This window comes from Phasianus colchicus, chromosome 3, assembly GCF_987193195.1.
Source record: "Phasianus colchicus chromosome 3, bPhaCol1.hap1.1, whole genome shotgun sequence".
In the NCBI taxonomy this organism is placed as follows: domain Eukaryota; kingdom Metazoa; phylum Chordata; class Aves; order Galliformes; family Phasianidae; genus Phasianus; species Phasianus colchicus.
In genome coordinates this window covers 77062008-77350365 of record NC_143438.1, presented here as the reverse complement: position 1 = coordinate 77350365, position 288358 = coordinate 77062008, and the positions used below count along the sequence as shown (strand labels likewise).

Sequence of the window (288358 nt, the reverse complement as noted above, 5' to 3'; positions counted from 1 at the left end):
TTGCCCTCATTACCTCTTTCCATTCCACAGCAAACCACTCAATATATATACTATAGATGAGGGCTGCTCTGAAAGTAATGCCTTCTGTGTTATTATGTTGGCCTACAAGGTCAGAGGCGGATGTTGGTGGTATGACACCATTAGAGGTTGAACCTTCCCACCAATACTCCACTGTGTTTTATTTCTGTGTGACAGATGGCAGCAGGGGAGCAATCTGACAAAATATTGTCTGACTTGGAAGTATATATGAAGCAGAGGTGTGTCACTGGATTTTTTCCATGCATGTAAACTTGCACCCACTGACATTCATTGATGCTTACTGAACATTTCTGGAGTCCAAATAGTGGATGTGAGCACAGTGAGGCTGTGGATGGTTAATTTCAGCAGTAGTGACAGCACTAGTGCCTTCACCGTTGCACGTATTTAGAGGAGTGGCAAACATGCTCTTGTTTGCTGCTGACAAAAATGCAGAGCTAATCGTGGCGACTGTGTTGAAAAATAGTGTTTTGTAGTGGAGAATTTGCTTTATCAAATTGCGTTATTGTGCCCTCTGTATCTATTGTAATGTCCATGGAAATAAATAGAGGGTATTACTTTTGGAGCAACTTACACACACACACACACACACACACACACACACACACACACATATGTATCTTTAGTTCACCTACAATACAACTACCTTAATTTTACTTAATGAGACTACTATGCATTTTTTTTGAAAGACAGATTACTTCTGTGGTACACAATAGATGAAGCAAAATATCTTTATATAATTTTACATTGTCATTTTCTTAAATCTGAGTCCTATTTCACAAGTCAAAACTCTAGCACAAAGGTCAAAGGAAAAAGATTGCCTTTCTCTTTAACGTACTGAGTTTGGTCTTGGCAGTCTGACACTGAGGGATGTCTACAGAAAGCTGAAGCTGATGCTTTTTCCTCACTTTCTGCCCTCTTGACTTTTGCCAAAACCTGCAGTTTGTTCTTATTAGTAACTCAGGGTGAGTCCAGAGGGGACACATATTATACTGGATAAACTTGCCCTCTCAGCTCAGGCCAGAGCAGAGGGATTTGGCTGCCTTAAGTAGCTGACAATAACAATGATATGCTGTGATTCACTGGTAGATAACAGGAAAGGTGAAGTCTTCTTTCTCACTGATAAGGTTCATTTCTCTCTTGTTTAAACAGTCATGTATAAAAGGACTTGAAGAAATAGAAATGAGACAGAGCAAGGTTAAAAATCCTTTTCTTTCTCTTTTTCAGCGTCAAGCACGCGGAAAAGTTAACAGGAAAAAAGAAAACATCTGGCTTCATACAGTGAGAAAATCTTTGGTTAAGGATGCTTTTTCACTATTTTCCTTTTAAAAATCTTATATGAAGATGAGAGAATGTCATTTCTCCCATCCTATGCTAGAGAAAAAAATAATCAAAAGCCAGAGCCCATGGAGATCTGAATCTCAGAGAAGCGGGCCAAAGAGATTGTTAGCAACACAGGAAAAAAAGAGGTATTCCAGAACTGTAGAAATTAGCTACCATGGGGCTGAAGAGGTGGCAAGTAGGAGGCCAGTAACTATGGCATAAACGATGCTAAGCAAGCAAGAGGTTCTTGTAGCCATTGAGAGGAGGGCACATTGAGGTGTTAAGATTCATGATCAAAATCTGTGTTTCTTAGAGGTAAGGATAAAACAAATGTTCCAGGTGCTCCATCTAGAATCACAGAATCATAGAATGTGCTGGGTTGAAAAGGACCACAATGATCATCTAATTTCAACCCCCCTGCTATGTGCAGGGTTACCAACCACCAGACCAGGCTGCCCAGAGCCACATCCAGCCTGGCCTTGAATGCCTCCAGGGATGAGGCATCCATAGCCTCCTTGGGCAACCTGTTCCAGTGTGTCACCACCCTCTGTGTGAAGAACTTCCTCTAACCTAAACCTCCCCTGTCTCAGTTTAAAACTGAGAGTGACATACTTCAGAGGAAACTTCACATATGACCTGGGTGAGAAAATACTATCTGAATTTGGAAATCCTTTCAATCATACCACTCATAGAATGTGAATTTAAAAAACAAATCAAAACAAACAAACAAACAAACAAACAAAAAACAACAAAAAAAAGCCAACCCAACAAAACTGTATATTGAACAGCACCAAGATGTAAAATCAAAGGACACTGCTAATCACACTTTTCAGCGTAGTAGGTAACATTCTGAAAGAGGGGGGTGTATTTCCTGCACATTTTGGCCCATGTTTCATGCCAAACAAACAGATGTTTGTAGATATTCAGGTGATCTTAATCATATCAAAGTACTGGACTACAGCACAATAGAACGCATGTCTCCACGATAGAAAGCTCAGCTATGGAAATTCTTTCCCACTCTTTAATATTATTTTAGATTGACAAGGGAAATGCCTTTCCCAGGTCTTCTGAATAGTGACTGGAACAAATAAGGGTCTGGTCAGACTCTTTCTTAGGTGGAGGATTTTCATGAGGTACAGGCAGGTGAGGGTCTTAGAGCATTGACATTCCGGAAGACATATATTAGAGTCAGTCTGTTCTAGAGAGCAGAGCAGACTGGTGTTTCAGGAGTATCCCACTAGTATCACAGGGTCAAAGAATGGCTGAGGTAGGCAGGTGTCTTTGGATCCATCAGGGTACTGCGTGGAAAGGGCAGAAAAGATTTTGAGTGATGCCTGATTTGGTGCTATAAGCCTGTTCATGTTCAATATACAAAATATCAGAATTACAGATTCACAAATAGCACATTGCCCAATTAATCTAGTCCCATTTGTGATTCTGTGTGATTTACATGATTTGGATGGCCTCTCCTGATGACTCTTAAGGAATATGGCTGCACCCAGTGAGAACTCTCATGGCTAGATAGTGAATAGAGCAACAGATTACAGATTCTTTTGGATTTCTGGTGATAAAATGCACTGTCTGCAAAGCATGTGAAATTAACGAAGAACATGAAAAATACAGCTGACTACAATTGCTTTAAATCATGGAATAACTCTACAGAGATTGCTAAGTTTCCCAGCGGAGCACTCATAATGGAATATGTGAATCTTACCCAGTAGGCGTCCCTATTCGGGGAAGAGGGGATCAAATGTTTGACTGATCCCAGCTTCTCTGCAATAGCATCCTTCTGCCCTCTAAACTCCTTCTCTTAGGCCATTTTATATTATTTCTTACTTTCAGGTGGAGCTTGAGTGACTGTAGTCAAACATACTTTGTCTTGCAAAGTTTACCTGAAAACATGTTTTTGTTAGAAAGATGGAAAATTTCTGGCTCAGAGTGGGCTTGGGAAAACAAGTTTATCAGTTCCAAAAGCATCATCAAGTCCCAATTCCTGCAGGATGATCACAGGGTTTGGGCATTGTATACACCTCCATGCTACTCCAACTTCATCTTGCTTTTGTTTTTCTGTTAGAGTCAGCATACCAGGCTCCCCTGGTGTTTGGTAACAGCTAATGTTTGCAGGTCTTATGCTGCTTAGGGAATGGATCATCCAGTGCATTCCACATTGGAGGTTTCATCTTCTCTCAAGGTAGACATGTGAATAAGCCACCTTCAGCAAATATTCCACAGAGGCCCAACCCCTGCTCAAGCCGGGACACCCAGTGAACAGGGTGACGAGACTCATGTCTGGGAGACTTCTGAAAATCTCCAAGGAGGAGACTTCTAGGCCAAAGGAAGCTTGACCTGCTGCCTGGCTTTGACAGGGCTCTTCAGTACCAGCTGCATGCTGTCTTACTGTGACTTAGGGGCCTCGTAAGTACAAAACAGTGTGCTGCTAGCCATTACCTGAAGAAAGACAATTTACATGGTGAGAGTAGGATTACATCAGATCAATTCACTCACTATGCTTGAAAACTCTGGAGCCTTGCAGGCCAGAGAGCCTTTACAAAGCCAAGTGACGAAGACACTGCCACAGGCATGGCCTCATTGACAGCTTGAGGATAAGTGTTTTGGGAAGATTACCTCATTACTAGCACACAGCTAGGACTGGTGAGTACTCTTCTATTGTTACCAGATTTCACTTGCACATATTTTCTTGCTGATGTAGATGCATAGAGAGGAGGCAGTCCTCAAGCCAAACAGAGCTGAAACGAACAGTTTTTCTTTTGTCTAATTTTGTTTTTTGTAGACAATTAGCTTTGTATTCTACTGTGTTTCCATTTTCAAAGTGAAACTGTTGACAGAAAATATTTTTAAGCTGGGCTTTTCTTTGAGAGAAAAATCAAGACGAGTAGTAGTCTCAGAATATACTGTAAGAATCATAGAATTTGTTTTTATTACAGAATGTTTAGCTCCAATAACAGTGAGGTGTTTTTGGATTGTTTTAAATTGTGTTATATTACTGGCATTTAGAGATGAAGTGATAATTAAATACATATGCTTGTTGAGGGTGTGATAATTAGTATCTGCCAGAGTTAACTCTATGCAAAATAAAACAATATATATTGCGTGTTAGCAGTGGTTGCATTAAATGATTTTGGTTTGTACATTTGCAATAAATCTACAAGTTCTTCAAGGCATGACTTGCTGCTTCTTTCTTTATTTAAAAACTAATCTGCATTCAATTGTAAAATTAAAGTGATATCGATCCTTTTAATTTCAACTAAACTAACAGCTGACTCCAATTTTTGTTGTGCTTATAGGAGCAAATTAATCTTGTGCTTTTCCATAGCTTTTCATGGTACAAACTTCCACTCTACTCAAATCAGAGCACTTGCTATGAGAGCTACTTGCACAAACAACATTGTACTTACAACTGAGAGATCAGTGATCTGAGCATGCAGGCCAAGTGAACAAAGAAACACTGTGACACTTCCTGTGTTCAAGCCCCTGTTCAAACTCTGTTAACTTAAAATAGCTCTCATATGTTGGTGACCCATTTCCAGTAGTGCACTCTTGTCTGGTCCACACGAAGGTTTTGGTGAGGCTCACATCTCTTGCTGATCTGCTGAGGTCTCTCTGGATCTTTTGGCTTGGAATTGTGTTCTGCTCTGGAAATTTGCTTATTCTTTTATTTTTTTTTTTATTTTTATTTAAATTTTTTAGTCCATTTATAATAGTCAGTAGAACTTCTCAAGGACATCTCACTTTACTGAGATGTTAGTCATAGGAAATGTTTTTTTCTTAGCTAATTTGTTTAACAGTGGAAAAAGCTGGAAATGTCACATACTAAATGAAAAGCATTTGACATTTTTTGCACAGTGGTTAAAGAAACAGTTGCACAATTTTTCCTCCAATCTTTTCTTGTTAGTTTCAGGAGAAAGTATAAAAATATGCTGTTATTTCACCACAAAGGATTTCTGCTCCATGAATGAATTAATTCTCAAACAGGAAAAGTCACGTTTTTCAAATCATCTTTCTAGGCTCTGCAAACATTGACAGCTAGAGTTTTCAAAACATGAATTGATGTAAAACATACTTTGATCCTTCCAATCATATCTGCAGGGTTGTTTTTTTTGTTTTGTTTTGTTTTGTTTTGTTTTGGTCAGAATTTCAGAGTACATTAGATCAAGCTGTTGTCACTTCACCATTTGTCTTACTGTGGAGTTAGAGTTTAGTTGCATTTTCGATATTTCTATTCTGATATTTATGTATCAATCCATCAAAGCATCAATCCATCCCAGGAAGTACAACTTCTAGGAGAAATCTGTCTAAAATGGTTATTTCCATTTTATTTTCAAATGGGTGTTCTGAGAAACAATTAAAAACAATGCTGAAGTCTCTGATCTGTCCAGGACTTTGCTTTACATACAGGTCCCACTGTCTTTTCTTTTCCCCTTGGATCTTCAGAGATGGACTGGTAGCATATGATGCTGACGTTCAAGAGGTCAGTAGGAAATAACAAAAATTCTTCCAGTCATAGAATCCCAGAAAAGCTGAGGCTGGCAGGGCCCTCTGTGTTCCTCTGGCCCATCTCTGCTCCAGCAGGGACACCCAGAGCAGGGGCCCAGGCCCATGGCCAGGCGACTTCTGAACATCCCCAAGGAGGAGACCCCACAGCCTCTGGGCAACTTGTGCCAGTGCTCTGGCACTGCACAGCACAGCAGTGGTGCCTGGTGCTCAGAGAGTGCTCCAGTTTGTGCCCATTGCCTCCTGTCCTGGCACTGGGCTACTGGGAAGAGCCTGCCTGTGTCCTCTTGGCACATTCCTTTCAAATATCTATGGACACTGGTCCCCTCTGAGCCTCCTCTTTGGACTGAACTGTCCCAGCTCTTTCCTCATAGGAGTGGTGCTCCAGCCCCTTCATGATCTTCACTGCCTCCTGTTGGATTCTCTCCAGTATATCTATGTCTCTCATACAGGGGAACCTGAAACTGGACTTTAGTTGCAACGTCCAAAATGCTGAAGAGAGGAAGAGGGTCATGGCTGTTGTTCTGTCCAGGCCATATTGTGAAGCAGCAGTTGTTTGAGAGTTGCTAGGGAAGTTTCTTCAGTCATTTTGCACCACATAATACTCAGTTCCAGTTGTGCTATTAAAGTGAATGGAAAATATTAATGAGGAAATGAAACTTGTCTTTTCTTATATTACAGTATTAGATTTCCTAGGGAAAATAGGAAGACAAATTCTTATGCAAGTGAAGAATTAAAGGGATTAGAATATCTGACACATTTTATAATTGCTTTAATCATTAGCTGTTGATTACCAGCTCCCTGTCTTAGATAATTCTTTTAGCAGTATTGATTTTACAGAAAGTACAAAGAGTTGGGAGACAATGGGGAATGTAGCCCTTACATGCAACACTGACAGCTGTGAGTAGCAAGATTTGTTAAACCTCAGGTAACCAGCCCATGTGGTTAATTCCAACATCACTAAGCTCTTTTTGTCCCCTGCAGCAAGCAAACACATGCATTCCTTCTAATGCAAAATTCTATGAACAAGATTATCATTTCACCATAAGGTCTAATTAGAAAAATGATTAAGAGAGATCACAGATGTAGAAACATCTGAAACAGGCAAATACACTTGACTCATTTCAAACACAGTTGTCTGAAAAGGGCATTTATTTGTGGTAGCTAGAAAATAATACGATGAATACGTTTTAGACTGACAGTGGGAAAGATCTCTATACATGGTGCTTTCTATCCACATATGCATTTTCTTTGAATATCTGTAAGAATGCAGAATTAAAGACATGCAGTACAGTGACAGTTTTATGATAACTCAGAAAATGACCAATACCATTTCATAGAATCAGCATAGAATCGTAGAATCATAGAATGGTCTGGGCTGAAAAGGATCTCAAAGATGATCTAGTTTCAACCCCCCTGCCATGGGCAGAGTTGCCAACCAATAGACGAGGCTACAGAGAGTCACATCCAGCCTGGCCTTGAACACCTCCAGGGAGTACAGTACAGCAACTTCAGTTTCCAGGATGAAGATTTTCAGCAGTCAGCTTGGGATCACCTGGCACACAGGAGTTCTGTCCAACATACTTTGCTGGCCTCTAAAATGTTATGCTAATCCCTCTAAAGCCTGTGTTGGTGCACACTTAAAATTTTCACTAGACACTGAACAAACAGCATCCAGGCACATTCTGTTCTTCTTGTACATCTCCATAATATCAGCAACATTTTACAGATAGACAGACAAACAGATGACTGCAGCCAGCCACTGACGTTTTTAGACATTTTTTCCATGTTAGTATATTGTCAATTCAGAATAGTGCATGGAGATGAAATGCACTTAAAGAGTTCTTCCTTCCAACAAACTCACAACTTTTGAATAAACAGCTGCTTTTGTAGTTGCTTTCCTAAATACGATTACATTTGTACCTCTATGTATGTGATCCTTTCTGAAAAGACAAATTTCCAGGCTTTTCTGTATTCCTACTCAAAAAATTTAATGATCCACTGACAAGTACTAATCTTACCATTAAGTCATTAAATATTTTGTGCTCTTGCCTGGATTTACAGAACAGCAAACCAAAGGTTTGATTTATTATTGCTTTTCAAGTCCCAGGTTTTCTGCTTAATAGAAAGACTCTGGTAATTATGCAATGCAAAAATGCTGTCCCACACTACCAGAAGCAATGTGGGGGCCTGTTCTATACAATAGACAGAACAATCTTTAGACATATTTGGAAAAACACTGCACATGTAAAAAATGTTGCTCACAAGAAGGATTAGAATGCTGAGGTAATGCTGTAAAGATATGGGTGTTTCTTTTTACTGATGAATTTTTTTTGCTCTGTCATCTGTATTATGCTCTTCTACAAATGAAGAGAACTAGCAATGGCAAAGTCACTAGTTTACCACAGATTTTACTAATTCCTGTAAATTATTTATTCTTTTAATAATATAATAGACTGCATCTATTTAATTTAGACCTCTTAAACTCGCTTAGTTTTAGTGCTACCAGCAACTGCATGTTAGCTTTCACCAGCAGAGGAAATGATGAAGCATAACTGTGGAAGGATCTGTGTCCCTGTCTGGAGTAGATACTACAGCGTGTTACAGGGATATGCATGATAGTTTCAGAACATTTATCCTGCTTTTGGATTCAGAGGTGCCAGAATGACTGTATCTCAGCACTTATTAACCTGATGAAAGTGTCAGTAAATTATCCATGAAATACGCCTGGCTAATGAAGGACCAAGCTGATGATTTCTAGGGCAAATCTTTGTGTAATGTAGAAATATCAGATTATTCAGTTAGAGATATCTAATCGCATTGCCTTATCTAGTGTAAGCTCAGTGTAATCTATGTGTAAGAGACTTAATGAAGTCATAAAACTGCCATCAGCAAGCTTTGCAGCAGAAGACAAGTGTGAAATTGCCTATATTTTTTTCTGATATTCCTCATGCCAAATTTACTCTGTGAATTACAAGTCCTAAGAGAATTCCCTTTGTTTATGGATTTTTTTCAGTGTGTCTGACATAAGATAGGAGTTAAGCTGCCACAATTCTGGAGAAGAAAAGAAAACATGATTTACAAAAAATTCCAAATGTATGCCTATAAATTATGGCTCTTAGAAAATGCTATTTTGTACTTCAAAGACTATTGGGACACCAAAGGAACACTGTAAAATACTTCTAAGTTTTGTTTTTCTTGCCAATTGTCAAGGACATCTGTTGTAATGCCTTCTAATATAACACTTTGAACACTCTAGTAGTTCTTCCAAAGACTTAGACATGCTTTACAAAAATAAGTGCATTAAGAAGTTAATCCAACGAATGGTCAGTGTATATTATTGATGTTTCTATCACTACCTGGAGTTATTTATCCAGAACTGAGAATGCAGGTGAGAGTTTAATTAAAGAAGCACAAAGCATAAAAAATCTCAGAGATTAAGATTTTAGTATGTTAGTAACTATCTGAAGATGATTTTGCTAATAAGATCATCATTAGCTTTCTTTCTTCAGTGTAATTTTTTTTCCATTTATTACTAAGATAGAAATATGAAAGACAGATGTGTTGTTCCATGATTATTCATATGAATGAAGAAATGACCAGTGAATTTAGCATCACTCATGGAAGCAATTTGCTTTGCTTGAGCTGCTTATTTTTCTTTGAGAAGATATTTCATAGTTCTGTCTGATTCTTTGGGAGATTTCTTCTCTTGTGTTTTACTTTTCTGCTTTTCATTGCTCCAAGTAGTATGTGCATGAAGTGATTTAAGAAGAGATGTTCCATCCAATATCTAGCATGTGATGAGTGCAGAATAATTCTATCTTACAAGCCCTGTACAGGAATACAGGCCTAGGCATTGAATTTTGTTATCAATAGTTGATGTTTGTTTCTGGCTGCATTTTACAAGAGCACATAATGTTTGAAAACCTTGATTTGTATCACAGAATCACAGAATCACAGAATCACTAAGGTTGGAAAAGACCTATAAGATCATCCAGTCCAACCATCCACCTGTCACCAATGGTTCTCATTAAACCATATCCCTCAACACAACATCCAAATGTTCTTTGAACACCTCCAGGGTCGGTGACTCCACCACCTCCCTGGGCAGCCCATTCCAGTGCCTGACCACCCTTTCAGAGAAGTAGTATTTCCTAATATCCAGCCTGAATCTTCCCTGGCGAAGCTTGAAACCATTCCCTCTAGTCCTATCACCAGTTACACGAGAGAAGAGGCCGACCCCCAGCTCGTTACAACCTCCCTTCAGGTAGTTATAGAGAGCAATAAGGTCTCCCCTGAGCCTCCTCTTCTCCAGACTGAACAATCCCAGCTCCCTCAGCCGCTCCTCATAAGGCCTGTGCTCCAGACCCCTCACCAGCTTTGTTGCCCTTCTTTGAACACGCTCCAGGGCCTCAATGTCTTTCTTGCAGTGAGGGGCCCAGAACTGGACACAATACTCAAGGTGCGGCCTCACCAGAGCTGAGTACAGGGGAACAATTACTTCCCTACTCCTGCTGGTCACACTGCTTCTGATACAAGCCAGAATGCCATTGGCCTTCTTGGCCACCCGGGCACACTGCTGGCTCATGTTTAGCCGAGCGTCAACCAACACCCCCAGGTCCATTTCCTCTACACAGTCTTCAAGCCATTCCACCCCAAGCCTGTAGCGTTGCTTGGGGTTGCTGTGGCCAAAGTGTAGAACCCGGCATTTGGTCTTATTAAACCTCATCCCATTGGCTTCAGCCCAGCTCTCCAGCCTGTCCAGATCTCTCTGTAGGGCCTCGCTACCCCCAGGCAGATCGACACTTCCAGCCAACTTGGTGTCATCTGCAAACTTACTGAGGGTGCACTCAATGCCCTCATCCAGGTCATCAATAAAAATATTGAAAAGGACAGGCCCCAGCACCGACCCCTGGGGAACACCACTCGTGACCGGTCGCCAGCTGGATTTAGCTCCATTGACCACCACTCTCTGGGCTCGACCCTCCAGCCAGTTCCTTACCCAGCCAAGAGTGTACCTGTCCAAGCCACGGGCTGCCAGCTTCTGCAGGAGAATACTGTGGGAGACAGTGTCAAAGGCCTTGCTGAAGTCTAGGTAGACTACATCAACAGCCTTTCCCTCATCCACCAGGCGGGTCACTAGATCATAGAAGGAGATCAGGTTGGTCAAGCAGGACCTACCCTTCGTGAACCCATGCTGGCTAGACCTGATGCTCCAGTTGTCCCGCACTTGCCGCGTGATCTCCCTCAAGACAATCTGCTCCATAACCTTCCCTGGCACCGAGGTCAGGCTAACAGGCCTGTAGTTCCCCGGGTCCTCCTTACAGCCCTTCTTGTAGATGGGAGTCACATTGGCAAGCCTCCAGTCTTCTGGTACCTCACCAGTCAACAAGGAGCGCTGATAGATGATGGAAAGCGGCTCGGCTATCACCTCCGCCAGTTCCCTCAGCACTCTCGGGTGAATCTCATCCGGCCCCATGGACTTGTGACAGTCCAGTTGGAGTAGAAGGTCTCTGACCGTTTCCTTCTGAATCATGGGTGGTTTAGTCTGGTCTCCAGCCGAGACCACCTGGTCGAAAAGTGGAATATCCTGAGGATAACTGGTCTGACCTTTAAAGACAGACGTAAAGAAGGCATTCAGGACCTCTGCCTTTTCTTTATCCTCAGTAGTCACATTCCCGGCTTCATCCAGTAAAGAATGGAGATTCTCCTTAGTCCTCCTCTTACTGTTGATATATTTGTAAAAGGATTTCTTGTTTCTTTTTATTCCAGTGGCCAGGTCGAGCTCGAGCTGGGCTTTCACCTTTCTGATTTTCTCCCTGCATATCTTAACAACTTCTCTGTATTCTTTCTGAGTTGCCCGTCCCTTCTTCCACAGGAGGTAGATTCTCTTTTTCTCCCGGAGCTTCAAGAATAGTTGCTTATTCATCCACGCCGGTCTCCTTCCCCGCCGGCTCATTTTGCAGCTCAGGGGGACAGCCCGCTCCTGCGCCTGTAAGACTACCTTCTTGAAGAGCAACCAGTTGTCTTGGACCCCTTTACCCTCTAAGACTGAATCCCAGGGGACTCCCCCTACTAGTCTTCTAAACAGTTCAAAGTCCGCCCTCCGGAAGTCCAAGGTAACAGTTTTGCTGTTCTTCCTCCTGGCTCCACCAAGAATTGAGAACTCTACCATCTCATGGTCACTCTGTCCAAGACAGCCCCCAACCTCCACATCTTCCACCAGACCTTCTCTGTTTGTGAACAGCAGGTCTAGCGGGGCAGCTCCTCTCGTAGGCTCAAAAAATATGGAACGCTTCACGAATTTGCGTGTCATTATGCGTAGCATATTATTGAAGTTTTTAAGTAAGTATATGTGCATTTTTTTCTAAACAATCTAATTGCACTAAGTGTTTGCAAACAAAAACACGTATTTTTTTGATTTATTTCTGAAAAATCATAAATAATGCATGTCTGTATCTACATGATTTGTTTAGATGCCCAGATTTTGTTTCTTTCCCTGTATTTTTTTCAAAAAATCTGTGACTTTTTTCTTATTATTCAGCTTCTGTTTGCTCAGCACGGAATTACGTGAGAGCCCTAGCTTTCATTTGTAAAGAACTGTTTTTTAAAGGTGGTGCACATGAGATGACTTGAGGAGCAGTGACTTTCCAGTTGTCTCCAAAATTGTATGTTAACAGTTATATCAGACTCAAGTTTGTAAGTCCGTGGGGCCTCGGACAAGATTAACAAATGTTATAGCTGGAACCTATTTAGAGATGTTGACTGGAAGGTGGCCAGTTAGTACCCATTTACAGAAACAGTGTGAGAAGAAGAACCAGGAAACTACAGATTTGTTAGTATCACCTCAGTTCCTGTCCTTAGGCTGAGGACTTTTAGGTTGCCCAGCCTAGAGAAGAGGAAGGCAGAAAGTGACTTCATTACTTTCTGCAGCTCCCTGAGGAGGAGAAGCACAGAAGGTAGCAGTGATAGGATGTGCAGAAATGGAACAGAGCTGTGCCATGGGAGGTTCAGAAATGGATATCAGGAATTATTTTTTTACCCTGTGCATGGTCAAACTCTGGAACAGGTTTCCCTGAGAGGAGCTGATTCTTCATGCCTGTCAGTGCTCAAGAGGCATTTGAATAATGCCCTTAATGATATGCTTTAACTTTTGATTAGCCCTGAAGTAGTCAAACATTAGAACTAGATGATCTCTAGAGGTCACTTAGAACCAAAGCGCTCTATTCTGTTATACTCTATGTCTCAAAACTTGTTTTTGATAAGGAAATCACACATTTCTGTGACTTGTTTTCCATTCAATTCTCATTATACTAGTTTAAAATTCCAAAGTAACTTCTATTGTCACTCATTGCAACAGAGCGGGCAACTTTCTTCAACTAATAGCAATGGAAAAAAGCACCCTACAAATCAAAAGAATCCCTAGATTACTAGATAATTCCATCTCAGTTAGACTGTCTCTTCCAACTAAGGATTTAGTTCTATGCCTTCTCAGGTAGTTACTGTCACCTAAACCTGTTTTTCTTGTCAATTGCCCTTAAATATCCTATTTGCTTGCTACTAACTGCAGTTAGTTCTGTTATGTGTGCTGTTGGTATAGCTCTTTTCAGCTGAAATGGATTTATTTTTATTTGTGGGGGGAGAAGAAGGAGGATGAGAGCTTTTCATAACTCAGACTTGGATTTATTGTCTGTAAAGCATCTTCTATGTGTGTACATCTATACGTAACTTTGACTTGCTGAGTTTGTGCCTGTCTATCTCTGGGATTAGATTTAGTAGTTAGAGAAGTAATTTAGACAAGCTCTCAAATGATCCATAAGATGGGTAGGCATTCCTAATTCATTAAGATAGATGTCTGTGAAACACTGGTTGTTGTTTTTTTTCTCTGTGCAAAATATTTCTTGTACTCCTCCTCAGCATGTTTTTTAGCAGCTCAGTGTCAAAACTGTGCAAAAGAAGGTACAAACTGAATATTCCTGCTTATATTTAGATATATTTTTAATTTTTTTTTAACCTGGGCATATGTGGTTCTAATGTGATTTTTAATTTCAGACTCTTTGGTGTATATCTGTATATGGGCTTCACTCAGACATAGAGCTGAGTGAAAATGACAAGAGAAGTTATGCTTTGCAGAAGTCCTGTGTAAAATCAAACATATAACAAACTGGAAGGTACTGAAAGTTGTTCTTCTTTTTTTTTTTTTTTTTTTTTCATTTGGAAATTTCTTATTCTTAAAACAGAAATGGTATTGCAGAACTCACCTTTTAAGACCACATTTCACTAATTTGTAATGTGTAATTTGCTATAAGAACTAGGTCTACAATAAGACAGTAACTGCTATATTTTGTTTGCAGAGTTACCCTAATAGGGTGACACGGGATAAAGTCCTGTAGGGAAGAGGGGCCAAAGGAAGCTGGTCTCTATTCAAGAACCACCTCCTCCAAGCCCAGAAGCAGTGCATACTGAGAAAGAGGAAGAAAGGCAGCAATGGCATGAGGCTTCCATGGATCAAGAAGGAGCTCCTGGACTTAGCTGCGAAAAGAACGTCTATAGAGAATGGAAACAGAAAAAAGTTATCTTGGAGGACTACAGAGAAGTGTTTGAGCAGCCAGGCATCAGGTTAGGAAAGCTAAAGCTCAGATAGACTTAAACCTGGCCAGGAACATAAAGGGAACAAGAAGAAATTCTATGAATATATCAGTGATAAAAGGTTAGGGAAGATGTGGGCCCTCTCTGTAAGGAAACTGGAGACCTGGTCACGAGGGATATGGAGAAAGCTGAGGTGCTCAATGATTTATTTGCCTCATTCTTCACTGGCAAGAGCTCTACCTGCATTGCCCAAGCTGCAGAAAGCAAAGGTAAGAACTGGGAGAAGGAATTTACGCCTGCTGTAAGTGAAGATCAAGATGGTGGTTTTATGATGGAGTTACAGCTTTTATGATGGATAAAGGAAGAGCAACTGACCTCAACTGCATGGGCTTGTGAAAGCTTTTGACACTGTCCAACATGACATCCTGATTACCAGATTGGAGAAAAATGTATTTGATGGATGAACCACTTGCTGGATAAGGAATTGGCTGTGTGATCACACTCAGAAAGTTGTGGTTGGTGGCTCAGTGTCCAAGTGGAGACTGGTGTTCCTCAGGGATCAGTGCTGGGGCCAGTGTTACTTAACATCTTTGTAGGCAACATGGGCAGTGGGATCAAGTGCACCCTCAGCAAGTTTGCAAATGACACCAAGCTAAGAGGTACAGTTGACACGGTAAAGGGAAGGGATGCCATCCAGAGGGACCTGGACAGGCTTGAGAGGTAGGCCCATGCCAACCTCATGGAGTTCATGGAGTCCATGTGCAAGGTTCTGCACCTGGTCCAGGGCAATCTCAGGCACAGATCTAGGTTAGGTGGAGAGTGGCTTGAGAGTTTGTAAGCATAGAAATATGATCACCACCTGTATATAGGCAGGGAGATGTTAAATCATGTTGAAAATAAGCCTGTGCAGAGGAAACTACTTCTATCTCCTCTTCCACAGTGAAGGAATTGATAAATTCTGTAGCAGTACTGTGCTTGGGGGTTCTCAGCTGTTTCATGATACAGACAATTTTACTACTTCTATGAAACAGAAATAGCCTTTAAGTATCCCCCTGCAAGAAACAGCTTTTGTATGCCTCTGACCCACTGTATATCATTTTATTATAGTAGTCATTGTTCTGTCTGTACTAACTTTGTGCTCAAAATGATTCTACCCTCCTGTTAGAAGAGTATCTGCACTCCTCAAATGAAGTTCGCAGCCTGTGTCAGCTCATCTTTCAGCACTCATCTTATTTTTGTGTAGATTCCTTGAACTTGTCATCATTAGTGAAATAAATTCACATTCTTTGGCTCTTGACTACAGTTTTCTTGAAGAATTTCTACTCCTGTGTCTTTGACAAACTTCCTAGCTGGCTGCATGCTTCTAGTTTTATCAGTGGTTATCCCTGAGTTGTATTTCTTTGCTTACATGTATGTATGTAGTTAGTTTGTTTCTCTGATCACTTTTATTTGACTTTTTATCTATGTGTAGCAATGCTAGCTGAAGTCTTTTCGTTGTTTGCAGTGGGCTCTGCACTGGAGCTTTTTTGTTGTTTGTATGGTTTAGCTAATCTGCCATTTCATTTTGCTTTGGCATATTATTGACAGAGCAAGCTAGTTGCTTCTTTACAGAATTAGAGGAGATGGATGGATTATCCCACAGATGAATTTTGAAGTTTATTCAATCATGGTTTACATTATTTTTTTTTTTTTGTATTGATAATTTTGGATCATAGAATCATAGAATCACTAGGTTGGAAAGGACCTACAAGATCATCTAGTCCAACCATACTCCCATTACCATTGCTACCACAAGCTATTAAACCATTTCTCATAGCTTCTCATCCAGACAGATGATTACATGCTATATCCAGGAAATAAACTAAGAGCCTAAGGGTTAGAATTCTGTTGGAATTCTCACATATTACACTAAAGTGTAGACACTTATCCTTTTCACTAAAACAATCATTGCGTATAACTGTAGATATTTACGCTTCTGAGTTTGAAGAACTGAGCTGTGTGATGAGGAGTCCTGGATCCCAGTGTCTTGGGTGTCTTGGGTATCAGACCTTTTACATTTGCCTTTTACATAAATCAAACAATAAAATAAGAAGAAGCTTCCACGTGCCCTTCCTGTTGGATCTGTCAGCAAAGAAGGATGGGTGAACTTTTCATAGAGGCAGCCCTTTGAAGATGTTTAGAAAGGAAGGGGAGGCTAAGATCAAAGGACTTCAGAACCTGTTCTGCATAGTCAGTGAGTATTGTTCTTGCACATCTGGGTCAGTTCAGAGTGTGTTTTCAGAGACAGAAAACCTTGTCCCTAAAGGCAATGAGAGCTCTCTACACAGTACATTCTATTGAATTTACTATGTGAATTTAATGTTAAAATGAAGCTGTCACTGACAATTATATACACAATCCTAGACAAAAACTACTCTGAGCTCATGTTAAGGTCGCAAGATGTAACTATAATTTGGAGCAATAAATACATCCAAGGGGAATGCAGAACAAATGAAAGGAACATAAAGCTACGTAGGAAATCTTAAAGAGTCTGATGAAGAAAATATACAAGAGACATCCAAGCTTCCCTCACCCCTGTCATAATGCATAATGAAGTCATATGGCAATTTTTAAATTTTTTTTTCACAGCAGCTCAAAGAAACCAAGTTTCTTGGTTCCTGTCAGTAAATCTCTGCTCCTAAAATAATCCCCCCAAATGGTTTTTATCCATTAGTCCTTTAGTACCAACGATCACTAAATCATTCTCACATTCTCTGTAAGAAAATATCTTTAACTGTTTTACATTTTCTTCAAAGGGACAAAAAATATAATGAGCAGATGAGTGTCCCTGTATAAAGAAATCCAAGCAAACATTACCATGTTTTCCCATGAGCTCTGCTGAATTAGAAAAACTCCTTTATCTGGGATCTGCTTCACTTGCTCAGATGGAAGACGGCATTGCATGTTCTGAAAGTCCCTGGTCACTACCCTGATCCAAAACCTGAGGCTCTCTCATATCTAACAACCACTGCAAAACAACGAATCCATCCACCTGTCTGCTGCAGTTAAATCAAGCGCATCCAGTTTCTGTTCTTGACTCTCATCCAAATAATTTTGATTCTTCTTGTTAGCAAAATTAAGAAACAGCTGATTGATGGAACAGGCAGAAAATCGCTGTGAAACTCTTCAGCTGCCATTACCCGTTTGCTTTCTCAAAGTCATACTGAGGGCTGGATATTTACTGTAATGCTACATCTGGCTTTTGTACAACATGTTTTTGAGACAGGTTGGTGAATAAAACTCCATGTAATGGATAAATATGATCATTTTCATAGGAAAGAGGTGATTTTATTTGTTGAGAATGGGCAGCTTCTTCAGGTCCAGACATCTTTCCCTTGACTTCACAAAATGCTTATTTTTCCAAAGGCACTCATCAATAACTTCAACTCTTTGCACTTTGTTGCAGTTCTAAAAGAACTTGGATTTAGTTATTTGGGTATCACAGCCACTGGATTCTCAAACTGATATACACAATACTGAAAATTAGTACATGTCTGAAGTGCAAGTAAAAGAAGATACTGTTTCTTGCTGCATTCCTAGATTAAATTCTCCAAGCCAATAATTTCAGTTGAGTGTTTGGTCTTCTAAGAATTAGATTTATGGCACTGACTTGAAAGAGAAATTGTGTTACAACTGCAGGATTTGTTCCTATAGCTGATGACTCATCAGGACGAAAGATGCTTGCAGTCTGTTTGAAATCTAGTCACTTCGCAGAACTTTGTACATTTGCTCCATTGTAAACTTTTCCTTAGAGAGTTTCCAATTCTCTGATGTTACCTTTTAAAAGAATGGATTTTTATATAATCTGGCTGTAGAGTTCTTCTTTTCCTATTCTAGTTCCAGAGCTATCATCTTTCCTCAAATCCTGCTTTTAACCGCCCTGTAAAACATTACCTCAAACAGTAGAGGGCAACCTAAGAATGAATAAGGGGCTCCTAGCAGTTCTTCAACATGAGGTGGTGAACATTTTGTGCTTTAAAAGTTATTACCAGTTATTGATACATTAAATACATGCTAAATAATCTCAGTATTCAATACCGACTGTGGATGTGATATTACTTAGTACAAGGTCAGCTTTTCTTTCAAGGTCAATTGACTATGTGACCTCCATAAAGGGATCACGCTATACTCAGCATCCTCATACTCAGCATATTCTATCATTCACAAAATAAAGTTGGCAATATATGGAAGAAATGTGTAAATGCAGATGATGAAATGGCATCATAAAAGAATACGCTTTCATGGAAATGTCCTAGAATCAAACATGGATAAAATTAATTTAGTTTATAGAGCAGCTATAGGTTCCTGCAGACGCATTTGATCTTGGCATATCTATTTATCTCTACAGGCTTAAGTGCAAATTCTCTATTACTTTTCATTGCAAAGTTTCTGAAGGAACAGAAAAAATTTAAGGGATTTGTGCAGTTTTTTTTTCTAAGCTTAGCTTTATGTGATATTATGTTATATTAGATTTAATGGAAGAAGAAAGAATCTGTTTAAGATACTGGGAGACACCAGAATACATGAAATTGAAGACTGAAAGAAACAAATTTGTATAATACTGTCATAATTGCTTGGCAATGATTGCCTACTTGCTCACAGTCTAAAACAAATACTACAGCAAATTTATTTGAGCCACCCTTTAGATCTCAGAAATATTTTCCTGCCACTGCATAATAGAATTTATTTACATTCAGCTGTGTTCCATTGCATTTCTTTAAACAAAAATTTGGATTTTAAACACAGGTTATAACAATATATGCAAAGAACATTTGCTGCTACTGTTTCTCTAGGGAGCTTCAGTGCCTTCTTCCCAAATTTCTCTGAGGTTGCAGACTTATCCCTTAATCCTACTTCTGTTTTCCTCTCCTGTGAATCTTCTTTGCAAACAAAATTCCAGCTATCATTGTTATTAGAATGACTCAACTTCAATTCAAATTCTTGCCCAGTCTTCTCAGAACTCCTCAATCTTATGGTAAGCTCAGAATGCTTGAAACACAACACTTAATCATTCCTTTTCTGTTTCCTTTGCTATCTTGGTACTGTAGCCTCACTGCCATTCCTGGCTCTGATGCTTGTAAATTGGGAATTGCATTAAACTCATCTTCCTTTCCAGACTGCAGGTCCAAAGTCAAAGCTGCAGCTTTGTTCTTTGTTTCTGGGAAGAATCTTTCCTTTACATCAAACTGGAAACAAATCTTAAGATTTACCTTAACATTCTATTTAAAAGAAAACCAACAGCAATTAAATGTAAGTTGTCTGCTGTTCTGCAGACCTTATTCCCTAACATATTTTACATGTTGCAGAGCTTCCCCTTCTGGTAACAAAACACAAATTTTCTGTCTTCTATTGTAAAGCCATTTCTTGCAACCTTTACTATCTCATCTGCAATTATCAACTGTTAAACTCATGTCTTTTCTGCTACCATCTATACTCATCAACGTGTAACATATTTTGGTCAAGTATTTTTATGCCATTTGACTTATATATCAGAAGCAAGCTACCCATTTACAATCATTTGTTGAGGTTAATGCTAATGGAATTTTGGGAGGAATTACTAAACCTTAAACTTTGTGTTTTAATCCAATCTTGGCTAATTTTTTTCAGTATAAGAATATGATAGTAAAATTAGTTTTGAGTAGAATAGGTTTCTTCATGAAGATCAAAGCATTAAACACAGATAGTGTGTTTTGAGGTGCTGGTAAAACACTGGCAAAAATTGGATGAAACCTTCCCAGGCCTTTGCCTTGCAGTAGGGGTCTGCAGAGGCTGAACCTTTAGATTTTCAAGAGATCCATATCTCTGAAGTGTTGCCATTCAGCCTGCTATACAGCCCAAGTGCCTTTTTTTTTTTTCTTGTGGAATTTGTTCTGTATCAGAATTAAGCCACATTTTGTTTCTCTGCTGAGTTGCATTTCTTCTCTCTGTGTATTTATGAGAACACAAACATGGTCCAAATTCAACCCTTTCCCTTAAGTTAGGTTCCCATAGGTTAAGAATATGTTCTTTTTCAGCCAGTTCTAAATCATTACACAGTTTTGTAGCCTACAAGACGTGAAAGAGAATGAAAAAAGAAATGAATTCACTGGATATGTTTACTGATCTGGCTAGACTTATTAATAGAGTATCGTCCCCCATTGTTCTCCCCCTTCTTTACTGTTTCTTTGTGTATCTTCATTCTTGTCTTTTAGATTCTATACTGTTAGCTCTTTGTGAGAAGGATAACGAGAGATTCTGTGAGTGTATTGGGTGACTGCAAACAAATGATGATAATATGTATCTTTTATATCTCAGGACAAAGAGTGAGTATCTTTGTCATATGAAATATGAATGTATTCCAGAGGTCTACTTCTTGCTTTGTTTTCTTTTTTATCCAGTGGTATGAGATACTGGATAGACATCACTTTTCATAAAAGTCTACTAAGTGTTTGCATTTCTTAGATGTCCTTCTTAATATAATATTGGCAAAGCCCATGAACATTTTGTGAAAATATTGGCTAGGCAACCGTTGGCACAAGTGTTAAAACAATATTACTTAGACAGAAAGCAAAACTGAGTGAAGGATTAACATGAGAGATTAAAATAACTTTTGGTTTTTCATTTGTTGAAGGTGCAGTAATTATGACCACCAAAAATTTTTCCACCCACTTTCAAATTGTGCTAAGAATGAGCTGTTTCAGGGCTTTTTGGGCTACAGACTATCATGGATTTCAGTTTCTGTAAACCAGCAGATCTACTCTGTCCATGGCTAGTCTGTTGTGCTAACAGCATATTCTCTATGTCTGATGTTCTGGCACTCTTGCTTATATCATGTAACCAAACTATCTTCTGATGGGACATTAGTAGCTGGTATATCCAGTTGGTGTTGATATGATTTACCTAACTTCATTCTGCCTTACCTGCCATCAGCTACAAATAGAAAACTTGATTTTTACAGAAGTAAAACTCTTTGTGCACTATTTCTGAACCTTTTATCTTGGTGGTGACAGCTCTGAAATACCTTCCACTGAAATGAGTAGAAGCCTTGCACCATGCAGTCGCTGTTGGCAGTGTCAATTTCTACACCTGTCAGTGGCAACAGGAATCAGGCTGTCCCCTCTCTCAGGAAGCATAGTCACTCTGCCTTGTCATGACCATCCAGGATGGGCTTCACTAACTGTAGTCCTGGGAACCATGGCTAAACATGGTGTTACCACTGATGTATGAACCAACTTGTCGCCTAGGGCTGCACAGCTCAACCTGCACATCTCTGTTTGCATTTGAGCTATGCCCTTTTTTCAGACTTTTTTTTTTTTTTTTAAATCTGGTGAATGTTAAATCTCTACTTTAAAATTAAGTCTCACTCTTCTTTAGGATGTGCCCTGGAATAAAAAACTGAAGTATTCTCAGCACAAGCTTTTAGCTTTACAGGTACTTGAAAATGGAATTTTTCAAAAAGCAACAAATGTAGCTTTATGCTAGAGAGACAAAGGATTTCTTTTTGGTAAAGAAAAATATTTTGGCCACTTGAAGAAGTGGTTATTTATTTTCAAAGGATAGGCAAAACAGAAAGATTTTTAATGGAATTCTGTATAGTCTTAATTTTTTGGCACCTTTTTATAAATATTTAGTTTTATAGGAATATTACTATATAAAAATTTAATAAAACAGAAGTAGACTGATGCCAAAAATGAGATCAAAGAATTTCTTTCTGAAATTCTAGTAGTTTAGAACTTATTCCAAAATTCTAATTCCTTCTATATTTATAAATCCATATAGTAGAATGCTCAAATAATGTTTGTCATAATGTTCAGGGCCCACATACAATGTGGCTACAATGTGGGTGGGCATAATATTATCACTGTCACTGCTTTCTACTTTCAAATGGGCCTCACAGACTCAGGCATTAGCCTTCTATGGGCTTAAAAGGCATTTCAGTTTTTATGCTTATTTAGTCCTGCAGCTTTTATTAGCTACAACTGTTTATGTTGTGTTATGCATCCACTTCTCCAATTGAAGCTGAGCTAACAGCACTGAATTTATGGTCCTAGTTCAGTCTCAGCAGCAGAGAGAGGGATGAGTGGTCAATGCTTGTCAGGGCTAGGGCTAGCTCAATACCAAGAAGCCAGTTGAATACAAGGCAGGAAGAATGAAAGTGAACTATAGACTAAAACCTTGGTATCATCATCCTACATGGTCAGAAAAGATGTTGGCATGTTGCAGCATAGAGATTAATTGAGATTGAAAGGAAGAGTGTAAACACACTTGTTTGTCTTTACTGTATCCTCTTTTTTGCAGCTTTTCCAGAATTAAAAAATTCAGTTTGTATATAGGATTTGGACTATAGGTTGCTAAAGGTCTACAAGTAGGCTACTTTTTATTTTGACTGATGTTTCACAAAACTTTATTTTACAATTAACTAGTGAAAGACCTTTGCAGATGGGAGAGACAATTGGATATCACTACATCTAAGCCTCAGAGCACTTGCACTACATTGTTGTTGGACCAAGGTTTGTGTTGTACACATTATCTTTCCCATATAGTTTTGTTTCCACAGTGGTAAGCTCAGATTGTTCATCAGAAAGAAGATGCAGTTTGTTCTGACCAGGTCCTTGGTATAGAAGTTTAAGGGTACACTACCCATGTGGGTCTGCCACCTGGACTAGGCATAATTTTTATAACTTTCCTAACTGGCCATGCCATAACCTTTTTTTTTTTAATATTCATAAGATTTCAGACAGTCTTTCACCAAGAGCTCATATTCATTGTAGAGTAGCGCATCAAGATGAAGCATTCTAGTGTGGCATACTTATTCTGCCTATATGAGTACTTATGATAGCCACTATTCCCTCCAGAAGTCTTTGGTTATATTTCATGGTTTATGTTGGGAACTGAAAAAATTGATTAGATCAGAATATTTCTATTTCAACCCCTTGGGGTTATACCGGCTTCATTACCTCTGTGGAGTCTGCTGTGGAGGAGTAGCAAGAGCTAGCATATTGTCAGTTCTCTACTTACTATCTATGCCTCTACTGAAAATTTTTCATGTAGTGTCTCAAATAAAATAATAATAAAAACATTAAAAGCCATTAGTCTAGTTAAAAGCGTATGCTCTGCACTCTTTCCTCTTACTGTCAGATAGCAGAGTCACGTCAGCACTTTGCTGTTTATCGTCAAAGTCATGCGCAGAGTTGAGCAACTGTCTGATTTGTGCATGTGCATTATCTGCTTCCATGTATGTTATAACTCCAACTTAAGAAACAGACTGTCCAAATAATCTCTTCTTTATTTTTGGAAGTCAAAATGCTACACTCACCTTTCCTTGTGCTATTAATGAGGCCTTCACACTGATTTCGATGTACTAATTTTCAAGAAAATGTGAATGTTGAACAAGAACAAATCCCAGCCACGTATGGAAACATCTTCTGCTTCCTTATTTGTTTGAAGGAGCGGGTAAACTTTCTTTTGATTTCAGTGAGTATGAAAATAGGACTGGATTTTATTCCTAGGTTTAGTAAAATAGTTTTAAGTAGAAGCCAGCTCTGAGGTCTCTGTATGTAAAACACAATAAAGACATAAGAATTTAAGTCATCACATTCTGTTAAAAAGCAAATCACAGTGACTCCATTGTCGGCAAATAAGATCTTTCTGCTCAATAATTTTCAGTCTACCTAATATGAAATCTTGGCAGAACAGGAAAAGTAATTTTAATTAACAGAGTTCTTACTGATCAAGTCCAGATGATGATGATGATGATTGTTATTTCTGTTGTTTACTTTGATTTGATACTTTTAGCTAATGAAATTTTTTACACTGCATTTGGAGATAAAAGACATACACTTCTCACTGTGCATAATAAGGACATCATTTCAGGTCGAAGTGGCACAGTGGGCTTGTGTGCTGGTCTTTGATGTCTGGAGAGTTGAACTTACATTCTGACTTTGATCTCAAGTGAAAATAAGTTTGGTGGGTCTTGTTTTAGCTTCTGTTCTCCACAGTATAAGTGTTCCCATAGTTCAGTACAATTGGCATTCTCTGTTTAAGAGAGGCCCTAGGCATGGGGCATAGGAAGGATCAGCACTTTGCTGGCAAAGCTGAATGGGATTGCTTGCAAAACAGTTTGCGTGGTGCCTGCTTTATATTTAGCCCTGCAGTCTGAAATATATTTACATTATTAATATAGAACAGTGTAGTTACATAGTAGCTGACAGAAATGTTTATCCACACAGCATGTTTTAAAATATTACAAAATTTTAATGATTTTATTTTTTCTTCACTTGACATGCAGTTTTTAAGATGCATGTTTGAAATCTCTCTAGCATATACTTCATCTAACAGTAACTCTGTGATAAACTCACCCAAGACTGATAGGACCACACATACTGCATATTTCTACCTAAAAACAAATGCAACAAATCATGACTGATTCTGAATGTTCAGTCACTTTTTAGTTTTGCATTTACCTCATTTTTTCACTCAGTTCCCCTCAAGTACTGTTTTGTCATAGCCCAATTTCTGAAACAAACCATTCTTCAGTTGCTCACTGAATGGTATGTAGTACATGGCCAAGCATGAGGTTTAAGAGCAGACACTCTTGATTTATTGTGCATTTGTATGACAGCACTTCATATAATCTGACCTTATTCTTAGCTGCTATTGCAATGTATAATAGAAAAAGAAATATTGAGATGTTAAATATATATAACTGCAATTCACTAGAATTAATGCCTACAATACGTTTAAACTCTCATTGTAGATTTTATCCTCTGCAATACAGACTAAAAAATAGGGAGGAGTTTTGTGTGTGGTTATTTCACAGTTTGGTCTGAAATTTGCTGTGATTTGAAGGAATTTAAATAAATGAAAGTTAAGAAGCAGCAACAAAGACTTGTATCCCCTTATTAAATAAGCCAAAACTGATATTTGCTCCAAACTGTGGCTAATCTGTATGACTTTCCTCTCATAAGAGAAAGTCTGTATGTCACTGTTAGCCTTGGAATATTTTTTATGGCTTTAAAATCTGGAATACTTCACCTTGTGTTATTAAATTAAGGCTCCCACTCCAAACATAGCCTCTTCAAATGTACTGCACGGTGATTCTTGTGGTTCATTTACTATTATTAAAACTGCACGACAAGGTGAAACTGAGAAACTTAGAGATCATAAGAAGTGACAATCACCATACTTGACCAAGTCTAAAGTCCACCTTTTGCTGCCTCTTATTTGTCATAGCTACCCGATAATGGATGCTTAGGTGGGATAAGAAATAGAGGGTATAATATAAATATTTTAGGCACTTGGCTTCTGGAGTCTTCTGAATCTAGAGGTTGCATGGGGATGGCCACATTAATGCCTGTTTTAAAGGCATTAATTAACCTATCTCAGATTAACCTATCTCAGATTTTGCCTAAAGTCATAACCCATAGCATCATACTGTTGGCTATAGGCCACTTTAGACAAGAAGATACAGAAGGATTTTGGTAACTTTGCTGTTGTTTCCATTTTGGACACATTTTGGATCACAGAGATGATCAGCAGGATTCAAAGAATCTGCATGATTCTGTGTGATTCACAGAACAAGGGACACTTTTCTGGCTAACCTCACAGTCAGGAAGCAGGCCCCAAATCACTCCCTGCTAGGTTTTCTCAAAATTGTGATACCACTATCTCAGTGGTATCTCTCATGCTCACTAGGGACTACTTGCATTACATGATACCCAAATGGTACTTCTGAACTCACTCATCCCTCACCTGCGTTGGGCCATGCACTTTTCTTTTGCTGAGGGGTAACCTATTTTTTTCAGCTGTCTACTTTTATGTGGCACCACAATTTCTACTCCCAAGGAGAAATGAAATGTAAATGAGCAACAGCTATTTTATTCATGATATTCAATGACTTTTAACCCAAACCTATAGTAGTGTGAACTGCCTATTTGCCACTTGCTGTGATAAGAAAATTATTTGCTAGTGTGTAGTAAAGCAGTCACTTGCCAGAAAGCAGGAAAATAAACATCAATGCCTCATCCTTTCATCTTTAACTAACAAGCAGCAGGTTAAAGAAGATAGAAATCTGTGAGATTAACTCTGTCAGTAGGAGATTGTGTAAAACTCTCCAGGCAGGAACTTTTCAATTTATTGTAAACATCTGCTAAGAAACCATGCTCATTTGCTGAGGGATAAGACGTGAAAGTTTCCCCTTTTATACTTACTATCAAACACAGAAATTTCAACTGAATGCCTATTTATATCATTACAAGTTTTTTTTTAGAAGGAATTATAAAAGAAAACATTGTGTTGTTTCAATGCTCATTTTAAGCAACATGAATGTTTAAGTAGTTCAATAGCAGAATACCAGAATTAATTAATCAATAACAATACCAGAATTAAACCTTTTCAATTAATGTATTCATCTATTAACAACTAATGATAAAATTCTGTGTACTCTAATAATGTCATTATAAGAAATTTCAAGGAGAAATCTTTGAAGACCAAGGAAAGCACCCACCTGATTTTAAAGGCTAATAATCTGTTTGATATATTTTGTGTCAGAATAGGTAATCCTTTGAGAAAAATGAACAACCATCACTGAGAATCCAAATACCTGTTTCAAAATATTTTGAGTTCAAAAGATTTCTCACCTTTTCTGTGTAGATATGTCTGGTCTGTGTACACATTAATGTTGATAGAGTCCCTGCATCTTGGTAATTATTTATTTCTGAGCAAGGAAATCTTCATGTGAGCACATAGATGAATGAGGGACAGTTTGGGTTATCCTTTACCTCCTGCATGGGTTCCTGCCTTCACGAATCCAAGCAAGAAGTATGTCTGAACCTTCACTTCCCCTCAGTTTTTGGCAAGTTCAGCAAGTGTGTGGGACTTGCAGTTCTGCAGGGCACTAGCGAGTTGGACTGGCACAAAGAGGTGATCAGCCCATTGACAGGTGTTTACTGGTGGGTGTGGACACCAGTGAGGTGGTGGGAGTGAGGGACAAACTGGGCATTTCATGTGGTGGCATTGAAACTACATATTGGAGTTAATATACTTTCATCAGAAGATGGACGTATTCATTGCACTGTTGCAAACAAGCCACTAAACAGAGCTATCCCCTATCTGAAGGATCATTTATATAAAGCCTGGAAGAAGGAGAGGGCTGAGGGCTACAACATGAGTTAGTCCTAAATTCTCTGATCTTTCTTCCAATCAAGTAACAAACTGTTAATGACATGACTGTGAGATTGGAAGCAGTCTGAGCGTTTACAAACATCATGTCTTCTAAAACTGAACAAGCTATTTATTTATTTGTTTATTTATCGATTTACAGAATCACAGAATTGTAGGGGTTGGAAGGGACCTCCAGAGATCATCGAGTCCAACATTTAAAAAGCCACACAACTCTGTGAGGCTTGTCCCACTTCAAAATATACCCGAATGACTCCTGTTTCATGATTTTCAGCTGGGGAGCTGACATCCCATCATGTTGGTGTGTGTTGAGGGTACCTGAATTTAGCAAGGTGTTGGGAAAGAAAAGACGAAGAAACAAAGGAGAACCTGTCAGCCTGCTGGAAGGAGGTTAATCCTCTGGGAATATCTATACTGATTTTCAAATAACTTGCTTGCATTGGGAGTGTTTTTGTTAAGATATAACGTGTAAGGCGGTTTCTCATAAGCCAGTGACACATAAGCCAAAGTCCAATGACACATAGAAACTAGCCAAATAAACATTAAGTAAGGAACACCAGCCAGGAAAAAAAGCAGAGAAAACGTAGAGGATGGATGACCTGATAGCTTTAGTGTTGATCTAAACAGAAAACTCAGGGCACTTTCCTTCTCTTCCAAAATTTTCCTGTGTGACCACAGGGCCAAAGCCAAATATTACAAGGTGATTTCAATTCACAGCTTAAACTTAGGAAACACAATTTATCTATCAACCTATGAACCTAATTAGGAGAATTTATGTACATAATTAGGAGCTGTTGCCTAAATGCTTTTGTTAAAACTGCTTCCAATGTCTCTGTGCTGTACTGCTAAATGTTTTCTGTACCTCTGAGACATTGCCGTAATAAAGACTGTAAGAACCCTAAACAACCTGCTGATGGAGAAAAATGTTTTCAGTATATGCCTATTTCAAGTTTAAATGATTTGTTAGAGGTGCTTATTTTTCTCCATGGACTATACTGGGAAACTTTAGATGTCATTGATTCTTAAATGACACATGCTGGACTTAAGGCACCTAAATACTGTTCTGTGTGGTTAAATCATTCCTAGACGTTGGTATGAAGTCTTTGTGATGTTATTGTAGGAAAAAGAGTGATGAATAAAACCTAGAGTTGTATACATCCACTGAAGTGATCTCTGTAGAGATCATTCCACATAGCTTAACAGAAGTCACAAAGAAGCCTGTAAGACACCAATATTTCAATAGGATTTCATTCCCCTTTTTATCATATGGACAATAACCCTGAGCAAAGTGAATCATTTTGTCAGAATCATACCTAGCTTTTTCTGTCATCTTCAGTTGGATCTTTTCATTACCTGTCTTTGTGGTCCCAATCCAAGTAATGATGAGACTGAACTGTGGCTTTACCCCACTCTTTTGTTAGCTTATTACAAGAAGTGGTCTTATTTTTTTGTATGATATACAGTGAATTAAAATAAAATGAACATAGTTCACTTCATGATCAGCCTGACAAGTTAAATTAGGATGAGAGTGTGTGACTGTGCCAAAACTGTTATAAGAATATTTGCAATACTGTGTAGCCAGAATATAATCATGTTCATACTCAATACACAGCAGACTTATTTCTGACAGACCTAATTTCACTAGTATTTTAGGTTGATTTGTACAATTCTCATCATCAGTCCTGGTCATAGTTCATTGAGACAAATGTATACAATGTTTTTTGAAAAAAAGTTACTCTATCTATGAGGTGAAGAGTCAGAGCATAGGAACAACTGTTCTTTAAAATAGTGACATTTCTGATTTTTTTTGTGGATCTAGATATTTTTAGGTTACCTAGTGAATATTGTCTATTAGACAAAGTTAGACCTGAGTAGGAATTTTTTTTTCACTCAGAGTGTGGTGACGCATTGGAACAGGTTGCCCAGGGAGGTTGTGGATGCCCCATCCCTGGAGGCATTCCAGGCCAGGCTAGACGTGGCTCTGGGTAGCCTGGTCTGGTGGTTGGCGACCTTGCACATAACAAGAGAGTTGAAACTAGATCTTTGTGGTCTTTTTCAACCAAGGCCATTCTATGATTCTATGATTATTAGTCACATACCTCACAGGCTAAGATGCATGTGGGTGTGTATGTGCACCTTTATGAAAAATGGTACTTTAAACTCCATGCTTAACATTTCCCACTAAGTTAGCTGACTGCCAGGCATGAAAATTTAGTCCAAGCTTTGACAATGGAGGAGAGATCTGCCTAGCTAATCTTAACAGGTTCTACAGTTCAGACTGCCAGTACTCACTTGAGCAAGTATCAAATCCTTAAGATCTGCTCAGAGTTCTAGCACTGTGGTTACCTATACCTGCAGGGCAGACAGGCTCAGCTCTGTTAAATATATCAGTTGGAAACACTTAATTCAGAAAGGAGAATGTTTTAGTAAACAAGCATCTGCTCTTTTGCCATGAAGTCCAAATTTCAATGCCACTTGTAAGTGAACGATTCACTCCAAAACTGTGATTTATACTCTTAAACCCTTAAGATGTTTTGACTATCCTAAGGATGATTTATCTTTCTATGTTCTGTTCTGAGCGTTATAACATAATATTGAGATTTTGATACCAAAGCCATCACTAAGGCATGCTTGCAGCAATAGTTGGAGTTTATTGGATCTTTTTTTCCTTTAAATAATTAAAAATGAGATTTAGGACAGGCAGTTGATCATGTGCTTTCTGTAAGAATCTTTTTCAGTGAGCGACTCCTGTAAAACTTTGTAAAGCTGAAAGCAGAGAATTCATGTACTGTGAGGTTTGGGAGACTGGTAAAACTAAAGGAGAAAGAAGAATGTAGAAAGGCGAGGATAAAGGTGACTTTGCTGAGGTAGAAGGTACAAAGCAATTTATATTTAGAAAAGGAATATCACTGCTCCAAAATATGCAACAAGAAAATTTTCCTTCAGTTTTTGAAAACTCTAAGTGACAGAAACTTCAGAAAAAAAGCAGTAACATTTGGATACTCTAACTTGGACACTGCTTCTGGAGGAAAAATAGAATACCCAAGTCCTAAATATCCCTACTTCTTTCTCTTTCTGCAAAACTGTTAGACCACAAACAGAAACAAAAATGAAAAGAAAAAAATAAAGAAAATGTACCCCATGCAGAGAATTGGGATGCATTACATTTACCAACAACTGCACTCTTTGAGACAGGAACAGTTATAAGAAAATTCCTTATACTTTCCTTTTTCCATGTAAACCTTCATGATCAGAGAAGGATCTGTGTAGGAACAAGAAGAATTTACAAAAAACAGACACTTTTATTTCCCTGATGTCCCATTCTTCATCATGCCAAGAGGTTTTGAATATATGTATATACTCTTTGCTTAAAATAACACTGTTTATTTCACTCTGACAAAAATGTGTCAACTGTTTTCTCCTCAAAAAATATTAGTGAAAACCATACATTGGACTCAGTAGAGAGTTCTGTAGTGATTTGATTAGATAAAATATTGCGCAGTTTTCCTCTTACTTTCTTCTCTCTCACCCACCTCTATCTCTTTCTCAGAGTGTAGTGCGACACGTAATTTTTACTAGGAAATGTCTATATATTAGCAGAGATAAGAGGCAGTTACTGTAGACTGTGTTTCTAGCCATTGGGCTATTGATGTATATATTAGTAGTGTATTTTGGCTGAAGACCTAAAGGGCAACACAGCTGGAAACCTTCAGATCCTGGACATTTGCCGCACTGTAGTAACACCATAAAAACATACATGCATTAAATGCATTAAATGCATGAACACACACAGGCACATACATGCATATTTTTTCATATGTATGCACACTAAAATGAAGACTAGGGCTCACATGTTGAATGAGGTCTTTTTACAGATCATAAATCAATTTATGAAGCTTTTCTGCTTCAGAGTTATGAAACGGAGCCAAAAGTTTTTAATATAATATGATGTGACTTAAACCAAACATGAAAAAGCATAAAAAGAATGTTCAGCTTGGAGAAAATTCATGAGGACCAAACAAGAAGTGCAGTCATAAATCTACTTGCATGTGTTTTATTGAAGGCAACAAATTAACGGTCTGTTCATATGTAACAATATTTTGCACATATAAACATGGCTTAGCTTCACTGTAAGATGATGATATTAAGGGGAAAAAGTAAACAATACAAAAAAATAAACACATCCCAGATATAATGAATGTAACCACAGAGAACTAAAAGCAATCATGAGACAACACATGTATGCTGGCCACTATCATGAAATGTATACAGCTTCCTTCAGCCTGCTGAAAGGGTTAGTGAAGGCTCTGTAATAAGGAGAGAGAGACGAAGAGCAGCAGCAGTGAGGTGCCAAGTGTGAGCATAACAAGCCACCCTCTCTGCAATACCTAAAACATTCACCTCAAAACAGGGAAAATGATAGATAAGCACTTTAAAGGTTCAACGAAGAAACTGAAGTTTAAAGAGCTGCAGTGATTTCCTCAAGTCTGCCAATAAATCAGGTGGTAGAATCTGGAACTTCTTCCTGCTAGTTTTACATTTAAACTCCCCCAAAATAATATGGAAGCCACCCAGAAATGTTGACCCTATGCTCAAAGTGACCCCAAAGCTCAGGTTATTCAATGTCCAGTTGAAAGGGTATGACTTGTCAGACAAACTGATCACCTTGTGCTCTGCACACTAACGTAAGATGTCTGCATAGGATATGAAAATTAAGAAGCTCTCATGAAACTGCTTCTTTTCTTTCCATATGTTTACCTGTGTGAATACAAGAAAAACTGTTCAGAGCAGAAGCTGTGGAGCAAGATAAACAGCATGAGAACCAAGGACACCTCTAGAAGAAGAGAGAACGTCTCATGGCTCTGATTGGATAAGTGTCTGTGTGAACGGTTGAAGAGTGCTTTGTAGAATGCTCCACTGACATGTAAAGGTGGATGAGAAAGTTGTAGGGGTGGATGGGAAAGCTAGAAAAAGAAAACCTGTGAAGGTATATAGGTGATGTGAGAACTTGTAGTAAATGATTTGGATCATTCACATGTGAGTCTGTGCATCAGATGCTGCATTTACCTTTAAATAGACATAATCTTTTTCACATTTCAGAGTATAGTTTCTAATATAAGGAAAGCAGATTAAATTTTCAGTGTGGCAGTGATTATAAAACAGAAAACACTAAGTAAGATCTTGAAACCTTGAGGACTGATCTGAACAAAGGAAGAGCAAATGGTTGTAAAACATTTTCCAAAGATTATCCTTCATGACTTGAAAGGCAAAAAGTTGCTGAAATCTATTCATTAACTTATTATTTTTCTGATATCTTATGACTTGGAGTCATCATTACTAGAGTAATTAAAACTAGCAAGCTTGATTAGAGATAAGTGAGAGATAATGATAGGTAAAGAGGAAAGATTTTTCTTTATATCTGTGTCCTCTCCTGCCTTCTGAATATAAAGATCCAGATTTTAACTCTTAGTAAGATGCACAAAAAACCTTTCTGCATGTAATCTTCCTCTTCTAGTAAATGCAGACTGCTTATGTGTTTGTGCTAAACCTGCTCTCACAGTTTAACATGACATGAAAAATAGCCTGAATGTGGAGTATATAAATATTGTGTGCTGAAATATGTTAGAGTCACTACTGCATTAGAGCATTCTAGCTGCAGCATTTCAAGACATAATGGAGAACTTTAGAAATGTTTGTAGAGGAAGACATCTTATTGACAAGTAAAGACAATGAAGAAAATGGGTAGCAACTTACAAAGAAGCTTTTAAAACCGCACTGAAAGATTAAGTCTGAAAAAGAAGCTTGTGAAAGTTTGAATGATTTGGATTGTGTAGGTTATATTTTGTCTATATGACTTCTAGTGTTTATTTTAAGCTAAAATGTGAGTTAAATTGTGGTATTCTGATTACTAATTGGCGATTGAGAGTCTACTGATTGCAATAAATTAAAAACACTGGTTTTAGGATAAACATGTATGCTGTGCCCTGGGTCAGAAGACTAAGACCCAGTATTTTAAAATGGCTTAGCTCCTACATAAGCAGCAGTCATAGTATTATTTCTAAGCAACACTTAGTTTTAGGAGGTGGATGATATTGTTCATATGTGTGTTTACGTCAAAGCCTTTTAGCTTCCTCAGTTTTCTGGGTAGACTTTGTGCAGATAAAATGGAAGGATGGTTCTGCAAAAAGGCGGAAGAGCATTGATGTATTTTTTATGTTTTAGAGTAATATCCTTCATGGATGTTGAATTTTGTTTAGAGGTGGTGTGCAGTGTAAAAGTGATTCATGTACAAAATGAGAGTCTTTTGATGGATTTGGTCAGCATTTCTTCAAGTCAGAGACTTGGGTTTGGTTTCAGGAAAATGGAGGCTAGTATGAATAACCTGGACTCTCTTTTCTGGCTCTAGAAATAAGTTTTAGAAATGAGTAAAAATATACTCCCTGTCTCCTCTGCTTCCGTGTTCAAAACCCCTATCTACATTCTCACACATGTTATCAATCACTCCAAATCCATCTTAATAGAGTCAAACTTCACTCTCTTGCTTTTCAGCACCATGCATATTCTACATACTCTTGTAGGTCATCAACTTTCCTAACTATCTGAGAGCTTAAAACCTTCAGCTGAAATGCATTTAATTGAACAGTGGCCTTAAAAACCAAAGTCAGGCTCGATCTGTTAACATGTTTTTCTTTCTACAGAAAACAGTGAATGATATCAGAATTGCATATATTTTTGATGTGAGATGGTACTTTACCAGGTCCAGAAAAGATTTGAAACAACAGTTTTGTTGCCTCCTTCTTCCCTATGTCTGAAAAGATTCAGCTATAACACTTTCCTGAAACATTTCAGAAAATTGAGGCCTCTTGTGTAAACTGGTGTTCTTTTAATTGCACTGTTTACATCATCCCATTACAAGAAACACTGACGGATGCCATGCTTGAAAGACAATCCCTTTTTTTTTTCTTTTTTTTTCATAGAGAGGCCAAACATTGGAAAATGTCTTTTTTTTTTTAACTTCTGAGATGTCATCAGAAAATTTCCATTATCAGTGCAAATATTCTGTTGTTTAGGCTACAAGAGGAACTGCATTTTCTAGTGCATCCTCTTTGGCATTATTGCTTGGATGACCCAGTCCCAGATAGATTTGGTTTTGGATGACTGAATCTCATTCAAAACAGATCTGCAGGCAACAGCTTGATACTAAGATCTGACTTGATCTATTCTGCTTCCTTCCTAAAAAAAATCTAGGATCCAGAGCAAACTCTCTACTTTATAGAACCAGTAGCTGTCTGTTTGTTCACACCTTCCATGGCTTGTTTGGGCCACCCAGAAGAAACAGTCACAAATCAAAATGGAACTCCCATTATGCTGTTAAACACTCCCCAAAGATAAGAGAAACAGGCCTGTGCCATCGATTATCTCACCAGCAAGAGACAGCAATGAAATTTCACAGTATCTTGTTCTTTTGACAGTTAGTGTTAAAATAAAACAGGTTATAGAGCCAAAAAAAAAAAAAAGTTAAAAATACTCAAATCCATGTGGGTGTTGTGCATGAAAAGCAGTGTATATGTGACTGTAGCGAACTTGAACTGAATTGATTTTAGGACTGGTTAATGGCAAGACAAATGTATTTAGCTTTGGAGATAGGCTACTACTTCAGTAGTGGATGAAATCACTGAAACACCACTGGGAGCATTTAGACTAGAAGAGAATTTGTTTTATCACAGTGTAGTTCAGAGTTCACAGTGTAGCTTGTAGCTTGTAGATTAAATTAAAACAAACAAACAAACAAAAAAACCCACAAAAATCCAAAAACAAACCTCAACTCTTTCCCCTAATTATATTCTTTGGCATGCCTTAAGGTAAGTCAATTAAACTTATTTGAGAGCCAAGCAGGAATGCTGAGAAAAGAGCTTTCAACAGCTTAAGTAATACACCTTACCCATCCTTTTGTTAGACCAGAGATGCAATTAATGATTGCTTTATTCACCTGTAAAACCCATCCTGTATCACTTCTGATAAAGAAACCATTTAAGCCCTTGGTACTGCCTTCTGTCAGCTTTTACCTCGCTGTGCTTCAAGACCAATATTCCAGCACTCAGTGTACCACTAAGTAATCTCAACTAATGTTTCTCAGGTCGCATAACTGGATATTGGCAAGGGTTTTGTAAGGTTGTAGTGAATAAACAATAGCATTTAGAGATACAAAGTACACTAAAGTGAGGGAATGCTCTCTTATTACGCCTTTTCTTTTTTTTTTTTTTATATTCCCATCTTGTATATTGTATGCATGTGCTGAGAAAGGACGAATTTGCTGTGTTGGTGGTAACAGTCCACATTGTTCTAGAACATAATGAGCAAGCGTCAGATTATGTGGTCAGAAGCATATCCAGACTCATTGATATGTGTTTGCATTTATATATATATAATATTGTGGATGGTATTCCTTGTGTGAGAATCATTAAAAAAAAAAAAATGGAAATTCTACTTTTTTACTGTTTTACAGTCTTTCAGTAACATTACTATCCAGTAGTAACAGAAGTATCCAAGAGTATTCCATAGCAGTATCTGAGAAGTATTGAATTGACTAGTGTTGCAAGAAAAACAGTTGATGTCCTAATCCTTTCCTCTCTGCATTTTTCAGATCAACATAAACTCACAATGAAAAGTAAAAAAAAAATAGGATTACATATTCTAATTTAGCTTTTCCTTCTGGAAAAGTCCAAACAAATGAAGCAAAAGACATTTTGAGCCTATTTAATGTACAGAAAAGCTGGAAAATATTAATTTTAATATGCTTATGCTTTAGAAAACAGAAATAAAATAAAAAGAAAGCGAACATTTTAATTGGAGGAAGGCAGGACTGGGGAATTTTTGAATTCTCAAAATTTCCTGTGGTGTTTCAAAATAGAAGTGGACACCAAGGCATTTCTTTGAAGTGCAATTTGAAGAATTTAGTGTATATGACCCAATGCCTAAATTAAAATACTTTGTCACACCTGAATTAGTTTGCTTCTGTGTCTCTTCTGTTTAACAGAACAGAGGAAATTCTGTGGTAATTTCTTGCAGTGGATTAACTAAATTTGTGCATAAAAGAACAATAATAATAATCTCCCCAGGAATGTGGCATTCCTTGGCTTAGAAATCATATTGCACGTTTTCTTCCTCAAGGATTTCTACCTCTCAAGTAATTATTCATTACCAGTTGTGACAGTGGCTGTAAATGACGACTTTGGCTGGGCTCTAGGCACTATTCACAGTCTTTTCCAATTAGTATGCTTTCCCTTTCCACTCTGATGTAGCACTAGTAACGTTTCTTCTAAAAGAAGACAACTTGACACTGCAGACCTGGTGAGAGGCCCGCTGCACAAACCTTCTGTGCATTTGTTCTCACTTGTCAGAGTGATTCTTACCGTCCGTGTTCAAAGGCTCAGCCATGGACATGGCCTGCTGTGACACAGGTCAGTATTCCCGAGCGTAGCTAACAGAATCATATGTAAAGAACAATCTTCCCTCATTTTATTAAATAATGTAATAGTAGCACAATCTTCTTTCTTAGTTGTCTTTTTTTATTCTCCCCCAGGGAGGCTTTCATAAACCTCCTATCAGTGATTCTAAGTCTACATAACACTAGACAGCCGTGTGGCTCTCCACTTTTAATGTGATTTTGAAGGCAGGCTCTGGAAAGTTGATAACATATTTCACGACCTTCATGTCTGGAAGCAGTTCCCCTGATTGAAGTCATACAAGTTCAGCTAAGTTGGAGTGTGTTGTAAATATTTATCTGGCAGTCTGACATATAAAGTTGTTCTGAAATTACAAAGTACATTCCTGTCTTTCATGTATTATTACCACTTTTTTTTTCAGTACACTTGTGAGTGATATTATTTAGAGAACCTTCTATAAGTGACTTATCATTGCTTGTTAAAGTTCTCACACTCTGTTGTAAAGTCACTTTTTTAGGATGGTAGCTCTTGAGTTGTATCACTTCCCTATCTTTTAAAACATAAATGTGAGATTATTTCAGAAGTGCAACAAGAATTTATGCAGTGAGGTAAGCATTATTGGCACATTTCATTTTAGATCTAGTTCTGTGGCACTTACTTCCACATAGGTCTCCAGATGCTTTCTATTCCTTGCAAATCTATGGTGTTGACAACTTCCCTAATCATTAGGCAGTTTGTCATTACCTATCAAATAATTATATATAAAGTAATATACAGAATCACAGAATCACAGAATCGTAGGGGTTGGAAGGGACCTCCAGAGATCATCGAGTCCAACCCCCCTGCCAAAGCAGGATCCCTACACCACGTCGCACAGGTAGGCGTCCAGGCGGGTCTTGAATATCTCCAGAGAAGGAGACTCCACAACCTCCCTGGGCAGCCTGTTCCAGTGCTCCGTCACCCTCACTGTAAAGAAGTTCTTGCGCACATTGGTGCGGAACTTCCTATGCTCCAGCTTCTGGCCATTTCCCCTTGTCCTGTCTCCGCACACTGCTGAAAAGAGTCTGGCCTCGCCACTTTGCCCCCCACACCTTAGATATTTATAGACCTGGATCAGGTCCCCTCTCAGTCTTCTCTTCTCAAGGCTAAACAGACCCAGCTCACTTAGCCTTTCCTCATAGGGGAGATGCTCCAGGCCCTTCACCATCTTTGTGGCTCTCCGCTGGACTCTTTCCAAGAGATCCCTGTCTTTTTTGTACTGGGGAGCCCAGAACTGGACACAGTACTCCAGATGAGGCCTTACCAGGGCAGAGTAGAGGGGGAGGATCACCTCCCTCGACCTGCTGGCCACGCTCCTTTTAATGCACCCCAGAATGCCATTGGCCTTTTTGGCCACAAGGGCACACTGCTGGCTCATGGCCAACCTGTCGTCCACCAGGACACCCGGGTCCCTCTCTGCAGAGCTCCTCTCCAGCAGGTCATCCCCCAACCTGTACCGGTGCATGGAATTATTCCTCCCTAGGTGCAAGACTCTACACTTGCTTTTGTTAAACTTCATCTGGTTCCTTACTGCCCAGCTCTCCAGCCTGTCCAGGTCTCGCTGAAATACATAAAGATATTGTTTCCCTGAGAGATAATAGATTCTGGTCCAACTTCTTCGCTACTCCATCTTTATTTTTTTTAACTTATCTCTAAACCATTTTTATTTTATTCACTATACAAGGCACTTCACCTGAAAGGCACAGTTTTCTCTTTACAGAGACATAAGACAGGTTCAGTAAAGTCACTGTCAGAATGAATTGTGCACTGCTGCTGAGCTCACAGTTGGAGCTCCTTTCAAGTCCTTTCCTAAGTCTATTTTGTGAGGCAATCTAAATGTGCCTAAAATGTGAACTGCTTCTCTGAGTTTGTGAATAGGTTTTTTGAGCAGAGGAAAAATAGTGTTGAGTTGCAATAACTTCAGATCAGCTTCCTGACACTTTGTTTTTTGAGGCCAGAAGCTCTTGCCAGCCCCTCAAGTGCCAGACGTTTTGAAAACTTTGTCAATGCTAACTCTGAGAATGCAGTTACTGACTCTGGTGTGCTGTTCTCTGAGTGTTGCAAGTGAGGATAGTTTATTCCATTAATATTTGGAAGAAATCTCTGCAATATATATGAAAAAATTTGATTTATAAAATGGGTTAAGATTTTTCTACATAATTTTTTAACTGTTGATTATTCAGAATAATTATTTAAATGCCACATAAGCCAGTAACTATTCTTAGAAGGCTGCCTCACACTGAACTGAAAGCAGAGTTTCTTTGATGCTGACTGGTAGCAAAATACATACTATTTGGAAATGTTAGGAGAGAGTACTAACACATGAAATATTACTAGAATGTTTCTGTTATTTTACTTCAAGGCATTATCTTTTGCCATTAATGCAGATGCTAACTAATTCTTTCTCAATGCACAAGGAAAAACTGCATGACTAACTTGCAAAAAAACCCCCAACAACCCAGCCAAACAATAATTTTCTGTAAAAAGAGCATACATTCTCACATTATAAATTTAAAACTGATTTTAAAAGGTCAAATATCTGTACAACAATTTAAGATTTATGTTTTTAAAGATATCATATTAGCTGATTGTTTTATGGTAACTCATTGTGCAGAAAAATGAGGACTTTCCTTTTTTCATTTGCCTTTGGATTGACAGAAAAGTACATAGCTGCAGAAATGAGCTAGTTTTTTTAAGATATAAAGAAGTGACTTATGATTAACACTCTTGATGGGTCTCTGAATGTCACTTTTGGGCTCTGAAAGCAACTGTGTGTTTTGTGCCCAAATCCAAAAGGGATGGCACAGAACCCTTTAGAGAAACAGAAGAAAAAAGCCTAAAAAGATGACACATGGCAAAGGGAATGTGGAAAGCAATAGCGAATAACCATAGGGCAACTTGCTATCTGCAGCTCAGAATGACTGGGCAGAATGGCAACTCATCCCTACACCTATGGTAACTAGGGAAACAGTGAAAAAAGAAGTTTGAAACTCTTTCCCTGTTTCATTTAACAATAGCAAAGTAGGTACTTCTGAGAAAGTATCGTGATTCTGGACTGATGAATAATAGTTTCATTTGGTGTTTTCCACTCAGTTATACACTCAAGGTATTGCTGTTCTGGATTGTTAGGCATGCCAAGAAAATCTAAATAAAACCCCACTTACTGATATGTATGTAAATAGATCATTTTGCATCACTTAAGAGATATTGCCTCTGGGAAGACATAAGATTCAATAAAGAATTTGGCTCTTTTCCTAGTTGTTATTCAATACATTCACAAGAAAACCATGTTTTGAATAAAACCACCAAATTTTAATTAATTATGCAGGTAAAATAACTCCTAAACTTAAATGAAAAAATGCTGCTTTTTCAACGCTAGCATAAATTGTAGTTATTTTGTATTTAAGATCCAGGTTCAGTAAAATAATTGAGTCTACAGAAATGTGTATTCAGGAATATCACTGCTAAGAACCAGTGGGACTAAAAAAAAACAGTGTGTAATAACTTGCTGCCTATAGCTGTATAAAAATTGTGCATTACCAGGGTACATATAGTCATCTATGATGTCTGATTCCACCACTTACTGGCACAGTTTCATACTTGATCAGGTTACTGGTGTTAGAAGGAGGAGTGAAGTGTTGGAATAGACTGTTATGTAGGACCCAATCAAGAAAAACCACTTGTACAATCCAACTAAACTTGTGACCTCATATGAGTCAGAGCAGAGACTTTACTCTCTAATTTATATCTTTAAGAGATTCAACGCGATATTGATTTAGTGTATGGCAGTAGTTACACTTTTCATGAAGGTATCGTTCAATAGCATAAACAGAAGCTTGTTAACAATACCACAAACTGAACTGGAATGGTTTGTATTGACCTTATATGCAAGAGAGTTGTGATGTAACTGAAGACTTCCCATGAAGTAGTCAAATGTTAAAAATGAAGTTTTAAAGGTTGGAGCTTAGTGTTCTGCTTTTGGCACTACCACAGTACTGATAAGGGATTTTTGTCTAGTCTCTAACTCTCCTATGTTTTTCCTGTGCCTTTCATTACCAAGTTACACTGTGGTTTTATTATCTCTCTTACAGGGCTTATAAAGTGTTTTGCAACTCTCTGGAGAATAAATCAACAATGTAAGTGTAAAGTTATAAGCTTATTACAGTATTTATGTAATTTTACCCATTTATTTCAACAATAAAAAGCCCTACAGCACAGCGCTAAATATTTTTAGCTGAATAGTAGATATCATATGACACATAGAGTATGCTTATTGCTGTGGTTCATATCTATTTCACTGAAAATATCTGATGCTGTGTTTTGTCAAAAGCAGATGGAGGCAGTTTGATCCAACTAGGTGATTCCCGTGCTTGAAAACCTAAGTGTTTCATGCTGTGGTGGGGAAGCCTAATGCCACAGATGTCTTTCTTGGTGTTTTGTGACTGTTATTCCATTCCTTGTTATTTCAGTTCAGGCACTTTGCAGAAGTGTAACACAAAAGATACATACACTAAAAATACACTTCATTTGCATCTGAATATGTGTCATGTAATGCTGTGAAATTCTATAATTCTATGATTTTATGATTTAAATTGTTTTATTTATTTCAAGTAGTCACTGAAGTACAGGTACTTTTCCTAGGTAGATTTGTGTATGATTCATTACAGGATGAGTATTTAATAGTAAAACTTCTTTCTTTCTTTCTTTTTTTTATTTGGCACTTTGTCTAGTCATGAGATTTCAAGTATTTGGACATGAAATAATGTGGAATCCTTTCAGGATCATGCTAATTTAAAATTAGTAGATCACTGATTTATTCAGGAATTCTATTGTTTAAAGCTGAATCTAATGCCTTTTGCTCCTATCAGTCTTTTAGCCAAAGGCATTTTACCACTAAAACAGAGGTTATGGAGAGGAATTAAATAAAGGCATCAAACTGAGTGTATAATTTGATATTCCTCAAGAGAGGCATGTTTTACCTACTTCATTTGATAAGTACAAGAATATGCATCTTTCTTTTCCAAGAGAGGTGAGCTCTTGGGATATTTCAGACGTACAGAATTACATGTTTTATTATGGTGTGCTTTTCCTTTACTGCATTTGCTATCCCATGCTTTTACAGTTGCAGGTCTTGCTTAAACAGTTATATCATATATCAGTGGTGCCATTATGCTCCAGTCTTGTTGTATATGGCACAAAATTGCTTTATTCTTAAAGAGGAAAGGAAAAAAGATCAGACTCAACTGTTTACTAACTTTAGATGTTGAAACATCGTTATGTTAGGAACAAAAGAGTATAAAACTTACCTCAGAGATGATACTGTTGATTTGAACGTGTGATCAAGTGGATCCTGATGTCAGTAGCAGTCCTGCAAATTACAGGCAACAATGACTCGGAACAAACTTATTTCCTCTTATTTAAGAAATACAACCAGCTTTATCTACAGCAATATATTGGCATTATTCTTTTGGAAAGAAAGATACTATGCTTATGACTTTATTTCTGGTAGTAGTCTAAGTACCTTGTTATTAAAAAAAACATCTTCGGATAGTAAAAAAAAAAATAAATCACAGATGCTTAGTAAAGTTAAACAACATATTAAAGATTTGATGTAATTTTTGTAACGTTTTATTTATGTCATCAATTCTTAACACTGGTAGGGTAGTCTGCTAAGAAGAAGGATTGTGTGTTGCTCTTCTCAGTTCTCTTAACAATTTTAAAACATATTCCATCTTTAAATCAGCAGTTTTTGTTGCATTTTGAAATGTAACAAAGATCTGAGATTTACAACAATATAGGTAAGGACTCATTTTCAGTAGAAGAAAACATAATCTGTTTTTCCTCTGTACTTTCTGAGAACCTGTCCCAGTTGGATCTTAGATATTATATCAATCCCTATGAACTATGCTTATAGTGAAATAAGGTGCTGATCAGCTTGTTTTAGAAGTCTTGATTTAAACATTCAATTTCATCAGTGTACACAAGTCTCCACACAGAGATTCACACGTGTAGTCCCAGAGTTGGACTTTATAATCTGATCAGTACTCTGAATGGATGAAGGTGGACATGGCTGCCTGCCTCTCCATGAACATCTGAAGAGGGTTGGCCTGAGCAGGTTTTGCCAAATACAATCAATGTTGCCTTGAACTTCACAACTATTGCTCAAAAAACATTACTGACTCTGGCTGTCATACAAAATGCTTCAATTTACATCTGATGACCTCATTACATACTCTCTATTTTGCTTTGCTTGTAGCTATGGTAAGTCTTCTCCAGTGGTTTTTTTTCCTCATTTTCATGCAACTTACAGGTATACTTTTCCTGGACTCTGGAAGTGCAGCTTGAGATGGAGAGACACATACATGTGGTTCATCAGTGGATGATGAGAAATCAGGACATGGTTTTCATTATTCTGTGGTGATTAAAATTCTCATGTTCTTCCTGCAAGGAATGGCTTTGAGGTGCGTAGAAAAATCATCATCTGGGTAGTGTTGAGTGAGATGAGTTTTTTTACGGGTTAAATTTTAGTCTCCATCTTACAGAAAATGAAAACTGGGGCTATCCTTTACAGTAATAGAGGGCTGTGGGATAAGACTGTCACAATGTCTGGTTCTGTTGGTTCCGCCAAAAATAACTTTGAGGGTTAAAAGAATTAAAATACTAACTTACCCAGAGAAAGAAAAATAATCTGCTGTTTCTACAAACAGCCTCTCACTGTCTCTCTGCAGCTGCCGTGGCAGTACTCAATAGAATTAGAAATAGGTCTTAGTTGCTATTAAAGATCACTTGAAGATATACTGGGGAGCCTCCTCTGAAATAGGAGGCTGATTCCTTATAGTATGTTTTACAAACAGAGATGAATTATTTATTACTGTGCAGCTTCTGAAAGATTTCATAGAACTTCTTACAGATATTTAGATTTAACTGGAGAACATGTGAGGTGCATAAAGACTAATTTTTTTATGTGTTTGGAATTGGAGATAAAGATTTAAGTGCTGAATGCTGAGGTGTTACTTATCTGTTTCATTATAATGATCTACATTTTTTAGTGCTGCTGCATTGGTGATGTCTGAGCAAGAAAATGTGGGTTTCTTCTTCATGTGATATGTGTATTATTTATTTTCATTCTGTGTTAGTACATGTACTTTTAGTGGTATGAATGAGAATTTGGAAGCCAGCATGAAGTGAGGAAGATATACAGCGCAATCTAATATTGCAATTAGCAGTGCTTATTGTTTCTGTTCACTCCTCCTCTCCTGTAATAGAGATGGGTAATGCTTGGATGAAATGCATGGGCAAAATTAACCTGTTTCAGACAGTGAGCAATGCAACCACTGGAATTTTGCAAATGTTACTTCAAATGGTTGTTGTGTTTTATTTCTTAATGCTTAACTGTCTCGCTGAAATAAATATATGATACACTGTGACACTCCATCTGTGAATCTGTCTGTGTCTGGAGTTTTTCCCAGGACCTCCTTGAAAGAAAATTTCTTTTATGTCAAGGGATTCTGTCTCATTATATAGCTCTAAATATTGGAAATATATTCACCAAATGACCGTATGTCATGATATCCCATCATTACTATCTAACAGATGGTTTCGTGCAAATCTAGCTGTATGATTTCTATTAAATCTAGTTATAAGCAAGAGCTAATGAAAACTGTGTCTTGAGAGGCCTAAGGAGTACTTTCTAAAATCAGATTGAGGTTTAGGCAAACTTATTGCTGAGGTGGCTGAGCTTTTTGACATGGGGCCACACAACCACTGCACTGAAGGCAGGAGTTCGCTTCTCTCCCTGCTCCCTGGCTGGTGCAGTGGAAGCTTTTCCACCTGAGTTGGAGACAGAGGGATTTGTACTGCCATGTTTTTGTGGTTTGGAAACTACTGGAGAAAAACTGTGACTAAAAATCTCTCAAGAATGATGTAATGTAGACATTGTATTGAACTTTGCTACAGGAGAAAGACTCAAATCTAAGGTCGAGGTCAATGGAGCAGAGAGTTCAAGAGGAAAAAGAGAACTACCACTAGCAGTGGCCAACAACAAGGGCTTCTTTTTGCTTTATACTGAATAGGCACAGAAGATGGCATAGCATAGGTTACCATTTCCACTAGTCCTATTCCCATCAGAGCAGTGGTTTCTGTGTTGCTGTAGGCAGTAACCTCAAGCTGATATTAAAAGCTTCTACAAACATACAAAAAGAAACAATATTTACATAATTCTGTACTCCCTGTACTGTGATCAGCTCTGTGCTGATCTGATTTTTCCATGCAAATCAAGATCTGCTGCAGTCCAATAGCTGTTCTTTTACTGTCTCTTTCAAACTATTCCACAATCTGTAGTTTCTTCCCACGAAGATCTGCTGTGATATCTATTCAGCTGTAGCATGCACACAAATCATCTGTGTCTCGTATCTATATAGGCAGCTTCTATCTCAGGGTGAATCTGGAGATTATGGAGGCATAGGAATGTTTCCCCACTGCTGTTCATCACTATTTTTAGATCTCTCTGGTGTTTTAACTCTATGTTTGGACCCACATCACGCTTGAGCTTTTTAAAAAATTCCTGCAGCCTGGACAATCTTTAAAGGTTCTAACCTGTTAGATGTGGCTGACTTCCAGGAAGTTATGGCAAGGCATTGTTCAGAGCATGAAAAATGTCCTCTGAGGTGGAAATAAGCACTCCAGGGGGAAAAGAGTGTCACTCTTCTGTAAAGAAATCATCACTCTTTCCCAGACTTTCTGAGAGCCTGTGAAAAGCAGGATATTGTGCTTCACTCAGAATTGGCACAGTTTGCAGATGAATTTGTGGAGTCTGTGAGGCAGACGTGGCATGGGAGGCATCAGTCAAAGGGGAGCTTAGGACACCAGGTTGAAGAGATTGTTTTCAGGTAGAGATTGGGGATAGAGATCATAAGTGAACATCTTTGTGAATGTAGGAAAAATGACTGTGTTACAGCATTCCAACTTTATTGTCAGGGAGGGAAGAAAAGGGTGGGGAGCTGGTGCAGCTCTACATCTTGCCTTTATTGCTTTGATCCTCACAGTAGTGCAGACATATCAACCTGGAACCCCTGGCCCCGACTCACACTGCCAGCCCCTGCCCTGCCCCATGCTATAATGGTGGCAGCTCTGCCCTGGGCATGCACCCATCACTCACAACCAAACTGTCAGTGTGCCATTAACACTGTCTGGGCTGAAACCAGAGTAAGGGGAGTGTGATGCGAAGTGCTAATTCAGGTTATTGAAAATAGTTCCATATATTTTATTATATTGGTTGAACACAGTCCTAAGAACGGTGAAAAATACACAGCTGTGCTTTCCTTTCTGATAAAGGAATTTGAGAATTCAAGATTGCTGAAAAAAATGTCAATTGGTATTTGAGAATCCATTTTCAGCTGACATAAATACATTACTGCAAATTTTCAAGTAGAATGTATAGAGTTGCAATTAGATATTCAAATAAAAATGTAATTATATCATATCCCTTTACCAGCTATTTATAAGACCTCTCTTACCAGAGAAAGATTCCCGAGTTCATAGTCACCCTTTTTCATGTCATTGCTTTTTGGCAATATGCACATTTGTGAATAATTATTGTGAAGCTCTGAAACCAATAGTCATCTCAGTTGTGAATCAAAGCTCCTGACAATCCATTACCAAAGAGGAAGTGGAGGAGAAGAGAGAGGGGGAGACCTTATCACGCTACAAATACCTGAAAGGAAGTTGCGGCAAGCTGAGCGTTGGCCTCTTTTCCTAGGTAACAGAGAGAGAATGAGAGAGAAAGGCCTCAAGTTGTACCAGGGGGAGTTTGGGTTGCATATTAGGAAAACTTTCTTCTTTGAAAGATTGGTGAGGTACTGGAACAGGCTGCCCAAGGAGGTGGTGGAGTTACTGTCCTTGGAGGTGCTCAAAAAAAGTGTAGATAGGGCACTGAGTGACGCGATTTAATGAGCATGGTGATGATGGAGTGATGCTCGGACTGTATGATCTTAGTGCTCTTTTCTAACCTTAATGATTCTATCATTCTGTGTTTCTCTGATTATGTGAAGTACAGGAAGAATAACATTTTTTCAGAGGTCTCTGGCAAACACCTTGAGAGCTCACTTCAAATTGCAACCACTGCCATTAAACCAGACTGATTTCATTAGTTTCACAGTGACAAGGTCAAATGTCTGCTCTGAAGGTAAAGTCTGCTGTTTTATGATGTTGGCCCATGACATCAGAAGACTTTGGTGGTATGGCAGAAGTGGTTGAACCTTCCTGCTAATTATCTGTTACACGTTGTTGCATGTAACAGATGGCGGCACTCTGACAAAATGGCATCCATGGAAGTATGTATGAAGCAAAAGTGTGGAACTGAATTCCTCCGTGCAGAAGACATTGCACCCACTGGCATTTGTCAGTGCTTGCTGAATGCTTATGGAGACCAAACTGAGGATGTGAGCACGGTGAGGCGGTGGGTGATGCATTTCACCGATGATGACAGTGACAAGCACAGCATGCAGTTTCTTGTTCATTGCTGGTGAAAATGATTAGCTAATGGTAGTGACTATGTTGAAAAATAGTGTTCAGTAGCTGACAATTTGTTCTATCAGAATTACCACGCTCATTTTATTGTAATTTCCATGAAAATAAATAGGAGGCATTATTTTCAAAGTGGTCTACATATATATACAGCCCAAGAAAAGTCCTTTTCACTCAGTGTGGCAAGAGAAAAGGTTTGGCACCATTCAGTAGTGGTTATGATTGTAGAATCACCAGGGTTCAGACTTTCCGCTGTCGTGTGGAGTCTTCTAAAAACATAGTCTAAGAATACATTTCTTGTAAATTCTGACACCCAAGGTCAGGTTGTACATCCAAGCATTTAAATTACAGGTAAAATAAAAGAAGCGTAAAACGTGCAACAGGCCACTTTAAGCCAAAATTATTTTTCAAATGCAGCATTGATGCTGTGTTTTACCTTTAGCCATGAAGACTGAAAGCACATGTTAGATACAGTATTTTCCTAAATATGTAGAAGAACGACCTAGCTGCAAGATTCAAATGGAGAAGAATTTAATTTAAAAAAAAGGCTACCTTCATACTTGTTTCCATCAATGGTTTTGCATTATTTTACCTTTAAAATTAAAATAATGGACTAATTATATAAATGCGACCAAACTCCTAACTTCTATAAAGTCAATTTCTCAATAATTTAAATTTTAAAATTAAATATGGATCTTTATTCTTAAAATATAAACAATACCAATCTGATTTTGCCCCCATTTTCTTACGTGTTTTAACAGTAAGACAGTTCTGCATTCCAATAAACTAGTAAAAGAATAAAAATACTGCATTAAAACACTCATTATTCCCTTGAAGTCCACAACTACATCTCCAACAATCTACATTTTAAAGAATCAAAAGCATGTATTTCCTCATATGCTGAGGAATGAAGCTTATATTTTTCTAATAGAATTCACTTTTCAGGATAGAATGTATTCCTGAGGACAGGTGGGACATCAGACCTGGTCAGTACCAGGTACAGCCACACCTGTTATTTTCTAGGAAAATGTCATAGAATCTGTTTAATGCTTATACAGAAAAAAATCTTCACAATTAACTTCCTGAGAAGTTTCAATAGATTTAATTATACATGTGTAATGTTCCTGCAGAGACCTTTAGTTCTGCAAGGCACTTTATTTTACCGTTAGTTCTCCATGCCTCAGTCAGTGCATCCACTTTTTTCAGTCTGTTCATTTCACTGTCATTTATTCTGATTCTCGTACGCTTCTTCTAAGGGTATATTGCAAGTAAAATCAAGAAATCCTCAAAGAATTGTATATATTGAACTGGCAACTCTGCAGCAGACATATGTTTGAAATACCCTTTAGACTGAAATAGTAGGCATCTAAATTGATATCTACAAAGACAATATCTCCTTGTTTATGGCTCACAGACTGCCAAAGAAAATACTACATTCTCACAGTGCAGCCTAAAAAGTCTCCTGGTGCTTGCAAAAAAAAAAAAAAAAAAAAATTACAAAGACAAAAACGGTTAGAAAGTTTGACATTTGCTTGCAGTGGAAATGAAAAATTGTAACTGTCTCCAGGGAAAAAAGAACCTGTTATGATTTCAATTTCAAATGGACTACAATATTTGGTTAAAAAATTATAAATTAATTCATAATCACCCCATGAATGCAAATTTTTATATTTTTGACATATTTAGAAATGTTGTGTCTTAAAATATCTCTTTTGTCATGATGTTATTAATTATGTAAGTGTGCTGTGATTTTGTATTAGGTTTTCCTTTAAATTTATTTTGCTAATTTATATTATTTTATTTTTCCATCTTATTGTGAAGATGAACTCCTTCTGACATATGGCTTATTTTATTTTTCTCTTCAGTGCCTCTTGTTTAGTATTTTCATAGAAACTTAGAAGTGGAAAACAAGATGAGCCCTCAGCACAATTCAAGCTGGAGCCTGTTTCTCATATCTGAACAGCATCTTGGTTGCATTTTGCTGCAATAATAAAACAGCTGCTACTCTAAACTGTATTGAATGAGACACCTTGCATTCTTGTTCCAAGTATTTCTTCCCTTGTTTGTTATTACATTTGAGCCACTTTATACATTGAATCAAGGCGTCAAATTGCTTTAGGATGGCAGATGAGATGCTTTGAAGGAGAAATTAAAAGGAAACACTTAAAATGTTGATCAAAGCTTTTATTTAGAATGTTTAAAAAACATTTAAAAATTTAATAAACAAAATGTGTGGGAGCTGTGATTTAGAAACTGCCAAAACCCAGAGGAGCTCGTTCCTGGAACAGTTTGGAGCATTTGAGGGCTGAGAACTGCAAAGGCCCAGCTGTGCTGAGAGCTGGGATTCATGTGGCACCCAGTTTCACAAGGAGATGGCAAGAGATTCTCTCATCTCCAATGGGAAGACATTGAAATATATTCCTACAGCCTATGTAATTCTTCTGCATTTCTGTGTTTATTTCATGAAAAAAGTGTGTTCCCTTCCGAGCTCTCCTGGGGAGGTAGCTGTTTCATCTGTCTGCAATGTACAAGAAACTTTCTTCTCCATGCCCTTCACTATAAAGGTCACTCATAACATCTGTATGCTCATGCTATAGTTTCATGGGCTTCTCTGTGTATACCTTATTACTGTAGATCACTGCTAAAACTGAAGTCAACATCACTGGCTAGCCCACAACACAGCAAGTCTGATTAAAAAAAAAAGAAAAGTATCCTATTTAATCCTAGTTTACAGCTTGTTTTCCTCAGAGTGAATCTACAATGTCATCACTTTGTAATAATAAATGAGAAGATCCTTGTGAGGCTTAGTTTAAATTTTAAGATTGCACTCAAAAAAGATTTCTGATATGCAATGTAAAGCATCTACTTTTCTAACCAAATGTTAATGACAAGCTTCAATACATCACTCTCAAGTTCTAAAGAGTTCAAGGGAAATTTGCTGTGCTGTTTCCTTTCAGATGCAGATCAGTTGTAGTTCTGACTTCCAGAGTTCACCTCAAGATTAGACTATTATAAATCTGGAGATCATTTTGAGTTCTTGGTGTCAACTGATATGACAATTGTCACATAAATAATAAAAAAGCCCTTCCATTTCAGTTCCCTTACTGTTAGAATTTAGCATTAACCATGTATAAATACAGCTGTAGTGCTTTCCAGATCCTAGAAAGCTTTATGTTTTAACATGAGAGAGTATGGATACATAGCCAAAAGTTTATACCAAATGCAGTGTTGGTTATATCACCGTATTAGCAAATCTGTGTAGAAAAAATAAACTAGTAAACAAACAAACAAATAAATAAATCATAAGCTTCATTTTACTGATTTATTGGTGCACTTACTCTCTAAAATAGTACAATTTTCCTTCTCTCATCCAAAATTACCACAGTGCCTGGGCACACTGTTAACTCATGTTAAATGTCAGTCTGAAAAAATTTGAACAAGATAGGTAGAGTAAATTAAATGAAGAGAATGCTTGCCTGTGAAAAGTTTTGCACCTAAATGACATTGATTGTTCCAAAAGTAATGCTTCCTATTTACTACCATGGAAAATACAACAGATGTAAATAGCACAATAACACTGTTGGATAGAGCAAATTCTAAGCTGCTAAATACTATTTTCCAACAAAGACACCACCACTAGCTATGCATTTTTGCCTGTGATGATGAAGAGCATGCATGCCATGCTTGTAATAATCTCTAGCGGTGGAGGTATACCATGGTTGCCACTGCTGAAATACACCGCCCACTGCCTCGCTGTGCTCACATCCTCTCTTTTCACTGGTCTCCATAAACATTCAGCAAGTTTCAATGAATGTCAGTGGGTGCAATTTATTTCTGCGTCGAGGATTTCAATTCCACTCCTTTTCTTTGTATGCACTTCCATGTCAGACACCATTTGTCAGATTCCCCCTCTGCTGCCATCTATCACACAGCAACAGAATGTAATGGGATATTGGTGGGAAGGCTCAACCTCTACTGCCAGTATTCATCTGTGATGTTGCTGGTCAACATAATGAAATAGGAGGCATTACTTTCAGAATAGTCCTCATATATCACAAAAGAATATCTTCCTTAAGACCCTAAGTGTTGTGACACTCTGGGAAAATGTATAACATAATTCCCGACAGTCAGGCAGCTTTCCAAGCAGTCACAGATAATGAAGCAGAGCTGACTATGACAAAAGAAAAGTTGTATGATTTGATTAAAAATTAATGAATAGAACAGGTCAGTTCCATATAAATAAAGATGCTCTTTAAAATGCCATATATGTAGGACTAAGATAAACACTTTATATATTATGTATAATGTAGTACTTTGAAGTTCACCTAGTTTGGAAAACTCCCTTTTACAAGGAAGGGACAAAACACTGAGCTATCTCATATCCTATCTAAGTATTACTTTAATCCCATGCTTGAATATTTGCTTATTTTCAGAAGAAGACAGCTAGCAGAATTTTATTTCAGATTTTGGCAATGCCTAAGAAGCATTATGCCTCAATGATTATATATATTTCTAATACTAAGCTCACTTCCACTAACTCATACATCTATTTTTTTATATTAATGTAAAGCATCTAACGCTGGCACAGTTGGAAATACATCTGATGTAATGTTGTAATGTTCACTGATAAAAACTCAGTAAACAATTGTAGTTGGTGATTAGAAGCAACAATAGGAGCTTACTTTGATGCTGACTCTGAGTCAAACATTTCTGAATACAGATCCATCTGCTAGAACCATCTTAATGATGGACTAGTTGATAGCCAAAATAAAGTGGAAAAAACTGACACAGTAGGTTAATTGGAATATTTAGTGCACTATTCATAATTTTGCCATGTCTTATGTATTTTATACTGCAGCTTTATCTTTACTTAAATGAGACTGCATTGGGATGTCTTCATATATCACCTAGCACAATAATTGATCCTGATTGCCAAAATATAAACAAACTTAGTGATTACTTTAGAAGTATTTGGAGAACTGAAGCATATCTGAATAATAATATTGACTTTTTCTCATATATGTTAAAAGCAAAGTTGAACTGCATCTATTACTAATACCATGATCAGATAAGGAATTCCCCCAGGTCCCTTAGCCATATCTGCAGATCCCATTGAGAGGGCAAGATGAAAAATACCTTTAAATTATTTTTCACTGTTTAATAAAACTGTGAGCCAAGTCTGCTTTTGTATGTTTCCAGGGGATACAAGTCTGCCAAATCTTTTTACTTAAGTAAATTGTTCTGAAATGATGGTTCTGTAAATAATCAAAGTGATGCTATATTCCTGTCAGTCACTCTCTGCGAAATAAATGGGGTATTTTAATTACTACACATAATATTATTGTAACAACAAATCCCCTCATCCCCACCCACTATGATTTCTTTGCAGACTAGTTCAAATAAAAAAATAGGGTTTCCTACAGTACTTTATTTTAAAGTAATAAGGGATATCAATCCAATAAACCATTATGCTGTATTCCAGATGTGCAACATTTAAGGCACAATGGGATTGTGTAATGAAATTAAGGGAATTTGATCAAGAAACCAGACAAACAAAAAATTCAGTGTTAATTGCTTGACAATGCTCTCCTTTCTCCAAGTCATGCAAAATTCTTGTCCTCCTGCCCCTACTCTTTCCTTTAAAGGAGCCAGATAAATAAGAGGGTATCCTAGTACAGCTATCCCAGGAATGCAGTGGTGAGAAGTTTAGAAACTTTCTTGAGCAAGAAGAGAAAACTATAATAGAGTTCTCTATGTTTTTAGGGTGCATTCCACAGAACATATAGCCACAAGAAACCTAAGAGGAATCACTTAGTGTTTATATGCAAGAAATCATTTAAGTTGTCATCTTGTTACAAAAAGAAAATATCCTGAATCTAGTCTATAAAAATATTTCAGCTTGTTTCTCAGTTCAGTGCTTAATTTTTTTTATATCTGTCTTTTGCCAAGAATAGGACAGATGATGGTATATAGAATATAGGTTCCTGAGTTTTTATATTTTGACCATAACTAAATTGAGAAATGAAGTTTAATCTTCACAGAAAAACATATTTCCATTGAGTGGTTATAAAAATGGCCAGTATGCCACATTCAATTGTGGCCATTAACTTTTTCTGAAGTCATTTGAACTAACAGCGTAGGTGAGGTGGCTTGGGTTTGGTGACTTTATTACCTCAGCATTACTGTCAATTATTACTTTGAAGAAGAGAGGGAACATAGCTTTTTCAAACTCCCAGGAGTAGAAACAAAGCTGTTATTTATTGTAGGAGACACTAATGGCTTTTCAAGGGCCAATTAATCTTTTTCATGGAAGAATAACATTAAAGTCAAACAAGACTTAAACATAAAGCCATTCCTTATGACCATACAAAATGATTGTTAATTGTTGAAGATACAGTCTGATATCAACATAGTAATAGAAAAAAAAAAAAAAAAAAGTGATGTACCTGTGAAGAAAACCATAATTGCTATGAAGTTATTTCTCATTTTTAATGGCAGAAATTTGGTTGCTTATTCAAATGTACAGCAAGCTAAATATAATATACGTTTATGAGGTAGAAAGAAGAAGTCTCATTCCTGGATGAAGATTTGTCTTATATCTGTGTGTCGAGTAACTAGCAAGTTTTTTTCAGTAGTTGTGAGGTTTTACCTAGATCTATATCTAACTGCATGCCACATTTTTGGAAGATATAGATCAGCTGGAATGAATAAAAAAGAGAATGAAATGAAGATTTGAAAGCACAAATTTCTAGGAAACATTGAGAGAGTTGGGTTTGTTTCATCTAAGAAACAACTGACTATTGAGGAAGAGGCACGTGAGTATCCCAGTACACAAAAAGTTAAAAAAAGATTACTGATCAATTTTTGTTCCTTGGTCCTAAGAACTGGACTCATAGAAATATTCAATTCTGGTAAAGGACTTTTAGGGTTCAACACCTGGAGTATTCTACTGGACATGTGCATGGTCAGTTCATGCAAAAACCCACAAGGATTGGTGTAGATATCTGTGACTTTCTCCAAGATGGAAACAGATAATCTTCAATCTGCCCTTGTTTTAGCGGTACTTTACAATGACTATTTGATAAAAGAGACTATTGGTATTGTTTCATATGTAAAGCATGCAGAAAACCATGACACTGAAATTTTGAAAATGCTTTAGAGTCTTCATTAATGACATACTTAACAGGTATGTCACTCTCAAAATAATAATCACTTTAAAAAAACCTTATGGAATCTGAAGGATGATATGAATCTCATGTCTGTGTAACTAACTATATATAAGAAGGAGCAGTAATGAGGAAGAAGTTAATAAAGAGGGGTTACAGTTTGCTCTTCTGCACACCTCCATCTGTTCTGTCACATCATATACAATTGATACCCTGATAGTCTTGTGTGTATTTCACGACAAAAGACAGTTTATGGAACCTCATGGATAGATGTTTGGATTTAAGATTTGTTTTCAATCATGTCTTCCAAGTACTAATCAATTTATTTTAGTTCTAAAGCCAGACCAATGTACAATTCTGTGGATATCATTATAAGATGAAGCCATTTGTCATCTCACCTTAAAGGTTGTTGAACTCATGCTTGTTAAGTTCACGTACTGCTAATATTTTCTAAATATTTATCACCATACATAATTCATGTAGGTTGTTGTGACACCAAATGTGCCAAATGTTGTCCAACTGTATGAATCTGATGAAATTCTGTGTTAATCTTGTTGACTTTTCACATTTTTTCACCTGAATGGAAGTTTAAGGGAGATTTAAACTTCTGATAGAAATGGACATTTGCTTGCTGTCTACATAGGAATACTTAGAACAATGGGAAATGCCAGCAGGTCTATTATTTTTGAAAAAAGTCCCAGTCTGTGTATAAAACATCTTAATTTCAATGGCGCAACATTTTCTTTTAAGAAATAATTTTACAAGAGATATCATTTTAAGTCGTTTTCAGTTCAGAATAATAATTTGAGTATACTCCTTTCAATTTCTACATCTTGAGAATGAGTATATGCAAGTAATTTAGTGAGATTAAGTTTATGATATACTGTGTGTACAGAGATTTTCTGGGGGGTTGTTTGATAATACTAATGAAATACAGTTTGCATTTTAAATCAAAGATGATTTTTTTTTTACATTGTGAAAAAAACTAATTACTTGTACTTCCAAATAGTAGATCTGTGCATAACTGTGGCTGATTTTTCACCTTAATATATTTTTACATTTTATAATAGCTAATGCATCTCTGGTATAAGGGACATAAGCTATGTCATAGGGTCAATATGTAGGAGTACTGTCAGAGGAAGCAGCTTTGCAGCTGAAAGGTTCTCCTGTGACTGAGGTGAGGATATGGGAAGAGAATAAGGTATCATAAATCACTGCACTCAGGTGATGAGTGAGGAAGCAGTGCAGAGACTTGGCTATGCAAAACTGAATTGTCTCTTCTTCAGTTTTTGGTGGCTTTAATTTTTCAAAACTAGCAGCAGACTAAGACCTTACTAAAACAGGGATTGAAAATTCATGTACTACTCTACAACACATTTGTATTCTGCTAGTATAACTACAAAATACAATGGACTGTATGTTGAACCTGCAGTTGGCAGGACAAAGGAATGAGGCCATGTAATGAGCTCACAAAGGAAAACCAAACTGACTTGTGCAGCAAGAGGCCAGTGAGAATATTTTCTTTATGAAAATGTTTTCATAGCTATCAGTGATCAGAAAGAGAGGAAACAGTAAAGCTCTTCTCCTTGCACTGTTGTGGTTTCACTAGATGTATTTAATCCCATTGAAGTTTTCCTCCACTGTACAAAAAGTCTCTTCCTGTCCCTACATATCTCCTGTATGTCTGCACCAGAGTAGCAACAAAGTTCTTTGTAAAGTTCCAAAATACAATATCTGTTGTCATTTGTGACAATGAAAGCTAGCAATTTTTATTATTTTGCTCAATTCGTAAGTTAGCACAACCTGTTGAAGCCAATTTTGGCACTAAAACCAGAGGAAAATTGGATACTGAACAATGGAGATTTTAGTAAAAATGAAAAAAAAAAGCATTAATATTGTGTGAAAATTAGTTATTAGTTAGCAGTGATCTCTGTATAAATTGGGGCTGGTTAATTTTTCTGCTAAATTTCAGATATGAATTTAAAATTCATCATTAAAGCACACAGAGAGGGCTTTAAACTAAATTTTTGAGTGCTAGAAGCTTGATTGGCGTGTTCCATTTGGAGATATCATGCTAGTAGTCTTGCAACAGCAGTTAATCTTCTGGGGCTTTTGGTTAGGCCAGAAGCAATCTGTCTTCTCTTTTCTGGCTTTTGGCTTCTAATCCAAACTGGAATCAGATAGCAGAGATAGCCTGAAAAATGCAGTAGACTTTTTTCATTTCAGCTGGATGAGGACTTTTGAGTCAGATCTGTCCTTAACTTTATCTTCAGTGATCTGCTCGTCTGTCCTGAACTTTCTGAGAAACAAAAAAGGAATCTCTCTTGTGGTAAACTTATGGCCAGTGAAGTGAATATGAGATAATTCTTTAGAAACCAATGGACCATTGCGATTTCCGAGAGGTCCCTATAAGGATCCCTTTCTCTCTCTCTTTTGACAGAGCTTGCATTGTCTGTCACATCAATACAGGCTGTTGAATTGATCTGAACTGTTGCCAAGGAAAGCTGTTGCAAAATAATGTGAATTCTCCGTGTGGACAAGCCTTAACAAGCTCCTTCCCAAAGTGAAATAAGTTGAACTACACAGAAGAGCTCTTGTCAAGAATAAGATTTTCCATATTCTTTAATTCCATGCTATTTCCCTGTGGCCTACCTAGATGACTTGCCATTGTGGATTTCACTTCCATCGGACTGGGTCATCCCTAGCTAAATATGGCTGTCCCCTCATAGCTTTTTTGTACAATCTTTGCAGATTTATGAAAAGATATGTTTATTTTTCCATCTAAATATAGAAATTCATCATTTCTGCTTAGGATTATTATTCTGCCCTAAGGATTTTAAGGTGGCTTACTAAAATAACCCTTTTAGATATGCTTCAAACATACATGTGAAATTTTGCGGAGTTATACAATTGAACTAGTGGTTATTTAGGGATCTTCTTCCAATGGCTGTCACTTGCCCACTGAGCTCCAATCTATCATGGTGTACTGCTGGAGTCTCAGATACTTGTTCCTTTCAGATTTTCCAACAGTTCACAAGCAGTTCACAATTTCTAAAAAATTATTATTTTTTTAAAGTTGACAATCTTCTTTGCATTTCTGGGTTCTTCAGATCAGAAGGAAAAATAAGATTTTAGCAACTACATCTTAAGGGACCAACTGGCTGGAAAGTAGCCTGGCAGAAAATGACCTGAGGTCCTTCTGGTTGACATCAAGTTGAACATGAACCAGCACAGTGTATTTGCTATAAAGAAGGCTAGTAGAATACATCAGGCAAAGTATTGTCAGCAGGTTCAGGGAGGTTCTCAGCAATGGTGGAGCCATATCTGGAGTGCTGTGTCCAGTGCTGGACTCTTCAGTAGAGGAGAAACATGGGGCAATGGAAGAGAGTCTAAAAAAGGGCTACAAAGGTGGTGAAGGGCCTGGAGCACCTTTCCTATGAGGAAAACCTGGAAGAGAGCTGGAACTCTTCAGCCTGAAGAAGAGGAGGTTCAGAGGGTATCAGTGTTCATAAATACCTGAAAGGAAGGTGCAAAGAGGTTGGAGGCAGGCTGTTTTCAGTGGTGCCCAGGGCTGGGATAAGGGCACAAATTGGAGCAAACGAGTGTCTGTTTGAACATCAGGTAGAACTTCTATGCTGTGCAGGTGACGGCATTGGAATATTCTGTGATTCTAGCAGACACCCGAGAAAGGTCAGCTGGGATTATGCGTGTCATTATGCATTCTTTAAACTTGATTTAGAGAAGGATAAGTTTCTGTATTGAGTGCCTTGAGTATTGCAAATCCAGTTTTTTTTGTATGTAGGACTAGATACACTGTAAAATTTTATTTGAATCAGTAATCTGATAAGAACCTTCTGTTCACACAGTTTGTTACTGTTTCTGCATGAAGAATATGAGCTAATACCTGAAAAGATAATAAAATATATTTATAACAGTTGGCTCTGCTTTTAATGATTGACATGATTTGGGCTCAGCTTAGTTTTAGAAGGTTCAGGTTTGTTCTGAAACTCACTCTATTGTCTGTCCATACTTCATAGCATATGAAAACGATAACAAGCCATATGGTAGAACTTTATTTTATAACTATTGTTGACCTTTTTTTCAACTCCCAGTGTTTGCTGCAGGACAATTCCACCACTCTTTACTAAGATAACAAGTACTGCAAGTTGGACCTGCTTATAGCATGATGGTTGTTTCACCTTAGTGTGTGTAAACTATTTACAGTGTGTTTATATAGAGATTATGGAAGCTCTGTGATATAGACCATTCACACATTACAAGCAGATTCCAATTTTTCAACTCCAGCAGTTATTCAGTAGAAGCAATCCCACAAAAATCAGTGGGGCTCCACTTGGAGTAGTCATATGTGACTCAACATGAGGAAAGGCATTGGGAGCTGGTGTTGTATTTTCTACACTGGAGCTAAGCTTCATCTTCAGAGATTCTTTTGTTCAATCTTAGGAAGTAATAGTGGTCTTAGTAGAAACACAACTGCAGGATGCTGCACAAACACAGTAACTGTCATCTTCGTTCTGGCAACAATTTTTATTGTTCATGTAGGAATTTTACACTGCCTCCTACCCACTGAATGCACCATCACAGAATTTCAGGGGAAAAATGTCCATCGTTTCAACCTAAATAGATGAAGCTTTGGAAGATCAAAATCTTAACTGCATTCAGTCATATATGTCATACTTTGGCCAAATATTTCTGAATAATAAGAAAATTGATCAGTAGATCACATAATTTCAATTTCCTTTTATATCAATATCTTATAAAATTATTTTCCTCATGTTCAAATTCGATTCAGAACAGATTGTTCAAGGTTTATAAATTTATCAATACTATCTGATGTTCTACCTTCTTTCTCTATGCTTGTTTCACTAATATTTTTGACAAAAATTGATAAATAATATCGACAACTGCAACCTCAATAATGTCTTTAATGTATTCAGTCTTTAGAATGATTTTAGAAGGTATATAAGCTGGAGAGCTTCCCACTTTAGAGTGCAATCATTTATCATTCTGTTGTCTCACACAGATGGAGATTTTGCCTGTTATCCAATTTAAACATCCATTTAGAATGAATCTAATTTTTTATGCCTTGCTAACCTCAGTACAGAACTTGTGGTTAACTCCAGTAAGAAAATTTAAGCCTAGAAGGGGTATCCAACAGGAGAGAGCCAAAAACTTAACTGGATACCATTGTAGAAATGACCATAACAAATTTCAAACACAAAACAAATGTACTGCTTCTTGTTGCCATGACACAAAGTTTTGTTATAATGTGTTAAGGATGTCAGTGCTGCCTTTTAATGGAGTTTGGGGAATTCAAACAAAAAGAAAGGCTCAGGGCTATTTCATGTCTTTAATTTGCCAATCGGAATAATGATTTGGCAAACAGATGTACTGTAAAATGAAAAATAGTCATATTAGGGCAAAAATCACATTGCAATGTCAGACCAGTGCTGCTTTGCCATCAAATTGAGATAAATGCTATGCTTCAACGTCAAACTAACATTTTGTCTTTCATCATATGCAGAGAAGGCAACTAAACTTTGAGGAAAAAGTAAAGCATCATTCTAATCAAGGAAATGTTAAACATTGTCACCGTCACACCACAATTGCTGAGGGATTAGAGCTAGAATATTTACTAAATCTTTTGCTGCCTTCAAACATAAAATGCTCTCTTGAAAGAATGTGCTTTATTCTGGAATAACTTTATGTTAAATACTCTGGAGACATTATTTTTGATCCTGAGGGGTTAAGTCCTTTCCATTTTACATACTCAATCATATCATAGAATAATGGAATCATAAAATGGCAAAGACTGGAAGGGACTTTAAAGATCATCTAGTTCCAACCACCCTGCCATAGGCAGGGCTGCCAGCCACAAGATCAGTTTGCCCGGGATCCCATCCAGCCTGGCCTTGAATGCCTCCAGAAATCGGGCATCTGAGACTTCTCTGAGCAAGCTGTTCCAGCACCTCACTACCCTCTGAGTAAAAAATTTCTTCCTAACATCTCACCAAAATCTTCCCTCTTAAAGTTTGAAGACATTCCTCCTTGTCATATGACTATCAGACTGTGTAAAAAGTCAGTCTCCCTCCTGCTGCTCCCAGTGAATTCTTCTCCCAGTTTGTACTTCTATCTGGAATTGCCTAGACCTAAATGTAATACCTGGCCCGTGGGCAAGTTAAATCTCATTAGATTCTTATGTGCCCACTATCTGAATGTGTCCAACCACATCAGCACATCATTTGGCTCCATGGACTTGTACACATTCAACATCATGAGGCAGTCCCAGTTTTTCTCCACTCTTACAATGGGAGGGATTCTGCTCCCCTGACTCCTGCTTAGAAGTTGAGGGACACAAGAAGCACAGGAAGCCTGACTGGCCATGAAGACCAAGGCAAAGAACTTGTTAAGTACCTCAGCCTTCTCCATGTCCGAGGAGGCCAGTTCTCCCTTTTCATTTACCAGAAGGGGTATGCTCTCCTTTGTCTGTCTCTTCTGCCCAATGTCTCTAAAGAATCCCTTGTTGTTTTTCACATCTCTCAACATGTTCAGTTCTATCTGCACCTTGACTTTCCTGACTCCATCCCTGTGCATCAGGACAGCATCCCTATATTTTTCTTAGGCCACCTATCCCTGCTTCTTTTGTTTATACTGTTCCTTCTTTTTTCTCTCAGCCTTACCAGAAGACCCTAGCTCAGTCATGCTGATTTCTTTCTTCATCTTCTTGATTTCTTGTTCTGGGGCATGGAGAGCTCATGTGCTCCTGGAAAGGCATCCTTAAAGTATTGCCTGCTCTGTTCTGTTCCTTTGTCCCTATGGACAGTTTGCCAGGATCTCGTCTAAAAGTTCCTTAAGCAGCCTTAAGTTCTCTGTCGTGATGTTCAGGGCCCCACTCTTTGTCAGGTTCACATTCCTTGAGATCACAAACTTGACCATGGCATGGTCACTGCAGCTCAGGCTGCCTCCAATCTTAACCTCTTCTATGATCTCATTTGCATTGGTGAACAACATGTCCAGCAACACTGCACCTCTGATGGGTCTGATACTAAATGTTGTTGTCAGTGGACACCAGCAGTCTCCTGGACTACTAGCAGCTTGCTGTATTGTTTTCCAAGCAAATATCTGGATATCATATGAGCAGGAAATTTACTTGCAAAAATCATAGAATGGTTAGGGTGGGAAGGGAGATTTATGATCATCTAGCTCCAACCCCCTGCTATAGGCAGGGAAACCTCCCTCTAGACCAGGCTGCACAAAGCCCCCTCCAGCCTGGCCTTGAATGCTTCCTGGGAGGGGGCATCTACAACGTCGCCACAGCCTGTTCCAGAGTTCTTTACTGTTCCACTCTCACAATAAAGAATTTATTCATAATATCTAGTCTAAATCTGCCCTCTTACAATTTAAAGTCTTTTCCCCTCATCCTGGTGCTACATGCCTTTGAAAAAGTCCATCCCCAGCATTCCAGTAGACCCCCTTAAGGTACAGGAAGGCCACTATAAGTTCCTATATGGTCCTTGGAGTCTTTTCTTCTCCAGGTTGAAGAGCCCCAACTCTCTCAGCCTGTCCTCATAGGGTAGATGTTCTGACCCTCTGATAATCTTCATGGCCCTCCTCTGGACCCACACCAACAGCTCAATATCCTTCTTGTGCTGGGGGCCCCAGGCCTGGATGCAATATTTTGAGTTGGGTCTCACGAGTGCAGAGTAGAGGGGCAGAATCACCTCCCATGACCTGCTGGTCACACCTCCTTTGACGCAACCCAGGGTATGGTTGGCCTTTTGGGCTGAAAGGATACATTGCCGGCTCATGTTGAATCTTTCATCCCCCAAATCCTTCTCTTCAGGGCAGCTCTCAAACCATTAAAGACTAAAAACAAAAAAAGATCAAGGACACTTATATGGAATTTTCAGGAATCCTGATATTCTTACCTCATTATGTCTAGACAACAGAATTTAATCTGTCATTCAATATTAGAATTACTGTACATGCCCACATGCTGACTTCATAGACATTTCTGAAATCATTAGTTTTTTCATTAGGCTTTAAAAAAGACTATCCTCCCAGTCTTCTCCAGGCTGTACTTTTCTCAGAGATGCTCCAGGCCTCTCATTACCATTGTGGCCCTCCGCTGGACTCTCTCAAGAGGTTCCCTATTTTGAACTGTGGATCCCAGAACTGGAGACAGTACTCCAGATGTGACCTCACAAGAGCAGAGTAGAAAGGGAGGATCACCTCCCCTGACCTGCTGGCCACACTTTTTTTAAAATGTCCCAGGATACCTTCTCAGCCGCAAGAACACACTGAGGGCTCATAGCCAATGTGCTGTCCACCAGGACACCGTGGTTCTTCTCCATCAGGTCAGCCCCTAACCTGTAGTGATACATACTAATGTTAATTAATGTTAAGCAAATTGTCTGAGTTCTGAAAATGAAGTAAGACACTTTATTAGGATTTTCTGTTCCCAACTTCAAGTGGTCAGATGCCAAAGTATTTTTTATGAATGCCTTCTTTATGAGTTGTTTGAACATATATAGGCACAGCTGCCTTTGAACTTGAGAAATGAATAAACAATTGTTTAAAACATGAAAAATACCCTTACTTGTGATATAGATTTGCGGTAATACAGTTATTAATCTCTAAAGACAGTAAAGCAATACAACAAAAATAAATAGAGACAATTTTGAATTTTATATTCTTAAAGAAGATATTATATTAAGGAAAATGACAGAGTACAGTTTCTGATATTAAACAAAACCTATACATTCTAATGGTCATGAATGTTGACAAATGTAAAGGTGTTTTTGTTTTATTTTGTTTTTAAATATAGACTTATAAACAGAAATAAATGACACGTGCATACACTAGAGCAACTTCACCTTAAGGGGATACTAAAGTTTCCATGGTTGTATGAATTCAGTATGTTAATGACATATTTTTGACAGAGTTATATATTAAGTATTAGTGAACTCTAACTGTTCAGAATTAAGTGGAATTTAATCACTCAACCTTTGGATTTTTGGGGATTTAAACAATTAAATTCTGTGGACCTCTGAAAATTTGAGGTTAGAAGGGTATGACAAACATAAAATAAGGAAATACGTAGTGATAGATAACCCCAAAAGAATTGGAATTTGGGTAAGCTACGGACAAGTGCCTAAAAGTTCAGATGTTTATCTGATCCTCTGGAGCCTATAGAGTTGGACTGAGAGTCTTGAAGGAGGCTGATTATTTTAAGATTTCTCACACTTCTGCTTCTGGTCATTGCTGAATGTAAACCCTAAAATAGACTTTGTTTCTTGGCATATTTCTCCACTTTGTTTCTGGAAAAGTGATTTGAAGGGTGATATTTTACAATAATTTTCATATTTTCCAATTTAATCAGTAATTTCTCATGTCAAACTTTTGAAAATGGAATAATGTAAATAATTTAAAATCATTATTTAAGTAAAGGAAAATGAGAAATAGTACTAAATGAATACTGCATCTTCTGACTTGGCAAGGAGCAAAGGAGACTTCAGAGTATGATGCATAAATGGACTTTGGTTGAGCTCTTCAAGGACTGACTTGGGATTAACTGTATTAAATATTTGTCATTGATCTGACACAGGGAGGTAAAAGTTTCCTACTTACTCATGTCACAAAACTGTCATTCTCAGTACGTACAAGAATGAGGCAACTTTCAGGGAGAATGTCCCTGTAGTTGAAAGGACAAGTTGAGAGAGAATATAATTTGTGTTTAGGAACCGAATGTTCTGTTTAAACAAAAGAATAATTCTGGCATTAAATAAAATCAATATAAATTTGGAATGAAATCTAGAAAGCTGTCCTTAAACATTAAAGCAGTGAGGTCTTGTAACAACTCTCACAGCAACAACAGAGGCAAGAAATATAGCTACTTTCAAGACAGAGTAAATATTTTAGGAGATTACGAATTGTAATTGCCTGTGGTTAGAGAACAGGAGTCAGTGACCCAGAACATGGAGTTTCTTCCAACTTCTAAAAGTATTCCTGTGAATTTGTAGAACCTATGCATATGTTTTAAAATTTGAAAGCCGTTGCTAGAACTCATTATGTGGTAGACAGGTAGAAGTGGAGAATCAAAAAAAGAATTTACACACATGGAAATTTTCACCCTGCTGTACAGCAAAACAAGGAAGTAAACTCATTGGTATTTTCCATAATATTAGTTATTGTACTGAAAAAGAATTATTTATTAAATAAATTACAAATGTAATCTGCTTTGTCCTAAATGTCCACTTTTCTGATTTGACAGTTGTTAAAATTTTTCATATATCCTGTAGATTTTCCTGTTGAGATGTTCAACTCTGTGAAATGCAGAGTGAAACAAACCTAATACAGGACAGAATTTATGCTCAATTTTCAGAACGTAATTTAATCCCTCAAAATTGCACTGAACCTGACATAATGAAGACTTTGTGCTTCGACTTACATGTTAATTGGAGTTACAATTTCATTTGAGATGGGACAAAAGAACATTGTGAATTATTTTGTTGTTTTATAATTTTTGTGTTTTGTTTTGTTTTTCTTTCCAGATAGTTACATCTTACACATTTACACCTCAGCATAGGATCTAAGGACTGGCATGACACTCATGTTATCATGTTGTCAAACACAGTTACAAGTGGGATAATTGTCCTTCCACTGATTTTTGCACCTATTATGTCAAGATAAATTTTCTCTCCTTGCTACCTAATTGAGATACATGAAAAGAAAAATAATCAAACATTACTTTAACAATAATTTAGTTGGTGCTTTGAATCGGCCACATCCACAGAGCACACACTGATTTTGTGAAAAGGTGTGTAAGATTCTTTACTTTCCCACACACCTTGGTTTTTCTATGATAAAAATGGACTGTCTGTGTCACAGCGCTATCTGACTTTGATATCCTAGAGCCACTTGAAAGGTAACAACTGTATGTATTGCCTGTTAATGTTACAAATTCTTGGTATGAAACAATTACTTACAACTTTAAAATCAGGTCCAGTATCTATCTTTGTGCTGTTCTTGTTAGGAATTCATTATTCTTTTGAGGCTCTGAGTTACAGCAATTGAAAGAGAATGTCTTCTGCTAGCACTTCTTAGATATCTATGGAATATCTTCATCGGCCACTTCTTTAATGTAGCAGGGTAGGAGCACAGACTTTCTCTCACTTCTTTAGTACTTTGTGCATTGCTTCTAAATGTATTAAGTGGTCTCAGACCTCAAGGTCTCATTAGATTTTGACTGTAAGTGCCTATATTGCTTATAGAGACACTCTTGACAGAAAGAATGTAAGTATCTAGAGCTAGTAAGTTAAATTTGGAGCCAGGGGAAATCAATTTAATAAAACACTGTTGCTTTATGTATGTATATAAATATATATAAAAATACTTATATTAAAAATATTTAAATATATATATATATATACTGTGTTTCACATAATTCCTTTTCAGTGAGCTAGACTGTTGCTCAGAATGGAAAATAATCTGGATAGATCTTAAGTTTGAAAGAACTAAAAATCCGAAATTACAAAAGGGTAAATTGAATATTTTTCCTATTATTTGCAGAACAGTTTTTTATGACACTTGCTTTAACAAGTTTTACATCAAAGTATAAATTAATATTACACAATTTATTTTGCTTACACATAACATTACCTAGGTTTTGACTTCATCCTGTGCACCTACACAGGAAGTATACATAGAGTTATCTTTGAAATAGCATTCAAAACCCTGAAAAAAATTATTACGAAGAAAAATTTTAGGTTGATGTTTATTCAGGGTTTTAACTAATTCAAGAACAAATGCATATTTGAAAATGGTAATAAATTTCATAAGATTCAAAATAATACGTGACTTCTAATGCTTAATTTCTGATAGAAAGAAAATACCATTTCTTTCCAAATGAATGATAAATATAAAACATTCAAAATCAATGAAGATCTGCCACTTATTGTCATTGAGAGCAAGAGCAAGTAATTTAACTAAGAATGCCAATTATATGCTAGATGAGTGAAGACAAAAATACTATAGACGAAAAGACATGAGTTCCAGAATTTTTTTTAAACAGTAATCCTTTAGAAAATGTAATTGCTGTTGTTCTTTATGTTAAACACCTATGGAAGAAATGCTGTTATGTTTCAACTGAGTTAGGAGTGGACAGACCAACTTGTAGGTTTGAATATTAGCCACTTAATAATCATTTATTCTTCAGTAACAAAGAGTACAATTTTCCAAAAAATCTTACATGAAACATTCTGAGGTTACATGAAAACTGAGTGAGTATTGAGATACTCAAAAGAAAAAAACACCCACTCTCATCAGAGTTTTAAGCACATTTCTGGATCACCAGCATTTTGATGAGCCTTATAAACACAAAATTTTTGCCTGTATGAATGAACTCCTGGAATTTGTTTTGCATTTCACTTGTGAATAACCCGTAGAAAAAATCATGAAATATACTTTTTGGTAGATGACAGAACCGAACTGAGTTCATATTCTATGAACTCAACTGAGTTCATAGAAATTTGCCTAATCCATATGAGGTTTACTTTCTGGAAGATGAGAAAATAGAATATCTTGGCAAATTTTTGTTGCTCTTTTTGCTAGACATACAATATTTATGTTAAATTGATATTTATATATTTTTGCACAGGAAGTTTCATTGTTTTGTGTTACAGCTTTATCTCATGGACAACAGTCTGGAACAGTTCAAACGCACAACTAAGGTTATGTATTTTTGCATAGTCACATTAAGTAATAACTTGTTGGGTGCCAGTTATCTCTTGCTCTAAATCTTTATAACCTTGCAGCCTTAAATATGTTGTACAGTTTTAGTAGTCCTACATATCAAATTGTATCAATTTTTACAAAAAAATTAGCTCTATTTCCCACAGTATGTTCATAATTTGGCTTCTATCTACCTGAATTTAAACAAAACTCTTTTAGTGATTTGTTGGGGAAAAAAGAGAATTTACTCAGAATATGCACTCTTTCATCAAATATATATATATATATTTTTTTTAGATTTTCTCTCTAAGATGATTAGATAAAAATTGAGTACTTTGACTTTCAGAAAACTCTCTATCAAATACCATTAAAAGTGATGCATTTAACAAAACTATTCACTTTTTACAAAATAATTGATCTCAAGGCAAATACATTTTGTCATGTTCTACAATCAGCTTTGCTAGTGAAAAATACCAGTTTAAAAATATTATCTTGAAATATCACACTTTTCCAAACATTTTTCAGTTCTGCGTGCATTGTCCTCCCTTTTGCTATTAGAATCAGATGAAGAAATAAATAGCTTACATTGCAAAGAAAGCCCATGTTGTGGTTTATCGGCCTTGGAGCTGGAAATACTACAAATGTTATGATAGAAGATTCCCAAGATTGCCAGCTCAATTTTGCAGGCCCAAAGGGAATCTCATTGCTTAGATAAGCCTTTAATGCTTGTCCAGAACCAGACTTAGGTCACTTAAGAGTTCAGGAAAAAACTTACGTTACATGAACAATTATTGCTGTACTCCTGCAAGCTTATCTTCTGTACAGAGATTTGGTTTAAATGCTCAAAGGTATCAATCAATAAAATGTCTAATGATAAAAAGTGTTCCATGACTCTGAAAGCCTTTTCCGTGTAGTGAGTACCCAATATGAAAACAAACCAAAACAACAACAACAACAACAACAAACAAAAATGACCCCAAAACAAAGCCAAAAGCTTGTGATCTTAAAAGCCATGAAAGGGCTCAGAGTCGCTGCTGTAAGATAAACAAAGTCAGTCCCTACAAAAGGCATACTGTTAATTTACTTTCATATGTATCTGTGCAACGCCTGATATAACCTCTTGTTTATGCAGATATTTCATTGCTACATTGCAATGTTTGAAGGCAGTGTATCTGACCCTTTAATGCAGAAAGTAGGCATTAGTGAAATACACTTTCATTATCTACAGAGAAACGAGGAGGGGAGATTAGGAAATACCTCTGGAATGGTTTATATTTTGATCAGGTGCATTTGCAGACACATTGCTTATCCCTCCCCAAAATTACAGAAGGATTTACAAGTCTTACTGTGAAAGTGGTGTCAAAGACAGCTCTAAGACCTGACTCAAGAAAGGCATTCTTCAGAGCTCCAATCCATCTGTTGAGAGCTTTCTTGGCAGGCAGCTCTCATCACAACAAGGTGTTCAAAGAGAGGGATTTGCTGTGAACTGACAAGTTGTAATGATGTTTCACAGGTATCATATGAATTGTATTAAAGCGTCTTAGGATTTAAATGAAACTGCATTGTTCTCCTTTATAATTGACAAATTTAGGAAATATACTATTGTTGAAATACATTGATATGAATGTTGACAGAATAGATTTCTATGAAATGTAGTGAATATGGTTTTGAATGAACTCAAACTTACTAAGGAACAGCTTACTTTAACCTTATTTTTTTACTTTGTCATTTTATTATGATGATTTGGTTTCATTGCATTTGGGGATTTCCGATTAGAATGCATTTAACTTTTGTTTGTTTGTTTTTTGTTCTGCTCTTACTGCTACTTAATGGAGAGGTTCTGGACTCACAATGACTGGATTAGTTTGTGTATGTTCATCTTCTGTGCTTACTTGTAGGGATGTTTAATCCAGCAGCTTAACACCACACAGCCATTCATTCTCTCCTTCACAGTGGGATAGAAAATGTAAAGCTAATGGGTTGAGATAAAGAGAATTTAATAGGCCAGAAAAGGAAGGCAAAACAATAATATTAATGATAATTTACAAAACAAGGGATGCAAAATGCAATTGCTTACCAGCTGCCAACAGAAGTCCATCCAGTCCCTGAGCCCAGCAGCTCCATTGGCTAGCTTTCTCAGGTTTATCATTCAGCATGGTGCTATTCTGTATGGGATATCCCTGTGGCCAATCTGGGTCAGCAGTATCTCATCCTGTCCACCCCCAGTTCCTTGTGCATCCCCAGCTCCTCTCTGGCAGGGCAGTGTGGCAAGCAGAAAAGTCCTTGGCTTAGTCTAAGCACTGCTTAGCAACAACAAAAATGTTCATGTGTTATGTTATCAACATCATTCTCATCCTACATCCAAAACACATCACCATACCTGCCACAATGAAAAAAAATAACCCTGTCTTGGCTGAAACCAGGACAGTCGGATACTGAAGGATTTATAATGGGAGTTGTTGTGGTGCTTCAGCTTGTTTCTCCAAGGTACAGGAAGCTTTCTGACATCAGCACCTGGTGCTTTTGAGAGGGGCTGAAAGACAGTCAGTTGTGTATGGGTAAAACTGCTTCCCTTGTTGTTTCACCAGTCACTTAGTTCTAAGCCTTCACAGGCCTCCATCCTGGGAGAACTATTGAGGTATAAAAGGCACACCATACTCAGAGGTCATGTTATATGGAGACTAGCATGAATAATGTGTATCATCAATGTGTTTTGATTATCCAGAACCCAGCAAAGTTCAGCCTTAGTCTGATACTGTCCCCTTGGGTGACATAACCTGCTTTTGGAACAAGCACCCTGTCCAAAATTGAGGGCACAGTTGTCACAAAGGAGTTGTCCTGCAGAAAACATATTCAAATTATGATGGGAGCTTCAAAAAAGGGAAATTAATCAGGCAGATGCCTTGTATTATTACAAATATCCCCCACAACTCTCCAGACATGTCTGCATCATTCAGAGGCACTGTGTTTTACCACCTACATCTGTTGCGTATGTTCAGATTTTTTTTTTTTATTTCAGTTTTGTACATTCTCCATGGGACACTGATTTTTTACAGAGTGTATAAGCACTGAGTTTTACTGGCATATCTAGTCCCACTGACTTAGTCCTGTTTTCATGAGCCTAGTGCACAGCAGGAAGCATTTTGTCAGAATCCTGGTGGTCTAATGGCATAAGCAAATAGAAAGTTGTGGAGGGAGGGTACTAGCTGGAAAACAGATGGAGTTTCAGGCCCATTTTGTCCTTCATTCTCTGAAGTTAAACATGTGCTTTGAATCTCTGCAGAGATTCACCAATCTTCTGAAAAACTCAAAGGTGATATCATTTGGATGATTTTCAGATTTTTGAAAATGCTTCTGAGATTTTAACATCTAAAACCTACAACAATAGTTATTGAATAACCATGGATTAAGAAATTAGATTTTAAATTTAAAATGTTTTAAAAGGTTGAAAGTGTTTGGTTTTTTTTTTTAAATCGTCAGTACAAGACACCCTTTTAACAACTTCTCAGTTACTCTTATACCTTTACTTCAAATTTATTCAGGCTGTATTTATACTAAATTCATACCAATGGAAGAGAATAGAATAGAATTTATTTCTTACAGATGAAGCTAGTCAAATTACTTAAAGATATACTTTTACATAAATTGCATAATAAAATTTCTTATCTTGCCCCACTCAAAATAGTTCTTTTTCCTTTGCTGGTATGTCATGACAAAGAGAGTTCAGTAAAGCAGAAATAGTTTAAGTAAAATACCATGTCTGGTTCCAATGAACAAAAATCCTCCCCAAATCCACAATACAGAGATGAGGCTGTGCCTCTTTATTTTAGCTCAAGTGTTGTTGGGACAGTCTTGGGAAGGAGAAGTCAGTTATAAAATCTGTAGGAAAAGTATTTTTTAATTAAAAAAACTACACTATTTAATCCAAAAGAACACACACAAAGGAATGTATTTGTCTAAAAACTTTTTAGCAAGGGTAATTCTTTAGGTCTGCCTTCCTTTTCTGGAAGGATAAAGGTTTTTAAATGGTTCTTCACAAATCAAGTTGTTTTTGGAACAGTGTCTGCAAGGTTTTGTTTTTAAAGAAATACAAAGCAAAAACGTATCTCAAATCATTGAAAATTATCATAAATATGATAATTTTTTGTATAATATAAATAGATGCTTACTTAATTGGTATGGACTGTCATTCCTTTTCTCTTTCCTGAAAATACTGGTATTCCTTAACTTTTCATTAATTGTTTTACTACCACTGTAAGAATAATTCAAAGAATTGCACTTCTCTATGCAGAATGATTGATTCGATGGCTGATGAGTGACAAAAAGAGAAAGAGTCCAGGTCAGAACTTGCAGACCTTTGTTTGCTGAAGAGCACTGAAATTTCTACTTTAACAAATTTCTTCTGCCTCTTTTGTAGGTGCACAGACAATACAGCTTTTTGTATAATTATAATACTCATATAAAATGTGGTGTCCACTATAATTATACTGCCATGGAAATTCTCTCTTCTGTGTAATATATGAGGTGGTTATTTCTTTGATGTTTGGCTTTTATACCTTTTTGGCTTTCTGAACCAGTTAACCAATCAGGTTTCCCTTTTCCTCTAGAAACTGCAGCAGCTCAATTTTTCAGGCTCTGTATATTCTTCTAAGCTCACAGGTATGTTCCAGTTAATGGCTTTCAAAATCCTGGAGAAAATGCTCAAAACTATGGTGCTTTGTTGCTCCAGCTACTTTTCAGTAAATTTGCTTGATTTGTTCCATTGTCATTGCTCTGCGTTTCATCCTCACTCTTTCCCCTAGTTCTCTGTCTTTAATCATCATTCTTATATAAGAATGTTAATCTTATTTTAAGGGTTTCATTTTACTTTTGCTTTTGAAGCGGTTTGTTCATTTACGTAAGGGGAGAAGTAAGAATTCAGTTTTCAGCTATTGAAATAAAAAGAAATCTACAAATCCAGTGGAGGTCTAAAGTCATACAAATAGATATAAAGAACTCCCAAACAGTCAGGGAATCTATTTTCTTTTTTCTTGATTTTCACCACATCTGTAAGCTGACAGCTTGTGACTGTTGCTAGACTCAGTATCTATCTATCAATCTCAGTTTGCTTTCATTAATTAAGAGCAGATGGCAAGTGTTGAAAAAAAAGCAAAAAAATGCACTTGCTAATTAATTAAAAAGAATAACAAAAAAAAATCCTGTCTTGGACAAATTACCTGTTGTGTACACACACAAATGTAGACAAATGTAGGGACAAGAGTTTTTTGGAGAATATTCAGTTTTGTTTACTGTCAATTAATGAAATTGTTGTCTGTGCACAGAATACTTGGTTTTGCATAAAAAAATGCAAGAAGCATGTTACTGGTATTGGTTAAAACTGTGAAGACTTCTTTATGTCAGCTGAAAAATACACTTTGCTTTAGCTTAAGCCTGAATGGTCTCTGCAAGGTGAATTAGCCCATTTAACACTGTTCAGAGTCCAACTGTGTCAGGTCAGAGTTTCTGGTCAGGTAGGACCAATCACATACCAGCAATTCTCCACTGCTTTGAACTGCACCAAGTGAGTTAGGGAGCTGTGGTGCATTTGGCTGATAATTTTTGATCTTTAAGACATTAGAGAATTTTCTGCAACAGTTTTTAGTTGTTCTTGCATGTGATAAATATAAAAGAGTTCCCCTCTGCTGCCATCTGTCACATGGCAACAATACATAATGGAATGTTGGTGGGAAGGTTCAGGTCTCTATTGCTGTACCACCAACATCTGTCCCAGATGATCTGAATCACCAATATAAAATAGGAGCCATTACTTTTGGAGCAGTCCTTGTCTAAATACATATGTAATATAAGCTCGAAAAGAAAATATTATGAAGATTAAACATGTAGGATAAAATTGGAACAGAAACAGCAAGTTTGGAAGAACTGTTTCTTTGCCTAATTTTATTTGGTGTGTTTCTTTCTTACTACCTGAAATTTGAGAAAGTACGCTAATATTTAAATTATCTTAAATAGATGAGAACATATCATAAATAGATGAGCATTTCTTAAGGTTTTGGTCACGTTTTACATGTGCCTACTGAGACTGAGATGCTGTAGTTGGTAGCTTCTGCCCAAGAAAAAAGCATGCATGAAAATAAATGAAGACAGATACAGAGCTCAAACTCAGTTTTTCAGTTACTGGAGGCAGAAGATATGCCAAATAAAAAACAAATAAATACATTTTGGACCAAAAAAATGTTTATATTTAAAACTTTAAATATATCAGAAAGCTCTAAAACCCCCACAGTAACTGGTTTTACCATAAATAATTCCAACGGAGAAAATTTATTTCTATGTCACAAATGTAACACAGCACTGATGTTGAAACTCCACTGCCTGGTAAAACTATGGTAAAGCAGAAATTATAAATACAATATTTTCAGGGAGTATCTCCTACCCAAAACTTCAGTTACCTAGAAGTATCTAGGTATGGTTTTTTACATACATTTTTGTCCCTTCAACTGTTTTACAAGGCAGAAAGTGAAAAAAAAAAAAAAGCCTATTTTCCTTTCTCTGTGTGCTTGCTTTGATTGCAGACAAAACATAAATAATCCTACCAGCTCACTCATCTGCAGAGAATCCACCTGCTAGCTCCGACCCAAACTGAACAAATACCCATTTTGTTTCTCCTGTGCATACTTTCACATGAACTTGCACACACATGCACACACGTACTCTACTTACCTGTTTGTTACTTGTCCTTTTTAATGAAATAAGTAATCCAGACTGAAATTTTCTTGCTTTTCTCCTAGTGTGGGAAAACTCAAATAACCCTTGCAAAATATTTTTGAAATGCTGGCAGCCATGGATATAAGCCAGAATAGGCAGCTGGGCTTTATTTTTGCTTTGAAGGGCTCAAAGATGTATATAAACTCCTGCACTCCCTCTTTTTCATGCATCCACCAAGTCCCTTGGAAGTATGAGCTACATCTGAACTGTCTTGCTGACCATTCCCCTCAGTCTCTGGACTAATGCTCTGAGCAGCCTGTGATTATAGCACTCAATACGGATCACTTTCCAAAGAAAGTGTGGGAGTATAGCTGAATTTGGAGTCAAACCCTTTTTCCTGTATGACATTGATTTGCAGATACCAGAGAACTTTGTGGGAATGAGAGCATCAGCTCTGAATAAAGGGTCCTGGGGATGAGGCTGGAATTTTTCTCTGCCTGGTTGCACAAGGGGCTGATGGGGCTGTCTCCCCACACTGAGCTGTCATGGTTTGGAGCCATTTCCTCCCCTACAGAAGGCTCAAAAACTTTATAAGGCTTCCTAAAACTTGTCTTCAAGAGGGATTAGAATCATAGAATCACTGAATCATGGAATGGCTTGGGTTGGAAGGACTGGGTTTGAAGTCATGTATATATCATTACAGAGCTTGCCCCTGAGCTCTCAATCAAGTTAGTTGAACACCATAGAATGTATGACAACAAATCACAGTAACAAAATGTTAAATAATAACTTTAAAAATATTTTAATATAAAAAAGTAAGCAGAATGTACTTTAAGACCAACTTGCTTCAATTTATTTCCCACATGATGTGAGATGAATGCTCTGCTCCGTGGGCAAAGTTCAAAGCCTGCCCCTGAGTCAGAAAGGTGCTTTATGACATCCTCTGCCTACAGGGGAGAAAAAATCTAGTTCTCTTTCAACACGAATATCATGGTTCAGTTCATATCCCATGGGAATACATGCTGAGAATTTCAGATCCAAACCTCCCAGTACATGATTGCTGCAGGAATAAAAAAATGTTTATAATTCAGATGAGGATTTAATTTTGTTCATACTGTTTTCCATTCTCTCAAAACCTGTGTGCTCAGGTGCTCGCAGACATCACTTTTTCCCCTCACACCAACTCTACAGTCTGAAATCCCTCAGGCCCACCAGTGGGTGATACTTCTACGCATAATGTAATTTCACACCCCATTAATCCATGCACACCACGTTTCTCCTTAGGTACTGCTATTTTGTATGTGGTTGTTCACTTCTACTTTCCATAAACAATCCTGAAGACTTGTCTCCAATCTCCTCCAGAGACACAAAGAATATGGAAATGGATTGTTAAACTCAAGCTGCCACATGGCATCCTAGCCAGCTTATTGTGGAGTAAAATGTAAGTTTCATCTCCAAGATGAAGCTCAATATTTTTATGGCTTGGACATATATGCAAAGGTTTCTAAGCTACTATCCATTGTATATGAGAACTCATGGCAGTCTAGTGAAGTTTCCAAAAACTGGTTAAAGGGAAACATATTCCTCATCTTTTAAAAAGTCAAAAAGAAAGACTCAGAGAACAATACACCAGTCAGTCTCACCTCTGTGTTGGGGAACATCATGGAGCAGATCTTCCTGGAAAAAATGCTAAGGCACACAGAGAATAGAAAGGTGACAGCAAATGGGAGTTTACACAGGGCTAATTATGCCTGACAAATTTTGTGGCCTTCTACAATGGGGTTACAGAGTTGGTGGATTAGAGAAAAGTAACTGAGATCATCTACCTGAACTTGAGCAAAGTATTTTACACTATTTTCCTTGTCTCTAAACTCATGAGACATGGAGTTGATGGATGGGCTACTCAGTGAATAAGGAATTGGCTGGATGGTTGCACTCAAAGAGTTACAGTCAGCAGCTCAATATCCAGATGATAGACAAATGACAAGTGATGACCCTCAGGGCTCTGTACTGGCACCAGTATATTTGTCAGAAACGTGGATGGTGGAATTAAGTGCACCCTCAGCAAGCTTGTGGATGACACCAAGAGGTGTGGTGTGATCTACACACTGGAGGGAAAAGATATCACCTGGAGAGACCTTGACAGTCTTGAGAGGAAGGCTTGTGTGAACAACATGCAGTTCAGCAAGGCCAAGTGTAAAGACCTGCATCTGGATCAGGGCAGTCCAAGATATGTGCACAGGCTGGGCAGCAGGTGGATAGAGAATGGCTGTGTGGAGAAGGGGGGACAAAAAGAAAGCTGTAGAGGGGCTCTTTATCGGGGAATGTAGTGTTAGGATGAGGAGTAATGACTTTATACTAAAAAAGATCAGATTTAGATATGAGGAAAAAAATCTTCACTATGATGGTGGTGATGTACCGCAACAAGTTGACCAGAGAAGATATGAATATTCCATCCCTGGAAGCATTCAAGCCTGGGTTGGAGGGAGCTTTGGCAACCCAGTGCACTGGAAGGTGTCCCAGCCCATGGCAGGAGGAGGTGGAACTAGATGACCTTTAAAGATCCCTTCCAACCTAAAACATTCTCTGATTCTATAATCTAAGATTGACAGCTCTGTGACTTGTTTCTTATAGTGAAGAAAAACAACCTCCATTTTATCACTTTTGCAGAAATATGAACCCACATGAGCTACGTCAAAGCCACAGACACTGGGAAAGAGAATGTAAGAGTGTGCTTTATATTATGGATGTTTATTAAAGTGGGTACTAATTCTACTATAAAATAGGTGACACTAAATTGTTTTTTTTATTCTACTTATAGGAAAAAAAAAAATGTGGAATTTGTTGCTCTTTTAGCTAGAATTTTAGAGTTCCAATATATTGTTTTCAGCAAACCTAGCATAACAAAAAATGAACATTTATTTTTGGAGAGTCAAGGTGTTATTCTATGCTGTATCTTCTCTTACTATGGTTAGTTGTTCATACTTTAGCCATTTCTATTATTATATTTGACCCCTGTGTCCTTATGCTATTGAAAATGCTGTCCAGACATTTGCTCAAAAAAATGCATCCATGAAGGATTCATTGAGACCCATAACTCAAAGGAGAACAAAACTCTGTGGGATTGTTTGAGGATGAGGAACAGAGATGCCAAATCTTATATTCTAAGGTTAGAATGGGATGTTCCTAGGAGTAAATTCTTCATATCAGAGTTGCTGAAGGATTGCCATGCTTACAATAAATTGCAGAGAGGTGTCTCCAAGACAGCAGATTTATGATGTGTATGGATTCTTGAAACGACAAGTAACCTCCAGGGGTGCAGTGTTAGGTGGGCTCAGCTATTCTCTCAGTGGAGCATCTTGGTCACAGTCCTTGCCAGCCTTACTATACCTCCATTTGTTGTATGTGCTTGTATGCTTGTGTTTGTGTGCATGCATATGCCAACCATAGTGAGAAGACTAGGTCTGACAGCTACTTTACCTAGGGCTAGAAGGTCCTAGGGCTAGAAGCATAGGTTTGAAAGCAATGCTAGACTTTACAAGATATGTCTACAGAAGGAGAAGTCTGAAGGATCATATTACTGTAACTCTCACCACTTAATTCCACTGTGCTATTTTCATCCATCTATTCCAACCACCTTTGCCTGAAATTCAATTCTTTTACTATGTATATCCCAGGCACTTTATTTCTCCACTTAAACTAGATGTTGTTCAGGATATTAAAAATAAATATTATTTTAGAAATTGAAAAGATTTCCAAGATCTCTCTGCAAACCACAGTCATCTTTGAATGTGCGTAGTTTGAGTGATTTATTATACTTGTCTCTAAGTCAAACATTGACAAATGTTAAATAACAAGTACCTGAGAAGTACTCATTTAAAAAATGCATGTATATGTCTTAGTGGAATTATTGATGATATTAAAATATAGTTCTAACATAAAAAATCCTTATCATTCTGTGAAGAAGTTTTTCTTGTTCAGAACTGGCTATCTGTAGCCCTTCTTTTGATGCAGCACAACATACAGTTGTACTTCCAGGCTGCAAGCTGGTTCATGCGCACACATTGCTGCTGCATGTTATTAGAAGGAGATACACCAGAGCTGGAAGAGAAGGTAGTGGCTATGCTTAGTGGTGGAATGGAAACAAGCTATCCAACTTTCTGCATCCAACCTCTGCAGAGGTTCTGTGTGTATCTCCAGAGCACCATAGAGGGAAATCTCTGAGACGTGGCGTAGTGACAGGCTGAGGCAGCTGTACTGCTTCTGTTTTCAGAACAGCTATTGCCTCTATTAGTTTCAAGGTCTATGCAACATGATGGATAGCATGCCCAGGTGCTTCCAAAGTTTTAGGATAATCAAAAGACAAAAAAAGTGAGTAAAAAAAGAGGAACACTCAAAATGTAGCATGATTCAAGTGTATATTTGCTCAGACATAGTTAACTTTGCAGTTATCTGAATCAAATACTGGTTTTACCAGAGGGTAGAAAATAATGTAGCTTTTAACATATTGAGCATGCTTAGCAGGACTACTCATTTAGAAAACACAAGACCTCATTATCTTTACTAATGGAAATGTTTAATGATTAACAAACAAACACAAAAACAAAAAATGATCAAATACAAAAAAGGCAAAAACAAAACAAACAAAACAAAATAGAAACAAAATTGGATAGGAAAGGAAAGAGAATGAAGCTTATTGGAAAAACTGCTACTTCAACACATATGTCTAAATCAAGTCTGGGGTAGGAATTGACTGAGTGGGTTACCCAGTTTCTGCCACTTAGAGCTGCCGTGACAAACTGTATTACACTGACAGAAGGGACAGTGAATGAATGCCTATAAGCAAATGGTGTCAACACAGACAACTAAAATCAGTTCAGCACTTCCGAGACAGCCAGTGTGAAGAACATGTGCTTTCATGAGAAAAGATAATGGTGGGAAACAGGGCCTTTTTAGCCCTTGCAAATCTCTGCATACCTTTAAATGTGTGGAGTCCTGCCCACTCTATCCCTATAAGAATTATTTTAAAGTTGTAGTGCTGACTATTTCATGCTTCCATTTCTTTTACAGACTAGAAGTATGTTTATATACTAAAATCTAAACACACAATTTTACGTGCAGTAAAGAGGTTATGACATGAATAACATCATAGTAATAAAAATAATAGATGTGTACTGTACACAAAACATCCTGGAGGACAAACCCTGTTTTGTAGAAGTTTAAAGGATTGAAATTTTGATTCTATTTTGGAAAAAATCCTAAACCTACTGAAAATGTTTACAAAACAAAAGGATGAAGAATGTTCATCAAAACCAGAAGTAGTTTTATTTGAGGGAGGTTTTTGACTGGCTTTTGACTGTGTGTTCATGTTTGTTTCCCTCTCTTGCAATCAGGGATGGCTTTGTTATTGTGTGAGTCAGGCTGAGAGCTTGAACATGCATTTTTGACATCTGAACATCTGCACCAATGAAATGTGAGGACTGATCTTGTTCTTTCTTCTGTTTTCTTGCTGGATCACTCTGAAAGCCTCAAGTCTCTGGAAAAGTTCTCGAAACATACAGTTTTGGAAAACATCTGTTTCAACAAAATTTCATTTCTTCCAAAATATTTACTCGGCTTTAATTGTTGTATCTTCCTCCTCTTCTATTAATGTGAATATCTGAAATTTTTAAAGAGATCTAAGGGAAGTACTTGACTAAATGTCACTACAATGCAATGGGAGCTTAATGGGAGCTTATTACCTTCCTTCTTCAGAGTTTAAAAAAAATCAGACTTTTTAAATTTATGAACAGTGATTTTAGTGAGGCCTCCAATAATTATTCCCTGACAGTTGCCTACATGTTTATCTTATGCATATAATTTACTACTTTTATGATTCTTGTGTTAATATACACATAAAAGATTAGCTGATAGATCCTGATTCCTATAGGCAAAGCTCCAGGAATGCCGGTCTGAATAAAGGCTTGTTTCCAAAGTTTGCCTTCTATTTTCACCTACTCCTTATGGTCATAGTTATTATTATTATTATTTTTAATGTGCAATAATTATATCCATAACTACCATGTATGGGATACTGTCACAAAGGAAGATTTTCTTTACCACAAAGATGAGAGAAAGATGGATTTCCTGAGTTCAGGGCCAGTGACATCCCAGGAGGAAAAGGAAAGCAAAATAGAAAAGAATAATCAAATGATCAGTTTTTGTCTTCCCTATTCTTTACCTTCAGCCAGGGACCTGAGTTGGGGAAGGATACATGGAAAGAAAGGCTATGTCTGAGAGGTGGGAACAGAAAATAAAGGGCTCCTCTTTACCTTCTCATGTGCTCAGGAGCTTGGAAGTGGCAAGGCTGAAGCTTTATTAGGACTGGCTTAGTGTCTTTTCAGAAACCCCTTCTAATAGCTTCTAACTGAAAAAAAAAACCAAACCCATAATGGCAATGTGGAGGCATGCAGATGGCTCTCTGTCAGGATAGTTCCATCTCGTTTGCAGGGGAAGAAGTACTGAAAGATATGTCACTCCTGAATTTGGTTACTATTTCATTGTTATCAAAACTCTATGTAAAAATAGTTAGGTATTTCAAATTGGAAATTTTGAATGCTTGAGGCAGAACAAAGAATATTATATGAAAAACAGTGATGCAGACTTCAGCTTAGCTCATCAAAAAGGGTCACGGGAGTAGATTCATCACAAGGGTGCCAGCTCAGGACTGACTTTGGTATTTTGTTAATTTAGTGCAAGAAAGAACTGTATTTAGCTCTTGTCCAGAAAGCTGTATTCAGTTCTTGTTTATTTTTGCCCAGGAATTCCATGAAATAGAATGAATAGAAAATCCAAAGAAAACTAAAATTTGGGTATAAGAGGCTTAAAAACTCAAAGGGCTCAGACCTCAGTAATGTTCCTTTATACCAACATTTGAAACTTTCCTTACTTGCCATTATAGAGTCATGTAATATGCTGTAATTTAACACTTCAACTCTACCTATGCTTATAAAAGCTCCCAAACATTGCTATGTGTGATGTACAGTGTGACCTTTGAACTCACAGCTTTGCATAAAAATAGGTTAGAGAGAACTACTGAGAAGTTCTAATGACTCCTCATATATGCAAGGTTGTGACCAGTATCTTTTGAAGTCCTGGTGGGAGTTATTTTTCAGGCGGGAGTAGCTGAATGGTTTTGTCCCTGTGGAGCTGCAAAAAATAACTTTTCTTGCTTTTATTGATATTAGTGGTATTGCAAGAGTTGTCAACATTAAGGGTAAGATTTTGTTTCCTTTATAAATCTTGTTTGTAGGAGTTTTCACATCTGGGTTATTTCAAATTACCCAAACGTCAAGAAATTTGGTGTTTAAACTGTCAGCATGAGTGTGATATTTTAAAGCAAAAATGTTAAAGTCCATTAAAATATCAGAGCAATGGAATGGGAAAGTATAACTTGTTCCCATGAGATCAATGGGAGTTTTGCCTTCAACTTCAATGGAAACAGGAAGCAGGCCATAACTCGTAATCAGTTTCAGAATTCCCCAGCCTCATCTCATGCTTCAAACTTTAGCTAATATTTAGAAGCTAAGTCCGAGGTGTGTACATTCATGTGCGTTTTCGTTCTGTCAAGTTTTTAGCAGGATTTTCACTGTGTTTTGACCTCAACTCACCTCTGGTTACAGTGTCAGTACACCTCTTCTGAAATAACATTTTTACCAGAGCAATGGCAAAGAAGCCACAGATATCCTCCATTGCCCTTGATGTGAGAGCCTGGTATCTTGTTTCAAGTCCCTTGAAACGTCCAGCCACAGAGCCAGTGTAACTAGAGATGGAAAACCGAGTATTGGGTCACGTGTTGCTCTCTCTGGGAAGTCTAGAATTGTTCCCTGCAGTTCATAATCTAGTTTTAAATATCTTGAGTGTTAACGGGTATCCCTCTTTTTTCCTAAGGAGTATGTAACAGTTTAACAGAACTTGCTATAGGAAACATATCCAGATAGCCACTAGATACTCCCTGAACTCAGCTTAAGGGTAACATCTTTTGTCACAAGAAGAAAAAACAACAAAAAAAGGGACGTAGTCTTTAGAATCTATCCTCTTTGAGTTTTTACAAATCACAGAATCACAGAATGATTAAGAATGGAACAGTTCTCTGGAAATCTACCACTCCAACTCTCTTCTCTTCTACCACTCTGATAACCAACATCCCTAAAAGCACATTACCAAGAACTGTGTCCGGGAAGCTATTGAATATCTCCAGGGAAGGAGGCTTCAGAGAGTTTCGATACCTCTGTCATCTTCACAGTAAAGGTTTTTCCTCATGTTCAGATGGAATTTCCTGTGTTTCAGTCTGTGCCTATTGCCTCTCCTCCTGTCAGTGGATACCACTGAGAAGACACCCTCCCTTCAGTTACTTACACATTTTGATCAGATTTCCTTTGGGGCTTCTCTTCAGGTGGAACAGGCTCAGGTACCTCAGCCTTTCCTCACACGAGAGGTGCTCCTATCCATTAATCATTTTACTAGCCTTTCACTGGACTCTTTCCAGGAGCTCCACATCACTCTTGTACTGAGGAGCCCACTACTGGCACACAGAACCCCAGGTGAGGCCTCACCATAGCTGAGTAGAGAGGATCCATCGACCTGCTGTCAATGTTTTTCCTAATGCAGCCCAGGATAATATTGTCCTTCTGCTGGCTCATGATCAACTTGTTGTCCACCAGAACAACCGGGCCCTTCTTTGCAGAGCTACTTTCCAGCAGGTGAGCCTGCAGCCTGTACTGATACCTGAGGTTACTCCTCCCCAGATGCAGGATCCTGCAATTACTTTTGTTGAATTTCAAGAGGTTCCTCTCTGCCATCTCTCCAGCCTGTTGAGATTCTTCTGAATGGCAGCATAGTACTCTGTGGTCAGGTGGTGATATCTGCTTCCTCCCCTCCTTCCTTCCTTCTGTTCATTATTTTACCAGGCTATAGAGACAGAAATTTTTTAACGTTGCCTTACATTGCTGTCTTTATTTTATTTTGACCATGAAAATATTTTATTTTGATTTAATTGTATTTTTGCCAGCCATTGACAGTATAGATATTTTCTGTGTTCGTTATAGATCACAGTACAATAGAAATATCCACAGCCACTCTTCAAATTGATAATATTTCATAGTCTATATGTAGCTTTCTATCTATTTCTTCTTGAACAAAGTCTGATGAAGACTCTACAATTTACTATCCAAAAATATGTGTGGCAGCTGAAATAACATTCAGTTTTCCCCATGTTCAGGAATGCTACATTATATCATGTCAGGTTACATCATCAAGTTACCTGAAATAATACAGCAAAAAAAGTATAAATCAGGAACATACTGTTTTCAATACACTTGTTGCTCAGGACAGTGTAGTGTTATTGCTTTTAATTGTACATCCATGATGTACATACGGTTCATCCATTCACAGGTTGTACCACATTCTGTGGTATTTCTAAGAGTATGTAAAAACTGAATTTAGCCAATATTATGATAGATCAAAATGCATCAATTGTGCTTAAACGTATTTTCTTTAAAGACAGTGGCAAAACTGAAATACATTTTAAAGAAACAGCCTCCAACAATTCTCTCAAGAGCAGCAGAAAAAGGAAACAATTTTTCAGTCTCTTATTCAGACTTTTCTACAGTGTTTTTGTTCCTGTTGGACTGGCAAGTGAGAGATTACTTTCTGAACAACTACATTTCCACAGCTCTGGTCCACACTTATTTGTTCTTCCAGCCCTCATGCTTTTCACCAGTGAAGGGAGTAAATGAACATTAAAATGGAAGGTATGCATTTATCAGTTATGCCTCTTTTAATTAAGAGGTCTAATCTGGCACCTCAGGAAACCTTGTCTTATTTTTCTGTTGCTATGAAAGCTGAAGTTGTCCACATAAAAAGAAGCCATAAAAGAAGTCTTTAATTACTTTTAAAGTAAGTTTTAACCAAACTGTCAACCACTGTGTGCACTATGTCAGTTAACACGTGAAGTAAATCTGACAAAGAGCACTTTATGTACCTTCAGAGCAAGTGTATCTTTACCAACACTTTTGAGTTATTTTAGGTTTGCAAGCTGCAAGTGTCTCCTGCATTCTAGCTTTGATAACAGTAAAACCAAGACTGGAGATGAGTAGCACCTGGTAATTAGTACTCTGACCATATCCAATATGCAGAATGATTGAAGTTTCAAGTGTCCAGACTCTAGCAATACCTTCCCCAAATGCTGTGAAGTAGTTACTTCACAACCCAAGGCAAGCTTGCTTCTCTCCCCCCGTTATTGCTATGAGAATACTTTGTCTCACTTGCAAAAAAATGAAAATCCTTCCATAATTTTCTGTAAGTCAGTGATTTTCATAATGCTTTAAACATTCCTTTGAACATGACTTTACTTTTATCATGTCCTAGAGAAGCAAAGCCTCTGTATACGCTGTGGTTGGCTTTTAAGAACCAGTGACTGAAATGAAAGTGAAATAAGACAGGAAATATCTTAAGAATTCTTTAGCTTTTCTTGTAGTGTTTCTATTTAATAACACCTGCTAATCAAAAATAACTAGAAAAACCTCTAATGATCTGTAATACCAATAGAGAGTAGACAGCAAGTACCTTTCACCTCTTGCGGGTAGGCAGACACTTTCAAGTAAAAGTAAGAAAAGCAGAATGTTGATCTGGCCCTGCCTGATCACTACTGCTGTCTGATCTCAGTGCTCCCAGCACTGGGGTGCGAGGCGCCCTGCCCTGACAGCAGCGATGACCTCAGCAGCACCACAGCAGCCACACTGCGTGCTGAGTCCCAGCCCTGATCTGCACTCACACTGCTCTGCCGGCAGCATGAGGATTGCAGGTGTGCTGCAATAGAAGATGGCCTCACATCACAGATGACAGATCACTGTGGTGATTCAAACTTAATGAGGAATATTATGTGTATTCTTGTGTATTCTTAACTATATATTCATCAATAAATATATCTGAATACTAATACAGTTGTGCATTTCAGCCCTTACGTATAACCTGAGAGACTCCAGTGATCTACAAAGTAACAGATTCAGATGCAGTCTGGCAAGCCTGTATCTCCTGTCTTAAAAACAGGAGTTAGTGTTAGGCTTTTGGACATCATCGTCAGGAAAAAAAGGGTGTGAAGGTCACAAAACACCATGAGGACCAAATTATGACAAAAATTTGACTGAAAAATGGAGAAGACAGAAGAGTGTGGCTCTGGGTAATCCCAAGCAGATGAAAGAGTGAATAGGACTTGAATTTCTGCATTATCTTTCTGGGTAACTTTTCTGATGTCTTTCGTTAACAAATGCTCTGAGTGTCACATTCCATGCACATCACCCAGATTTGATGTGTAAAGCCAGGAGGACCGTCATTAAACAGAAAAAAGTGACAAATATAGTGGTCATAGAGGAACCAGGCCAGGAGCAATGCATGGGCAGGAGGCACAGTGGTAGCAGAGGCACTGTTGTTTTCCAACCACTTTTATTTAAATTCTCATTTTTTGTAATTTTCCAGTCTGTCAAAGGTATTCCCAAATACTATTCCGCTGGTTCTGCAGAGAGGTAGCTACAGCTTCTTTGCTGTAATAGTTGCATAAGGCTAAAAAAGAATATTCAAATAGTGATTGTTAAGCAAGAAAACTAAAAAAGATCAAAGGTTATCTTTCTTTCTCATGCCATGAATAAATCTGAATCAGCCCTTGCTCTAGAGAGTTAGAGAACCCTCTAACTAAAATATTTATGAAATATCCTGTTGACAACAAATAGTTGATCTTTATGTCTTATGCATTTTTTTCTTTTAGACTCTGAAATCTATGCCCTTTTCTATCGACATTCCTTTAACACAATATTCCTCATTAATCTGCATCCATTAACAAATCATGTGCTGAGGGTTTCATTTCTGCAGGAATCCATATTGTACTGTGTGAAATGCTGCCAAGAGACCTTGTAATACTTGAGATATTGGATGCAGATAGTGGTCCTGGAAAGGCTTTGGAGAGAGAATAAATAATGTTGGTATCATTGACTGTGGGGCCACCTGGCACAGAGTGCTAATCAATATGAGCTATAACCTTGCAAACCTTCAAACAGCTGGGGTTGCAAGGGCACAACACAGCATCCCATTTTTGATGTCAGCACTCCTTATCCTAGTAGTCAACTCAGAGGTAATATAGAAGCACTACCAAAGACTGAAATTTTCCCTCTGAAGAGATATTTTGCTTATGTTGCCTGCACTAGAAAACCCTCTATTAGTAGACTTAAAACGGTTGACATACAAACCTAAACGCAGGCATGTGATTGTCTATACTGTGTAATTGTTGGCAATTAGCAACTGTTACACTTCTCACCTGACCCTGGGAACAGTAACATCCTCTCAAAAAAAAAAAAAAAAAAAAAAAGAAAAATCTTGACATTGACCTCATCATGGGTCAGGATTTCCAGAGGGAAATCTAGATGCAATCAGCCAGTTTTGAAGGGTAAAAGAATTTAGCTGTAGGAATACAAGCTATGCCATACGAGATGCCCTTACAGTCTGTGCTAACTCTATTTGCTAATATATCATAAGTCTTTATCATTTTATCCAAAGTATCTACAATGAAGATTTTCTTACCTAAAGCTCTCATTGGTGCCAGTACTGAAGGGCACCAGTGCATTACGATGCTTCTTTGTCATTGCAGGTATCCACCACTGAGAGCACACTTGGACACTTTGCTTATGTCACAGGTCAAATGAGGTCCATTTTGCCTTCTTCCTAGGCAGATTTTATTTGTATCTTAACCCAACCAGCCATGTTTATATGCCATCCGTACCAGTGGGCTTCGACACTATGGTGTGTTTGATAGTAATGGATGGTCTGAACTTTCTAGGTTGAACGCTTTTCTGTTATTGCCAACTTGATGGGAGATTGTAATGGAATCATAGAATCCTAGAGAAGTTTGAATTGGGAGGGACATTCAAGATCACTTAGTTCCAACCCCCAGCTATAGGCAGGGACACCTCCTTCTAGACCAGGTTGCTCAAAGCCCCATCCAGCCTGGCCTTGAATGTTTCCAGGGAGGAGGCATTCACATTCTGTCTGAGCAACCTGTTCCAGTGTATCAGCACCCTCACAATAAAGAGCTTCTTCCAAATATCTAGTCTAAATGTGCACTCCCTTCCCAGCTTTTCTGTAGGCCCCCTCAGGAACTGGAAGGCTACTCTAAGGCTCCTCTGGAGCCTTCTCTTCTCCAGGCTGAAGAGCCACGACCCTCTCAGCCTGTCCTCACAGGAGAGGTGCTCCGGCCCTCCGATCATCTTTGTTGCTATCCTCTGGACCCACCACGTCTAGGTGCATACCACAAATTTTGCTTAGATCACATTGTCCTCCACATGTGTTCACTTTCTGATGCTAAAGAGCAACTCATACTCTCGGGGTTCCTTCCCTCCTATTCCTTCCCCTTCCCCTTCCTTAACTTAAAAGTGTTTTACTTTTATGAACAGGGAGGATCAACTCATCAGTTGAAGTGAGTGCTTATGGCTCCCTTTAATTCAGCAAACATATGCTAAATTATGCTTGCAAAGAGTAAGCCTGCAAGACAGGCAGAATAATTTTAGAACAATCTCCATGGCTATAATTTGTTTGTTTTAAAGAGGAAAACATTACTTCGTATTTGGTAGGGATCATTTATAGTTTAGGACATTGCTAAATTTTAACAGTAATGTTTTGAACTGTGACAAGCAGAGATAATTAGAACTATCTTAAATATCCAGCTTGAAATGTCTTCATGTTTTCCTTCTATGGGAAAAAAGAGTGCTTTTATAAAAGAAGTAGATAAACAGCTCTTGTTCTTTATAGGGACATAGAGTGAAATAACTCTGTAAATAAATTAGTTAGATAATCTTTTAGAGCTTAATGAGAATATGAAAATAACTGTTATTCTTAAAAGAGAAGTAATGTAAAACATATGACTTCCCTAATTAAAAACATAGAATAATAGAGCTGTGACTAAAAAAAATCAAGAAAGAAAAGTCTGTAATAGATTTTTGCGGAACTGTACACAAAAATATTGTGGAAACTCACATAAGAACAAGGCTATAAAGCATGAAATATATAATAGAATTACAAGACTACTGTAAAAGCTTGGTTTTATTGTTTATAAAGACCACATTTTAAAACAAAACAAAAAAGTGTGGCTTTTACTTTATTTTATAAACATTATGCAGGATAAAATGATGATGGACTTTATCATGGAATAATAAAGAATGTCATTACAGTGGTCTATAAACCCACAAAGAGCCTCTCTCTTTGAAAATAACAATGTACTGTCTGCTGGGGATAGAAATGCACTTTCATATCTTTAAATATTAAAGCTGCCTAAAAACTCCAGAATGGCCCTACTAGTTTTGATGGAAACTCTATCTAGCCCCTATATCCTTCCTCCAACAATGCATGTAAGTGGACAACAAAAGAAAAATATGCGTAAGTATCAATATTTCCTTTCAGAATTCTCCTAGCCTTGTTCTACTTTCATTTCAGTGATATTCTTGGTTTGTCTTTTAGTTTCTCTTTACATGGACTGTTTTACTTCACCGGGGAACAATAAGAGCAATACTTCAGGCCCTTAGCATTTATTTATTTTTTCTTTACATTCTGTATTTTGATACTTTTAGAGGAATGGCGATTTATAAAACTACTAACTGTATGTATATTCATATGTAGAACTTTCTTCAAAATACTCTGTGGAAGAGATTTCCCTTTGTATTCTAACAGAAATCTTTATCATTTAAATATTCCTTTTGTTTTCATAGAACGAAAGGAGATGAAAATTATGATCTTTCCTAATTTCAGGGACAAAGAGTATCAACCAAGCCAATCCAAACTTGATTTACTTGTTTGATTAGCAGACTTCCTTTCATCAGTTGGGAATGGTCAGAAAAGATGTGTAAGGTTTCTGTCCTTGTACATCCCTCAGAAAGACAGCACTGGTCATTTTAAGGAGCTTTTAAAAAGCAGGAGTAGGAACTCTACAATGCACTGAAGCTTCTGTCCTGGTAGTTTTCATGAGACCCAGATACAGGAGAGGAAAAACACCTGCCGGTCAAACATTGAACATAGTGGAAATATTCAGTGTTGCTGACCAGTGAAAAATATAGAGGTCAAGCCTCATAAATTATCAGGTAAGCATATTTCCTAAAGTACATATCTGTTTGCTACTTCTGCTTAAGAAGTATTTACAGAAGTTTTTCAGATATCTGCCTGTCATGTGTGTACTGTTCCGTGTAGCATAGATACGGCAGACCTGTTGTTATCCCTTAGTGGTGTGCTGCAAAAATAAGTCAAAATTGAGACTTAAACCATTCTTTCAGAGTGGAAAAGGGTGAGATTATGTGCAACATAGATGAAGGCAGTACTACAGTATTTGTGTATGAGGGGTGTGAAAGCATTGACTTTCACAAACATGAAAAGACATTACTATCTGAGATATTAAAAATGTACACAGTCTGTTACTGTGATTTGTGAGATATATTATGCAATTTTTAAGATTCTGATAGTCTTCCTTTAGAACTTGGCTGTCCAGTCTTTTGGTTTGCCTGAGTCATGCTGATTGAAGAAGAATTGTCTTGGGCTGTACATAGAAGTTATATACTTCTATGTATATGTCACAAATCTTTTTTTATACATTTTTTATATTTTTTTATGTTTTATTAAAAAAAAGAGAGCAATGAAATTGCTTGGCCATGTATGCTTTAGCACATGGGACATAAAATGGAATTATTAACATGCTGCTGAGCTACAAGTTTAGGTGACTTAATTTGTATCATCTTAAATTCTTACATGCCCATCTTGTTTCTCCCCAGTGAAACACAAAAATGTTTTTTGTGAACTGTAATACTGTGGCACTCACAGGTAGTGTTTAAGGGTACAGGCTGATTACAAACTATGTGAATCTCAATAGGTAATAGCATTTTAGAGAAGCTGGAGCTTCTCACTTATGAAGACAGACTGAGAGAACTTGGCTTATTCAGTCTGGAGAAGAGAAGCCTCCAGGGAAACCTCATTATGACTTTCCAGTATTTAAAGGGACATTATAAACAGCAGGGAAATCAACATTTTACACTGGTAGATAGTGATAGGATTAGAGGGAATAGTTTTAAACTAAAGGAGGGAAAATTCAGATTAGATGTCAGGGGGAAATTTTTTCATGGTGTCATGCTGGCACAGGCTGCCCAGAGAAGCTGTGGACGCCCCATCTCTGGAGGTATTCAAGACCAGGTTGAATGGGGCCCTAGTCAACGTGATCTAGTGCTTGATCTTGCAATTGGCAACCCAGCAATAGCTGGGGTTTTGGAACTAGATGATCTTTGATGTGTCTTCCAACCTAAGCCATTCTATGATTCTCTGTCTAAAGAGAATTTACACACCAGATTAATAGCATCTGTTTAGGGCTCTCAGCTTGCAAAAATCAGCAACTCTTAAACCTAAGCAATAGGAAATACTAAACAGATCCTAATCATTTTTAAAGCTTGGAATCTCCATACAGTGAGGATCTAGAATCCACAGTCCTCTCTGGAGCACAAAGCCTCTTATGGAACAAGAAGTAATAGGGGTAGCTTTAGCCTGAAGAATGGGGACCTGAAGGCAGGGTGATGCCTCATCCTCACACCATATCTTCACTTTTTTTTCTCTTTTTGAATTGTGTTGTACAGTTGTAAGTTGGATGGCTGAGAACTGGATTCTCAAACTCCCAAATTGCTATTGCTACTTGTAGGGGAAATGTTATATCACAGCCTGAACTGACAATTGAGCACCGGGAGAAGGGAGTGGCTGACCCAGGGAACACAGATGCAAGCAATTCACCCTGACTCCCTCCCTGTTTGGGCTTATTTAAGAGCTAGCATTTGAAGAGCAAATGTTTCCTGAATAAAGGCTACTTCCTGAGAAGGAGTTGTCTGTAACCACAAACCCCTCATTACTGATTAGGTGAGTCAACTTTTTCCTGTATGTGATCATTGATTTTCCTAACAGTATTTTGCCTGGTATCACAAAGAACTTAGCAGAAGCAGTTTCAATGCTTCCAAGGGCCTACACCACGTATGACCCCTGTAGAAGTGTGGCCCTCTGGCTGGCCACTGTGGGCTGGATTTGTTCCATGAACTGCAGCTGATACCCTATACAGATGAACACCAGTTTCTGAATGGACTTCAGAATGACAAAAAATAGCAAAGCAGTGCAACTCCTGGACAGACATGGTTGATTCTATCAAGTTAGCTGGACATCAAATATGAGTGCTTTTTTAGTCATATTGCTGAAGAGGGCCAACACTTGTAGTTTCTTCTGTTCAAACATATGTGTTACTCATAATTCTAATTTTCACTAGAGATTGATGAGTAGATAAATTAAAATTAGTTTCTAGAATAAGGCTGTTTGCAGAATCTTAGGATATTTTAGGCTTAAAAATCAAATTTAAAAGATTTCTTGTTGGACTGCATCTGAGGAAGTGTCAAGGTACAAATTCATTTCTGTGCGGGCAGCAGGGAGACATGAGATTAATATAAATTTTAGATTTGTTTACTTTCTTCTTTACTAGTAAGTTTAACTTCAAGTGGAACTGAATACAGATAGATATAACAGAGAGATATCAGTCAAAAAAAGAAGGAAGAGAAAATGCTTTCAGGAAAACTTCTCCTTTAACAATGGGAAAATTATACATGGTATGAATCTGCTAACATCCACTAAAAAATACTCTGGCCCATCACCTCTAAATATCCATAAATGCATTAGTGTTGCTATGTATGCGTCCATCTCTTTGCTATCAAAACTCCTCAGGGTGATAAAGGGGAGGTGCATATTTTACCTTCTTTCATTCCAGTACAGAGTTATTACAACAACAAAAGAGTGCCTAACGTTAAACTGCAAAATTGCAGTGAATGTTGCACTTAAATAAAAGTAGAGAAACATTCATAACACTGACTAGGTCTTCTCTCCTTTTTCCCCCTCTGGTTCCATCTTTCACTCACAGGAGTTCCCTGTTCTCCACTGAAATGTTAAGTACTGAAACTGCTTTAAAAGTTTGATCAACGATAGTGTTCTGTTTTGGACAGTCATGTATAATCAGAACACTTGGATAAGTATTAACCTCTTAAAAAGTGTTTAAAATGTTGATAGGACTCTTCGCGTGTTTCTACACAAAGACTGTACTCAGTTCCTTCTTTGACTGTAGAAAAATCTTGGATTTACCCTCAGCAGAAAGTGCAAATTTGGCTTGGTATGTCAATTCACCAGGGAAAGGAAACATCTGGCTTCAAGACTGTGCTATAAGATCTTCTTCACAATGCCCAGGAAAAGAAGGAAGCACTAGTAGCAGACACCCTCCTCTTTGCCAAGATTTTGCAAAAAATGATGGAGGTTTTGTTTCTTGGTGAGAAAGATTATACAGTGGCTACACAGCAGAAGACACATTTTGCTATCTAAATCAATTTAAATATGTATTTTCACGTTTAAAAAAAAAAAAAGCATGTGAGAACTGGCATGCTTTATCTTGCAGAGGAACAGATTGCTGTCTTGGCTGACTGTAAACATAGCATTACAAATTAAATTAAAAGAAAACTCATTATCACTTACTTTGTGTACAGAAATACGACAGCTTCCATACTTTGCTGTAGACGTTTTTGACATCTTCTAAACTAGAAGAAATGTAGCTGCGTAACTTCATTTGCAATGCTTAAATTCAGCAATTGCAAACTTTTTCTTTTGTTTAAGAAGGAGACATTTTGCACTGCCTGACAAAAGCCAGAACAGATAACTATCTATCTAGTTAAACCACTCAATCGTAAAATTAGCATTGATTGAAAATTGTCACTAAAAATTTGTTAAAAGAACATTGAGTTATTGAAGATGTGATTTTGCAGTGTTCTTTGCGGATTAACAGAATCAAGCTAGTTACAATTCAGAGAAAAATCTGTCAAAATAAAGGAGGTATGTTTGCAGAGAAATGGCTGACAGGAGTTTTTCCAAAGCACTGGCTAAATAGATTGAACCTTGTGTGAAATTGCTAGCCTTGGTTAGAAGATATGTCAAACACCTGCTTCATACCCACTTCTGACCTTCTACAGTTAAATTAGGGATGATCAAATGTTTTCTGCTAAAATTATTTTTTGTCAGAAAACTGAATTTTCTCAGAAATATTTTCCTACAAATAGTGTATGCTTTCCATGAAAAACCTGTTACTTTTTTGGCTAAAACCCTCAAATCAAAACCTTTTCTGCCTATCCTGTTACTTCCTTTTTTAGCCAATAACTTTGAGTTTTAAATTCTGATAAAATGCTGACATTTTCCAGAGATGAATTTGTTTTTATCTTATGAGACACTGATTGTATTACATTAATTCAGTTTCCCATTTTTATCATCTCATCTTCTATGCCTCTTTTTCTAAAGTAAACAACTCCAAATTCTGCAGTCTCTCTTCACATAAGATTTTCATGGCCACAGTCTTCTTCAGAACTGTGTGCTTCTGCAGTGTCTTTTTGGTGTGAACTGCTCAGTAGACCTCATTGTCAAGGTAAAACAGCCAACTTCTGAATGTTTTTTTTAATCATCTTCCAGTTTTGCATTTTTAACATTTTATCATCTCAGCTGTATGTTTAATTCCCTCTCCACAATGACAGATATCTCCTGAATATCTGTGTTCATCTTCTGAGTTGACAAAAATAAGTCAGTAACCTGTACTTATTTCAGGATTTTTTCTTCAGCATGGATTATGTTGCATCTGTCAACACCAAGTTGGCATACATGTGTCAACATGCCCTCATTTACAAAAAGTGATTAAGACTCAAAGTGAAGATTTTTGCTTGTTCTTGGTTCATTTAACTCCTTCACGCCCCATCCTAATGTTTTAACATATAAGTATATGCAGTCAATGCTGAAACTACTTAAATTCAGAAGTCTTCTCTACGTTGTATTTCTCACCTGTCTCCCCAAACTTTTGGCACTTTACTTGGGGAGCATCTCTCCTGTGAAGACAGGCTGAAGGATCCAGGCTTGCTCAGCCTGGAGAAGAGAAGATGCTGGCACAAGCTGTCCAGAGAGTTTTTAAATGCTCCATCCCTGGAGGTGTTCAAGGCCTAGCTGGGTGGGGCCCTGGGCTGCCTGGTCTAGTGTCTAATTTAGTAGATGGTAAATTTGCCTGTAGGACAATGTTGGAAATAAATGGTCTTTGAGATCTCTTCTAACCTAAGCCATTCTGTGATTCTATGAATATTAATTTTTGTTTATGGTCCTCCTTTCTGTTCCACAAAATGTTACCCAACACCTTTCTGATGTTCATGACATAAAAATTAGGTCTCATTTTTTCCTTTACTGTCTCTTAAAGAGATCCCTCTTGTGATCACATTATCATTAGTTAGTTTGGACTATGTCTATGCTTGTGTACTAATTGCTGATATCAGTAAAAAAAAAAGTAATAAAGCAAAGGGCAATGTGAAAAACCTTGCTTTCCTGAGTAATCTGGAATATTCAACTTTGATTTAGTAGTATTGAGTTTATCAGAGGAAAAAAAAAATCACTTCATTATTTTGATAAGCTGAAATATCACACCTGTCTACATTCATACTTAAATATTAAATGTGACTTGATTATCAGAAGTGTTGCCAATGTGTATTTCAATTCAATGAAAATTTCAGCCATTTGGACTAAATGTGCAGAATGCTACAGCTGTATGATTGGAATACATCTGTGCTGCACATTGCATCTTGGCTACTACAAGCAATCCAACTGCTGTGGAGCTGAGTAAATTAGCCTGTACAGAGTACCCCACTGATGCAGCTATCGTGTTTCCGATAATCTGTAACATACTGCAGTGTGTCATGCATTGTTTATGTTCCCTGACATGGCAGTGCACAGCTTTTTAGGCTCCTACATGGGAACTCTCCTGGGAGTTCAGAATATACAAATTAGATATATAGGCTGTCCATACAGCGTATGGAAAGAGGTAAGTGCCAGCAATCTGACCAGACAGTAACCTAGGCAAGCCAACAGGAAATGTTGCAAGTAAAGCCTTGCCAACATTTGGCAATTTACCTTTGCCATGGGGAGAGATTTTGTTTTATATATTATTGACAGCCAATTGAACTGATAAACTCTGTGTTTAGGAATGAGTAGAGGTCAAAGCAACTTCTATCAGAGGAGGGAGGATGGAGTTTGTAACAGACTTTTTCTGTATAGCTCCATGTTACATTCACTTGCCATCAGGACACCTGGCTACAGGTTCATCTGCTTCTAAAATTACTTGAAGGCAGATCTCAGCTTCATAGGAGAGAACTTCTACTCCAGAGCTGCCATTAAGTGGGGAGAGCTGCTCCTGCCATGGTAGGATTCAACAGAGGCACCCTGGGTCCATCTGGGCCAGGAGCTGATAGAAATTGAAAATAAATATCCAGATAGGAATTGCAAGAATATTTCACCAAATACTTTCCCAATCCTCAACTTAATATTGCTCAGGAAATTCTTGAGCAGAAAAAGAATATGAGGCTCTTTCTCTGTAATTACACTCTCTCCAGGATAGGAGCAGAAAAGCTACTTATATCTACAGGGCTTCCCAGTTTGAGAAAGGGCTGTATTTCCTTTTTTTCAGCAGAGTAGAGAGTATATGAAACACCATGTGTCTGTGTGACTGTTGGTATGGAAGGGGTAAGTCCTTGTTCCCTGGGAGTAAATTAATTTGTTTGCTTATCTGTTGAGTAATGGTTTGTTTGATTGCATTTTGTCAGATCTGCGGTTTGGCTGCAATTTTGTGTTTGCAGTCTGTTTGGGGCTGTCTGTTGCAAGTAGGAAAAATGGCTTGCAGCTGAGGGGTGAAAAAGCCTTTCTGTTTTTGATCACTGCCAACAGTGTTAACAGTTTGTTAGCTGCCAAACCTCTGTGACAGAGTAGGATTGACGTAGGTAGAAGTTTCAGAAGCCCAAGAAGGAATGAACTAGCAGCAGGTGGAGGATAACTTTCAGTGGAAGAGTGTTGCCCTAACTTCTTCAAGATGAGAGAAAATGCAAAGGAGGCAAAACTGAAAAGATAGCACAGAAATCCAGAATTTGAATGGAGCCTAAAATTTTGCAGATAGAGGGAAAAAAAGCCAATAACGTTTTTATTTCATTGTTAAAAATAAATAAATTTAAAAAATGTCATGATATATGTGAAGTCACGTGAGAGTTGAGAATTTCACTAAGAAAGTTTATGGCTGTTGAAAGCATGTGGTTTGCATGTACAACAGAATAATTTGGAACACATTTAGGCAGGCATTTATGCTGAATCTTTTAGTTAGAAAGTATTCTACAGAGTCTTTGACACTATCACCCATGCAACTCCATGCTCTATGGATTGAATTTAAAGACTGAGATGAGGTGGACTGAAAACTCACTGCACAGCCAGTCCAGGGGGTGGTGACTGGTGAAGCAGAATCTAGCTGGATGTAGTGGTATATTTCAAGGATCAGCACTGGGCCCAGTCTTAATCTTGATGATGTGGATGACATGGCAGTTTGTTACCTCAGCCACTCTGCAGATGGTACAAAACTTGGGGAAGTGGCTGATATACTAGAGGGTCATGCTGCCATTCAGAGAGACTTTGACAGACTGAATAAATTAGCCAATAAGAAATCTATGAAGTTCAACAGGGAGAAATGCAATGTCCTACACCTGTTAAGGAACAACTCCAGGCCTAAGTACATGCTGGGGGGAAATCAGCTAGAAAGAAGCTTCGCAGAAAAGGACCTTAGGATCCTGGTGGACAAAAGTTGTACAGTAGACAGCAGTGTACCCTTTCTAATGGTATCCTGGGGTGGATTAGGAGAACATTGCCAGCAGGCTAAGGGAGGTGATACTTTCCCTCTACTTAGAATTGCTGAGGCTTTCACCTGGAGTGCTGAATCTGCTTCTGGGTTTCTGTTTGAAAAAACATGGATATACTGGTGAGAATCCAATGAAGGGCCATAAAGGCAATCAAAAAACTAGAGCTGCTGTCCAATGAGGGAAAGCTGAGAGAAATGTGACTGTTCTTCCTAGAGAAGAGGAGGCTGATGTGGATTTTATCAGTGCCTATAAATACTTCAAGGAAGATAGCAAAGATAATGGAGCCAGGATCTTTTCTTTGCTGCCCAGTATAAGGAAAAGAGGCAACAGGCACAAAATAGAACACTGGAGTTTTCATCTGAAAATCAGGTAGCACTTCTATGCTTTGCAGGTTCCAGAGCACTGTCACAGTCTGCTGAGAGGCTGTGAAGTCTCCTCCTTGGAGATGCTCAGAGGCTACCTGACCCCTGCTGTGGGTGTCCCTGCTGGAGTGAAGAGTTGGGCCAGTTGACTTTAAGAGGTTGCTTCCGAACTAAGCCCTTCTATGACTCTGAATTTCTTGATGCACACTGAATCATTGAAAACCATATTCTCAGAGCAAGTGTGGAAAAAACAACCCATGGAAATGCAGTATAGAGATTTTTATTTTCCATTTCACAGTTAATTTTGTTTTTCAGAGAATGTAATCGTTACTCATTATTGCTTCTATGTGGAAAAGCCCGGTTCACATCTTTGACAAGGACCCATTAAGGCAAACAAAAAATATTTCAGACTACTTTTGATTTCCCATTACTTTGAATATCACCCAGCAGCAAGCAGTACATTTATTTTGGGTTGGGAGTTCTTAAGATTTGTCATTGGAGTTTTCCTCCTTCAGTCCTTTTGAAAAGAGTAAGAGCTGACAGCAGAAGGGTATTTTGCAAACCTGGAAGGATCCACAGTGGAGGGAGGACTCCATAGATGTTGCTTATGGAGATTTGTGTTTAACTTTCCCTTTCAGAGCAGTTGCATTTGAAGTGTCAATCAATAGAAAATGGTCATTAAGGAATGAAAACTCTTGGCCTCTGATCTTTTCTTAATTTTCACTTCAAAACTGGGTAAATAATCCGCTGTTATCAAGCCAGTTTTCCGTGGTCACAATCAGTAATAATAAAAGTTCTTCACTGATTATAAAGTTATTACTTTAAAGTTATTTAAATTATTAAATATACTGATTTTTTGAAGGGTGAAGGTGAAAGAACAAAGCTTCAGATTGCTCTGTATTGTGTTTGCAGGTAAGTGTGGCAGATAGGAACTTCTAAGTTATAAACAACTTTTGGGCAGTCTTTTGACAACTGTAAAAATTCTAGCTTCTGAACTCATGCTTCAGTCCCAGTCATTAAAACTTAGATCTTCCAAGTGCACATGCCATTGAATGTGTGATGGTTATCCATTCTGTGTATACTCCACTTCTTTCTTCAGTGGATATTTAGGATGAAATATTTAAGTAATCTGTGTTTTGCCTCTGGAGAAAAATCATTTTATAAACTCAGCCCAGTGACTGTATGAATGATAAAGCATCAGATTTACTTCCTTACACATTCCTTCAGCCTTGTCCATACAAGATTTGTTCTTCACATACCTGTACGCTTTCACGTAGCAGCCCAGTTTCGGGCCATGGAAATAATACCAGAACTGGAAGTTGCAGTAATGAGTTAGAATGATACAACTTCATTTTTTCCTTTTTTTTTTTTTTTTTTTTTTAATCTCTTTTGCTTTTCTCTGCAGTTTCTTTTGTTTTGCAGATTCTATTAGTATGGTTCTGGCCATCTTCTAAAACCTAGATGAATTCACTTCTGTTTCTCAACCCTGAAGGCTCTGGGATTCTAACTGTGAAAAGAGACTAAAGTCTTCTTCAGAGACTTAAAGTCCTTCTCAGCAAGGAAAGAAAGTAAAAAATACTTCAGAACAAAGGATTTTGAGAAGATGTTGCAGAGAGCACAGAACAGAAATTGCAAATTTTAGCATGCATTTAGGACCCAGGATTGCAGAACCAGACTGGCTGCAACCATTTTTTTGTTCTACTCTGGAAGAAAATGGAAATAGGCTTTTTGCTTAGTAGGGTGTATGAGACATAGATTATGAAAACTGTGCTTATGAGGTAGATGACTTAAACAACGAGGAGATGTGGGGGTGTTTGTGTCAGACTTTGCCAGTGAAGACCTTTCTACACATTGTGTTAGGTCTCTCATAACCTTCCTACACTATCTTCTGGCTCTTGTCCTGTTTAGAGCTTGTGTGCAAGTAATTGAGTACAGCTGTAGTTGTCATTTGGCTCTGGCCCAGGACAACAACAGAACATTATACCAACTCTGGGCCAGACCATATTTGCTTGTTTGAGTCCTCTTCCCATACATTTAATTTCATATATTACCCATCCATTTGGCTGAAGACCAGCCTCGTGTGCCCAGCTAGCTGGATTCATCAACTGATACAGAAACTGATTCAATGGAAAAATAAAAATAATCATTGTAGATTCCCAGCTAAATAAAATACATTTTCTTTACGTGCCCCACTGAGAATGAAGGATGAAAACCCTGCAACTGTTAGATCCAGCTAGCCCCCTATGGACTCTTCTGTGGTTGGGTTCAGTGCATGAAGAACAAGAACTTCAAAAGATATTTTACAAATCATGGAGACCACCAGATACAGATGGCTTTAGAGCTACTTCTGGGAGAGAAATCTTTATGCTTCATGATGGCAGTCATCTGCACAATTACAGGGGCACAGAAATATTTTTCTAACATCATGTGTCCTTCTTGTACTGTGCAAAATGCTCCACAGTGCTTAATGTATGGGGAGAAAAAAAATGGCCTCCGTGGAGGATCCTATCATCCCAGGAAAAGCCTGAGTATATTCTATCTCAAGTTGAATTAGATATGTATAATCTCTTATACTTTACCTGAAATTAGAATAATGAGTGATGATAACTAGGTAGGGTGAGGCATGTATAAGATCTATTTTCACTTCACCAAGCACATTTTCTGAGTAGGAGAACTCATTATTCTTTTTTCTTAATGTATGTATAAATCTGCATCTTATCTTTAATGTGGACTACTGTGCAAATTCAGTGATGTGAACTACCATTTGCTCTTTTTTTTAGTGTAAATAAACAGATACGGGATTTTTGATTCACAACTTTCAGGGGTAAAACAAGTGCAGTAATAAGTCAAAGCCTCCAGATGTGGAGCTGCTGAGTCCTGCACCAAGGAAGCTTAGTTTGAGAGGTAGCTTGTGGCCAGTCCCCTGTCTGATAGAACAGCAGGGACAAAATTGCAAGCAATAATAGACTGTTTTATTGGCAAAATGCCTAGAGGCTGGCTGTATGCTTAGAAAATGATAAGAAAATAGAAATAGGTCTCAGGGGCTTTCAAAAATAATCCAATTTGTCCTCAGATGCTCCCTGTTCTCCTTAGAGGGCAACAAACAAGATGATCAAGTTCTCAAACATCTGCATTTGCCTAGATCTTAGAGAGGCAGGAACTAAGCTCTTCAGTGTTCTTGTAGGACACCTTCCCAGCATATATTTAGCAATTATTTTGAGTCTACGTTACCATTTCTTCAGAGCCTTCCCTTTAGTCAAGCACAGCTGGTCCCTTTATATACCAGCAAACAAAACAAAACCAGGACCTCTCTGACAGCTCTGAGAACAGAAGGTGCATGGTTAAAATTTTTCCTACTCCACAGCAGAAACAGGGTTACTTCATCCAGTCTTCCTGTGTGGCTGCACCTGGACGAAGGTACTATCTGAACTTGTGGGAGAGGTTCAGCTCATTCAGGCCAAAAACTGTGCAGAGGAGAGTACGAACAGTGACATAGGAAGGCAGGGCATGTGTGCCATGGTCCTGCAAAAAATAAGCATAATAAATGCAGCATACAGAATATATGCCCATGCTGGCAATAGGAGACCTGTACAAGAGTCTCTCTAGAGCCTTGGCAGCTGTTTTAGATCTACCCACCTTCAATCTGGCTTGAGTTAAACACAGTGGAATCTGGAGTAATGCAAATGAGGACCACATGGCCTTGATCTGGCTCAAATCCTGTTCCTGTCTAGTAACCATAACCATGGTACTGTAGCTAACATTAAATTATATGGCAGTGGTCAATGCAGAAACACGGCAAGTCCACAGCTAGGTCTGTGACAACAGATGAAAAACAAAGATAAAGGGAAATACAAGGCCTTGTGTCTGCATATAAAGGATGCAAGACTGCTTCCAAGGACAATGACTCTACAGGACTGTGAGAAGGTTTGCAACTTATCTGTAGGAAATTCACTAGCTGTGGGAAATCTGGCATGGTCAGAGAGTCCTGACTTAGCATAAAGTTAGTTGGCACGATGCTAGCTCATCAACATTTTTTTTTGACTACTATAAACTTAGTTTGTTGGCTCAAGTGTAATTTTATCAGCACTCTGTATCATGCAGTGGGAGTGTTCATATTCAAGCAGTCTGGATTTAATCTACAGTCGAACCATAGATGAAGCCAGTGAGAGCTATAACTGAGCAAAAACTGAGTAAGTGCGCTAATGATAAAAATTCAGGAATAAAAGAAGACATTACAGCATGGAGGAGCAAACTGGCAAATGTAAATGCTAAGCAGAGAAATGAAAATGATCCAAAATACCAAGTGATTATAGAGTCATGATGTTATACACAGCACATGCAATTCCTATGGATTTCAAGTACAGAGCATGCTGTGACAAATGTTTTTCAAATGGCTCGGTGGAAGTTGAAATATACAGCCCTCACAGTAGGAAAGACAAGAAAAGAGCTTGTAACATGCTCCCTGTGATTCTTAATGTTCGTGTTTCACACCAGTAATTTCCTGCTGGACAGAGAAACTTCAGCGTTGCTAATTTCACTGGAAGAGTCCTCTGCCTTCTTTCACTGTCACTTCCTTACCACCTGGCCCATGTGACTACGCTGATGTCCTCTAAATCCTTTTGGGGATAGAGAACAAAGGTACATGAAACAATGCCCAACTTCTCAATTTATAGATCCATTTGTTTTTAGGTAATTAATGTCTTATTGTGATCAGGATGTCTTAGCCCACACTTAAACAAAAACAGGTAAAGTCAAATAGAAAAATAAATTCACGGTATCTGTGTCATTCGGGTGAGACAGTGAAGTTATTAGTGTTTATAAAAGGAAGCGAAAGGAAGACTGACTTAGTTTATTCACACTATTACAGGAGGGTCTTATTCATGTGACTCCCTGTTCTGAGAAGGTTCTATTTGCAGGCCTTGGATACCTGTTACTTGTCACTTGGAGTGGTCTCTTCAGGAGCTCCCAGAAGAGAACTATTTGTAAGAGATTCTCTACTGGAAATTCAATGAACTTCCTAATTCATGCATACTTGAAGATTTATCTCCAGAGAAACTGAAATCTTGGCTTGCACAGGCATTTTTTATGCATAGAGTACATTAACCCTTGCAGCCAAACTCAAATTTGAATTCTTAGAGGGAATCAGATTTTCCACCCAATTCCTTTCCTACTTATGACATAGTTTGGTTGTACTCATTAAATAGAAGATTCTGTCATATGCTACTAGACTGCAGGTCATCAGGAAAACAAGCTGATCCCTTCACTCTCAGAAATACCCTTCCCTGTTTGTGACTCACTGGCATCTTCCAGGTAAATATTGTCTCACTGTGGGTCTCCTATATCAATTTCAGTGTTTTAGAAAGAATACATGGTATAAAAAATCCAATTAGCATGAATGTATGTTGGGAATTACTAGCTTGACTAGGACTAGAAATCCTGGTGATTGCCATTGGCACTTAGGTAAGGTGAATGAAAGCAAAGATGCGATAATAAAGTATACCATATTACACATTTTTTTCAGGGAAGAAAGGTCGAGTAAAGAATTATAACAATCACAGTTCTCTTGTAGTGACTACTCTTCATCTCTTAGACAATTTTGCTCTTGGTAGCCTTGCTCTCAGGTTAAGATCATTGAAGAAAAATGAACTTACCAAATTTCTTTGGAAAATATTCTTGACTGCAAGGGATTTGTTAGCTGTAGTCTCAAACTTCGCCATGTTGCAGATGATGCAATCTACTGATGCATTCTAAGAATTGTAACAATTCTGTGTTTTTATTTAGCGGTTCTTTCAAGATAACTACAGGAGAAGAGTCTAGAAATTATCTGCATTGTTAGAGATGTTGTGTTGAGAAATTCCACTTGCTAGAACAGCATCTCACATATTTGTAGATTTACTTAAAAATATCTATTTGTATGAACATAATATGATATTTTAGAATTAAAATACAGAGACCAGAACATGAAAATTGCTTATGGCAGAAAGCTGATGATCATGGAGCAGCATATTTTACAGGAAGAGTAAAGTAACCTCAAGGACTGGGGAAATGAAATTGGTAAACCTCTATAACACAGTGTGCAAGGGTCAACAGCAACAGAGAAAATGGTGAGAACTGACAGTTTCAGTGAAGTGCCAATTTCTGGATTTAACTTGAAAACCCAGGCCGTATATTATGATGTGGTCATATAATAACATTGATATTGCTGATTCATCTATTTAGATAATTAGAGGAAAACTAAACTTTTTCTTTACAGCTTTGTTGTGTATGTGTGTGAAATAACGTTGTCTTAAATGACAGTATTTTGAATATCCTAATGGAGATACAGTAGTTATTTGTGTTATAGTTCCCATGAATTAAAGAAATAAGTAAGACAAAGTTTTGAGAGAGAGACACTGTCTACTGCCAGGCTAACTGGCAGATTTGGTAAAAGTCAGTCTTCAGATTTGCTACATTTCCTCAGATGTCAGAAAGCTTGTGTGCCTGAAAACCTGTGCATTCTTACTGCTATAGAAGTTTGCTTAAGAACAGATATGTGAATGACCAGTAAATAAGATAATGTAAAGAACTAAGTGTACGATACCAGATAGATTAGTTGGTGTATTTGGAAAATATTGTCAGATTATATGGGAAGAATGACACAATCAAATTAATGATTAAAAATACCTGTTGAAAAGTATTGTTTTTTTTCCTATACTTTCTTCTTAGTGGAGTTACATGTGCTAAGTATAAACCTGCAAAACAATCAGTTTTCGTGGTTTAATTTCATGTTGTTACATGATAAAATATCCTAAGCTAAGCTTTATTGTTGTATAATAAAACTTCTTAAAATATTTTTTATTAATTGTTTGTAGAAGATTTTCAGTTTAGGAAAGAGAATCAAGAGTTATTCACTTCATTAGAAAAGTTTGATTCAGATTTCAAGAAAATAAAACAGTAGAAGGAGGAAACTAGGCACTTGAAAAATAATATTTACTTTTTTCTGTCATAGAAACAGCTATGAAAATCACCTGCTGTTACAGGACTCCATGAGCTAATAGATGAAACTTTTCCCAATTATTTTCAATTGTGATGTCAGTCCTCAAGAGTACACTGATGCTTTCCTGATGAATTTGCCTCACAAACAGTACCAAATTTAATTGAGTTATCGGCATGTTTATTGACATAAGTATCAAATGACTTTGTCTACATAAATTGGCTGGTTCAACATTCCTAACTTGTCTGCTTCTCTGAGTGTAAAACCAGACCCAATTTATCTTGTGTCTAACCTTTATAGTGTTAACTGAAAGTGACAAGAACTATGACACAACAATACGCAGATGGTGGCTGTATGGTTTCAGTATTCTAGTCCATTTTAAATTTCCAGTTACAGAGGCTATTGAGATTGAAGCTAGCGACAGGTCTCCAGATATTATAGCAGGACGGTGCCTCGAGCATGGTGCTTGCCATGCTGCATTGACTGTAGATGACAGTTTTAACAACTTGGAAAATGCCAGCTTCTGTTTCTTGCCACCAAACAGTTTAGAATCTCAATTGGATTTACTGGGAAGATTGCAGGATAAGATGCGTGAAGCACCCCTGAACACTACCCTGACTGTAAGCTGTGCTCTGCCTCTAGTCCATTACAACTCCTCCAGACCAACAGACTCATCTAGAAACTTTATGGTATGATAAGTATTTACTGTTTGCAGCTTGAAACACCTGTAAATGTGCAGTGAAACTGTGTGGAACAGCCTTGAACTCTGGAATGCTTCTAGACTAAGCCAATGGCAGCACCTGAATCACCTTTGGTGTGAGAAAATATGGAAAACAAAACCTCAGAAATGCTCAGGGCTAAATGAATGCCATTGCTCTTTCCTGCAATTTAGCAAGTGCCCTCACCTCTGATTGCATATTCTTTTTGTCTGCATTTCACAAGGAAGATCTGGGGAAATGTTCGTTATAAAGACACGCAGGTATAGGCTGTACCAAGTTCTTTCCGAGATAGGTAGGTGAGATGAAAATCCACCTTTAGTATTATTTTAAAACAAACAACCTTACTGAGTAATGAGAAATATCCATCTTCTAAAGGCCCACTGATTATTATTTAATCCTCAGCTTGCTTGGTATTTATTAACGTTAAACTATGACTACACTCTTGAGAGAGAAAAAAAAATAATTATTGCCTAAGATGAGTTATTGCCTAAGATGTGTGCATTAGCACAGGACAATGAGGATTTTTTTTATTTTTTATTTTTTAATGTGATTTGCCAATATATTAATTTTAGGCTTACAGTGACTTCGCTTGAGTTGCATTGCTGTACACTAAGGCCAGACAGAGAAACAACTTTTGTTTTCAGAATTTAGGCAGTATATCTGCTGGAGTAATGATAGATATATGTACACATATATGTACCTTTGTTTATATACATATATAATTGCAGTATCTATGCGAAGTCATGATTCATTTTACATAATTTCCCTCTGTACTTGAATTTGTCTGAAATAATAAATACAATCTCAAGGATCATAAAATCCCTTCAGCAGAAAGCATTCTATTTATGTATTTTAAAATCTACTTTTTTATTTTATTTTATTTTTTACTGGGATATTGTTAGCTAGTATGTTTTCCCAATGTTATTCAAAACAATGGAACATTAGTTCTTCCTAAATACTTCATAATACCCACATTTCCACTAGGAAATTTGTTCCTTTGACTTTCCTAAAAGAAGTGAAGGCACAAAGCTATACGTTATACCCAGACTTCTAGACAGTTTAAATTTCTGAGCTCTAAATTACCGTAAACCCTTTGGTCAATCTACATTTCAAACACTTATAATCAGAGAGATTAGACTTACATCTGTGACTATAACAGAGTTTTAACTAGCCTCTTTTGGATGCCGTTGCCTAGACCCATCATATCTGACAGTGCATTGGTAATGTAGAGGACTGGATAAAGGTTTTAGTAAAGAATGCTCCAGAGATAGACTACTAAATGACACTTGATATCAGAGTTAAGCAAATATTTGTGTTGTGTACTTGATAGATTTCTTGTGTTGAAAGGAAAACTAGTTATACACCCGTAGAAGAAAGAAGGCATTAAATAATGTTTTCCATTAAGATAGGCTATACTGTATACATACGTTTCCCACATTGTATGTTGGACCAGAGTTTGAAACATGGTTGAGATCTTTCTGCATCATCTCAATACAAAAAAAAAAAAATAAAAATAAAAAAAAAAATTCAAATGTGCAGTCATGATTCTATGAGTTTACGGAAGATGTAAACTTATAAAATCACACTTCCATTATTATATCTGATAGCTGCCGTTGGGAATATCAGCAATCAGACCTCTCTTTTATTTGAGGAAGGAAGAAGAGGTTGCACTTAGGCTGTGATCTCAGTATACTCACTCCAGCACTCTCTGAGAGCATGCCTTGAGGGGTATGGATTGATCCCTCCTTTATCCCCCTCATACCGAAAGATAGAACAGGAGAAATGGTTATAATGAATATGAATCCTTATCTCGGGTTCTCTACAGGAACAGCTATGTTGCACTCAGGGAAGCACAAAGATTGATACTGACAGAAATGGCAGAAGCCAGGCTTCAGTGAATTGTCTGGTTTTTTTTAAGTTCTTTTGAAGGACTACAGGAAGAAGCATGATTGTGATTTTGCCAGCAAAGACCAGAATGGAGGAGGATGAAGGCTGAAGAAAGAAATATCAAAGATTGTCTGGTATGAAGCAATTAGGACAAGTTGCCAGGTTATATACTTTAAATTGCTTTGTGACAGTGATCTGTTAAAATTTTGATGCTAATTGAAGTAAATATTTATTAGTTCCCTTGCTTGTCAGTATTCTAAGAATGATCTCTTCAATTTAAATCTTCTCCCAGGTGAAGGATCCAAAACCATTCAAATGCAGATGGTTTCTGAAGAAAATTCTGCGTAGTTCTAGGGACAAAAGGAATGTTTCAGGCAAAGTAAGGATTTGCTCTGTTTGTAAGAAATGCTAAAGAATGCTTCAGTCTGAAGCACTTGTTCATGATGGTTTTCGGCTGCTGTAGGCAGAGGGAGTTTGCTGTAATACTGCATTATGAACACTCTGAAGACATTGCACTCATATAAGTGAGTGCAAATGTAAGTTTTAAAATGAAAAAAAAAAAATTAAGGGTAAGATGAATGGGCTGTCAGTCTAAAAACAAAGGGGAAACTAAATTTAAAGTTGGACGTAGTTGTGCTAGACAGCTTTATGCCAAAATATTGTAATACTAGCACTGAAAGGAGAGCCACAGGCAGCAGAGGGTAAGGTGGTAAACTTCAGCCTTATGATGGTGAAGTTATCCTCACTAAGGGAGTTTGTGAACTAAATTAATAGGGAAAAAACCTACTGGAAAGGATTCAATTTGTAATTGGACCAGAAGAAAAAGTATTTGTTATAGGCTTAAAAAGGGGTCATGATATGGTGTTGCTGACTTGGTTCTCTCCTTGTTCTGCCCTGGGTCCATCTGATCTCTTAGGTCATCTAAGAGATTATGGTTGGGGAAAGCCATAGTCACTTTCGGTCGTATACTGTCTTTTTACCTGTGATTGAGGTTAAATGAAGAAATAGAGTTTGTCAGCATGGGGGGAGTTCCAGAGCATGGGAACAACATCTTACCAAATGTCTGCTGGTTGGCTACTGTGAAGTCTGACTCTGTGAGATATCTGACAGTGTAAGCTACCTCCATAAAGGAGGTTAGGAATAAAAGCATAAAAGCATGCACATAAAGTGGAGTAATGTGCACTTGAGTAGATGTCACCCTGTAGGTTTTTTATGTGTCTCTTTGTTGCCATATAATCTAAAAGAAGTAAATATGTCAAGAGCAGATACTGTCTATGGTTACCATTCCTAGCTTAGCGGTGTCTGGAGCCCTTAAATAGTGAAAGCCTTCTCCAGTAAATCCACACTGGATTTTTAATTGTTGTGGTACTAAGAATGAGATGTAGTTTCTTTCTATGTGAGCTGATGCAGTGCTTCTGGTCCTTAATAAAATCCTTTTCTCTGGAACTATATCTTTCCCATCTTGAACTGCAGCACGGGCAAATTGCGCTGTACTCAACACTGCAAACTCCCTCAGTCCTTCCACCAAGAGCCCTAGAGGAGCAACTGCCTGCAGAAAGGTAGGAATTGGAACTGTCTGTGCTTTTCTAAGCACAATTCAAAAAAGAAAAAAGAAAAAAAAGAGAAACAGTTTATTTTCTTCAAAATTATCATGATTAGTCTTTCTTTTGAGATCAAAAGTTTTTAAGCAGAGTATAGCTGCTGGCTGATGTGGAGAGAGATTATATCTCAGGCTGAAGTTGCTGCTGTGGTTTATGCCTAACATTAGCTGCACTGTCACAATGTTTGTTTCTGGAAAAAAAAAAAAAAAGAACTACTATCTATTCTACACATTGTTACTTGGTTTACTGGACACTTCATTATTTTCATCTAATATGAAACATTCATAAGTGAGGAAAAGGCCTGCTAGTTTGTTTTTCTGAGGCACTGTCAGAAAACACAAGGGTCATCACTGCTGACAGAATGTTGCATGTAGAGGTTCTAACTGTGAGAAAAGCAAATGAAAACTTAAAAACTATAGACGTTTAGTACCTTTTTCTTTTTAAAAATGAAATTATAGAGACTCATATTTTTTCCTATAAATATTGTTCATGTAGTATATAAGTACCTTTACATTCAAATTCTTGAGTATGTTAATATATTAAATATGTTGCCAATTTTTTATTGTAGCATGCCCATAAATACATAAATGTTTAACATAAAATCCAAGTTGCTTGTGTATGTATTGGTACTTTGCAAGGAAAACTGCTAATGAGAAGGGGGCAGGTTTTTAAAACCTCTCCATAATTGCTATTGTTGGGAAAGCTGCATTCTGCTCACAGGTGAATCCATTCGTGTTCTAGTGTGTGTAATAGAACTGTGTGACATGGCACAAGTGTGGTATTGTTGAAAATTCAAGAAACATTATAAAAATTATGGAAATGTGAGAACATTTCATAAATAATGATTTAACTTGTTTTAGGCTTTAATTTATTGTCAACAAGAGTCACTTGCTGACTGAGTGCTAGAAGAACTAAGTGCCAGAAAGCAGTCACCAACAGTGTATCCTCTGAGCAGTACTTTAATGGTCCTTGGTGTTCCTTCTGCATTTGCCGTGATTGTATTTTTTTTAGTATTTCCCACCTCATTTCACTGTTTTCATTATGATAAACTGATGTCTTAGCACAATTTTTGATATTTCAAAGCATTTACTTTTCTAATATTTGTATACTCCAAGACTTGATACAATTCTGATCAGCCAAATTATAGATTAAAACAAGCAATATTAAAGAAAGATGAGGTGGGATTTAATCCCGCTTAGCACCACCTCTCCTTACCCCTATCAAAATGTTATTAACTTCCTCTTCTAAATTACTTCTAGAACCTTGAAATCTCTTATGTCTGATTTTGTTGATAAGTTGATAATTTTTCTTTTCATTTTATGTTGAATGAGTGGAGAGGATGCAGAAAGAAAGTTATGAAATAGTTTCAGAGGAATAAATAAGAAGAGAAAGTATTTGTCATTATTCTTTAGCAATAATGCTTATAATTAAAATGGAAAACATGGAACATAGTCACATGATAAAAATAAGCAAAATAAAAACTTTTTTTTTTATATAAATCAACTAAATAATACTTCCTTGAGAGGCAGACTGGAATGGCTTAATCTTTGATTGAAAAAAATATGGATAAAGGTATCTTCAGTAATTCAATTTCTTTAGCAGAATAAATGACAAATGGACCTTGCATGGCTCATAGGTCCTGATTCCATAAACAAATAGCAGTTTAGCTATTCTGGTATTTGAAATGCATTGCAAAATGAGCACATTGCCATAGATTAATGCATAATCATAGCCTTCAGACAAACACTTTCTCATTCGTTCTACTTGTGTTTGTGAAGTTTTTTGTTGGTATAAATCTACAATGGCACTAGCACCATTGCTTACTTGGGCATTTCAGCCTACTAGGAGCTTAGAAAATATAGTTGTAACTATTTAAAATCACAGCCCATTTCTGCTTTTGTACTCAAAAACTATTTTTATTACATTTCTCTTATGATATAAAATATGCCATTGCTGTTAAAGAATTTTTCCATAATCATGCAAACTCTAAGGCTGAAAAAGTCACAGCAGAATCCTGTACAAATTAACAGAAGAGCAGGAATTCTCATTAATTGTCATTAGCATTCTTCTTGTAGTTTCACTGCTTTATGCTGATGGGAAGGATACATTTAGTCCATTTGCTCTTGATTTTGAACATCCTATGCCATATATCTTTTTTCTCATGGCTTGTAGAGGAACAGAGCAATGCAGAGCCAGAGTCTGAAACCTTCCCGTAGGAAGGAGAAAACTGCATGTGGATGTTACACAAGGCAGTAATACAGGCTCTGAGTTCTGAGCACACTGAAATGCTAATGCCCTTACATATAGGTTAACATTACAAATAGGTCAGAACTATGTGTAAAGGGGAAAATGAAATTTCTCCAAGGACAGATAGTATTATTTATAACAGAGTTCCTGCAGTTTTCAGTGATAGTATCAACTGTTTACAGCTGACTGAAACAAGAAGTTGAGTTGGTCTGATAAGGGCTTGAGGCTTGGGTCCAAGCCAGATTCTCTTACCAGGGCTATTGTATTGCTTGTTGCAGTCTGTGTAGCCAGGGAATTACTGAAAAAATTGGTGCAAGTATTCATAGGTAAAAGCTCACTTCCATGGCAAAAATTTCACTAACGTTAATGATTCCAAGATCTCACACATACTGTGAGGCTTATAATAATATCTGTAGAGGGCACTGTTAAAATAAAAGCCTGCATTAATGCCAGAAATGTGACATTGCCTGGACTTCGTGACAGGCTTAATTTTATTTTCAGTTGTGAAGATTATGTCTGTTAAGACAGCCCCTCATGTTTAAATCCAATTCTCTTATTATGACCTTGTTGATTTTCCGGACAATTTTATGCTATGGTCACTGTGGACAGAACAGTAACTAAAATACTTCTGATAATGAAACATGAAGTGGTATAAAAAATAACTGATCTCAAAGTGGGAAGACATCCAGTTATGGATTTTTTATAATTAAAAGCACTAGAAGTGATATTTTTTAGATGCGAATACATATAGCCACACAGAAATGCTAAGGAACTGGAAGCCCTTGTGTGGCTTCCCATGGTGGCCTGAATATAAACCTGTACTACTTTTTTTTTTTTTTTTTTTTAAACCCTGTTTATGAAATGAGAGAAAATTAGAGAAAATATACAGAGAAAAAAAAAAGAATAAAAGTACTAAGTGAGAAAAGAGTAAAAAATATTTATTTTTTCTAGTGACCTACCAGTGATACCTGCTGATACCATCCAAAGGCATCTGAACAAGCTCAAAAGGGAAGTCTATGTGAACCGAAAGAGGTTCAACAGGGCCAAGTTTAGGATGCTGCACCTGGGCTGGGATATTCCCAGATATGTGTACAGACTGGGAAAGTACTCCTTGAGAGCAGCCCTGTTGAGAAGAAGAGAAGAACTTGGGGATTCTGGTAGATGAAAAACCTAACGTGAGACAGCAGTGTGCACCTGCAGCCTGAAATGGTAACTTGGGCTGCATGAAAAGATGGTTGGCCAGCAGGGTGAGGGAAAGGATTGTCCCCCTCTGTCTGCCCTTGTGAGGTCTCATCTGGACTACCGTGTTCACTCTGGAAGAACAGAGAACCTTTGGAACACCTCTGGAAAGGGCCACAAAGATGCTTAGGGAGCTGGAGCACCTCCCCTGTGCAGATAGTTTGAGGGAGCTGGGCTTATTTAGCCTGGAAAAGGTTCTAGGGAGACCTCATTGCGGTACTTAAAGGAAGCTTATAAACAGGAGGGAAATCAACTTTTTACACAGGTAGTCAGTGATAGGACAAAGCGGAATGTTTCTAAACTAAAAGGGGAGTTTTAGACTAGATATTAGGAGGAAATTTTTCATTCAGAGAGAGGTGAGGCTGCCCAGAGAAGCTGTGAATGCCCCATCTCTGGAGGTGTTCAGAGCCAGATCATGGGGCTCTGGGCAGCCTGAGCTGGTGGGTGGCAACCCTTCTATGGAGGGAGTTGGTACAAAATTATCTTTGAGGCTCCTTCCCACCCAAGCCATTCTGTGATACAGTTCTATGATATTCTGAAATGGACCGTACGTAAATGTATGGTATTGCTCCTAACTGACAGGTTTCATCAAGGCAGCATCTCTGTCACCTGGGATCTTCCCATGTCACCCCATGTCACCCCATGCTTTGCCTTCTCCCTTTCCAGAAAGCAGCTACTCCGGACAACACAGAGAGAAACAGTAACCCTAACCACAAGACCGATAGATTATATGTAACATTAAAACCTTTTCATCAGTCTCTTTTGTTTTTAAAAGTTGTTTTGTTCCCACAGAAGTGAAGCGGCCCTCCTCTTTTCTGCCAGGTGCGCGCTCACTCCTCTCAGGACAGCACAGCTGTGCGAACCATTTTCCCTCGCTGCGGAGCCGGCAGCGGCTCGATGCCGCGCGGGGCCAGCAGGGGGAGGCCGCGCCTCGCCAGGCCCGGCACAAGGCCCAGCCGCGGGAGTCAGGCTGTCCAGCAGTGTGTTAGCGCAGTGAGGTGGGCTGGTTGGTTACGATCGATCATTTATGGGTTCTTCTGTAGAACTATAGCATATTTTTACTTTCGTTTTTAATTTTAAAAAGTTTAATAATTTTTTTTTTATTTTATTTTATTTTCTTAATTGTTTCTTTCTCCTTAACGGAGTGCTCATCAAGTACTATTACAGTGCTGTCTAGACAGAGGAATCATGATAATCCTATCTCCTGTTTTTGGCTTGTATAAGAAGCATTTCTAGAGGACTTAAGACAAAAAGGTAGATTTAAAAAACAAAACATCAAAAACAACTGCATGCATTTACTTTACTTAAATACTTGGCAAAGAAATATGCCTTCCATCTGGCATGGTAGGCTTGTGAAGGTCCTTTAGAACCAAAGCCTGTGACTAAAGTAAAAAACAAATGAACAAAAAAGATATTTTCCCGAAAAGATGGTCTTTATTCTGTTGAGCTGCCATGTATCTGCCGTGAGATTTAGATGATCAGTTAGGTATTCTGGCAAAGCTCATGAAACACACTTATCAAGCAGACCAAGACCTTGAAGTCCACATGAAGTTTTAGCAGTGTGCAGAGGAACGTCAGATTGCTTGCAACAACCTGTGTTACCAGGTCACACTGCAGCACTTTGTATAGGCTGAGATTCAAACTCTATACTCAATGCTCAAATACTTATATCGCTATGATTTGGCTGAGAAATGACTAAGAGCAGATGATTTGCTGTCTGGATGCCATATGGTTGTCTTTCTGTAAATTATAGGGATTACAATTGAAATCAAGTCTTTTACATGGCAGTAAAGGAGAATGCAGTATGCAATTGAACTCTCACCATCAATACTGACCTGTCTTCCTACTGGGTTCGGCTAATCTTTGTTTGTCTAATCTCTGATACAACAGTGATGATGCTTGACATCTTTTCACAATATTGCCAGCTGGATGGACCAATCATGCAGTAATTGAAAACAGATTATAAAAAAAAGAAAAACAACAACAAAAAAAACATTAGAGGAAAAATTACTTCTTTTTAAGAGCTTATAAGGGAATAGACCTAGCATAGAAGATGTAATTTCCTCTCTTCTGATGGGATTCATTCTCCTACAAAACAACTTCCATTATGTGTTCTGTTTGTTCTGATGTTAGGGACTTAGGCTGCATCTCAAGTGAGACATGAGTAGTGCATGGTCAACAGCGTGTAGTACAAAAGAGAAGTCTGAGGGGATGAGAAGAAATGCTTGTATTCTTTCCAGCCATTGGTAACATGATAATGACATTCTTGATTAGTATAATCTTACCAGCTGCACTCATTCTTGATTCAACAGTTCACCTCCCTTTGCTTTCCCATTCTCTGGGTTCTCCGTGGGCCTATTGGGGACAAAAGCTATGACACACTGGGTATTGAGGAATGATACAGTCAAGTTTGATCTTTAACTTGTCAATCAATCATGTACTTGTAGAAAGGTAGGGAGAGAAAATGCTCTCTGTGAATTTTGATAATACCGTTGATAGACCCTGTTCATCATCTTTCATGAAGCATCAAGAATCAGACTGGTCTAAAAGGCCATTGTTATGTTGTTGAGAACTTGAGTGAATGTGCTGACAATAGAGAGTACTGGTGGACAGATGACAGTGTTCAGTCCATGATTTCCATTATGGTTCTTTTCTAAAAAAAAAGAGCAACTAAGCCCCCCTTCTCATCTTTGTTATTGTTTCTATCTCTCCTCATACATAACATTTTCAAATTCCCCAGACAAATCTTCCAGTAGCTTTGAGCATACAAGATCTTGCAAGAAGGGACTACTCAAATGAAAGATTTATTTTACATCAGTACCTCTCAAATTCAGTACGCTATCCATGAGTATGACCCAGGAAAGAACATATCATTGTGTTGCCTCAGATTTAAGGTTTATCTATGTTCTGAGGTCCTGAATTTTTGAACAATGATGTTGTTGATGACACCAAGCTGTGCAATATAGTCGACATGCCTGGGTGACAGGATGCCATCCAGAGAGGCATAGGCAGGCTTAAACAGTGGGTCCAGCAGAACCTCATGAAGTTCAACAAATCCAAGAGAAAGATTTTGCACCTGGATCATGTCAGCCTCTGCTATCAGTACAAGCTCAAGGATGAAAGAATTGAGTGCAGCCCTTCATAAAAGGACTTGGCTATACTGGTGGATGGCAAACTGAACACGAGCTAAGAATGTGCTCTCACAGCCCAGAAAGCCAACCATATCCTGGGCTGCCTGAAAAGAAGCATGGCCAGCAGGGCAAAGAAGGTGATCCTGCCCCTCTATTATGCACTGGTGAGACCTCACCTGGAGCACTATGTCCAGATATCCTCAGTGGAGGAGAGATGTGGACATGCTGGAGCATATCCAGAGGAGGGCGACAATAATGGTGGAGAATCCCTTCTATGTTGACAGCCTGAGGAAGAGGTGCTGGGAAGACCTGACAGAGATCTTTCAGTCTGTAAAGGGGGGCTATAAGGAAAAAGGGGACAGACTCTTTAGCAGAGTTTGTTGTGATAGAACAAGGGGAAATTATTTCAAACAAGAGAGACTTATACTGGATATAAGGAAGAAGTTTTTTTACAGTAAAGGTGGTGAGACCCTGTAACAGGTTTCCCAGAGATTTGGTGGATGCCCTGTGCCTGGAGGCACTCAAGATCAGGCTGGACCAGTCTCTGGGCAACCTCATCTAGATACAGATGTACCTGTTTGCTGCAGGGAAGTTGTCCCTTCCAACTCAAACAATTCTATGATTCTATGATTCTACAGTTTTATGTGTTTTGTGGAACCCAATTTTGGTGGAATGGAGAGTGAGTGATGTGGTAAAAGAATGCATTGAGAAAGACTGAGGAAAATAAATTTAACCAGAAAGTGAAGAGGAGGCAGCGAGAGTGGAATAATCTTAAGAAAGAATTTAATGGAAAGCAGTAACTACATTGATGTTCTATTTCCTGACATATTAACAGGCCCTGATAAAACATAAACAACATAGTAATTTGGTTCAAAAAGCAAGAACAAAAATATGAATTCAAAATATTAATGATGCTACAGTTTCTCCAGCACTTCTCAGTCCTGCAGATCTTTCTACCTGCTTCTATAGTATTCTACAAACCCTGGTGCCCTTTCTCAACAGAGAGTGCCTTCAAAGCAGTCTTTGCACTACCTTTATGTGATTTAGAAACTGTAAGTTTATGCCTGCTTTTTACCTGTTGCAAAGTTAGAGTTATGGTTCCATACATATTAAAACCTTTGTTAAAAATTAAAAAAAGACCAATAGAGAACTCGCAAAAGATGACTCAGTGGAGAAAGCAGGGCCATGTCAGATGTTCCTGCTCTCTACACTCCTTTCCTTAAGATCCATCTGTGTTTGATCTTGTTTGTTAGTGGTGAATTTTTAGGTTTCCATTCCGAACACACTACATTGATGATATAACATGGGCCACTCAAAAAATATATATCCATATTTCCAGTCATATAGTATGGTTCCTCCCGTTTATGTAATGTCATTTTGGGGTGGGGAATGAATGGAACCTGAGTTCATGGCATTTTGAATGGGGATATGCGTGCAGCTACAGGACATGAACATGCCAAGTACAGGATATTTCTTTAATACATTGCAGAATCTAAGGAGCAAGATCATATCATGCAACAAACTCCCCAGAGCTTTGCCTACTTGTATCTGGATTTCATCTTCAAAGCTGTACTTAGGATTTTGATAGTTCAAGTTGTGCTCATTGTGCCACTTGTTCAAAAATAATGTTTTTCTATTAAAAAAAAAAATTGGCCAGATGGTACTCTTTATAAATTACAATAACAATGTTTTATAAATGACTACAAATCACTGTCTGAATACATGATGCTGAACAAACACATGAATTTCATACTGAACCTTATGCAAGAGATGTAAAGTACTTTACTAATGGTAATGCTTGGATGCAGATCTGCCTAGTTTCCTACTTTCTACTTAAAACTCTCTCCTACTCTTGTGTTCTGTGTGCTGTTCATGTACAGTTAGTTCCACAAGCTTAGCTGTTGCTGCAAGTCTTAACTGGGCAAGCACAGCTGATAAATGTTCACTGAATATGTGTTGAACCCAGTCTCCAAACAGGACAGGGACTCTAATATTCTTAGAAAGAAGAATTTGCATTCCCACAGGTCATGTTCCTTACAGAGTTTATCATTCCATCAAGATTATTGTTATCTGATACAAAGAATGAGATTTAATTAAGTTACAAAAGACTTGCATGTTTGCTTCTGACTTAGAAGATTGTGTTGAGGATACCAAAACCAAAGCAGTGATCAGTTCTCAGCTGTATGTTACTGGCTCATTTCTTAGTGTTAAAGCTGAAGAGCAAGAAATGAAGGACAGATTAAGGTGTTCTTCTAGGAAGTATTGATTTTTTTTATACATGCAAATTTGCCCTCAAATATATGACTTTTATTTTATTTATTTATTTATTTATTTTTCCCCCAAGAGCCCTGAGAACATGCAAAGACATCTGGAGTCCTGCAAGACTGGATAGATGTTAAAACTTTATCAGATGTAGGCCCAAACTTTCTTACATTTGGTCTTTGACTTTCAAAATGCCAGACCCAGAAAATCCTTCAACATTATTTTCCAGTGAATTATACAATGGCAGAACAGGAGATAAAGTCCTGAACAACTAGTTGTGATCCTTTGCCAGGTCATAAGACCTCCACTTGCCCCAGGAGCCAAGGTTAATATTTATCTGTGCCCCATGGCAGTAGTTTCAAAGGTGTTGATCCCAGGGATTAATTGCTGCTTTGAACTGGCAGTTAACGGTTTAAACAACATTTTTATTGGCATACAGTAGTTACATGTCTGCTAGTGTGCTGATGGGTTTATGGTGATTAAAGTGAATTAGGAGTCTGTCTTTGAGTTACACACTACTAGAGGCACTGGGTCATTTGAGTACCCCGGGTTAACGTATGTGAGATGTGCAGTAACTGGAATTCACACAGAAGAAAACATTTGTGTTTAAACGTTTGTTTGTACCTCAGACAATTTTCTATTCTATTTGTGTTGGGAAGTGAAGATCTCAGGCTACTGGTGCACCAGCAACCCAGTGTCTTATGAGCACACATGCTCCTGAGGACACAGCCCAGGTTCTGCTATTCGCATTGCAGTACTCATGCTCCATAGAATCCAGCACTGTTCAAGGAGAAATTGTCACAGTGCTATGAGTCTGACACTGCACTGTGTGCAGAGGAGTGGCTGAGGATTCACCTTCAAAATGCATTACATTTATTATATATTCAATCAGTACAGTATTTTCAATACCACTTTCAGTAGAGGAAACCAAAGATGCTTGTAATACTGTTAATTATCTACATTTTTCTTGTTTGATGATTATGTATTATGAGTGTGACTCAAAGCCTGTGATCTATGTTCTGGCCACCTGCTATGGTTGCCTATCTCCTATAGGCTATGCCTATATCCACTTTCTGCAGGGAGCCTCAACCTGGCAGTGACCACAGCCCTTCTTCCAGTGATGTTCCCCTCCTGTATGGGACCGGTCTCAAGGTGCCTGAGTAGATTGTACAAATAGTCTGGAGGGAATTTCTGAAGGGAATGTAAATCCTAGTGTTACAGCTGACGTGCACACTGCTGTCCCCAACATGAGTACTACTAAACTTATTTTCAACTCTGTTGGAAAATACTACCTCTGACTACTATTAATGACTTGGTTCCAGCAGGCTAATTAATAAGAGCAAACTGGCAATAAATTTATCTTCCTATATAAATTATGAGAACATACTAAGTATAGGGTGAGTGAATCCTATACTTAGGCTGAGAAGGGTGACCTGTGGTGTACTGAGGCTATTTCGTGCAGCTCAGCTGGCGTGCCTTGCTGCAATTCCAACGGACTCTGCTCATGAACCATAGCTAGCCTTTTGCCTCACTGATATTTATTTGTGCTGTCTGACTTTTTATTTCCTAATTAAAAATGGCATGTACAGATGGGAAGAATCTCATTGACCTCTTAAAATAGTTTTGACTGTTTGATTGAAGTTTCTAATTAGTTAACCACAAATTTTGGTATTAGAGGATGTTGCCAAAATGAAACACAGAAAGTCAAACCTCAGCCTTGTATCCCTGGAATGTGAAACCAGAAGCTGTTTACAAAAATAAATAATAGGTGCATGGCACAAAATACATTGTAAAATATAATAGATATTTTATTTATAAACAACCTTCTTAAATAAGAAATAGTTGTAATTCTTAATTCCAGACTGTCTCTGTATGCCTCTCCCTTCCAATGTCTACGCTGCTGTTTACTTACCTTTGATATCTTCAATTATTCATGACTGATTCCTGCCTTTTTCTCTACTATATCTGTGATCTGGAACTTGGCTGCTGGGAATGAGTTAATACAAAGGCTGTGTGTATAGAAGCTGTCGTAGCTCCAAATACTATGAGATTTTAGGTACACTGAAGTCCGATAGCTAGTCTTGCTATTGAAATGTACTTTCAGTATTTGAATTAATTCCTGAAAATCATAGAATCATAGAATTCTTAGAGTTGGAAGGGACCTTTAAAGGTCATCTGGTCCAACTCCCCTGCCATGAACAGGGACATCCACAGCTAGATCAGACTGTCCAGAGTCTGGTCCATTCTTGAAAGGCCTTGAAAGTCTCCAAGGATGCAGAATCCACATCTCTGGGCAACATATTCCAGTGTCTCAGCACCCTCACCATGGCTTTTTCCTTATTTCTAACCTAAATTTACCTGCTTTAAGCTTGTAACCATTTTCCCCTGTCCTATCACCACAGGACCTGCTGAAGAGTCTATTCCATCCTTTCCTGTAGCTCCCCTTTAGATACTGAAAGGCCGCTATCAGGCCACCTCAGAGCCTTGTCTTCTCCTGACTAAACAACCTCTTTCAGCCTGCCATCATAGGAGAGGCGTTCCATCCCTTAGATCATATTTGTGGCCCTAGTGTATTTTGGCAGGGCTCCATCCTCCAGCTTGAATTGGGAGTGGATGTTGCCTCAGTCCAGGTGCAGGACCTTGTGTTTGGATTTGTTGAACCTCGTGAGGTTCTCCTGGGCCCACTGCTCAAGCCTGTCTAATTCTCTCTGAATGGCATTTTGTCCCTCTGGTGTGTCAACCATACCACACAGCTTGGTGTCATCAGCAAACTTGCTGAGGGTGCACTCAATCCCACTATAAGTGTCATTGATGAAGATGTTGAAGATTATCGATCCCAGTACTGACCCCTTGGGGACACCACTCATTACTGATCTCCAGCCTACACTGAGCCAAATATAATTTTTGTTTCATTTATTACATGTTGTTAGAGTGTTTCCATTCAGCTGAGAATTCTTTATCTTTCAGGCTAGAAAAGACTTTATAATTGAGGCTGAGAGACAGAGCTCTGTGGTGCGTGATGCTTAGGAATGATCTGTAAGTCTCATGTTAGTCCTGTGAATATCATTTTGTTACAAATATGAGTCTAACTGTTATCTGTCCAATGTTCCTTATGGACAGGGAGTTGAAGCACTTGATTCAGAATTTGGATTCCATGAGGTGGTAGGGCTGTAGCCTTGTAGCACTTAAGCTGTAAGGACATCTCTTAAGTTGCTAGCACATAGAGTTTGAAGAAACTTCATTTGGTTGCTAGACATTCAGGATGACCTTCTGCATTTACATTTGCCTGGGGGACTATAATTTTTCCCTTCCTAAGCAGAGCTGTCATGGTTCTTGCCTGTGTGGCCTCAAGAATAGATGCACACATTGCACAGCACTTGGGGCTACGTGTTAAATTAATTCAGAAGCTTAAGGTAACACACCAATGGCTTACTGTTTCTCTCCTGGACTTTTCCTGATTAGGAACAAGGCCTAATGACAGTCCAGAGACTAAGTAAACTATTCAACCAAACAACACTATTTATAAATAATTTCCACATAATTGCATTTTCAATTTAATTAGCAACAGAAGTGATTTTGTTTAGATCCAGTTTTTAAGTTTATGTGAAAATTAAAGCCTGAACCTCCTGCTATCCTTTCTGTGAGGCAAGCACTTTATTTACTCTCATGTTATGTGGGCAGAAGTGTATGTGTCTATGTGAAAAGACATTCATGGTGTGGCTGAAGAGTGTATAGCCATATGAAATGTTTATTCTAAATCTGGTAATCATTTTTTTTTTTGCTCCTAGAATTTACAGTAGAAGGTCATTTGTGTTGGCCTTCTCCATAGCCATTTTATATTAGATCATCTATTTTTATTATTTTCGAATAGAAGTGTCATGTCCAGTGTCTTAGTTAGTGAGAATCACTCCTATTTGATAAGGCTGGAAGTTGGTCTTTGAAAATGACTATCCTCAAAATGTAAAAGTTAATGACTAAACTTGTCCAAGACCAACAGTGAAGAGGATGGTAGGAGTGTTCCTCCATTCCCCAGTGAACGAGAGCAAATTTAACTCAATTAGTCTGAATGCTTTTACTCAACATGTATAAGCTCAAAGATTTGCTGCAAAAATAGGAACAACTTGTTTTTCTCATCTTTCCAGCAGCAGGAAAATAAGTTTTCAGAAAACATGTAGCTGTCTTCATTGCCCCCCAAGAAACCTCACAGCCTTTGTGTCAGACAAAATTCAGGCAGGTCATGGGGCATAACCAGTAGTCCAGACATTTCTGTGGTAAACCACCATGTTCTTTCAAGAGCTGCTGCTTTTTTATCCTGGTGTTAATCTTCCCAGCTGTTTATTTGTGCCCAGGTATGAAATCAAATGTTGGGAGAAATCAAATTCTGGGCTGCAGCGTGACTCAGAGCCCAGCACCATGCTCCTTTGAAAGAAGAGTCTGGCAGGCTGCGCTACGTGGGATCATGCCTTAGGTATGCACATGTAAATATACAAACTTCAGTCCTGAGACGCAATTTGTCTGAGATGACTACTAGCTTGTTCCCAGGAGGGCATGAAAAGAAAGCATGCAGGTAGTAGGGGAAACTGGTATTGCATGATAAGTCAGTGTTCCCCAAAAGCTTCTCTCAGTATCATGTGGATTCTGTGCAATCAAGAATAAGATAAGCTAATTTTAAATGTCCTGTTCTGGTCTCAGCACTATGGTGATTTGGGACCAACTCTGCCAAAGTCACTGGCAATACTTAGTAAGTAACCAATGAGATACATGGTACTTATGATTACATTTTATTCATTTGAATTTATATATTTGGAATGCAAAATATGAAGGAAGAAAGAAAGTGTCCTACTATATAGCAGTGGTTTACCTAGAGAAAAAGCCTGCCTCTTCTACTGGTTAGCTGCTGCTCTGGAGCAACTTCCCTTTTTCACTGAGGAAGTCAAATCGGAGTAACTCCGGTTAAAGTGTGTGAAATGAGGCAACTTTAACGCAACTCATCTACTGCAATAACACATATTGCAGCAGAAATATAAAGAAACAGAAATAGATTTTGGTTTTCTAGAATTTGTATCTGAACTTTGAGCATACATATGATTCAGTGACAAAAACCATTAAATTATTTTAACGTTAGATAGACAATGGGAACTGATATCATGTGAGTGTAACCTTTATCTGTATATTGAATTCCAATTTCTTGTGCCTTGTAGGACTGGTTGCATGGTTAGCTACAGAATTTTGTACAGCTGCTAAATAAACAATGTCTATATGACTACATGGTCTGAGAAGTAAGTCTCTGCATCCGTCCCTTCACTGTTACACAGAAGGAAGTGTTCAGGGAATACAAAGCTAGTCACTGCACTGGAGGAAGTGGTCTTAGGAAAATAAATTCTTTTAAATGTATCCATGTTTCTATGCTGTTTCTGGTTGATTTTCTGTGCAATCCTGGACAAAACATTCAGTTTATATCTATACTACTTAATACAGCATCCTGAAGAAATATCTACAACGACATTGACTGAATTTCTAGAAATTTTATTTTCCTCATTTCACTGAATTTTTATGTGTTAAAAAAATGTACCACATATATCAAGTGGTACTGTGGTAATAAATTATTTATCAAATGAGGTACAAGAAAACATTGAAACTCTTGTTGCAAGATAGTTTATTGTTTGTTTATTGTTCTTTTCTATTTTGTTTTGGTTTTGGAAAGAAGATGTTAAATAACTCTGTAGGAACATGGAATTTTAGAAAATAATAACTCATTATTTCTCAACCTTCTGTTCCTTATGTAAAATAGAATTCCTTAGAAAATTGTACTATGAACTTATGTGGCTACAGACCTAGAAACAATTTTTTTTTTTTATTTTTATTGTTGCACTTTTATTGTTCATGGGACCATGAATGGATCAAGGAGGAGTGTAAAACAAACCTGGTACCAAAGCAGCAGGAGTCCCACTGCAGCCAACAGAGGGGCTACCATTTCAGCTATCACTAAGCTCCTCTAGGGATTCAGGCACATTTCTGCACAGTTCACTGGCCCAGTGCTCTGCCTTCTCTTTGGTCAGATGTTTCAGATGCACTACTCCACGGCAAAGATGAGGCTCCTCATTGAGGGAAGGGGCTCACCTCTATCTAGTAAGGAATATTTTAGTGCAGTGTGTTGATCAGAGATGCTCCCACTGATGCATATGTTTCTTCCAAATCCCTCTGCTTTCCATCCACATTGGACTGGGGATGAGCCTGGCAGTGAGAAATAGGTGCCATGGCAGGGAACTGAGCAGGAGACAAATTTGCAAATGCCAGAGATGCTTGATAACTGTGCATGTCCTGAGGGTCCTTACGGCTGGTGCCCTTCAGAAGAGGAGATGGCAGGGAAGAAGGAGTTGCCTCAGACCAGTGGGAGGGAGCCAAGCAGTAGCACTGAAGCAAGTCCACTCTTTTGAGGGCCCTTCTTATCTAAAAAATAGAAGTTGTATGTTTATGATTTGACTTTTCCATGTCTTTGTGTGAGTAAGACGGTTGCTCAAATATCCAACAGAATGTGAATGCAGCATTTGTGTAAGTAGCAACATTTTCAAATGTGATCTAAGAATCCAGGAAGCCTTTTGTACACCCACCTTTGCCATTCCCTTTTTATCTGCTTTGAGGCCCTTTCATAAATTTATCTTTTCACTTTTAAAAACTCATGCATCATTACCATGTTCTCACAGAGAACAGCTGTTTCTATTCTGAATCTTCAGCTCCATGTCTGATCCTGCAGGTTTTTTTTCTCAATTGAAGTTCTCTGGTCTTATGTGAGCAAATATCTTGCAATTACATTTCATAATAATTGTGAAGAGAGTGTAAAAAACCACAGCAGCACTAACTCTGGAGAAATGTAAGAATTGCTGCATGAAAGCAACAAAGGTATACACAGCTGGTTTTCGGAGGCAGAAAAAGAGGCAAAGGTGGACTGAGCAGTTCAGAGATGATAGGATATTCTGATTTTGCTAACAGCAGCACTAGCATTGGTATTTTGCCATTTGCTTTGGCTTTCTTTTTTATTCTTTCTCTCCATATTGGACTTAAAGACATTTTAAGGCAAACTAAGACCATCTCATTTATCTATTACAGGAGATATTTTTATTGATCTAAATGCAGCGCTTCCTTTTCAGATGCAAGACAAAAAGCCTGCACCCCCAGTTTTGTGTAGAAAGAAAACTTCTTCAGGAGCAGGATGAATAATCCTGGCAGTTCCTTCAGAGTGAAGTTGTGAGAGAGGTGAGATTTGTTTGAGCACTGAGGATGCTTGCACTCTATATTCTTGCAGATAGACCTTGCAGGTAAAAATATTGCCAGTGTTATTTTTCTTTTTTTAGGAGATATGCTATTCCTATTTAGAAGATTGCCAGCTTTCATGAGAAAAACTGTGCAAAGTGGCCTGCACAGGAGCTGGCTGATAGTTATGTAGCAGTAGCAAATACTAGATCAGGAACTCAGATCCAAATTTCTCCAGTTTAGGAATATTCTGCTTTTGTTTCTGTGCATTCTGGATTTGTCTCTAGCAAATATAAGGGACATTATTTATGTATGACATAGTTTCTTGAATAGTTATCACAATGTTTTTTTTGAGGATGTTGCCCTGAGAATGTTTCTACTTTTTGAGAAATCCCTGCAGTACCCATGAAGACCTTTGCATGGGCAGAAGTGTTTTGCATGTGATAATTACACAGGGATACAGAAGACAGTCTGGAATAGGTCAGCCTCTCTATCTCGATGTGGTATGACTTTAGAAGCCAAATAGAGATAATTATTTTCCTTCTGAATTTTCCTTTTTCTGTTGCTACTTGGCAGCCTTAATTTCATTCTGTCCCAGAAAGCACTCTACAAACTCTGCTAAGGAAGTACAATTGCCTTAAAAAAGTAGCAAAAGTATGTGAGAGTTAAATGTAACTTTTTTCCCATAAGTGTCATTCTCCTGGCTAAGAATTGTTTAATAGATACTGAGCAGTGCAGAACTGAAAGTATTTTTAATTTCAGTGCTTTGTATATTTACAGAGGGATTACAACAAACTTCTACTTTATCTACATTTTAATAGGTCAGTGTGAACATATGAAGTGTATTAAGGTGGACTGCCTCACTTATTAAACTTACGTAAATTCGTCAAAAGCCCTCAGCAATTGTGTGCAACAGGGGCTGGAAAGCCATGCACGATTGAGGTCATGCATCCAGCCAGTTTGTAAGATGATCCCTCTGTATGAGCCATCAGCCATCCTTAGCATAGGGGCGCACTCATACACGCATTCCTGTCAAGTCATCTTGTGAAAGGCTGCTTGCTTCCAGCTTGGCTTGAATGTGCAACCTTAATAAAACTCACTGAAGTCTGAGAGAAAATAGCAGTTCTGCTGCAGATAGTGTAGGGGAAAGAGACTGGGATATGCATATGCAGCTGACTAAAGCAGGCTACATGCTGGACTGTAACAGAGAGGAAACAATAAATCTTAACTACTATGCAATAAATATTCCCAATTTTAACTAAGGAAGTTATTCTCATAGTTAAATTTAAAAGAAAATAACAATTTATCCAAGCTTGATTACCAAAGTGTGCTTTTCCAGTCCTTTTTTTTTTTTCTTTCCTAGAAACTTTAAGAGAAATTAAGAAAAAACTAAAGAAAGAGGAAGAAGAAGTTTTTCTAAGAGTGGGAAAGGAAAGTAATAGTAACATGTCAGTTTTCCTTTCCTTTGCTTTTCTGGCAGCACTCCTTGCTCATATAGGCTGTACCACTCAGCGCCGGGGTCCGGAAGCCAGTGGGAGAAGATTTAACCGGATTCAGCACGGGCAGTGCACCTATACTTTCATTCTGCCAGAACAGGATGGGAACTGTCGTGAAAGCACGACAGACCAGTACAACAGTAACGCTCTTCAGAGAGATGCTCCTCACGTGGAACAGGATTTCTCTTTCCAGAAACTGCAGCATCTGGAACATGTGATGGAAAACTACACGCAGTGGCTGCAAAAAGTAAGTGTTTCCTTTTTCACTTCTCACTCAGTGAGTGTTTTGGGTTTTGTTTTTGTTTTTGTTTTTTTTTTTTTAGTACTTATGTAGTTCATAGTTTTCATGGGTTCTTTTGAGAACTGAGGTTTTATCTCATTTGTGCGTAGGGGGCAAATCTTACAGCCAGAGTCCACTCTTCTAGGGGCATTGTTTTTGTGAACAGAATTTTTTTCACACTGCTGAAAGACGCAGTTTCTTAATGCTTTATCTTGAGAGACCATGGGTGTTTTGTGAACTAGCGTATGCAAGAATCGACCAGAGATTCTAAGGACAGAGCTTACTAAGTAGCCCTATAATCTCTACTTACGGTTCACAGAGTCAGAGTAGATGTCATGCAGGATACCTACTACTCTGACAGCAAAAAGGGGACGTTCAAAATAATCAGCACTTATAGGCACTGTGTTAAGAATATCACTGCTTCTCCAGAAATAGATCCTGTAATACTATTCCACTCAGTTAATTGCTGGAAAGAAAGAAAAAAGCACTTAGGCATTCACACTTCTAAATCATCACAGTAAAACTTTTCATTTGCATAGATTACAGCCTGTTTTAATTTGTGCTTGTTCTTTCATGGAAAGGGAAAAATGAGGTGAAAGGTGTTGTGGTAACTTAGCAGCAGTAACGCTTTTAAAGAATTCACACCAGAGATCTGAACTTCCACTAAACTTTTCAGTATTCAATGTATAAGCTGAAGTTTCCTCCAGAAAATACTTAAATGTGTAAATAAATACTCATGTGAACAGCCCTCGTTCACCTTAACAGGATTACTCACTGCAGCACAATTACATACACTATAGTATCTAGTCCATGTTTTGGTAAGGAAAATGCCCTGGGAGAGCTGACAAGTAAAAATAAATAAATAACAAAACAGCCTTTGTGTCTTGTCACTTGTAAGGTTCCCATTCTTAGTCTGACATTTTGACTTGTCAAAACTGAGAATATTGAGCAATTGGTGATGCAATTAGTCATGCAAAATGGCACAAGCATACTTCTGTATACATTCCTTTGATGGATACTTGATATAGCTATAACACAAATTCATACAAAGAATGACAATCAGTGAAAATCTAGTGAAGACTCTGCTAGGTAAGCTAAAGTTCCCCATTAGTATATTTATTGATAATTATCTCAATTACAAGCATTGGTTTGTCCAAACAGCATAAAAAACAGAAATATGTTAAAAAACATAAACAACCCTCCCATCCCCCTACGACTACTAAAATCTTTAGAAAGAATTTTCTGATCTCTTGATAAATTGTGCTTTTTCCGTATCTGGCTCTAGAAAGAGAGGAACAAATCTAACCAGTGAACATATGACTATAAAACAAAATATAACCAAGCTTTTCTTTTTAGAATGAGTTTCTTCAGTTTTTAATAACTTGGTCTGCTTTGGGGAATATAGGGCTGGAAATGAGGGGGCGTCTTTTGTAGAGGAAAGCATTTCTTAAGAAATTATTTTGCTGTACCTTGGGAGGCTGAGGCAAGAATTGAGAGGAAAATTTGTATCTGTGTTTATGCACACATGATTTTACTTGAGCAAATTGCCTGCTGAATCATGCTTATGAGACTTCACTTATTCTGTGTTTGTCCACTAGAGACTGAACTAAGATCACTGTTTCACTGTGAACTGAACAGGAAGAAAAATGAGTCTCTGGAGTGCGAAAGTCTGAGTTAGGGTTAGTGCTCTCACACTTTGGAAGGAAGTGATTGAGCAGGTAGGAAGCCCAGTGAAAGGGTTTTGTATTGAGGAGTCTTTTCTTCTGCAGTGATTGAAAAACTGACAGTGGGCAGCACCAGCCCCCGGTTACTCCCAACCCCCACCCTCTGCTCCCAAGGCGTTACGTGAAGCCAGCCTTGTGCACGTACCCCATGTGTCAGCTTGCACTGCAATGAAAGGACCTGTTTCTCTGTGTGATGGAGTGCAGCTCACTCAGAACAAATGAGTCTGATGCAGCTCCATTATAGCATCTCTGAATACTGCATTTGCTTTGTTGCTCTTGCCATTACAAAGCATCTCAGCCATAACTCACTTCCTTTCAAAAGAAGCGTAATGCTTAAGTGTAAATTAATACATTATGTAGATATCTTGTATCTCATTTTATACTCTGCATTTGTCTCCCTTCCTTGACTTTTAATATCAGAGATAACTAGCTCTACACCAGTAGCATTTTACAGCGCACCTGCTGTGAATAAAATAAAGATTAATTAATAGTTATAGATAGGTCTGTGACTGGAATTGAATAGTTATGGTAAGAAAGAATGTTTGTATTTCAGAATTTGAGATATATTCTGACATACATTAAGGAAATATATTTATTACACTATATAATATATAGAACTGTCAATAAAATTGTACCAAAGCTAAGTTTTGCAGAATGTATTATTTTCTTAGCACAAATGCTAGCCTGAAATATTGAAAGAGAATTTATTAAAATAGTTTATGAAAGCAAGATTTGTTTAATAATTAAAGTAGTATTTTATTTTTTTTAATTATTCCATAATATTTACACTAGCAGGTTTCTAGAAACTAGAATTTTTTGTTGTTCTTGTTGATTTAAATAGATTCCCATACCTTTGAAACCAGAAGTGCTTCTTTGATGACCTCCTAGCTTGATTTTAGATAAAAATGTGCTTTCTTGGGAAGCTGATTACAGACAACTAAGCCCCAGCCTTGTCCATTACCATTTGCATATCTGCAATCAGTGTAAGTGGGATTGGCTGGCAAAGTGGGGACGCAGCAAAACGCTCTGTACGGAAACTACTTAAAAGAAGATGATTTGGTAAATATTTTTAGAGGTCTTCCTAGAACTGTTTATTTTAATACCGGATAACTTTCCCCATTGTTTAAGCTTGAGTTTCATTTCTGCAATATGTTTATACTGATAGTTCAAAACAAACAGTTCATCACATTTTCTTTCTTGCAGTAACTGACTGGCACACTTGATACTGTTTGGTATTTAACTGCAAAGTCCAAGCATTGCCAAAGAGGAGTTATATGAGTTATTATCATCATGTGTTACTTGGGAACTTTCTCTTAGCTTGGTGAAATTATGGTTCAATGGATCCAGTCCAGGCTATACAGATGAGTGTTTCAGATATTCAGTCAACATAACGGTAATAATTTCTATTACCATAGTAAGTGAGGTTTACATGATCCACTCATTCTTTTTTCTGATCCTTATCTAAACAAATACCATAATTTTAAAAAAATGAATACTTCATAATTGTATACTACATGGAGCTAACACAGACACAGGAGCTTGAGTTGAACGTAGGCCACAGTAAATCTGGTTCACTGGTATACAAATTTAGATTTCTTTTTTAATTATTTTCTCTGCAAAAGTTGCTGACACTACAACACAGTTCAAATAGAGAAGATTCAGTCTGCTTCCCTTACCTTTAAAAGTGTTTGTGCTGTAAGAAATTATGAGCAATTTTTTCTGGAGTGTCTGCATCTCTTTCATTGTCTACTTGTTTATTCTTAATATATTTTTTATAATTTATTTGTTTTGCAGCATCATCTGTGCTCTCTGTTGACCTTGTATTTTGCTTATATAGCAATGCAAGTGCTTACTTGGATTTTAAATATCTACAAGGCAATTAAAATTTGAGGAGTACCAGTCACTGTACAGAAGAAACTTCTGGAAAGACTGATGTACATTCACTGTGTGCTGTAGCTCCACTGGAAATCCATCTTCCTGCTAGTAGGGCCTAGCACTGTAGTGAAATAATAATACAGAGTTCATGTGTGTGGAGTAGCTGGATTTGCCTTGGGTTTTATTTGTTTTTTGGGAGTTGGGAAGATTGCTTACATTTCAATTTTTCTGTGAAGCTAGGAAAAATCAAGGCAGAGCTGGCCCCAAACTGGCCATGATCTAAAAGACTGCCATAATATGTAAAAATAAATTATATAAATATATGAGAGATCATAAAAAGAAGTGTAAAATTTTTTCACATAACCAATATAAACCAATATTGCCTCGTTGAACTATTACATGAAACAAATTAGTGAATTTACTTACATAACATGTACCACTCAGTGAATAAATATATGTAAAAATTAGCCTTATGAAGTAAGAATTTGTTCATTGAAAATAACAGGCTCTAAGAAAATTCACAACTGCTTCTAAAAAAAAATTACTCATCTCCAAAAAAATGTCTCGATCAGTGATATGCCTGCATTTTGAAAGCTTTATTTATCAAACTGCTGAGGACCTGGGGACATTCTGAGAAAAAGGAAAAGCTTCAAACATGAAAATGCCTGAAAACTTTACGTTACTGGGGAGTAGTATATTTGACAACAATTTTTTTAAGAGGCAGAAGAATCTAAGTAGACTGAAGGCCAGTGTCACTTTTGCCACATTTGGTAACAAAAGATTTAAAACAATAATTCCCATGCTTGGACAGAATGTTTTGTCATAATGTGCAGTAGAACCTGACTATATTTATTTTCAGTGATGACTGTTGTAATTAGGAACATTCTGGTAACAATAAAATATTACATTCGTTAGTCATAAGAACTGTCCAACCAACGTGCCCTATGGGATATCTCATTTTGAGCACTGAGACCTTTTCTAGATAAAGTCGATATAAATGGCTTGTAAGTCTGAGGGTGCTGAGAACTCATCTTTCCCATTCCCTTTTGTGGTTTGGAAGCTGTCTCTAATTCGGAGTGTTGGGTGCCTTGGAAAAAAAACCTTTTTCCCCCATGTGGGAGAAGTGTAGAGCTGGATATTTTAGTCTCAAACTTCTTGCCAAAGCCCAGAGATGAACAAGATAGGTTTTTCTTTGCTATGGGGAGTCTCTCCACTCAGAGTCAGGAGACAGTAGCAAACCCAGAGGAAGAGCCAGCCATCTTAGCCATCCTATGGTAGTCCCTACTTCTCTTCATGGACTGGGGGAATCTTGAGCAGCTCACTTCTTGATTTAAATGCCTCAGCTAAGTGGGATGAATTTAAGCTTTACTTTCTGTTCACGGCTGTAGCGTAGACTTCCCTTATGCCTGCAAGGAAATCATAAACTTTATGTATTCCTGTTTCACTTTTCTAAGGCAGATATAGTACTAGTACTAAATTTCACAAGGCTACTGGGAGGCTTAATGTATTATTTTTTGTGTTGCTTTTGGAGTCTTTTTTGTGGAAGACATTTTGTGCTATTAGCAGTTTGTAAATGATAGTAATCCTATCAGTGTTTAGAGAAAGTGATGTGAGATCAGAAATCCTTTGAAAGGATATTTGTCTTAAAGTGTGGAACTATTTTATTTTATTTTTTTTAAGTAGAAAAATACAGTGAATATGAATGTATTGTTAAGTGTATTTTTCAGATTGCAGTTGAGTAAATGGATTATAGGTAAGAAATATTCTGCTAATTGTGGGATTCGTACTTATTGTTACAATGTTAAATCCTCTCCAGCAGCTGCTGCTCCATCCAGTGCTCATCTAAGATGAATAGGATTGTAGTTCAGTCATGAACAGATCTTGAAGACCAGTGAGGAATGGATATTTTTTCAGACTTATTGCTACCAGAAATTTTGAATAAACTTCTTATTATCAAATCTGGCTCTCTTATATGATTTATTGCAAGCATATCTTGAAAGATGAAGATATTTAGCAACCTGTTTGTATTCATCTCAACTTACTTTGCAGCTCAGTCCAGCTTTCTCTGCATTTGTCTTGAGCTGCAAACAAAGAGCAAGTAAATGAGGACCTTCTAGAACTATCATGATTTTAGCTGTGCTGTTAACCTTATTTTCAACACCAGCAGCTCAAGTGTTTTGAATAAACAGCTGCTGTCTTAGAAGTCTTCCCAGTAGCATGAGGATTTCCTCTCTTGTTAGAAAGTTGAAGTTTGATCAGGAAAAGGACATTGAAATAGTATCATATTTCATAAGAAGAGTTCTTTTTCTTATAAAACGAGCAGTACTTAAACACAAGGTTATTCTTGTGTAACCACATATGCATATTTTAGATGGTGTTATGAAACACCAGAGTATTGAATATTCAGTTGGAAGGGTAACTTAGAAATGCCATAAATTGTTGCACGTCTGCACTGCATTTTCATTAATGTTGATGCACAAGATCAAACTTGGCTTTTCATTACCTTAGGAATCAGGTTAATTTAAATCAATGTAAGTCACTCATACACTGGCATAAGAAGCCTACTCAAAACTTTGCACCAGTTTATTTAACCCTTTAAAAAATTAAGAAAGTTAAACTAGTGCAACATCTTCGTCTAAATAAGATCTAACTAGGGTTATGCTAAACATTTTGAAAGTATGTGGGCATAGACACTGAAAAATGACAGATATGGGGTCAGCTGGAAAGATGCCTGAGTTAAATTTCCATGCATTTTTAAAAATGATTTGCATTTGGGATTGAAAAAAAAAAAAAAAAAGACAAAAATAAGTCAAGATAATTTTATAATCTCTCTGAGGAAGTCATGTAGAAAATTAGTGTTCTAGTATACATTGTAGCTTCATGACTGAGGTAAGTTTCTGATGCTCCTTTGGATGCTTCTAGCAGTAGGAAAAATAAAACAAAACAAAAAACCCACAGCCAGAATGTAAAGTGTTATAATTTGAGAACTATGCTAGTTGATAGTGGAATAAGTATGTCTTTAATTAGGTATTTTAAATGTATATTATGTAGTAGCACATGGTCATTCATATTATCTGTTACTAATTCCATCCTTAAAAGAAAAAGGAACAAGATGAAAATGCAAATGCTATTACCTGTAGATGGAAAATCTATGTTGAAATTCTAGGAGTAAAATGTGACTGATTGAAAATTCTATAGGAATATCTCAGAAGTCCTTTGCCTTGGACTCCTCTTCCCAGTGCCTGAATGGATCACGCATACACACATGCACATACACACATGCATGCATTTAGAATGTGGAGTGACTGGAACTAAGGTGCACAAAAATCCTTTTCTAGTGTTTGGACTTAAATCCATTTCTGCATTTTATACCTACTTATCTGATGTTGGAAGTTCTGTTTCAAAACATTCTCCATAACTATGATTTCTTTGTTTTTTAAAGAGTAAAAGGTTAGTTTGTATTTTGTAGGGATCACTTAAAATTCAGGAAATTGCTAAATTCCTGCTTTGGATATCTCCTGAAACTGACCCGTAGGCTCAAAAAAACCCCTACCTAGAAGAGTTGATAGCAAGAGCTATCCCTGCATATTGTTTGTGCAGTAATTCTGTGTGAACGAGTCCTCACACTGTGCTGCCCATAGATTATGTATGTGTTCAAAATTGTCCTCTCCATATTGTTACAACAATTTTTTCTATACTCCAGAAAAAAACACTGGATCCTTATATCCCGTATATGTTTCTGCCTGTATATGCAAGGCAAACCTGGTTGTGCTTTGTGTCTTTACAGAATAAAGCTGATCAGAATGTGTGCATGGCATCTGCTTCTTTAATAGGACTTGGCATAACCATATAGTTCTAATTTTTCCTCACATCTTCTGGGAATTTTTATTTATCAGAGCAAATTTCTGCCATCTGGCTTATTTTGTCTGGTTGTCTTGTTGCAAATCATGCACCAGGCTGCAAGAGGATAACCAAAATCCACTTGTTCCACTTAGCAGACTATCCTTCTGACTTTGTCCTGCCCAAGGATCTGTGTTCTGGCATTCTTTCTTCTCGCTCTGGACCAAAGAGGCAAACAAGCTGAAGAGATTTCCCTAGAGATAGGATCAGCTCTGAACAACTCTGCCAGGAAATTAAGGCAAGGCTAGATTGCTGTGGGAGAACACTGCGAAGAGAATAAGCAGAGTACCTTAGAAGGCAATTTGCCTCTTTTTGACAGCACAGCTTCTTTCACACTGCAGCATAAATGATCAAATTGGTACAAACCAATTTGGAACCCAAAAGCTATCTCTGTAACAGGCATATAATGCCATTTATAGACTGATTCTGCCCCCTTTCAAATCCAAAGTTCCCTCAAAGGCTTTCTGTGCAAGATTTACTTGAAAGACACTATTTGTGTTATAAAACTTCTGTCTTCAGGTTCACATCATTTAGGAGGCCAGGCTTTTATTTTCCTTTTCCTGGAGAGTTTACAGACAAAAGCACTCCTGTCATTTGGGTGCACCTTCCCACAATTTTAAATGTTGAAATAAAATATCAGCCGTTCTCAAAGACTTTCTGGCCTTCAGTATGGTAATTTTCCTCCCTGACTGTGGGTGAAAATATTCTGAGTTCAATGTGTAGTTTAATATTTGACATTTAACGTATTTCAAATTCTCTGAATACATTTTAAATAAGCATAGAAATGAAAACAGTAGTAGTAATATAATCTGCATAAGATTTTACATTTACTTTTAAGATGTTAAAAGACTTGTATGTCCTTTACACCATATTATTTATGAATGTTTTGAAGTTGTCAGCCTATGTTTATAAAAATTAATTTTTATTTTAGGATCACGTTGACAAAGTTTTGAACAATACAGATTAAGGGAAAAAATAATATTGTTAAATTTTGATCTTTTTTTCTGAGCACTGTATCAAACAATTTTTTTTAATCTTCACTGTCTTACATTCAGATTCAAATAGTTGTATGGATAACTGTCTTCTGGGAGTTTCAGTTTTCATGCAAAAATCTTTTCACAAAATAGAGTAGATCCTTCTTTTAAAAAAATTTCTCATAATCCCAGTATGTAAATGTAAATAACAAGGAGCATAATAATATGGTCCTTCAGAATCCTTTCAGTTTTCCATTCTAAGCTATCAGACTTTCGCAGGTAGGCAAGGACCTTCAGATAATCATCTCACTTCATAAAACTAATATTTTCTATGAAAAATCTCTCTGGGAATGGTTTGATATTTCTGAAATCTCTCAGAAACACTTTATATAACACGTGATTTTCTGAGGTCACCAAAGAACTCAGTGAAGAATGATATAGTCTTTGAAATGTAGGCATTCACATGTAGATAAAAGTAGCCCAAGTGAGTATTTAGATCCACTGCCATTAAGTACTAAGTATATTTATAGGCGTCATAGTTAAATATTTACCCTCTACAGTCTTAATTCATCAGGAAATTCCTGTGGCCTTCTAGGCCACATCAGCAAGTTAACACAGTCATGGGTAGCCCCCAAACTATGATGTGTTTGGTGCTGTGCCTGGAATTCTGAGGATCTGCTTAAAGGGAGAATTGCTCAAAGAAATGACTTAATTTCTTCCTGAATGAACTATTCCCCTTTTTTTCTTGGCTAAGACTTCATACTTCACTCTGTGTGTGACTTACCATAGTAGAGATAAATGGTTGAGGGCCACCTATCTTTCCTGCATCACTTCTATCGCGTTAATGGGAAAGGCCATCAATGCTCTGCAAGAAAGTTTTTTATGTTACTATTTTTGTAAGAAGGAGATACGGACTGCAAAATTTGTTATCACTTTAGCCCGTTAACTAGAGAGGTGATGATTAAGGTTGTTTCTCTTTGCATTTTTCTTGAATGATCCAGTCTGATCCTTTGGATTTTACAAAAATTCCAGCTGATTCACTATATGTGTATTCCTCTGATGTTCTATGTCTCCAGCATAACTCAATTGTGTTGGCTAGTGGCTTCATGGCAGTTGCTTAAGAATTATTTTTACCTGTTTAGATCCTCACAAACAGAGTCTTGCTGAGAAAGTGGGCATTGTTTCACTCTCTGCTGTATTCTCTGAAACCAGCTTGTTAGCTGAGCCTCTGCATCTCACCTCCCTGGCAAAATACTTGCACCTCATTTCACACAAATTTACTCTGCTCTAAAGACAAAATGTAATGCCTGGGTAAACCATGCACACTGTTAGTGATGTGTTTGTGGCTCAGATAATATATATATATATAAAATATGAATGTGTAAAAATTTTTCAATTGCTTTTTTATGACTTTGATATTTATGGCACAGGTAACTCCCAAAGAATTGAAGATAAACTTATAAGTATGAACTATTACCTCTTGGAAAGGGTCATCTCAGGGAAAGTGTAAAGGACCTGAATTATCAGGTATCAGTGACAGAAAGATGGCAAGAGTTAACTCTCCAAAAGACTGTGAGAGCTAAATTTGAGATGGTACTTCAGAACAAGAAGCCAGCGTATTTGAGGTTGATAGAGGGATTCTTTAGAATACTGATAGAAAAGGTGAAAGTTGCTGTTGTAATCCACAAATTGTTGTTCTGCTCAAGGTAACAACATGTCACCAAAGCACACAGTATAAGATAACTTTTTCTGTGATAGAAAAGGCTCAGAAAATTACTCTGGTGTACAGCATATTCTGTGAAGTACCCTGAAGCAATGAAACTGCCAGTTATTTACTGGCTGTTTGGCTCTATAACTATCATAATACTATATATTTCAGAATTAGTACAGTTGGCTTGAGAACTAAATCATCATAGCTGAGAAACATCTTAAATAAAACTTTTTTTTTTTTTTTTTTTGTAAATACAGAAGTCATGTCTTTCTAAACATAAGAAGAAAAAGGAATATGAGACAAGGGAGATGTTCAACATCAGGTTTTAAATAGGAAATTGAAGTCTCCGAGTTTTGCTTGTTATTCGTTATTAAAGTATCTGAAATGCAGACTACCCCCAGCTTGCAGCTGAATAGAACCAGAATGCCATTTGTAGTAGTGTGTACAGTCACTGGTATGTTACTCTCCTATGAGAACGCTCTCACTACTGTCAGTGAGAGCCTCAGAGGTACTGTTTGCAATTGTTGCATTTATTTGACCATTAAGTGAAGAAAAGATGTACTAACATCAAACAAGCACCTGGGAGAATATGAGCTATAGGTCAGAAATTCTAGAAAGTAATTTGCCCAAACTTGTCAAGTGTATGTTTTGGCAAGATCTAAGGATTTGACCCTGAATGCACCAAGAGTCCTATTTTGAGTTAACTGCAAATTTTCCAAGAAACAGCGAGCACATGGGAAGTTTTACCCAAATTAAATAAATTGTTTTCATTTCACTGTTGGAGGGTGTTATCACAAGCATTTAGCTATGTTCAGTAACTCTGGTCTTCAACAGGAAGTAGAATTGAGTGGGAATTGCTCTGTTACTCTAAACTGCACGCTTGTGTTTGATGTATTTGAGTAAGTAGATGAGGACAGAAATTCTAGAAACTTTTAAAGTAACTTTCTTATAAAAAACAATAACACAATAATCCAATGCATCAAAAAAGGGGGAATTACAGTTCTCTGTGTGGTTCACTTAGGGGACTATATGACTTTAGGTGCTTCTTTCACTGTGAAAGGTAGCCATGATGGCAAATGCCACAATACGTCTGCGCAAGCCACAAATACGTCTTAAAAATGTTTTTAGAGTAAACTCGTCAGTTATATAGGGAATTAATAAATAATGTATTTGAGTGTTTAAACAATATATTTACATATTGTCTTTTGAAGTACAATGAATGGATGGATCAACACTAAAGAGTTATAAAATTAAACACAGACAGAAATGAAAAGATTTGTCTGGAATATGAGTCAATGAAGCAAGGATGCTTGATTATATTTCCTTAATACTAAACCAGCAAGCCCAAACACCATTTTTTACCTTCTACCATACTGCCTCCCAGTGTCCTCTATGGTATGAACCTAGAAACAACAACAAAAATGCTTCTTGATCCAAGATTTAAAAAAAAAAAACAAAAAAACAAAAAAAAACCCCACAACTTTGCACTCCTACACATCTTGGAAACATTTAGTAATTCGGCCACTGACCCCATGGGGTATTTCCTAGAAGCAGAATTGAGCAAGACTGAAATTGTCACGCTGTTATGGGCATGAAGATATGACATGGATATTTCACTTGTAAAATATGAACCATAATGTGACATCTTTTCCTTTTTCATGCTTCTTTAAAGACTATTTCAGTATTTTCATTTATTATTTCACTGCCAAGATCATGGAGTTCTTGTGAAATTACAATAAAAAGTATTTGGTCCATTGACATTAGAATTAACATTGGTCCTTTTTTTCTGGGCTATAATTCACCACAATGGAACACTGGAAATGTGTTTCATGATAAACTTTCCATTTGTATTCTTAATTTTCAAGCTGACTGCCCTCGGTGTTAGTTATGTCAGTGCGGTTTTGAATGCTGTCATGTTTTCAGTTCCATAGTAAAGTCATTCTGAAAGTCTATAAGCAAGTTGCAGTTTTATTTTTAGAATATTACTCATAATGCGATGCAAGCTTTATATTGTGAGACAGCTCCACATCCTAAGTCAGAATTGCTTGGTGATTTTTCTAACAGAGTGGATATTAAATTTGTTTTTGTTTCTATCAGACTTTGTCTGGTATTGCTATCACATGTTTTCCAGGTGTTGCCACCATTAGCTCTTTACCAAAAAGAATGACTAGAAAAAACAATAATATCCCATGGGAATATAAACCCAGAGGAGGCTTTCAACACATTCCACAAAATCAAGCCATTATCATTAAGTAGCCTCGAGAGAACTAGAAACTGGAAAAAATGGTCTCTTGACTCTCACCCGGAGTGTGATGTTAATGAGTTACTGTGCTTCTTGGCCTGATGCTGCTCAGAGTGAATCAGTGGTAAAAATCTGAGTTTGATTCCAGTCCAGGAAAGGGAATTTCCCAATCTTGGACACACTGGGATGAAGGTGACCCCTTGCCCCTTCCTTCCTACGGTGCTTCCAGGGATGGCAGAAATGCCAGGTTCACTACTTGTCCATTTGAACACAAGTCCTTGACACTTCTCTGCCTTATTGTAAGGAGAGTTCTGAACGGTAAGGGACTGACTTCAGTTCTGTCTGGACAAACCTCCTTGGCAGAACAGGAAATTCCCAGAGGGTCAGGAGGAATTTTAAAGGGCTGGAGGGGTATGTTGCAAAATGCTAGCCTGGCAACCACGGAGACTGAAGTCTGTTATTTATAGAAGAGCAGAGGCAGAAAACAGATGGTGTGCTTCCTCACAATATGCTCTACAATCCCTGCATTGTGTCAGCATAAATTTGTGGGGTACCACATCAAGTACTGAGATGATAGTGTGGTCTCTATCCCCAGCCATTTCTTCTCTTCACATGCCTAGAAAGATACCAGCTAATGTCACATGCAGTATAATTTTATAGTACAAAAAGACCGCTTTTAAAAAGTCTTGGAACCACAGTGTAGATCAGAAATTGTGTCAAGAGCATCAGTGAATCAATGCCAATATCTATCTGCTGCAGTTAAAGGAGGCTCATGCCCAGTCTATGAGAAGCAGACAAACTTGAAAACTTTTTTTATGTTGTTCATTGGAGAGCAGGATTTTGTGTGCAGCTTTCATTGTATGCACAGGCTTCTCCCAGCATTCCTCAGTCCTGAAAGTAGGATGCATGTCTCATGAGAATAATATTATAAAGAGATTTCCAGTATTTCCTTTTTTGTTCATACCAAAAAGAACACCACTGCAACTTTGCTAGTCAGGATTTTTCAGCATTCCTTTTTCCATTCCACTCGAGCACCAAAAGAGAACTGAAATATCAATTGATAATTAAGTTCTCAAAGAGTCCTGGTAGATTATTTTAATTTAAACCTAGTTTTCGTTTCTATCTCACTTGTATTTTTAAGAGTCCAATGGACTTCAGTTTTTTTGTTTGTTTGTTTTCTTGTTTTGTTTTGTTTTCTTTCATGAAAGTGTTTTAAAGCTGAAAAATCCTTAAAGTCCCTTCTTCACTGGGGATTTGTTTGAGACATTTCTGTGACGGAATTTCTCCATGGCCGATGCAGTCACTGGAGAGCTTGAGACCTCAGATAAATGGAGCTGTGTGACAGGGCAACATTTCCAAATCAAACTTTCCTGTTTTTCATCCTAAAAGTTATAATTCTTGAATAAATAATGTCAGGTGATTTGTTTTTGTCTATTTAAATACATGTTTATAACACTATTTTCTTTTTATTTTCAAAAAATCGAGCTTTTCAGAAACTGAAAGAAATGTCAGTAGAAAACATTTTCTTGCTGATAAAATCAGCAGACTGCTACAAAGTGACTGCTTTAACAGAGATTTGAGGGAAAGTAGAATCGAGTTACAGTATTATCTTGGGATATGAAGGAGAAGCCTAGATGCAATATCTATGTCCAAGCACAGCTAAGATGTTAGAAAAGAGATGCACTGTATTGGTGTCATCCTGTTTATCTGGGAACAGTTTCTTCTGCAGTTCCATTTTTTTTTCCTTCCTGAAGAAGATAGAGAGAATATGCATGTGGAATGTTGTTGATATAGAAAAGATTATGCAAACTGTTCCCACTGAACTAGAGACATCTGAGTTCAAAGAGAACTGTTTGTAACTGCCCTGGTTTTAAATTTTTTTTTTTTTTTTTTTTTTTAGTTGTCTAATTTAGCTCATGCTAAAGGAAAAAGAAACCAAACGACTGCAAAAGCATCATGAAACTGCATAAGACAAAGTTCCTATAGTCATTATGAGGTGACATAAACAAATAGATGACAAGTCCATGCTGAACACATGGTAATATTCCTCTGATTTGTTTAGGGATAGACTAGAAATGCCTGTCTGTCTGTTGCAGAGATGATCTGAAAACTAGGGTTCTTTTTTTCTGAACTTACTGAAGCCCACATATCCCACTGATAGGAGTGTGTGTCATCCTTTTGGCATCTTCTGATGATGATGTCTATTAATACTGCATGCTAGTGCATTTTACCTTTATTGTTTCTATGTTGCCTCTTGCTGGCATAAGACCTTACTGTAAAGGTGGCCAGATAAAATGTAAAAAATGAGAAAAGCCATGAGGATAGAATCTGCTTGTTCCCTCAGGTACCATTGCTGTCACAAAGAGCAGAGCTCAGCGCTGCTGCCCCTCCGCTCCCAGTGAGGGGCTGCATCCACCATGAGGATCCCCCCCATCCCCTCAGCTCCTCTGCTCTGGGCTGCACAAACCCTGTATAACAGAACTTCAAGCAATTTCAATCCAGCCGGGACCTCATATCAAACACTTCTGTTTTCATGAATGATGTTATGAAAGAGGTAGTGTTCATGTCACAAGTGCATACTTCTATTATAGATCACTTTAATATTCACAAAGACCACAGGGACTCCATTCTTCCTTTAATATCTTGCATTCATTTCTTAAATAATGACAACAGTTGTTCATACTTCTGTTACCTTTTCTATTTGATATATTTTACAGTCATCAGTGGATAAACCTTCATGCCAATTAGAAGGTTTGATGATGGCATTCATTTTGTTTTCATTATCCAGTCAAAAATCCAAGGTAAAAAAAGGGCACTTTTTGTCATTTGGGAACTCTAAGTCTAGCCAACAATAATATCAGACCGGATTCTGCAGGATTGTGCTTATATGGTAATTATCAAATTCCACCTCATTAGTGTAGATACATACACATACTGTTTTCTCTGAAATTATACATCTCTGATTTTTTATTATTATCATTATTTATTTATTTATTTATCTATTTATTTATTGTGGTAGCAAATGATAGGTTAATTCACAGCTGCTGTTAAATTGCTCAACCTAGGTGAGTGGAATGGTATGGATTTAAATCAGCAAAGACCTGATGTATATATATGTATGTATGTTTTCAAATCCTGTGTTTCAGGATGTCAAACTAGAGGTGCCATTGCAATACAGTGCACCAAAACTTAAACTGTGTTGTAAAAACACAGAAAACAGTCTTTTCTTTCAGAGTTGCTGCTTTGAGTAGTGAAATCACAAGAGGGCACCACTTTTGAAAACTGAAACTTTTTGTATTTAAATATTAATATATTGTACTTATTTCAGGTATAACGTAGTCAATCTTCCTATCCATTACAGTAATATAAAAATATTGGTTGATAGCCACTGCTGTGTTTCTATGTAGGAGTTCCTACACAGCTGGTTCCTAGGTGTCCTTGCCCCATTTACTATGATCTGCTTTGATGAATATACCCAGTTCATTGTAATGAAAAATAGTTCCATCCAGTGTTCGTGCACACCAATTCATTTTGTTACTCAATTTCCAGAAAGGCTCATTTTTTTCTCTTCCTAAAAAAAACACCCCTGATCATACAGTTTATGATTCTATGATCAATTCTATGATTGATTCTATTATTCTGTGGTCAGATGTGCAAGTGATTCTCGATTCCCAGTGTATCCTCAGCATCATCCATGGAAAAGCCAAACCATTTGAAATCAAATGAAGCCAAATGAAGAAAAGCAATTTCCTCATCTTAGCAAATGAAAACCTCTCCTGAACAGAAAACATCTTAATATGTTACAGTCCATTGCTTTCCACTGGTGTAGAGGAGGTAGGGAAATACATCAGGAAGAATCAATTCTTAAGCTTTTAAAGTGAAAAGTAAAATCTTTATTTTTTTTGTTGTTTAAAATTCCTTACAATGTCCTGTATAATTTATTAGCAACAGCATCATTCCCCACTGGGGTTAAATGTGATGACAGGTAAAATATAGAGAATGTGTTGCCTTACATGAATCATACTAAGGACTTATCCAAATGCTTGATGAAATGCATATACTAGTATTATTTGACATATATAATGTACTTTGAAACTCTTTGTTTAAACACCAATAGGAAAATCACACAGTTTTATAGTAGTTTTGAAGTATTTAAAATTTGTTTTCCCTTTAATATATGTTGTTTGTGGTTTAGAACTATTTTCAGAGGCTCATATAGATTTCAGAAAATTATCAAGTTAGGCCAAAAAGTAAAATCTGACCTCCAAATGTGCCAGCAACCACTGCCACTGACTTCAGAAGGATATCTGAAAGCTCAGTTCTGCTGGAAATCTGTATATAGATTACGTTTTCAAAGCTGTCTGGCAATCAGGGTACACAAATTTCAGTGCTCATCTCTTAGGACCCACAGAATCAACTTCTGTTGAAAATGAGACCTATAAGATCTAAAACCAATCTTGTGACTGCTGCTTCAAAGAAGACAACACAGTTCTGTATTGTTGTCCAGCTCTCCAATGAGGGAAGTTTTTCTGTTTGCGTGTGTCTGGAAGTTGTGAATGCATCTGTGATAAGGCAAAGTTAATTTACGCAAATATGTATGCTCAGCTATTTTCTTGTTCTCTTTGTTTTTGAGATACATTTGCTTTTTCTGCAGTAGGCCATGCACATACATGTCCCAGGATGTCCTGAAGACCTGCAGTATAGTTGAAGGACAGGACAATGCACTGGTCTGCTGCAGTCTTGTATGGGAAGTTGCTTCCTTCCAGCACATAGAATTGCTTCTGCTTTTAACACTCACAAGATGAAAACAAAAGTTAAACTGGCGAGTAAGCCTTATTTTCAGTGTAAGGGTGACTTTGCATAAAGTTTGTAGCAGAATAGCTGTAATAGAACTAGTGGAATAATAGCAGATATTAGCTTGTTGTAAAATGGTTGCAGAAAATAAGTGGTTTCAACAGGATTTTCCTTTAGGCAGAGTTTTGGGTCAAATTCCTCAATGCTTTTCTTGTGTTGTTTCATGCATATTTTTTGCTTTGGTTCTTGGGTGAAATGTTCACTGCAGAACACATAACTATGACAGCATGGGTATCTAACTGATATTTTATGAGTAAACCTGATGTTGCTGCTTTGCTTAAACTCATATTGGGTGGTTTCCACAGTAAGGAAAGCATTGTGTTTTTCCATAAAGCTAGTATGTGCATTTCTATATATTTAACATATTTATATATATTGCATACAATTTTAGGTGACTCTTCTTATGTTTCTGTGCATTTTCTACTGTAGGTCTTTGAAAGCTATGTTCATATAAATATTTAGAATAGCATACTTTGGTTTGATTTATCTTTTTTTTTCTAGTATCTTCTAGTTTGGAAGAGCCAGCTTCTTAGGCCAAGCTTCTGTTATCTCTGTCACAAAGCATATAAAGAAATGATCTCTATTCAAAGCACATAAACCCAAAGAAAAAATACACTAATCAAATGTCAAGTTGAAAGCACTTTTTTTTTTTTTTTTTTTTTTTTTGTAGGAAGAAAGAAAGAAAATTTGAAGTAAAAATGTAATTATGTCTGAAAAATTATAGAAAAAATGTCTTTTTAAGTAAAGACAAATGATCTATCTAATTAGCTCAAACAATACTGACAGAAAAATAAGCTTTTCTGTGAGCTTCTAGGATTATCTATATCTTAATATAATTGGTTACTTTACTGAGCTTAGAGAATGCTAATATTGATGTGATTTTGATTAATTTCTCTCATGGTTTCTCTCAATGACAGGAGATAATCTCTGTTTGATGTTATATTTACTAAAATATTCACCACCCTTGCTTCTGCTTCCCTTTATGTTGGCTGTAGATCAGTCTAGCATCTCTGAGTTCAGTGAAATATAATTAGAAGCAAAACAGGCATTGTTTATTTTGCAAATGTACAAATAATTTTGAACATGTGGTTACAAGCATATTCTTGATTTAAATTGTCACTAACTTCTATACATGCTTGTTTTTCATTTTGCTTCTACATTTATTTTGCATTTCATATTCAGCTGCATGGCTTTTACTTTGGGCAATGCCCAGAAGGGCTTAAATTAACGCAGCTAGAAAACTCCTTATGAAGGTCCCCCTTTTTTTCTAAAGGTAGTCTGATTTCTGGTGAGGTCAACTTTTCTTACAGATATCCACTGTACCAGGGAGGGATTGAGGCCATTCCAGTGCCTGACCACTCTTTGAGAGAAAAACTTTTCCCTTATGTCTAATCTAAATTTCCCCTGTTGCAACTTGTGGCCATTTCCTCAGGTCCTGTTTGTTGCCTGGGAGAAGAGGCCAAACCCCTCATCACAACCTCACTTCAGGAAGTTGCAGAGTGCAATGAGGTTTCCCCTGAGCCTCTTCTCCAGACTAAACAATCCCAGCTCCCTCAGCTGCTCCTTGTAAGACTTGTGCTCCAGGCCCCTCACCAGTTTTGTTGCCCTTCTCTGGACACGTTCCAGGGACTCAATGTTTCTTGTAGTGAGGGGCCCAAAACTGAACACAGTACTCAAGGTGCAGCCTCAACAGTGCTGAGTACAGGGGGGTGATTAGCTCTCTGCTCCTGCTGGCCACACTATTTCTAATGCAGGCCAGGATGCCGTTGGCCCTCATGGCCACCTGGGCACACTGTCAGCTCATGTTCAGCTGAGCATCAACCAACACCCCCAGGTTCCTTTCCTCTTCACAGTCATCCAGCCACTCTGCCCAAGCCTATAGCGCTGCATGGACTGATTGTGGCCAAAGTGCAGGACCCGGCACTTGGCCTTGTTGAACCTCATCCTATTCACCTCAGCCCAGCGATCAGCTTATCTGGATCCCTCTGAAGGGCCTCCCTACCCTCAGACAGTTTGACGCTTCCTCCCAGCTTGGTGTCATCTGCAAACTTACTGAGGGTACACACAAAGCCCTCATCTAGGTCATCAATAAAGATATTAAACAAGATGGCCCCAGTACCAACCCCTGGGGGACACTGCTTGTAAAGGGCTGCCAGCTGGATTTAAATTCATTAACTATTACCTGCTGGGCATGACCCTCCAGCCAGTTCCTTACCCAAAGAAGGTTAAACATGTCCAGGCCACGGGCAGCCAATTTCCCCAGGAGAATATTTTGAGAAACCGTGTCAAAGGCTTTGCTGGAGTCTAGGTAGACTAAATCAGCAGCCTTTCCTTCATCTACCAGTCTGGTCACCCAGTCGTAGATGGAAATGAGGTTGGTCAAGATGATCTGCCTTTCATGAACCTGTGCTGGCTTGGCCTGATCCCCTGGATGCCACACGAGTTGTGTGATCTCACCCAAGATGATTTGCTCCATAACTTTCTCTGGCCTGTAGTTCCCTGGATCCTCCTTATGGCCCTTCTTTTGTATGGGAGTCACATCGGAAAGCCTCCAATCCTCCGGGACTCTCCAGATAAACAGGAACGCTGATAAATAGGGGAAAATGACTTGGCAGTCAGCTCTACCAGCTCCCTCAGCACCCTAGGATGGAGCCTGTCTGGTCCCATGGACTTGTGTCAGTCCAGATGAAGGAGGAGCTCTCTAACTTTCCCTACCTAATTCACCGGGGGTGTATTCTGCATAGCATACCAGACTTCCAGATCAGGGTGTAAAGTGCCCTGAGGATAACTGATCTGAGTATTAAAGGCAGATGTAAAGAAGGCATTGAGAAATAAGCTTAATTTATAAGCTTTAATAAGCTTTAAGTATTTAAGCTTAATATAGTTTTCCCTTGTGACTTTGTGCTATTCTAAATCTATCAGACTTGGAGAAATTAACAGATTCATTTAAATCTTAAATTTTTTGTTCATCACATCTATCAGGAGCAATCTTTATGTTTTGCTCCTCTGATGCTCCTAGACGCTTCTTCCTGTCAGGTGGGTTCTTTAATATATAAAATATATAAAATTTTGTCCATCTAAAGCCTATCTTAATGTTTAGACATCAGTAAAATTCATTTAAAGAATGCAAATCACATTTTGGGTTGCATTAGAGCATAGCCAGCCAATCAAAAGGTGATCTTTCTGTTACATTTAACGTTGGTGTCCTCACCTTCAGTATTGTATGCAGTTCTAGGTTCTGCCATACAAAAAGAAACTTAAAGTACTTGAAAGCATCCAGAGGAGGCAACAAAAATTGTAGAAGGGCACGAAGACATGTCCTGAGAGCAGAGGCTGAGGATACTGGGTCTGTCCAGTTTGGAGAAGTGAAGGCCGGGAGGTGATCTCATTGCTCTCTGCATCTTCCTGAGGAGGGGAAGCAGAAGGAGAGGCCAGTCTCTGCTCCTTGGAACTGATGACAGAACAGGAATAGCATGAAGCTGTGCCAGGGAAGGGTCAGAATGAACATTAGAAAAAAAATATTTACTATGAAGATGGTCAAATGCTGGAACAGGCTTCCTAGTGAAGCAATGGATGTCCCATGCCTGTCAATGTTCAAGAGACATTTGAATCGTGCCCTTAATATATAATTCTACTTTTGATTAGCCCTGATGTGGTCAGGCACTCAGTTTTTATAGGTCTCTTCCAAATAAACCGATTCCATTCCATTCCATTCTACTCCACTCCAATCCATTCCATTGTTAGCAGCAGCAGCTGTATGGAGTCAAATCAAAGCTACATCCAGCTCAGTATTCTGAGATACTGAGCAATAGGGAATAATATAAAACATCGTGATTTTTGATTTTATTTACCAATAGTCTCTGAACTCATAACCATGGGGAGATCAGAAATATCTCAGATATCAAAGCCAGATTTTGGTTTCAACATACTTAGTGACATACTTGATTTTGTTTCCACATACTTGTCCGGTCCTGATTTGAACTAAAAAATCATGTGGCTACTTCACCAAACTGATAAATATCTATACATATTAATTAAACTTAATTTCTTGCAAAAATTGCATTAGAATTTTAACTGAGGATTTTGGAACCATTTCTCTGTGGAGAAATACATTTAGAGATTTTCAGTTGGTGATGGAAAATTCCACTTCCACAACTTTGTGTTAAATAAACATCTGCATCTCCATTTTCTACACGGAAAACTGATTGTAGAATCAAAGATTACCAGAGATTACTTTAATTTTTTGCTTTTTTTTTTCCTCACCTGTTTCTTTGTACTCTTTTTATTTGCTATAACTATACATCAGATGATCTATACAAGTATCTTTGGTTTTTGAGCCATTATTTCCTTATTAAAATGTAATTTTTTGTTCTTTGATCATTCATTATAGATTACTTTCTTGTTTTTACAAGCTCATATTTGCTATTTTAAGTGTCCCAGCAGCTTGAGCAGGAGATAGAGATGGCATGTAAAAGAACTAGGCTGGGCTATGTTCCATCAAGTTGAGAAGCAGGCACTGTCCTGTGGGAGCCATCAGCAAGCCCAGCAGTGAGGTGGCCTGAGGATCTGCTCCGCTCCTCTACAAGCCCCATTTGGGCTTGGCAATAGGCTCTGGACTACCTCCATCACTAACTGTTTTTTTCTCTTCAAAAGAGAAAGCTTTGAATCTCAGTAGCTATTCTGTCAGCACTGGTTCAGCAACAAACTTCCACTGAATTCCATTGAACAAGAGAAATGAATTTGAGGCCATGTCCCAGTGTAGGTCATAGAGCTGCTTTTTTTGGGGGGGAATGACTTAGCTTAGGTAGTTTCAAGAAGTTTATTACATTTTAATATTAGGTTTCTGTTTGATCAGGAATTATTTGCAATTACCTGTGAAAGGAAATGCAATCCTGGCTCAAAAACTAATGAGAGGGCTTTGTGGCACAGGCTTTGGATTCCCCAGCATCCCAGAGTACAGAGGAACTGGATGCCTAGGAGTCAAAGCTGATCCAGAAACATTGGCGCTTGGAGGCTATAGCTCCCATGAGCTTCAAAACTCCTAGCTTCATGTCTGTCCAGGCTGACTGAGCCAAGAGCTTGATAATCTTGGAGGGCTTGGGAGTTTGGACCTTTGCAGATGGCAGTCCAGGACATTTTCAGTCACAGGTCTTGTGAATCCATTCAGTTGCTCTTTGTAGAACAGAAAGATGGAAATTACTACATGAGAGCCTGGAAGTGGAGGTGACAAACACTTTTCGGAAAGCAGGTTTGCACTGCATGTGCATTTAGACACATTCAGTGAAACATGTTTTTAACAACTCTTAGGACAGTATAGAATTAAGGAGAAACAGTTATAGAGCAGTGCCTAATATATTAACTTGAAGGGTCTACAAGTTTATGGAATTCTTGGTCTTGGAAATATTGATGTGTGGCAGAAGAGTATTTGAATTATCTTACAGTGTTTATGGCGGCTCCAGGAGTTGATTTCAACTCTTGTTCCAGATTTGTGCTAGCGAGTAAGACACATCCTTGATTTTTGATGATCCCAAGGTTATTTTCACTTGAGAGTATATGCAGATGTCTGTTCAGTATGTGTTTATGTTGGAACTCCGCAATGATCATAATTGTATTTCCCCTAAAATTGGCTGGAGTTTGGCAACTGGTTTCAGCTAAAACAAATTAGATGTTCATTTGGAAATAAACAGACACTTTTGGCAAGTTGAGCTTGTGTTTTTTCATAATGGTTATGAAGCCTGATGATTTTTAAAACTGGAATGTGTTTTGTGTAATTTACAGACATAAAATAAAATGACAAAGATTTCCAGAACAAAAATTGACAAGATTGCTAGTGTTGTGTTCTGGTAATGGAACATGTTCCAGATACTTACGGCTTTTGGTTATTATTATTTTGTCTAAAGAAATGGGATACCTCTATATTCTCTGGATTGAGATGCAGAATTGTGTGGGTTTTATTTTGTTTTTGTTTTTGTTTGTTTTTTTTTTTGTTGGATTACCAAATTTTTATGTGGGTAAAGATTTATTCTAGTGACAGATCAGTATTCAAGTTAAATTTGGATGAGCTTCCAAGCATTCTTGTAGTTACCATATCTAAATATTTGGGTGCTTTTTGGTTATTAACTATACCAATTTCTTTACTCTGCAAAATCTGGTCTAAGAATGCTATGTGGAAAAAAAAAAAAAATCCTCAAGATTTCTGATATTTCTCGACTAAGGAGCTTCTGAAAATGGTATTTCTCTTTGAAGTTGCTGCTATATGTTGTCATGCTTAGCCCAGTTTTCCCAGTTTGTTTTTGATTCTTGTCTCTTCCAATCAGTCAGGCAGCGGCTGCATTTATAAAACTTCATGTCCCGACTTTCTGTTGCTGCCCTAGTGCACTGAGTCTTGTAACATGAACTGAAACTGAAACCCATTATTTAGGAGAAAGTTGGTCATCATTCTTTTCTGATGCTCTCTCCAAATCCAAAACTGAGAGAAAAGCCACAGCCTCAGTCTCTCAATCCATACTCTGTAGTAGGGAGAGCTCCTGGAGGGAAGCTCTGTGTGTCTGAAGGGGATTTGTCAGTTCAAAGCATGCATTACGACTGGGGCTCTGCTAGACTCTTTGTTTAACTATTTCACTTAATATTTTTTGCTGAAATAATGCTTTTTGGAGTTTGACAGTACAGCGTAAGTGCGATGTTTGAAAAGTTTAGACCTCCACATTTATTTTTAACTATGGAATCACAGAAATATAGAATTACAGAATATCCTGACTTAGAAGGGCCCACAAGGACCATCAGGTTCAACACCTGGCTCCACAAGAAAAATATTTTTTCTTGGAGTTCTTAGAGGGCAAGTATAGGATTAAAAATCAATGAGAAGGACACCAAATAAAGTTGTGGTGAGCCACAAAGACCAATTCAGCAACATATTTAACATTTATAAATAAATGAATAGACTGATAAATAAATTAATTAAAATGCAAAGGAAAAATAAAAAATGTGGTATGTTTGAGTCTCTATCATAAAACTTCTGGGTGTCAAAGCAAGCAATAAAGGCCATATTTGGATTCCCAAGAACAGAAAACTATTATGGTTCAACAGAACCCTCCAGAACTGCGTGTCACAGCATGCAGTTACTAAGATGGATGTGAAAAGAAAACAAAGACGTAATATTTTTTTTAAAATATAAAGGTTATGAACAGCTAAATGAAGTGTTTTAGATAAAGCAGAAAGTATAATTTTATTTATTTATTTATTTATTTAGCCAAAATTTTCACCAGTAATACTAACATTTAGCATTGAGAATACATTTAAGATTCATTACAAGCATCCCTTAAACAGCGATGCCAATAATATTGGTTGTAACCTTTACATTTTGTATCATAGACTAATATATAGGGCGTATTAGTGAGAATAACAGCTAAAGCTAATTGCTGTCATGGATCCAGGATCACATACAGGAAGTGGTAAATGAAAGGACTGATGACACCATTAAGGTCCTGCTCCTTTTAAACACATTGTTATTGTTCTGTGTTTCTCCTTAATAGGGAACTACAATTTTTCTAATTAACAGAAATTGGTTCTAAACAATGATAACAACTTTTGCAATTTAATAATGAAAACTGTGGTCTCTTTAATTTTCCTAATGGCTTTAAAAGACCTGTTAAAGACTGTTCTCTGGTTTAATCTCTGTGCCAGTGGGTGTGAAATAGGTCTAGATATCTACAACTGAATCTTTTCCTGTTGAGAAGATAATGCAGGTGTCATACTTTATGTTAAAGTATTGTCTTCATTGGTTCCATTTATAAAGATCAGAAAGTTGTCAGTGCATCTTTGGCATATAATAAAATATATGAAGACTGATCACAGATTTTAAACAATATTTCTGGATATCTTCTATGAAAATAATATATCTGGGTTACTGATGCCAAATGTATAAAGGTGCAACTTTTCAGCTCATCATTCATAGAATCATTGGGTTGGAAGGGCCCTTGAAGATCAGCTGGTTTCACTCCTGTGGGCAGGGTTATCAACTATAGATCAAGCTGCCCATGGCCCATCCGATCTGGCCTTCAACACCTTCAGGGATGGGGCATACACAGCTTCTCTGGGCAGGCTGTGCTGGTGCCTCACCAGCCTCTCAAGTGAAAAACTTTCTCTGACATCAAATCTAAAACTCCCCTCCTTTAGTTTTAAACCATTTCTCCTTGTGCTATCAAGACTACCTAAACATCACAATGGAGAGAAATGTGTTTATGTACTGGATTACATCCTAATAAATAATAAGCACTCTTTTTCAAGTTCAGGAAAAAATGTTCATGTTATGTACAAACATTATTACAAAGGCTCTATCCTCATACCTTCAGCATTCAGGATACAGATGCTTGAATGTCTTATAAACTTAAATTAACAACATGCTTTCATGTTTACCTAACTCAGTGTGCAGTTAGAGAAGAAAACAGTAAAAGCTGAATGGAAAACAATAACACAAAGAAAAAGGAAGGACCAAGTAAAAACTTGACAAAAATATTAATTATACAATTTTTGTAAAAATTATTGTAAATATTTTTGTTGTTTTGCTCTTCCCTATGTAAACATTTTTTTAGTCATCTTAAAGCTCACTTCTACCTGCAGTATTGCAAGACAGATTGTGAGAATTCTTCTTTGTTTTTTGGCTCAAAGTTTGCTTCCTGAGGTATTTCTTGTGCTCCCTTCTATAAATCGGAGTGAGACACAGATAATCAACAAAAATTTTACAAGCAAAAAAAAAAAAGCAATCTCAAATATTCCAGAGAGTTCACTTTCTGCTAATATATGTGTTAATAGGTGCCAGACTATTCGATTATCATTAATCGGATTTTTAGAAAGGTTTACAATTACAGAGAATCTGGCTAGGAATTCTTTGCATTATTGACAAAGTTTGTGTTCTGCGTTCTGTCACTTGACACAAACATAGAAAAAAAGTGTTCTCTGAAGTTGTTTGCAGTATTATGTCAAGGAACATTAAAAGGAGAACATTAATTTGAAGAGTGTCCTTTATAAAATTTCTCAAGTAAGTTACCAAAGTCTGACCATCAAATTTGATTTTTGCCTTTGCCATGTTAGAAAAAAATATTTCACCTTCTGATTTTATTTTTATATCATGCTGATATTAATGGGAATTGAGATTATTTAGTGTAGATGACATACAGCCAGCTAAGTCAGATAAGGACATGAGTAACCATGATACAATTGCTAATGAAAATAAACTCGAGGGCTTGGAGGAAGCTCTTTGTAGAGTGATATATAAATAAATAGCAGTGAAAAACTTATCTGTTTTTAGAATGACATAGATAAATGTAATTCCTTTTCTTTTCTATTACATTGGAAAATATGCTGTCACAAAGAACTAGACCCTAGAACTAGACTGGCTGAATCCTTCTTAACTTAGGTACTGATTATTATACAAAACAGTAATAACAAAAAAACAATCAGACAAACTTCACTAGACTGACATGACTTCTCAAATATGATGGATGCTAGCCTAGCAACTTCATCTGTCAGTTTCCTCCGGACTTCAGATGCATCTCATCCAGTTCCATGTCTTGTGTACCTTCAGATGGCCCTGAGCCTGATCTTTACCTAAAGTAGGTGGTTCTGCATTCTCCTAGTTCCTGCCTTTGTCTTCTGTGACTTGGGTGGTGTGGCTGGAGCACCTGCTAGTTATGACTGAAGCAAAAATGTCATTGAGTCAGTTTTCTCCATATCCTGTAATGTGGTCTCCTGTTGTGTTATGGAGACAGTCCCAGTTCTTTCTTTTTATCACTGAAGTACTTATAGAAGCTTTTCTTGTTGCCTTTGATGTCCCTGGCCAGATTTAGTTCTATCAGAACCTTAACTTTTCTCATCTGATCCCTGGCTGCTTGAACAATTTCTTGGTATTTCTCCCAGGCTACCTGTCTTTTTTTCTACCCTCTATATGCTTCCTTTTTAGTGTTTGAGTTTGTCTAGGTGCTCCATGCTCATCCATGCAGGCCTCTTGGTGTTTTTCTCCTGAACCTAGATGATGAGTTATCCTTGAATATTAGCCAGCTTTCCCAGGCTCTTTGCTCTTTCAAGGCTTCATCACATGGTACTCCATTAAGATGAGCCTTGAAGAGGCAAAATCCCTCTTCTGAAGTCTGGAGTAGTGAGCTCCTCTCTGCTGTAAGGTTCTTGAACTCTGCCATTTCATGGTCACTAGAGCCAAGGCTGCCCTTGTCTTTGAATGTGAATTTCCCACCAACACCTCCTTGTTGGCAAAGATGAGGTCCATTTATCTCAGAAATTAATTTGTGAACAACACCAGACATTTAGTTAAGTGTCTCGCTTCCTGGTGCATTTTTGTGACCCATGCAAAAGTGTGCTGTTGAGATTATGATTTCAATTAGTGAACCACAGGGAAGGTATATTATTCTGAAAACCAAAATCCATCTTATTAAGTACTGGTCACATATAAAGAAAACTGTGATCAGATTATAATGTTTTTGACATCTGAACAGAAATAAGCCAAAATAGGCCATTATCCTTCATTTCACAGTTCAGGATCTCAAAAATGTGATTTCAGAATTGTCAAAAGACAGAAAAAAAGACCGACAATATACTTTAATATGTATTTGCACTCATTAGAACAGAAAACAAAAATTTAGACCACTAGCTAAAAAAATATCAATAGTAAGAATTTAAGAGTGTTTAACAAGAGAGGTCATTCTAGATTTGAGGAGGGTGGTAGAAGTGCATTTTAATTTAAATGATCATATATAGAAAAACAATAAGAAAAAATATGAATGAGGCTAAATATCAGAGGAAAATATTGAATTCTACACCCATTGTAAGCAGACTGTATTTACTGTATTATGTGTTTTGAAATGAGGGAAAAATCACTAATATTTCTTGCTTTCAGAGCCTAAATATTAGTTCATATGGAAGCTGGTTTGGATTTATGTAAGCATGTATGTATGCATTTATACATGTGCTTATATATATGTATTTCTTCTATGTTTCAGTTTGAGGTCTGCACAGAAGGACATAAATTCACCTCATCGCAGTCAATATAAATATACTCATGTGAATTTGAAGGAAATATACATACACATCTATATATATATTTAATAATAAAATATTGTCTTCCAGCTTCACAACTGTAAGACACAAGTGACTGTACTGTTTTGGAATACCTCCTCATGATCTGTGTGATTTAAGTAAAATGCTTAATCTTTCTACACTTTGGATATAGTCCTAGAATTCTCCTTCAAGCAAAATTCCCACTGCACAAATGTTTTAAATTTTTGATAAGAAATATCTGTCAAAAATCCTCCTTTTCAAGTAAAGACTATGCTCTGAAACAGCTTCAGCTTTATTATTTTTAAACTTACATTTAAAAAGCAAATCTCTGAGCACACGATTTAGAAAGTAACATCTGGCAGCTCAAACAGATGCTGTCTGAGTGTAAGGTGGTCAGAGAAATGCTTCTCATCTACTGGTGCTCAGGGTTATATTGAATTTGTTTCCTGGAGCAGGAATGTAAGGCAGTGCAATGACTTTCATATGTTTATAAATGGTGCATGAAAAGCAACACCGCTCAGCATTGTTAGAGTAAGTTAGACCCATAGGCTGTATACTCAGCATGGATTTTTCCTGTCACAAGAGAGGATAAGCTCATCAGGTCTATTAGGTCAGAGGTTGAATAGGAAAGGCAAGAGACCATGCAAGAGTTCCCACCACCATGGACTACTTGTAAATAAATAGAGGACTTCAGTCTCCACCACTATCAGGTTGTCTTTTTTCACAAACGCAAATTTTAGCAATGCAAATAGGTTTTGTTTTTTTTTTTTTCTCCTTAAAAGTTAAAAAGACACCTACAGCTCTTATTCTGTTTGCCTGGGCCTGTCTGCCTTTCTTTACGATTTGTGATGATTGATTGCTTCTGTGTTTCTTCAATTAAAAATGTTTTAGAGTACAAAGTCTTCAGCATGTTTAATAGAGTCTGGTTAAGTAAACATCCTCCACCAAAGCAGCACAAGTAGGGCTTAAAATAAATACTGCTACTGTGCCAAGTTCATAATTGCTTGCAGATTTAGCACTTTAGCATGTCTTAAGCATAACCATAAAAAAAAGCTTTGTGTACTTACTGTAGTTGTCATGAAAATATAACTGTTTAAGTATTGCAGGATATTTACATTTCTGAAATACTTCCTTTTCAAGTTTATATCATATAAAGAACTTTTTTGAAGGAACCAAGAAACGGAGTATGAGTATGAGCAGTGGTCAAACTTTGTCAAGTAACTTGTCATGCATGTGCTGATACTTCCTTTCTCTCAATGAAGTACATTTTCAAGGATATAATATGAAAGGTTCCAATGCCTCTGTCACTACTAGTGTTACCTGCTTTACTGGAAAGTCAGTCTTTCACCTGTGATTTTGGTGAAAGATGAATATATCCTATGAGGACTGCTCTGAAAGTAATGCCTCCTATTTATGTCAACCCATAACATCAGAGGCAGATATTGTTGGTGTGGCAGTAGAGGTTGAACCTTCCTACAAATACTCAGTTGCATGTTGTTGCTGTGTGACAGATGGCAGCAGAAGGGTAGTCTGGCAAAATGGAGTCTGACATGAAAATGCTTTTGAGTCAAAGATGTGGAACTTAATTCCTCCATGTGGCAAAAATAGCATCCATTGAAATTCATCAGCACTTGTTGAACATTGATGGAGATCAAACAGTGGATGTGAGCACAGTGAGACAATGGGAGGTGCATTTCAGCAGTGACAACAGCAATGCGAAAGGTAAGCCGCATTCTGGGCGGTGATGCACAGCTGTCACACCATGAAGTGAAGAGCATCTCGATCAGCTCATCTATATGAATATGTGGATTATGACTAGGGAATTGTGTACGAAGCTGAATATTGACTTAAACATATTGGAAACAATTGTGGCAATGTTGGAATATCACAAAGTTTGTTCCTGGTATGTCCCTCAAATGCACACACAGCAATAGAAAGAACAGCGTATGCAATTTTGTCAGGACCTACTGAAGCAGTTAGGAGTCTGTCTGCAGGTGACTGCAGTTTTCTGGATCACAACATAACCAGTGATGAGACGTTGTATCACCACTGGAGTCAAAACAGCAGCCCAGGGAGTGGCAATATGTGAATGCCCCATTGGAGAAAATGTTCCAGGCATACCTCAGCTGGTAAAGTGATGGACACTGTCTTTTGGAATAGGGAATGGATGATCCTTCTGAATTTTCTGTAACCCGGACAAAGTATCAACTCTGACCACTACATCATGATGCTGTCAAAGCTGAAGCCTTGAACTTCCAGAGTCAGGCCAGAGAACAAGACAATCTTTCTCTTGCAGCATATTAACACATAGCCCCATACCAGTTTGAAGACTGAAGCTCATTGCCAATCTTCGCTGGACTGTCCTATGTCACCCATTGTTTAGACTGTCCCATCACATCCACTGAACAGATGACTTCCATCTGTTTGGTTGATGTAAGATGAATTGCATGGGCAACATTTTCTTAGCAACAGTGACATTATAGCAGCTGTGAAACAGTGAGTCACCTCAGCTGGTGCTTACTTTTATGATCTCAGCATGCAGCCTCTTGTTCATCACTGCCAAAAATGCATAACTCAAGGTGGTGACTGTGTTGAAAAATAGTGTTTTGTAGCTGAGAATTTACTTTCTCAAACTGTGCTATTGTGCTCTTTGTATTTGTTGTAGTTTCCATGGAAATAAATAGGAAGCATTACTTTTGGAGCAACCTGCATTTTATTCTTGGATGATAGATACCTGTTTCTCCCAAGAAAAGTCATCTTAACATCTGGATTTGTCTGGATTTGTCAAAATCCAAGAAGATACATCACTGAAAAGCTTTAAACTTGTTTTTATTTGAGGAATGTGGGTATTTAAGGAAAATATTTAGGTAATTTATTCATTAGAATCAATGTCACTTAAAAAAAAAAAAGGAAAATATTTATACTGGAAAAATTTATAAGCAGTAAATGTTGTATAAATGTAATTTGTTCTAAATTTTAGACTGTTAAATTATGTGTAAAATCCTCAGATAGGTGGTTATCAAGTCCAATACATAGACAATGCCTGTAAGAGAAATAAAAAAGCATTGAGACATAATGAGAAAATAGAATGTAATGACAATAAGTGATAGTACAGTGTACAAAAGAGAACAAAGAAAATAGTAGTGTAGAATGTCAAGAATTTCACTTTCTTCTTTACATTTTTATTTTGGTGAAACCAGACTGTAAGGAGGCATGCTGACCAAGATTTTGAAAAGCTTGTTTGGCTTGTATCAGCTGCTGATATGATTAAGACACATTGAAGAGAATGGATTTTCAGAATGAAGATACTCAGCCTTTTCAGATAATAAAGCCTTACATAGGCAAGATATGCCATAATAGATTTGCATAAGTCTATAGGAATCAAAGGGAAATCTGTTTCTGATCACAGAATCACAGAATGGCCAGGGTTGGAAGGGACCTCAAAGATCATGAATCTCCAACCCCCCTGCCACACGCAGGGCCACCAACCTTCCCAGTTAATACTAGACCAGGCTGCCCAGAGCCTCATCCAATCTGGCCTTGAACACCTCCAGGGACGGGGCATCCACAACCTCTCTGGGCAGCCTGTTCCAGCACCTCACCACTCTCATAATAAAGAACTTCTCCCTGACATCCAACCTGAATCTTTCCTCCCTCAACTTAAAACCATTTCCACTTGTCCTGCTGTTACTTACCCTTTCAAAGAGTTGATTCCCCTCCTATTTATAAGAGAAATGTATTGAATCATAGAATCATAGAATCATAGAATTGCAAGGTTGGATATGACCTGCAAGATTATTTAGTCCAACTGTCCTCCCATTACCATTGCTATCACAAGAACTAAACCACATCTCACAACTCCTCATCCAGACAATCCACTACATCCATAGCCATGAAAGATCATATCCTCAATACTTTAACCTTTCCAAGTTGAGGACATGTAAGACAACCTTAATTATATCTCATGTATTAGGTTTATCTAGTTAAGTTACATTGGGTCCAAATACATGTTTGTTTAGGGATAAACTGAGGAAATCTGCTTCAAGCAGACATACATAATGGAATGGTTATTAGTTTGTGCCTCTGGAGTATATCATCTGTGCCTAACTTTCTTTCTTTCCTCATTTCCAAGTACTCTCTGTCACTGTCAAAAACTTCATTTTCAATATCATTTTCTAAGGTCTTTGTTCTACTACTTGGTGAAAAATGTGGTCAGAAAAAGGGAAGTAGAGGAAATTCTGAATAAAGATAGCTGTAGACGTCCCCTGCTGAATTTAACTTTATCTTAAATCTGAATTCCCCTTTTCTGTCAAAAATCTGTTCTACCTTCCATGTCTCTCTTGTTTTCCACCCAGAAATCCTTTGGGCCTCTGAAATTTTGAGGTTGTTCATAGATTTAACAAATTTTAAAAAGTAAAAATTCCTAGTTCCATTATTAGATGTTCACTAGAGGTTTTGGGTGCAGTGTTTTCTTTTTCACCTTTGGAAAGTTCCCACACTTTACATTAGGAAATCCAAGATAGGTGCATGTGTAAGCGATAAATCTACTACTCAAAATACAGATTATGGTAAGAATTCTTACTGATTGTGTTTGTGACATATTTGACCAAACCATTGGCAAGCACAGCTTTCTTGTTTTGATTATCAAATGGTCAGATCACTCTATCAGTCAATTTTCTTTAATATACACACAATAATTGATTTGCGATTTGCTTAAGCAAGAAGAAGCGATTCACAAAACTTCAAGCAGGGTCAGGAAAAGTTTTCATATTTTATGAGTCTGTATGCATTTTCCTAAAATTGTTTCACAATAGTTCTAGAAAATTGTTACAATTTATGTTGTGTTAACAAAAGGAAGTACTGCATTTTTAAGAAAAAATAAGTCTTCTAGTTGACTACTTCAAATAAAAAAACACATATTAAATGTTTCTATTTCATAACTGTGTAATGATACAGTTCAGTTGCCTGAAAACAATGAAAACCTCAAAAAATGAGTAATTAACAACATAGCCATGTTATTCACCCAGTAGAAGAAACATAAAGATTACTGAGGAAAGAAACTTTAAAAAACAGGTCTGTATAACTTAAAAGTTCAGTTAAACAGTTTACTTTGATAACAGATTGAAAAGCATATTTAATTTATTCATGTTCTTGTGGCTCAAGAACATGAGAGTGAATATCTGATCTAGAAGGAGACTATTATCTTTCTGTAAAGGGGATGTATTGAAAGCATTTGGGTTTTTGTTTAAGAGAGGTAATTACCTTGGAGAAGAAAGATAGACCAATCCATACCAAGAAAGCAAGTAATCTCTTAGCCTGAATATTTATACATGATACGGATCCAAATACTGGTTTCCTCTCCTTTTTCTTTGTGTTGTTAGATTGCTTTGTTTTCTTTCCATTTCTCCTTTCTTCTCTCTCCCGAGAATATGTAAGCATGTATGGTAGATATACACAGTACACTGAATAGGCACCTAAAGATGCATTAGAAATCATATAACAGTGCCCTTATTGATATCAGAGGATGTGGCCAAACTGGAAAAAAAAAAAAAAAGTCAAAGACTACATAGTATTTTCTCTACTGCCATGGATTTGCTTGAATGCTTCTGCTCCATTTTGTCAGTGTTTTTCTCCACTGGAGATGCCAACAAGGGATTCAGGGCTCCCAGTGTGGTTTTTTTTGAGAGCCAAATAGTTCAGGACATTTTACGGGTAAATACCAAAGAGGGAGGAAGCCTCTCAGCCTGAATGGTGTACTGTACTCCACCGGAACCCCCAGGGCCTGCTTTGCAAAGCTGCTCCACATTCAGTTGACACACATCCTCCTGTAACGCACTGGGCTGTCAATCCTGGGGTGAATAAGTATGCAGCCAGTGTTGAATTGGGTTTCTGTCACACCATTTCTCCAGCCTGCTGAGCTCTCTCTGAAGGGCTTTACCCCCCATGCATCAATTGTTCTCGGCAGTTTGTTGTTACCTGCAAATTTATTAAGGATGTGCTTGATTTATTTCTACTAGCTGTTATTAAGATAGTAGTGGTCCTCTTGGACCACATGGGTGCTAACCCATGAGGAGCAACACTTGTAGTCATCAACTATATTTTAGTTGAAGCAGGCTGGCCCATTTTTTACTTGCCCCTTAGTCCACCTGCCCAGCCCTCTCGTGCCCAGTGAGAGGCAAGCAGAAGAGATGGGCAGGAATCAGCTGAATGGTGTGAGACCTTGTTTACAGCAACCTGCAAAGTACATAGTATCTATTTCATTTTGTGTTTCTTGTTCAGTATGTAATCATCTATAGCATACTAACAATAATTTTAAGATTTCTATATATTTCATACCTAAATATATTACTAATATAAATGATCAAATGATGGGTCTTCTATATGTATATTTTACAAATATGCAGCTTTAGGAAGAAGTTCTGGATACAGAACACCAGCTTCAGCTAGCCATGGGTAGTTTGGGTTCATTCAAACAGACCTTTTGATTCTGGTAAAATTCTTTGTAAAAAACAAGTAGTGTTAGGTCAGTTCAGTCCTTAATGAAAATCCAATATCACTTCTCAAAACACTGTCTAAATTCAATGCGGCATTATCTGCACGTGCAAAGATCTAATTCTTTAAGATCAAGGCATGGACTAAACATTAGGTCTTTTTAAAAAATATAGTTTGTTTGTTTGTTTGTTTGTTTTTTGTCTAAGTTAAACCAGCAGCAGTTATAGAGTGGCTGGGGAGAGTGGATGATGAAGGCATCTAAGCAGAATTTTCATGTCCCACTGTGAAACTGAGATCTTCCCCTGTTCTAGGATAGTGCTAAGTACTATGTATGGTAAAGTGACAAAATAGTCCTTCCTGTATTTTACAGATCCCTTTTTGTCACAATGAATATCCCAATCTTTTCAACAGTCTTAAAGAATTCTGTTATTATTCTGCCTAAGCACCATGGTGCTGTAAATTCTCCTCTGAAAAGGAGAACTGTCCTCACTACCCCCTTCTAAGGACGAGCAGCATCTATTTTTTTTCTGTGTATTGAGGGGATAGGGAATTAAGTGACTTTCTCAAGGACACAGGAAATCTGTGGTAAAGCAGAAAATTGAATTCAAATATCACGAGCCTCTAGACAGCAGTGTTAACCACAAGACCACCAAAGCTTAGGCCTGAGGCTTGCTCTGCTGAGATTTGAAGAAAATGAAACTAAATGTTTCAAACTGAAGCTAGTAGGCTGGCAAACTGCTTGCTATCTTGGTTAATGCATGTGATGTTGGGTAGGAGGGAGACAAAAAGATGAAGACTATGCAGACACAATAAATAAACAGGCAAGATAAGAGAAACAGCAAGGAAGTGTCCAAATTTTATTTCACAGGCTAGTTCATTTTCCATCTCTTCTGTTGATCAGTTGTCAAATTATTATTCTGCCCTAAAAACTATGAAATTGATTGCATTTTTATGATTATCACAGCAGCTAATTTTTATTGTTAAGACGAATGTCAAATATAGGGTTAAAATAAGCATATAGGTCATGTGTTTGTGCTGCTATGGTTTTTAAGAAATGCTGAAAATAATTCAGGATGTTTAAATCAAATTAGCAAAAGTCTTCCAATGAATGAATAGTAAACTCACTCTCCTTATTATGATAGGAAATTCTAACACTGATTTAACTCAGAGTTATTTTATTTCACAGTGTTTCTTCATGATTAATCAATAAGGATTTGACACAGAGAACTGTTACTTCTTTGAATTTACTTGTAAAAATCTTTTCTTTAGTCTTGTTATTGTTTTATACGTTTCCTTTTTCTTTCCAGAAAGACCTATTTCTTGTAATTACAATACTATGTGTTATTCTTTTTCTTTCACGTAAAAACAAAATTAACTTGTTAGTAAAGCACATTATCAGGGGAAAAAAAAAAAAGAAAAGAAAAGAAAAGAAAAAAGAAATATGAAAATGCAACCTGAATTTACTGGAGAACAAGAAGAAAAATTTTTTAAAATAAAACCAAACACTGAAAATTGACATTTAATAAAAGTGAGATGTGATTAACATAATAGAAGCTTTTGTGTCCCTATTAATATTTTCTTTTGCAGCATCTTGAAGACAAAAAAAGTTCATAACTCACACTTTGGATTTTGAGGCAAGTCATAACTGCAATGTAAATCTCTGCTCCACTCTCCTTATTAGTTCTTCAGTTTACTGGAAGATTGCAGCGTCATGCTGGGAAACATTTTTCTAAGGTGATGTTTTAGTGCACTGGCATTTCCAGAAAAACCCCTATCAGCATTCCCCCAACTCCATTCTGTTTTCTTTGAAAACTTATGAAGAGAACAGTATGATTCAGCAGGAAATTCAGTGGTTAAATTAGAAATACACTTTGGAAAATGATGACTATACCCAGAGATGGTCAGATTGACATATTTTAGGGTGAACTGGAGTGTCTTTTTGGAAATATAAATAAGAGAATAAGAGAACATTGGAACACTTAAACAGCATTTTGATGATACTCTTCACGATAAAATGAATTATTGACAAATCCAAATGTCAAGTTAAATGATACTCTTCCCTTCTCACCCAGAAAGTTTAATTATGTTGCAATGAAACTACTAAAAGAGTTCATGAAATCAGTCTCAGAAACCTGCTTTTGTAAAGTTCAATTGCTAAAAGTTAGCAGAATAAGATTCCCAAGTTACGCAATTTAATTTACACAAGAAAAACTTGAAGTGACTGATTTATCTCTACGATGGCATTTAACTCTGGTAAATAATGAGAAGGCTGAGGAAAAAATTGCTTTGTTCTTAAGACAGTCAAACACCTTGAGGAAAGAATTTGAAATCTGATTGCAGATCAAAATTTATAGCTGGATCCCACCTTTGTTTCTATTCAGTCATGAACTTGGGGACAGAAGCACCCAAATTTCATGTCTGTACTTGAATTTTGTAGCTTGGCATGGTTTATGATCATTGCCACTACCAGATGTTTCTGAAGACAGTCTTTATTTATTTTTAACTCTGTTGATAGGAGCCATCTGCTTCCGAAATATCTCAGCTGAAGAATGGCTGTAATGTATATTTAATAATTAACTGGCAATGAGCTGAAATGAACTTACTTTATAATTGAGTAAACATTTATAAATCCATTCTCTTCATTTGCTTACCTAACTGGGGATTTTAAATTTCTGGGATTTGCAAACCAGTGTGCTTTCCAGTGGGTGAAGACCTTTGCATATCACCAATATGAAGCTAGCTTGTTTTTAACCAATTATGAACCAAAGGGTCAGCAGGATATACATTAAAATTACTGTCAATATATATGAACTGAAAACACATCTATTATACATAAAATGTTATTTAAGCCTTGTAAAAAAGAAAATTAGAATGAAATAGAATCAAGTTATACTTTGGTAAAATTGGAGACATTTTCATTTTTCCCATTTGTTCATCCATACTGTGTAAACTTTGAGGCAATGATAAAATAAAGCACATTATTAAGAACTATTTTTGTTCAAAGAAAATAATAGAAGTTTCTGGAATTTCTCACGCAATTTTTAAGCAGGCACTCTGATCCCATTTCCAACTGTTGATTACAAAGATTTTTTTGCCTTTGATAATAGTTCTTATGGATTTTGGCAGTACAGCTCACTGTTGAGAATCACTGATGATCTATGATTTATAGTTAGATGTCAGCACCAACTTTGAAAATATAACTGTTCTTTTCTTCAGAACTGCTCTGCAGGTCCCTTGGGAAGAGAAGAATTGTCTGGCCCTTCCATTTCCAGTTTGAGCAGGAAGTTCAGGGGAACAAGAAAGCTAGAAAAATACTGGAATATTTGTACAAAGTTAAAGCTGAATCTGGAGTGAAATCAAGTGTATGCTTCCTTTTTAATTAGGCATGTAATGCTTATCAGCAGATAATTTTATCCTGGTGCTTTTGTCACATCCTACAGATGCCACAAAGCCCTCCTCTATAACGAGAACATGTCTAGTATTTTATGCCTTTATGGTCTGCACACTATGGAAATGTCATAGGAATTTATTGTGCTCTGAGAGGACCACCTGAGAAGCTGGACTTGGGAGTCATGGCCAGCATTTGAACTAACAGCCTCATGTACTAGTTTAGACACTCAAACCATAGAACATAGCAGAGCCATATAATTTTTCTTTTCTTCTGTGCCATTATTGATCTCAGTTCACAAAGCTTTTAGAGTCATGATGGAGAGTAGGGTTTTGACTATCATTATTTCTGAAGTGCAGAGGCAAGACAGGCACTTTGTACAAAGTTCTTTTTAAGTAGGTACCATGCTGCCCCATATTTAGCCATGTATTCCTATGCAATACCTAAGGGAAAACATAAAACTGTTAAATTACTTAAAATCCTTCACTTGTCTCTGGAGTTGCCAATGACTAATGGTCCCAATTTTCAGTCTTCACTCTGACATTTCTGTTGTCTTCTGTCTGATCTCAGATTGAATTTTACAGCTAGATCTTTTTTGTATTTTAGGACTTCAATCTTAAAAAAGTGAATGCTCTTGAACAAACAGAAATGCTCCATCTCCTGTGCTGTCTTTGAGTTATGTAACTTACCAAATTCCTAAGGCTGTTTGAAATTTTAGCATGGAGGGAAAACAGGGGGCAGGTGAAAATGCCAAGCAGAACTTCTTCAAGAATGTACAGTTTATCAGCCATATATCATAGCTTCAAGGAAATGTATGAAGTGAAATCAAGATAGACTTAAACTTGAGCACAAAGCAGTAAAGCAGCGGCACACAGGGAATTTCTCAGTGTGACAAGTATCTTTGTGAAGCCGGCTCTGAAAGGAACTCTGCATGGGATTCATTAAAATTCTGCAGTCATGGTCCACAAACAGAGCAGGACACACAGTGAATAAAGGCCTGTACAAACACAGAGGTCCAGGGAAAATCAGGTTGCTTTGTTATGACATGAAAGTTCATATTCTCACTAGTGTTCCCATTGACTTCAATTACATGATGGAGTCCTCAGGACTATCTAAAGGAGAGACTCTGAGGCTCACCAAAAACCCCTACAAGTCCAAATACATCAGTTCACCTTTCCTTCATCATGTGGGCTCAGTATGGCTAAGCATTTTTATTCTTTTTTTTTTTTTTTTCTTCTGAATTCTAAGTATGTAAATATTAGATGGCATATGAGGACAATTTTACATATAAAAAATTGAGGTAGGATTAGTTTTGCTCACATCCTGACAGAAAAATGCTGAACTTTGCTAAAGTTAATGGATTTTAGGATCTGAGAACAGTCAAACTGAACTCCTCTGTAACAGAAATAATTTCTTTACAAACCCATAGCTTATATTTAGGTTGGACTGCATTTTCTAGAAGGAAATGTAAGGTGAAATCCTGATCCTATCATCTCACAGACATAAAGATCTAGCAGGAAGCGGATAACTGAGTGCTGATATTTTTGTTTGGATTAATTCAGGATAAAATATACTTTAAATTATAGTTCATGAACACTAAAGCTCACAATGAAATAGTAAGTGCTGTACAGCAATGTTTGTAAAACAAAATAATAATAATAAAAGAAATTCCTTGCTATTAACGTACAACAATTTCTTCAGAAAGTTTAATCTTGTTTTCCTTACTCAGGCATCCCTGCCCTCCATTAATTTCATCTGGATTTTATCTAAATAAAGAACTGCAGGATCTGATCCCATGGACTCTGGTTGAAATAAATTAAATAGGATAACTCATTAAGGAAACAAGTCAAGGAGAGTTTTTTTGATGGTAGTGTGAGAGATGTTGACAGCAGCTAACCGTACCAGCAGGCTTGTTGCCTCTATGAAAACCTGCTCTCTTTCAGATTTTTCGAACATTTTGCCAAAGAAATTTGGCAGAGTCTATATTTGCCACTGCTGATCCATTTTAACAAGGTTTGTGGGTCATTTGAAAGCTGCAAAGCAAAGTGAGACTTTGCTTTTCTTGTTTTGCCAATTTCATTAAGCTCTGGCTGGTAGCTAAGGGTCATTTCCAAAAGCCTAACGGACATTTTTATGAGGTTTCTACAGGGGCACTACTTACTTTCTTTTCCTGGCAAATTTCCATGCTTGCTGTGACTAATGCTACCTCTATTGTTATTTGACATGAGGGAAAAAAAGACTTCTTTTTTATTCCCCAAGGAGAGAAGCTGACAGCTACCAGCAGAATAAAGACTTCAGTGTTTACCTTTCCACATGGCCTGATGGCTGCATGAAGGCAACAGGAGATTTTAAATGGATTGAATGAAAGAATATGCAAAACAGCATCAGTGAACTGAAAAAGTAAATAATTTGCATATTTTTACTTGTCAGTCCACCTTTTATTCAGTGCCATAATGCTATGGAAACCAGGAAAGATCACTTTATGATAGCAATTAGGATTTCAGCCAGAAATGCTCACCTTTTGGCCACTCTGTAGAAGGTTGCTATGTCATCTGGATGCAGTAAATTGAATACCACAGTGATTCAGAGTGTCTAGAGTGCTTGGCTATTTATTGCCTTCAGGACTGACCCTGCATATTTACCTAAGCAATACTGCCAGGGGAAGTAAAAGGGTGCTTTGGAGGAGCAGCCAATGAAGAGTTGCACTGCTGGGAGGCTACATCTTAGTAACAAGTCTGTTTGTGACACAGATGTATTCAGGCAGCAAACCTCAGCTCCCTGACTCAGAATGGATCTACCAGGTTTACGTTACGTCCCCTTCACAGAGAGGGAGGGTATTCATAATACTTAGGTCCTTATCAACATTTCACTGTTTCGCCTTGAATTCCCGTTTCTCAGGGGAGGTGTGGCAAGAATTTATTCTTTTTCTTCAAAGATCTCATTCGCAGTCTCAGACTGCTCCTCATTTCAGCAAGTACATGCACAGTGATTCCACTCTGTAGAGTGTTCTTTGGGTGTCTTACCTTTCATCTGGGGTACCCAGCGTATACACTACATTTTTTTAAATGAATGATGGTTTTGCCATATGTGTACGGTTTCCAGGGGCAGGCACATCATTCAGGAGAGGAAGCAATGCAGAGAGTGTGTGACTCTTTATTTACATTCTAGTGAGAGTAGAACTTTTGTAAGGATTTTATCCCGGCAATTTTTGCATATGCATGCAGTTCAGAGGATCAGAAGTCTTTTAGTTCGCATTCTTTCCCTAACACAGTAGTAGCACAAATGAAGCTTTTATGATCCTCAAAGCTCCTGTGTTTTCAGCTGAGACCCAGTAATATGGCCTAACTTTCTCACTTGGAGTATAAATCATTGGAGAGGATTGCATGATGCCTGCTCATGCATGGCACCTCAGATGTACTTCCTTGGGATATGGGGTCCTCCTGGATGGCCAATGGCTCCTATTCCTCCAGCAGGGTTTTGTTTGCAGCAGTGCCTCACTGCACCTCAAAAGGCAGTTGAAAGGAAAGCAGATATCTTCAGGTATATTTTTCGCAGTTAACATTTCTACATTTCTCAAGGTTCTCTGCGTACCAGTCTTCCTTCAAACACAGCTACATTAGCACAAGCAGACAATTCTGTTTAGCAAATGCTGAAAGGCTCAGGAAACCATGTATGAACTCTGGTGCCAAAACTGCTGGCCTGCATCACTGCGTGCCAGTGCTGATCTGGTCAGAGTAACTAGAAGATAACAGTATGCCTTCCTCACATGCCGAAAAGGTAAATCTGAAAGTGTCCAAGGGATGTAACAAAATATGTAGATGGTGATTTTTATACATATTTGTATTTATAATTTTAATTATATATATGCATTTGCATTTGCTGAGCTTCGGAAAAATTATACTTTAAAAACAAAACTGTGTCTCATCTTTCATTTCAGGGCATTTTGAATAATTTGTTGTAGTTAATAATATTTTTTCGAAGCCTCAGAAGTTAATGTATGTATTTTTAAATGGACAAATTAATGGTTTTTTATTTTAAAGATCTTTATGTCTTATTAAACTTACCATTTTCGATCAGTGGAATAGATAAAAGAGAACTGTATTTATTTTTTTGTGAGTGTGTGATTTTTCACATGTTTATCAAGCACAAGTCATATTTTTAGTGCTTACCTAGTCGCAGTATCTTAAATTTTGCAAAGGTGCAGTTAACATTTCTCTAATAGATTGAGTTTGTTAAGCTTACGAACTCTCTCTGTTTATGTCATGGTGTTTCAGCACTCCAGAAATTACATTACATTGTGCAGATGAGGAGCAAAACTCACTCAGGCACTGCGGACTTATGTGAGGATTAGGAATGTCTCAGGCTCTTTCTTAGTTAACATATTTTTTATTTCTGACTCTCTAGCCCTCTGCAATATATTTATAGTATGAAACTACGAGACTCCCACGGATAATCATTTTCTGTCTATCTGTGTTTATTTCTTCTACTTTAATGCCACTATAGTTTTAATGGCAATTATTTTTAGTTGTCAAGATTGTTCGAATCTTATGGCAAAGAGGGAGATAAGTCTGTGCCATTCGGGAGTTTGGAGTCCAATTGTTTGAGCCTGTGATAAGATGTATATCCAGATACATATATATTTTTTTAACTGCATTGATTTTATAGAACTGACAAGTGGTGAAAGAATACATTTCGTCAACCTAAAACATTAGTGAGATTTCTCATTCAGCTGTTAATATTACCTAATTTCTATGGAGATATCATATTGAGATTGGCACATTACTAGTGCACTCCCATCACTGTAGGACCATGAAACTACTGCTGTCATCTCAGTAATCTGGAAGGTTTTAGCTGCATACAGTAAGCCAAATAAGGTCTAGTTTGCATTTATTTAACTGACATACTGGATGAACCAGAGACCTGAGGATTCAATTTTCTCCTCTGCAAAATGAGAATAATAGCATTTTTTTACTGCTGACAGGTGTTCCATAGATTCATATGTTATTAAAAGTTTGAAGTTGCTACTTTTTGGCATAGGAGTAAATCCACTTGTGCCTAAAGGAACATAAAGAGGTTTGAATGCACTTTCATTTAAATAATATAGTATAGTTTGATTGAAACTGCATAATAACTGTAATATGAAAGCAAAGGTTTTTAAAATAGTTTTGTCCCTGGAGGCATTCAAGGCCAAGCTAGATGTGGTTCTAGGCAGTTTGGTCTAGTGATTGGCACCTTGCACACAGCAGAGGGGTTGAAACTAGATGATCATTATAGTCCTTTTCAACCCAGGCCATTCTATGATTCTATGAACTTCACATGCTTCCATTTTCCAAAAAAGAACCACACAGATGTGAGGATAGTTGGATTCACTAAGGAATTTATGCACTAGCTCCAATGCATTCACCCTAATGATGTGTTTTAAGGTTCACCCATCCACTTTAGTTCCATGAGGTGTAGGTTAATTGATTTCACTGTGTAAAACAGAATTAAAAAAAAATCTAAAGTGAGAATGGGATCCATCTTTCCATGGTCTACAATTTGTTCCTGCTCATCAGTTTCCAACAGCTTTTCTGACCTTGGTCTTCTGTGTGAATGGAGTGCAATTGGAGTGCAGAATATATTTATTACCTGACTTGAATCAGATTTTCTTTCATGTGGTCAAGTGGACCAAGTAGTAGTCAAGTAGGCCAAGTAGTAGTAAACAGTTTTACATAAATAATCAATAGAAGTTTGATGTTAAGTATTTTCCTCTTGCGAATTTAAAAGAGTTGCTTGCAGTTTATATGATTGTGTGGTGAATTTTATATTTCATTAACATTGATATCAGACCTTCTTGAAAAGATAGGCATTATCATAAGGAAAAGAGTATTGATTGAAAATAATTTGTTAAACTCCCATGTCAGTGAGCTAAAAATGCCAGGTATTTATTTTATACAGGTTCCAGAGGATTTTGATGTTGTATAATGGATCATTATTATAATTCCAACACATTTTTTTAATCAACTTTTCCAGGAAAGCATACAAATAGAATCTCAAAAGACAAATATCTAAGTGGGAAGTAGCCATATATAGTAACTGCAGAAAGAATTGTGTATCTGTGTATATTAAATGAATACATGAACAATATATGAAGTAAAAAACTGGAAAAGACAATCTGATGCATACTTGATGCATAGTGTTATACATCTATACAACCTGGGCCTTTCTGTGATTCTGTGATATACAATATCTTTTGACTGTTGCGATATTCCATGCCTGCTAAATTGCCTTCCTGCAAGTGCTGGTACTGTGTCACAAACAAGGAAGTAAATGACCATTTATGAGGCTGTTACCAAAATTTGAAATAGGATGCAGTTATTTTCAGACTTGAGGTACTGCCTGTAGGCTTAGACACTGGATACATTTTGCAAGTGAATTCTGAATGGAGACAGCATCCTGGTCTTCTTTAGCTAGTTTGCACAAAGTTTTGCAATCATCTGGCAAGCAAACATTAGTAAAAGAAATTATAGTATAGTACTTGAAAGATTAATAACTTATTTGAAGTTACCAGTGATGATTAGAATAAGAAGTCCTTTCAGGAATCACTTCCCAAATACAGATACTTCTCTAGAGGATATAGAACATGCTCCACTCAGCTGAGTTAGATAATGAAATATACTGATTTTTAGATTCCAGGCATATTTGGAAATTTATTTGTAATACAACTATACAAGCAAACAAAAATGGCAGTTTACATATTTCATGCATTTTATTAGTGAAATGAAATACCTTTATTCAAAAGAAATAATGAACAGTCTACTTTTTTTTAAGCTTCTTCTATGTAATGGTCTGTAGCAGTATGAATATTGCTGCCTATACAAAGAAATTCTTAAGCATTTTAGGCAGACCCAATTTAACCATTTAGAGTGCAACTCAAGTGGCTTAAGTCCAAGCAAATGCTATAGAATCCTTCAGTCTTTTTCCTTTCTCAGACTTCTTAGGTTCTTGCAAGAAAGTAATATTTGATTATTAAAAACTACATAGATTCTCAAGACTGTGCCACTGTCTATGCTTAGATAACTTCAGATAATGAAAATATTTCAGTTTTTTCTACAGCTAAGTTTATCTGGGAGTTGAAACGAGTATCCCCATACGTTTTGTGGACACAGTGAAGCAGTGTGATTGGAGAATGCCAATAGCATCGAATTAAAGCTAAATATAACATCTTCATCCTCCAGGTTTCATTCAGAAACTAGCAAAGACACAGAACTTGTATATAACCTGCTTTAATTATCATGGAATCATAAGAGTTGGAGGGAATCCCTGAAGATCATTGAGTCTAACTCCCATGCTACAGCAGGTTCCTTGTAACAGAAAAAAAAAAAGGAAAATATCTTGGTGGGTTTTGAATATCTCCAGGGAGGGAGGTTCCACAAACTGTCTGGGCATCCTGTAGTAGTGCTCTATCACCCAAAGACGTAACAGCTAAGATGTTACTCCTCATGTTTATATGGAACTTCCTGTGTTCCAGGCTATGCCCATTGCCCCTTGTTCTGTCAGTGGACACTGCTGAAAAGAGCCTGGCCCCATAAATACCCGCTAGATATTTATAAACATTGATAATAACCCCCTTTAGTTTTCTTTTCTCTGAACAGGTCCAGGTCTCTCAGCCTTTCCTTAAAGGGGAAATGCTTTGGGAAATGGAGTCTTGGACTCCAGATGTGGCCTCACCAGGGCAGAGTGCAGGGGGAGGATCATCATGCTGGCCATGCTCTTTTTAATGCACCCCACTGGCATTCTGGAGTACAAGGGCACACTGCTGGCTCGTGGCCAATCTGTTGTCCACCAGGATAACCAGGTCCTTTTCCACAGAGCTCATTTCCAACAAGTCGGCCACCAACCTGTACTGATGCATATAGTTATTCCTCCTCAGCTGCTGGACTCTACACTTGTCCCTGTGAATTACTTAAGTTTCCTGACAACTCTCTAGCCTGAGTATTGTTCTGGAGAGTAAAAGACACAATCCTTCTGATGGTTTTCTACTAGAGATCTGCTTTTTCAACACAGACTAAATTTAAATGTTTCAGAAAACATGCCTAGAAGTTGATCTTATCTGTCAGCCTTCAGTAGTTACAAAAACATAATTATCTTAATTTGAAACATACCCTATGATTGGTTTTAGAATGTCTTTACAAATGGCCTAATATTCTAGACTGTGGTTTGAACTTTTCAAAAGAACTGATTAAGCATTTAAAGAGGGTTTTGTTTTTTTTGTTTTTTGTTTTTTTCTTGATCTCTTGAGTTCTGAGAACCTTGGTGGCTCGAGCTGTTCTTTTCTAACAAGCTGTTGTGTTTTTTTTTTTTTCAGACTAGTTCTTTTTCATACTTACTTCACTGTTGCTTATTTTCACAAAAGTATTCCCCGTTCCAAACAAGTGAGCTGAATAAGAAAGAACTATTGGGAACGCTTAGAGCCCAAGATTTATTTTCTTCAAATGTAAACATGTGCTAATTCCCATTTTCCTAAAGGAAACCAAGGCGTGGAGATGCCAACTGGAGACAGTGGCACAGTAAGGTTTAGACCACAGGAGTTTCTAATTTGTTCTGTCTATTCAGCTTGGCACTATAAAACAACCATTTCCATCATTCTTGCTTATCTCAGAATCACAAGCTATTTTGCAGCTTCCTTTCAAGGATCAGTGTGCCAAACACTGTCACGCAGCAACTGCTATTGACATGGGCAGCCTATGTCAAACTTAACACCACATGATCACATTTTTGAACAGCTTAAATTAGAAGCTAGTTAAAATCACATCTATTTAAAATGATAAAAGGGTTAGCAAAGCAAGCCAAAGCAAGCAGTAATTACTCCAGCTCAGTTATTATTTGATAGGACATCCAGAATGGCCAAGGGAAACAAACATACTATGTGTACTGTCCAGCTCCAGGCACTTGAGTTGTATGGATATATAAGGAGTGCAGAAGCATTATACAAGCAGTGAGGAGAGGAGGGGTCTGCAAAGGGCAACGCAGTTCAGCTATACTGTGAGCCTGTCTTTACAGATGATTTGAACAATATGTAGATCTGTGCTTTTTGCAGAGGGCCTGTCACGTGTTCCTTTGGACATTTAAGGTGTGAGCATATATCCCAACATCACGCTTGCATGATCTTATTTCCAAGCTGGAACTTGCCACCATCTGAGATGTCCTCTATTATATTCTGAATATAATATTTTGAAGAGGAAAAACAATAAATACAGAACAGTTAGAAAATGTCCCATTTTCTCAGTTTAGAAATTTTCCACACCCCCATCACCACACTGGGTAGCCCTGTGTGGAGCTAGGAGTTGGACTATATGATCTCTGTGGATCCCCTCCAACTCAGGGTATTCTATGTTTCTATGATTTCTGAAGAGATTTCTTTATCCTATTATCTTAAGATAATACTTACTTTAAGTCAGATTAAGGTAATAGATAAATAAGGGCACTGTAATCAAAACAGATAATACATCTACATGAATATGTAAAATACAGAAATGCATTGAAAAAGAAACTGTGTTGGCCTGTGTGCCATCAGGATGTATTTGTTAGTTTTTTCCCTGTGCCTAACTTGCTCTCAGCTTCCAAAAGATGGTAATCATGACAAGCATTTATCTAGAAGGAACAGCCTGGAATAATGCCAGTCAGAAGGCCCACTGTTGGATACCCTTGAGAGCTTTCCATTGGAGGGATGTTATTAGAACGTATAATTTGAATACTGCCTGTATGCTGGTGATGAAAATAAATCTTCACAGCATTGTCTCTTGAAGTCTTCTTTGAAGTGTAGGTTTTGATTCCATGTTATCAAACTCATTTCTTCCAATTCTATCTTGAAAAATTAGCTACATTATTCCTCTCAACTGAGATTTTCCTTCACTTTCTTTGAGGCTTCTTTTCGTTTGTTCAGGTGATAACACAAACCTACCCCAAGATGTAGCCCAAGCCTGTTGGTGTTCAAGAAACGTTTAGACAATGATCTTAAGTATACAGTTTAACTTTTAGGTTGCTGTGTGAAGTTGATTTCTCATAGGTACCTTACAGCTCAGGATAAGCTACAATTCTTTGATTCTAACATCACTTGTTCTTCACTAAGTAGTAAGTACCTCCTTGCCTTTACAAGGATGAAACTTTCCCTTTTTCCTTCTCATAGGAGATTTATTGGCATAATTGGTGTAAGATTATTGTCATTCAGCAGACTTTGCATTCTGCCAGTCACACTTGTGAACTATATTTTTCACATGAAAAAATATTTTTTTAGGTGAAAATTTTGTACTCACTTTCATGCATGATAATTAATTTAGAAACATTGCCCCTGAAGAGTTATATTTGTATATAGATGGAGTAATTGCAGTTTGTGTGAAGATTCTGTATTTATAGTATAAGAAGTAACTTCAGTGCAAATGTTTTATCATCCCTAACTTCTTGGTGTTTAAGTATACTGAACTGTACTTAGGTTTCTTAGCTTCTTTCCGCTGCTGAGGATATGAAAAACGTTTTTTTTTTATTTGACAAGTAGTTTATGTGAATTTTTGCTAACATTATTATACATTTGTTTATCAAATATTATTAAAAAAACAAGGACAGATAGAATAAAAAAATAGAAATCAGTTTAATAACATATGTCTCTTACCTCTCTCTTCTTTCACCCCCTGACAGTTATTTAGAAGAGGGCATATCTAGTAATACATGTTTCTACAGTAATTAAGAATTCCAAACTGATTTGAACTGCACGAAGTAATGCAAAAAATAAATGAATGACAGTGTGAAACTGCCAAATGTGCATTCCTAAACACCAGAGTTTTTCAGCTGCAATTATTTACCATTATTTTATGCTTTCCAGGCCCCCAGGTTCTTAGAGTGAGTCTAAGCAGTAGCCACTGGTTGGAAACACAGAGTAATATTTCTGTCTCCCTCTTCATCAATTACTTGCAGCGCTCATATTTTATCTATTACTTACCAGAAGATTTACATGCAGCCAGAAGCTGTAAAGCCAGAATTTCATACTTGATGCATTGTACTCTAGCCTCCCCTTCCAAGCCCAGGAAAAGTCTTGATCTTCTGCACTAAGTACTTTGGTGAAGGACAATATTTTTATTGAAAATCGAGGCTTACAGAATGGCTTTTACATTTCAAAGTGCTGCTGCTGCCTTAATTCCTTAGACTTTTGCCTCAAATGACTGTTTTTTTATCTGAAAGTGCTTAACCAGTTAAGCATTGACAATTTTCAAATTCTGTGATTTGCAGTCTTACAGTGTGAAGATTTAATCATTTGGGCATTGAAAAAGGAAATACAGAATGTTTGTTTTGTATTTGGTGAACAGAAAAGGAGGAACAAGTTTGAGAAGTAGCACTATTGTTAGTTTTGTTAGGTTTTTTTCCTAAAGGGAAAGGTGTGAGGGTGTCAGACTGTAGCTGTCCATTTAGCAACGCACGCTCTTCAAAGTAGAAATTCATTACCAGAAGTCTTACATGCATGTTTACTCTCTAAACATGTGGATGTTTTCAGCTCATAACATGACCACTTCAAAAAGCACAAACCACAGCATATGAAAACATGCTGCTTTCTATACCACAGGCTGTGTTCTGGTCTGCCTCTAGGATCCATATAATTTCCTGTTCATGTATCTAAATATCAGTCTGGAGTTCTTCAATAGAATGTACATGAAATATAGCTTTTTTTTTCTTCAGTGGCTAAAATTTCTCGCTGAATGCATGTGGATAAACATCTGGCATTGGTTTGTGGTTCACAGAAATGAAAAGAGGGTATTGACAGCAGTGGAGACCAGAAGACATGTTACAATCATGGACTTCTCTGTTTTCTCTCCATTGTAAAGATTCAGTTCAGTCCTCAGACTGTGCTGTAACCGCCCCCTCACATTGCTTGCTGTAAAGTTATGGTCAGACTCAGTATCTCCTTTGTGCAGATTTGCAAGTGCCTCCCACAGCAGCATCACCCACTAATGGGTAAACACACTGCCTTTTCAATTGTCCCCATTTCCCTTAGGGAAAAATGAAAGGAAGTACTTTTTTCTCATTACTCTTAATAAAATTATAAAACTCAGTGCTACAGGATGTTGTGGAGGTCAAAAATTTTAATGGGTTTTAAATGGTATTAGATAAATGCATGAGGGTTGGATCCAACAGTAGCTCTAACATACAATTGTCTACAGATAAGCCTACCTCAGGTCCCAAGCTTTCGATATCTTGGACAATACACTGTTCTGGAGATCTTAGGCACACTGTGGTGTAATGGACTTTCTACTAGAGATATTGTTAGAAATAGGATTTGGAAGAAAATAACATTTTGGCATAAATAATTGTAATTCTTTTATGTCTTTATGTTCTTATCTTTCTTAATTTCTTCAGCAATTATTTTAATTATTGCCATTGAATTATTGCTGAATTTTCCCCATTTTCATATTTTATCTTCTCCTTATCTTTGTTTTCTTATTTATCTTCTTTCATCCATTATTGTTTGTTTGTTTGTTTTTGTTTTTCTCAATGCAGTAAAGCAGTACAAAATAGTACTTAAATGCGGACCAGTCTCATAAAACCTCAGATCTCCATAGTAAATTTTTTCAGAAACCCTTTTGCTTAGACTAATTTATAATACTATGCAATAAAACTGCAACTTGCAAGACACCAGTTTAATCAGAAGAACTGATCCTTTTTTGTTTAGGAAAAAAAATAGGTTTAAATATTGCTAAATATTGAACTGCTTTATAGTAAGTTTCACCCTCTGAAGTATACTATGCTTTTGTTCTTGCAACTTATTGCAGTAGTTTAACTGCTAGTGGCATAAGCTGTGAATAAATCATAAAAATCCAAATGATTACAAAGGAAGAAGAATCAGGCCTATAGTTTTATTCTTCCCATGTAATTCAGTTGTGTTGTGGGTTTTTTTTGGTTGGTTGGTTGAGTTTTTTTGTTTTTTGTTTTGTTTTTTTGCACCACAATTTAAGGTTCTTGCATCAGTGTGTTTCTACACCACTAGAGTGTTTCCACTAACATTAATAGGAATTGTTTATGTGACATACGGATGCTAAGGTGTTTATTTCAATTGCTTATAATTGGTTTCTGCACTGTAGCCTTCCATGGGCAGATAGGAGAATAGTTATTTTATTCAGTATTTAATTCATATGGAAAACACAATCCAAATCATCCCCAGGAGGCAGATAGAGTAATGTCAATATATTCTCTGACTATGTGTTTCAAGAAAAGCTTCCCAATTTAAATTTATTCTTCCATTGAATACAATCTCAGTCTTGTTTTCACAGCTTTAAAGTAAGTTGGTTTTGAAGGAAATAAACTGTGTATTTATTGGACACATATGTAAAAAGTCATAAAGAGGCCTTGAACGATATTGCTAAGTGCTCTTTGTACACTGTGAAGATACAGCATATAAAATTAGTCAGACAGGCACAGAGAAAGGGAGAGCTTTTAATAGAATATGGGAAGGAAAGAAAAGAAAGGCAATGTGGCAGTAATCAAAGTTCTATGCCATAAATAATAAAATGTAAGCTACATAGGATTAGTTTCATCAGAAAGACTGCAAATTAGCATGGGAGTGCACAGGATTGGATGTCTCTTTTTGTGTGAATCTCCACAACTGCATTAATCCTGCAAATTCAATCATTGCAAGTTTTTGGCATCCAACAGCAGAGGAAAAAGAAAATCCACATTGGCTTCTCAAAGTCTTTGCTTTCTTTCAAATAGCTGAAGATTTCTTGAATGTCTTGTTGTTGAATTATACTACTTAACCAAAACTCTGCCAAAGCCACGTTCACAAAAGTGCTTGAGCTGCTCCAGGATCTTCTGTGGATAACAACTACTATGTGATGAGTAACTTTATTTGCATTCACTGCCTGAATACAATGTTGTGAATGTTCTTAAATACCCTAAAATGCTGAGCACCAACACTGTATTACATTTCTTATCATTTCAAACTCCGAGGAGACATGAAATTTTGAAAAGACAGAAATTCACTGTATTTGGTGTCACATCTTCCTAAAGAAAATACAATGAATGGATAATGAGAAGGAATGTTAAGAAGCTTACAGATAAAAGTTTTACATGAAAGAAAGGAGTAGGATAATGAATGACAATTTTCAATTTTGTTCTTTATTTATTTGTCAGATGAAAGGATCTGATTTTATCATGACAGCTCTGAATTTTCAACCTTTTTTTCCCCTATAACCTAACAAATATAAATCAAGGAGTTTGTTTGCTTGTTTTTTCATTTTTCAAATTGTGCTTGTGCTATAATATACTGATTACTGAAAAAGGTTGGTAGTCTTGAAAGTATCTTCAACCGGAAGGAAAGAAAAGAGAAAAAATGTCTAGTGCTGTTTCATATTATGAAGGGATTGGGAAAGAGAGAAGGGAGTGAGAAAATGAAGAGAAATGGGAAGAGAGAAAAGGTGGAGAAATGGAATGGAAGTTTCCATTGTTGATTTCATGACTGGTGATTATCTGGAATGCATAAATTACTCATAATTACCAGCAGTGTGCTTGCATGGCCAAGAAGGCCAATGATGTTCCAGAAGAGCATGGCCAGCAGGTTGAGGGAGGTGATTCTGCCCCTCTACTCTGCCTTGATGAGGCCACATCTGGAATACTGTGTCCAGTTCTGGGCTCCTCCGTTCAAGAAAGGGGAACTTCTAGAGACAGGCCAGAGGAGGGCCACAAAGATGGTGAGGGGTCTGGAGCATCTCTTTTGTAAAGAAAGGCTGAGAGACCTGGAACTGTTCAGCCTGGAAAAGAGAAGACTGAGAAGGGTTCTTGTCAATACTTATACCCATATCTAACGGGTGGGTGTCAAGTGGATGGGGCAAGGCTCTTTTGGTGGTGCCCAGTGACAGAACAAAGAGGCATTGGGTGCAAACTGCAACACAGAAGTTCCACCTGAACAGGAGAAAAAAATTCTTAACTGTCAAGGTGATGGAGCACTGGAACAGGCTTCCCAGAGAGGTTGTGGAGTCTCCTTCTATGGAGATGATCAAGACCCACACAGATGCTTTCCTGTGCAACCTACTGTATAGATCCTGCTGTAGCAGGGATTTGGACTTGATGTTCTCCAAAGGTCCCTTCCAAACCCTATGATTCAGTGATAAATACAAATAAAAATAAAAAAGGAAATAAATAAAACAAAGCAAAACAAACCAACAAAAACAACTTGTAGATTATCTAGAAAATCCATCAGAAAGGTGTTTTCATGGAACAATGAATGTCCTCCAACAGTATGAATTATACGTTATAATAATTTCATCAGCAAGCTACAAAATGTGCCAATGAAGATGAAAGCATACTACCAGTCAACCTGAAAATGAAAAATTTGTTCTTTTCTCGATTCAGAGCAATTGCAGCATTTCTAATAACTAGATAGTACTGATAGATCCTTTGTATTTTTAGAGCCTGCATTTGTCACCTTGTAGAAAAGGCTAAGCAAAACTCATCTATGAAAACTATGTATTTTTCAGAAGGAGGTGGATCTTTTTGAAACCTGCAGTTCCTCATCTTATCAATTTTGTCTTTAATCCTTGACAGAAAATTCATAGAGCTCAGTGATACTGTATATAAGTTAAAGATTTGTTCTTGTATCAACAAAACATACAAGCAATGCTTCAAAGTCCTGCTTAGTTGGATATACTCAGCAGCGATCCTGTTGCTGTTGCTGAAGGTGAAAACTTTAATTGCATTCTTGACATCTGTTAACTTGATAATTTTATTTTCCGTGCTCTCTATGTGAATCACAGAAAACTCTCTTACACAGTCACTAGTAAACTTTTGAAATAACTAAATGGATTATCTGGAACAATGAGACATTTTATATGTGAATCTGGACTCTGTTGTCAGTTTTGTTTTTACAGTCGTAACCCATGTAGGTAATCGCAGCTGATAATACCACTTTCAAGTGGACACCAGATCAGAAGCCACATTATTTGTATAGGATAGCAAGAAGCTCTATTTCATTTAAGTGATGACTGATAATAAGCACTTCATTTGAAACCTGCTTGTATTGGCTGTGTCTTGCTATCCCCTTCAATGCCTCTTTTGTATAGACAAAGTATTTTCATAAAAGTGAGTGCAGGATCTCTTCTGGTGTCTAATATGTCCTTGACTTAATATTGAGTATTTTTGCCGAGCTTTTCAAACCTCAGGCTTATGTACTGGGACATTTATGTGATAAATAGGTAGACAGTTTCAATAAAATCCAATTATGTTCAAGTTCTGTTACATCTCTTTTCTTTTTTTTTCCAAAGACTGCTATCTTTGTCTCTAAAAAAAAATAAAAATAAAATGAAAAATCAGACACAATGCCCAGCTTGTATATAAAACTGTCTATTCTGTTTACTTTGGAAGATGGGCTTGCCAGAGATGAATGGTTTTCTACCGTTGCATATGAAGGTTGTGAGAAATCCTGGAATCACAAAATTCCAAGCCCAAAGTTTATTTACGTAGAAAATCTGCGGAGCAATTGTCTGAATATATTTGCACATTGTTCTCAAGTAAGAAATCTGTAGATATTAAAACAGAAACACAGTACGGCTCAAAGCCACAGATATCTGCAGTGGAAAGAGACACTTAAATTTTATTATTTTACAAATCTGTGAGGGACTTGATACAGGATCATCCAAACTAAGAACCCTCAGGAAAGTATGCTTTCACCAGAACGTTCAAAAACTGTCTCCAGAGATTGACTAATTGTACCTAAAATCTTGAACTTTTGTGAAATCTTGTGAAATATAGTGGCATTCTCTCTGTAATTTGACTGTTTTATTGATGGAAGAATCAGTTGAATTGTATATTTATTCAGCGATTCTTGCAAAATTTGTAAACAGATCTGGTGAAAGAGGGGAACCCTTGGGATACATTTGTGTCACTGGGCTGAAACATCATGATCCTCCATGGGTATTTTTAGTGTCATGCAATTTATACCTTCATGACGTAGTGGTTTTGCTGCAGGAGTTGGATGAGAACACATTTGCCCCATTCAAGTCTATATTTGTTGGGGGTGGACCATCTAACAGAAGGGAATTTTGTGGTTTAAAGCCGCTCAGACTGAGGAGGAAACAGAAGTCACATTTTCTACACTCATATGATGGTTTTTAAAGCTTGAAATTATCAGTTTGCTGTACCTAAGTAAACGGATGCCTATTCCAGAAGGATATATCCAGGAAATCTAAAGTATATTTTGAAGCTGCTCCCTGTGATTTGAAGCATACATGAGTGCTTGCCAGTTGGCTTGAGTGGACTATCTGTCCACTGTGTTTGTGACTATAAATCCCATTCTTAAGACCAAAAAGACCCATTTTCAATGTAGGAAGAATTTAGGTACTTATCTTTGGCCTAAATCTATCCTTGTAGATTTGAATTTCAACATTCTTGAGATTATTCTAGTACTAAAAGATTGTTTTTTAAAATGTTCCTTTACTTTCTTATTTATATTATATTTTTGTTGCATACTGAATAACTTTTACATAGTAGAATATCTTTTATGTAGAAAGTGGTGAACCTTCTGTGACTTGACTAATAGAAGGTGAGGTCCATGTTCTATAGTCAACATTATGTCTACTGTTTAGTTTGGCACAGTTAAATCTGTGCATCTGGCAAAATATTTTATGAGGTATTTTGCTCAATAGTATCATTTTTAGATTTTAGATTGGCTATTTTAATAGTATTTAGGATTTCAACAATCATCTCTAAAACCATTAATCATATAACTGCTGCTGCCATTACACATTAAGATGTACTAGAGAAAGGATAGTATTAATACTGAACTGATACAGCTTCCAGGATAAAGCAAATAATGAAACAAAATAGTTAGGCTGTACCCTCATCTCTACAACCTAAAGGAATATGCCTGTAAAAGAGGTGAATTGAGTGGGCTAATACTGGCAAACTTTATCAGATTGACTCATAGTCTCTCTTTGTATAGAAAAGTAAACAAAGAGAACAAAATTCTACGCTTTAGAAATACAGTAGAATGGAGTTCAGGATCCTCTTTGCCATCCCATGGCACTGAGGTATATAATGAACTAGCTTTGAGATTCTTAAGAGCTAGTAGTACTTTTCTGTTTTCCCAGAGTATAAAAGTGAAGAGATGAATTATGCCAAATAACACGGAACATGGTTATTTTTAGTTCTGATTCAACAGGAGATTTACAGACAGATTGTGATCACCAAAGAGGTATTTGCATGTATTTATGTTATGACATCTCAGATCAAAGTCAGGCTTTGATTTTCAGTTCTCCACGTGAATAACGAAGCTGGAATAAAGCTGAAGATGTGAGAAGTATAAAGCCATGGGATATTAAACACAATTTTGAAATGAAAAGGACACGTAGAATGAAGCCCAGAGATCAAACTACTGAACACTCAGCTCGTCATCCATTAGATTATGCACATTTATATGTGTGCCCCTGAATCATTCCAGCAATAATGGAAACACTCCATGTTTAAAATGAGGCTTGTGATGGCCACAGGCCTTGCTGAATATTAAGCCCCTGCAATACCATGTCCTGGGTGGTTAATTCTTTGTACGTGTGGTGATACAACATTTCTGTGCCTGAAGTTAAGAGTAGCACTAAGCTGAAGTGGCAGAAACAAGTCCAGTAAAAATCCAGAAGTGGAAACTTAGCCAAAATAGGTTTCTTTTTTAAAAAGATGCTCTATTTCAGGTATAATTGTTCAAAATGTTTTTAGTTTTAAGTGGAGGGTCTTTTTAACAACTAATTGATGTAAATTCCCATTGTCAGAAAAGATCTATTAACTATTCTGTAAAAGGGGAAATTACAAACAGAAAAAAAACCAACCAGCATTAAATTGATGAAGTTTTGCTATTGTCCTTAATGAGAGCACTATTAGAACTCTTATGCAATTAATTATAAGGGAAAAAGAAAAAAGATGCTTGCAGTTTAACGGTGCAACTCAGGAAATTAATAATGATCAGGAGTTCCCATCACAAACAGCTCACTTGTAAAATCCAGCTCAGGTCAGTAATGGTCAAAGGCATTTCCATTTACTAGATTCTAGGGAGTTTTAATGCAATAATTTAGCAGCTTTGGTTCAGTTAATTTACCCTGATCCTATACTGAGATCTCCATGTGAGGAACTGTACAATGACAGATGCTCACAATCTAGAGTGAGATGTTCCAACTCTTTTCCAAAGAACAGCCATCAAAAAGTATACCAATTTATGTCCTTCTGTGCAAGTTGACTGGATACAGTAAGTGTTGGGTTTGCATATAGTCCTCCGTTGTCTTCTTAGCTTTACATATTACTCTTGGGCTTGGTTAAGTCAGTGAACACTGAACAGAAACAAAATGGTACTCAGTATGAAGAAGGAACAAAGTGACCAGAAAGTCCTTCTTTGTGCCCTCATGCATTTACGTATTGTAGTTGGTATTACTTGGAAAGAGTGTAAGCAAAAAAGAGCCAAATATGAGGTTGACTTTAAGTTGGCATTGTGTTATAAAAATATTCCAAGTCACACTGTGGATTTAAATTCTTACAGAATGTTCTGTTTCCTTAACTGAAAATCACATTGTCTGGATGAAAATATTTGGATTATTTGTTTATGTTGGAAAAAGTGTATGAATTTAAACTTAATTTAATGTGCTAACAAACTTATCCTTGAATGGTATCAAAGTTGCACTAATTTGAGTGTATTACACAGAATTAGGGAAAGAGAAGAAATAACTAATTTAATCTGATTTTGGAAGTTAGCAAGTGTACTAAAGTATAGCTGTTGGGTTGTTTTTATTTCAGCAACTCTGTAATATGCTCTCTGTCGTCTTGTTATTTGAGAGATATTTTTTCCTATCAGAAACACTGAACTGCACTTTGAATTCCAATGTCTCTCCCTGACATTATTTTCAGTGCAGAAAACATGAAGTTGTTTTTTTTTTTTAATAACTTGCAACTACTTAAAATCAATTTAAATTATCCAAGCAAGAGACAGTAAACCATTTTCATTGTATGCTTATATCTTATTTTATATAAGATTATTCTGGAAGTATTAATATAAATTAAAAGTCACCTTTAAATCAAATCTCCTATTTATTATTAAGCCATCAATTTTCTGATGTACAAAAGGACAGTTAACCTCAGTATATTTAAAAATATAGATTAATTAAAACTATTTGATCATCTATTTCCTCCCTTGACAATTCAGGATTATTTCCTATAGCACTGCACTCTGATTATAAACTTCACGAGAGCTAATTATATACTGCATATTATTTTTTCGCATTCATCTAACTCATTTTACAATAAAATCTTTATAGTAAATGCAAAAGTAGAACAGACTTTACATATAAAAGAAATAAAATGAAATACCAATCTGATTAGCCCTTCAGGATCCAGAAAGCCAGTTTATATTAAAAATCCTTCCTATCATTCTGGCATTGTGAACATAGTAATGGATGGGGTTGTGAAGATCCATGGCCCTAAAATATTTGAGCATTTTTTGCTCTGGTTCAGCTGATCTAAAGTGCAGTCTGCACCAAGCCCTACAGCACTCTTGAACATGGATGAAGGAAGTCCATCCAAGCACTGAGCTGTTCTTGACATTTTTCTTTGGTTCATTCTTTTAAACATCACTGTTTGTTTGAAGCATCTTGGTAATTAGAGGGCAAACAGGGCTGGCTCCATGTTTGAATTGTACATAGCATTTTTAAAAATTTCATGTCTGTTTATGGGGACATTCAATTACGAAGCAGCATAAGCAAAGCAAGAAACAAATAGTAGGAAACTTTTCTCTGAAAGTATTTATGTGACATGTAGTTGCACTTTGTGATTTTGCTGGTCCACACAGAGCTTACTTTCTGAAAGCCAGTGCTTACTTTATATTTACAAAAGGAAATTAGAGCTGCCACCTAAGGAAAGCTACTGGGACAGACCATGTTTCAGTTTCTTATTTCACAGGTGCATCAGAAACTCTGTCAGATAATATAACAGCCTTGAAGAGTGTTCACAGAAACCAGGAAGCCAAAAGTTCAAATGTTACGTGCTCTTTAGCTGCTCCTATTTCAGCGTGTTTTATAGGCATCGCTATTAAGCAGGGACTCACACTCTTAATTTTAGCAGCAGATGGTTTATCAGTGTCAGCTTCCTTTTTACCTGATAAATTAATTGACTTAGCTGTGGAACACAATCTTTTCTGGCAGGATGAGAACAGAAGCTACTTCTTACATATTACAGAACTGTCACTTACACCAGTACACTGTCACCACTAGGAAAGTGGGGAATAGACTAAACCTTTGTACTGAGCTGACTTGAGAATAATCAGCTCCAGCCACCAGCAATCCAGAGTCCACATCCCTTCCACCTCTCAAAAATAGAAGCAGGATTATGAATGCATTGCATTCAAGTAGGAGGGGTACGTCCACAATCTGTGCTGAGTTTCTGGAAGATGGGTGAAGGAAGAAAGCTTGATTACTTCTCTTTTACTCTCTTGTAATGTCCAAAAAAGAAATCTGCAGGGATTTCTGCTAGTACAGCTAGAGATATTCCTTTTACATCTTGCAAAAATCTGCTTTCAATGGTGGAAGCAGGTGGGTTCCTCTGCTGTCAGTGCCAAGCTGTGCAACCATCTCAGATTAAAAAGTAACCTCAGAGTAACCCTATCTAATGCAGAAGTTGATAAGCAAATGAATGCAAAGAGGGAGAATCACAACTTCTGAATACTCAGCTGTCAGTTTGGAGAAGGAACTGTCAGCCAGAGCAGTTTTGTAGTTACCTAGTTTTATTTGGCAAGCAGAATTCCTACCTGGAAGAAGTCTTTCAGATCAGCGATGCTATTGCCGATTTCTATCTGAGCCTCTGGTCTCAACAGGCTTGTGGGTTATGATGGAGGAGATGCCTTCGAGCCATGACCTGCTGTCTGTAGCGGTCTGCTGGAATGGCCTCTCCTTTGTGGTGCTGTGAAAGCAGAGCCACTGCTGCTGCTCAGCTGGGAAGGAGCCCTGGATACAACTGCAAAGAGACAAAAAGATAAGCTTCAAACAAACACCAAACACCTCGACCTTTCAGGAAGTTCAGCTCTCATCTGGAACTCTGCAGCTTTTGCTCATCTTACATACTTCTTCCTAGATTCTTCCTTTTAAAGAAAACAGCTTTGTGAAGGGCTTTGCAGTCCATTTGCAAAGAAAAGAAAAAAGTTCAGTTTTCCTGATTCTTTGTCACCACAGTGACAAAATGAGCCGTCACACTGCTTGTACCATTATCACACAGAAATCCATTAAACATTTTACACCTTTTGCAGAAATTTACATCTTTCCTTCCCTTTTCCTGCTGGGAATTTGTGGTAGCATGGTAATCTATTTCAAGTAGAACAAAAGCACTTATGTTTTATCTCTTTTTTTCATGTTTAGCAGTTAGCATTTTAGTCCAAGTATAATAATGGTTAATAATCCCTATTTACACATTTGTAGTAATATTAACATCATTCTTTTCACGAGAATGTAATCATTGATATCACGCTAATAGATTTACAGTAAGATGACAAACTGCATTGTTTGGTTTCAGAACATATTAGAGTTGCAGACAGCTAATTAATATTAAAATAATGGCATTCCTATTGGCTTTGTGAAGATATTTTGACCCACTCTGGAGCCGAAAGTGAAAACAAAAAGTGAAGTCTCAAGGGTAAAATCCTGGCCAAATTGAGGGTAACTGCAAAACATCCATTGACTTTAATATATCAGGATTCCAGACTTTATCTGACCTTCCTGTCTCATCCCGGTAGAGGATCATTTGCTTTTTTTTACAGAGATAAATTCAAATGTATCCTAACCCCACATTACTTGACCTCATGGAAATGAAACCGCAGAGCTACCTGAACTGAAAGGATTGGATCCAGATGAGACAGGGGCGCAAGGGGGAATCAGGGGTTTCCTGGCCTGTCACCCCACAAGTCTCCTGCATGGCTCTGCTGGTCCCCCATGCAATTAGACCCTCAGGCATGGCATACAGTTAGATTGATGCTGTTTCAATACCAGGGATGGAAGACCTGTGTTCTGAAAACAAACAAACAAACAAACAAACAAACAAACAAACTATATCCTGGAACATTTATGCATGAATTTTATTGTGTCTTTTACATACGTTTCATTTGCTCTGAGTACAGGGACTTTTAGGGGGTAGACTGATGTGCTTTGCAGTAACTGAAACAGTTTCTGTGGGTCATCTGGGAGCAGCAGACATGAGTATGATTAGATCTACAATCACAGCATTCTTTTATAGTCTGACAAGATTTTTCATCTGTTTTCAGTACTGAAGAAATTGGCATGCCATAATGCTCTGACTGTAGGGCATGAATGCAATTGCCAGCTAATGGGCAGAATGTCTAACTATTAGCGTAATTGTGACCTACATCTCAGCAAAACAGCTGCCAAACTTTCCTCAGGATTCATGAGCACTTTGTTCTCTACTATTATGGTACAAAGTGTGATAGATATGAACCTTATTGATGTCAATTCTTCTTTAGATCGAATAGCTGTAGTCATGAGAAATGTTGTCTTAATTCCTATGTGTTCTGCACATGTGGTTAAACTAATGACCTGAATGTTTGCATTTATGTACTGCAACTACAAAATCAGTGTAACAGATATTTTTCCTTACCCATGAGAGAGGAGAACAGTATGGTTATCATTATGAAAATGAGATTGAACTAAAATCCTGAATCTGAATACTTGAAAGTTTAGGAATATCTGTATTTGATTTTGAAACTTGGACATCCCTGATTCTGAAGTTACAGCATTTTTTAAGGGCTTGATACATTTTCATTTTATTTAGTAGTACTGTTATAGTGAAGTGTTAGTTTATTTAATGTATTTTTTATTACATTCTGAATGCTTCTGACTTATTACAAAACCACTCTTCTGAATGAGGTTTTACTTGGCAAGAAAACATTAGTCTTATTGTTACACACAGTCTACCTGGGATTTATTGTAAAATTAAAAGTAGTGTAGAAGTTACATCAAGAAAGCAAAACTACTGATAAATAGTAAAAATTCATACAAGATCTAAGCGGAAGAAGAATTTAAAATAACCATGTTGTCTCATCTTTACTCACTGATCAATGTTTTCACTACATTAATCATGTCAAAAGGAGTGTCACATTGTATTTGTGAACTGTGAAGCTCCACTGGGGCAAGGGCCAGTGCATGTTCCTGGATTACAAATAGGAAGTGACTGTGATTGTTATCACTTTGGGGCACATGGACATTTTGTGGAAATTTACAAACAGAAGTGGCAACTTAATCAGCAAGAGCAGAAGTCTGACAGCTGACCCTGATGCCTTGCTGGGAATGCGGGAGCAGTGTTGGTGCCAGCACTCCTGGGAGTTTAGTTAACTGATCACAGGCAAGATAGTCATACTTAGAATGTCTAAAGGATGCATCACAGGCATCCAAACAGTTTTTACTAGGAAAAAGTAGCCAGGTTGTCATTTTAAAAAGTTTATTTCTCTGAATCTAATTGAACATGCATGCATTGCAAGCCAGCTGGAAGTAATTATTTCTGATTTTTATTTTTATTTTTAAATTAAGCATAACACTTAAGAATAATGTCTAGTGGCTTGTGTTTTCCCTTGTAAAATCGGATATATTTTCAAATTACTGTATGCAAACTGTCTGTCTCTTGGTCTAGCTATCCACTTTTAGCACATGCCCCTCTCTTTCTGTCTGTAATCTACCACATCTGTTGTTCTGCGTGGGTGTTTCTGTACGTATGTGATTAGCTGCTTACCTATGAATCAACTTGCCCTGCCTTTGTTAACAACAGCAAAAGGAACAGTGTAACAGCCAGAGAAACTACTGATAATTAGTTAGCAGTTAGGAAAACCAAAGGCTGAGCTCTCTCCTGCTTTAGCTCATGATTTCATGACTTACAGAGGAATGTCTTTCAATAACATTGACTTTGACTTCCAGGAAGAGCTGTGATTATGGTAAACTGAAGTAGAAGGGAATATTCTTGCCAGGTCCTGGAAAAAGGGTAAAAAATGCTGGTCTTGGAGCCTGGTTCCAAGGAGGAAATATTCCTCTGTTACTCCCCTTCCTTTTGTTCCTCTTTGCAGTGGTGTAAGTGCAGAAATATCTCCAAAAGATTTGCATATTTTCCGAAATCCAGATATGTTTGGACCATGGTTTTTATGGTACAGAATTACAGTAAGATTGTCAATCCATTTTTCTTGTAGCTACTACTGATTTTGTGGTACATGCAAAGTACAGAAAAACCCGATTCTACTCCTTATCATTGCACGTCCACAAATATCATCCCATTAGCAGCTAAAGGGAATGATAATACTTCTTCCCACTTTTTGATCTCTCCAGGTAATCTTGTATCTTACATTTCTCATTCAGGGATTGTAGTAAAGTAAATGCAGTAAACAAAGGCAAGGAATTGATCCCCATAATCACATCCCTAATCTTATTCCAACATTTGGAGATGAAGGAGGTTGAATTTCATGGCTTAAAGGAAATGTGTGACTGCTCCCTTTCAAAATACACAGAGGTATTTAATGAAGAGAGGGACCAGGAACATCTACAAATGCTTATACTGCCCTAATATTTTCTGTGAAAAAGGTCTTATATTTCTATACAATTATTAAACAATTGTCACTATATTATTATTAATCCCTCTCTTGATCTAGTCCATTCCAGATAAACCAAGATCCTTTTGTCTTATTAGTTTTCATAGTCTTTTCTGCAAGTTGAGTACCTGATATTTCACTACATGATTTAGTGAACTTCAGATCTTTCCATTGTTGCTTCTAAATCAGGGATTTTATAATCTACTTACTGGAATGCACTCATATTTGTATTTGTATTTGTAAATATATGCACATATTTGCTGAATATGTGACAGTTTTGATCTGAGGTTCTTACACGGGTTCCTCACTCTACTAATTAGAAAGAAGTATTTGACAGTAATTTCATATAGCTATTTGTGCTGTTCCATTAGCACAGGAAGAAATCAGGTTTTCTGGGGTGCACATATTTTGGCAGGGCCACCTCCCTACTTAACAGAGTTGCACATTCATTATAAAGCTTAGAATTACAGGTATGTAAGGAGACACTTAAGAGATTAATAGGGATATATAGAATTTCAGGAAAGGAAAGAAAGAGTGTTAGATTTTGTACAAGCAATAAAGATTTTTATAGCACTCTGAGAAAAGTTCTTAGTTTACTGCTATAGATGCTTCTGAAAAATTAATTTATTTGTGACTTAAAATTATGAAGTGATTCCAGCAGAGATGTATCGATATCAGTTTTTAATGTCTGCAATAAAAGTAAAGCAAACATTGTCATATATTCACAAAATCTATCATTAAACTGCTGTGTCCAAATTATTGTAATAAAAGTTAAGAACCATAAATATAGCCAAACTTTATAGGACATAAATGAATATTGCTCTCTACCTACATTTGCTTCTCATAATTTAAGACAGTTATTAGCTACACACTCATGTAAATCTATGCACATAAATACTACATGTGAGAATATATAAACCCTTGTCTAGGTATTAATTGCTGATAGACTGAAGTAGTTCAGCAGATTTCAGGTCTCTATCTCCCCTGTTTTCTATAGGGAAAAATATTTTACAGGACATACAGACTTTGTTTTTGTTTCTATTAGGTACCAACAGACAAGGATATCAGCCCTTGATATGAAATGGAGTCACAGCATTGAAGCCAAATGCTGAAGACAAGATATAAAGCAAAATAATTGTCATCGTTAGACAAGGAAAGCTATGATAGAAGAACAGAGCTCTTGATTAAGAGATTCTCATTCTGTGTAGTGTAAATAGCACTTTTAAAAACATTTTTAACTAAATAATACATGCTGAGATGTGGGATTAAATCTGTTTGTAAGCACTATGGCTACTCAGCTGCTCTAACTTACCAACTGTCACAAATCGGTAGTAAAGAGTCACAAATTGGTAGCAGCATGCTCTGTCCTCTAGCAGATCATGAACTAATGTGAAACTGCATATCTCTTCTGCTTCCAGTTTTCTCTGTGTTTTGAGATAACATAAGCCTAACAAACACTAATCATGGCCACAAGAACAACTAGGCATACTCTTTCTCTGTTTTTGGACAAAGCAAAAACCTACCATGTTTCAGTTCTTTCCAGAAGTCTATAAAATATCACATTCAAGACAGACAGGGAGTACACACAGTAAGCTTTGTGTTTCCTGTAACAGTGAAACTCTTGGAAGCTTGAATTACTCTCTGTCATCTAGAAAATGATACTAGATCACTTTCATTTTTATCCACCACTATTTATGATAGAATCATACACAGAGGATGTGCATGCATAGGATAGAGATCACAACTTCTGCCAAGAATTTTAAGGCTGGTGGGACACAGGGAGGAGATATTTTATGTGTCTCCCTGGCTTAGTAGTTGCCTGGAACAGTGGGGAAGGTGTTTGATGCTCCTGGAACTCCTGTAGCCCAGTATGAACAGAAATTGCAGTATTTTCAGGGTGCTTTTAGTGTATCAGTGTTCCCATTTATGTTTTAAAAACAATTAAGACCCAAAATTAAGACAGTAGATTTTTGGCAGTCATCGTCATAATACAATGCCTAGGGTCTTCAGCTGGTTATGAGCACTTGTATCAGGCACTGACAAAAGGCAGAAGAAGGTTATTCTTCAAGGAAGTTACAGCTACACATGAAACACTGACAAATGTAATAAAATGGTTCGATGATTTCTTCATCAAAGAGGATCTAAAAGCTGAAGGCATAGTTCCTGGAAATGAATGAAGAGATTCCACTTCTATGATATTTATATCATGCACTACAGGATGAAGAAACTTGTGCAAGGACTAGAGCAATATGCAGCTGAGTCTCAATCTCATGATCATTCTTGATAAAGTGTTTCATACACAGAATACCAAAAATATGCTCATATGTCATAGTGATGAGTGTAAGAAACCAAGCAGAATTACAAATGAACTAGTGAAACAATATTAAAACATTATTCTACCTCCTATAATGCAAATAAAATGGTATGTGTTGACTCCAAACTATACTACAGTTTTCCAAGTTCACTGAAAGTTTAGCTACATGCCAGCAGTGTAATACAGCAACCAGAACTATTTATGCAGTTGAAAGCTACATTTTTCAGAGACCTTATGTAATGTAGAAAGGAGATACTTGATTGGAGCTTATTTTGATTATAAACAGTACGCCCTTCCTCAGGAATAAGCCACAATATGTCCAAACACTCACTCAGCTATGCAGAAGTTGTTACAAAATTAGCCATTCCAAAAAGTACTCACTATGAAGATATATTCACCAAAGAAAATTAGTTCCACACTTCCATAGTGAACTAAGAAAGACCCTCCCAGGATTCATTTGTTTGTTTAGGTCAAGATGGCAGACATTGCCTTTTCTACAATCATACAATCTTTGGTGAACATCAGGGATGGGTCATGTTTGCAGCCAACCGTATAATCACAAATAAATTTTGTTTATAGAAATAAGTGACTTGGAAATTTAGATCAAGAAAGAAAAATACAATTGACCCTGCATAAAATTTTTAAAGATTAACATTAAACTGGATAATTCTTTGAACCAGAAATATTACTAATCAGTAAAAAATAAGAACATATTGTTCTAATTTAATTGCTCTAAGTAGCTTCCTTATGGGACTATTTAATAACATTTGACATGATTCTCAGTTATTTTGCTTATTGGTTTTATTAAACCTTAGGATTAAAAAACCAAGAGATCTAATATTCATATATAAGTAATTGAAATTAATCCTTAAAATGCGTTGTATGCTTTTGCAATGACTGTAATTAATCACATTTGAAATGAAAAATAAATTCCATTTATATTGATTTTTTGGCTTTTGCCTAAAAGCAGGAAAGTTTTTAGAATGACATAAAACTCTGAAAATAATTTGGAAAAATGTCTTGAAGATGCCTTAGTAGGAAGCTCAGACTGAATTATCAGGCCAGTAAAATCAATACTTTGCCTATGTCAATACACTGCATTTGATATGCCAGATACTTCATGATACTTCTTGCTTCCCTAAGTTACTCATATATTGAATATTTTACTACTTTGTAAATGTTTCCAAGGAGGTCTTCTTCTTGAAACAAAGAACTCTGTGTTTCCTATATACTGTCTTGACAGACACAGCAAGGACTACTTCTGTTTTTGTTAAGAACACTGTTTAATAGAAATAGTCTTTCTTCCAGTTTCTCAAGATTCCAGTGGGATGTCGTACAGTGTCCAGCATTATTCACCATCACTATATATGATTACCTATTACATTTTATGTACTTTACTGCAAAACATAAACACGGCACAGAAATGCCAAGCCACCACTGACACATTCAAATATCTACAAATGGACTGATTTTCAGAGACTGCCATCTCTAAAGCAGCCTAAGTGATTTAAGTACAATACAGTGCTGTGATTTTATGGACATTCTCAGATGGGTCTGCAGACCACATTCTTATTGAGATTCATGCATACATTTAGAAACGTCCTCAGTTACATTCTTGATTTTGCTGTCTGTACAGAACAGTTTCTCTTATTTATACAATTACATTTTGTTTTAATATATTTTTAAAATTTGTTGGTTTTAATTAGTGATGAGAACCTTCTTTTTTTATTGACTTCATTCAGAATGTTTTCACAAAAGATGAGTATTCCAAATTCTTTGCTGACTAGTGATACCTATATTACAGAGTTCAAATCCAAAAATTGAGTCTGTCAGCTTAAGGATTGAAGTAAAACAATACAAAAATGAGAATGAAAAAATCATAAAAAGAAAGAATCATAAAATACCACTTATTTGTTCTGATCTTTACCTAAAACATTCTTTTAAGACCCCCAGTGATGGAGGTCTTTTCAGTTTTCTAGCAAAATTTCTACTAGTTCTTTACTTCCTGTACTGTTATAAAACATTTCTCTGACATGAAAAAGTTAAACTTCATATACTGCTCCTTCATTGAGGTAGAAAACAGATGATTCTCTTTCTCTTTGCAGTCTTCAATGCTTATAATTACTTATTTTCCTGTTAAACATTTTATTAAGTTAAACTTTCCTGATTTGTTCAGTATTCCAGAGTTATGGCCATTTCTCATCATCTTAAGTCTCCTTGAAAATAATGTACATCTTTCTTGAAGTCCAACATTCTGAGAGGGACACAAAATTCCTGTAGATAATTGAACCTGGATGAAGCTGAAAGGTTATTTATGTTTATGTGCGTTAAAATAATATTTTACATCTGCTATGACTGATTTCTTCTGACAAATATGCATAGTCATTTTTTCTTTATTTGAAAGGAAAATTTGTTTTTTGTTTTTTTTTTTTTATAATATATATATATTTTTGTAAGACTTAAAAGATTCATCTATATTCGTAGCATTTTTTAAACTGAAGTTTGCTATAAGACCAAGTTAAACCGCTATGAGGACAAGCGTAATTAGTATAAGAGAAGTCATCTGGATCAGAGATCTCAGTATCTGTTAGCTGAATGGAAATGTTTGGCATCTGTGTGCCCAGAATGAGACTGCTTTCACTGGTCAGATGCTAAAAGATACAAGTGGTGGATATTTGTAGCAGTGTGCTGCTATACATATGAGGATATATTCATTGATTTATTTAGGTAAATCTTATGCAGGCTACAAATTAAACATACATAATCAACAATAGTTTTTTTCCTGAGGGCAATTTAATTGTAAGCCTCTATTAGTTATGCTTTATAGCTAGATAATAAACACATGAACTGCCAATAATTCAGTTTTCACTAAGGCAACGTATCTTCTATCTGTTTACAAGATTAGGTTTGGGAAAAATAATGCTATGAATATAAGAATTGCATATATTCATTTCAGCATGGAGTGATTTAGGAGGATATATACACTGCAAGTTGTTGTTTCTCTGAGAGGGATAGAATAAGAAAAACCACATCACGGTGATTTAGGATGTAAAAAAATAATATCTAAGTGAGAAATAAAAATTATTGGTTACAATATTACAGAAGGTATGAAAATCCAGAAACATGAGTAGAGAATAATTAATTGTTTAAGTATTATGCAAATAAACTACTATTATTAAGGGTAACTCAAAAAATTAACAGGATTATCTTTTTGCTGCATGAAGGCTAGAAGTTTGGATATATTACATGAAAACAGAAATGATTCAGAAAACTTTCTCTAGCTAATTTTTCTCCTAAATGTTTGTTCAGCTACATTTACAGTTGCTGGGTTATTCTCCTGGCCCTTTTAGTTCTGGCTCCTGTTAGAATTGCTTGTTGATGCTTGTTGAACATTTATGGAGACCAAAGAGTGGATATGAGCACAGTGAGGTGGTGAGTGATGTGTTTCAGCAGTGGTGGCAGTGACAGTGGGTCACCCCTGCTGGTGCAGATCTCTGAGAGTGCAGCATGCAGGCTTTTGTTCATTGCTAACCAAAATGAATAGCTTATGGTGGTGACTATGCTGAAAAATAGTGTTTTGTAGCTAAGAATTTACTCTACTAAATAATGCTCCTTGTATCTGTTGCAATTTCCATGAAAATAGAGAGGAGGCATTAATTTCAGAGTAACTTACATATATCTACAAGATTTTTTATGATTGATGTGCACTTTCCTTGATATGCTTAAGATCTGGTAGAGCTGCTTCAAATCGGGAGTAGATGAATATGTTAACTTCTGAGCATTATTCATTGCCTTCCTGTCCTCTCCACCTTTGTTTTCTTTGGTTCCTATTGATCACATACAAGCAGAAGTAGTGGAAGGATGAATGCTGAATTTAGGTTATCCCAGCTTTCTTCTTCTGGATGTGATGATTCAATTTCTGTAACACTGCTGTTTTCTGACTATTCTTTTATTCACAAATAGTTTGTAGCTGATGCTATTTATTTTTTTTTTAATAACTGTAATATCAGTTTTTTAAAGATGCAAGTATATATATGATGAATCAAACACAGCATAGTGAGCTGGTCAAAAAAAGTGATTCTTCTGCTGTATTTAGTACCTTCAGTATTGCTTGCAGATCCGGGCTCCACAATATAAAAAGTACATTGGGGTCCTTAAAAGCATCCAGAAATGTGCAACAAAGATGGTAACAGGGCCAGAATGTCATATGAGGAAAGGATAAGGACACTTGGTTTGTTCAATATGGAGGAGGCCACAAGGTAACCACGTTTCTTTCTGTAACTTTTCAAGCAGAGGAAGTAAGGGAGGTGCTGGGCTCTGCTCTCTCATCACCAATGATAGGATACCTGGCAATGGCACTAAACTATATCAGAAGAGGTTCAGACTGGGCATTAGGAAAGATTTATTTATCACAAGAATGGTCAGACTCTGGAACAAGCTTCCTAGTGAAGAGCCTGATACCACATGTCTGTCAGTGTTCAAGAAGCATTTGGATAATGCCTTCAATAATATGCTTTAACTTTTGGTTATCTGTGAAGTGATCAGTTAGTTGGGCTAGATGGTCTCTGAAGGTCCCTTCCAAAAGAACTATTCTGTTCCATTCTGTCATTCCATTCCATTCCATTCCATTCTATTCTGTTCTACCATACCCTAAGCTACCCTGTGCTACGCTACCCTATCCTATCCTATCCTATCCTATCCTATCCTATCCTATCCTATCCTATCCTATCCTATCCTATCCTATCCTATCCTATCCTATCCTATCCTATCCTATCCTATCCTATCCTATCCTATCCTATCCTATCCTATCCATTTGGCTTTTCTTAGAGATAAGCTCCTTCCTAACTACTTCAATTTTGCAAAATTCACAGAAATTTTATATATTGGAATTCCCATTGAGGTGTTTTATGTATTTGTAAAATAAAACTTCTGTGCTGCTACAAATATTACTTTCAGATGACTCCCTAAGGTGTGGAAGGTGTGATCCCCTACTCTGACAGAAAAATTGAGAAAAGAGCATTAATTAGTTGCTATAATACATTTTTACTGTACATTTTCTTGTATGCAAAGCAAAACAAGACAGAACAGCTCTTATATCACTGGTGTATTTTTATTATTATTATTACAAATGCTGTGCAAGATACGGTTGATGGTAGGAGAGGGAAAGCAGCATGTTGTTATTTAACTTGCATTCTTGTGCAAAGGCAGCATATAAAAGCCTAACGTCATCTGGATATCATAGCAGTCCTTACCATATAATTACATGAGACCAATAGTACTTGATCAAAGTAAAAGAAAAACCTCTTATTTTATTTATAAGCCATCTGTCACAAACCATTATCATTTACTTAGGCCCTAAGTTGCAGTTTCCATTTTAATAGTTCTGTTAGTGTTTGGGTGGTTTCTATGAAGATTATTCAATAAACATTGTCCAGAAAAAGCTAGATACTTTTAAAGCATGATCCTCTGGAATGTTTATTAAACAATAATAGTGAACCTTCTGACAGTTTTATATCTGAGAATGTTACAACGTTATTATGCATCCCACTTGTAATTCTGCATTTCTGAAAACTCCTGTACAACATAATGAGTCTTACCAAAAGCAGATGCATCTGAGTTAACAACAGAGACATCAATGAACAATAGAAAGCCATGCAGTGGGAAGGGTGGAATGAGGGGTGAAGAATGCAGAAAAGAATTCTGTTTCATTATTTCAACAAAAAGTAACTGAAATAAGAGTAACTAGTAGCATAAGAATTTGAAAATCCAAATATACAATGTACGCGCACCTGAAAAAACGTATTGACTTTTTAATGCAGAATCTCTTGACAAATTGAAATTAAATAATTTATGGCATGAACAGATTCTCAAAGACTCAAGAACATAAGTTCTGAGGATTACTCTTGTGAATGAGTTTCTGTGTGTCACTTATTTTTAGTGAGCACACCAAGCAAGTATCCTTTTATCTATCACCTGTTAAATAGATATTATCCCTGTTACCTAAGCAGAAAGAAATCTTAGTCTAAGGCTCAATAAATTCAATTCAGAGCCTTCAAAAATGCAAGGCTTCAGAAAAAAACTCAGCATGTGTCAATAATGAACCCAGAAAATATTGGTTTCCTGCAATAAAAATAATAGGTGAAATCTTGGAGTCAGTTTTTAGCAGGGTCAGTATAACCAATAAATCTGCTGAGCAAACTAAAAGATGTGGATGAAGGAAAAAAAGAAGATTAATATAACAGAACCCACTCTTCTACTCTCCTCTGCTTGGGCAAACAGCTCCTGGTACTCCCAAGATGTGCTCACAGAAGCTATTGTGGTAGTCTATTGAATACCAAATATTTACAAAAGCATTTACTGATTAATTCAGAAACAGGACAGTCAGCTTTGTTGTTATAATGGGACAATCACTTATTCAACCAGAGTGTGCTTTAGGGGTGAGTATCCAAGAGCAATTGCCTAAGACTGGATACCATGGAGAATGTGCTAAACTACAATAACTAGAAGTAGTCTAGAAGAACTAGAAGTATCCAGTATGACTCAGTCTATGCCTTTGTTCCTGCTGGGTGAAATTTGCTGTAGCTCCACACAGATACAGTATATTTCAAATGCAATCCTTTCTGTGACATTAGTAAAATACCAACCAGAGTATCTTATTAGAAATATAGAAGTACTTTTGTCTTTTTAAATCTACATTCTTATCCACGTTTCTTTTTACTGGTGTGTGATAATTTCTAATTTCTGGTTTTTTTTTGTTTGTTTGTTTGTTTGTTTTTTGTGCAATGAGTTTAGCCACTATGTTTTTGAATGGATTTCAAAGATCCATAGCACACATGCATAACATAGCTTACACAGTAAGTGAGGCAGTTTCAGAAAGCTGAATAAATAATGCACTGCACATTCATGATGCATACATGCTATAAGCGTAACTGGAAAAAAGAAGACATCAGATGCATGGAAATTTGTGGTGTGTTGGTGCCCAATCCTGGGCTGTACCAGGACTTGAGGGCCCTGTGTTTCATCAGGAGTTTAATGTTGGGGGAGAAATTTGGGTTTCCTGTTCATGTATTCCAGTATTTTAAGTAAAATATGGAAAAGAACGACCATTCTCTTTTCTGGGGCTCTTTCACAGGGATTATTGGCGACCAAAGGATAACTTGTAAATAAATTCAATGGCTATAAAACCACCAAGAAACAAAGGATGGCTAAAAATACACCATCTGATGTGAAAGAAATAAAGGCAAAATATTACTGAACATAAAAGAATGGTGTAGAAATATGATAGATTTGTAAAACTCCCTTGACGTAGCTTAATATCTGCAACATTTAGCTAATAAACTAAAACTGAGCAGTGAGCTTACTTTGACCGTGGAAAATGGAGATATTCATTTTAGGCATCTTTTGCAATGCATGGAGTTTTCTTTGGCTGTTAGCTCTCACTTAAATATTATATATAAAAAAAATCCCCACCACTTAAAACATTCTGCAGGTTTCTAGACCACAGAGGTCACCTGATAATTCAAGCAGAAGTTTTTGTGGTCTGAAACTAAAGGATGACCACTTTTGACCATCATGTGCATTAACTGTTTTTCCAAACTGAGGTTTAAGCAAATAAACAAACAAACAAAAAGCAACAACAACAACAAAAACCCTCAGCTGTCTCATTCAGAAAACACCTTACAGTGACAGTGTTCTTTTATCTAAAAATATTTTTAAAACTAGTAAGAGGCAAATATAAGTGATCAAATTTGTAAGAAATCTTTAGTAAGTTCAGCTGATGTGGCTCATTAGAACACTTACAGTAGTTACCCATCAGCACAGGAATGCTAATAGATAAGATGAAAGCAACCCTTCCTATTAATCATGTAGTTTATGCCTGACTCCTGTTCCTTTCTTCAGCCTTTAAATCAACTCCATCTGGCTCTCACTATTTATTTGTGCAGCTGACCTTTCACAAAGAAACATCCTTGCTGCTACAGAAGGAAGTCCAATGTCATTAAAATCATTAGGCAAAGAGTGGTTGCTTAAGTCTGGAATTGGCTTGCCATAAAAAAAAAAAAAATGATGAGCCACAAAACAAAACCAGGAACAAAATCTTCACTGGGTGTAAAATGGTTAGAAACCAGCTTATTTCAGTGGAATGTGTTGCAGCCAGTGCCCCCAAACACTTTTCTATGTGTTAATACTTTGTGGAGTACATGAGGCAAGATGGCAGAACAATGGTTATGCATGTAACAATCTCTTCATGTTGTAGGCTAGTCCTGCTTCATGGTCTTCTGTGGCAGGGCAGGGATCTAGATGGATAGATGGGAATGACCCTGTGTATGTTAACTAAAACAAAACCAAGAAGTGTCACCCTCTGGGCTGCCCAGTTTATTTTAAGAGTCCTAATTCACATTCTTTTTAACCGAACGTAAAAGAAAACCAAATTATTTTGAGGCAAAGGAGCAAAACAGCTTCCAATAGTTTTTGATCAACTTTCCTTCTCCTGGTACCATGACAGTGTCTCTGTTCCTTCACAAATTTTGGGGCTTCCATTGCAGAGTTTGTGGATCTCTTTGTGGAGAATCTAACCCAGTAAAATGTCATGTTGTTGAATGACTGTGAGATAGTAACAATCCAGGAAAGGTAGGATCATTTCCAGAAAGGAGTCACATGCTATAATATTCAAAGAGGACCTGGAGTTTCCCTGTGGTGAGCTTTGATCTTTTGGTGGTCATTTTGGAACTGCCATGATATTTCTTTACCAGAAATATTTGCTGCAACTTTGACACAGATGGAGACAAGCAGGACTTCATGCCAGTAGGTACTTGCCTGTGGTACTTGGGAAAACATGGAGACTCAGAGACTGGAAGGGGCTACCAGAATGTCTGGTCCCTGCTCCAGTTGGTCAGCTGAACGCCCTTTTTTCTTTTTTTTTTTTTAATTTCCCCTTTTGGCAAGAATGACAGATATGCATCTTTATGTCACCAGAAGGCCTAAGCAGGTAAAAATACCATAACTACAACCTTTTCTCTTTTACAGCTTGAGAGCTACATTGTGGAAAACATGAAATCGGAGATGGTGCAGCTGCAGCAGAATGCTGTTCAGAACCACACTGCCACCATGCTCGAGATAGGGACCAGCCTCCTCAGCCAGACAGCAGAACAGACAAGAAAACTCACGGATGTTGAAACACAGGTATGTTTTCTAAAAGCTTTTAATTGCATAGAATTTTTCCCATCTTTTCTAACACATCGTCATGCAAAACATTTCAACAAAGGTTTCCAAGAAACTTACACATTGGTAGTCACAGCAGTGATTTTTTATGTGACTTTCTTTAGATTTCATTTTGTTGATATATTTAGCTCTAGGTGTAGAAAGTAGGCTGGAATGGCTAGGAAACTAAGTCGGTACTTGACTTCAAATTAATAGCTCAGTTACCAACTGTGAATGATACAAATGTCAAGCGAGATAATGAGTTTCAGGCTAAAACAGAGCCTTTGATCTTCATTATTACTTGCCTTTATTCTTTTTATAAGGTTACTTTTTGGAAGATGTTTCTAGTTGAAAGGTATTATACATCAGCAGCTTTTACAGTGTGATTATAGAGGGACCAGCATCAGATTCTTTATAAAACACTGTGTATTATTGCAAAATTGCATATCATATGAATTTGAAAAGCCATCTCTTATAGGACTCCTAGAACTAAAATAACACATTTGATTCAGGTGACACTCATATCATTGTTATAACACAGAGTACAATTTCCTATTGGGCTTATTGCAACATACAACTTTTTGACTTCTGAGTTCTATCAGTTTAAGATGCTTATTTATTTTTGATCTTCCTAGCATGTGGTATGTTACACAGGAGTTTATGTGTTGCATTTATTTGTTTTGTTCTAGTAGCACATGTACTTCTGGAGAAATCATAATGTTCTTATTCACATTTAAAATATCATTACCATGTTATTATGTAACTGCATTACAATACACTGCAGCAATTATGAAAGACAGATGCTCTAAATAACTCTGGCTAGGAATGATAAGTACAAGCTGTTGCTTACACAGGTACCTTTTTTCTACATCTCTACTAGTAGATAAGCATCCACTAAAGAATGCAGTGATCTGAAATGACCACAGCTTTGGAAAGATACCACAGTCACTTATGAAAATGTTGGGAATGGTATTTCAATAGAATTTATAAATCAATACAATAAATATATCTAAATTCAGCAGAATATCTAAATGGAAATAGAAGCTATGAATACCTTCTATAAACTGTGATATCACTTGCTCAGGAGAGAAAGAGGTGTATAAAAGACCTCCTTAGGTGTAGGCTTTGATAACTCATTTGTTGTTACCTCATCCGACTACATAAGGGAAAATATATATATATATATATTGCCCCTATCTCAGTTTTCCACTGACAAATCAGTTCAAGGTAGAAGCACCATCAGTGACTTCCTTCTTATTCTATACCTATAGATGAAGAATTTAGAGGATGCTCAGATAGCAGTTGGTATCTACCTTGCTGCAGTCCTTGATCTGACTTCCAGCCCAGTGACACATTTCCTACATTGACTCTCACAGAAGCATGGGAAAGTCCTTGTAGACCCTGCCTCCACTATCAATCAGAAAAGTATGGTGCAGAAGGCTACAGAACTGAGGCTGCTGTTGGCAATGATGAGACAGATACAGATAGACAGTTCCTTGCTATGGTGGACTGTCTGTGGCTGGTTGCCAGATCTGCCACAAGCCACTCCCTCAATCTACTGCCACAGCAGGACAATGGAGAAAGTAAGATGAAAACTTCTTCGATGAAGATAAGGACAGGAAATTGCTCACTGCTTATCATCACAGGCAAAAATACTCAACTTGAGGAAGATTAATGTAATGCCAATTAATAACAATAGGATAGTGAGAACTAAGTAGGCTACTCCACAGATATATCCTCTTTGCAAATCTATTGGTATCTTCCTGTCTCCTTGATCCTTGTCAACTTTTGTAGTACATCATTTCCTACCGGGTCCCTCTAAAACTGTGGTGCTGTGGTGATGCCTCCTAGCACTTACAAATATATACATCTCAAACAACAAAATATCTGTATAGAGATCAATTACAATGTTTTCAACCAGTGTACCCTATAAAAAGGCCAATTCAAGTCATTCTGTGAGTATCAAGAACTTCAAACAAAAAGAAGGCACTGCATATATTAAGGTTGAGAGACATTTTTTTTTTCATTTATGATCTGTAACATAAATTTCTGTTAGGCATACATGAAAAGATGTTACTATTTAATACTCTGATGAGACTGAATCTTGGCCTTCCAAGATAGGTCTGACAGGTTCCTTCAGAGAAGAGTCATGTTCAGTTCCAGAAGTGATTATATCTCACAGCTGCTGTGTGCACACTTACCTACAAAAATATTGATACTTGCTTCTCCAGAATCTACGCAAAGAAAAATGATATATCAGCAAAATCAACTATCATATTTAATTTTATTGTTTTCATTCTTGATTTTATTTTCACTTCTGAATTATTATTCAGCATTTATTCTCTCCAATTTGAATGAACACCTTCTTTCATGTACCTAGTAAAATTTGTTTTGTTGATACAGACCATGATAAGGTGAAAGACAATTGCATAAAGTATTAAGATTACAGCCTTCAGCTTTAAAAAAAAAAATGTAACAGGGCAAATGGTGATAACATAAGCTGACACGAGATTTCTGCCAACACTACAAAAGAGAGATCTCAAGGGAAAACTAGAGCTAGAATTCCATTTACAAAACAGCAGATGCAATACTTTGGCTTAAATTCAAGTACATCTGTACCCTTCTAGTTTAAGCTTGCTTTATAAGAATGCATATTTGAAGCATATCTTTTGCTCTTTCCATTGAAATAAAGCTTATTTGGCAGTCACCTTTCCTTCTTCTCCAAGACCAGTACTACTCTACAGCACACAGGGTTCCAGAGTTACAGCTGTTACATATCAGTCTAGGCTGATTGAGTTCATTTGCACTAGCTGAGTTTAAAGAAAAGGATTTAGAAATGAGGGTTATTTCTAATAAATCATCAAATCAGAAGAGAAGGATTTCAATATGTTACATTGCTATAGCAACACAATTGGGATATTATAAACATTAATGTTTTTAATTTATCTTTAAGGTGCTAAATCAAACATCCAGACTTGAAATTCAGCTACTGGAAAATTCACTGTCAACCTACAAGCTAGAAAAACAGCTGCTACAACAAACAAATGAAATCCTGAAAATTCATGAGAAAAACAGGTAAGAAACATTCACTGATGTCTTAAACTTTTTCTCTGTTGATCATAACGTGGTTTGTCCATACTGTATTATAAGTAACTGATGAAATAAATACGTTAAGTTGAAACCATAGGTAGTATTTATGTAATGGTTAAAAGAGCTAGTGTGAAGTTACACTGTGCTATCTCCTATAATAATAGTTGACTTCTACTACTTTTCATTGGCACTGTAAGTTCATATCTCAGTTTGTTTCGTGACAACTCAGTCGTATGACCACAACTGAAAGACATAAGGATAATTCAAGCAGACACATAAATTATGAGATCATCAACTATTTTTACATGCGTTAAAAATAGAAAAGCTTCAGTAGTTCAACTAAATTTAATGGTTATAATGATCTAACGTGTAGAAGAATCTTCCTCTTTGCACTAAATATAACATTTCATTCTATATTGCATCTTGGAGCCATGTTTTTTTTATTTAAAAAAATAAAGTTAATTACAAAATTTGGGTTTTATGCTGAAATAATGGAGTGAAAAAAACAACTGTTTAGCAGCACATAGCTTATGAAGCAGTAAATCTAATGTTGAGAAGAAATTCCAGTGTTGTTTCTTTCTGTGCTACAGTTATCTTCTTGAATTCTGCAAATGCCCTAAATTCATTCAACATTTGCAGTGTTGACTTCACACACCAACCTGGACTCTCTTCAGCTCCTCCACTGAGGTACACAGTAACTGAGGCACTGATAGCACAAGTCAGTTACGCAGCAGTTCAAGAGGGAACTGATGGCTGAATGTGTCTAAAGCTTGAGTTTGGTGGCTTTTTGTGAGTGTCTAAAACTGTGGCACTTAGCAGTCCAGGATCTCAGAGCAGGGGCGTTGGGATGACTTTCATTGGCCACCAGATGCCCATTCAGTTGCACTCTTTCTCTCTCTTCTCAACTGAACTGGGGGAATAAATAAGATAAAAAACTTTGTGGGTTCAAATAGATAGGGAAACCAATTATTGCATGGGAAAAAACAGGCTTGACTTAGGGAAAAATTAATTTATTTCCAGTTAATGTTCGTTTGAATGGTAAGAAAAAAAAAAAAAAAGATAAAAACAAAAATACTTTTCCTCCATTTCTCCTCTTTGTTCCCTGGCTCAGTTTCGTTCCATTTCCAAATCCTCTACCCTGAGCAGCACAGCAGGATGGTCAGTAGGTGCTTGGGTCAGGACATCACAGTTTGTTTCTGCTGCTCTTTTCTTCTTCTTACCATTTCTCCTGGCTCCCATTGGGTTCCTTTCCATGGGCTGAAATCCTTCAGGACAGGATTGTTTGACTGTTGGGGTACTCAATGGGCTGCAGAGAGACAGCCACCTTCAGCATGGATCTCTCCTCAGGCTGTCTAGAAAGTTCTGTTCCAGTGCCTGTGCACCTCCTGCCCTGATCTTCACAACCATGCTGTTCACAGGGTTGTTTGCTTCACGTTTTTATCTTTGTCCTTACTGCCATGGGGACTGGCCATGTCTGACAAGGGGCTGCTCTGGCCTCTACCCAGAGGAGCCCTGTCAGCCTTCTATTTTGCATTCCCAAGCCCAAAATGGACTCGGACATAGACATGGGGGGACATGGACACCCCTGTCTGGCAAACTAAGGTTCATATTCCTGTCTCTGTAACAGCTAGGTTTAAGCAGAGCGGACAGAGATTATCAATAGCAGGAAGCAACAGGGAGAAGGCAAACAACAGGGATCCAGGTAATGAAGAGAAGTAGAAAATGTTATTGCAAAGAAATATGTTTAGCTGAAAATAATATGCTGTAAGTGCTACCAGTTATGAAAAGTGGCATTCAGTTGTTATAAAGAAGGGGATTCAATTAATTAATTCCACCAAATGGGTTTTTTTGATTATTTTTTTTTCTGGAGAAATTGGATTACATTCAAAACTCTTGAACTCCACGTATTTCCTTTGGAGGTAGGTGTGGTTGAGTATGGAATTATCTTGTATTCCAGTTCCTCATGAGTTAAGTAATTCATCAAATTGTGCATATGGGGTATTCTTGTAATTGGTGGAAAGTGTTATCTTGCTGTTGTGCAGGAGGCAAGCTTACATGTTTTACAGACCTATTTCAATTTGAGATTAACCCAAATATTGGCTTTTAAGTATGTAAATACTTGTATTTTTATCTGTTGCTGTCTGTTTTGCAACAAAAATTTATTCACTGATCCTGATCCAGAGATTGAGTCATTCATGTGATGTCTTGTGTACTCAATAATCTGAATTTATTTGTCTTAGCAATGTGTCAGGGTGTAAAGCCTTCATGTCAGTAAACAAATAAATTTGACTGAAGTTGACCTTTGACTTGACTGACATTATGATGAAATAGTCTATGTCATGGCAAAATAGTCTGGCTTGGTATTTAGGAAAAAGAGGTGGAGTAGTACACTAAAAAGAAACATTTAAGAACCCATTGTTTCTCTGATAGGTGTTTGTGTATAAAAGGTAAAGTACGTGGGTTTTCATCTTATCATGAAGCAAGAACTTGGCAAACACTTCTCATGTCTTCCTCCTGTGTCCTTGGGACTGATAAAATTAGCGAGAGGGTAGCATTAAGATTACATTAAAAAAGGAATCATCATCTTCTGTATCATCTATTCATAACAAAAAACTGCATAATCTTAGTATTGTAAGTTCTTGATCATGAAATCATTTATATGCGTGTCGTGTTCACTGTGGGATGAACTTTGGTGATTTCAGGAGATAATAAGTTAATGAATATACCAATGATTTTTAACTTGCTTAACTTTAAACTGTGTTTATAGATTACTCATCAGATAATGTTCAGTAGATTGCAGTTAAAATGACTTTATCTATATAATATTTTGAAAGCAGTGAACTGGAGAAATCTTTTTTTGTTGTTGTCTATATGGACTGAAACTTGTTGCAAAGGGCCTTTCTTTTGCAGTAGGTGTACACCACAGTGGGAATGAGTGCAGGAACTATTACAATCCAAAATGTAATCAAAATTGTGCACTGGGTGGAGATCATTTCTGTGCTAAATTTTCCTCCATGTAAAATAAAAATACAGATCTTAATCACTTCCAAAGAACTGGATTTTGGACGAAATAAATACAAAATATTATAGTAATAATAAGTGATTGTTGATATATTATGGTACTTTGTATATTATCCTTAAATACAATGAATACTGCTTATCAACAGGGGACTGTTTCATGGTTTTTTGACTAGACTCTTTTCTTGGCCTTACACTCTTTACTTCCTGTCTCTGCTGGGAAGAGTAGCCAACTTTTTTATTTTATCCCACTGAAGTGAAAGATATTCCATAGCATAAGTAGAGTCACATTTGCCCCAGTATCTTGTTTCTATTAAATGCTCTCATGCCATAAATAATTTAGCTTTGTGGGTTCCCACCCACTGTAATGTAAATGGTGGTTTCTTGCATTGCCATTTTTAATCCCACAAGGGCTTTTTAAATGCTATTTTAATTTATTCTTGAAAGATTTCCCTGCTTAAGTCCTCTTTTGAGCCTTTTCTTTTTTTTTTTTTCCATAGTGTACTAGCTGCTTTTAACTTATATGCCACTTTTTTCAATATGCAAATATGAAAATAACTTTCTGTTCACTTCTGAAATAGAAGAGGAAAATCATAATGGATTCTGGACCACTCCATAGTAAACAGCAGGCATTATATTTAAACATAAATTCCAACTTGAATTTGCAGAAAATCAAACTACAGTAACATTCAGTATGAGAACTGTTATCCAATCCAATGAAAGATGTACTTAAAAATGGTGAATTACCTTTTGACTGTGTGAAAGATGAGGAAAAATAGTATATGTGACTTTTTTTTTTTTTTTTTTTTTTTTTTTACAAGCTGTGCATATGCAAGAAGGTAAATTCAGGTTCATTTTATTCACTTCATTTTTGGGATTTTAGTGGAATTGTCTTATAACTGAAATAAAAAATAGGCTGAAGCTAAATAACCTGGCCTGAAGAACTATGGGGATACTTTTTTTATAACTCCTTGAACCAATTAGTCCATCTACTTAAGTACAAATAGTTAGCACCTTTAAATTCAGGAAAAAAATTCAGTCACGTAAAAGCATCTACAAAGCAGTATCTTAATGAGAAAAAACTATTACTACGCTCAAATATAGGCATTTAAATTTTCCACCTGTTTGTCTTCCCACACGCTCTTAATAGAAGAAAAATGCATATATACAGCTAAAGAATTTTTTTGTTGTGTGATTTTTTTGTCTTTATTTATTTATTTTTATTTATTATTTATTGAATAGCTTAACAAAGTAAATGATTTTATCTGTCTCTCTAATAAGTCTCGATTTTCTTTTTTAAAGATTATTATAATGCAGAAGATGTCCATCTCTAAGATCTGGTCTATATCCCACTCCCACGTGTTTAAACTGAGGCCTCTGAAAACAAAGACTTTTTTTTTTAAAAAAAAAAAAAGCTCTCTGAAACTGCCATGGTCTGGAATGGATTAGTGAATAAACTACGTACCTTATAAGGCAGATTGTCTAAACCAGACTTCCTTCCTCCCCAGAGAACTACAATATTGCTTTCTACATGTTCTCCTTCATCACCTTTCAAACTGACAGCAGTTTTTACTGGAAGTCATTCTCTGACTTCTGTATTGGCCTTCTACCTTGCTCAGCATCCTCACAGGGCTTTTTCTGAATTACCTGAACACAGCACAGTTGCATTGAGGCATATCACTGGCTTATGTCCGGACAAAGCTACCACATCATTTGTTGAAAATAGATTCCCAGCCTGATGAATCTTAGTATATTGTACAATAAAAAAAAACATGGTTACTTTGGAGGAAAACTAAGGGTTTTGTTTATTATTTAAATGTCTTTAAGATAATAACTCCAGGGAGCCATTTTCAAATGGATAATATTGATAGTTACCCATACAATAACATTTTTTTGTTCTTTGTAACTTCACTGTGTTCCCAATATGCTCAATATTTTCCCCCAGATTGAAAGCTACAATTTTAAAAACATACATGCATGTATGCATATGTCTGTGCATTTATGTATATATATATATGATGTTTCTAGTGAATAGTGATTTATTTTTTTGTGGTTCCCATGGCTGCTTCATCTATTTAGGTCAGTAATGTTTTCAGATCTAAAAGAAAATTGTACAGTAAACTTGAAGTACAAAGGAGTCATTTCATCATATCAGTGGCGTTCCACATCAAAGTGTGTTGTACAATTATATTCAGTGTTTACAGATTAATTGGTACAAAGACAGCCTTCTTCTTAATTTTTGTGAGTTATTATGTCAATAACAGTCATTAATGAAAGCTAGTAGAAATATTTTCATAACGCGTCTTCAAAAACAGATAAAATTTGTTTATCAAGAACTCAACAAAGTTCTTTGTTCATTCTATTTGACTATTAGAATTTTTTTATTCTCTCTTTCTTATTTCCGCATTACAGTGCTCTGATAACCATTTAAAAATCCTAAATGTATTATGTATGTTTTTCAACCTGTTTAAAGATTTCTTGATGAGGCTTCTAGAACTTTTAATTATTTAAATGAGCTATAATATATATTAATTTAACTATATATGTGAAGAAATCTGTCCCTGTTGTAGTCAAAGTCCATAAGAGCAGCTTTTCTCATGCTGTTTAGAATTTTTTTTCATTTTGGAACATGCTAGTGCAGAAGTCTCCAGTTTATTTAAATTTTTGCTTTTGTTCATCAGAGATTTTAATAAGTTTCTCATTGATTCTTAGTAAAACCAAATTAAATGCAGTTGTTATGGATTTCTCCTAGGAATATAGGGAGTGGTCCTATCCTGAGGACTTACTCTTATCTATGGTATACTTGTGGCTATGGAAAGATCATTGCATAAATGCATGTACATTCCTTAAAACAGCTTAGTTTTGCAATTTATAATAACAAGAATTTTAATCCACATAAAAACTGTAAAGAAACCAAGTGTCTTGACAATCCCATCTTTCCACCACATGTTCTCAAAACACCACTCATAAGTATTAGGATATATTATTCCTAAAGCTGTAAAACATCTGTTTGCTGTCTGTCTCTGTATGTGCTAAACAGGAAGCTCTAAACATTGTCAGCTTCCTCCTTATTGCTTGACATGTCCAGTGTTATTTGAAATAAGACTGTCATCTCCATAGGTTCATTTGCTGTGTTCTTAGGGCTATGGTAGGAAACAAATAACACATATTGTGACTGTCAAAGTCTATCTTTTAAACAAAATCATTAAGATATGGAAATCATTTAAATTTGGACATGGACAAGAGTTAAGGAGATGCCTTGTACTGAGACATGGACAAAGACAAAGGGAACTATTTTTATTTTTACCTACTGTGTAACTGTAGCGTAATATGGATATGGCTTTTTTTTTTTTTTTTTTTTTTTTTTTCACATTGTCTGGATGTTTTCCACGGGTTGTAAGAATCATAGAATATCCTGAGTTTGAAGAGTCCTGTGGTAATCATAAATACATCTTCTGAGTCCACAAAAGGCAACCTAAAAATTTAACCATACGCATAAGAGCATGATCTACACAGTTCTTAACAGACTTAAATGTGACAGCTTCTCTGGAGAGCCTGATCCAGACTGATCCACTCTCTCAATAGAGATTTTTTCTAATATGCAATCTGAACTTTCCCCTGATGCAGCTTTCAGACCTAATGCTCTATTGTTTGTCACCAAAGAGAAATGAGCACCTCCCTCTCCTGTCCTTCATGAAGAAGTAGTGAAATCAACCCCTACTCACTTCTAAGCTCAACTAACCACGTATCCTCAGGCACTTCTACGTCATGCCCTCTAGACCTTTTGCCATTACTGTTACCCAAAATTGGACACGTTCCAATAGTTCTGTCCCTTACACTGTGGAGCCCCAGTGTGCACAGCACACAGCATTTGAGATGAAGCTAAACCAACACTAAATATAGTGGGACAATCACTTTTTTTTGACACGTTAGCTATACAGTTGTTAATGCACTTAATACAGTCGGGCCCTTTTGGCTGGCAGGGTGAAATGTTGACTTCTGTGAGGTTATCATCAGCTAAAACTTCCAAATCCCTCTGCAGCAGTACAGCCACTTGTCCCCCAGTCTAAACATATATCTCAGATTACACCATCCCAAAAGCATAATCCACTGTTACATTTCTTGTTACATTTTGTATGATTGGTTATTGTCTAATGTTCTATCAAGATCTCTCTCAAGGGAATAATCTAATTTAGTGCCATATGCAGACTTACTCAGTGTGCACTCAGCTTCTTTGGGTCACTGATAAAAAATTTCAAAAGAAAAGTCCCTATAATTGAGCCCTGGGGAGCAATGCCACCAGCCTCATGCTGTCTCACTTACTACAATGCTTTGTGTCTTATGACTCAGTCAGTTGTTTACTCATGATACTGTGTATGTATCCCATTATATGCTGGGCATTTTGTCCAAAAGGATACTGTGAAAGACAGTATCAAAGTCTTTGTTAAAATCTATAAAAATACCTCATCCACTGTCTTCTCTTTGTTCAGTAAGTGGGTAACCTTATCAGAAAAGGATATTAAGTAGGATGTCAAAGTGGGAGGTAGCCATATCTAGCACCTATTCAAACACAGACTGTGCCCAGGGACTGCTTTGGGATTCAATCTATAGTACACTAGTGTAACTCACAGTCTATCAGAAAAATTAAAATCTAGAGTCAAAAGGAGCATTTTAATAATTTTTTGTGAAAATATGGAAAAACTAATAAATTTTGCATATAAATTTTGTAATTTTATCAAATAGTGATTTATGACAACTTGGTCATCATAAAATTTTCGAACATTTACGTCAAACTTCCTTAATTAGGCTGAGCATAACAAAGTTCAAAGACTTTCACGGAAATGTCCTCAAAAAATCCAAGTAGATCTACAGCATATAACTATTGTATTTAACATTAGAGTTCACATGATGAAAAAAATAATCTATGGGTATGATAAGATGTGACAATAATTGAACATCTTTGGTTTTGAAATCCATGCATTTTTCATATTGGAACTTTCTATTATCAAATTCCAGTGCAGAAATTCTTGTTCTGCTTTTGTTACCAACTAATGAGACTTTAAGAATGAAATATCATGTTCACCCTTGCTTTAGGGAATGAAGCTGAAAAAGTGTTTTCCCTCCCCCTCCTTTCATTTCTTCCTCCTCACTCAGATCCTTGTGATTTTCACAGAACTAGATATGTTGATCTTGCAAAGTATATTTTCTTCAATATCTCTGCAAGTTCTACTTTCATACATTTCAGAAAGAGATTTGCTGTTTGATTTCCTTTATTTAGTGAGGAAAAAAAAAAAAGAAAAAAAAAGAAAAAAAAAAGAAAAAAAAAGAAAAAAAAGGCTTTTATATTACTCCAGCTTGTACAGCAAATCCAGGGCCTGAATTTAATCCTTGCATTGTTATCATTTGTAGCAGTTCATATTAAGGCTCTGTGATATCTAGTAGAAACAACTCCATATGGATTTTATTACATTCTTCAGTTAGGTTAAATGACCTGAAATTATGCAGGCATTTTGCCACTGATCTATTACTCAGAAGTAAAAACAAAGGTGGGGAAAGAGTGCAAATAAATAAAATCTAGAACTATCTTGGACAGGAAGCAGTTTGTTGGGAAGTTTGTAACAACCAGTTGGTTTTGAGCATGAGAAACACCTCTTCTGGCATTTACAGTAGAATTACCAAACAGAAGAAGGTAGCAGAGAAGACAAATTTATTTATTTATCTAATTTTAATAAAAACTTTCTCGTAAGCTCCCAGTTGTGGTGTTTTACCATTGATGGGCAACTAACAACTACCACACTTTCCCATGGTACATATTACATGCTTTCTCTTTATTGTATATTGATAACAGACTAGAGTGGTGAGAAACTAAAAGCAAACTAAAAAACCTTCCCACTGCAATCACCATCTTCTGCTTCCTCCCTTTGAGCAGTGTAGGGAAATGGAATGTGAGCTGTGGTCAGTGCATAATGCTCTGCCCCCCTACATGACCACTCTCTACTCCTGCTCCATTGTGGAGTCCCTCATGAGATGCCTTTCTTTCTGAACTGATCCCACATTGGCTTCCCACAGGCTGCAGCTCTTCAAGAAATGCTCCAGTATGGGACCATACCACATAGTTCATTTGTTGGGACTGCCCTCCTCCTGCACAGGTCCCCATAAGTGGCAGCTTCCTCAGCCTTTCTGACCCATTTTGGGCTTTTCTCCATGTCTGCAGATCTGGCCCCATTCTGTTCCTTCAGGGGCCCTCCATGGCTGCAGCTCTTCAGGCCGCATCTACTGTTGCACCGTGGTCTTCTCCATGGCTGCAGGTGGATATCTGCTCTGTGTGATGCCCAGGTGCTTCAGGGAGACAAAATGCTCTACCACAAGCCTCTCCTGGGCTCTGGGGAGCTTCTGCGGTGTATCTGGAGCACCTCCTGCCTTTCTGCCCTGACTTTGGGCACTGCTGTTTCTCCCACATGTTCTCAGTCCTCTCAGCTACTGTTATGCAGTATTCGTGCCTTTATTTCAATCCGCTCTCTCAGAGACACAACCAGTGTTGCTCACTGGCTCAGCTCAGGCCAGAGGTAGGTTCCTTTTGGAGTTAGCTGGGACAGCTCCTGGACTCCTCCAAGAAGCTGTCTCTCCCATCCCTAGCTATCAAAACCCCGTTATGTTAACCCAGTGCATCACCACAGAATCAAAACAAGGGCTTGAAAAACATCTTGTTCACTGTTGACAGGTATTAGCTGTGAAATGTGGAAGCAGATAGCACTCAACTGATACACAATTCTATTCTCAGCTTCACAGAGGACATCAAATGGTATTTTTATTGTGAGTTCCACATCCTTTGATAGCTGCTAGTACTTACCTACTTCCATTCTGTCATAAAACCCTTAACAAACATTCCTTAGTTTACTCTTTTTTTACGTCTCATCAAATTGAACTACCCATACTAGTAATGTCATTTTCTTCAAGGCCCTTCACTTCTCCCTTCTTTGCTTACCTTAGACTTTTCTGCTTGAACCCCTATAATAAAAAATTGTTATAGTCTGTATGCTTATACACTTAGATGGTTATAATAACTAGACATGTATTTCCATGATCTTCATTTTTTAAGCACCATATTAAAGCAAACAATTACAAGATTGAACACTAGAGATCAATCGTGTTTATCTACTTGATGGAGAATGTTTTGCTGAATTAACACTTATGAATTGCAGAATAAATAATTAATGTATTGAATTCTACAGTGAAGATAAAGTAGCTTTACTTTCTGTGTTGTGAAAAATGTTATCATGAAATAATTTCTGCTGATGTTTTATTTTATTTTAGTTTACTTGAGCACAAAATTTTAGAAATGGAAGAAAGACATAAAGAAGAGATGGACACTTTGAAGGAGGAAAAGGAAAATCTACAGAGTTTGGTCACTCGGCAAAGCTACATAATCCAGGAACTAGAGAAGCAATTAAACAAGGCAACAACTAATAACAGTGTCCTGCAGAAGCAGCAGCTTGAACTGATGGATACAGTTCATACTCTAATTACCCTCTGTTCTAAGGAAGGAGGTAAGAAAGCAGAATTATAAAAAATAACAAATACTAGGAAATTTCTTTCTTAAAGGCTGCATTTTTTATTTTTTTTTTTATATATAACTTAGTGAGCTTATTCCAAGCAAGAGGAAAACATGGAGGTATTTAAGAGATGTGTAGATGTAGTGCTTAAGGACAGACTTTAGTGGTGGAGGTAGCAGAGTAATGTTATGATTGGACTTGATGATTTTGTGGATCTTTTCTAACCAAAATAACTCACCTGATTCCATGATTATAATTAAGAACAAAAGACCAGATAGAAACCCACCAATCAGACAGTTCTGAGGCCAACCCTTTTTCAGACAGTTCTGAGGCCAACCCTTTTGTTAACATCATGTCTTATTATTTAAATTTAATATCATTGAGTTATTATATCATAACCTTAGCTGCTGTAAGACAAAATTTCATTGACTTCACATTATCAATACTGTTTTGTTCCTTTGATCATCTGTCTCCTTATGTGACCAAATACATTTACTGATGGTTACTTTATGGGTGTCAACTCTCGAGTTCCTTTACAGTTATTGGAGAGAAAATATAGGAAAGTAAATCAGAATTCCTTACACATAAATGTGTTTTAAAGCTGATGAATTCAGTTGTAGGCACTTAAGGTGGAGTAGCCATCCAAAAGAAGTAGTTCTTCCACTGGGTGAGTTTTTGTTTACAATGAAGGATTGTATTTTTTTTTTCTGTTTTTCTAGATCTAGTTTATTTCTGAGTACATAAGACACATTATGAACATATAAGAAAAAAATAACATCTTTTGAAAGAAAGGAATGACTAACCATCTAGGACAGTTCTCAAGTTTGATTGTGTTAGTAAACGCGTTTCTTTAGACATTGAGAAAGAAATTGAGGTGGGATTTTAGTTTTCTAGTGCTAAAAATATTACAGACATTCCTTTCATCAGGACTATCCAAGACAGATGGCAGAAAGAGACAAATGTTGCTTGAAGATCACTGTGAGGGATGAAAATGAGACACTGGAAAGAACACATTAATAACTACGAAAAATTGGGCATTATATAGAATAGAGGGAATAAGAGATGTAAGGGAGAATGTAATAGCAAAGGTCATATGCTAAGATTAACAACTAAAATGTGGTAAACAGTTGTGTCTGATATGCCAAGTAGTGGGTTAAAACTACTGCTGGGGAAAGAAAGTTGAGAAAAGTAACATCAAAGAAACCTCTTTGATGACAAAGTGGTCGTCAAACCTTTTCTGAGAAAAGATTCAGGGTAAACACACAGTAACTGTAGATGCACAAGTTCTGCTAGTCATTCAGTGAGTGTGGAAGTGCTAAAGAAAGGTTGATGTGAGGTTAAGTACCAGCACTCCAAGGTCCCCAGCTTGTTTCTTCTTGGTAATTCTAAAGCTCTAATTACTATAAATAATTTTTAAAAATTAAAAAAAATAATTCACCTGCATTGTTACTCAATGTTTGGTTTAAAAGGCAGAAAAACATATCATTCATGCTGTTTAGCTCAAGGCAGTGTGGGTTTTCTCTCTGCTGCATATTCCCATGCAACTTGTGTGGCTTAAATCTGAATAGTTCCAGTGGCGAGGATTACATCTCATCCTTTGGAAGTGTTTCCTGCTTGGACCCATGTTGATAGACTACTTTTTTTTTCCTCCTCATATTTATTCTAAGTGTTCCCTTCTGCTTATTCTGTTAGACAGTTCCCCAGCATTCTGAAGTAAATAACATCCTTCATAGTAGGCTGTTCTCATATTAGTAAAGAGAAATTGTGATGCAATGCAATTCATTTATCATGTTTTGCGATCTTTTGGCAAAGAAACCTGGCAAAGTTGTGTTCAGGGTTTTCTAATAGAGCTCAGGAGTATTTTAAAATTAATATCAATATGAAATATATATTATTTTCATATGGATCTTTACTGCAAGTTCTTTTTAAGATTAGAAAAAGAGTTTCAAAATATTCCAAATCAGGTTCAAAGAAAAAAAAATACAAAAAAACGAAACACATTTTTTCTAAACTTAGTTTCCTCAGCTGCTTCTTATAAACACTTTGAATGAGGATTTCAGAAGTGGATGTTTTAAGCTGGGCTCCTGGATCCAAATTCAGATGTCTGAAAACCTGAATTTTCAGCAGTTTTTTTTTTTTTTTTTTTTTTTTTAATAGCTGAGGAACTGTGAAAGTAAAAGGTACTCAGCATGGCTAAACGCCAAAATATAATCCTAATTGGTTAACTCTCATCCTCAGTTTTGAACACTATTACTTTTTTTATGTGTGTTACCATAGTAAGAATACTCCTTGGATGCTTTTTTGAGTAAATTTTAAAAGAAATAATTGCAGAAAAGTTTCCACTAACTATCTAAGTTGAGCTGACTCATATATTTGGTAAGCATATCCACAGCTGAAAAGAAGCCAGACATCTTAAGTTAAAATAATATCCTGGAGCATGAGACTATTTCAATGAAGGCAGAAAACTAAATCATTGTAATAAAAATTGCTACCAGCTTCAGTCTATGCAAATATATGTTGAAAATAGAAGAGTACTTATGCTGGGAAATACAACTAAGGCTACTCACAATTCTCACCAAAAATATGAAATTTACTCTTTCAGAAGTCTTTATGTGTGCACTTATGCTTAACACATAAAATATGTCATAAGAAGTGTTTATTGGGAGGTAGAGAATATCAAAATATGAAACATACAGGAGTGACACCCCTTCTGTCTTACACTGTTAAATATTGGTCATGTAATTTCATAAGGCATATAGCAGAAACGGAAATGATCCAGAACAGAATAGCATAAGGGAAATAATTACAGACCTGCAACGATTTCCATATGAGGAGAGAAAGCTGTAAAATACAGAAAAAAGTATGTACAATATATTGTTATGTAAACTTACAAAATCACCAACTCTGGAGAGAAGAGGGAGATCCAGTAACAGATCTTTCATTGACAAAAGATAATATTTACTTACGTGAAGTTTTGATTGCTAGATATCATTGAGACTAATAAAGATTTTAGAATAAAGATGAAGAGCTACAATAGATGGGCTCCCTTAAAAACTTAAAGTTTTTAACTGTTGGTACTCATCTTTGAAAGGAAGTGTGACCTAAGCAAGGCATCAAGTCTAAGAGGCAAGATTGTTACAGATGAGTAACTTCCCAGGAATGAAAACAGGAGATGAGAGGAATTGAAAAATATGGCTAAAACTTCAGTATTTTGAGAATGTCTTTAAGTACCTTTTTTGGATTTCCCACCATAAATCAAACATGTACAACTGTGTATTTTACATTATATGTATGTTTACGTATTTTACAAACTCTTGCCAGTCTCTTTCCTGCGATAAAAACAAAAAAGTGTCACATATGGCAAGATGATCTCCTTTGCTTATTTCATAATACTCAGGCTTTCCAATTTGTCAAATAAAGTAAAGAATTTAAAAAAAGATATTTTAAGTAAAATTACTGTTGAATGACTTTATTTGAAACCAACCATTGTTTTTTTCTAATTATAAATAATGAGATTAATTTATTCCAGTAATGACATAATTATATCAGAATATTTATTTTTAGATTAGTTTAAGTAAGTTAGAAGACTTCCAGAAGTCTGCCTATTAGTAGTCTGTGAGGAAATTAGTGGCTAGTGTGAAGATATAGAACTGAGCAGAAACTGCTTTTGTTTAGTTTTACACTCTGAGAAGCTTAACTAACATAGTCCCTAATACTGGATGGCAATCCTACAGTATTATCTGCTTTGGTGCTTCAACCATGACTAGATAAATGTGAGGATTTCTGAAGAACTTAAAGGGGAATGAGGAAGAGAGAGAAAAAAAGTAAAAAAGAGGGTAATTTTTAAAAATACAGATGGATTAAAAGATAAAATCCAGATCTCACTTTCAGTGCTGGTTTTGTAGAACGCTAGTTTTGAGATGGGGGCCACCTGTCAAGCACAAATTTTTTTTGAATTTCATTTCCAAAATACCACCCGCCTCTCTCTGACAGTGAGTAATTCTAGGATTGGCACACAAATCTCCATTTTGGCTTGTGTCTATGGCTTGTTTATATATATTTTAGGCTAAACAGTCTTGGAAGGGACTGTCAATAATTTCTAAAATAGAATTTCTAAAAAAGCAGTGCTTTCAGGCACTAACCTCATTGAAATGACTGTTCAGTATTGTGGAAATTTAAAGAAATTAAGTAATCTCCATACTCAAATCTAAAAAAAAAAAAAAAAGACAGATGCCTGTAAATTTTACTTTTCTGCAACAGAAAATTAGAGAAATAGAAATGTTGAGCTGAAGGCTTAATTAATCCTTGTAGAGGTACTGCACAGCTATCTGAAAGCTGTAGAAGTCCTTCACTTATAGAAGATAACAAAGAATTGGATACAGATCATTGAGTTGCTTGCAAAGGTTGTCAAAGATTTTCTGATTCTCATTTTCTTAAAACTACTCATTCCTCATGCTACTTTAAAGATTATTCTGAGGATGGATAAAGCATCTTAGTCTTAAGTGTATGAATGGAAAAACATGTAGCCTTGGCTTATCAGTTGCCTTCTATTTCTATCCATGATAAGATTTCACAATTCTCTGGATGAAAATATCATGTTCGAGATTGTGTGTTCTAAACTTTTAGTAAGTCCATCTAAATTTCTGTTTCTCCCACTATCAACTGGTATTATGAGTATTTCAGAATATGAAAAGCATGAAACTTCTGTTGATTTTGGCACGTTACTGCTACCATCAACCAATAAACATCTAAGACACTAAAAGGTATGTGAGAGACTTACTAAGCTTCCCGATCAGAAAAAAAGTACTTTTCAAAAGGATTTTTAGTGTTGACTGAAAAAACTGCAAGGAATGCACTGCAAATTGTATTAAATAATAAATAATATCTACATCATAGAAGTATACCCAAGTTGAAACTAAGTAATTCAGAAATTGCATTAGTCCAGTGGGAAATTATGTTTAAGGCCAAAGGTCACAAAATGTGCTCAGTCTGAAGTCTCATCTATTTTAAAAAAACTTTGTTCTTTTTCTTTTTTGCTCCAGTAGAAGAAAATTGACCTAGTGTGCCTATCATGTTAACACTGATTTGTGTAACTTCATAAGTACTCCTACCCACAGCATTAGGGAATTTAAAATTTCAGTGTGGAAATACATTTAACTTTATATTTAACATTTATTATCCTTTTCTGGTTTCATTCTTTTTTTTTTAATGTATATTGTCTGTCAGATGTATATTAGCATACCTTATTAAAATGTTTAGTCTAAATTCATGCACTTAAGATTAATGGAAATCTAAAGAAACTTCTGTCATGAATGTCTGTTTTTGTGACCTCCTAGTAGGGGAGAAATAAAGCATTAGCTTTCTCTTGAATGCTGATGAGAAGCTAAGCTTAATTCTCAAAATAATACACACATATGCCAGGAATTTACCTCCCCAGAAGTGCCTATTGAGTTTGTGAAGTAAATAACTTCGTTAGTGGGTCTGACATTTTTGCAAAGGTTCAAATCTCTAGACTTCTGAATAGATTTCATATTTTAGAAAATGCTGCATGGAAAATTTTATTCTATTGGAATACTTACTTTTAAAAGGCTTAGCAGTTCATTTACTCAAAACATTAAACCTTAAGTATTCTATTTCGTAGGACACAATTGTTATCATGTTAAAATTTATACTGAAATATACAGATTGAGGATAGAATGAGAACTTCAAAGAGATGACCTGGAGGTTGCAGACACAGGGGAAACTCCATTGGCACTAACAAAATTACCCCAGCAGAAAAGCTGGCCTATTTCATTAGCAAGACTTCAAAGACAACTTCTATAATACAAGTCAGTTTTTAAAAAGAAAAAGAGAATTAGAAAAGATTCATCAGAATGCCAACATAGATTAAAAGATTCAGGTGTTCCTAAAGATAATTTTAGGTCTTACTATTGGAATTGTGTTCAGCAACATGAATTTTCTGTATTATACTCACACAGAGTAGAAGAATAGGACTGTACAATAGTTACTGGTTTTATGTGCACAGCAAAAATGATATTGGTATTCATCTGAGATATAGTCTGTGGTAACTTTCACTAGAAATCTCTTTTAACTCCTTAACGCTTGTCTCCTTTTTGTACTTCATCCCTAACTTTGTTAAAGTTTTTTTTGAATATGATATAGTGTAACTCGTGAGGCAGGAACCTTGTATGGCATACCAGTCACTTCATTTTTCTTCTGAAGCATGGAAGCAATCAGAACAAGATTTTTTGATAATTTAAGAAGTTTATGACCAACTTTAGCTGCAAGCTGTAGATCTGATGTGGATAAAGAGTGTGCCTTGATCCACACATCTTAAGTATGGTTAAAAGAAAGAAATACATGAATAAACTGATAGGTTTTTTTCTTTTTCTTTTGTAGCTGAAATTGGATAACCGTAACAGAAATTACAAAACACGTCATTTTATTTATAAATTCTAAATATTTTTATTATTTTTTCCTATTATTGATTAAGAATGAAATAAAAGCACAATTAAATTGACTTGGCAAAACTAGAGCAGCCACACCTGGTCTTTGAATAAAACCTGTTTTAATGCATGGAAGCCATTAGTGTTCCTCACTTCTCTTATTCTGCTATTAAGCACTACAGAGATACTCAAAGGTGTCAAAGCTAAGGATGACAACGTGTTTTTACAATGATATAGAAAAAAAAATCTTTAGTGTGAGGGCGATCAAATGCTGGAACAGACTTTCCAGCAAGGCAGTTGATGCCCCATTCCAGTCAGTGTTCAAGAGACATTTGGACATTATCCTCATTGTGGTTAACCTTGAAGTGATCAGACAGTTGGACCTTGAAGGTCCCTTCCACTGACTTATTCTACACTATTGCAGAAGTTTGCTGTGAGAAAAGATCACATTTTTCCACCCACGATTCACAAACCTCACCATTATAAGCCTATTCCACTTATTTAGAAAAATTGCCTATATCTGTATTTTGAAATCTTGAAATCTAGGGATAAAAAAAAATGGAATTTTAATTTACTGAGTGCCATGGAAAATACTCCTTGTCTTTCTTGTCTTCTATGTACAGAACCACCAAGGTGAAAGACACTGTAATGCTGCAGTTATATTTGTGCAGTTGTGTAGGAAACACTTGCACATCAACACCAGTATTGTTTTGTTCTTCACAGGTTCATTTGTTCATGTGCTATAGACTCTGTTTCCTTTGGAGGATGTGTATGTTCACACACATTTTTGCAGAGATGCTCAGATTGTTTAAAAGCTTACAGGAGTCAATTTTGCCTGACTCACTTAACATTTAGGGGGTAGATGTAGAAGCCTGTCTACACTTCCTTTAGATTCATCAAAGAAGCTATTGTTAATTGAGTTGTGTTAGAATGAGGAGAATTGTACCTGAAAGTGCCTTTTTCTCTCAATTATCGATAAGGGTTTAAAAGAATGATGCTGTTTATATGATTAGTATCTACATTGGGAAAGATTAATTTTATAACCACTATTTTCTGACAGTAAAGAAATAATTAATTTATACCAAATAATAATAATATTTTCAAAATAAATATATATAACTTGTTCAGTCAAGGACAACTTCATTTGCAAGTTACACAGTACAATAAAATGCAAATTTTTTAGTTATGATCAAGTCAGACAGTGTTTTAATAGAGATACCATACTTAAATAAGTTAATTGAAGTGTTATTATTTAATGTGCCTGTCAATGGGAAAAATATTAGAGCTCTTCAAAACAAAATTGGTGATTCCTGTAATTTATCCCTATTGAGTTATGACAATGACAGCAAGGGGTCAATATTTGTTAATACTGAGGAATGAACAATTTGAGTGGATATTTTTATATTTCAGTTCTTGGTTATTAATATTGAAATCAATTCCCATCTCTCATTCCTACAGTATATCTCAGTGCCAAATCCCTCCTCAGTTTGCTTTATGAAAATGGTATTATTCAGTTACAGCAAAGATATCAGAGGGGATATCAGCCATGTATAAACCAGCCAACAACACTGCTAGTGTCACCCAAATGGCTTGTTAGTGAAGTTTTTTTTGTACACATGATTCAACTGGAAACACTAAATGCACATTAGGATTTCTGTGTGGAAAAATATAAATCAATTAAAGAAATATGGACACTGGAGATACTAAACAAAGCCAGTGGCTTAATCTCTCTTTTAGCAGTTTGTGAAAGACTTCTTTAGTTCTCATCTCTCCTTGAATAGCTGGTTACTCACAAAACTGCTGTCTCAAGCAGAAACTATTAAGGAACTACAGCCGGATAATTAAGTGTCTTTATCTCTTTGTAAACGGGCCATAAGGCATTCTATTTCAGCTCACTAATGAGGACCACTTTATGGTATTCCTAAGTGATGTCTTTCAAGTGCGCAGTGAATCGAAGATTATTGTTGTTACCAGTCACTGAGGCCAGATTTATTGGGAAACAAACTTGATAACTGTTGATAATTTATTAGGTAGTAAATAATTATGCCCTGGAGAAGCTGAAAGCTCACTAAGTTAACATCATTTTCCAAGACTTAGTCAATTCCTGCAGCACTACAGGAGAGGAACTCTGCTTTAAATGATTTATTTAACAAGTAGTTGGATAGCTTCAATACTCCTGCTATGCCATTGTTTGCTTTTCTTACTTTACATTCTTAGTGGGGAGGAAAAAAAGAGAAATGTAATATTCTGTTAGCTGCTAAAACTTTTCTGTAAATGCTAGTATGTGGCAACTAATTTGCTGAGCATTTTCTCTTCTCACCTTAAAAATGTAGGTCTGAAATTCTTGTATGTAATAACCCTTTGTGTTTCTAATGAATCTGAGACTGTGCTAGTTTTTAGGTTTTCTTGTTTAGTTAGGCAGATACTTAGGCAGAATCAGCTTAGCCTTGCTAACTACATTTCAGCATAGCTTGGTAGTTGAGTTGAATTATATTAAGAGAGGTTTGCAGTAGTAAGTAGTATGCATGGGAATATGAAGGGCTAGGGGCTGATGGCAAAAGGACTACTTTTTATTTTGTCATTGCTCCTTGGGAACAAAATCCTTTCACTTCTCCATAAGTTCTAATAATTTTAGAACCACACAATAAGTAAAATTAAGGGAGCTGTTCCAGTAGAATTATATGCCTGTTAAAAAAAAAGGAAAAAAAAAAAAAAAAAAAAAGGTACTGCTAAACCCCCACCTCAAAAACAAACAAACAAACAAACAAATAAATAAATAAATAAGTCCAAGCCTTCTGCTAGATCTCATGTTAGTTGACTCACTTTGGCTATGGAGACTGCAAGCAACAGCAATGGGAAGAGCAGCACCGCTCATTTAAATGACACTGCAGATTTATTTGGGGGTAATAATGAAATGCTCCCTTAAATATAAAATGAAAATGTTTACTCATACTGCCATAAACTCTGAAAGTTCAAATGAAGGTCAGCATTTTCCATTCTAATTTTTCAGCAGTGGAGTGTGGCCAAGGAAGGAGTTCTAGAGCTCTGTTTCCTTCCAGCTTAAATAGCCATGTAAGTTCAAGGTAAACTCCCAAGTAAATCTTGACTGGAAAGCACAGGATTTGTTTCTTGACTATTAATGAATGAAATGAAAAATTGTATAAATTATAAAATCTTATAATTTACTACAAATGAACAGAATGAAATCAGAAAAAATATGTACCACAGTATAATTGATGATGTGCTCAAATACTGTGCAAAATATTTGATCCTATGCCTGAAAAACTAAACAAGAAAGATTAAAAAAAAAAAGATGATGAAGAGTGTGACACAGAGCCCACCAAATATATTAGATCTACTTCAGGTGGTGAAAAAATTGTAGCACGCAGTAGAGATGATTGGCTTCTTATGTATCTGAACAGACTGGAGTCCAGGAAATGCACTATTCAAATCTTCTTTGCCAGGTACAGAAACATGCACTTACATGGCTATCATTTCAGTCTGTAGGCAGCACCATGGTTGTCTGAAGACCAAATCTGAGCCGGAGCATGTCTCCAGTTTTGTGTCTGTTTCTGTGGTGCACAGAACATTTCCAACACAGCTGTGTTACTGAAGGGAATACTGGCGTAACACATACATCTATGTTGCAGTTCAGTATTTGCTCTCGAGCGGAGGTTGGTATCTGCAAGACTAGGCCACTAAAATGGCACACTGTATCTCTGGCTGTAAGTCAGCAAAAAAAGAGTGGCTGTAACGTTGAGTATTTTTCCTCCTCAAAACAAAAGTAATCTTCACCCTGTCTCTGCCAGGTCTGTTTATGGCTCCCGGTGCTAACTCTGGGAACATACATGAATGGTGTGGGCCATGTTCTAGGCCTCCACACTGGGAATATTTGACTGACATCCTTCTGAGAACATTATCAAACTGTTCCCAATTTAATTCTTTGCAAGCCAGGTGCTTTTTGTAATTTTAACTGGAAAGGCAGTGGAGCACAGCAGCTGCACCCAAATGGCTGGAAAAAGGGTTAGAGATACAGGATATCTTATGGAAATGTAGGATTCCACACTGTGTGTCTGGAACCATGACAAGATTAAGGCAAACTTTGGTTGCAATCTGGATACTGATAGTAATTACTATGCTGTAGTCCTTGAATGACCCTGTCCTTAGATGCTGCAGCAGTAGGTAGAAAGACACCAGTTTACAAGGTTCTCCATTTAACTTGTTAAATGCTTCTCATCTGAGACACGTGAAATGCTTTTGAAAGCAGCTAGAATTTAGACAAAATATGTTTGCCAGTAAGATGTTGGAGAGAGACTTTTCCTTCTAGGATTCAAAAGCACAAAGAATATTTTTTTGTAAGCATCTTTTGGTTTGTTTAGTGACTACTGAGTCTTCTAAGAAAATTAGATTTGTGTAAATAAAACATTTAAGCCATGAAAATAAAATAATTCAATAAGGTACTGCAGAAATCTCTGAGTATCTGTCCAACTAAGTCACCACAATAGAAAAAAACAACAGCTGCCTTTCATTTACTGGCAATATCACTACGGGACGCAGGACTCTAGCGATTAACTCAGTCTCAACTGATTTCAAAAATATGTCAGTTCAGAACTTAAATAATTTAGTAAATATGAATGTGATTTTATTGATTCAGTCAACATAATGAACTGCAGTTTGATATTCTTCATTATTTATAGACAAACCGCATTGTTCATTCATCAAATATCTGAGAGACTTGAAAAACAGTGAATTAAGAACTTCATTTTCCTAAAAAAATCCCGAGAATTCTCGAAAAAATCAATGTATAATTTTTGAAATATTTTCTCTATTAGAGATCAAACTAGATAATTTTGATATATATCAGAAAAAAGATATGTATTATATATTTTATATTTTTTATTTCTAGAGGATGACTTTAGATTACTACATATTTCAGGAGCTGTTTCCTTTTTAGAGTTAATTGCTATTTTTTAATATTTGGGTAGAACAGCAGATTCCTTTCGAGATAACCTTTACAAACTAATTTACTAAGCACTTACTAGCAGTGGAGCTGCTCAGCTCTGGCATCTCACAGCTCCTGGATCTGCAGAAGCCACATTTATTTGGATTCCTGTCCTTCTGTGAAGCTGCAAAGCAACCACCCTGTCAGAGCTTATGCACCTATGTGGGAACAGTCAGCTGGAAGAGCCCTGAGCACTTATAGAAGATACTCGCTATGTTACCTGGACTAAACCTGTCATCCAAGCCTTTGGGGGAAAAAACAAATAAAGCCAAGGAACTGACAATTGACAGAAATAACTCCTCAGATAGGGAAATGTAGATAGTATAGACCAAAGAGAAAGTTATTGCGCTGAAAATTAAGCAGAAGTCTTTTAGGTGTACAGTGAAATAAATTTATTTTGCTTGTTAATTAATCTTCTGTTCAGGAAAGTAGGTTTTTACGCATAGACATTGTGTATTCATAGGGCATGACATTATCACCAGTCTATTCATCCAGAAAAGGCAAAACAAAAAAAACCCTCCAGGGCTCCTAATTTTGGCTATCTATTCAGGTCTAAAAATCATGATATTATTTTACTTGACATAGACTTATCTTTTTCTTTGGATACATAAACCTTTGACTAAATATTGTATTTGAAAATAGCTAAACTAACATTAGAAAATGCTAGAGAAAGTTAAGCTGAACAGAGAAATTTAATGGATTCATGATTTGTTTTGAAGCTCTTTCCTCGAACTTTATTACTTTTTTAAATATTTATTCACACCTTTACCATATGTCAACCAGCATATCATTCATTGGATGCATAAAGGATTCTAGGTCTATGTAATGTTGTACAATGGCTGATCCGAAAGTAATGCCTCCTATTTTATTATATTGGCCTATGATGTCAGAGACAGTCTTGGTGATATGGCAGTAGAGGTGGAACCTTCCTGCCAATGTTCCATTGCATTTTGTTGCCATGTGACTGATGGCAGCAGAAGGGCACTCTGACAAAATGGTCTCTGACCCAGAAATGCAAATGAAGGAAAGGTGTGTAGTTGAATTCTTCCATGTGGAAAAAATTGCATCCATTGACATACACTGATACTATCTAAATGTGTATGGAGACCAAACAGTGGATGTGAGCACAGTGAAGCAGTGGGTATTGTGTTTCAGCAGTGACAACAATGTCAGCAGGTCACTTTCGCAGACTGTGTTGCCTGCAGGCCCTTGTTCTTTGCTGACTAAAATGCATAGCTAATGGTTGTGACTGTGTTGAAAAACAGTGTATTGTAACTGACAATTTGCTCTATCAAATTGTTCTCCTTGTATCTATTTTAGTTTCTGTGGTAATAAATGGAAGCACTACTTTTGGAGCATCCTACATGGAAAAAAACCAAAAACTTTTGAGTAATAGAAGTTATTTGGAAACTATATGGAATATTGTGTTAGAAAAACAAAATTAAACCTTAGAAAAATCATATTTTATTCTGGAAGTGCATTACCATTAGCATTCCTGATATTAATTTTCTGATAACTTTGGGTTCTTGTAAATTACAGCATGATCTGTTTAGGAAAACAACTTTATGCTCATCTTCCTAAATGCATTGTGCTGTAACAGCTCCACAGTATCTTCACCAGTGGCTGTGCTTTCCTTCTCGTTTTCTGTGAAAGGGATGACAGGCACCCAAAGAAAGCTGTCTTCTTCTGGCTACAGCAGTTCAGTGCATGAAACCCACTGTTGTAAAATAATTGGGTTGCTTAGTCTGTAGGAAATTACCACATCTCCTTTGTGTAGTCTCGGGTATTTCAGCTGGCTGATACCGAAGGGAAGGAAGAAACTGAGTGTATGCAAGGCATTTATGTGTCCCTGTCACCTTCCTCTCTGATGTCAACAGAAGTTTTGTTGTGTTTTTTCTAGTCTCTAAGCAAAAGGTAAAAATAGTTTTCTAAGCATGCTTTTTAGATATTCATTTCCTGAGAAAATTATTTTCAAATCTAATTCTAATTCATTTGAAATTAAAATCTTACTTCATTTGAAAGTCAGATAATATTAACTTTGGGAGATAATCCTTAATTTTTTGTCTAACTTTCAGTTAAAAAGGAACCAAATTTAAATCTTAGTATCCCTGAGTGACTCTTAAGTATTTTGCAATGTGTATATTATGGTAAAATAGAGGTAACATGACCTTTCTATATGTATTATACATATTAAAATATAAGTAGTTAAAACTGAAGGAAATGAAGACTCTGCCTCTGTACAACAAAATACATTTTCAGACAAGAGAAACTAATGTCTGCAGTTGAAACACAGTATTAGAGAAATTCAGGCTGGGAAGAATGGATTTAATCTAAAGCCCCTTGAAATCAATGAGAGGCTTTGCTTTAACTCCTCTGGGATTTGGCTCAAACCCCAAATAATTACTCAAGCTGGACTTTGGCCACTGATGCTAACACCGTCTGCATACAGAAAAGTACTGTGAAATCTTTAATTAACACGAAGCATGAAGGCCTCACTTCTATGATTTATTTAAAACCTGACACCTTCGTGCAGTGTTCTGTGTGCCTTGCTGAGGGCCCCATCTCAGGGGAAGTGTCATCTTCTGCATCACCAGCACTGCCTTTCTTTTCCAAGTTCCAAAGTAGCCAATTTTCCAAATGAAGTTCACATGGAAGTACCTGAACCTAATTTTATTTTTGTTGATGGTGTTCAAAGAAAACAATAAGGACAACATATGTGTGGAAAGGGAAAAATAAGAGGATTTTGTTTGCATCTGTACCTAGAGAGTAGGATATTCTGATAATTCAAGTCTGGACTTCTCTCTTTTTTTTTTCTCTTTTTTTTTTTTTTTTTTTCCATTTTTGCCTTTTCACAAAACCACTGGGGCAAAACACTTAACATTTTTCTTCCTCAGTTTCTGCATCTGTTTGGTGATATAAATGACAAGTAATCTTGCAGAAATTCACGATGTTAAATATTGCTTTGAAGTGTTCAGAGGTGAGTTAGTATATCAAGCTGCAAAGCAAACTTTTTTATGGCCCAGATCATCCTACATGCTGTGCAAGACTTGCTCTTTTGCACATCATTATCATTAAGTGCCAGATCTACATTATGGACCACTTTATTGGGACTGAATAAGACACAATCCTTTTCCTACCTACAATTCAAATTTTCAAGCAAAAGAAATGAAAAAAAAATGTGTGTCTCACCAGACAGTGAGTGTGTCTGAAGGACCTAGATGTTGTTTCCTTATTGAAGGGATTAATGAAGTGCTGGCCTGAGCCATGCCAGCACTTATAGACATGTTTGACTTTAGGATTCTGAGTAGACTGATGGATTTCTATGGGAATACTGATGTGCTTAAAGTATGTGTTGTTGGAATGAAATCATATTTTACGGTATCGTGTGGGGTCAGACTACTTTTGTTTGTGAAAGTGAAGGGAGCACTCACATCTCCTTCTACAGGGAATCTCCTGGCTCTTTAAAACCGGGGTCCTCAAATGTTCCCTCCTGAGTTCTCATCCTAGACCGCATACACAGTTCACTCAGAAAGTAATGCTCCTATTTATTACCATGAAAACTACAACAGATACAAAGAGAACAATAACACTGTTTAATAGAGCAAATTCTCAGATGCAGTACACTCTTTTTCAATATGGTCACCATCCCTGGCTATTTATTTCAGCAGAGTGATTAATTTTTGCTAGACTCCATGCTGCACTTGTAAACAAATGCACCAACAGAGGTGACCCTCTGTCACCACTGCTGAAACACATCACCTACTGCCTCATTGTGCTCACATCCAGGATGTTTGGTCCTCATAAATGTTGAGCAAGTATCAGTGAATGTAAATGGCTGCAATTTTTTCCACATGCAGGAATTCAACTCCACACCTTTTCTCCACACACACTTCCACGTCACACTGCCCCTCTGCTGTCATCTTTCACATGGTAACAAAATGTAATGGGATATTGGCAGGAAGGTCCAACCTCTACTGCCATGGCACCAGATTTGCCTCTGATACTGTGGGCCAGTGTAATAAAATAGGAGACATTACTTTTGGGGCAGCTCTCATAAGTGATCTGTGATATGCAAGATCAAGATCTACACCAGTGTTCCAATATTAATTGTTTTCCTGTTCTGAGTCATAAAAAGAGTAAACATGACTCTAAATAACTGACTTCAGGAGCAGCCTTTTTTTAATTTTTTTCCCCTAGGCTGTGTCTAGCAACTTATATGTAGGTGTAAAACTCATGAAACCATTCTCTGCACCCAAAAAAAGCAAACTTAAGCAAACATCTCCCTTGCTACAAGCCCTGAGGCTGCTCAAAAGGCAGTGCATCATTGAGAAAAGGCATAGTCTCTCTCCTTCCAGATTTTGTACTGCTCTCTCAGGTCAAGTCTGTCTTGGATCACAGCACTGAACAAGCTTGTCCACCTCCACATGCTGTTGCTGGAGTGTTCTTTGACAACCTCCCAGACACAGCTTTATTCAGGCGCAACACCTGCAGCTGCACGGTCCTTTGCTCTCAGAAGGAATCTGCTGTGCTCATCTCTCTGTAGACAGGATGCTTTGTATAGCTATTTTCATCATGACTTATTTCTGCTGGTGCCTCCTCTGCCATCTGTCTGACAGTTTCATAATAGCTTTTTAATAGAATTTACTCAATTACTAAGGACCACAGTATAGTTATTACTGTGAACATTTAAAGTGAATACAATGTGCATGAGTCTCTTTCATACAAACACATTTAATATTACTGTTGTAACTTATATTACTGTATTTTTCTCTGCTTTGCAGTTTTACTTAAGAACGTGAAGAAGGAGGAAGAAAAGCCTTTCAGAGACTGTGCAGATGTATACCAATCTGGTTTTAACAAAAGCGGCGTCTACACTATTTATATTAACAATGTGTCAGATCCTAAAAAGGTAAAGCAAATATATGATCTATTTTCATTTTTGTTAATGGGAAGTTACCCTGACCTTAAAAGGAGCATTTGGAGCCTTTATGGAAGTTCTCATTCTTCAAACTATTGCACTGAAACAAATAAACCTGGTTATATTCAGACTTGAAAAAAATACAGTAGAATGAAGAAAATGATAAAGTGTATTGTTCCAGACATTCTTCTTTCTCACTGACAGAGAATCCCTCCTAAATTCCAACATGCGCTCAAGAGTTTACTCACTTCCTCTCAGTCAGCAAGGTCGGCTGAATCCCTCTATGACCACCAATAAGCCTGCAGTGAGGCATAGAAGATTATTATTTTCTATTATAAAATTTTTTTCTTCTGTTATATTATTTTCTTTCATAAAATGCTGTAATGAGGAAGCTGATGAGGAGATGATGTAGTAGCAGAGAAAGAAATACAATAATTAATGGATTTAAAAATAAAGATTTACAAAAATCATACTTTTCTTGTACAAAGCAAGGAAGAATGACTGCAGAGAACACATACTAAATATTAGCACTGATGATGAATCTTGTATTTTCTTGTCCTCCGAAAAGATCTTTGCGAGCTTTTTTGGATGAAAATGAAACATTAATATATAAAAGAAGCTTTTTCTAGAATGATTTTGGGGCTAAAGTGAGCCAGCTGAAGCTAGGAAGGTGAACAAATAGGCTAAGGATAATTTATACAGAGAGAAAGGCAGGCTTGTCCCTCTGACAGGGCACTACTGAGAGCAGCCCCACCATGGCTATGGGCTGGTTACTTGCCAGAGAAAAGTAGAGCGTCGTCCAGCAAATGGGTTGGACGGAAGGAAGGGAACTCTATCTTTCTGGTGTTTTTATTCTTACTGCAGTAAAATGGTGACCCTGCAAACAGAAGAACGCAGTACAAATATTACCAGTGTAACTCTCGGTAGGCACTTTACAATGATACTAAAATTTACTTCTAAAGTGAATTTGGCTTTGGACAGCCTTTGGAAGCCTCTGAATGTCAACTCGTTATGGTTTACTGAGGAATTAGTGTTCATTAAAGCATGATTACAATTGGAGTGGGAGAGTGCTTTGGGCAAAGGCCAGTAAAGCTCTGATGAATATGAATGGACATGATATGAAATGCAGAGACACCTTTAAGCTGAACAGGACAAGAACAAAAGCAGTTCCATAGAAGCTGTTCATCTCAAAACAGAGATGTTACACCAAAGTATTTGCATGAACAAGAATTGCATGCACAAGTTGGATTTACTTGGCCTTATTAAAATTCCAGAATCTGGATTGCAATGAAAAACAGTAGCTATCTGAAAGCACTGTAGCACTTATACTCCTGGTATATTTCCAGGAGCATCAGAGTACCTAAGCACACATCACTGGTGATACAAGTGCAGTAACACAATGGAAGCTACTCTGTGTTCATGCTTATATCACTGTTTGCAGACACTGTTGTCAATCAATACATGTAGCACAGTTCAGCTGGTACTTGTATTACTGCATTACTTTTTTTTTTTTTTTTTTTTTTTTTTTTTCCTGGAGGCTTCCTTTTTAGTTAGAATATGTGGGAATGTGTGTGTGTTGAGGGAGCTTCTACTTGTACCTGTTTCTGTCTTGCCCTAATGATAACACAGTAAGAGCTGATCCTAGGCATGTTCAAGTTAGTCGAGTGAGGAGTCTAATTGCTTTAACAGATGTTTTTTTCAGACATTCAGATTGTATCAACAGTCTGCAAAACAGTGCTGTGCAGAGATAGCTGAACCAACTCCAGCTGAGATAGCTTCAAAATCAGATCAGCGCATCACTGTGGCAGGACTAATTAGCCCAGAGACAGCACCATGCTGACACAGTTAGATTGCTCTGGGATCCATGCTAATATTCTGAATTCCATGGAGACGTACCCATTTGTTTAAAGCAGGCTCAGTTATCTGGATTATCACAACAGCAGTTCACAATTCCTACATTTCTGAAGTGGCCTAATATTGTTGCCTTCTGTAATACCTGCAGCCACTGGCAATTGCCTCATTTATGGCAATTTTATATTTTGGCATATGAAAATAGACATTTGTTACATGATGTATTTCCTTAGGGATACTTGCATCCTGACACTGAATAGCAAAAGCCCCTTCATCACCTATACAAATGTTACTGTCAGTTCTAATAATTTTGCTCTTCATACTTTCGTACATTGATAGAAAATTGTCCTTTATGCTTACAGCTCCATAACATTTACATGCCTCATTTTCATATGCTTAAAAAAACAGCTTGCAAATTTTCTTTCATGCCTCTAGCTTCAACTGTTCATTGGCTTAAAATGTTTTCCAGTCCTACATGAAAAATAAGTTATTCATTTCTGATGAAAAGGATCTAAATTATATTCCATATCTTTCAGAAGGGAAAAGGTTTGCCTTAAAATATTAAGCTAATTAATTGGCTTATTTAGGTGTGTGTGTGTGTGCGCACGCACGTGCAGTGCTTGATGGTGTTGATAACCAATTATCCCTCAGTCATAGTGACAGCAAAGGCAAGAGTCCACTCAGTGCTATACACAGGTGGGGGCAGCTACTGGGGAAAGAGAGGTTGATGAGGACAAAGGGGCAATGAGGGTAAGGTCATTGCTGTTACAGGAGGTGGAGGAAGCCAAGGGGACAGCTCTGAGTGCCTGCAGCATCTCCATATCCTACCATGCTTCACACTGCTTTAAGATCATCCAAAGTCATCACAAGGATGACTTCTATAAACTTCTGTGTACACTGCATTGAAAATGTCATGTTAAATGCTGGCGGGGTCTGCGTATCTGTGTGTTTACAACTCTGCAAAAACTCTGCACTACCATGAATTCTGTCTTCACCCTCTGCTCTGCTTTTTGCCTGTGGACTTTCTACCTGCTTCATATTGATGACCTCACTGAGTATATTTGCCAGAACTTTAACTCATTAACTATATGGATGCTGCATGCACTGTGAAGTCTGTGGTTCTTGCTAGTTACCTCCAGCCTTGGTTTCTGTATCAGAGAGATATTCCCTGAATCTCAAATGGCTTGTTTGATCTTGAGCTTGTTAATACAAATCTACAGAGTCGACTTGTGAAGTTATATTGTGGAAGTACTTAATGTACATTAGGAGGTAATCCCAACCATTTTCATTTATAGTAGAATTATTCTGACCTCTACATTATTATTATACATTTTTAATAATTTAATCCATAACTGTGAATTATATACAAATAATTCCATATATGCCTTTTGGGGGTCCTGGTGGACAAGAAGCTGGACATGACCCGGCAATTGGTGCTTGCAGCTCAGAAGGCCAACTGTGTTCTGGGCTGCATTAAAAAAGGGGTGGCCAGCAGGGAGAAGGAGGTGTTCGTCCCCCTCTACCCAGCTCTTGTGAAACCCCATTTGGAGTACTGTCCAGGCCTGGGGCTCCCAGTACAGGAAAGACGTGGAAGTCTTGGAGAGGGTCCAGAGGAGGGCCACTAGGATGATCAGAGGGCTGAGCACCTCTCCTGTGAAGAAAGGTTGAGAGAACTAGAATTGTTTAGCTTGGAAAAGAGAAGGATCCAAGAAGACCTCATTGTGGCCTTCCAGTACTTTAAGGGAATATATAAGCAGGAAGGGGAACGACTGTTTATGAGGATAGATAGTGATAAGACAAGGGGGAATAGTCTTAAACTGAGACAGGGGAGGTTTAGGTTAGACATTAGAAGGAAGTTTTTCACCCAGAGAGTGGTGACGCACTGGAATAGGTTGCCCAGGGAGGTTGTGGATGCCCCATCCCTGGAGGCATTCAAGGCCAGGCTGGATGTGGCTCTGGGCAGCCTGGTCTGGTGGTTGGTGACCCTGCACATAGAAGGGGGTTTGAAACTCAGTGATCATTGTGGTCCTTTTCAATTCAGGCCATTCTATGATTCTATGATTCTTTTAATAGCTTGAGTATTCTTATTCATGCCTTTAAGGAAGGCAGTAGTGAAACACTTTGGATAACCTTTTAATTTAAACCAGGTTCTTTTTGTTGATGATAAACTCAGAATGTAGAGATGTGTAAAAAATTCAAAGTAACTTCATCCTTTTCTTTATTTGGTAGAGGATTAAACATCAGAATGTGCTAAAAGTTGTTTAATGATTGAGTGCTCTGACACTGCCTGGGACAGAAGCCAGCCCAGGACATTTGTTGGCTAGAACACAGCACAGCAAACATCTATAAGGAGCTTTGCACCCCTGTTAGTGTGGCAGGTGTTTGTGTCTACCACCATAGAAAGTGCCAGACCACACAATGACAGCTGCTGTAAATCTTTCTTTCACTCTGCAGTTTTCCCGTTTAATCTGCTATATTATATAGAAAACATTCAAGTACTTTAATAGGCATTTTTTTATTCTAGAATAAAAAGACTTGCATTTGTGTGTGTGTGTGTGTGTGTGCGTCTTTAAAATGAGTAGTCTTAGTACAGTTGAGGATTTAATGCTTTAGAAATTGGCACAGATTCATGGGAGCTTTACATGACTTGTAAGGAAAGTGAATCCATCATTTAGAAATTCTCACTGTAAATCAGATTAAGAAATTAAATCTTGTAGATAAATGTTTTGACTCTCACCGTCTTCCTTGAACAAAGAATAGGGCCAAAATATTTGTAAAAATTTGTGGGTTTTCTTGTGGTTAACCTAAATGAAGTTCACATATTTGCACTGTTCAGTATTCTGTTTCCTTCCTGTACCTACACAGTATCTTCGCTTGTCATGCCTGGAGCAAATTAAAACAAAAGTTCTTGCACAGGATTACTGTGATAATGGTTATGAGAAGGAAAGATTTAAATTGTTTAGCCTGAGGATGGAATATTGTTCTTTATCAAATAAGAGATCTTATGAATTGGATATTAGCCTTTGATTTGGCAAAGCAGCATAAAGCTCTAAGTTACTCTCCAGTGCTGTCTTGTCGATGTGAATGCCAAAAGCTAAAACTGATAGGTGGCACCTCTTCCACCTTCTCACATATTAGAAGCTTTCTTAATAAACAAAATATAGCTATGAAAGCACACAGTCAAATGAAAATTAGGAAAGCTGCAGTGCCATTCTGGGGTGAACGAGTACTTGGGAATGAAAATCACGAAAATTTGCTTCAATTAGGAGCACTGAAAAACTTAGTCGGATCTTAAAATCGTTTCATACAATAATGAATGCTATCACCACATACCAAGAAAAGTGAATGTATAAGTAGTGTTTGTAATTTTTTTATAATGTATCCTCTATATTTTTTTTTTAATGTAGGGTAAGAAGAGTGACAAATGATTAAAAAAAAAAAAATCCATTTTAAATGGGTAATTTTCTAAATGAAAATGAGAGAATTACACTGAATATATATGGGGTCTGAGCATGACATCAAAGGCATAAAGCATGAATCCATAGGGAAACAGGCTTCCATAATTCCATTATTCACATTTTCCACCTCTAAAATGAGAGGATTCCAATGCAAGCATCTCTTCTTTTTTTTTGTTACTGCACAGGTCTTTTGCAATATGGAAATCAATGGAGGAGGATGGACAGTTATACAACACCGAGAAGATGGGAGTCTGGATTTCCAGAAAGGCTGGAAAGAATACAAAATGGTAAGGTAAAAGGTGTGGAATAGCTGTACATTCATAGGAAAAAGATTTTAAATACTATTTCCCATTGTCTTAAGCAGGTCTTATAATGGTGTGATGTCCAACAGCCCTTTATAAACTACCTTTTTCATGCATGTTACTATTTAAAGTCATAATATTCTTTTTTTTACTCAGCTGAGTATTATTTTGTATGAATTAGGGTTTCTGTCAGTTCAGTTACTGAGATTAAAATGAGATGTTGTCCAGGCATATATAGTAAAGAATGTAACTGTCTTGTCTGCCTCTCTGAAGTTTGGAATTGCTGTCACATTGATGGGTAATGAGGATGTGCTGATATTCCTAATATATGGATGCCTTCAACTAAGGGGAACTCCTTCAGAATTTGGAGCTTCTCAGATAGGAACGAAGAGTTTCACTGGGGTTTATCCCAAGTCACACAAGACCTCTGCCAATTAAGACAATGTACTGGAAATGTTGATACTTCAAATAGAATTAAAGGACAATAAATAACTTACCAAATTACAGATAACATTACATTAGCTGGTTATTTTCCCATTGCCATCTTAAAAAAAGAATTTACTCCAGTCTAAATAATTTCTGAGCTTCTACTCATTCCCGGATCAAACTTCTCCGTGGAGTTTCTTTCTTTGAATTCCTAAGAACTGGATTTCATTTCCGAGACATTCTCAGTGAAGTTTTCAGAACCGTATTACAAGCTTGGAAGAGGAAAATCTTTTTTCTAAAAGTTTTTGAAAGGTACCACATGGAACGAATATTTAAAATGCTAAAAAACATAAAGTAAGGTCCAGTCAGTAATAATTTAAATGCAGAAAAGTTCTGATGCAGAAATTAAAATTAAAATAAATAAGTAAATAAAAGGAATGTCAGATTATTTAACTAAAATATCATTTTGGATTCTAAGGATGCTTTGTTTTCAGTATTTTTATATAATGAGAAAATAGAAATTTTAGGGAAAAATTAACCATTTAGGTTCTTGACATCAGATCTTGTCTACAGTGGATTAAAAGATGATATAATCTGTCACTTAATATTTGTGAAATAATATTGAAATGACAGATATTTTTGAGTGAATTTTCAAAATTGAACAAAATTTTTTAGAAATCATAAAAATAGTAAATCAGGCAGTCTGGAGTTTTGATATAGCAGAAAATTTGAAAACTGTTTTACTCTATTTTGATATGAAGTCAAATAAAATACAAAACATCATTCTGGGGGGATGAACCAGAGATTTTAAGATTATACCATTCTTACTTATGAAGAAATTAGAATTTGTGCGTGCAATCTTACTTGTTCTTTACATATTTTTGTTTTAATTTATACACACCACATGAATTATAGAGATTTACTCTGGTATTTCCTCATTTGGTTTTTCATAGACCACTCTTTTTTTTTTTTTTTAATTTCCATTACAACAGTATAAACATTTTCAGGATTGGATTATGGGGGTTTTGACTAGTTCAAGCAACCTGAATTCATTTTCATTTTCTTTATGAAAATATAATCTACTAGAAGATGGCTCACATTTGTAGTATCTATCTCAGACTTAACTGATAAATATCCTATAAATGATGAATACAGTTGGTATATAGCTTTTTCTCTGCTTCCACAAAAGTTACTACCGAATGCCTCTAGCTGTGGTTATCTTACCCCACCAAATGTTGAACAATTGAAGATGGTAGAAGAGACTGGAGATTACTCTAATGTGAAAGAGTTTGAGTTTCAACATAATCACACTACTGACTTAATTACCTCATTTTTATTTTTTTTCAGTGAGGGTGTGCAGAGATTATTAGGTCACTTCACAGCTCCTTTTAACACATCTACTTATTTTTTTCTTCCAATGAAAACCAGGTGCTGTAGTAGGAGATGCAATAGTTCTTAAAATATGCTCAGACATATTTTCTAGATTTTCTAAGATTCTTCTTTTGCTTTTATCTCACTAGGGCATCTAATCTAACATATAAGCATTATCATGATGATGAAACAGCAATAATGAATCTCTGTGGATTCTTTTATCTTCAGTGCATTTGGTTCCTAACGGAAAAGAACCTCAAAAACACTGGAAAGATTTGTTACAAACAAATACTGAATGCCAGCTTTGATGTTAGGCTGAGAATCTCAGGTCACCAACTTGTAATACTTCTAGCACCTTCACAGATTTCTGGTTCTACTAGTTTTATGAGACCTTTGCATATTTTCTCTAACCCTACCTTGAGATCCTTATGACAAGTAGCTCTGAAATGATGGACATGGGATGTTCTCTGCAAAGGTGATTGACAACACTGCTGGTTACAGAAGTTACCCAGTTACCACTGACTAATCCTGCTGAAAAACCTTGAGATAATCACTGTCTTTGACTCAGTTTCACACTGGAGCCTCAAGGATTTATGGAATTCAGTTCCTGTTCAGTGTATTCTGCAAACATAAACACATGAAACATATCAATAGAGAGATAAAGCAGCCATAAATATTTCATAAGTAGGAAATGCACAACTCAATCTACACTTTAATCACCACAATGTTAGTGATAACAGTGCTACAAACTTCTCATTCTTTTAGCTCCATTTTCACTCATATCCAATCCCCATTGTGGAAAACAAAGTTAAACTTTCTTTGGTATCTAAAACAGTAGCTGACGAATAAAAGTCTTATTCAGATTTATTCTGTTATTTTTTATTGGCATAAATTCTTAACAGTTTATTTTTTTTTACATCAGTCATATGCTATGCAGTGTAATTTGTGCCTTTGCACTTAATAACTCATTTTTTTAATACAAATTCTTATAGATCGTATCAGTTTTATATATTCAGGTATATAAATTTGAAGAAATTCTGAGGAAGTCCTTTGAATTCAGTATCCTGTCCTTTTCTTATTAGTATTTACTGTATTTTCTCTTTCATATTTTGCAATGGATTTTTCACATTACTATTTGTATCTTATCAGAAATATTTAAAGATTAGTATCAGATAATTCCTTTAACAGCAGCTATGATCACCCTAAAGTGGTTTCTGCCGTTTTTCACATTTCCTTGTTTGAAGTGGGAATTAGAATTTTAACTTCTGGGTAGAGAATGTCTTTAAAAATAAATAAATAAATAAATAAATAGATAAATAAATAAATAAATGATAGCTTACTGGAGCAATTTTTCATCTGAGTGGAGTTTTCATCTGACTTCTGTTCTGAGCAGTCTTCAGATCAGGGTTCTCCTTCCTTCTTTGGCTTAATAAAACAGATCTGAAGAGAAGAACTGCTGGTTCCAATTAGATTGTCTGTCTAATCTATGCATCTTTCTACCTATCTTGTATCTGTCTATCTATCTGTCTAGTCGGAGGCATATCTTATAACTGCTGCAGGAACAAATTCAATTTTTTCCCCAACAGTATTGTGAAGAACTATACAAATTGCATTGCAGTGCAAGCATGATCCTTCCTGAAAGATGAAGGTTTTGAGAATCACAGGGTTGTAGAATCATTAAAGATGGAAAAGACTACTAAAATAATCAATTTCAACTGTCAGTCAACCACGACCATGCCCACTAACCCATGTCCCTCAGTGCCACATCACCATGTTTCTTGAACATCTCCAGAGACAGAGACTCCCCCACTTCCCTGTCAGTCTGTTCCAATGCTTGATGATTCATTCAGAGCAAGATTTTTTCCTAATATGCAAACTGAACCTCCCATTGCACAGCTTGAGTCCACTACCTCATTCTATTGCTAGTTACCTAGGAGAGTAGACCAACCCCCACCTCACCACAGCTTCCTTTCAGGTAGATGTGGAGAGCTATAGGGTCTCCCCTGAGGCTTCACTTCTTCAGAACAAGAATGGACCTGGAAGAAAGAAAAAAAATAGAGAATACACATCCTCAGAAAAGACAGAAGGCATGCTGCTTCTTTACTGGAAAAAAAAAACCAAGATGAGTCAAGTGGTATTTGTTACATGGATAAGCTCATGAAAGAGGAATGCAAGGGGATAAGAAGACACTATTAAGACACAAATAATTTCATAAAACATAGACACAAATACATAATACATTTCTTACAAATAATACATTTCAAAGATGTGAGTTATAAATTGTCTGCATCTGAAAAAAAATCATTACTTCAAGCGAGTGTATATATGAAAGAAACAAATTACTTCTATATGATGTACTTCTATATGATGTAGAAGTAATTTATTTCTTTCAAACAGTTACCAAGTAATTTGGATACAAGGAAATGATTTTTAGTGACAGGAATGTGTATTAAGATATCCTGTGAGTAACATCTTTCACAGAGACTCACTCATCTCTGATAAAGAATTGCCTATCACTGTACTTTATTAAAAAATCACTTCTGACTGAAACTGCTACTCAGTTAATTGTAATAATAATTGACAGTTTCATCAGTGTTACAAAATGAGCAATCATATTCTCTTCTTCTTCCAAGGTTTAGCATGTACAGTAGAGGCTAGTTCTTGAAACTATTTAGTTCTGACCAAGGGTGGTCAGAACTGTGTATACTTCTATCACAGGATCTAAAGGATCAAGAATGAAATCATTTTTGCTTCAGAGAGCTTTGGATCACCAGACTAGTGAATGGAAATGCTATTACACAAGAAATCGTCTTTATTTTTTGGAATATTTCCTGATGAAAAAAATAACATAGTATTGAGCAATTGCGTTTTAACTATGCTATACTGAACATAGTCTTTAATGCTTATTGAAGAAACTCTCTAAGCAAAAGGTGGGCATGCTATTTTACAAGATCCAGCAGATATTTTAAGAGGTTTTGTTTATTTTTTAATAAGGGAGAGAGATCCTTAGGTACCTGCTCTGCTATCCTCCAAATGAACGTTGTGTGCTCTCATCACAGAACAGTTTTCTTTTGAGGGATATATGTCTGCCTGATCTGTTCCATTTGGGACTCACTGAAGCAGCCCTTCACCTTGGAATTTATGTCAAATCAGTGTTATAATTATCTGACTCTGGTGTTAATCTTCTACTCTCATTCAATTTTTAGTATCCCAGTGAAGCCCAAGTAAAACAGAGAAGAGTAACCTGTAAGCCAAGAAAGAGAGGAAGAGAGAGAGTGGAAGAAAATTAAGTCCTACCTCCAAAATTCTTTCTTTTTGCCCAAAGGGAAACAAAATTACCTTTATCTTTTTAAGGACATGAATATTTACCTCTAATCTATACAAATTATTTATTTGAAAATAACAAAATACAAACTTCTCTTACACTTCTGATTTGTCTTAGCATACAAAATCAAGCTTTCTTTTCTTTCAAATAAACTCCTCTCCTTTGAATACACATAGTAAGAGCCACAGTAAGTATCTGTATATTCCCAGGATCCATTTTTGCTAGCGTGCAGGCACTTTGGGAAAGGGGTTCTCCACCTAGTCTGCCTTGTTAGGAAATACCTAATTTTAGTTGAAGAGTCAAGACATGAGATCGAGATCCAGGCAAGAGGAAAAATCACTGGCTATTGTATGTAGATAACTGGAGAAAAATGAGTAGTATGGGACTCATTGCCAGACCAGAGGTACCATTTAAGTGAAGTTTGTACTTCAAAACTGGGCTCTGATGTTGGGATTTTTCCTCATGAGGAAATCTGCTTCTACTGATGCTCTGTATGTCAAGAAAGGACAAAGTCAATAATTTCTTTGTCTACTGATACATTTGGATTAGAAGGAACAAGAATGGCTGCAGAACTTGAACAAGATTGCGGGAAATACTTCAAGTGGGGAATGTACATACATTTAGTTCCGTATTTAGTTTGAAAGTAACTTTTCATTTAACCTTTGGAGAAGGTACCTTTGAGTTTCACCCAAACATATTTTTGAGACATTGCACAAAGTATCTGTTTGTATTTAATAAAAATAACTATGAATATTTATTATTATTTTAATGTATTTTTAAAGTTAACATTATTGAACACATTGGTTATTTCAGAAAAGTTTAAGCTGTTTCTATAGGCCATATGTTTATTTTAAAATAAATATACAGTGAATAATCTGATGTGATGGAAATGAAAAATTGTTCCGAACTTTTAAGAAATTATCTTCTTAAACAAACTCAATGCCACATCCTCAGCTAAGGCAAAATGAGCTGAATATTCTTTATGGCTTCTGGGAAGACACTTCTGTTGTAAAACACTGAATTATTATCTGCCTTATTCAGTGAATTGTCTGACAGGAGATGAACCCATAGAATATATTGACTGTGTCTGGTTTCAATTTTATTTTGTCTATAAAAAGTCAAAGCTTCCTACGAACATTATCAGACAAAATAAATAAAGTAACAGAGATAATTTTTTAATAAACTTGGAGTAACATGATTTAAGCAGAATACCCCCACAGCATTTGCCAAACCTAATAAAAGTCTTCTGCACCCTACTTATTATTTTTGAATAAGTATCAACTTCTTAAATTCTTCAGGTCATTTTTCAAATCAGTATTGAATTAAATTTCTTTGTGCTCATGACTGCTTTTTGTCTTTGTTAATCATTATGCAATTGCAAATGAGGTGATGTAGAACCTGGAAGTCATCTAGAGTAATTATAAAATATGCTTTTATTGTCTTTGATTCTATGTGTAATGCATATAAAAGGACAACACATTCCTTTTTTTTTAATATATATATACAACCATTGGACACTGTGTCAAAACATACACAATTCTATGATATAGCTGTAGGCATAAAGAACCAAAAAACTCCTTTGCTTCATTCTAGTACATATATGCTTCATCCTAGTACATATACATATTGCTCTGAAAATAACTTGTGTTATCATGTCTTCAAGAACCATTCTAAATGCAGTGCAAAACACCACAGGATTATTCCTTGATAACAAGACTACTAGCTGACTGTGAATAAGCATCTTTTTTTCCTAACTTCAGGTGAAATTTGGCCAAAATACAATCATAATGCAGTTTTCAACATCTGCAAAAATATATTTCCAGTTTGTGAAAAATGAAATGAAACATGAAAATAATTTACGCTAAATAAGTGCAAAGATTTGTTTATCCCGCCTGTGGCTAGTGTTGAGCAGTTAAGAAAATGTATGAGGGAATGCAAGCATTTTCTCAATTTCTATAGAGTGCTAATGAGAAAAAGGTAGAAGAGTTCTGAAAACTTTTGGAAATTTCTGAATTTTTCCCGTTACGATAACCACTGTTTTGGGAAATTGAAGTGCCCGGTTTACCAGTTATCCCAAAACCTTATGCAAATTTCAAGGGAAAAGTGCAGTGTTTTGCAGTAAAATTTAAAGTTTAAACAATTAACCACTGTACTTGGAAACATGTAATGGACGAAATATAAAAAGTTAATGACAAAATTATCTCTCTTAGTCACTTTAAATGCAGTTTTGGAACAGTACTGAAACCCCATTGGGTTTCAGAGGGAATTATAATTAAATACAAACACATTCATGAAGTACAGATGTTTCTTCTACTAGACCGATGGCTGAGGATGACTTGGAACACCTCTTGTACTTCATTGTTTTTAAGTGCAAACTTTTAAGATGGAGCAGTCATCTGAATATAAAAAAAAAAAACAAACAAGAATGTTGACAGAGTCAATAGGTGAAGGAAAACAAATACATTTAATAACAGTTTTGGGTCTGAAATAAACAACTTTTTCCCATACAAGTTGATAAACATGCTTTATAGGCAAGGCTGAAATCATCTTATCACTTGGCACAGAGTTAAACAGCAGTATGTGCATAACTTTTCTGTTAGCTAAAATGCTTGACTCTCATTACTGAACAATTACTGAATTGACTTGTGTACAGCAAACCTAATGAGGGTTTTTTTTGTAGAATTTTGTCTCATATTGAAGTCCCCTCTCATTATTAAAAATCTCCCTGAATTTCTACCAAGTATTTTCTAAGATTTGCTGTGGCAATAGCTTGAGTTCCCTTCTAATCTCCATCAAATCTCTCCCAGATGTCTAAGGATCCCTCAGAGGCAATATGTGTTGAATATCTGCTTTTGGCTGGTTGATTTGCTCCTGCTGATAGGCAGCTGGAAAACTGCTGCATCTCCCTGGGCCTGCCCATCCCAGGCAGCTCTTTCTCCTGAAACTTTGTTGAACTTCATGTTTGTGAGATGTATATCCCATTCTCAAAACTGTTCCGAAGGCAATTCACAAAAATAGCATACAGGTGTGCTAACCGAAGAAGAAAAGATTTTGTATTTGAAGATAAAATTCAGAACTGTACTTGAGGGCTAAAGGCACTGAGGTATAATCAAAAGAGCATTGTATGATCTTTTTTTTTTTGCTATCATTTTCTCTACCAGCTTCACAGCTAAACGCAAACTAAAAGTTAATTCATACTAAATCAGACCAGTGTCTGATTTAGATCTAAGAAAGCTCTGATTACCTGTTTATTTGTTTGTTTTCCAACCATAATTAGTGCTTAATAAAATACAATACCTATCCTAAGGAGCATTCATTTCTTCAGAGGTATTTTTTGTGTTCTGCTTACTTCTTTGTTTTTATTTCATAGCAGCAGTTTAATTTAAAAGGAGTGCCTCATGATAAAGAGAGGATAATAAAAAATACATGTGTATTTTTTTCGAATTAGGGCATGTCAAGAGATTTATTTGAGTATATAGTAACAAAAAAGCCATTAATTGTAAATGGAAATCGGTTTTGAGAATGGTGTTCTCCAATTAAAAAAAAATATTAGTTGAGAAATTCAGCAGTACATATGAAACACAAATCATTTTTAGCCTACTCATTTCTAATCTGATTTTCAATAAAGTAGCTCTTTCTAATGTAGCTAATGCAGAGACTTTCCCCATAACATTTTTTTTTTTTCATTTTTATATTCCTTCCGTTCTCTTTTGCTTCAACTTTGTTTCCGGTGGTCAGGAGAGCAAACCACTTAGTGATAGATTTTCATCTTAGTGTAATAACACGTGAAAAAGGAGAAGGAAGTGTAAATGTGAAGAAGAAAAATTATTATTTTCAGAATAATTATATATGGTGTCTGGAGTTTATATAGAACACATATGGGAACGCAATGTTAAAAAGCCACATGTATCATATCCTGAATAAGCTGTAATTTAAATAAGATAAGACAAATATAACTCAGTGGAGCCACAGTTCAAAGGAGAGCCCCTATTGCTTGCCAGCAGTGAGAAAATGGGAGAAAGAATTTGACAAAAATCTTTTTTTTTTTTTTTTAAGGGAGAGAGCTGTTAAAAATAATAATATATATTTTCTAGAATAAGAAACCACATTGATATCAATGTCACATATTTTGACTGGTATGTAGACACCTAAGCTCCAGTGATAAAAGAACTTCTGACTTCTGGATTTTAGGGAGAAAAACTGCCTGCTGAGTAGCCCTGCAGAGTATGTTTTCCCTTCCTCTCAGACAAGCAGCAATAACCATGGGCAAAAGAGGATGTCAGAAACTGGCTGAGGTTGCTCTAGTAGGTTACTGCCAAAGTTGCTGTGGCGGGAGTGACCATTTATGAGAGCCATAGGGCAGAGAGATAAGGTGAGGTGATGGAAAAGATCAAAAGAACAGATATGAAATGTTGAAAACTACTCAGCTTCAGGCAGCATTTATGCAGATGAGGAATAGGCTATTACATTTGAGAAAGTATGTACAAATTAAAACATGCATGCAAACAGAATCAAAGCAGTAGGTGAGAGACACAGAACCATCATCATGGGAAAGCTTGGGGAGCAGAGCTCAAACTTACAGATTGCTCTGTTCAAAGCAAGATATCAACAGAATAGTACAAACAGTATTCACAGGGACTGAAATGGAAAATCATCTCTTTGAGAAGGAAGATATAGTGAAATAATGTGCAGGAAAAGAAGTGTGAAATAACAGTATGCTTCTATACTGAAGTCTGAGTCCTCTCTGAGACTCACCACAGACTGAATCTAGTTCTTGCAGACTAAACACTTTGTATGTGCATATCACTTCATGTCCTCTGAGCTGTAGGGCAGCCATACAGAGTATCGTCTGTTAATACTATGATGGGCACTGCAGAGAGAAGGTAACTTCCCAAAGTGAATGGTAAAGGAAAATATTTGACATTCATTGTAGTCTAGTCTACTCCAAAAGCAGAGAGACTTTATTGTTAGCTTCTGTCATTTCTTTCATATGTCTGGCAGACACAATTTAGTACCAGAAGGTGAATTTGTATCAAAGCAAGAATATCATTTTGTCGTTCATTTAATTTAATCAGGAAATTTTCACAAGGGGCTTCTAGAAACATTCCTGGCATGTCAGTATAAGCAAATCAGCACTTTTCCAGCTTCCACTTTTCCTAACATTAGAACTACGAAATAGCATGAACTGGTAACCTTGAAACAAAACCTTCAAAAAATAGATTACAATTTTAAATAATATATTCTGTTTGAAGCCAGTAGTTCTCAGGTATATAATAACAGTTTGTAAAGAAGAATAAATTTAATATATTGTTGCACTTTTTTTTGTGCTAAATAAAGCTTTTAATTATGGTGAAATATTAATAAAACATAAACAAGTTTAAAACCAGGAGGATGCACAAAAGATATATGTGATTAGAAGTGCAGTTTGCACACTGGTTATATTTTCTCTTTCATTTTTCCATGTTAGAGAATTGTATAGCTTGGAAATGAGATCATCTGAATATATGAAATGTAAGGAGAGTTAGGTACCTTTAATTACATTATCCTCTGCTCTGCTGTGGCTAATCTATAAAAATATTCTATATCCTTAGATTAAAGGTTTCAAAGTAACATAACACATATAGATATCTTACGCCACGTCAGCCTGGTAAGATAAAACGAAATTTGTAGTAGACAAAATCTTAGGCAATATGACTTTGAGTAGATCAAGAATGAGGGAAACAAGTAGTTTTACTAGGGATCACTCATAGGCTGGGTCATGTCCTACATATGCAATAAGCAGAAGAGGATTTTAAACTGAAGGTCTGATGCCTTCAGTTACAGCACACAGTCACAGCAGAGAAATTGTCAGTACTGTCCTCCACAGCTAATTTCAATTCAGTGTGTAATCTATATAAATAAATAAAAAATCATGATGTACAATAGAATTTTCATTTGGTTTAATTATCTTAATGATAATAGGTATAGCATCATATGAAATGTATCATAGTAATTCTTTATGTTCAATATTGCCACTGAAGAATATACATAGGTTTCTCTGAAAAGAAAGCCTCCTATTTATTACCATGGAAAATATGAAAGATACAAAGAGAGAAATAACACTGTTTGATAGTGCAAATTCTCAGTTACAAAACACTGGTTTTCAACATGATCTCCACCATTAGCTGTGCATTTTTGCCAACGATAAACAAGATGCATGCCATGCTTCTAAAAATTAGCACCAGTGGAAGTGATTCACTGCTGCTGTTCCACTGCTGAAACACACCATCCACCACCTCACTGTGATCAGATCCACTGTTTGGTCTCCAGAAACTTTCAGCAAGTATCAGTGAATGTCAATGGGTGTAATTTTTTCCTCATGGAGGAATTTAGTTTCACACTTTTGCTTCATCTGCATTCCTGTGTCAGATGCCTTTTTGTCATACTGTCCCTCAGCTGCCATCTATCACATGGTGACAAAAAATAATGAGATACTGGTGGGAAGGATAAACCTCTACTGCAATACCACCAGCACCTGCCTCATATTATCTGCCAACATAATAAAATAGGAGGTATTACTTTTGGAGCAATCCTTATAGAAATTTAGCATCCTACTATTAATATCTTGTAATTGGGAAGTGATTTTCAATTGATATCCACTGCCCTCAAAAATATCAGTTGAATTTCACAATTTTCATTCATGTTAAGTATTGATGGATTCATTTTAGAGACTAGGACACAGAAACTCCTTGACCAGTAATTAAGATGTATAGGTAAAAAGTGATGGTGATTTTATTATTGTATAAATATTCTATAAATTATGATAATTAAATCTAATTTTTCTGCCAACTTTTTTCTAGGGTTTTGGTAGCCCATCAGGTGAACATTGGCTGGGAAATGAATTCATCTTTGCAATTACAAGTCAGAGGCAATATTCTCTAAGAATTGAGTTAATGGACTGGGAAGGAAACCGGGCTTATTCACAGTATGACAGATTTCACATAGGAAATGAAAAGCAAAATTACAGGTAAGAATTTCTTGAAATTCTTTCTCCTCTGCTGAGTGATAAACATTGTTCATTGTTTCCTTGTTAAATATGAGAAAAGATAATAATATGATTTTGATTTCCATGTAGAGTCAAAAGGATGCTAAAAAATGACATAGAAATCTAATTTCTCATTGATGAAAGGTTAGACAAAAACTAATACATTTGAGAAATAAGGAGTGAACAAACAATTGCCCTATTTGTAAGAAGTGCTTAAAATTTGCATAAAGAAAAAGCGCTAGCCCAAGATGCATACCTAAAAGCTTCAGAACTCAAAACTGATTGAATAGGAAAAAAAACCAAAACCATGGATTATATTACAAATTGAAATTTTTTTTGTCTTGGAAATATTAAGAGTGAAGCAATGGAGATTGGAAAAGGTACTCAAAAGTACTGTTAGAATATCTGATATTTCCAAACTAAAATTTAGATTAAGTGAAGAATAAAAACAGAATGCTGCATATTATGTGTGGAGATAAAACATTGATTCACAAAGGTGGAGGTGGAACACTCACTCTGAGTCACTCTTAGGCAGAGTAAAATGAATAAAGAAAATCTCTTAAAACACAGGATAGAAGTATTTCTACAAAAGCTAAAACCAAAAGTGTAAATGTGTATTATGTGGACCTTATGCATTTGAAGATGTTCAAACACAGGAGAAAAAAATAGGAGAAATACTTGTCAAATGGGGGAAAAAAAATCAAAGTCTTTCCTGTAGTGAGGGGCCCAAAACTGAACAGAGTACTTGAGGTGCAGCCTCACCAGTGCTGAATACAGGGGGATGATCATCTCCCTGCTCCTGCTGGCCACACTATTTGACATGACTATTCAAGTCACATTTCCACAAACACCTGTAGAAATTTCAACTGAGAACACTGACTGCAGTGCTGGTTCTTGTTCTCCTTCGTATTTCAATTGAAGATCAGAATTTGCTCAATCCAATCTGTCTGGGGAATGGAGAATTAGTTTCATTAGCATTATTCTGGAATAAACAGAGAGGGAATCATGAAGAGCTAAAAAACCTCTATCCACCTCTGTTGGATCTTGCTGTTTCAGATGAATTACTCAGTTACTTTTACTCAAACATATCTGAATATTTAAAGAAAATAAGCAAGTTCCAGAACTAATGAATTGTAAGCCACATGACAATCTAAATTGTTTTTTAACACTTGACAAATGTACTATTGCCCAGTCCAGACACATATACATCTAGCAAACATTTTGTGAACAAAGTGTATGATGGCCTTTTCTAGAAATTATTATAAAAATGCATCCTGTGACATAGCAACTCTTTATTTTGCTTGCCAGCATCACTATCTGCAATAGAAGCAGCTCCAGAAGGCATACCAAATAAAAGCCTGATTATTGAAGCCTAGGCGGCTGGCCGCTCCTCAGAGAATGCTGTTTGTCCTTTATCTAAGGAACCGCTGTTTAAATGAGCCCTCTGAAGTTAAAAGCACAGTTCTCAAACTTCTGCTTTTCCTTCTGTTCACAGTTGTCAGCTGTCAGGCATTTGCCATATTTGCTTTCAATAATTTCATAAGACTTTCAAGCACAGAGCAGCATACCTTTTTCAGAACTTCACTTACTGTTTGTTTGAAGTCATCTCGCCATACAAATTCTTTGATAGATATTCTTTAATTTTGGTAGCCACTAGAATTTTCTGCTTGTGGCCAGCAGCAAATTCTTCTTCTTCAGCATTGTTTGGACAGGTAAATGATTGTAGGTTATCCATACTTTACATTGGTTTCAAGAAACACAAGTTAACTAAGTGTCAGACAATAAAGAAAAACCTCCTGAGGTGATCTGGATAGTAGATAAATAGAGGAAGGATATTGAAATGAAAGGGAAAACTCAAGAAATTGAGCATTTATGCTATGGCAGTACCTTGTACATTTGGAAGACATGAAAAAATTATAAAAGATCCAGGTGTAGCAATTGAGTATAGTAAGTTAAAAGATGCAAATACCACAAAGTGATAAGATGTTTCTATGAAAATACGGAAACTCATTTTCATGCTGTTTTTCCAAAATCCACCCCCAACATTATGCAGAGTTTGATTCGCTCTGGATAACTCCCAATTGGTGATTTCAGAAGAGTTCTGTTTTTTCTCTAGGTTGTTTGTATTCTCTTTACTACTTTTTATTAGCTTAAAGAATCTATGATTAAAAAGGGTAATGCTGAACACATGTATGTTAAAAATATTCTTGTTTCTCTTTCAAAATGAGACAGCTCCAAAAAGGTTTCTGGGAATGTAGAATCAAATGTATTTATCCCAGATGATGACTGCAGTGAAGAAAGTAGAGAGGAAAATTCGTGTGGTGAAATAATAAATGTATAATGATAAGTAACAGAAACAGGAAAACCAGCATTGCACCTCACTTGAAGGTTTCAATAGCCTGGAAGTTTCGAAGCGATTAATTTCCTTTGTAATATCCTTAGATTTCTTATTTACATGAAAAGATTAAACACAAAGCTGTTTTTAAGTACAATGAAAACACTCTCTGACCAACTTTTTGCAATCCTTGCACTATGTGAAGTAAAATCTCCATACAGTAAAAAGAGTCTGATCTTACAAGCCTGCATTTAGTGCAGTGTTTTTTAGAAAGTCAAAGGACATATTCACAGAAATATAAAAATTTTATTAGAAGAGTCACCCAGAAATCACATAGCCTCTACTATTTTCCTGTATAGACTAGTGCGCTCTTGTCAACATTGTTTCTGCTTTTGTGAGCCATACGGTTATGTTTTTAGCTGTGTCCTCAGACCCTCCAGAATCAACCCAGAAAAGTAATTATGTCCTAGGATTCCAGGCTCCACACTTCATAATCCTACATATTAGTTAATGAAAGCAGGTATACTGATGCTGGATTATGAACAGCAAAAATTTCAGGCTTCATGCACATCTGTTTTTGCTACTCACAATGTAGGAATAGCTCTTGCAAGCGAGGCGTGGGATGAAGAATGGGGGAACTAACATTTTAAATTAGACAAATTGTTTGTACCTCAGAATCCTTAGAAATGTTTAATATGCTCTCTATGACAATGTATTAGAGTATTTTGTCAATCTGCAATTTAGAAAAATCTTCCAATTCCTACAATGACTTATTGTCTTTGTTCTTATTCATGAAAAAACATGATTATATGGTGAGTTAATACCACTTAGGTTGGCATGACTTTGGGACTGATGAAAGCATAAGTGAGAACTGAATGGATAGAGAGCATCCCAACTTTTTTGATTAAGTCACTGTCTTAAGATGATAACTTGTAATTAAGGAGAACAATCTTTGTTTGGAACCAGCATGAGAAAGAGATTAGGAAATCTTGTGAAAAAAATGGGAGATAGTATAGATGCATTTTTAGTGGAATAAACAGGAGACAAGTAGACAGGGGAATATCAGTTATATAGAGAAAATTTAGATGTAACATTCCTCAGAGGAAAGAAGTTGATGGAATTTGTTGCAAACAGAATGGGGATTTTCGGTGATGTCTTTGCCATGAGTAATTTTTCTTTCTATTGCACTTGAATAGTTTAGATAAAACAGGGAATCAGTCTTATCTGGAATTTTTTTCTGATCCATCTGCTTAGTTTCCTTGCTATTAGCATCACAGTGAACTTTAGGTGGCCCAGAAGCAGAAGACGATGGAGGACACAGATGAAACCTGTAGGTAGCTAAGCAAGAAAATAAACATAGATTTAGTGTCCAGACCCCACCACTGTTTTGCCAAATATGAAATCTATAGAATAAATCAAAAAATAGTCATGGTACAAAATTATGAACCCATAGTAATTTACATTTATTTAGAAGCTTGAAATTCATTTTGCAAATCTGCTTCAGAGGAAATACACAGGAAAAATCATTTTAACAGCCAGAATGGTATCTGTGGCATACATCCATTGCATGATGTGAAGATATGTTCGATACTTTTTTCACCAAACAATTGCACTCTTCTTTATTATTTGCCGTGTTTGAGTGAAGAGAAAAAGCATGGATTGCAGCTGCACAGACATGACTGTATGACTCTATCAAATCTTGCCAGATATAACAGACATTCAACGGCCAGCGGGTTGAGGGAGGCGATCCTCCCCTTCTATTCTGCCCTGGTGAGACCACATCCAAAATACTGCGTCCAGCTCTGGACTCCCCAGTTCAAAAGAAGAAAGGTCACCTAGAAAGAGTTCAGTCAAGGGCCACAAAGATGATTACAGGCCTGGAGCATCTCCTGTATGAGGAAAGCCTGAGAGACCTGGGACTGTTCACCTTGGAGATGGCTGAGTGGGGTTCTCATAACTGTTTATAAATACCTAAAGTGCAGAAGTAAAGTGGATGGGGGCAGGCTCTTCACTAACATGCAGACATAGAATAAGGGGCAACAGAAAGTTCCATAGTAACACAAGGAAGAACTTTTTCACTATCAGAGCGTATGGGAACTGTTGATCACAGCCTGAACCTCTGATTGACCACCTGAGGCACGCAATAAGTCTACCATGGGAGCACAGGTGAATGCAGGCTCCACCCCTCTTAGATCCCATTTAAGTGCTAACTACCATAGAGGATGGATTTCTTTTTGGAGATCACTCCTTATGGATTTTTTGTGAGCCTACATCATTGGTGAGCATTTTTCATTTATTATCTTTCCACCATGGTAATCCTACTTAGCCTAACCTCTGTTCACCTATTGATTGTACACAGAGTGATGGAGCACTGGAATATGCTACCCAGAAAGATTGTGGAGTCTCCTTTGTAGGTGTTAAGACCCATCTGGATGCTTGCTTGTGTGACCTACTGTAGGAAATGTGCTGTAGCAGAAGCTTGAACTAAGTGGACTATAGAGGTCCCTTCCTACTGCTACGGTTCTGTGATTCTTTAATGCTAAACTACATTTCTACATATGTAGACACCTGATTTCCTAAGAGCTGCAACTTGTAGAACTACCAATGAGGTCTTGCGCTAACAGTTAATTTTTGCATGATGGAAAAGCAGTGATGGCTGCTTTTCTCTAGATTATAACTTAAAAGTGAGGAACTAAAAAGAAATAATAAACAAATGGGATTTATGTTGAGTAATGTGGTGCATTATAGGTGCCATGGGAAAAATAATTTCATTCACAGAGTATTTATTATTTTAATCTGATGGAGTTAGTTATTTGCAGTTTTCTTTGTGAACTCTTTTTAGTCTTAAACAATCCCATGTAAAGTGAATGCTGGTATTAACCTTTGAGACCTTTTGATGAGAACTTCTAATTATACACTTGTTTACAATAATATACTTTTGTACTCCTAATGTTTCAAAATCAATTGATCAATTTTGTTGGTGTGTCAGCCAATAGTAGAAAATCTCTTTATTTAAAGGAAAGCCAACTGAAAATTCACGTATGTCAGTCTAGAAATAATACAATTTTCATTCAGAAACGTAATTACATTTGCAATTTTATAGAATTCTGCATACAAGTCTGTATTTTCAATAGTAGCTTTTTTTTTTAAGGCAGAAAAGCACGCAATGTAAAGAGCCTAATCTTTCATTTCTTATTTTTGTCACAGTTGACTGTAGGACTCTATAATGAAGTAATATCTAGAAAGCCACTGTGAAAGCCAGAAAAAGTGTCCCAAAAACTCTGGGAACTTATTTCCTTGAGACTTTAGGAATGTATTATTGGACTTGCCAGATCTCCAATGCTAACATTAAAGCTGTTGGACTCTAGGAACAGATTTCAGGACCCTAACTAGGGCACTTGAATCTCTGTACATGCTTGGAGAAAGATAAGCTCTTTAGACTGGAAGCCAAATCAGGCAACATGTAGAGTAGAGAGCTGCCTAGAGTAAGCCATTAGGAAATTCTGAAAATAGCAAGGCATTCATTTATATCCGCTGATGATTCATAGCTTGTGGCCTGAAAGTAGGAGACAGTGTCCTGTCACACTCAGAAAAGAAATGAAAGAGCCTGGATTAAAGCCTTCGTTTTCCAGAGGAAACCCAGAGAACAATTATTGTCTTCCAAAAGAGAAGGACAATCTGTGCTGTGGAGGAACAGGCTCTTCACCAAGGCTCTAATACTGTTCAGGGAAGAATTCAGTGCTCAAAGGATGAGTAGGTGTGCAGATCACTCCAAAATGATGCCTCCTATTTATTGCCATGGGAAGTACAACAAAGTACAATAGCATTGTTTGGTAGAGTAAATTCTCAGCTACAAAATACTATTTTGTAATGCAGCACCATTAGCTGTTCATTTTCGCCACCAATGAGCAAGACCCTGCATGCTGCACTCAAAGCAATCTGCACCAGTGGGAGCGTTCCACTGTCACCTCTGCTGAAACATACCACTCGCTGTGTTCACATCTACTGTTTGGGCTCCAGAAATGTTCAGAAAGAACCTGTGAATGTCAGTAGGTGCACTTTAGTCCACATGGAAGAATTCAGTTTCACACCTTTGCTTCATCCATGCTTCTTTGTCAGACACCATTTTATTGGAGTGCTCTGCTGCCATCTGTTGCATGGCAACAAAATGTAATAGAATATTGGTGGGAAGGTTCCATTTCTACTGCCATGTTCCACCAACTTCTGTTTCAGACGTCATGGATCTGTATAATAAAATGAGGCATGACTTTCAGAGCAGTCCTCATACATACATATCATTTGTCAATGAGGAGGGAAATGGAACTCTGAGATTGTGCTCCCTGCTCCAAGATTACATCTCATTCTGAGCTAATAGTCTTTGATTAAATGATGCAAATATTGTATATTGGTGCAAAGTAAAAAAGATTGTCCCTGGATTCTGAACACTGTACGAACTGATTATGGCATTGTTGTGAAAAAAAGTCTGTGGTTTTAAACCCTTCTCTTGCTGAGTGAATAGAAGCAGCAACTTTTACTGTTATATAAAAAGTAGAGCATAGGAAGCAGTGGTGAATCTACTACTCTCATCCATTGAGGGCACCTACAGAAAAATATAAAAGTAGTAGACTTATGTGTGTGAAAATAATGCCATGCAAAGCAAGAAAATTGCAGTGCAGTCCCCACTGAAGACTACCACAGGGGCACACAAATCTATGAGAATTCTTTAATGCATGTAAGTGTTGGCAGAAAAAATACCTACAGAAACTCAGTAGTAATTTTACTATTATGTATTGTAACTCAGTGGGGATTTCATCAGATATTCCTCAACTATCCTACAGGCAAAACATGAATAGGTGCACCTAAGAAAAACTTGCTTAACCTTTTTGTTGTAATGGCTATTTTTTCATAAAATCATAAAACCATAACTCCAATATAAAACAGCTACTCTAATTTTGGTTGTGTTATCTTTAAGACTAATCTATTTTCTTATTTATATGTAGTGTTGCTCTCTTTTAAGCCTCTGTTGCTTTAAGGAATCTACATATATTTCTATTAAGGTTATCAAACAAGTACTTTAGCAAAGTACAATCTTGATGGTAAGAATTCTCACCTAATAACAACACCAAAAAGATCTATATGTTTCTTTAATTCACTTCTGTTAAAATATTTCCAAAGTATTTAAACCTATTAACCGTTGTATTAGTATAGAAATTAGTGTATTGTTGAAACCAGTAACTTCATGCCTCATCTGGGCTTTAAGATGAAACACTCTCTGAATAAAAGGACCTTGTGAAGGTGAGATACTTCAGCATATATGCCCCTCAGAAGGAATTTTTTATTTCAAAGCTATACTTCATAGGATATCCAGACATCTTCAAATGTAAATGGCATTTGAATTCAGGCTGTCCACCGCAGAGACACGTATAATGTCTTCTGTTAGGTTCTATTTCTAATAAAAAAATAAATAGCACAATAATTAATTTTAAATGGGATAGTAATTTTCTTATTTGGCACTTGAGAATGCTCATTGTCATTTTTTCATTCTTTAAATTTACTTGGGTCCTGTATAATGCTATAAATGGTAAACTTTATGCAGTTTATAATGACCACCAGAATATCAATTAGCACAGAGAAAATTTGTGCAGAAAGTCTAAGAGAGATGTGTAAGGACATGTCAAAAGTTACAGATGTTTACGATACCATGGTGTGAGCACTTCTATTACTGGTTGCTAATAACTGGTAATGATGATTCAGCATTGCAAAATAATGAATTGAGTTCAAGAGCACAAACACTATGTTTTCACAGAATGCCTGTGAGAGACGCATTCAGAAGTAAAATGCAGGATGAAAAAAAATATATCAGTAAAATTTAGGGTTACAGAATATCTCTCTCTTTAGTGCAGATTCAGTGATTGTAGAATTCTCCCTAGTTTTGTCTAGATGTTAGGAAATGGAGCACGTTTTCAAGAACCAGAACACAGGTTCAGCTCAAAAGTATTTAGCCTGGACATTGTTCTTGTCATAACTTTAATCACACCTGAAGAAAATGACACTTCCAAATGTTGGGTCAGGTAAGGCTGAAATGTAGATAAAGTGGATGATCCTTAGAGGATCTTGGTTAGACAAATTGTATTATTCCTATGAATTGCCCAGCTTTCTGTAAGAATGAACTAAGTGTTGACCTAGGTGAACTAAGTGACCCCTCAGCGTTGACAAGATTCTGAAGAATTTGTTTAGCATTATTGGCAATATCTCTGGAATTAAAATAAGTTTAAAACTTAATTCTCTACAATGAGGAAACAAAGAAAGGTAGAGACTGGAAGCCAGAGTTTCTAACAGAGAGGTGCACTTCCTGTGCCTGCATTGGTGTTGGTTCTCTCTGGCCACTTTCTGTGCTCAACAGAAGTTGGATAGACCTGTCTATGTGGCACCAAGCCCAAGAAAATATATCCTGCCCCTTAATGGTCTTGGTGTCACACATTGTGACAGTAAAGCTTCCAACCAGGATGGTGTGTGGGCAGAATGAGCTCATGTCTGCTCTTGGACCCAACAGAGTAAGCTTTCATCTGCCTGCAAAAAAACATTTAGGAATTCTTAGAGTGACCCTTATTTAATCTAGTATGTTTGTGGTTAAAGTCTCTGTAGTATGTTACCAGCTGCCCAGCCAACCAGATCTAGGTTTGATTGGTTTTTGTTTGTGGGTTTTTTGTTTGTTTTTGTTTTTTTCTTCTATCATTAATTCTTCTACTGGCAAATGTATCCACAACCTGATTCTGAGAACACTTTCTGCCTCGATCCATTATATGTTTAAGAAAATATCAGCAAAACAGTATGTGAATTCACATCTTTCATAAGACAAAAGCTGAGTGTACCTGTGAGGTTTGGAGAGAACTTGGTAGAGAGGTCATCTTAGTTTTCCCAGAGCCAGTAGCTGCATTAGCCTTGAAGAGTTTGGTGTTGGTTTCTATGTGTTTTGTTAATGTTGATATTTGGTTGCTTTTTTTCTTGTGGGAGAGGCAGATGGGATTGAAGAGTGCAATTGTCCCCACTAACTGGAAACATACCTGAATTTCCTTTATCTCCCTCTGAAGTGATGGTAACAAATGTGGTATTACACATTATTTGTTCCACAGCAGCAATATAATCGGTGAGTTAGAGCACAAAGTGGTGGCATACGCTAAATATATAGAGCTCTGTATTCACATAAACCTACGAACAGATCAAATTTGAGCATCAGAGCACAGGAGTATTGTGATATCTGACTTCTCATTTTGATTTTTTTGTTTGAAAAGTTAAAACAAACCTTCTTTATTATCATGAAAGAAAGAGGTACACAATAACGTTGGAAGCCTAACTACAAAGAAAGATGCACTAATGTCTATTGCTGTAGAGAAAACAGTCTGCAGTCTTCTGTTTCATCAGACATGAAAGGGTGCTGAGTTTCCAGTGTTAAATCAGTGCAACAGCTCTCAACACTTGACCCAAGTGAACATGCACCATTTCTGTTCCATTTTCTTGTATTTGTTTTGTAATTTGGTTTAATACAAGAATTACTATTGTAATTTGGTTGTACTGAAGTAAAACCTCTTTGTACCTATCTCAATTCCATTTGAAGCAGAGAAGTTGTTACTCTGAATCACAGCTCTTACAAGGTCATGACCTTGGTTATTAGTGGGGGGGGGGGGGGGAAAACTAACATGCAAGACATGCCAATCTCTGTTCGCTTGGTCAGTGTGGCACCAGTGAAGAACTTGGATCATAAATGGGTGACAGTCAGTGAAACTTTCACTCATACGTGACTGTTTATAAGCCACAAATAACGCCAAGGGAGTTGAAATATGTTTTAACAGTCTGTTTATATTTTTCTATGGAGGTCTTAGTGCCACATAACTCATTTTGGCATTTTTTTAAACTAAATTTTGCATTTAGAAAACCAAGCAAATGGTGAAGCCAATATTTATTTTTCAAGTAACCATAAGCATTTCACAGAAACTCTCTGTTTATCACTTTTAAAATTTGTTACTTTTTTTCCCTGAGCACTTGCCATCAGAATTAAAGTCTAACCTTTGCATTATAACAGAGTAAAAGGCCAGAGAATGTAGTAGGGTAGAGCCACTGAAGAGTAAAAAGATCGAGTTGAAATTGTTGCAAATTATTCAGGCAAGGTGTGGGTTATATGTTGTCATTCTGCATCTCATTTTTAATGCCATAAGACTTAACAAAACAAAACAAACGAACAAAAAAAACCCACAGCATATTATCATACCTGCAGTGTGAATGATCCTGTTGAGTAAGAGAAGCCTTTCATCCTCTTCACCATCTTTTTCTTTTTCTCTTTCCCCTCCTCCAATTTCTTTATTTTTGATTCAAAGTACAATTAGACTCTGATTGAGCCATGCACTTAGGCATATTTTGAAATAAATTTTAAGCACATACTTAGTACTTAGCTAAGTCAGTAATATCAGAGCTGTTGCTGAAGGTCAAGTCATTCTTGCCTCTTTATTGTTGTATAGACTTTAAGATGACATCAAAATAAAGTATGTGTATATTATGGTGAGAATATGATCACAACAATTACATTGTCCTTAATAAAAGCTTGCATTGTTTTCCTACTTGGAAATGATTGCATTTCCTGTCATCTCCAGAAAGTGGTCTTTCAACATCCTTTACTGTTTACTGATTTCATTTTATGCAGCTACCAAATTAAGCCTATTAATCTAATTAGCAGAAATTCATAAACATTGAAAAGACTTCTACATCAAGACTGAATAGACATATGTAAGTGAATGGAAATCCTGGCAAACATTTTCTTTGAAAATAATGTCCCCAGCTCTGCATTTTCCTCTGGGATTTACTCAGTGCAAAGAACACATCACTTGACACGAATCCCATCATAAATCTTGAAAATCTCATGCAGAACCCAAATTATTTATTTTAACGTGTTATTCATTTAGTTATTTCTTTAAATTGTAGTCAGTTGGCAGCTACAAACTAATTCCATTCCAGTTATATTATAGCAATGCTATAGCATGATTTGAAGGGGTCAGTAGGTCATTAACACTGGAAAAAGTTCAAAACCAAAATCCACAAATGCCCAAAGGAGAACAATTATAAAACAGGATTATATTGCCAGAGCATAATAATTTTAAAGTACAAACAATCCAAATAAAATTGATGAAATATTAATTGTAGGCTATTTCCACTTCTGTCAGAAATGATTCTTTTCCATAAAGCTCTTCACAAGGAAAAAAGAATAGCGTAAGTATTTTAAAGATGCCTTCCATAGTTTCTATTAGCTATTTTGCCAGTGGCAACATGGGGGAAGTTTCATCAATCTAGATGACATACCCAATTCAGTATTAAAATCTTTTATTATGGCGATTATGGATTACACCTTATTTAACAAACAATTTTGGAAAGAATGTTTAGTGTACATGTTTTGGCTCTGTAATTCTGTGGTCTAGTTAGTGTTCCTCTCTTATTTTTAGCCAACAGCTTTAGCCATAATACAGAGCCTGAAGGAATATCAGGAATGGTTCACGGTCAGATTGACATTTTATTTTTGTTGTGTAGAAGTGTAAATGTTTCCATAGCGTGAATCATAGGATCTGGTGTACTTTTAGGAGATACTTCAATGTCAGAGACTTTTTTGGACCAGGCCATTGTCCCGTTTTGTTTTATGTAAAATCTTTGGAATTTGAGGACATTGACTCAGTACTAGTCTTCAGTTTTACATTTATTTTTTTATTCTGTTCCTCTCTCATCATTATTCTTACTACCTGCTCTCACTGCTTGCAGAATAGTTTGTACAATATACTACTCTTGATCTCCATTTCTCCTACAGGGCAGGCCTACTTAAGGATTACTTATTTCACTGCCTGATTTGTGACTTGAGATATTATCTTGACCATGCAGTTTCAGAAAAATAGTTTAATACTTAAGGAAGAGCCAATATCAAATAAAATATCATGTCATTTTCTGCTCTGAAACATAGTCCAGACCCTTAGGACAGTGACTTGTTTCAGGCAGACTAATGCAGGGTAAGCTCAACAAACGTTTCGCTGAATGTCCACAATTGAACAAATAGTGAAGATAAATTTTAAAAATAACTGTACTATCTCCATTTAGAAAGTTAGTTGTATTTTCTTGTTAATTTTATGTGTATGTGTGTTTGCTTATATGTGTACAAATACATATAAGATCTGTGGTACATGAAAAATTATACATTTACAAAACTTATCCATCTCACTGAAATTTACTTTCTAATGTCAAAAGGCTTTCAAACTAAGTTTTGTAATAATAAGTACTAGTAATAAGTTCTTATTGAAGGGAGTATGAAAATACTGAGAATGTGAAATCACTGAGTGCACAGATACTGCTGTTTTCCTGAAAATAGAAAAGGACATCAGGCCTTATAAATGGTATTCTGCAGAAGAATATATAGGAATTAATAACAATCATTCTCAAATAGCTTTCACTTGTGTCATAGCTTTTGGCAAATACTGGGGTAAAAAAGGAAAATGCACTTAATTATACGTTCTTTTGCATCTCTGTAAATAGAGACAAAAAGCAACATTTGAATATCATCTTCACAGTTTTCTTCTTCTGATTGCAGAAAATAGAATGGAGTATAGAAAAGTTTTAATGCGAATAATTAAGTTGTAGACCTGGACCTGTAGTACATAACCTCCTTAGAGCAAAACTGTAGCTTCTGCCACAGTTTTCCACATGCTTTTCACAGAGTAAAAACAAATAAAAGCCAACAGAAAAAAAACTGCATTGTTAATGTACTCTTAAGCACAATAATTTAAGTTAATGTGCTTATACAATTTAAGTATCAAACATCAACATATCTCAATGAGATTTATATTTTTTTTGAGATAGGTCTATCTGTGAAATTTATAACTTTTGCAGTTACTTATGATTAATTACTTTCGATTAAGTAAACTCTGTGATAAATATTTCACTGTGGCCTACAAATGATATTTTTCAATGACACTTCAGGATAACAAGAAGCTAGTATCTCTACAGTAGTCATCAGAGTAAAAATTAGCACTAACAACTTGCTGATATATTAAGTTTTGCATTTAAATTTTATCTAAAACAGTTAATTAGGATAATGTACAATGCATGTGGGTGACAGTGGGTAATTAATGTCACCCTCAGTGTAACAAAAGCATGGTTTTATGAAATTCACTTTTATTAAATATCCACATGCCTTTCAACAAAATATATTTATCTATGAAATTTTTAGGACTCAAAGCATATTTTGGAATAACTATTAAATTTAAATTTTACTGGAATCATGTTGGTTTTTTGACTGGATTTTCAAATAGGATTAATTAATTCACAATTAAATAAAATTTCAAACCAATATTCAATGAACCCAAAGTTTCAACGAGTGGAAAACAAATTAAAAGTACACAATCAATAGATGTAAGCAGCAAGAGGTCTGCTTGCTTATTTACAATTTACGTAATCTTTTCAAACTTTTATAATATGAGTTTCTTCTGTGCTGAAAAATCACTTTAGAATCAGTTTTGGCATCTCTGCTGTTGCCTTCAGCCAAACCCAGGAACTGTACTTTAGCTGGGAGAAAAACATTTTTAAATTTTAAGTTTACCAAATTCCTGTAAACTTGGCTTTCCAAGCCTTGGGCAGATGTCCAGATAAGTTCTAACTTTTTTTTTATTTTTTTATTTTTTAAGAAGTTCACCCAATTTTAATGCTATCAAAACAATTTGTATTATCATCAGACTACATATTCTGTGTTTATATGTTATTCCAAGTTTGAAAATAAAAATAATCTCTATACTTTCTAAATGAACATGGTATTTATTATACAGAGATTAATTATCACAAAAGTGGCAGTTTCTGCAGCAGTATGAAGTCTTAGCATTTAATTAGGCGGTGGGACAGTAGCAGGATTTTAACTTTTAGTGAATAAGAAAATAATGAATCTAATAAATGAAAAGCTACATTTTATATTTCCACCAAAGTATACCGTGAATGATTTTGCCTTTGTAAGCATTGTGTTGAAAAACATTTTTAAAAGAAAATTGTAGTATTAGATTAATGCATCTCTTTTGTGCTGTGTTTGGTGAGAGATTAGAGTAGAGGGAATTAGTTCTGTTCAACACATCATTGTCATAGGAGCCTTTAATTTTGCTTCTGTCCCAGCTAGCAGGAAAACTGAGTGTTGTTGTATGTTTCCTCTCCATCATCACCATGTTACTGACATCAGCTGCAAACTTAGCAGCTTATGCTGCTCAGTGATTGTTTCTGTGGCTTCTGCAGCATGTATTTCAAACAGTAGAAGTGTATGTTTGCTTGTTCACTGTCCAGAAAAAAGTGTATTTTAAACATTTTCTGTAAGTTGTGACAAAGAACAATTTGTCTATATACAGTGGTATGGCATGCTGTCTACCTTGTGGTAGGAAAAATGTGTCTGGCAATAAATCTGGGTATATTTTAATTATCCCTGGTCACTGTACCTTGTCCCAAGTTATAAAGCAGTTGAGTCAATTACTAATGAAATTTAATATAGGAAAAGGCAAAATCTGTTATATTATTTCTATCTGGTCACATCCAGTACTGTAGAAAAGCCCTCTGGGTGCTTGCACAGTTTGCTGTAATGTGTAGCTCTGTTGCTTTTTCATGGCTCAGTTATTAGCCAACACTCACCCCTCAACCTGCACCATCTGAGACCTTCCCTTTTACGGGTTCCCCTCCTTTGATCTGTCAGGTGTGTGTGGCACAAACACAAACTAGAAGTAGCACTAGCTTTCCAAAGAGGAAACAAAGTTTTTTCTTAATGGTTTGTAGTCCTGCACAGTGTCTAGCTACCCTGTAGTTTTTGATGTCCCATAGGCTGTAGGTGAATTATATAAGAAAAGTGTTCATTTATTGCTGTATTTTATATTACCTTCTTGTCCTTAAAACTGAAATATATATGTTCTTTGTCAGGATATATTGAATTAATACTTTTTATGTTATAAACAGCTGGCACATTTCACTTGCCTCAACAGGAGAGTGGGCAGGAGTTGCTGTAATGTCAAGTTTAATCATTGCAACACTCAGTCATTGCTACATTACAAAGGAAAAAAGACGGAGGTCATCTTGTCTTACACTTTTCTTAAGGGATGGTGGGAGGAAATTATTTACATGTGCTGACCGCAAGAATATTCAAATTAAAAATCTGTTGAAGTTCTCAGAGCTACTTATTCCATTATTTAGTTTTCTTTACATTCTATAGGACCATCATGTCTACTGTTTGCAAAGTTACGAATTGGACTCCTGGTAGAATAAAGTTAGAGAGTCCACGAATTTACTACTTATACTGTTGCTCAATTTGAACTAAATTTAAGATTTGGAAGAATTCAGCTATTTTTTTTGTATTTACACTGGTGTTTTTCTCCAGTCAGACATCAGCTTTGAAAGTCTTGTTCTTCATGCTTTAGGTGCTTTTCTATCATTCTAGGATGGGCAGCAATGAAGATGAATTGTTCTTGCGGTTTAAATAAATGGATTAGCAGCAGTTCAAAGTTGTGTTATAGTAGTGGTGACTGAACTTTATATTGTTTCTTTAATTTCTCAAGTGTATTTTCCATTCTTTAAGTGTAGCTTTTAATTTTCTTTTAATCTTACTTATCTCATCTGCTGTTAAGTTCCTGTTAGTTAAACAATCCTTATTTGTGATGAAATATTATATTTAATTTTGATTGTTTTTATAAGGATAATACTTACTGCTGTATTAAAACCTAAATTAAACATTTTTCCCTGAAAATGTAGGTTATGCTTAAGAAGATTTTTTCTAACAGAAAAAGGATGTAAATGGGTGCCCAGGCAATCTAATTTTAATCTGAAGGACAAAAGCACCAACTATAATGTCTTGCACTCTGCAACTCAGAACAGTTCAAGCTCCCAGAAGACTACCTGATCACCACAAATGGTTCATTCTCTTCAGCAAAGAGACTGTGTTTACCCTGAATTCACAATTGTACTCAGAAATGTTTCTCCTTATCCCTGAGTGACAGTACTAAATACTGAAAAAGTTGAATGCTGACCTAGGCCTTCTAGATCGTTAACATATTTTGCCTAGCTGCATTTTTAACAGCATGTTGGCAGACTTTTCGGTTTCAACCTCAGTCACAGCAGATTTTCTTTAGAGTGATTATTTATCACATTATTTATCAAGTATTTGAAATACAACTTTATTTCAACAGTTTTTTTCTATTCAGAGATAACTGTTACTATTAATGCTTCGTGCCATTTTGCAGTATGTCCATAAAGAAAGCATTTTGGGAGCTAATATATTTTTTATTGATATACAAAATGTGTATTAGTGACCAACAAAGCTGTGTGAGACTTACAGACATCCTAGCTATTTCACTGACAGACTGCTCTAAACAAAGAACTTAATGATTTCTAGAGACTCAGGAAAAAATTATAGAAAGAAATAACTGATATCTCAATTCTGGAAGACGCTGACCTCTCACTAGTTCCGTTAAAAAAAATAAATAAATTGAGGACAAGCAAACAGTGAAACAGAAATAGTTTCTATCACCATTAATAAAATTTAACACACAATCTTTACACGAGGATTTATGATTGCATTTATTTTTTAGATCTTCTAATGTCTCATTATGTATGATGCAATTTTCATATGAACATTTTTCAGAAATACTCAACTCTTTTTGGACTTCATCTGGAATTATTCTGGGTTCATCTATTAATCTCATCAAACACGGTGTGAAAAGAGCTAAGCTGTGTATTCTTGTGTATTCAGGTGATCTAATCAACGTGATCAAAAGAAGTTTCTGGTGTAAATTTGAAATGACTTTTTCAGGCTGCCCTAGGTTGTTTGTGTGACTCTTGTTAGAATTATTCTTTCCACACAATATAATTTAGAATCATTGAATCACCAAGGATGGAATTGATCTCCAAGGTCATTGAGTCCAATCATCCACCTACCACCAACATTTTCTCACCAAATCATGTCCCTTAAGACCACTAAGTGTTTCTTGAACACCTTCAAGGATGGTGACTCAACTACCTTCCTGGGCAGCCTATTCCAGTACTTGACCACTCTTTTTGAGGATAATTTTTTCATGATATCCAACCTGAACCTCCCTTGTTGCAACTTGAGGCTATTCCCTTTGCTTTCAAGAGACTGGAGATAGAGGAACTGTGTCCAGTACTAGGAATGGTGGAAAGCAAAGTATGTTTAAAAGTTCTTCCTCACCATCTGTTTACATAGATCCCTTGCTGCTATTGCAAGAGTAGTCACGTGGAAAAAATGCAGAGGGAATTTCTAACACTCGTTAGATAAGACATAACAGTTGCTTTTCTTTAATGTGCTGTCTTTCCTAAAGTACTTCACTGAATAAATTTGCTTTTCTGTAAATAAGTAGCATCATCTGCTGTGTTCTTCAATATGATCTTAGAATTTCATAAGAACATCATCAGATATCCTTATAAATTAATATACACACTTAGCATTTTATTTACTCCTGTTTACTCGTATTTATTTGCTAATGCTTATTTGTTGCTATTTTAATTTCAATGTATATAGATGAAGGCTTCTTGTTTATTTCACTGTAACATTGCTTTTCTTGCCAAAACTGTAAATCTAAGAAGTGTTTCAAACACTATCCTTGATCTTCAGAACTTCCCTGCAGTGAGCAAGTGGGAAGGGAGGCATCCTGAAACTGCCCTTAGACTTTTGTTTCGAATTAGCTTCCTTTTTTATTTTTGACTTCTTTTTCTTAGTCTTGTTTAAGTACAAACAAGAGCCCCACCCTTAATCACTGTCTTTTTTAAATCAGGGCAATTCTGTCCTCATAGCTATTCAGAGCTTCTTTTAAAGATTCAGTCCTACCAATTTGATTCTGTTATCAGTAAAAACTTAACTAAGCCTAAATTATAAGATACCTACTGCTGACTGAGGGCTAGCAGAATCATCAATCAGTAGCAAAGCACAGTGATGTGCTAATCTCACATCATGCTGACTGTGACACATATGGTTTGAATGGAAGTTCAGAAACAGAGTAACCAGCTGCTTCAGTATCAGGTTTTTTTTTACTTCAGCTTAAGTTTTGACCCAATGTAGTTCCAACTTTACCATATCATGTATTCCGAACTCTTTTGGCAACACCAATTTAGGTAGAAATCTCGTTAGCAAAGTATTCCCACTTTATAGAATCATTGAATCATATAATTGTTTGAGTTGGAATGGATCCCTACATCTACAGCTAGATCAGGCTGATCAGAGGCCCATCCAGCTGGATTTCAAAATTTGCAAGGACAGGACATCTGCTACCTCTCTGGGTAACGCACTACAGTGCTTCACTACCCTTATCATATAACTCTGTTTCATTATGTCCAGTCTAAATTTCCTATTTACTTTTAAGTGATTTCCTTTTGTCCTATCACAACAGACTCTGCTAAAGAGTCTGTTACCGTCTTACTTATAACCCTCCGTTTAGTTATTTGAAAGGCTGCTACGAGTCCACCTCGGAGCCTTCTTTTCTTCAGGCTGAGCAGCCCCAGATCTCTCAGTCTGTCCTCATAGGAGAGATGTTCCATCCCTTGGATCATTTTTGTGGCCCTCCTCTGGATGTGCTCTAACAAATCCATGTCTCTCCAGTACGGAGGACTCCACATCTAGACACAATACTCAGGTGAGTTCTCACCAGAGCAGAGGAGAGGAGAGGAGCAGGATTGCCTTCCTCGATCTGCTGGCCGTGTTTCTTTTGATGCAGCCCTTGATATGGTTGGCTTTCTGGGCTACAAGGGAGTATTGCTGGCTCACGATCAGTTTACTATCCACCAATACCTCCAGCTCCTTTTTGGCAGGGCTGCACTCAATCCTTTTGTTCCCCAGCTTGTACTGATAGCTGGAGTTGCCGTGACCCAGGTGCAAGACATTGCAGTTAGATTTGTTGAATCTCAGGAGGTTCACCTCAGCACACTGCTTGATCCTGTCTAGGTCTCTCTGGCTGATATCCCATCCCTTGGTGTGTCAACGCATCACACGGCTTAGTGTCATCCACAAACATGCTAAAAATGCATTCCATGCTGCTGTTGATGTCATTGATGAAGATATTAAAGAACACTGGTTCCAGTACTGACAGCTGAGGGACACTACTTGTCAGTGATCACCATCTGGACATTGAGCCATTGAACACCACTCTCTGGGTAGAATCTTGCAACCAGTTCCTTGGCCAGTGAACAGTCCACCCTTTAAATCCATATCTTTCCAATTTGGAGAGAAGGATGTTATGGGGGCCTTACTGAAGTTGTTCTCTTTTTCGACCTCTGTCACACTTTTTAACCTGTTTCATCTTGTAGCCTCAGAATATGGCTCATATTTTCACTGCTGTGGTATGGTAAACCTACTACAGTTGCTTACTTCAGGTTTAGAGCTAAGTTATTAGAGGCCTATGGTGTTCAGGGAAAGTCAGACATAACTGGAAAGATTAAATCTGCTGTGAGTGGAATGTTTATAAAATATCAGTGCAAGAGCTTGTAAATAATTCTAATGCCTACCCCGTTGGGGAAAACACTGCACATAGGCACACACACACTGTTTTTTTTCTGTAGTGTTTTCTTACAGTATAAGAATATTTTTTATTGGACTAAGTGAGTTTTACAGTGTTGATTGTTAGTAAAAAAAAAACTGGCTAGCATTGTCTTTCTGATTTAAGTAAATAGTATTCGCTTTTTATACTGACTTTTTATGAGACTTCTGTGAGTTTTGGTGTTACTGATATAGTGGCATTTTGAAATCAGATTGTAGAGATCATGTGAAAAGTAATTTTTCTATCAACACAACCTCAGAGAAGTTTATTTTGTTCTGCAAAAAATTAGGCACAGCTTGCAAAACAAGGCAAAATTCCAGTGAATGAAGTTGAGATCAATTCCAGCCTTTACTTTATGTGGAACAAAGAAACAACGAACAAAGCCAGATCTTAATGTAATTTTATCTAAAGAAAGCATGCTTTGATAGACTAACATTACAATTATGGAATAATCACCACTGTGATTGGACAAGAGCATAATGTAATGATCTTGCTGTACTTTTGTTCCTCAGTTGTTCCTTGTTAGGCTTCTTAGAGCATTTGTGATCTTTTCTTGTGGCTTGCAATTTGCCTTACCCTTTCTTTGCATTCAAAACTATTTGATTGTGCAAAGTATTTACATCTAATCCAAGAATTTTTATATGTACATGTGTATATGCTTATCTATAGATAAAATTTACTCTAATAATTGAACCTAAAGTTATTTAATCATCAGATTCAGATCAGGTGACAAGCAGCATCAAAATCAAATGAAGGTATCTGTTGGAAAGATAGTTCTGACAGTTGTCTTTCTTAATTTTTTATTTTAACATATTAAGGTGAAGCATCTACTGTTTCCATTTTTAAAGATGGAAAATAAGTGCATAGGAAGAATTTAAGTGAAAATTAGGTGAAGTTTAAGCCAGTCTGAAAGTGTGAATTTTAGACTCTCTAGAGCCCCAAGCAGTAGTTATATAATTCCACATCTTGAGATGTCTCAGTAACTTGGCATAAATCTCCTACATGTCTTCACTAGGATACAGAGAAGATGCTTTTCTGTAACAAGGTTCCATTACAAGTTTAACAAGATTGGGTTTGTGTGGATCTAACATCCATAGATGCGTGCAAGACAACTAAACTAGTATCTGTGTACTTGGTAAAGGAAAGCTGCCATATGCTATCTGCATGTCCCTTCTTCTCCCTCTTAAAAGGAGATCTTCAAACACAAAGTTCTGTGGGAGAACTCTATTTGATTAATTTTATGTCTAGAAAACAGATTCTTCTTCCAATCTCTGAATGATGCCAATGTCTTAACTGCTAATTTGTATAAAAGACTGGGTTAGGGATGTTCCCCACTTCTGCTGTTGACACTATGATCAATTTGAAGCAAATTATCTATCTTCATATAAACAAAAGTAGGAATGACATTCTGTTTAAGGCATTTGCTTTTTTATTCATCCAAAGTCACTGGATTAAACTGAACAAAATCTGAGAGGCAGTAACTACAATCAGCAAATCATAACTGCTGCTCTTTTTTACTGTGTTTGTTGAAGTTAGGAAGGCATTTTTCAAGGATAGGACTTCCATCTGTAAATCCCAGAGAGAAAGTTATTTCTCTCCTGTTTTACAGCTTAGTACTACTTCTGAACCCATTACTCATTCAATATTTCTGAGATACACGTATCCTTCTTCAAAAACCCTAGAAGCAGTTTGTTTCTCACGTTCTCTTAGTAAAGCAGTCTATCACAAATCTTGTTGTTGGTTTTCCCTATTCCTCCTGTATTTCTTTCTTTAAAGCTTCAGTGAGATAAGTATAGGATGCTACTTCCCCTTTCTCTGGCCCCAGTGACTAAGTCTTGCTCCTCAGATGGGGACATTATGGCTTCATATTTCTCCAGAATACTCTGAGATACTGTCTCCTTTTTCATGTATATGAAGACATTATTAGCAAAATATACCCTCATCTTCCAGCAATGTTTTATGAAAAAATTACAAACCAGATGTCTGATTTATGTAGCTATGTGAAGGAAGTAGTTTTTGCTGCAATTGTCAGTCTCCTCATGATGTCCGTCCCCTAGAGATGCTTACATGGGGGCAAGGAAAAACCTTGTATGCAACCTTATTTTCTCTCCTCAACATTTCCATGTGTTTGCCCCTGTAGCTGTGAACTCAGGACAGACATAGCTGTGTCCTCTCTTGTTCCTCTGGTGGGACAGAGGTGTCCCATTCAACATCCTTGTAGCTGGTGCATTTGACTTTGGGCATTGTGTTGCTGAGCAGTGCAAATGCTGCTGTTACTTGCTGGAGCTGGGCTTAGATTCCTAGATCATGGTTGTGTTTTCAACTAGTTGACAAGGCTCCTTAAGGAAAGAGATATTTAGCACTGCAAATCATTAAGACTTCTGTGGCTTGAACTTTTAGTTATTTTCCATTCATCACTCAGAAACAGCTTTGGCAGAAGTAAGTTCCTGTCTTGTCATGTAACTGATGGAATTAAAAATTCTGAAACTGATGAAACACCCTTTCAAGCATAGGGATTAATAATGTGATTACCATGAGCAGGAAGTGCTGTTTTTGTATCACAGTAAAGAGAACAGCTACATTAATACTCAATCATTGTATCAATGTATTGCAGATCTCTGGATACCTCATTTCATTCCCTTTCCTATCTTTGACAACTTCCACTTTCTTGTGCTTTCCAAGGTGGATTCCCTGTGCTCAGTTCTGCCATGGTGCAGGGACTATTTCCTGCAGGGACTACAGATACATTGGAAAAAAACTGAATGTCCTCATTTTACTAAAATAAAAAAAGAGACTGAGCAAAAACATAAGATGTTTCTGAGGTTTCTGAATGTACTGTGTACAGGGCAAACTTCATATGCAAAGAGATCTTGATATTTTATGGTTCCTTTTGGTGACATTGATTGTTTTCTCTTGCTGTTTCAGGCTTTATTTAAAAGGTCACAGTGGAACAGCTGGAAAACAGAGTAGCCTGATCCTGCATGGTGCTGAATTCAGTACAAAAGATGCTGACAATGACAACTGCATGTGTAAATGTGCTCTCATGTTAACTGGAGGTGAGTACAACTCTAAAAATCCATAATATATTGCTGGGAGTCCACTCTGTTTTCCTTAAGCAAATATGGATGAAGTTGCATGCATGGATGTGTAAGTACTATGTGAAAATTCCTTTTATTATTATTACTCCTGCTCTTTTCTTTATGTGCGTTGTGGTAGTGCCAACACTGCACAACAAATTTGTGGCAACAAATTCAATAGGGAAAGCACAAGTTAGCATTCTTGTCAAGGTAAGAAAGGCAAAGTTAAGGAGGAAGAAATGAAGAAATGAAGAAGCGGTAAAGATGTTTATAAGATGCTGGAAAGGAATACCTCAGAAAAAAGAAGAGAGAAAGGGCAGGGAAATAGAAACATATTCTGAAGATAATGTCTGCTATTTATTTCCATGGAAATTACAGCAGATACAAAAAGCACAATAACACAATTTGATAGAGCAAATTCTCAGCTACAAAACACTATTTTTCAACACAGCCACACCATTTCCTATGCATTCTCACCATCAGTGAACAGGAAGAACCTGCACACTAGCCCCATAACAGTCTGCACCAGTGGACGTTTCACAACATTTTTTCACAGCTGCTTTGATGACATCATTGCTAGGAAAATGTTGCCTGCACAGTTATTTCATTTGGCTTGAATAGATGGAAAATATTTCCACACTATACAGTGAATGTGGCAGGAGAGTCCATCCAAGATTGGCAGTGTGCTCCACAGTCTTCTAACTGATATGAGGCCTGGCATTAATTGTGTTGCAAGAGAATGGTTTTCTTCTCTGGACTGACTTTGGAAGTTTGAACCTTCAGTTTAGTCAGCGTTGTGATGTAGCATTCAGAGTTGATGGTTTGTCTGGGATCCAGAAAATCCAAAAGAATCACACCCTTCCTATCTCAAAAGACAGTGCCTATCGATAGTCTATCCTCTGAGGGCTGTCTCTTGTACTTTTTTCAGTAGGGAGTTCACATGTCACCACTCCATGGACTGCTGTTTTGACTATGACTTGCAGTGGCGAAACCTATAATGATGCAGTCCAGGGAACTGTTACTTTCAGCCTTGTATTGGTTAAATAAGTCATGACAAATTTACATATGGTGTTATTTTTGCTCCTCTGTGAGAATTCGTGGGACCTACCTGGGGCAAACTGCAATATTCCAGCATTACCACTGTTGTTTCTAAGCACTGAAGGCAATAGTGAGCTGTGTACAAAGTTCCCTGATTGTAATTCACAAATCTGTGTGGATGAGCTGATTGCATGATGTGACAGCTGGGTATGACCATCTGGAATGTGGCTTGTCCTTTGCATTGCTCTCACCACTGCTGAAATGCACTACCCAAGATGAATGTTGAGTGTCAATGGGTGTAACTTTTTCCACATGGAAAAATCCAACGACACATGTTTGCTTCATATGCGCTTCCATGTCAGACAATGTTTTGCCAGACTGCCATCTGTCACATGGCAACAAAATGTAACAGAATATTGGTGGGAAGGTTCCACCTCTGCCACACCATCAACATCCACCTTTGATGTCATGGACAGGCATAATAAAACAAGAGGCATTACTTTCAGAGCAGCCTTCATAATAGAAAGTAAAGTTTAAAAATTATCAGAACCTGGATGTGAAATATATTATGTACTTCACTTAGGGGTGTGATACTGTTACTGAAATAACTACTGTGATTCAGCTCTCTGTCTTATGTACACATACTTGTGAAAGACCAGAGCTGTAGACTCAAACCATGGCACTTATGTGTTCTATAATGTTTACAACAACATCCTTAGTGAGCAGAGTCAAAATGCAGAAGACAAGAGGGAGGAATTGGGGTGGGGGGAGATCACAGAGATGTAACATTTGGGTATCTGAAAGAATGAAATCAATCTGACTACCAGTAAGTATAGCAAATGTGACTGATATCTGTTCCCTCCAATGCAGAGGAGGAATATCCAAGGTTAGCTCCTCATATAGATGCTTAAAGACCTGCAAAAGAGTCAAATTTCTCTTAAAATTGGTGCTTATTCTGAGTTACTGAATGGGCAAGTCAATATGAAAGGGCAGGGTCATTTTTACCTCTTAGACATCGCACTGAAGGATAAATCTTGCACTGTGATTCTTTGATTCATAGACTGCATGACCAAGAAAGGCTCTTATCTTCACATGTGATCTTCTGAGAATCTTCCTCTCTGATTTCTAACTTTCTTGGAAAAAACTCTGGAGCATAAAAAATATTCTGTATTTTGAATCAGACTTTAAACCTGATATTATTTGTGGTTACTGGCACTCTGTGTATATCCAACTCAGGCCACATTCAGGCATATATGTGATTAGCAGTTCTTAACAGAAGATGGTTTTTTTTCAATGGAAATTCTTAGCAAATGCACAGCCTACCTTCTCATTCTATTTCCTAATTGGATATTACCCAGGTGGGAAAGTCTTTAAGGAGTTGATTTTTTTATTAAATGTCAGTTCACGAAACTTCTTCCAGCAGACAAGCGATCAGAGAGTGCTTTCCCATTTGTGTAGCAGAAGTTACTTCTGGGGCAAATAGCGGGTAAGAAGTCAATAGTTGATTTTAATTAAAACTATTATCTTTCCCCTCAGAGACCATGCTAAATGGGTAAATACTTCCAGGGCAGGTCAGAGCCCAGTGAGAATCTCCTAAATGGGAGTTATGTCTGTGCTGAAGTGCATATTCATTCATGTATCTGAGCTGCCTGGAAAACCACCTCTGTTCCTAGACAGCTAAATCTGGGAACGGTGGGTTTTGTTTATTTTCCTACCCTGACTTCTGTGGCAGGTCAATGCCCTACTAAGGTCAGCCTGCTGTTGAACAACCATGCCACAAAGATTCACATATATTTTGCTGCAGCAGTCCCGTAAATCAGCAGGAAAACCACAGATTGGAATATGCTGGTAGCATTTGAAAGGAATAAGTGGGAGTGGGGTGAATTACCAGAGAGTGAGGAAATCACAAATAGAACAAATCACTGCAGTGTAAAAGGAGGTGCAACTAGGCCTTGAAAAAAGGTGACTGAAACAGCTATGCAGTATTTAGTAAGGTGTAGTTCTTTTCTCAAGAGAAAGACCTCAGCCATGTAAATTGCTTGGAAGCATGAATCAACCTCCCTGCTAAATCTTCCTCAAATATTGCTATGATTTACTCCTTGAAAAAGACTTTCTCATTCCTGTACAACTATCCAAAATTGAATTAAATACCAAAACATTTGTTTAGTGAGTAGATTTCGGTTTTATGCCGCAGAAAAAGACTGATTAAAGTAGCAATTCAAAAGCGGCTTTGGAAAATATCTTTTTTTTTTTTGAAAGTTATCAGACTTTCTGTTAGTTTTGGCAACATCACAGACAGCACATTAATGATGAATGATATGAAATCTAAAGGCAGGTTCCTTGCTATCTTGACAGTTTGGATGATCTTGTTATCTCTATGAGGTGAACTGAATATATTTATGTCAGGAATAAAGCCTGAGATAAGCTGAAGCTCAGAACTGTGATATGGTTACAGTCAAGGCTGAAAATAAAAATGTAAGGAAAACACACATTTCTCTCTGTGATCTTACTTGTTGTCAGTTTTATTTGGTCTATATAAAAAATATTTTTTCTCCTCCTTTATACCCTTCCTCTCCCCCAGAATAAAAAAAATAGCGAGTGGATTATCATATAGCATCAACGAAATCTTGTGTTTTTGTGCTCCTTGTCCTTTTGAGAGCCATGTTCTGCTAGTTGACTCTATCCTAATACTTATTTTAAGGAATAGTTTCAGTATGTTCTCATATGAGGTGGATTCTCAACTCCTGTGAACTTTTTACAAAAGTTAAATGTTTTAGCTGTTTTTTATGGAAAACTTGGAAAATTTCAACAAAGCACGCTCAGTTTACTCTAAGTGGAGAAAAAGTATATTTATTGATATCATTTCTTCATTTAAATTTGACATTTGTCTAAGTAGTTTCATCTTTTTCTTTTTTTGAAAATAACCACAAAGGACTGGTGCAAAATCTCCAAACAGTAAACTGAGCTAAAGACTGTGTTCCCATATCATTTCAAAAGTTATTCTAGAAGAGTATGCCAGTGATCTACATGTAGAGCTTTTTGTAAGATACAGCACTTTAAATCTAACAAACTCTCATCAGAAAGAAGCACTGGATAGGTATTCAAGGAACTTCAGATTGATTTGCAGTGAAAGAGCACTTAATATTTGTGGATCAGATCTGTTGGCATCAGGCCAAATTACAGCATCCTGCCGGGTACCACCTGTCAGCTGAGCCCCAGAAATTGTTTATACAGTCAACTACCAGGCACTGCAAAATGACTTAGAGTAACTTGGACTACAGTGAAAGTCTAAATATACTTTGTTTGGCTTGCCTTTGCGACAAGCTGAGATGTTTACACAGACATTTAACTTCAGGTGACATGTAAGAACATAATTAATCTTCTATTAAGCTTGACAAAGTGATATGGGGACATTCTAGATGTCTAGCTAGGAGTGAAAAAGCATAGGATTATTTAGTTCTTTTTAATTGACAGGAAGTAGAGTTCCATTTGTCTACAGTCTTCTGTCTCCAGCAACAGTAAACAGTAGATACCTCAACATGAGTGTAAAAACAATGCAAACAAATAATACTCCCCCTGTGTATTTCCCTAGACTCAATCTTCTGCATCTCAAGGGTTTCTTAAGTCAGAGACATTTCCCATGGATATATTTAACAGTCCTTGGTGTATTTCTTGACTATTTGGTGAGACGCTGCTTGATGGGCAATCCCAAACAGTGGTGCATTTATTGGTTTACTTGTTGTTTCTGCAAGTGGCAAATTTTACAAATCTCTGGCAAGAGCAATATAGAGGATTCTTGTCTTTTTTGGAGGGAAGTTCCTGTTTAAATGTAGAACTCTGACCGTATGTGATCTGGTCAGAATAAAAAAATACAGCTTCTGTTATATTTTATTTGAAACAAAAGCTTTGAAAGTAGTAACCTCAGTGCACTTGAAATTATCTGGCCTGAATCCCAAGGGTATGTGTCCATTTATGTAGGAAAGAACAAATTTTTATGTTCCACTTATTGTTGTTTTCATAAAAATGTTACATAGCAAAGCACCGTCCATGAAGAATAATTTATACTACCAAACATTTTGTAAACAGAGGAATATAACCACCACATAGATATGAAGTTATTGGAATTGCATTGATTTATGCTGGAACGTTAGAATCATACAATCATAGAATACTTAGAGATGTGAGGGACCTTTGAAGGCCATCTGGTCCAACTCCCCTGCAATGAAAGGAGTGTCCGCAGCTAGATCAGATTGCCCAGGGCCTTATCCAGACTTGCCTTGAAATTCTCCAGGGACAGGGCATACTCCATATCTCTGGGCAATCTGTTCCATTGTCTCACCACCCTCTGTGTAAGAGACTTCTTCCTTATATCCAACCTAAATCTACCCTCTTTAAGCTTGAAGCCATTTCCCCTTGTTCTATCACCACAGATCATGCTAAAAAGTCTGTCCTTTTTTTTCCCGTAGCTCCCCTTTAGATATTGAAAGGCTGCTGTCAGGTCATTTTGGAGCCTTCTTTTCTCCAGGATGAACAGCCCCAGCTTTCAGCTTGTCCTTGTAAGAACAGCCCCATCTCTTTTAGCAGATCCTTGTAGGATCCTTGGATTATTTTTGTTAGATGTATTTCATTAGACATATAGCTACTAAGAACATCATCATTATATTACCATGTTTATAAATGCTAAGTATGGACAATAGTAATAAAGCATTAGGAGAACAAGCAGAACCAACTGGTGACTGACATATAAATTAGTCTGTTTATGTATTTTGATGAGAACATGTCCATCAGTCTACAAGTTTCATATTATTTTTACTTCACAAATTATTATTATTATAAAAGGAGTATATCTTTCAGTTAATATGAAAAGATAATAACTTCTCAGTCAATATACTCACAGCTAAATTCTAATTTTATTTTCAGAGTATCAAGTACCAACTTGATACAGCTAAGTCATAGTCTGACCAACCCAACAGTCTAATAAACAATAGAAAATAGGCGTGGAAACAACCTTCCTCCCAATGACAGATTCTTCTGTTCTTCTCTAACTATTTATTTTTGTCTTTCTGTTCATCATCAAGATTTCTAATGATGAAGATTCTCTCTTGTAATACAATCTATTGCTGATTTTGGCTACACTAAGCATCAGAAAGTTTTTCTTGATGTTTAAACTAAGTCTATGACAATTTAGCTTAGTCCCATTTTGTTCTATCCTTTATTACTGGAAAGAATGGATTCTTCCTTGCATTCCTTTGAAAAAAAATGCTTTCTTTTTTTCAGCAGCTTTCTTATAAATTTGAGATTTTTAGAAATTCCCTTCTGGTAACGGCAATGGTAATTAAAGAGCAGTGCATAGGATTTCACAAAACATAAGTGTGCTTTATTCCAGAAGAGCAACTGTCTACAAGAGTGACTCATATTTACTTGTATAGCTTACTTTCAAACAATCTAGCAATGTAACATCTAAATTAGTATTTTTTTGAATAATATACTATGTGACCTAAGGATTGTTATTGCAAACAGAGATGATAGCATTCCTGATAGAAAAATTATTAATTATAATAGAAAATTATTAAAACTGGGTTAGTCACAAAAGACTGTAAGACTATCCTCATTTCAAATAAGTAACTAAGCATTTGAAGTTGACAGCAGCTTGAAGGAGCTACCTGCATTTCTAAGTAAAAACTTTCTTAGCCTTCTTGTGAAAGCCTCCTCTTTATCACTTCATTAGTCACTTTAATATCTTTCTTCTGCTATTATTTCTCATAATGTCTACCTTTCGTGATCCATATGCATGATTCAAATGTCCCATGGAAATGATTGCCAAAAGTTATATCTGAGGTTAAAATCTTACTGCTATTCCAAATGGTCTTGATGCTCATTTGGGAAATCCATTACTTTGTAATGAAACATAAACAAGATTCTTCAGTAGAGAAAAATCCTGTGAAAATTAGGAAATAAGCTATCATCTAACTATCGGGAGTCTTTCCTTGTTTCAGATTGTCTCACAGCCCAGGAGCTGCTTTGCTTGCTGCACTGGCCAGTGTTGCAGATTCTCTTTTAGGTACTTCAGTTTTATGTTCCCCCATTTCATCATAGCTACTAAGAAAGGCACTGCTTCTATTCCTCTTTCCCCAGTCTATAAAATTCAGCTTGTAGGAAAAAAAAAAAAAAAAAAAAACATTTCAATTGCATTTATCCAATGCAATTGCATAAATTACTTTGGTGTTGAGACATGCATTTAGAAGTTTTGTGATAATCTGAGACCCTATGGGAGTGAGGAGTTTTTAGAGGACTACATGGTAAGAAGTGAGAAATAATCAAATGAAATAAATAAATAAATAAATAAATAAACAAATAAATAAATAAATAAGGGGAAAGTTGTTTTTTTGTTTGGTCTGGTTTGGTTGGTTGGTTGGTTGGTTGGTTTAAAGAAAGATACATGCAAGTAAAGCCAGCATCTTGATGTAGTATTAGGAAAAATCTTTTCAAAAAATTGAACAGCCTCACAAACAAGTCCAGTACAGAAGGCAAAAACAAATGCTTACTAAAACATATTTTGAAAGAAGTAATTGTTTAAATGTCTGTGATGTGAGAATTAAGTGGGTCCTCACAAAATATTTGTAAAGTCTTATGTATCTTTGAATCTTTTTATTGTTTAACACAGATTTTGAATAGCACTGCAGAAAACCTTCTCCCCAACAAGTCAGTTCATGCATCTGTTGCAGTTCCTTTAAGATGAATGAAATGGTATCTAGCACAGCTTGACATATCTTTATCCCAGCACTGTAAACAGAACTCAACTGCATCTGTGTTCCAGCTTTGAAAAATGAGGATTAATTTTCTCTGTTTAACTTTGTCTTAAGTTTCTACAAGATTATACTCTTGTTACAGTAAAACATCATCTGTACAGCTTTCTCTTTCTTTGCTTATTACCCCCTTAGGTATATCACTGTAATCAAAGGGAGGTCAATTGTATTCAAACAGAGGTCTGCCAGAATTTATCTGGCATAAATTTTTCCCTTAAGATTTCACTATGAAGTGTTACTTCTGAAAAAAAAAAAAAAAAAAAAAAAAAAAAAAAAAAACCACTAAGTATTATCCAAAATCTAAGAAATGACTTTACAAGGCTAGAAACATAAATTATGTGAATTTGAATACAAGAAGTGTAAACACTGAATCTATAGGCTAATCACTGCCAGTGTTTTATCAGTAGTAGTAGGGTATGTTTAGGATACTCATAAGTATCATAAGGAACCCTCATAAGTGTGTTCATTATAGATTGATAAAAGGCTCACTGTCAGTAAAAGGATACTGGAAGATTCACTAGGGCAGCACCCATTACTAAAAGGAGCTTCTCACAGTTTTCAGAATTTAGAATGGGAGCCACACTGAAAATTAAAATTCTGTATTTCAGTCCACAGTGGCACCCGTGGAGTTCAATAGCCTCTCAATAGACAATCATTGTTTGCCTTTACTGGTGCCTGAAATAGGTTTGCAGGGGGTCCTGGACGACTTATAATGCTGGGATGACTTTTTTAAAGCAACAAGCATCTAGCCATGAAAGTAACAGCCATCACCTAAACTTCATGTCTTTATTTGCCTGAAGAAATAAAGGTAGTAAAGGCAAATATATTAACAACAATGTTATATGGAAATATGCATAAAACCTGTGCTGAAGATTCAAGAAGACTATAGGGCTCACTATGAAGAAAAGCTGCAGAAATCTTTATGACAAATAGAGCTTCTAACCACCAAGGTCAATATGTTCTTGGCATTGGGAGTATTAGCTCTTTGCAGCCTGGGAATTCATTCTGCCTTTCTCAGTCTGAACCAGGCATCTTCCCACTATATTACATAGATACTCTGTAAGGTATTGCAGAAAATATATATATATTCCTATCAAAATATGCTGCAAAACTCCCACTAACTTCAGTGGAGTCAGCATGTCACCTAGTTTATCTTTGTCAATTTGTGTTCTGTAATCACATTGTTGCCAAGTTTCATATTGTTTAGAGTTTTCCTTAAAACTCAAATTCCCCTTACAATCTAAAATTCACCTTAATATGAAAATGTTTCAACTTTTCATACTGTTGAAAAACAAATTTTGTGTAGGTTTTTTGGTTACATTTTCTTCTGTTTTTTGGTGCCTCAGGGCTCATGGAAGCAAATCATCAAACTCTTACAGAAGGGATGCTGCAAATGTTGTTCTGGGCTCTTCCATTCTAACACACCCAAGTAGTTTGAGTGGGATACTCTCACTGCGTTTGATGTCTTCATCACAGTTAACTAATTTAGAGTTCTTCTATTATTGGAGATCTTGGGAATCAAGTGAGGTTACTGGTTAATCTCATCTTAGAGCATCTACTTAAAATAGATCTGAAGAATCACACTTTTTTACCACTGGTCCCATTTTCTCCCTTGGTTAAAGACATACAAACATATCTTTACTACAGAAGTCTAAAGGCAAGCTGATATTTTTGCATACATTGTGCAACAAAAGCTGTGCTCATAGCAAGTTTGAATTTTCTGCATTCAACCATAAAAAATGTTAACAAAAACTCCATCACTGTTAGTAATATTCACAAGTACTTAATAAGTATGCCTGGTTTATTGTCAGTGCTCTGTTAACAAAGCACTCACAAAGGTGCAGGTATTGCTCTACATGCATTTTCTTTGCCAGAAATCTCAGGTTGAAAAGTTGCTGAACTGTTGCATTTCTTTTTAGACCTAACTTCTCAGTTTACTGCTCCTTCAATTATGCCAGCTCAACAGATTGTGAAATCATTCTGCAAACCAGACTGTTTTGTTTTCAAAAAGCAAATATCTATTTTTACTTTTTTCCAAAATCTACATCACCTCACTTTTCAGAACAGTCTCACAATGCGGCTTAGGAGCAACAGTCTAGAAGCACAAGAGCTGGGGAAGACTTTTCTTGCCCCATGTTTCTGAAAGAATAAAATATATGAGACTGCACTCAGAGTTCAAAGTGTCAGTGAGAAGGAATCAGGGAAAAAACAGGCAGGGTAAAGGTGCGGAGAAGACAGCACTTTCTAATCCTACTTGTGATACCAATCAATTGTATTTGTAATAGCTTTTCTTAATCAGTGATAGTCACTTAAATAGCAATATTCTACTACCTGCAGACAAGTAAATATAGAGCCTTAAAAAAACACATTGGTTCTTTAAATTTGAATGGACATTTGTCAGTTCTCTAAGTCCAGGTGAGAACTTGGACAGAAAAGTGAACAAATCTCACATGGATCTGAGGTAGGACTTTCCTGACACTAATGACCCCAAAGTTTTTGTGTTAGGCAAATTTCAAAGTGGCTTAGGAAGCTTGAGACTGAATATATTTTTTACATTCAAAGCAGTAGGAAAATCTGGGACTGAATGCAACTGTTCATGCTCAAACTGTGCGGGTGGTGAATTCACCTGGATTGAAGTTGGCCATTCTGACACCTGACCACATGAACCGACTAAACCATCTGTCCATACATAGGTATTCTGTTTATCTCAATGTACACCGTTATGAATACTAATTATATTTGACACTAGTATTGTAATAACAGCACAGCACGACCATATTCAGAACCTATGCTTGCCAAGAACATCTTACCTGTAACCAAGTATAAACTTGCTGAGCAGCAGAAAAATTACAGTCAAAGCAACAGAAAAAATATCAGTAAATAAAATTAAATCATATCTATGTTCAAAGTAACCAAACAAGTAAAATTATGCAAACTCTTTGTGAGTTATTATCTTATTATGGTATGTTTACAGGAATTGGATTAACTGTGTTACTGTTTAAACATGCAAAGCAGTTTGTTTGTCTTTATTGTTCCTGCTTCACATTCAGTATATACAAACAGGTGTTAAATACTTTTCTAGATCTGTAAATCAGTGTATTCTCCAGCACAGCTGGCTACAGAAAACTACCCTCACCATCTCTATTCCAAGATTCTTTGTGAGCTTTATGAGCTTGTTCATGCCAGAAGTTGCTAATCAGCTAAACTTAGAAAATGGAAGTAATCTTAGTCTCTTAGTAGTCTTGCAGATAATTGTTTTTCTTTAATGGTTTCAGGCTGGTGGTTCGATGCCTGTGGTCCCTCCAATCTCAATGGGATGTTCTATACAGCTGGACAAAACCATGGAAAGCTCAATGGTATCAAGTGGCACTACTTCAAAGGCCCCAGCTACTCCTTGCGTTCGACCACCATGATGATTCGGCCCTTGGACTTTTAAATAAATCTTCCAGTGGTGAATCCAAGAACAAACCAGAATGCCACTGCCCTCAGCAGCACTACTATCTCTGTCTGAGGTAAAAGGTGAAGGGCTTCATGAAAGCAACATACAGGGATAGGGATGCTGCAAAGTCACTTCATTGTTACTCAGTAGCCTTCAAAAACTGCCCTTCAGTCACCCCATGTCTTGATGGCTTGGGTAGGCTTGGTTTAGAAGAAAGTGTCTGCAGAGTTTTTCCTGAGAAGAACAATTGAATCCAGTTACTCTAACTGAATTCAATGTCTGTCAGTTGGTGGTGGGCTTTTTATGTTGTTGTTTTTTAGTGCTGTTGTTGTTTTCTTAAAAAAAAAAGAATATATATATAAAACATGCAAAAAAAATACCAGGTTATTCAACAACGGCATCAGAATTAGAAACTACGAAACTCTTAGGTCCACTAAGAAGAATGTTTTTTAAAAATGAAATGCCATTATTATGAAAAAAAATAATTATAGAGACTCCTTTTTTAAAACTCATGTTAAATAACTGAAATTGACCACTCCGAATATCATTTTTCTAAAATGAACTGAATTTGAATAAATGGATGATTTATGTTAATCCCAGAGTCCAATAATTCGTGCTAGTATTATTTTTTATTAAATCCTTGAAGGACATGTTTCTCATAAATAAACTGAGTCCAATGTATGAAGAATGATAAGGGTAAGAAGCATAAATCAGTTGCTCTGTAGAGGTAAATGAGATAATTGACATAATCTCTGAGCTAGGATTTATAGCGTGATAACAAACGTAGATGAATTTTGAGCTTTTCCCTTCTTTCATTAAAGGAGGCCTGAATGTCACATATAAAAATTGATGGAAGGTTAAGGGACTATGAAATATTATCCTAAAGAAAATACGGGATTTTGCATGGAATATTTCCATTGAAAGTACACAGGAAGGCAACTTGCTAGGTTATATAAAAAATGACATAAATGCTTGGCTTAAGTCAATGAATTCATTGTACAATATCCTTGCATGTGCACAATTTATGATTAATTATTTTACTTTTATACTAAATTTTCATTTTTTCACTGTATTATTACATTTTTGTGAGTATCAGAAGCATGCCAGTTCTTCTCAGTGCTTAGGCTACAACTATAAAAAATATGCATCGAACTGTATAGAAAATAAGGAATTGTGAAATGTAAATAGCATGTTTATATTTCCTGTGATGGTCATTTAATTTGTACATGCAGCCCTGACCCTACTCAAAGAGTGCAAAGCCTGAAAAGAATATAAGTATTAAAGAACTTTAGAAGACTACTTACAGTTTTCTACAGTCAAAACAAAGAATTCTGTTGTATTAAAATGTTGCAGAATTGTGTGGAAAGATGCATAATTCAGCTATAGGTAACTGTGTCCCTGTCACAACAATCAAAAAAGTAGTTAAGTTGCCCACAGTCCCTTGAGATTTAATCATGTGAATAAAGTAAATCTGGGAAAGAAGCCTGTGCTCATTCTACTTCTGCTATCAAAAAAAAAAAAAAAAAAGTAAGCTTGACCTTGCTCCCATTTAAATCAAAAGTAACATTTCTATTGATTAAACTAGGACCAAGATCATGCTTATAATTTGAATGTGGTGATTGTGCTTGTCTGTTTGTTGGTTCAGCTGTTTGTTCGTTAAACTGTTACTGAAATTGGGCACAGTGAAGATCAGATATGTTAGCGGAGTAACTGTTTTTGTTTCCTTTAGCAGTTTATTTTAATGGAATGGAGAGAAAAAGGGGCTTGGATTTTTTAAACATCCCTTCCTAAAGATCACAAAGCCCACAAGGTTCTCTGGTTTTGCTACAACTTGATGTTTGCTTTTTTAAAGTGGGAAGCTCTTTCTTTTTGTGTATTTGTATATATTTATATATATATTTGAAATAATCCTGCACAGGGGTTAATTTGCTTTTTTCTGCTGAATAAGTTACCAAACTACTCCTTACTCAGCAGTTTCTTCGCAGGGCTGCTTTGTCTCAGTTTCTAGCAGTTTTATGAAATGTTCTTCATTTATGTGCAAAGACTGAGGTCCATCTTCTGCTGCATTCTCAACAGATATATTTCCTAGTCTCCAAGTTTGGAATGCAGTTTTTGCAGAACGTAACGCAAAAAGCAAAACACATTTCAAAATCAGCAGAATGATATTTACTGTTTATTTATCTCAGTTTGGGAAAAAAAAAAAAAATGGATTTGATTTCCTATCCTTTATAATAAAACATTTCTTAAAATTGCAGACTCCGTGATTTCATTTACTTTGAGCATGCCTTTCTGTGACAGGCTGACAATCTTTTACAAACCACCTCTTCCTCTTCCTTCCTTCCTCTAAAAAACATTAACAAATCTATTCAAAGCATAGAAAAAGAGTCTAATTATAGTTTATCCAGAAATAAGTGTACACTATTGGATTAAAATACATGTTTCAGTCTTGATTCAATTTTCTCAATTAAACTAATGGGACTGTATTTCTCTCATTTTAAGTTCAGATCATACAACTCTAACAGTCTTTAAAATAAGATGTGGGGTTTTTTTAATGCAAAGATACAAATAGAACTGTGCTGCCTATTTCTTTTGCCTTTGAGATGTTTTTTATGATCCCTTTGACAAATTTCCATTGACCCCTTCACCAGTGATGCTTCTTGCTCTGTTTGTATGCCTTTTAATACTACGAAGGTCAAATTTGATAACTAGTGAATTTTTCCCCATTTTCTCAGCTTTCTATTAATTCAGCTTGTGAATTCCATTCATTCAGACCAAACTAGCTTTTTATTATAGTTTTAAAAACTTCGAGAAATAGATTTATAAAAGCACATTTTTGTGCCCATTGCCCCTTGTTCTACTACTGGGAACCTTCTCAGTCTTCTCTTCTCCAGGCTGAACAGTCCCAGGTTTCTCACCCTTTCCTCATAAGGGAAATGCCTCAGGCCCCATATCATCTGAGTATCCCTCCACTGGACTCTCACAAAGTTCCCTGTCTTTCTTGAAATGAGGAACACAGAACTGATTCTTGAATGTCAATCACCTGTCCTGGGCCTTCCAATTATCTTCCATTGCTTTAACCTGTGGGTTAGCTCCAACTTGATTCTTGAAGTGGTCAAAGTTGTCTCCCCTGAAGTTCATTTCTTTATAGAAAAAACAGCATATGTCATGGAAGAGACTAGAATTGTCAATGCCAATAGTAATAATAAAGTCACTATTCACACTTGTCATTTAATTGGACAGGCAGCCCAGCACAACACAACAGTTCACTTCCCCCCTCCCCAGGCGGGATGGGGGAGAGAATCAGAAAAAGGTGAAGGAAGTCAGTTTTTGAGATAAATACAGTTTAATAGGACAGAAAAGGAAGCAATAATAATAATACTTATCATGATATACAAAACATGTGATGCACACATCCATTGACCAATGCCCAGCCTGTCCCCAAGCAGCAAGCAGCCCCTTTTACCAACTCCTTGCAGTTTTATTGTCCCACATGTTGCTATACAGTATGGAATATTCCTTTGACCAGTTTGGGCCAGCTTTCTGGTCCTGTCCTCTTTCAGATTCATGTACACCTCCAGCCTCCTTGCTGATAGGACAGTGTGAGAAGATGATCTATGATATACTGTACAGAAGATCTATGATATACTGTAAGCGCTGAAATATCAGTGTGTTATCAACATTAATTTTCTCCTAAATCGAAAACATGACAACATATCAGCCACTACAAATGAAATTGTCATAGAATCATAGAATTGTTTGAGTGAGAAGGGACCTTTAAACGGCATCTACAATCCCCCTGCAATGCATATGGTCATCTAAAGCTAGAACAGTTGCTTAGAGACCAGGCCAGCCTGGCCTCGAATGCCTCCGGGGCAGAGAATCCACCATATCTCTGAGCAACTAAATCCTGTGCCTCATCACTCTTACTGTAAAACTTTTTTCCCTTATATTCAGTCTAAATTTCTCCTGTTTTAGCTTGGAAACATTTCCCCTTGTCCTATCACAGCAGACTCTGCTAAAGCATCTGTCCCCTTCTTTCTTATAACACTCAATTAGATATTGAAAGAGCTCCATCATGTCTTCCTAGAGCCTTCTCCAAGATGAGCATCCCCAGCTCTCTCAGATTGTCCTTGCAGGGGAAGTGTTCCTTCCCTTGGATCATTATTTGTTGCCCTCCTCGGGACAAGCCCCCACAAAATTAACAAAATTGCAGCCAAAATCAAGACAACACATCACAGTTAAATATCTTCTTTTGTAAAATAGGAATATACATAATTTTCACAAATCAATAGATGCATTTTTCATCACACATAGATCATAGTTTTCAATATCCTTTAAGGCTGGATGTGTAATTTAAATGCACATTTTTCTAAGTGGCCTAGCATCCAGTA

At 36.7% G+C, this 288358-nt stretch overlaps 1 protein-coding gene and 1 long non-coding RNA gene across 2 annotated transcripts; both read left to right on the top strand.

The window, feature by feature from the left end:
- The first annotated feature begins 113049 nt into the window (after positions 1-113049).
- Positions 113050-124773, top strand: LOC149918689 (uncharacterized). The gene is made up of 4 exons (XR_016465639.1): positions 113050-113130; positions 120493-120561; positions 121875-121993; positions 124674-124773. It is a non-coding gene; the product is annotated as an uncharacterized LOC149918689 (long non-coding RNA).
- Positions 124774-125774: 1001 nt separating this feature from the next.
- ANGPT1 (angiopoietin 1) lies at positions 125775-286354 on the top strand. The gene is made up of 9 exons (XM_031591130.2): positions 125775-126519; positions 201733-201888; positions 204860-204981; positions 215329-215561; positions 231797-231924; positions 237428-237529; positions 249506-249672; positions 272533-272663; positions 283804-286354. Exons 1-9 carry the CDS (start codon positions 126223-126225, stop codon positions 283962-283964), a joined length of 1497 nt encoding a protein of 498 aa, XP_031446990.2. The 5' UTR covers positions 125775-126222; the 3' UTR covers positions 283965-286354.
- Positions 286355-288358: the final 2004 nt, after the last annotated feature.

Bases quoted from the DNA above. Each gene is read 5' to 3' on its own strand.
- ANGPT1 (XM_031591130.2), top strand. From the start codon at position 126,223: ATGTCAGTTTTCCTTTCCTTTGCTTTTCTGGCAGCACTCCTTGCTCAT. The intron at 237,530-249,505 runs GTAAGGTAAAAG...ACTTTTTTCTAG, and splicing joins GCTGGAAAGAATACAAAATG to GGTTTTGGTAGCCCATCAGG. The intron at 272,664-283,803 runs GTGAGTACAACT...TAATGGTTTCAG, and splicing joins TGCTCTCATGTTAACTGGAG to GCTGGTGGTTCGATGCCTGT.